The sequence below is a fragment of the Thalassophryne amazonica genome, chromosome 3, assembly GCF_902500255.1.
Source record: "Thalassophryne amazonica chromosome 3, fThaAma1.1, whole genome shotgun sequence".
NCBI classification, from domain to species: domain Eukaryota; kingdom Metazoa; phylum Chordata; class Actinopteri; order Batrachoidiformes; family Batrachoididae; genus Thalassophryne; species Thalassophryne amazonica.
The window spans coordinates 50,072,487-50,360,844 of NC_047105.1; the positions used below are offsets into that span (position 1 = coordinate 50,072,487).

Below are 288,358 nucleotides of genomic sequence, written 5' to 3' on the forward strand. Positions count from 1 at the left end.
AGACAGAACAATCGGAGAGAAAGAGTCTAACCAAATACCGGCATCACTGAAAGCAGCCAAAGATAACGATACGTCTTTGGGATGGTTATGAGTAATTTTTTCTCTAATAGTTAAAGTTTTTTTTAGCAACGACAGTCATGAAGTCATTACTAGTTAAAGTTAATGGAATACTCAGCTCAATAGAGCTCTGACTCTTTGTCAGCCTGGCTACAGTGCTGAAAAGAAACCTGGGGTTGTTCTTATTTTCTTCAATTAGTGATGAGTAGAAAGATGTCCTAGCTTTACGGAGGGCTTTTTTTATAGAGCAACAGACTCTTTTTCCAGGCTAAGTGAAGATCTTCTAAATTAGTGAGACGCCATTTCCTCTCCAACTTACGGGTTATCTGCTTTAAGCTACGAGTTTGTGAGTTATACCACGGAGTCAGACACTTCTGATTTAAAGCTCTCTTTTTCAGAGGAGCTACAGCATCCAAAGTTGTCTTCAATGAGGATGTAAAACTATTGACGAGATACTCTATCTCCCTTACAGAGTTTAGGTAGCTACTCTGCACTGTGTTGGTATATGGCATTAGAGAACATAAAGAAGGAATCATATCCTTAAACCTAGTTACAGCGCTTTCTGAAAGACTTCTAGTGTAATGAAACTTATTCCCCACTGCTGGGTAGTCCATCAGAGTAAATGTAAATGTTATTAAGAAATGATCAGACAGAAGGGAGTTTCAGGGAATACTGTTAAGTCTTCTATTTCCATACCATAAGTCAGAACAAGATCTAAGATATGATTAAAGTGGTGGGTGGACTCATTTACTTTTTGAGCAAAGCCAATAGAGTCTAATAATAGATTAAATGCAGTGTTGAGGCTGTCATTCTCAGCATCTGTGTGGATGTTAAAATCGCCCACTATAATTATCTTATCTGAGCTAAGCACTAAGTCAGACAAAAGGTCTGAAAATTCACAGAGAAACTCACAGTAACGACCAGGTGGACGATAGATAATAACAAATAAAACTGGTTTTTGGGACTTCCAATTTGGATGGACAAGACTAAGAGACAAGCTTTCAAATGAATTAAAGCTCTGTCTGGGTTTTTGATTAATTAATAAGCTGGAATGGAAGATTGCTGGTAATCCTCCGCCCCGGCCCGTGCTACGAGCATTCTGACAGTTAGTGTGACTCGGGGGTGTTGACTCATTTAAACTAACATATTCATCCTGCTGTAACCAGGTTTCTGTTAGGCAGAATAAATCAATATGTTGATCAATTATTATATCATTTACCAACAGGGACTTAGAAGAGAGAGACCTAATGTTTAATAGACCACATTTAACTGTTTTAGTCTGTGGTGCAGTTGAAGGTGCTATATTATTTTTTCTTTTTGAATTTTTATGCTTAAATATACTCAACAAAAATATAAACGCAACACTTTTGGTTTTGCTCCCATTTTGTATGAGATGAACTCAAAGATCTAAAACTTTTTCCACATACATAATATCACCATTTCCCTCAAATATTGTTCACAAACCAGTCGAAATCTGTGATAGTGAGCACTTCTTCTTTGCTGAGATAATCCATCCCACCTCACAGGTGTGGCATACCAAGATGGTGATTAGACACCATGATTAGTGCACAGGTGTGCCTTAGACTGCCCACAATAAAAGGCCACTCTGAAAGGTGCAGTTTTGTTTTATTGGGGGGGGGGATACCAGTCAGTATCTGGTGTGACCACCATTTGCCTCATGCAGTGCAACACATCTCCTTCGCATCATCCGTGAAGAGAACACCTCTCCAACGTGCCAAATGCCAGCGAATGTGAGCATTTGCCCGCTCAAGTCGGTTACGACGACGAACTGGAGTCAGGTCGAGACCCCGATGAGGACGACGAGCATGCAGATGAGCTTCCCTGAGACGGTTTCTGACAGTTTGTGCAGAAATTCTTTGGTTATGCAAACCGATTGTTTCAGCAGCTGTCCGAGTGGCTGGTCTCAGACGATCTTGGAGGTGAACATGTTGGATGTGGAGGTCCTGGGCTGGTGTGGTTACACGTGGTCTGCGGTTGTGAGGCTGGTTGGATGTACTGCCAAATTCTCTGAAACGACTTTGGAGACGGCTTATGGTTGAGACATGAACATTCAATACACGAGCAACAGCTCTGGTTGACATTCCTGCTGTCAGCATGCCAACTGCACGCTCCCTCAAATCTTGCAACATCTGTGGCATTGTGCTGTGTGATAAAACTGCACCTTTCAGAGTGGCCTTTTATTGTGGGCAGTCTAAGGCACACCTGTGCACTAATCATGGTGTCTACTCAGCATCTTGGTATGGCACACCTGTGAGGAGGGATGGATTATCTCAGCAAAGGAGAAGTGCTCACTATCACAGATTTAGACTGGTTTGTGAACAATATTTGAGAGAAATGGTGATATTGTGTATGTGGAAAAAGTTTTAGATCTTTGAGTTCATCTCATACAAAATGGGAGCAAAACCAAAAGTGTTGCATTTATATTTTTGTAGATTTATATATATATATATATATATATATATATATATATATATATATATATATATATATATATATATATATATATATATATATTTATAATAGTAGTGCTATGTGACTAAAAAAGATTAATCCAGGTTTTGAGTATATTTCTTATTGTTACATGGGAAACAAGGTACCAGTAGATTCAGTAGATTCTCACAAATCCAACAAGACCAAGCATTCATGATATGCACACTCTTAAGGCTATGAAATTGGGCTATTAGTAAAAAAAAGTAGAAACGGGGGTGTTCACAATAATAGTAGTGTGGCATTCAGTGAGTGAGTTCGTCAATTTTGTGGAACAAACAGGTGTGAATCAGGTGTCCCCTATTTAAGGATGAAGCCAGCACCTGTTGAACATGCTTTTCTCTTTGAAAGCCTGAGGAAAATGGGACGTTCAAGACATTGTTCAGAAGAACAGTGTAGTTTGATTAAAAAGTTGACTGGAGAGGGGAAAACTTACATGCAGATGAAAAAATTATAGGCTGTTCATCTACAATGATCTCCAATGCTTTAAAATGGACAAAAAAAAAAACTAGAGACGCATGGAAGAAAATGGAAAACAACCATCAAAATGGATAGAAGAATAACCAGAATGACAAAGGCTCACCCATTGATCAGCTCCAGGATGATCAAAGACAATCTGGAGTTACCTGTAAGTGCCGTGACAGTTAGAAGACGCCTGTGTGAAGCTAATTTATTTGCAAGAATCCCCCACAAAGTCCCTCTGTTAAATAAAAGACATGTGCAGAAGAGGTTACAATTTGCTAAAGAATACATCAACTGGCCTAAAGAGAAATGGAGGAATATTTTGTGGACTGATGAGAGTAAAATTGTTCTTTTTGGGTCCAAGGGCCGCAGACAGTTTGTGAGACGACCCCCAAACTCTGAATTCAAGCCACAGTTCACAGTGAAGACAGTGAAGCATGGTGGTGCAAGCATCATGATATGGGCATGTTTCTCCTACTATGGTGTTGGGCCTATATATCGCATACCAGGTATCATGGATCAGTTTGGATATGTCAAAATACTTGAAGAGGTCATGTTGCCTTGAAATGGGTGTTTCAACAAGACAATGACCCCAAGCACACTAGTAAACCAGCAAAATCTTGGTTCCAAACCAACAAAATTAATGCCTCGCAGATGTGAAGAAAGCATGAAAAACTGTGGTTATACAACTAAATACTAGTTTAGTGATTCACAGGATTGCTAAAAAAGCAGTTTGAACATAATAGTTTTGAGTTTGCAGCGTCAACAGCAGATGCTGCTATTATTGTGAACACCCCCTTTTCTACTTTTTTTTTTACTAATAGCCCAATTTCATAGCCTTAAGAGTGTGCATATCATGAATGCTTGGTCTTGTTGGATTTGTGAGAATCTACTGAATCTACTGGTACCTTGTTTCCCATGTAACAATAATAAATATACTCAAAACCTGGATTAATCTTTTTTAGTCACATAGCACTACTATTATTCTGAACACTACTGTATATATGTATACACACATACATACATACCAATCAATCCCAACTGTGTAGCATACTTGAAAAGAAAATAAAGTACATCATTTAAATAATAAAAATGTGGAATTCTTCAAAGCATGTTACACATCTAATGCTCTAACTGAATTTGACCAGTGAATAATGTTTCCCCCCCCTTTCTTTAAACTAATTCTGAATATTGCTGAAGGCTGCGGTGATTTGCGCCGCCTTAGAAACATTCATTGTGAAAGAAGGGAAGGATTGCAGGGCTTGGATGTAACATGACAAACAAGGCAGAACATTTGGTTTGGCTTCAGATGAATTAATCAGTCAAAATGGGCAAACATGTTGAGCAAACAGTAGTTTAGGACCGCTGTGACGCTGATGGAAACCCTGATTCAATTACATACCGAGGTCTTAAAGACGCAACAAGTGTGAGAGCTCAAGAGGGATGACAACAACCACAGCTGGTTTCACACCTGTGACAGGTTTATTTCCTGGGACTGATGGCAAGTTACTAAACAAACAAAGGAAACAAACTACACAACAGTGTTAAATGTTGGATTTTTCAGGAATAATGTGGTAGTTGATGCATAAGTACCAGCATGTTACTGTTGAGCCTACCTGTTAACCACACTACTGAATTTTAATTCAGTGTTTGTGTCTTCAATCTTTAAATACAAATTTTACTTTTGTAACATACCGGCACAATTTGTACACTCAACAAAAATATAAACGCAACACTTTTGGTTTTTCTCCCATTTTGTATGAGATGAACTCAAAGATCTAAAACTTTTTCCACATACACAATATCACCATTTCCCTCAAATATTGTTCACAAACCAGTCTAAATCTGTGATAGTGAGCACTTCTCCTTTGCTGAGATAATCCATCCCACGTGAGCACTTCTCCTTTGCTGAGATAATCCATCCCACCTCACAGATGTGCCATATCAAGATGCTGATTAGACACCATGATTAGTGCACAGGTGTGCTTTAGACTGTCCACAATAAAAGGCCACTCTGAAAGGTGCAGTTTTATCACACAGCACAATGCCACAGATGTCGCAAGATTTGAGGGAGCGTGCAATTGGCATGCTGACAGCAGGAATGTCAACCAGAGCTGTTGCTCGTGTATTGAATGTTCATTTCTCTACCATAAGCCGTCTCCAAAGGCGTTTCAGAGAATTTGGCAGTACATCCAACCAGCCTCACAACCGCAGACCACGTGTAACCACACCAGCCCAGGACCTCCACATCCAGCATGTTCACCTCCAAGATCGTCTGAGACCAGCCACTCAGACAGCTGCTGAAACAATTGTTTTGCATAACCAAAGAATTTCTGCACAAACTGTCAGAAACCGTCTCAGGGAAGCTCATCTACATGCTCGTCGTCCTCATCGGGGTCTCGACCTGACTCCAGTTCGTCGTCGTAACCGACTTGAGTGGGCAAATGCTCACATTCACTGGCGTTTGGCATGTTGGAGAGGTGTTCTCTTCACGGATGAATCCCGGTTCACACTGTTCAGGGCAGATGGCAGACAGCGTGTGTGGCGTCGTGTGGGTGAGCGGTTGTCTGATGTCAATGTTGTGGATCGAGTGGCCCATGGTGGCGGTGGGGTTATGGTATGGGCAGGCGTTTGTTATGGACGAAGAACACAGGTGCATTTTATTGATGGCATTTTGAATGCACAGAGATACCGTGACGAGATCCTGAGGCCCATTGTTGTGCCATACATCCAAGAACATCACCTCATGTTGCAGCAGGATAATGCACGGCCCCATGTTGCAAGGATCTGTACACAATTCTTGGAAGCTGAAAATGTCCCAGTTCTTGCATGGCCAGCATACTCACGGACATGTCACCCACTGAGCATGTTTGGGATGCTCTGGACCAGCGTATACGACAGCATGTACCAGTTGCTGCCAATATCCAGCAACTTCGCACAGCCATTGAAGAGGAGTGGACCAACATTCCACAGGCCACAATTGACAACCTGATCAACTCTATGCGAAGGAGATGTGTTGCACTGCATGAGGCAAATGGTGGTCACACCAGATACTGACTGGTATCCCCCCCCAATAAAACAAAACTGCACCTTTCAGAGTGGCCTTTTATTGTGGACAGTCTAAGGCACACCTGTGCACTAATCATGGTGTCTAATCAGCATCTTGATATGGCACACCTGTGAGGTGGGATGGATTATCTCAGCAAAGGAGAAGTGCTCACTATCACAGATTTAGACTGGTTTGTGAACAATATTTGAGGGAAATGGTGATATTGTGTATGTGGAAAAAGTTTTAGATCTTTGAGTTCATCTCATACAAAATGGGAGCAAAACCAAAAGTGTTGCGTTTATATTTTTGTTGAGTATATGTGTCTGTGTTTGTCTGCAGTCACATATTTGGATCAGTTAAATTTAAATGCAGTTAAATATCAATTCACCAACAAAACATTTTGTGCATTTACTCATACCCAATTGTATAGGTGCATTTTGGGAATATATATGTATGCAAGTACAGTATATATGTATGTAGCACTGAACAAAGAGAATAGGCAGATGTCACAGAGATAAGTGGCTTCATAATGCACATACACACTGCCTGCACATATCATTGCCAGTCACTTGCAACAGTGTAATATTAACATGATGGTGTTTTACTGCCATTTTAGGCAAAGAAAAAATAGGACAGGAGGAAAGAGAGAAAAAAACCTTACATCATCCAAGATGGCATCCCTTCCTCTCCTTCTCTCCCCCTCCCCCACAGACAGGCGACACATGAGTACAATACACAACAAAAGAAGGCAAAAATAAGAGTAAAAAAATGAAACATTAAATTTCTGCAGGCTTCACCTCAGGGAGCTTTAGGGGTCGCTGGCTGCTGTGCACTCTGACAAGTTGGCACCTATCCCTTAGTTTAGTCCAGTTTAAAGGGAAAGACAAATGCCATTCTCTGATTGGTTGATATCACGTTCGGACTACAAAACACCCAAAAATGATAAAACCCAACACTTTTGCTCACAACACCTGGTTTGTGCTGGTACTTCTCATTGCTCAAGCAGCAAAATGCACTTGAAAACTACACACTAACTGAAACGGTATGACATCTGCATTGAGACTTTAAAATTAATTTGGCAGTACTAGGGTGCATTGCTTTACACTGCATTGATATTGAAACATGCACTTCACTTTTTGAGTAAACCATGTGCATGCATTTGTTAATGAGAAAATTACAAAAGTTTTGCTTGAGTACTAACATAAAGTAATATTCGGTATGGAGTAAATTGTGAAGGTAGATCGAGTGCAGCATTTTAATGTTAAAACTTAAGCGACACAAGTCAAACAAATGGGGTAGACTAGAGTTATAGTTTTTTTTATTATATAAATTCAGATGCAAATACCCACTTGATAATGTTTCATTTGCTTCTGATTTTGCAGACTTTGTCATAAAGACAAAGAATGAGTGTTTGGAGGAAGGTTTCAGGTTGATGTAGCTCGGTGTTTCGACTCACCGCGAGCCTCACGCTGAGTCTCCTGGTGATACCCTCCTCTCATCCAGGAGAAGAGTCTCTTCTCCCCTGCTAAGTTTGCAAAGTCCAATTTTCAGCTAATATGGAGGTCGCAACAGCAGGCGCAGAGGGCGTAGTAGAACATAATAGCTATGGGATTGTAAATATTGGTTTTAGGGAGACACAATTGGAGGGCAAGCGGGGAGAAATTTCCATAGAGTATGTGCTCGCGCCATTGGAGGCCTCGGTGCGGCAGAATAGATTTTCCATTCTAGTGTGTCACATTAGATTTTCGGAGGTGCTCAGTGGCAGGTACATGTCATTAGTAACACTTTAGCACAGTAATGAACCTTTTTATTTATCCGGTGCTTCTCTCATGAATGAATAAGGAGCTGCTCCCCAACTGTGCCCAGCCATGAGGATCAGGGAGAGACGGAGAGGGAGAGAGAGAGAGAGAGAGAGAGAGAGAGAGAGAGAGAGAGAGAGAGAGAGAGAGAGAGAGAGAGAGAGAGAGACAGACAGAGAGAGAGAGAGAGAGAGAGTGCCACAGGAGCACTGAGGAGTCTAAACGGGAGCACAGTGCCCTGGGGAATGGTGAGGAGGGTTAAATGATCATTATTGTGACACTCGTGCATGCACGCGTACACGTGCACTCACACAAGCACGGGCGAACAAAAGAGCACATGCACGCCACCACGCACACTTGTGCAAGCTCCCCACCTCCACTCCCCCGGGGTCCTGATCTGACACTCTATTTACACACACATTTACACAGTCTACTCCCTCCTTTATAAAGCTGACAGGTACTTAAGCGCTACATTACTCGGAGGAGCTCGAGCCTCACGGCGGTGTAACCAAACTGTCCATTCACACTGCTCGCCTTGTCTCACTGCTCATTCAATAATGGCCTTTGAGGCGTGTGCAAGTAACGAGCGGTGGTAACCGTGTGGGACGACGACGCACCGACGCCGAGCATCAGGAGGCTTTCAAGGTGCCCGCAGGTGGAAAAGAAAAACGTGTCAGGGTTCAGCAGCTGCACACCGAGAGCCGGCGTGGAGTTTTAGTCTTGTACCTGCTTTTGGATCTCCAATCAGGAGATTTGATTTAAGCAGAGTTTCGTCAGCGATCGGTACAAGTGTGTCTTGGGTCAGTGACTTGGCTGTTGTTGTACAGGTGGCAAACCTCAGTCTTAGTTATCTCAGATCCCAGCCTAGTGCAGTGAAGCGGTGAGAGCGGCGATGGCTGCGTGGTCAGGGCCCCCATGTCACCCCCACCAGCATCCCCAGTGTTCATTTCCCTTTCATCTTGAGTGTGAAATTGCTGCCGGTGCAGCACTGACCTCAGCATTAAGAGGTCAGCTATTGAAATCTGATGTGTGCTCCTCTGACTGAGGGATGTCAACAGATGGAAGGAAGAAGAGGGAAGGTAAGAAATGGAAGGAGAAAGGAGACGCTTAACAAAATAAACGCCTCAAAAAGTCGTCCAGGGCAGCACCAGAATTGTCCTTGAAATGAGTTAAAGAGTCAGACTGGAGAGTGGAAATCTTAAGTTTGTTATTATATAGATGGTTTTCGAAACAGTAGATGTTTCCAGAAAACCCAATTTTTTTAAAACAAAGCATCATGATAAACAGCTGGAAGCATTTAAAATTTTAGCCACCAGATGGCAGATTTGTGTTCAAACATCTCTGGAGGCAAGAATACGAGTAATAATTAATAATAATAATGTAATAATAAATAGTAATAATAATAATAAGTAATAATAATAATAGTAATAATTCATATATCTTCCTTGGGGATTTGTCTTATGACTTCTGATGTATTTGTTGTAGTAGAATCTCATGGTAACAATTGTGTGAACAAACATATAGTTTCACATTAAACGTATGGGCCATTTTTGTTTTGTTGTTGATCCAGCAGTACATAAATTATGAGGATAAAGAATATTAAGATTAACAACTTGTGTGGGATTTATAAGTCATTTGAAGAACTAAAGGTACAAACATACTTCAATTTCTGTGCACAATGCAACACACACAAACGGTCAAACCCTCAAGCAACCAAACTATTTCAGTGACTAATATGGCAGGATAATTATAGCATCAAAATAATGAACAGGGGTGCCCAACCTTTTCTGAAACAAGACCTACTTTTAAAGTTGACAGTGTATCGAGATCTACCAAGCCATATTGAACGCCATAGCGAAGCCGCAATTCATTGTGCACCAATACAATAACACAATTTACTGGCACAAAGATGAAGTTTTAATGATAATAATACATTATTGAAATAAATGTGCATGGTGCAAAGAATAAGCACAATTAGGCCTTACAAGTGACCCCTAACAATGCAACAAAAAACAACTCAAAAATGGGCTGCATTTATATAGCACTTTTCCATCTGCATCAGATCGTCAAAGCGCTTTACAATGATGCCTCACATTCACCCATTCACACAAACACACCGATGTCAGGGTGCTGCCATGCAAGGCGCTCACTACACACTAGGAGCAACTAGGGGATGAAGGACCTTGCCCAAGGGCCCTTAGTGATTTTCCAGTTTGGCTGGATTTTGAACAGAGGATCCTCTGGTCTGAAGCCCAATGCTAAACCACTAGACCATCACCTCCCAACTCAAATTATACAATACCTAATTAAATTTGGAAAAGTTGTTCCCAACCTTACCTGACTTTTGGCACTGAAAGGAGGCAAGAAGTAAGAAAGGCTAAATCCAAAAGCTGTGCATATTCAGTATGGTTTGAACATTTCAGAAATTCTTTAATTTCAGTCAACAATTCAGAAAACCGTTCCAGAAATTTACCTATGCTGAGCCACCTAACGTCTGTGTGTAGCAGTCCTCCACCTGCACACGGAATAACAAAAAATAAATAAATAAAAAATAAAACCCCAGACACTGTCATCTTTATCAAAAGAAGAAAATTACAGAATTAATAGTCACAGTTTAACTGCGCTAATGCCTCACTATTTGCATTCATAATACACGACAACGCACAAACGCATGAAAATTAAATGAATAAAAACACTGACTTTTGAACTGTTTACATACTGTTTTGTCCACAGTGTAAGTTATTTTGGCTCTTTAAGCTGTTATGTTCCTTCAAAAATGTTTTTTTCTCATTTTAATTTTTTAATCTTCTGCATCCTGGACCATAGAAGAAGAAGAAGAAAAAGAAAAAAAAAAGAAAAAGAAAAGAAGAGCCCTCTTCTTCTTTTATGGAGTTTAACGGCAGCCGGCATCCTTATTGGTGCAGTGCTGCCACCTTCTGCATCAATCCGTTATAGCAGCACTGTCCGTTGGGGAGGTGATGGTCTAGTGGTTAAGGTGTTGGGCTTGAGTCCAGAAGATCATGGGTTCAAATCCCCGCCTGACTGGAAAATCACTAAGGGCCCTTGGGCAAGGCCTTTAATCCCCTATTGCTCCCGGTGTGTAGTGAGCGCCTTGTATGGCAGCACCCTGACATTGGGGTGAATGTGAGTCATGATTGTAAATGCGCTTTGAGCGTCTGATGCAGATGGAAAAGGGCTATATAAATGCAGTCCATTTAGCACCAGTGTCATGCGATCGACTGTAACTCAGCTGGCGATCAATTAGTCGACCGCGATTGATCAGTTGACCATGAACGACTGGTTGGGCACGCCAGATATGTAGGTACCGGTGATTAGCAAATACGAGGTCTATTCGAAAAGTATCCAACCTTATTGTTTTTTCAAAAACCATATGGATTTGAATCACGTGTGATTGCGTCAGACAAACTTGAACCCTCGTGCGCATGCGTGAGTTTTTCCACACCCGTCGGTTGCGTCATTCACCTGTGAGCAGGCTTTGAGTGAGGAGTGGTCCAGCCCTCTCGTCGGATTTTCATTGTCAGGAAATGGCGGAATGATTTGGGCTTTTTTTCCATCAGAATTTTTTCAGAAACTGTTAGAGACTGGCAGCTTGAAACCATTCGAAAAATTTATCTGGCTTTCGGTGAAAATGTTACGGGCTTGGTAGAGAATAAGGAGTGTTACTGTCGCTTTAAGGACGGCCCCCAGCGGCTGTGGGGCGTGCCGCGCTCCGAAGCCGCCATCGACAGGCTGAACGACCATTTTATTTCTAAACGGATGGCTGTCTGGATCCGTGACCATCATGTGCCATTTCTCTGGTTATCACAAGAGCTGGACATCAACCATTTTCCAGCAGATTTCACTTTTAACAAGAGATTTTGTCATGGAAAGCCGAGCGGAGACTTCGCGCATCACGATGGATTCGCTACTTGAGCGAGACAAAACCACCTCCGTTTTGGTCTCACAGGACGGCTTTGAGATGGCGTTCAGACAGCTGTCGGTAGTTTTTCCATCGAGTGATTATCCGAGAAATTGTGGATGTGCCTGGACATGCCAGAACATGTCCCGTGAGGCTTCATCACGGCGTTGCTGTGCGCCATGCGGCACCGCCGCGATGCGCGGAATTCCTCCGCACGTCTGTCTCAATGTGCCGAAAAAGTGCTGATGTCCACATCTTTTCACAATTCCTGTGCTAGTCAGACGACGTCCCAGATAAAACACAGCGTCCAGTTTGGAAGTGAACGGCACATTCCACTGTTACAGGAGTTTTTGTCATGGAAAGAGGAGCGGAGGCTTCGCGCATCGCGGCGGTGCCGCATGGCGCACAGCAACACCATGATGAAGCCTCACGGGACATGTTCTGGCATGTCCAGGCACATCCACAATTTCTCAGATAATCACTCGATGGAAAAACCACCGACAGCTGTCTGAACGCCATCTCAAAGCCGTCCTGTGAGACAAAAACGGGGGTGGTTTTGTCTCGTTCCAGTAGCGAATCCATCGTGACGCGCGAAGCCTCCGCTCGGCTTTCCATGACAAAATCTCTTGTTAAAAGTGAAATCTGCCGGAAAATGGTTGATGTCCAGCTCTTGTGATAACCAGAGAAATGGCACACGATGGTCACGGATCCAGACAGCCATCCGTTTAGAAATGAAATGGTTGTTCAGCCTGTCGATGGCGGCTTCGGAGCGCGGCGCGCCCCTCAGCCGCTGGGGGCCGTCCTTAAAGCGACAGTAACACTCCTTATTCTCTACCAAGCCCGTGACATTTTCACCGAAAGCCAGATAAATTTTTCTAATGGTTTCCAGCTGCCAGTCTCTAACAGTTTCTGAAAAAATTCTGATGGAAAAAAGCCCAAATCATTCCGCTATTTCCTGACAATGGAAATCCGACGAGAGGGCTGGACCACTCCTCACTCAAAGCCTGCTCACAGGCGAATGACGCAACCGACAGGCGTGGAAAAACTCACGCATGCGCACGAGGGTTCAAGCTTGTCTGACGCAATCACACGTGATTCAAATCCATATGATGTTTGAAAAAAATAATAAGGTCGGATACTTTTATAATAGACCTCGTACTTTAACACAAATCTCAATGAACCATTACTGTCATGCTTTGTGACAATCATGAGCTATTTTCATCATCACTCTGAGCATCAACAATCAGTGTCAGTACTTGTGCAGTTGTAAATCTTACTATTCTAGGTCTTTTAGCCAGGATTCCATGCAAAACAGTAAAATATAATGAGTAGAGTTGACAAATTACAATACTATCTGAAGCTATAATTTTAAAAATCTCATGGATCTTCCCTGGGGGTCATAAAGGACCCCGCACACGTTTGGATTATACTTGAGACCCGGATCGACCGATCCTTGCAAAATTCTGTGAACATATGCAGGACAAATAGATTGACAAATTCATGATAGGAAACTTTTTTCTGATTAAAATAAAAAAAAGGTGCCACTTGGTCACTTAAGAGGTAAAAACAATGGCACATGGTACTGTTGTTTATATCATACCCAAAACATGCCCATGACTGCCTGACTTAATGCAACCCAGTTGCATCCTGCACCCAGCTTTGTGCTCTGATTACACAATGTGTCCATTAAAAACTGGGGTCGGACACCACAAATGCGTTTTTGCTGTGCATTTTAGGCTGTGCACCATATCTGCAATTAGTGATGCCATTAATTTGAGCCATGTACTAAGCAATTAAACTAATTTTGATCACTTTGTGGTCAACAATATTAAAAAATATTGTGATGTGGTTTGATGTAATTACTAATTTACCGATGATCATACACAGATGACAATGGACGGTGCAGTGTACGGTGGTCATGTGAGGCCACAACATGGTCATGTTTTGGCCTTTTGGACCAGTCACCTATGTGCTTAACCTCTTTTTGTCTTCTGACCGAGCCTGTGCCTGCTGTATTTAACTGTGCAGATTATCTTTGTGGGACAATAAACTTACTTTTACTTACCATTGTGGTATTCTGCAATTACAAACAATTACAAATTAAGATGGTCAAGGTACAGCCCAGTTTCTTGCTTTTTGTTTTTCGTGATACCGTCACAAAATGCGTTACATTTTTGTGATACCATCAAGGTTAGTTCACGATTTTTAACCCTAACCATATTTTGTGATACCGTGGTGGTGTCACGAACAAATAGATTAAATCACTTTTTGTGATGCCATCATGAACTGGTCTGACAACATGAGATCAGGGTTGTCAAGGTAGGGCAGGTTTTTTTTGTTTGTTTGGGGGGGGGGGGGGGGTTAACCATTTACCCCCCAAATTGGATCACAGGATTTATGAAACTCTATGTGCAATCATGCACATTAGTAGTTGAGGCTACAGTTTCCAACCCTTTAAATCATACTAGTATTAAATTTGACTACATTACATTTCTCTTCAGAGTTAATTGCATTTATATCACAAAATAGAGGAACTCCAACCACAAACTTTTTTTGCAGCTTTTTTTTCACAATACCTGCCAGAACTTTATGTCTCTGCGTGTTTCAAACATAAGGTTCTGCATTTAAAGTCGATTCGACACCTCGTCTCAGTATGAATCCCCTCCGAAAGCACGTGTGATATAAAGTTTGAGGTCTTGTCTCATATTTCCCATCGGCTACACTTTCATCTCTCTCTCTCTCTCTCTCTCTCTCTCTCTCTCTCTCTCTCTCTCTCTCTCTCTCTCTCTCTCTCTCTCTCTCTCTCTCTCTCTCTCTTTCTGCAGCAGACCTCCTTGAGCTGCCCGGCCCCAAATAAGGTGTTCTGCCTTCAGTGCTCCGCTTCTCTGAAGAATCTGAAGAGTTCAGAAAACTTTGGATCTCAAACATAAACATCTTTTATTCAAAGGGTGTCTGTAATCACAAATAAATACCATTTCTGGCGATGATGAGCACAAGAGAGCGAAGGGGGGGAGTCTATCTCAGGAGCAGATAAATAGTAGATATGATTCCTCAGATAAGGAGCAGTAATTTGGCTTTTAGAGATCGCTCCGGGGGCCTCCGTGCTGAGCGCTGCTGATACTCTCTGTGTATGGGAGGTTGTTTTTTTTTCCCCCCACATTTTTATCTCTCCTGTTGAAGAGCTTTTCATCTCTGATGATTTCTCTCTCTCTCTCTCTCTCTCTCTCTCTCTCTCTCTCTCTCTCTCTGTCTCTCCCTCTCTTTTTTATGTATTTCCCCCAGAAGGTGAGATCACAAACCCACAGAAGGCAGAGTGTCATGTTTTAAAGCGACGGACAAAATACAAATATTTGAAAATGTATTTCATGGTAATTATGTCAGGTTTCATGGCCTTGGCACAGAACTGAGGCGCAGCCTGGATGCCTTAATTTGTATAGAAATTGTAATCATTTGTTCATTTCAAGGTGAAAATTGCATTTTTTAATTTAAATTGTATCCTGCGTGATAGGCTATTATCTAGAAAAATTGTCTGTGTGTACGGCGGTCTATGCCCCGCCGTCACGCCTCTTTAGAGCTCCCTTCTCCTGAGAAAGGGCTTACATACGAATCTCCTGACTGAATGCACCCAGCTTGTTCTTCTTCACCAAGGGCTGCCATTGCACTCATTTCCATTTTTGTTATTAATATTAATTAGTGTGAGAGCACAGCTCAGATTTGAAAATGTAAATCAAGCTGCGGCTTCACAGTGATTTTATCTACAATTTCTTAGATTTACAACTTTACTTGGACTTCGCTTTATCCCCCCTCCCTCAACATCACGCACGCGAATGCGCTTGCTTGTGCGCGTGCATGCTCAGTATTGCACATTTTTCACTCGCTAATGATCTTAAATAGTAGTCGATCAAATGCAGCTCAGGTGACGCTGAGAAGTTTCAACGCCAGGTTCATTCTGGTTCCTGCATGCTGCAGATTATCTGTCTGTAATAGAGGTAACTATGTCATTGAAAGTTCTGCAGAATAATATGTGCCGCGCACACCGTTGGGGATCGAGGCGCGCGGCGCACCGGTCGTCTGTGTCAGTGGGATCCTGGAGGTGACGAGCACAAAGCCGGGGCTCAGGTACACGCTGTATGCTGGCATAATTACAGGATTTGGAGGATTATTCTACTGTAAGTGCTTTCATAGTGACAGCTGGGAGCTTTTTCCAGCCTGTGACACATAATCTCAAAGAATAAAACCAAAGACCCCCAGAGCATCTCTTAATCATTTCTTAGCATACCTGCACACGGCTATCAGCTCGCTTTCTGAGGAAAGATTTGTCAAATTAGAATATGATTATCACAGCTAGGATAAATTATTCTTGATTGCTGACTTTTGATCAGTTCTCCAACAGAAAAGAAGGTAGTTGTTTTTGGCCTATATTTTCCCAGGACCCGACTGCTCTTCTTCTTAGTTTTTCTGCCTCTTCGGCAGCAGGTTATTTACCACAGCCGGTTCTAAATTAGATCTGAATCACAGCCTCTATTCCACAGCTCATTCTCAAAGTATGACCAGGCTGAGGCTGCCGCGTCTCTATCGCCGCCTCCGGAGCGATAGGGCCTCCTGCTCTCCACAGCGAGGCTCAGGGGTTTCATTTCCATTCCTGTGATCTAAACAAACCCATTACCGCCAGCAGGGGCAGCAGGCAAGCTCCGGGCCCCGAGGACGGAGCCCACAGCTAAGCCACCATGGCACCGAGCCACCTTCAGCTGCCGGATGTCCACATTGAGAGGGGAGCGGAGGTATGAGGAGCTCGGGCCTGCGCACTTTATCTAAACCACTCCAGAGAGGCGAGCGGAATCGGCTCTTGTGGGTTCTGTTTATCCTCTGCTCCTGTAGTCAATCAATTAGGGGATCAAAGGAGGAGATGAGGGAAGTGTCACAAAGCTCTCCCACACACCACTAACCGAGCCGCTACCTCGTCCGGTGTGAGTGACAGCAGGCTACAGCGGTGCAGAATTCCACAACCGGCACCCCAGGAGACAATCTGTGGAGCAAAGGGGACAACCGTGGCACAAGTGTTGTGTGGGCCGCTGAAGAGGAGGTACTGCTGGCCCACCACCACTAGAGGGCGCCCTGCCTGGAGTGCGGGCTCCAGGCACCGGAGGGCGCTGCTGCCTTACAGGAGCAGCCAGGATGACAGCTGTCACCCATCACTGGAGACAGCTGATCCCAATCAACAAGGAGGTATATCAGCAGGACGGCATCTCCACCTCATTTGCCGAGATATCGCCTTACCAAAGAGGTAACAATCTCAGCCTACACATACGTGTGACTTTAATTGTATTCTTGTTGATTATCTGTAGGACAGCTGACTACCAGACAGCATTTGGATAAGTACTCACCTTCCTACACTTCTTGATTGTTGTTGACGAGAGGTGGAGGTGGACTCTCCACCCTCCGTGTTGCTGGGTGCAGCCGCATCCACACCTGACTGTTTCTGTTTCTTGCCAGCAGTACCGGATCCGACGAGCGGAGGCAGTGGCCACCTGGGAATTCGGGACTTGGCGGCTCCAGTATTCCCGGGGTTCGGTGGCAGAGGAAATCGGGTTGGTTCCGGTTCGACTTGGACAGACGTCTCCTATCGTCGAGCCTGCCCACACGACACCGTTGTAATTAAACTCAGTCTCAATATTGTAATCGGTTGTATTTGTTGTGCCTGTTTCACAACAGTAAAAACAGTGTTATTTGACTCCTCCATTGTTCGTTCATTTGCGCCCCCTGTTGTGGGTCCGTGTTCCTACACTTTCACAACAACAAGGCCAGGTCTAATCCGGACAAGAACTTTCATGTGAGGAGCCATGCAGATGAAATCCTCACTTTGTCATTGACCGTGTTTTACTTCAGTGACATGTGACTCCAGAATGTGTGTTTTGCAATTAGACACTGAGGAGAATTTTAACTCCGTTTAACTGCACCTCAGTGATTCAAAGTGCTGATAAGAGTGCAGTTCAATCTGAAAATCTAACAAGAATACTAAATATCCTGCTTCTACTTCTACTCCATGAGCTGTACAAATCTTAGCATTTAATAAAGTATGAAATAGGAATAATAGTTTGAGTGGATGAATAAGTTCCCTCGGTTCAGCACTTAACTCTGTTTGACAGCAAATTTATTCCGGGAACATTCTGATGCTAGTGATGTTAATATTTGTGATTAGTGATGCCATTAATTGGATTCATTTAACGGCAAATGAATTAATTTTGATCATTTTGTGGTCAATAAAATTAAAACCAAACTTGATGTGTTTTGCTGTAATTACTAATTGGACAAATCGTTATCTTTGGCTGCTTTCAGTGATGCTGGTATTTGGTTAGACTCTTTCTCTCCGATTGTTCTGTCTGAGTCACCCATTGAGCATGTTTGGGATGCTCTGGACCGGCGTATACCATAAAATTTTTTACTACAGAGATTAGAGCATGCCATAGGTATTAAAGGCACTGCGCTGCGGTGGTTTGAATCATATTTATCTAATAGATTACAATTTGTTCATGTGAATGGGGAATCTTCTTCACAAACTAAGGTTAATTATGGAGTTCCACAAGGTTCTGTGCTAGGACCAATTTTATTCACTTTATACATGCTTCCCTTAGGCAGTATTATTAGACAGCATTGCTTAAATTTTCATTGTTACGCAGATGACACTCAGCTTTATCTATCCATGAAGCCAGGACACACACCAATTAGTTAAACTGCAGGATTGTCTTACAGACATAAAGACATGGATGACCTCTAATTTCCTGCTTTTAAACTCAGATAAAACTGAAGTTATTGTACTTGGCCCCACAAATCTTAGAAACATGGTGTCTAACCAGATCCTTACTCTGGATGGCATTACCCTGACCTCTAGTAATACTGTGAAAAATCTTGGAGTCATTTTTGATCAGGATATGTCATTCAATGCGCATATTAAACAAATATGTAGGACTGCTTTTTTGCATTTGTGCAATATCTCTAAAATTAGAAAGGTCTTGTCTCAGAGTAATGCTGAAAAAATAATTCATGCATTTATTTCCTCTAGGCTGGACTATTGTAATTCATTATTATCAGGTTGTCCTAAAAGTTCCCTGAAAAGCCTTCAGTTAATTCAAAATGCTGCAGCTAGAGTACTGACAGGGACTAGAAGGAGAGAGCATATCTCACCCATATTGGCCTCTCTTCATTGGCTTCCTGTTAATTCTAGAATAGAATTTAAAATTCTTCTTCTTACTTATAAGGTTTTGAATAATCAGGTCCCATCTTATCTTATTGGCCTCTCTTCATTGGCTTCCTGTTAATTCTAGAATAGAATTTAAAATTTTTCTTCTTACTTATAAGGTTTTGAATAATCAGGTCCCATCTTATCTTAGGGACCTCATACTACCATACCACCTCAATAGAGCGCTTCGCTCTCAGACTGCAGGCTTACTTGTAGTTCCTAGGGTTTGTAAGAGTAGAATGGGAGGCAGAGCCTTCAGCTTTCAGGCTCCTCTCCTCTGGAACCAGCTCCCAATTCGGATCAGGGAGACAGACACCCTCTCTACTTTTAAGATTAGGCTTAAAACTTTCCTTTTTGCTAAAACTTATATTTAGGGCTGGATCAGGTGACTCTGAACCATCCCTTAGTTATGCTGCTATAGACTTAGACTGCTGGGGGGTTCCCATGATGCACTGAGTGTTTCTTTCTCTTTTTGCTCTGTATGCACCACTCTGCATTTAATTATTAGTGATTGATCTCTGCTCCCCTCCACAGCATGTCTTTTTCCTGGTTCTCTCCCTCAGCCCCAACCAGTCCTAGCAGAAGACTGCCCCTCCCTGAGCCTGGTTCTGCTGGAGGTTTCTTCCTGTTAAAAGGGAGTTTTTCCTTCCCACTGTCGCCAAGTGCTTGCTCACAGGGGGTTGTTTTGACCGTTGGTGTTTTTCCGTAATTATTGTATGGCTTTGCCTTACAATATAAAGCACCTTGGGGCAACTGTTTGTTGTGATTTGGCGCTATATAAATAAAATTGATTTGATTTGATTTGATTTGACAAATATTATATATGTCACGAAAACCCACACTATGATGTGGGGCTACAAGACGAGTGAATTAGGACAATATGAGCAAATGCAGAAAATATTAAGAAATACTAAAATAGATTCAAGAAGTTACAATAAAAAATAAAACAAAAAACAAGCAAACCAAACAAAAAACATGCTTGGAAATACAGAGGATGCAAAGATAACCAACAGCACATGTAGCAGTTTAATATAATAATGCATCTAGTGTATAACAGGAACACACCAAAATAGAGAAATGCTTATCAAAGTTTCACAACACAAATGAAACACATCACAAAGAGAAGTTTCTGCCTGGAGGACTTGAACTGATATCTACTCTTCAATGCAAAATATAAAGACTGTAAAATCATGAATAAAGTGAATGTTAACATAAACTGATGACCAAATCAATCAATCAATCAATCAATCAATCAATCAATCAATCAATCAATCAATCAATCAATCAATCAATCAATCAATCAATCAATCAATTTTTTTTATATAGCGCCAAATCACAACAAACAGTTGCCCCAAGGCGCTTTATATTGTAAGGCAAGGCCATACAATAATTATGTAAAACCCCAACGGTCAAAATGACCCCCTGTGAGCAAGCACCACTACAGTGGGAAAGAAAAACTCCCTTTTAACAGGAAGAAACCTCCAGCAGAACCAGGCTCAGGGAGGGGCAGTCTTCTGCTGGGACTGGTTGGGGCTGAGGGAGAGAACCAGGAAAAAGACATGCTGTGGAGGGGAGCAGAGATCGATCACTAATGATTAAATGCAGAGTGGTGCATACAGAGCAAAAAGAGAAAGAAACAGTGCATCATGGGAACCCCCCAGCAGTCTACGTCTATAGCAGCATAACTAAGGGATGGTTCAGGGTCACCTGATCTAGCCCTAACTATAAGCTTTAGCAAAAAGGAAAGTTTTAAGCCTAATCTTAAAAGTAGAGAGGGTATCTGTCTCCCTGATCTGAATTGGGAGCTGGTTCCACAGGAGAGGAGCCTGAAAGCTGAAGGCTCTGCCTCCCATTCTACTCTTACAAACCCTAGGAACTACAAGTAAGCCTGCAGTCTGAGAGCGAAGCGCTCTATTGGGGTGATATGGTACTACGAGGTCCCTAAGATAAGATGGGACCTGATTATTCAAAACCTTATAAGTAAGAAGAAGAATTTTAAATTCTATTCTAGAATTAACAGGAAGCCAATGAAGAGAGGCCAATATGGGTGAGATATGCTGTCTCCTTCTAGTCCCCGTCAGTACTCTAGCTGCAGCATTTTGAATTAACTGAAGACTTTTTAGGCAACTTTTAGGACAACCTGATAATAATGAATTACAATAGTCCAGCCTAGAGGAAATAAATGCATGAATTAGTTTTTCAGCATCACTCTGAGACAAGACCTTTCTGATTTTAGAGATATTGCGTAAATGCAAAAAAGCAGTCCTACATATTTGTTTAATATGCGCTTTGAATGACATATCCTGATCAAAAATGACTCCAAGATTTCTCACAGTATTACTAGAGGTCAGGGTAATGCCATCCAGAGTAAGGATCTGGTTAGACACCATGTTTCTAAGATTTGTGGGGCCAAGTACAATAACTTCAGTTTTATCTGAGTTTAAAAGCAGGAAATTAGAGGTCATCCATGTCTTTATGTCTACAAGACAATCCTGCAGTTTAGCTAATTGGTGTGTGTCCTCTGGCTTCATGGATAGATAAAGCTGGGTATCATCTGCGTAACAATGAAAATTTAAGCAATACCGTCTAATAATACTACCTAAGGGAAGCATGTATAAAGTGAATAAAATTGGTCCTAGCACAGAACCTTGTGGAACTCCATAATTAACTTTAGTCTGTGAAGAAGATTCCCCATTTACATGAACACATTGTAATCTATTAGACAAATATGATTCAAACCACCGCAGCGCAGTGCCTTTAATACCTACGGCATGCTCTAATCTCTGTAATAAAATTTTATGGTCAACAGTATCAAAAGCAGCACTGAGGTCTAACAGAACAAGCACAGAGATGAGTCCACTGTCCGAGGCCATAAGAAGATCATTTGTAACCTTCACTAATGCTGTTTCTGTACTATGATGAATTCTAAAACCTGACTGAAACTCTTCAAATAGACCATTCCTCTGCAGATGATCAGTTAGCTGTTTTACAACTACCCTTTCAAGAATTTTTGAGAGAAAAGGAAGGTTGGAGATTGGCCTATAATTAGCTAAGATAGCTGGGTCAAGTGATGGCTTTTTAAGTAATGGTTTAATTACTGCCACCTTAAAAGCCTGTGGTACATAGCCAACTAATAAAGATAGATTGATCATATTTAAGATCGAAGCATTAAATAATGGTAGGGCTTCCTTGAGCAGCCTGGTAGGAATGGGGTCTAATAAACATGTTGATGGTTTGGATGAAGTAACTAATGAAAATAACTCAGACAGAACAATCGGAGAGAAAGAGTCTAACCAAATACCGGCATCACTGAAAGCAGCCAAAGATAACGATACGTCTTTGGGATGGTTATGAGTAATTTTTTCTCTAATAGTTAAAATTTTGTTAGCAAAGAAAGTCATGAAGTCATTACTAGTTAAAGTTAATGGAATACTCAGCTCAATAGAGCTCTGACTCTTTGTCAGCCTGGCTACAGTGCTGAAAAGAAACCTGGGGTTGTTCTTATTTTCTTCAATTAGTGATGAGTAGAAAGATGTCCTAGCTTTACGGAGGGCTTTTTTATAGAGCAACAGACTCTTTTTCCAGGCTAAGTGAAGATCTTCTAAATTAGTGAGACGCCATTTCCTCTCCAACTTACGGGTTATCTGCTTTAAGCTACGAGTTTGTGAGTTATACCACGGAGTCAGGCACTTCTGATTTAAAGCTCTCTTTTTCAGAGGAGCTACAGCATCCAAAGTTGTCTTCAATGAGGATGTAAAACTATTGACGAGATACTCTATCTCACTTACAGAGTTTAGGTAGCTACTCTGCACTGTGTTGGTATATGGCATTAGAGAACATAAAGAAGGAATCATATCCTTAAACCTAGTTACAGCGCTTTCTGAAAGACTTCTAGTGTAATGAAACTTATTCCCCACTGCTGGGTAGTCCATCAGAGTAAATGTAAATGTTATTAAGAAATGATCAGACAGAAGGGAGTTTTCAGGGAATACTGTTAAGTCTTCTATTTCCATACCATAAGTCAGAACAAGATCTAAGATATGATTAAAGTGGTGGGTGGACTCATTTACTTTTTGAGCAAAGCCAATAGAGTCTAATAATAGATTAAATACAGTGTTGAGGCTGTCATTCTCAGCATCTGTGTGGATGTTAAAATCGCCCACTATAATTATCTTATCTGAGCTAAGCACTAAGTCAGACAAAAGGTCTGAAAATTCACAGAGAAACTCACAGTAACGACCAGGTGGACGATAGATAATAACAAATAAACTGGTTTTTGGGACTTCCAATTTGGATGGACAAGACTAAGAGTCAAGCTTTCAAATGAATTAAAGCTCTGTCTGGGTTTTTGATTAATTAATAAGCTGGAATGGAAGATTGCTGCTAATCCTCCGCCCCGGCCCGTGCTACGAGCATTCTGGCAGTTAGTGTGACTCGGGGGTGTTGACTCATTTAAACTAACATATTCATCCTGCTGTAACCAGGTTTCTGTAAGGCAGAATAAATCAATATGTTGATCAATTATTATATCATTTACCAACAGGGACTTAGAAGAGAGAGACCTAATGTTTAATAGACCACATTTAACTGTTTTAGTCTGTGGTGCAGTTGAAGGTGCTATATTATTTTTTCTTTTTGAATTTTTATGCTTAAATAGATTTTTGCTGGTTGTTGGTGGTCTGGGAGCAGGCACCGTCTCTACGGGGATGGAGTAATGAGGGGGGGATGGCAGGGGGAGAGAAGCTGCAGAGAGGTGTGTAAGACTAAGGGAGATACAAGTTGGAGTTCAGGGATATAGTGATTCCCCGCAACCTTTCACTGACGTAAGCGGCTGAAGATGAGTGAGTGACAAGAATTTCTGCACAAACTGTCAGAAACCGTCTCAGGGAAGCTCATCTGCATGCTCGTCGTCCTCATCGGGGTCTCGACCTGACTCCAGTTCGTCGTCGTAACCGACTTGAGTGGGCAAATGTTCACAGTCGCTGGCGTTTGGCACGTTGGAGAGGTGTTCTCTTCACGGATGAATCCCAGTTCACACTGTTCAGGGCAGATGGCAGACAGCGTGTGTGGCGTCGTGTGGGTGAGCGGTTTTCTGATGTCAATGTTGTGGATCGAGTGGCCCATGGTGGCGGTGGGGTTATGGTATGGGCAGGCATCTGTTATGGACGAAGAACACAGGTGCATTTTATTGATGGCATTTTGAATGCACAGAGATACCGTGACGAGATCCTGAGGCCCATTGTTGTGCCATACATCCAAGAACATCACCTCATGTTGCAGCAGGATAATGCACGGCCCCATGTTGCAAGGATCTGTACACAATTCTTGGAAGTTGAAATGTCCCAGTTCTTGCATGGCCGGCATACTCACCGGACATGTCACCCATTGAGCATGTTTGGGATGCTCTGGACCGGCGTATACGACAGCGTGTACCAGTTCCTGCCAATATCCAGCAACTTCGCACAGCCATTGAAGAGGAGTGGACCAACATTCCACAGGCCACAATTGACAACCTGATCAACTCTATGCGAAGGAGATGTGTTGCACTGCATGAGGCAAATGGTGGTCACACCAGATACTGACTGGTATCCCCCCACAATAAAACAAAACTGCACCTTTCAGAGTGGCCTTTTATTGTGGGCAGTCTAAGGCACACCTGTGCACTAATCATGGTGTCTAATCAGCATCTTGATATGGCACACCTGTGAGGTGGGATGGATTATCTCAGCAAAGGAGAAGTGCTCACTATCACAGATTTAGACTGGTTTGTGAACAATATTTGAGGGAAATGGTGATATTGTGTATGTGGAAAAAGTTTTAGATCTTTGAGTTCATCTCATACAAAATGGGAGCAAAACCAAAAGTGTTGCGTTATTTTTTTGTTGAGTGTATATATATATATATATATATACATATATATATATATATATATATATATATATATATATATATATATATACACAGATAGTGAAGAGCTTCACTCATTTATGTCAGTGACATCGACCATATATTGTGTGAAATTCCAAGTGTTCCAATACTTTTGGAGGGCACAGTATCCTAACCTTATGATGAGTGCAAAATGAGTGTGGTATTATTACTGTTTTGTTTAAGAATGTTTAATTTTTACTGTTGCTGCACTTTGTATGAAATCATAGTCATATCGTGTATCATACTGATATGACAATATTGAGATATGATAATTTGGCCATATTGTACAGCCCTACTATCAACTAGCTGAAAACTTTGAATATTAATTTACATTGACATTTAAAAAATGCTTAAAGTGGCAGGGGATTAAGAGGGCTGTAATTAGGGTGTCTTGGGATGGAGCCACCACAGAAGCTGAAAGGTTTTAGCCATGCTAATGCTCCCCTGAAGCCATCCATCCATTTTCTTCCGCTTTATCTGGAGTCGAGTCGCAGGGCAGCAGCTCAAGCAAAGCCGCCCAGACCTCCCGATCCACACACACCTCCCCCAGCTCCTCCGGGGGAACCCCAAGGCATTCCCAAGCCAGCCGAGAGATGTAGTCCCTCCAGCATGTCCTGGGTCTTCTCCAGCGCCTCCTCCCAATGGGACGTGCCCGGAAGACCTCTCCAGCGAGACATCCAGGGGGCATCCGGAAAAGATGCCCAAGCCACCTCAACTGACTCCTTTCGACGTGAGGAGCAGCGGCTCGACTCCGAGCTCCTCCCGAGTGACCGAGCTCCTCACCCTATCTCTAAGGGAGCGCCCAGCCACCCTGTGGAGGAAACTCATCTCGGCCGCTTGTACTCGCGATCTCATTCTTTCGGTCATGAGCCAAATCTCATGACCATAGGTGAGGATCGGAACGTAGATCGATTGGTAAATCAAGACCTTTGCCCCCCTACTCAGCTCTGTCTTCACCACGACGGCCAGATACAGCGACCGCATCACTGCAGATGCTGCACCGATCCGTCTATCGATCTCACGCTCCATCCGTCCCTCACTCGTGAACAAGACCCCGAGATACTTAAACTCCTCCACTTGAGGCAAGGACACTCCACCGACCTGAAGAGGGCAAAGCACCTTTTTCCGGTCAAGAACCATGGCCTCGGATTTGGAGGTGCTGATTTTCATCCCGGACGCTTCACACTCGGCTGAAAACTGCCCCAGTGCACACTGAAGGTCCTGATTTGACGAAGCCAACAGAACCACATCGTCCACAAACAGCAGAGACAAGATTCTGTGGTTCCCAAAACAGACCCCCTCTACACCTTGGCTGCACCTAGAAATTCTGTCCATAAAAATAATGAACAGAACTGGTGACAGAGGGCCGCCCTGGCTGGCGGTGGAGGTGGAGAGGTGGAGAACATGGTCCACTCGGACTCCATGTCTCCAACCTCCCCCGGGATCTGGGAGAAGCTCTCCCGGAGGTGGGAGTTGAAGACCTCGCTGACAGAGGGTTCTGCCAGTCATTCCCAGCAGACCCTCACGATACGTTTGGGCCTGCCAGGTCTGACCGGCTTCCTCCCCTCCCAGCGGATCCAACTCACTACCAGGTGGTGATCGGTCGACAGCTCTGCCCCTCTCTTCACTCGAGTGTCCGAGACACGTGGCCGAAGGTCAGATGATACGACTACAAAGTCGATCATCAACCTCTGGCTCAGGGTGTCCTGGTGCCACGTGCACTTATGGACACCTTTGTGCTCGAACATGGTGTTCGTGATGGACAAACTGTGACTAGCACAGAAGTCCAACAACTGAACATCACTCGGGTTCAGATCGGGGAGGCCGTGCTTCCCGATCACCCCCCTCCAGGTCTCACTGTCGCCACCCACGTGGGCATTGAAATCCCCCAGGAGAACAATGGAGTCCCCAGTCGGAGCGCAATCTAGTACCCCTCCCAGGGACTCCAAGAAGGTTGGGTACTCTGCACTGCCGCTCGGCCTGTAGGCTGAGACAACAGTGAGAGACCTGTCCCTGACCTGAAGGCGTAGGGACGCGACCCTCTCGTTCACTGGAGTGAACTCCAACACATGGCGACTGAGCTGGGGAGCAATAAGCAATGCGACCCCAGCTCTCCGCCTCTCCCCATGGGCAACGCCAGAAAAATGAAGCATCCAGCCCCTCTCCAGGAGTTGGGTACCAGAGCCCAAGCTGTGCGTGGAGGTGAGCCCGACAATCTCTAGTCGGTATCTCTCAACCTCCCGCACAAGCTCAGGCTCCTTCCCCCCCAGCGAGGTGACATTCCATGTCCCAACAGCCAGGGGCTGTGAGCATGGATTGGGCCACCGGGCCACCCGCCCTCGACCCCCACCCCATCCTCTCTGCACACGACCCCCATGGCCCCCTCTACAGGTGGTGAACCCACAGGAGGGCGGGCCCACGTCACTCTTTCGGGCTGAGCCCGGCTGGGCCCCATGGGCTAAGGCCCAACCACCAGGCGCTCGAGTGCGAGCCCCAACCCCAGGCCTGGCTCCAGGGTGGGGCCCCGGCTCTGCCATACCGGGCGACGTCTCGGTCCTTGATTTTTTACTGGTCATGGAGGTTCTGAACTGCCCTTAGTCTGACCTTTCACCTAGGACCTGTTTGCCTTGGGAGACCCTACAAGGGGCACAAAGCCCCTGACAACACAGCTCCTAGGATCATCCGGGTACGCAAACTCCCCCACCACGATAAGGTGGCAGCTAGAGAGGGAGTGCTCCCCTGAAGCATTTACTAAAAAAATGTCTGAAGGACCTAAATGACATGGTGAGATGCTGAAGAGCTTTGCTCGTTCATGTCCATGACATATACATATTATATAAAGTTGACCGTGTGTGCCTGTGTGTTTGCTATGCACAGCCACAATAATTAAGCAATCGACACCAAACTTGGTATGGTGACTGGGGCCCTTAGGTTGAAAGCATATATGCGCAAACACACACACACACACACACACACACACACACACACACACACACACACACACACACACACACACACACACACACACACACACACACACACACACACACACACACACACACACACAGTCAGTCTTATACATTAAATCATGAGCCGCTCACTGGAGTCCTTATTTTCCCAGTTCACGTGGTACTCAGGTCAGGTACCAAGCATCACACTTTACTTACTACATAGTAGCAGCTCCGTCCATTTGTGTTTTGTCTTATTCATTTGTTTTCTATACTTGCTTATTCCAAACAAGTGGAGGAAGCTGGAGCACCCAGAGAGAACCCACGCAAAATGGGGAGAACAAGCAAACTCCACACAGAAAGGACCAGGCGGGAAGCGATCCCAGAACTTTCTTGCTGTGAGGCAACAGTGCTAACCACTAAGGCACCATTCCGTCGGTGTTGTCTTAATTTGAAAGTATAGTTTGTGCCTCCCTATGTATACTTTTTAGTCTCTCTGTCTCTCTCTCTAACTTAAAATAATAATAATAATAAAAAAATCAAAATTATTCATCAAACCAATGCTCCACCATTCCACCACTTTTCAGAATAATGAAAACAGAACCTCCTTGGCAGTTACAGTTCTTCTGAACTACTAAAACACTAAACTCCATTCCCTGAACCAAATTCACAGTGGCCTGAACTCATTTCCTACATCAAGCAACTCTTTTGGCAAAACCTTAAGCAGTTTTCACCTCGTTAGACACAATTTGCAGATATAATGCAGGTTTTTTTTCAACACTCTAAAGACATTCTCATTCACTAAAAGTTTTCACTGTGACGTACGTGTGATGCAGAATGGTCAGACACAGGTGTCAGACATTTAAACACAATTACACCACTGTTGCCATCACTTACACACGACCACTCAAAATTGTTCACACTTGATGCTAATGATCTGATGAAGCCAATATAAGCCGGTTCAGAGGGCACAGGTGAGGTGAAGGTTGACACAAAGATGGAGGGCAACTATCTGAGTGTCAGAGGAGGACGAGTGCATGTGAGAGGTGGTGGGTGAGGAGGAAGAGAAGGAGGATGGGGAAGAGCAAGAGTGAGACCAAGACCAAGAACAGTAATTTCAGATGAAATACGAGCGACTGTAATTGATCGTGTTCTTGTGTACGGCACGACAACGAGGGAAGCAGAACAGAGGGTACAACCAAATCGAAAAAGGTTCTCTGTGGCTGCTATGATCAGGAGATTCAGAGAAGACAAGTAACAGATATTTCAGTATTATCACTTTGCCAATATAAAGGACACTGTGTGTGTGTGTGGGGGGGGGGGCACTACTGTTTATACAGTGTTGTGTGCATGTTTCTGTAAAGGCATATTCTGTTTTTGTAGAATTGGCAAAACTGCCACATGAGGGTGGAAGGACTCATATGTTCACCCAGCAACAAGAGGCTCTCAGTGTTGACATGGTCATCCAGAATACCGCCATCAGACTATGTGAAATACAGCAGTGAGTTCTCAAAGCAATATAAACTTTGAAGGAATCAACAGTGCCAGTCCTTCCACCACTGATCTGATCGTGTTCTCCAATGCAACAGGGTGCACATGAAGCATGTGTACAGGGTACCCTTTGAGCGCAACTCCGAGGGACAGAAATCAGCAAAGACACAGTACTGATTGTTTACACAACAGTACAATACTACAGTAAACTGCTGTCAAGCTGCACTTGACTGTAATGTATGTAAATCAGGAGTATATACACTCAACAGCATAGGTCTGTCTTTCTGTAACACTTAGAAAGCTTTATCTGTTTTTTCAGAGAATGTTTGAATTGGAAAGACCAACGAATGTATTTTTACTGATGGAACCGGATTCAGTCTGAGTAGTAGCAGGAGTCTTCTTGCTTGAGAATTGAGTTTTTGTGTTTATTTGTGTTTATACAGTTTTGTACTATAAGCAAGTGTTGTATCCAGACATATTATATTGCTTGCAGTATCTACATTGCTTAGTGCGTTGTAAATTTCTGTTTGAAAACACAATGTATTTACTGTAGGAATAAACTTATTGTTTTCCCAGATTATGTGCCCTGAACACTGTGTTCTCTTTTTTTTTTGACGTAGAGTGTAATGACTATGTGATAGTGTTCTTATTTTTACTGACTGTGTGTAAGATTGAACACGTTTGGGTACTGAGCACAGTTCACACTATTTTGAGGTGATTATGTGATTATGCAAGAGGATTCAAAGGTTTTATGAATCTAGCTTGAGTATTTGAGTTTTGAGAAAAGGATGCAAAGTTTCACAAAATGTGTTTTAGCAATTGTGAAATACTGTAATAAACTCAGCCCGGTCTCACTTTTTTTTTTCGTGGCCCCATCACGAAAAAGTGGGTACTTTCACCTAACCACCCTTCACCTGTCACAAAATTAATTCGTGCCCCCATAACGAAAAATGCCTCGTTTTCGTACCCCCATCGTGAACCCATAGGTTAATGTACGAGGTCTGTTAGAAAAGTATCCGACCTTTTTATTTTTTTGCAAAAACCTGATGGATTTGAATCACGTGTGTTTGCATGAGCAAACCTTGAACCTTCGTGCACATGCGTGAACTTTTTCACGCCTGTCGATTGCATCATTTCCTGGTAAGCAGCCTTTGTGTGAGGTGTGTGTCGTGCGCTTGGCGTTTTTTCATTCCAAGGAAAAAGACGGAATAACTGGAGCAGCGCTGCATCAAACTTTGCCAGAAACTGGGCGACAGCCAGGTGGAAACCATTCGGATGATTCAGACGGCTTTCGGTGATGATCCTCTGGGCATCACACAGATTAAGGAGCGGTACAACCGGTTTAAAGACAGCCGCACAATGGTGGAGAGCAAGCCGTGCTCCGGTCGGCCATCAACATGCTGAAATGACCAGATCATTTCCAAAGTGAACGCTGTGGTGATGTGGGACCGTCGTGTGACTATCCGAGAAATTGCAGAAGAGGTGGACATCAGCACTTTTTCGGCACCTTCCACTGTGACAGAAGATTTGGCCATGAAAAGAGTGGTGGTGAAAATCATGCTGATGGCTTCGGCATGAAGCTGCCGACGGCGGAGCAAAAGCACCTTTGTGTTGAAGTCTCACAGGACATGTTGTGACATGCCCACCTCTTCCACAATTTCTCGGATAGTCACACGACTGAAAAGTCACCAAAAGCCGTCTGAATCATCCGAATGGTTTCCACCTGGCTGTCGCCCAGTTTCTGGCAAAATTTGATGCGGCGCTGCTCCAGTCGTTCCGTCTTTTTCCTTGAAATGAAAATCCGCCAAGCGCGCTGCACACGTCCTCACACAAAGGCTGCTTACCAGAAAATGACGCAATCGACAAGCCTGAAAAAGTTCACGCATGCGCACGAAGGTTCAAGGTTTGCTCATGCAAACACACGTGATTCAAATCCATCGGGTTTTTGAAAAAAAAATAAAAAGGTCCGATACTTTTCTAACAGACCTCGTACTTTCCGCGTCCCAGGCTGACGAACTGCCATGAGACTGGGTTGAATAAACTGCCTTTATTGCTGCAGTGATGACAGACCTTGCTATGAGAAACATATTTTAAACATGCAGTTTTTGCACCTTGCTTTTTTGTTTGCCTGCATTCCCATCACATACCACAGAGATTTGTCAACAGCATTCCACAACAGCAGTGAAGCAGAAAGCACTGCTCATCAGTGTGCACAATTAATGACTTCCTACAGCTGCAAACGGACACTGTATCAGTCTATGTGTGTGTGTATGGGTGAGAGAGAGAAAGTCCAAGCTCTCATCACTCCATCATCACATCAGCAGTCACTGATGACCCGCTGGCTCCATTAATGCACAGATGTTGTGCTGTTCTGACTTCCTCTTTCCTGCTGCTACACATCAGAATTTTGGCTCTCTGTTGGGACTGTTTACACAGAGACTGCTACCTGCTGCTTTGGACTTGAATCAACAGTCTTTTTCAAGACTTTTTTTTACTTTTTTACCTTTTTTTTTTTTTTTTTTTTTAACTTTCTTACTGTGCTCCAACGCCTAAGGAAGACCTCTAACGGTCGAAACATCGCGACGGAGCACTTTTATCTGCTAACTTTCATCAGCGTTGGCAAGCTAACTAGCTTGCTAACGCTTTCGTTTTTATTTTTTATTTTTTTTTATTTTTTATTTTATTTTAGCACTGTTGTCGTGCGTTGCCTGTGCTGCTTCATGGCCTGTTTGGTGCCTTGATTGGGGCACTCCTTCTGCTGAATCACCTTTAAATTATTTACACATTATTCACTTTGTGTGTTTTTAGGAATCCGCTAGGTTGCGTAGCTACTAGCTCTTAGCCGATTTAGCATGGCGGCTTCTCCTGTCTCTCCCGCACTTTTCTGCTCTGGGTGTGAAATGTTTAGTTATTCCTCGGCCTCCTTTAGCAGTAACGGTACTTGTAATAAGTGCAGCTTATTCGTAGCTTTGGAGGCCAGGCTGGGCGAATTGGAGACTCGGCTCCGCACCGTGGAAAATTCTACAGCTAGCCAGGCCCCTGTAGTCGGTGCGGACCAAGGTAGCTTAGCTGCCGTTAGTTCCCCCCTGGCAGATCCCGGGCAGTCGGGAAAGCAGGCTGACTGGGTGACTGTGAGGAGGAAGCGTAGCCCTAAACAGAAGCCCCGTGTACACTGTCAACCCGTTCACATCTCTAACCGTTTTTCCCCACTCGACGATACACTCGCCGAGGATCAAACTCTGGTTATTGGCGACTCTGTTTTGAGAAATGTGAAGTTAGCGACACCAGCAACCATTGTCAATTGTCTTCCGGGGGCCAGAGCAGGCGACATCGAAGGACATTTGAAATTGCTGGCTAAGGCTAAACGTAAATTTGGTAAGATTGTAATTCACGTCGGCAGTAATGACACTCGGTTACGCCAATCGGAGGTCACTAAAATTAACATTAAATCGGTGTGTAACTTTGCAAAAACAATGTCGGACTCTGTTGTTTTCTCTGGGCCCCTCCCCAATCAGACCGGGAGTGACATGTTTAGCCGCATGTTCTCCTTGAATTGCTGGCTGTCTGAGTGGTGTCCAAAAAATGAGGTGGGCTTCATTGATAATTGGCAAAGCTTCTGGGGAAAACCTGGTCTTGTTAGGAGAGACGGCATCCATCCCACTTTAGATAGAGCAGTTCTCATTTCTAGAAATCTGGCCAATTTTCTTGGATCCTCCAAACTGTGACTGTCCAGCGTTGGGACCAGGAGGCAGAGCTGTGGTCTTATACACCTCTCTGCAGCTTCTCTCCCCCTGCCATCCCCTCATTACCCCATCCCCGTAGAGACGGTGCCTGCTCCCAGACCACCAATAACCAGCAAAAATCTATTTAAGCATAAAAATTCAAAAAGAAAAAATAATATAGCACCTTCAATTGCACCACAGACTAAAACAGTTAAATGTGGTCTATTAAACATTAGGTCTCTCTCTTCTAAGTCCCTGTTGGTAAATGATATAATAATTGATCAACGTATTGATTTATTCTGCCTAACAGAAACCTGGTTACAGCAGGATGAATATGTTAGTTTAAATGAGTCAACACCCCCGAGTCACACTAACTGTCAGAATGCTCGTAGCACGGGCCGGGGCGGAGGATTAGCAGCAATCTTCCATTCCAGCTTATTAATTAATCAAAAACCTAGACAGAGCTTTAATTCATTTGAAAGCTTGTCTCTTAGTCTTGTCCATCCAAATTGGAAGTCCCAAAAACCAGTTTTATTTGTTATTATCTATCGTCCACCTGGTCGTTACTGTGAGTTTCTCTGTGAATTTTCAGACCTTTTGTCTGACTTAGTGCTTAGCTCAGATAAGATAATTATAGTGGGCGATTTTAATATCCACACAGATGCTGAGAATGACAGCCTCAGCACTGCATTTGGTCTATTATTGGACTCTATCGGCTTTGCTCAAAAAGTAAATGAGTCCACCCACCACTTTAATCATATCTTAGATCTTGTTCTGACTTATGGTATGGAAATAGAAGATTTAACAGTATTCCCTGAAAACTCCCTTCTGTCTGATCATTTTTTAATAACATTTACATTTACCCTGATGGACTACCCTGCAGTGGGGAATAAGTTTCATTACACTAGAAGTCTTTCAGAAAGCGCTGTAACTAGGTTTAAGGATATGATTCCTTCGTTATGTTCTCTAATGTCATATACCAACACAGAGCAGAGTAGCTACCTAAACTCTGTAAGGGAGTTAGAGTATCTCGTCAATAGTTTTACATCCTCTTTGAAGACAACTTTGGATGCTGTAGCTCCTCTGAAAAAGAGAGCTTTAAATCAGAAGTGTCTGACTCCGTGGTATAACTCACAAACTCGTAGCTTAAAGCAGATAAGCCTGGAAAAAGAGTTTGTTGCTCTATAAAAAAGCCCTCCGTAAAGCTAGGACATCTTTCTACTCATCACTAATTGAAGAAAATAAGAATAACCTCAGGTTTCTTTTCAGCACTGTAGCTAGGCTGACAAAGAGTCAGAGCTCTATTGAGCTGAGTATTCCATTAACTTTAACTAGTAATGACTTCATGACTTTCTTTGCTAACAAAATTTTGACTATTAGAGAAAAAATTACTCATAACCATCCCAAAGATGTATCGTTATCTTTGGCTGCTTTCAGTGATGCCGGTATTTGGTTAGACTCTTTCTCTCCGGTTGTTCTGTCTGAGTTATTTTCATTGGTTGCTTCGTCCAAACCATCGGCATGTTTATTGGACCCCATTCCTGCCAGGCTGCTCAAGGAAGTCCTACCATTATTTAATGCTTCAATCTTAAATATGATCAATCTATCTTTGTTAGTTGGTTATGTACCACAGGCCTTTAAGGTGGCAGTAATTAAACCATTACTTAAAAAGCCATCACTTGATCCAGCTATCTTAGCTAATTATAGGCCAATTTCCAACCTTCCTTTTCTCTCAAAGATTCTTGAGAGGGTAGTTGTAAAACAGTTAACTGATCACCTGCAGAGGAATGGTCTATTTGAAGAGTTTCAGTCAGGTTTTAGAATTCATCATAGTACAGAAACAGCATTAGTGAAGGTTACAAATGATCTTCTTATGGCTTCGGACAGTGGACTTATCTCTGTGCTTGTTCTGTTGGACCTCAGTGCTGCTTTTGATACTGTTGACCATAAAATTTATTACAGAGATTAGAGCATGTCATAGGTATTAAAGGCACTGCGCTGCGGTGGTTTGAATCATATTTGTCTAATAGATTACAGTTTGTTCATGTAAATGGGGAATCTTCTTCACAGACTAAAGTTAATTATGGAGTTCCACAAGGTTCTGTGCTAGGACCAATTTTATTCACTTTATACATGCTTCCCTTAGGCAGTATTATTAGACGGTATTGCTTAAATTTTCATTGTTACGCAGATGATACCCAGCTTTATCTATCCATGAAGCCAGAGGACACACACCAATTAGCTAAACTGCAGGATTGTCTTATAGACATAAAGACATGGATGACCTCTAATTTCCTGCTTTTAAACTCAGATAAAACTGAAGTTATTGTACTTGGCCCCACAAATCTTAGAAGCATGGTGTCTAACCAGATCGTTACTCTGGATGGCATTTCCCTGATCTCTAGTAATACTGTGAGAAATCTTGGAGTCATTTTTGATCAGGATATGTCATTCAAGGCGCATATTAAACAAATATGTAGGACTGCCTTTTTGCATTTACGCAATATCTCTAAAATCAGAAAGGTCTTGTCTCACAGTGATGCTGAAAAACTAATTCATGCATTTATTTCCTCTAGGCTGGACTATTGTAATTCATTATTATCAGGTTGTCCTAAAAGTTCCCTAAAAAGCCTTCAGTTGGTTCAGAATGCTGCAGCTAGAGTACTGACGGGGACTGGCAGGAGACAGCATATCTCACCCGTGTTGGCCTCTCTTCATTGGCTTCCTGTTAATTCTAGAATAGAATTTAAAATTCTTCTTCTTACTTATAAGGTTTTGAATAATCAGGTCCCATCTTATCTTAGGGACCTCATAGTACCATATTACCCCATTAGAGCGCTTCGCTCTCAGACTGCGGGCTTACTTGTAGTTCCTAGGGTTTGTAAGAGTAGAATGGGAGGCAGAGCCTTCAGCTTTCAGGCTCCTCTCCTGTGGAACCAGCTCCCAATTCAGATCAGGGAGACAGATACCCTCTCTACTTTTAAGATTAGGCTTAAAACTTTCCTTTTCGCTAAGGCTTATAGTTAGGGCTGGATCGGGTGACCCTGAACCATCCCTTAGTTATGCTGCTTTAGACGTAGATTGTGGGGGGTTCCCATGATGCACTGTTTCTTTCTCTTTTTGCTCCGTATGCATCACTCTGCATTTAATCATTAGTGATCGATCTCTGCCCCCCTTCACGGCATGTCTTTTTCCTGGTTTTTTCCCTCAGCCCCAACCAGTCTCAGCAGAAGACTGCCCCTCCCTGAGCCTGGTTCTGCTGGAGGTTTCTTCCTGTTAAAAGGGAGTTTTTCCTTCCCACTGTTGCCAAGTGCTTGCTCATAGGGGGTCGTTTTGACCGTTGGGTTTTTCATAATTATTGTATGGCCTTGCCTTACAATATGGAGCGCCTTGGGGCAACTGTTTGTTGTGATTTGGCGCTATATAAGAAAAAAGTTGATTGAAGTTGATTGAGTTGATTAATGTCTGAACACACACACTTCCTCCTCTGTGTTGTCAGCAAGATTTCATAAAGCTAAATCACAACATTTGCTATGGATTGTCCCCAAAATATATGAATTTCCAGCAATTCAATTTATCTAGCACGTTGCCCATGGGGATCTACGGGCTCTAGATTGGGTAGTGTTTATAAAATAGGTAGCTGACATTTTTTCAAGGGTGGTAATACAGTTGTATGCAAAAGTTTGGGCACCCCTGATAATTTTCATGATTTTCCTTCATAAATCATTGTTTGTCTGGATCAGAAATTTCAACTAAATATATCATATAGCAGACAAACAGTGATATTTGAGTAGTAAAATGAAGTTCATAGGATTTACAGAAAGTGTACAATAATTCTTTAAAAAAAATTAGGCAGGTGCATAAATTTGGGCACCCCAACAGAAAAAAAAAAATACATCAATATTTAGTAGATCCTCCATTTGCAGAAATAACAGCCTCTAAACGCTTCCTATAGCTTCCAATGAGAGTCTGGATTCTGGTTGAAGGCTTTACAAAACATCTCAGGTTTGTTGGTTTCTGAGCATGGCCATTCCAGAATGTTGTACTTGTTCCTCTGCATGAATGCCTTAGTAGATTTTGAGCAGTGTTTAGGGTCGTTGTCTTGTTGAAAGATCCAGCCCGGCGCAAATTCCACTTTGTCACTGATTCATGAGCATTGTTCTCAAGAATTTGCTGATACTGACTGGAATCCATGTGACCCTCAGCTTTAAACAAGATTCCCAGTACCTGCACTGGCCACACAGCCACACAGCATGATGGAACCACCTCCAAATTTTACTGTAGGTAGCAAGCATTTTTCTTGGAATGCTGTGTTCTTTTTCAGCCATGCATACTGCCCCTTGTTATCTCGAGATAACTCAATTTTAGTTTCATCAGTCCACAGCACCTTATTCCAAAATGAAGCTGGCTTACCCAAATGTGCTTTAGCATACCTCAAGCGATTCTGTTTGTGGAGTGTACACAGAAAAGAAGTCCTCTGCATTGCTCTCTCATCCAGCATCTCCTTGTTCAAAGTGCGCTGTATAGTTGAACGATGCACAGAGACACTATCTGCAGCTAAATCATGTTATAGGTCTTTGGAGCAGGTCTGTGGGTTGACTATGACTGTTCTCACCATCCTTCGCTTCAGCTTATCTGAGATTTTTCTTGGCCTGCCACTTCAGGCCTTAACTAGTACTGTGCCTGTGGTCTGCCATTTCCTCACTATGGTCCTCACAGTGGAAACTGACAGCTGAAATCTCTGAGATAGCTTTTTGGATCCTTCCCCTAAACGATGATGTTGAACAATCTTTGTTTTCAGGTCATTTGAGAGTTGTTTAGAGGCTTCCATGTTGCCACTCATTAGAAGAGATGCAACGAGGGGAAACATTTGCAAATGGCCACCTTATTCTTTCCCATGACTGGATTCACCTGTGTAGGGAGGTCAAGGGTCAGTGAGCTTACCAAACCAATTTTGTGTTCCAATAATTAGTGATAATGTATTCAAATCAATAAAATGACAAGGGTGCCCAAATTTATGCGCCTGCCTAATTTTGTTTAAATAATTATTGCACACTAGACATACTAAATACTAGACATTTCATTTCACTTCTCAAATATCAGTGTGTTCGTCTGCTATATGACATATTTAACTGAAATTTCTGATCCAGACAACCAATGATTTATAAAAGAAAATCATGAAAATTATCAGGGGTGCTCAAACTTTTGCATACAATTGTAAATTATGCAAAGTTTCGACAACGATTTAACTGAAGTGCAGGAAAATAAAATTAAAGTTTTGTAATTGTATTTATTATTTGGCACATTTAGTTGATGTCATGTTTTACAACTGGCATGGTTGAGATGTTTCCTTTGTTCAGAGGTTGTCTGGTTACCAGGGACTGATTAAAGGTGATATCAACATCCATTGTTCACTGTTCCTTAATATCCCTAATTTCTCCAAAAATATTAGTCCTACCAACTTGCCGTTTTCACGGCGTTCATCCTTGACCCAAAAACATAAGCATACCAAACGGCAAATGTTAACTGTCCCCATTTTCTCTGTGATTGAAGTTACACACACATACACAGAGGCCATTTCACTATTAATATGGAGATTCATTACAAAATAAGTTGCTCCCAGGGCGCTCCACAAGGGTAAAGGCTAATCTTACTAACCCTCTAATGTAAAAACCCCAACCAACCCCCAATAAAGTTAAAACAGCAATAAAATTAGCTGCAATCTTGCAATAAACTAAAATAAAAAAGATACTTTATAACAAACAGATCTGAGTGCACATTACATTTTGTCAGTTTTGTTTCAAATTTAAAGTGAGTACACCTTTAATATTGATTAATTCTCCTAACAGAAGACATAATAAACATTTCTTGGCTCTTGCCCTTTTTCCAGACCTGCCCCCAAATTTATTGGTTTCTTTCCCAGTTTAGGCCTAAATATTTCAGCATGTTAAAAAAATGGATTAATGCATTTCTGATTAAATAAGTCTCTATTCCAATGTAGACACAGCATTTTCACAAATTTAAAAAAAAATAAATAAATAAAAGGTTTTTGCAGAGGTCACAAACCATGAAATAAACAGTGAGCAAAAGCACAATCTGTTTTGGATCTTTAATTGATAACAGTTACGCCAGTGTTACAGTAAACACACCAACAGGCTGAAGGTTGTAAATACCAAATACAAGAATCCCACTACTCTAATACATCATACAGCAGAATAAATTATACCGTGATAATATACACACATGGGATCAGGGTCAAACAGATGGGAAGGGGTGAGGATTTGTATGCTTTAAATATCCAAATGTTTTATTGATGTGAGTGTTAGAAATGGTTTGATACACTAAGACAATTCTAAATTCTTCCTTTTTAAAATATACACATGAATGAGACATCCAAGCAGAGCGCTTCACTTCTGCGTTTCAGTGCACAGTCATCGTTACATCACTTGAGTCCATGGAAGTCTGCAGTTCAAACATGACTCGATTCAGTTTTCCCAGAGCGGAGCCGCTTTCTTCTTCCTGGCCGTGTCCCACACCCAAAGTTCAGGCATGTTAGAGCCACAGTCCAGTTCAATCTGGTCCAAACTCATAGTCAGTCAGTAAGAGCAGAAACGCCCTCAGAACGCTCCAACACACAAAGATCCAGACAAATATACAGCAGGCCAGGGAGTCCATCTGTGACAGGATTCGTTTTCCAGTGGGCTCAGTTTGATCCTCTTTTACACATTTATAATGGAATTGAGATTTCCTCCAAATTTGTGCAATTGTTCCATACTTAGTTGGGCCAGAAATTGAAGGAAAACATTTGGTGGAAACAAAGTGAATCAATTAAATACAATCAAACAAAAGCAATAGAAATGACGAGTTAAAGAAACTCAGAACATTTACTTCTACAGATCCCTTGCTTACCTCCCACTCAACAATAGTTTTATTTTTGTATAAAACATATTCTTTATAAACAAACAATACACATTCTGCTCCAGCTACTATACAGTCTTGGTTTGAAGGCGGCTGAGGATCGAAATCCTTTCTCGAGTTAGGTTATAAATTCTGTGCAGGTCATTACACTGATGCCAAAAGTGAAAATCAAACCCATCTCAAGGGAACAGCTGGTCTGGAATCGTGTTAAAAGTCAACTATGAGAGCGACACAAATGTCCAATACGCAATGTTCTTTAAGTTATTATTTTCCTTTTTTGTACATTTAATGTAAAAGCGGAGGATTAGACGGGGATCCGGTCCAAACCAGAGTGGGGAGCCAATCAGCGGTGATACCTGTGCCCTTTTACAAACCGACTGGATTATATGATTTTCCAGAGTGCATGTGAATGGCACAGTGTGTGCACTTTTAATCTCCTCACAGAAAGCCCTGGAATGCTTACATATTTGTAGACGGAGCCTGTGGAATGTTTCAAAGGAATGTTGATTTTGTCCAACTCAAGGCACATTTAGAAAATGTGCTAACAGCTCTGCAATAGCAGAGATACTGGCTAGTAGGGTTGGAACGACAGGAAAATCGTTAGTGGACTACTGAACAGCAAATAAATTAACATCAAATCTAAGCAGTGAAACAGTGAACAAGAATGACAGTGATTGATTTCTTTTTCTTCAACCACAGGCTAATTTATGGAAAGCACATTTTGATTCCTCATACCTGTGGTGCAGATTCTCAACATTTTCTGGAAACAGAAATTGATCTCTGCATTGGATTATTTGCTAGAAACAAATTAAAATTGAAACTAAAATTAAAAGAGTTTTTCTTGGAAATAAAAGTAATTATTGTTTAAGTCAGGAAATATTGTACATCAGCTACAGTGGAAATGTGTACATTAAATTTTCTCTCTAAATTGAACACTTAAGTCATGAACATATTGAATTTAAACAGATATTTGAAACAGATCATTTTACATAATCAATGTATCCTTAATTATAGGAAAATCCAGCCATCTGAATTAACAGACATTTTGAAAAGATGAATATTAGTCAACTAGTCAGGCATAAGGCTTGCTGTAGTCAACTTTTAGTACAAGTCAGTGGTGGGCACAATTCAGCTGATCAGCTAACACCTAATTAGCAAAGCTAACTTTTTTAAACAGATTAGCTTTTTAGCTAACTTTAAATAGCTTGCAGCTGATTTAGTTCTGCTAACTTGAAATCAGATAACATTTTTTAAAGTAAAGTTTGAGTTTAAAATGTCTGGTCACCCTAAACTTATACACTTGTTCTCAAAAGTTTACATATCCTGGAGAATTTTAGATTTTCTTTGGCCATTTTTCAGAGAATATGAATGGCAACACAAAAACTTTATTTTCACTCACGGTTAGTGGTTGTCTGAAGCCAATTGTCAAACAATTGTGTTTACAAATCTGATCTTGGCAGGCTAAAACCTTTTTGGAAACCTCCATGTTTATGCTTCAACATATTAACATTTCAGCTCGTTAGCGCTGATATTCAGGGTTTTAGAGCCAAAACATGAAGCTAAAGATAAATGTATATCATAAAAGTTAGCAGTTATTGCTGGCTTCAACAAAATGCATTAGAGGTTTATTGGTTTAGTGTCATCGCACTTACCTTTTCAGTTAGTGGATTAGTGGTTATCAAAGCTAATTTTTAGGTTAGCTGTGCCCATCACCACTACTAGTCGTTCCAACCCTACTGGCTCCCATTGGAAGGGACGCTGTGAATTAGCTTTGACATTACATTTGTGTGATTTAATCTGCTTTGCACTTTTTAAGTCACACAGGATTCCCTGGCAGATGGGATTTAGGAGAGGGCAGAGGAGGTGGAATTGCGTTAGCCCTTCTTGGCAAGGTCCATATTTCTAAACAAAATACATTAATTTCCCCAATCCTGTTTTTAGAAAACAATGCCCCCTCCCCACGGACTGCGGCTAAGGATGGGATGGAGGTTAGAAGGGGAAAGCTTTTGTCCCTGCAGAATCCATCCAGCCAGACTTCCCACAGAGTGGCCAAGTTCTTTAGGAATGTCAAGACGAATATGAAAGTAGGAAGGTCATATCGTTCGCCAATATTAGAGCTCAGGGAACAGGGAAGAGCAGCTTGGAAAACAATCATCCTCTCTAAAGTGTGCACATATGCAGATGCTCGCTACCAAATTGCCTCACTCATCCGTTATGTTTTACACACCGACATCTAACGGAGAAAAGAGATACGAATGGAATCAAAGAACAACATAAATCACGTTAATCATAATCATATAACTGCATCGATAAGCTTAACAATATCAAAAAGAAGAGGGATAAGAGTTGTTTAAATGATATTGGCTTTGTTAACTACTATGAACAGGAAAGTACATGTTGATGGCTCTAATGTGTGCTGGACTGCAGCCATGACAAAGAGGAACCCGGGCCGAGCTGCCTCTGGGCTGGTCCTGCTTGGTCCTGGTTTGGGTTGGGAATGTTTGGGAGTAGGCAGAGATGCAGCAGAAGGTGTCGAGCTGCCTGGCAGCTGACAACAGCGTGAAAAGTTTAGTTCTCGTCCAAGGGCCACATCTTCTAAGCCGGAACCGGAGTCCATTCCTGATGGGGCATGGAGGAGCATTGTGGAGGGTGGCAGAGGGTGGAGGGGAAAGAGAGACAGAGAGAGCTGCAGGACGTGTCCCGAGGTTCCTAGTAGGCCTGTCCTGTCTCCACCTGCAGCAATCCCAGCACAGCCGAGTGGTCTCCCAGCTTCATCCTCCTCTGGGTGGACAAGCTTACGTTCTTAGCCAGGTAGTCCACAGCAGCTTCACAGAGAAACAAACAGACACGTTAGCAACAAAACTCAGACACAGACGGATCTGTGAGAGGTGCATCCTATTCACTCCCATTTCATCGCTCTGATTAAGGCTGAAATAAGTTGTGGCAGAAGCAAGTGAGTCAAATATAAAACAATTGACAGGGAGAGACTGGAAGATAAAAACCCCTCCCATCCCTTGTCTGAGGTTGGCACACTGCTGGCACAGAGCATGTGCTTCCCAGTAAAGTCTCCGTGCTGTCACTCATGCAGCTCCCTGTGTGTGTTCTATGTGCCAGTCTTCATTACACGTGGCATCTCTGATTTCATGCCCTCCACACTCCACATGGCTGATCATTTTCATCCTCAGACAGCAGCTCTCTCCTCTTTCCTCCATTCATTACCCATCGACTGCACTCAATCACCGTCTTAATTAACCTCACATCAGCTCACATCCACGTTGCCATCACTTTCTTGCTGATGACAAAACGCGGGCATGCGCGGCACGGGAAAAGCCATCACGCATACCTTTACCGGTGCGCCAACTTAATGCAAAAAACACGGGTACAAAAGAAAGCAGGCACACATACGGCAGATCACTCTGCACGTAAACACTAACAAATGTTGCCTAGCTGGCTCTGGCCGGCTCGTTGGGGAAGTGTGCTTCATTTTACCTCTTATGAATGGCTGTGACAGCATCAGTCAATTATGCTAATCTAATAAAGCAAACTCTTTCCTGGCTGCAGGGCGTGTGTATGTGTGTGACGGAGGATAGAAAAAGAGAGAAAGAGGTGGGCAAGAGGACACTGCAGCCCCTGAGGGTGTGTCGTTCTTTGAAGTGGCCCTCTCCTCTTTCCCATCCAAGTGGAGTGGGGTGTGACTAAGACGGCTACCCAGGAAGATGGTGGTGGTGTTCATTGGTGATGGTGGTGGTGGTGGGGTGTCCTTTATCAAGAGCACGTGTCTGCCTCCACCAGCCAGGGTGCAAAGGTCAGGAGCTGCTTTTGCCTAGAAGTCATTTTTTAAGGTCCAGCTACACTAGCATTTAAATTTTCATACAATTCATTTTAAACTGTAAACTGCATGGATTCAATGAAGGAGGCAGACTAATGCAGATATTCAACATTTTTTGGAGATTTAATTTTTAGTGAGCTTTGACCCCCTGAGGTGCACAGACAACCGACCACAAGCCATCGGGATTCTGCTGACGTACAAATCTACAGACATAAACCGTGCACATAATCAATAAATCGAACTGCTTTGCGCAGTCAAAGCAACAGTGGCCTTAGTGGCGACTATGACCCTAAGATTAGCAACAAGGCTTCATAAATGGCCTGCATACAACATGCTTACTTCACATGTGGCTGCCTGAACAGCCCAGATATATCCCACTGTGCTACCGATCTTATTGAAACAAATGTGCAAAATAATAACTGCAATTTATGTTAAAAAATGCCAATCTGGCCCAAAGGATGGAAACTTTGCAGACTCACTCACTGACTGACTCTACTATGCCCACGCATGTCCTGATCAACAAATCCATATAGTTTAAAGTTAGTAGACAGGGATGGATAGCATGTTTATTAGCCTTTCATTTGTCATTGTTAAGATATAACGGGGTTGTTAATAAGCAAGCTAGACAAGCTTAGCTGCTACAATGAATTTAAAACGTTAGCTTCCTTGGGAAGCTAGTGCATAGCTACTTTCAAATCAAGTTTGCTCAGTTTGCTTGCAAAAACTTAAAACATTTTGTTAATAACATGTATGTTTATTGTGGAATGTTCGGTGTGTCCACAGGCTTATGGGTTGCCACACCAGTATTTCACAAATTAATTTTCAGACTAGACTTCAATTCATCTGAAGGGAATTCACCAAAATCTTGTAAGCGTTTACTTCAAATGTGGTGAACTTTGGTGTTTAAAAGTGTTTAATGCAAATTACAACCTATTTTGCTACTGTTGACCAATTTTATAAAATGAAAAGCAACCAAATCCTAAAGCATTCCAGCGACACATCGACAAAAATAAAACAAGAGACAGTAGACAGTATAAGAATGTTCCCTTTGTGTGATTTGTAAGTCATTATCCAGTTAGTTACCAAGCTAGCTATCTTAGCCCAGTCATTACAGGACAGCCTGGCTGAACCAAGTAGCTAAATAGAAAAAAAAAAGATTCAGCTTGTTTGTAAAGTCTACAAATGTGTGTTCACTGGGTAAAATTAGCTTGTAACACAGATAATGGTTTTATTAAATAGCTTAAGCATTCCAGTTATGGCATTAGATATTTATGTGCGGTGAGTATCACAGTGGCTGCAGAATGAAACGTCTCAGGCCCCACCTCATCCCTTAGTGTAAACCAAGCTTTATGGGTTTTTATTCCATATAAATGTGGAGTTTTTTAATGAATTAACTTGTTTATACACTTTAAAAACCAAAACCATGCACTCGGGTATGAAACAGTTCAGGATGAACACAACGGCTGTACTTACTCTGACCGTACTGGGTGTACTGGTAGCCTGCTGTGACCGGGTCCACACTGTAGCTGGTGGCGCTGTAGGTGGGGGGGCAGTATGACTGGGTTGAAGCCAGGCTGTCCACGCTCTTGATGGTGTCAGAGCGCTGGCTACAGCTGGCTGAGATGGGATTGGTGCTCTCCAGGCTGCTGTGCAGGGGGGAAATGGAAAAGTCGTGCTGGGGCTGAGAGGGTACAGCGCTGGGGTTACTAAGGATGCTCATCACCTGGAGGGAGGGATGGGAAGGGAAAGGAAGGGAATGGAAGGGAGGGGGGTGTTAAAAATTTAGAAAATTGAGGATCAAAGCATTGACAGCGTTGAGGAAAAGTACATTTTTCCGCAAATATAGTCCCATCCTAGCACTTCACGGTAAAGATACAGCTATAAATACACCATTTCAACTTTGAAATAGGGAAAGGAAGAGAAACTTCCTCATCGTTTTCTAAAAAGCAGGGGGAAGGGTACAAAATGGGTGAAGAGGTTAAAAAAAAAGAGAAAGGGAACAAGAGAGACCGTTTCCATTAGCTGGCGCTGCCAGTAAGTGTTCTGCTGTGGGACAGAAGGGTCCCAGGGTGATAATAGACCCACCATCCTTTGCCAGACAGCCCCTGTCCCGGAGCCTGAGGCCTGAGCTCCAGCCTACAGCACAACAAGCACCAAGGGAGTCCATAATCCCTTGCCCCTAGCCTACCCATCTCATGAATAGTAATGGAGTTGGAACTGGTAAATGATCCCTTCAGATCCCCACACAAAGTACAGGTTCCACAAACCTCAATGAGGGGCTTGCTGGTACAGAAGGTTGGGGCTCGCCCGAATATTACAGTGAGTATGTTATTCATAGTGCATAAAAGCTCCCAATTCAAAATATAGATTCATGTAATAGCATGCGACATTCGTCAGAAGGTCTCACAATATGTTCAAATGGAAGAGATTACCTCTGGTGCTCTGACAGTCTGAGGCACAGTGGCCCGGAACACTGTGAAGAATTTTGTTTTCACATGCTGAGAGTTTCTTTAAGTGAAAACGGAGGCAGTTAAAATGCAAACGGTCCCACACATGCTTCCCTCCTATATAGCAGCAATGCTTTCCTTTTCGACATCAGGTTCATGTTGAGTTTTCGCTATGCTGCACTGGCCTTGGCCCCTTGGCTGCTAAACCAATTAGCCCATCATAGAGGTGGTTACACAGGGGCAATACACACGCAGACATATGCCTGCATGCACACACGCACACACGCATGCATTACATGAGCAAGCCAAAGAGAATGCACTGATGCGCTCACGGAACCAAGCCAGAAATATCACACAGAGGTGTAATTAACCATACTCTGCAAATTAATCACGTCTTTACAAAAAGCCTGTCAGGAAATTCGAAGCGCTCAAAGCCCATCAGAAATATAAAGGTTGGTTAGTCACTTCCACATGGTTATTCTATCAGTATGAAAATCCCCCACATCTGTAGACAAAGTATGTGACATGTATCCATAAGAGAGAGATTCATGGCCTTCTGCATGCTGGACACATGTGACGCACCCATATGGAGGCGAGCTGCAGAGCGTAAGGAGGCGGAGCGAAACACTTCCGGACGTGTTAAAGTGAAGGAGGCATTTGTTAAGTGTCCAGCTGCAGGGCACGAGTCCATTTTAGTCATTGGTTAATTGAAGCTTGATTCTATCGCTTCCTTATGAAATTGAATAGCCAACAATTGACCAAATTACTATTCATGCTAATAAAAGTTCTTCAAAAGAAAATGACTTCTTATCATTGACAGTTTTGCTATTTTAAGGAATTTGGATGGGCTGTCAAAGTGTTCGATGGTTCAGTTGTCCTTCCCAAGAAGATCCTTGTTAATTAATAAGCTTTGCCTTAGATAACTGGCCAGTTTTTTCTGCAAGACGGGGTCAATAATCAATGCTATTTTACCATCCAGTCACCCCAACACAGCATAAACCACCAGAGGCTTCCTTGGCGGAGGTTATGTTTTTGCCCGTTTGTTTGTTTGTTTGTTTGTGAACAGCCTGGAACACACAATTTTTCATGTATCGTTATGAAAGTTTTACAGAGGATTCATATCCTGATAGGCAAGAACTGATTCAATTTTAACGTCATAGGTCAAAATCAGGAAAAATCCCTATCCTTTAACATTCAATACATTTTCAAAAATTCATAACTCTGTCAAAAAAGATCACTCCTTTCATGTTTGACACTGTGATTTAGGATGGTATCTTTTACTGACGGACAAAGTTTGATCCAGATCTGATCCAGGTTACAGACTTTTGGCCATTTAAATTTAACATTGAAACCCCCATTGAATTTAGATTTTACATTATATCCTAATTAAATGTACCCCAATCACTCTCATATTTGAAAGTGAGGTGCAGACTGGCACTCACTATCGCCTGACAAAGTTTAATATGGATCTGATCCAGATTGGGGATTTTGTGGACATTTGAATTTAATATTGAAAAGCCATTTGGTGCACATTTTGCATTATATCTCAATCAAAAGTGCCTCAGTCACTCTCATTTTTTTGTTATGGATTTACCTACACCACCAAAATTGAATGGAGGATCTAAATTTATGCCTGTGAAAACGATCTGAAAAAGAATTCAGAAACGGAAAAAGTTGGAAAAAAACCTACCACCACCAAAAAACAAACTTTGATTCAAGTGCATGAACTAAATACATAGTCCTGACATTTCACATCTAATTTATCTTATGAAAAGCCACTTCTAACAGGACTTTGATCTTGAAAATGTTTTCCAAGGTAAAAATTTGTGAAAATGGAAACTGGTGTTGGTGGAGGTTTGCGCTCTTTGAACACGGTGCTGTAGTTTATTTTAAACTCTTACGGTATTATTTCTAACACTTGCAGTGTTAAACCTTGCACAGAGCTGTTGTATGGACTTGATTTAACATGTGTAATTTAACACTTTGGAGGTGAAATTTTAAGCTATCCATGAGCTGAGCAAGAAATGAGAAAAAGCTGTTCTTGAGATGCCTCAGAACCAGAAGGTTGTCAGCTTATATCCAGTCTGAAGTGTTTGTCTGTGGTGTTCCTATAAACAATGGCCAAACAGTTACACATTTAAATCTGAACTATTAAAATACTCTCTATAGTGTTGAATATACACTTTCATTCATCACACTGCAAATGTTATTAAAGTATAAACTGAGTAAAAGTGTAACACTTAACACTGAACTAACTTGAAGGTGTTTGCTGTGATAAGCGCAGACGGGCAGCTCTGGTCTCTTGGGTGTCGGCTTGACAGGGTTCACAGTAACTTTAGCGCCTCAGTGCGAAGCACAGCTTTGTTACTTTAATGTTTCATGAAGCTCCTTTGGTTCACACTGAGGAGCCAAACAATACTTAGTCACATGAGCACAAACAGTTGCAGGTATATCTGCTGCCACACTAAACTATACCTGTAAAGTACTTAGGTTTCGCTGGGTGACTCTGGTTTTTGCACAGTGTCACCACAGTGGATCTGATGTAGACCGTGTGTTGATTTGGCACAGGTCTGACGCCGAACGCTCTTTATGACACAACTCACTATGTTCAGGGAGAATGTGGCACGGACCACATTGAACCGGGAACCTTCTTGTTTAGACACAAGCACACTAACCACTTGTATCACTACGCTGCCATCTAATCTAAGATCAATAAGCAGAATATTTCGTGCTGTAATTCAAAATCCTTCTCAATGATCAATAAAGTTTCTCTCAAAGAAATTAATTTTTTTTTGGTATACATTAATAAGACTATATTTGCACATATTTCTCTGTATATTGTGTGTAATATATGACTGAATGTGTACCAGTGTCGTGTTTTCAGCTCGGACAGGTTTAAGAGATCGTATAGAGTCTGAATTAGTGTAAAAATGTTCAAGTTGAAACGAAATCTGAAAATACATTATGTTTCCTGTGTAGAAGGCCTCCACTGAACCACTTCCTCCCTTCTCCCTCCATCCCTGCCTCACCTCTCTCCCCTCCTCCTCCTCCGTCCTCAGCAGTCCAGAGTTCGTTTGTTGTTCCACGTTGTGTGAGTGCTGCTTTGGGAGATAATGCGAGCCAGGACCTAGTTTAAAGGACAATGCTCCAGGGTGTTCCCTGCCCCCCCCCCCCACCCCCCACCTTCCCACTCCTTTCCGCTGCCTCTCTACAGATAGATTACTTTATAAATAATAATAAAAAAGTAATTAATTCTCTCAACTTCTGAGCCCCTCAGCCTGTGGCGAAGTGAATGGGGTAGTGAAAAATTGATACAATGTGCATCCTTTCAGATAAATAAACAGACACAAAAAGAGGCCTTTTCATACTTACATTATTTCTGCAACAGTCAAATTACTTTTTTTCCTTTTCTGTGTGCGTGTCTGCCTGAATGCTTGATGACTTTTTCTTTGTTCAGTTTGTTATTTTCCAGGAAAAACCCTGCTGCAAGTGATCCTAGAAATTCTGCAGACTACCCCCCCCCCCCCCTTATTTGACAGTCTTTTTTTTTTTTTGCAAGTTTTTCACACCTGGTGAGAATAACTTTGCACGTGCACGCTTGTGTTAGATTAAAACAGCACCAACTCAAAGGTGCAAAGAGATGAAATAGCGCTGTAAAAATATGATAGCCTTACTGGGGGTGCAGGGGGGGCAGACGAGAGAAGGGAAAGTGATATATCATGAGTGAGAGGAAAGTGGAGGCTTTGGGGAGTACAAAGACTCCTGTAGGACTGTGCTGGCCTGAGGGCTAGCCTGCCTAGAGAGCTGATAGGAACCCCTTCTGTTCCATTCCCGGCGCCAGCGCCAACACACCCCACTCCACAAATACTCTTAATCTGCGAAGACTGGATTAGTTCCTCTGTCACCGATAACTCCCGTTCTGCCCAAATCAAATGCCCCGAAGATGTACCTTTAAGTTAGGCAGAGGTCACCGGGGCAGACGGGGAAAAAAATGAACACTCCAAATGCGTGTAAGTTATCTGAGCGCTGCAGAATAGCATCTTGCGCCTTAGCAGATCGGCCCGGCAGATACTCGCTTCAGTGGAGAACGATTAAAGATCCGAGACAATGACACCGAATTTCAGATCGATATTTGAAGGCCAGTCTGGAGGGTGTGATTACAGGAACAGAACAGGGTTTAAATCTGTGACCCAGGAGTTAGACAGATCCCGTGTCTGAAACTGGCTGACAAGGGGAGATGTATGTGGAATATGAAAAAAATAGGCTTAAAACAATAGATATGGCAGAAAAGGCTTTTTTTCACCAATCTAATTTAAAACTATGAGAAGAAGAAACAGAAAAATAATAAAATATGAGAAGCTCCTACTGCTGGGATAGGCTCCACCCCCCCCCCCATGACCCTGTTTTGGAGTAAGCGGGTATAGAAAATGGATGGATGGATGGATGGAGAAGCTCCTCCCCTCATGTGACTCGACTCCTGCTCCCGCAGTGTCCCGCCCTTCCCCCAACCCCTGACATGAGAAGGCCAGCCCAGTGGGCAGTAAGGCCCCTCATCTGAGCAGACAAAATGACTATTTAAAAATAACAGTGATTGCATGAATTGAATTAAAGCATTTTGGTCACGGTGGAGGGTGGCGCGAGGGGTGCTGTGGGGCCACAACAGACGGCCGGGACGGTGGCAGGCAGCAGATGACGGCTCTGGCCTGCATGCCACTGTGCTAATTGGCTGCGGCACATTAATAAATACTGAAAAGTGTCTTCCGCCAGCGCCACAGGATGAAGAGACTGAAACAGAAAGAGAGGTAGGAGTGGAAGAGAGGGGAGGTAGTGCTGGAGGGGAGAAATAGGCCTTTGAAGAATATGGGGTGGGGGGGAGCTGGCGTGGTGCTAATGTGTTCAATTAAGTGGCTGATTGGCACTGACAGAATCTGGGCATTGACAAGTCAGGCACAGATGAGGACGATTAGCGGGCAGTGGAACAAGCTGTCACTCCTCCACAACACGTTAGCCCTCCTGTGTGTCTTCTTTCGCTAACTATTCATGCACGCACTAAAACAAAAGGAGAAGGAATTAAATCCACATTTATTTTACCGCTGGCCACACCGCTGCTCAACTGCAGGACAGCTTGTTTCATCTCAGCAGCCGTACTCCATGTTTCAGACGCACAGCTGTTCCAGCCGCAGGAAGGTCTCCCACAGTATAAACTAAGCCGCGCACGCTAACCAGAGGTTAATGTGCCGTCTATTGGTCTGCAATTGGAGAACGTTGTGGGGAGCAATCCTCTATTCTCTGCTAGTGATATGCTGAGTAACTATGGGAGGATTCAGCCACTGGGAACAAGAGAGGCCCCTTCAAAGTGTGCACCCGCGTGTGCGCACACACCCACACACACATGCATGCGGGCTCTCTGCACCTTGCACTGGCGCCTCTCCTAAATTAAACGGCAGATTTTCTGATTCCAGGAGAATGGTTTCAGCGAGGCAGGGCCTGTGTGTGGAGGAAAGCAAGGCGGATCGAGGAAAGAAGGAGAAAAGAGGAGGAGGAGGACGCAAGGGGTGGGCGGTGGTGGGTGCGGTGGGGGGAGTGTTGTTGCTAAAAACAGCAGGGCCAGGTCTAGTGAAAAAATGTCAGGTCAAAATTGTTCTTGACAGTGTTAATATCGGCACCTCATAGCCATAATTACATGTAAATAAATAGTGAAATGGCTCTCAGCTGGAGACTGAGAGGGAAGAGCTGCCGCTGAGACAACCAGCTGAGGACTGAACCACCTCCCGTATTCTCCTCTTATTGTCAGGCAGCACGCGAGAAAGGGAGGTAGAGCGGTGCAACCGAACGTGCAGAGAAGATACTTCTATTATTTCCCCCAAAAACAAGAACTCTGCATCATCCAAGTAAACTTTGCACAAGGCTCACAATTAGGCGTTCAGGAGGGAAAAGTCGAGACAACATCGAGGGACATCTCGAAAGTGGGGGACAAAATGAGAGAACGTGGGTGAGAAGTCAAAGAGAGTATTAATCACAGCTATGCACCTGTCAGAGTGGCATCTGGAACTAACAGGAACCATATGCAGCTTGACAACATCCTCCCCGACTAGCAGCACAGGTTCACACTAAACTGGCCCTCCTCCTTCACTCAGACATCCCATAACCTCCTGCACCCTGACCTTTGACCCTGAAGAGTCAGGTCATTCAGTTTTTGCCCCGCAAACATTTCACCTGTCCTTGAGTCAAAATTTATTAATTATTATGATGATGATTATGTAAATAAGGATTAGTCTCCTTCAAATGCACACTGTGTGTCTGTGTGTGTGATCGGTATTTTAAATCGGATCGATGTCTTTGCCTATACTTTAATAAAGGTGAGTACCACTCTCTGCCATATAGGCATTTCCACTGCGTGGGACACACAGCATGTGAATCAGTCGCAGTCATTTTCTCCTTAAATCCCCATCTTCTAGGATTTACTGAAATTCATATTGGCTGCCTCTGCAAGATAAATGTAAATCACATTCCCTTATATTTACTATTTATCACGATGCAGCAGCTCACTTTCAGCAGGAAATATCTCTCACCCGCACACAAACACCCTTGCATTTAAATAGCATTTTTATTGTCCGCCGTAGCCTTTCATCTGGGCGTAGGGAGAAGAGCTGCCTCTCCAGGGGAGAGAGTTGGAGCAAGAGAGGAAGGTGGAGAGAGAAAGAGAGAGAGAACGCACTATTGGCAAGGCATCGTGGGATGACAAAAAGCCAAATGGAGTGAAGGAAGGTTGGTAGGTGAAAAATAGATTATGAATACATAAAGCTCTGACGAAAAATATTTTGGAATGAAAAGAAAATGGCTTCACTCTGGCGCTTAGAGGATTGAGTGAGCAACAAATGGTAAACAGAAGCTGCAGGACTGGGTATAAATGAGCTTCAAAGCAGGAGCTCTGATGTGTTGGGTAAATGAAACGGTTCGATTCTGTGCCACGAAGCATAGCTTGATGAACAACTGTATGAGTATTTCAGAACAGCTGCATCTGTCCCAGGGGTGCAGCCAAGAATTCCTCTTTGCATCAGCCATGAGATTTCATCATCGGAGTGGCTGCTCCACATTCAACGACTGAAAAACTTCTTACTGAAGCATTTCAGTGTTTCAAAAGTTTTGAACAACCAAATCCCTTTCTAAAGCACTCACTTCATTTAATGTCTCAAAACGATAATCGCCTGAAGGAATTGCTTCATGTAGCCTCACTTCTGTTGTCTGCAGGATGTTATCAATGCATTTTGAAGCATTTTTAAACTACAAATCTTTTTTCTGAAGCATTCAATGTTTCAAGTATTTTGAAGTGGTGGTGCTAGTGATGATAGGGCGGGGGCACTGCCATTGTCTGCTAGATGTCATCAATATCGTCCTTAGAGTGTAATGAAACAATGAATATTTCAAGCAAGCGGTTCATTCAGTATTCAAATATTTTGAACTCGTGAATCCTTTTTTGAAGCAATTGCTTCAAAAAAGAACAATTGCTTTATTTGCTGTCTTAAAACAAATGCCTGATCCCAATGCTCTCCCTTCGCACTTTCCCTTCATTTTGCACACTGTGCTAAACGATGTGAGAATATTGGGATTGGGCCAAAGAGTCATTTATCTGAAGGAGTTTTTTTGTTTAGAGTTTCAAAAAGCAGAGACATTTTCTGACGCATTTGTTTCATTTATTTTTCCAAACAATTCAAAAGGACATTTTTCCCTCAGCAACTTAAAAATATTCAGCACTTTCAAAACAATACACCACCAGTATTATGGTTTGAACATTATGAAACGGTGAGTCATTAAGGTTTTGATATAGTGGCTCATTTCATTTTCTGAAGCAACTGAATAATTTACATTTTAAGCAAATACTTTTCTGAATCAACTTTTTCATTTACTTATTTAAGGGTCTCAAAACAATCTCTTAAGAATTTCTTTTACAGTTTTGAGTGTGTCAAGTAGTGAATTATTTTCTGAAGCAATTGTTTCCATTAGTTTTATGAGCATTTCAACAGTTAAGTTTTTTCAAAAGTAATTATTTTAAATACTGTTTTGAGCATTTCAAAACAATCATTTTTCTGAAGCAATTGATTCTTTTAGGATTCAAACTATCTGAAAATACTGCCTCTGCTTTCTAATGTATATTTTGTATTAATTTGTCTTGAGTGTTTCAAAACAAGCAAATTGCTTTCTGAAGCAGTTTTTTTTTATTTTGCTTTTCTGGTGCTTCAGAACATCAAAAATTAATTATTTTCTGAAGCAATAGACTCCATTGATTTCTGCCTTCTCTGTGTGTGGTATATTAAGGAAGACTTTAGAGTTGACCCCCACCCCCATAGCTATGCCCATGATGTGTCCACTCAGACATCTGCAAACAGCAGACATGAATCAGTCGACGACAGCCAGCACATCTGCACGGCCACAGACTGCGCGTGTGAACATTTCTGGTCTGCACAGACAGATTCTTCCCTCAGAGTTCAAAAGTGTTGCACAACAACGACGAACACTAATAATCTGTGCAGAAACAGTATAGCCACTGGTTATGATTTACAGTCCCTGGATTTTCTTGGCAGCTGCCAACAGCGGGTCTCTTTTTCTGAAAGCCTCTTACATCTTTTTTTATACTTGCCAAATTGAAACAGTATTTGTTTTAATGGGAGTTCTAATTAACCAGTATGTATTCCCCCTCTTGCTCTGCGAGTGGCTGAGCTGTGAATGCAGGCTATGTGCTCATCCGCTTTGATTTGTTGTCAGCAGAGGCTGCCAGCTGACACAGTGCCCAGTGAGAGGCTTAATGCCCAAGTTTTAATAATGTGGGGGACTACACCGATCTCCCCCTCTCATTGGTATTCAGGTGCAGGATGTCTTGTTAGAAGTCAGGGAGGGAGGAGGAATGAAGCCAGAGAGCTCCAGATTGTTCCATACTATCCCCCTACACCCCCCCTTTTTTTGGCAACGGTAGAGCTTGCTTCTTAAAAATAATTCATCCCGTTTTTTAAAAGAAGCGTCTGCGCTAGCTAATGGAAGAGCAGCAGCACAGTTTGGAGTCTCCCCTGGCTTATCTCTCTCAGACAGTTGTGGGGAGTCGCTGGTGAGCATGGTGTCAGCGTGCGTGGTACGGTGCAGCGCCGCACGGGCAGGCAGGCCTGGGGACACAGATCAAAGGGAGGCAGGGGTGAGAGCCGCTCTGCCTCTGATCCCGTGAACGTGTGTGTGTGTGTGTGTGTGTGTGTGTGTGTGTGTGTGTGTGTGTGGAGGCCCAGCCCACTCACACAGCCCAAAGGCCCTCCTCGCATACACACACATCCTTGCCATTCCAAAACACACAACACTTCCATAAAACTGCAAAACATAAGAAAAAAGTTCCTCTTGAAACTTTCAGAACTTTCTTCGTTAAAACGGCAGTAAAATTATGTGTCAACAACACCAATACAAACTCCATGTTCCTTATTGTACTTCATCGATTCAACAGTGCGTTTGCCACTTTTCCTTATATTTGCCTCAACATTGATGAAAATGTCTACGAAGGTTCTCCGCTGCATGTTTTCTTTCCATTCCCAACAGGTGTCCCTGTCACACAGTAATGCGGAAATCAGCCCAAAGTGTCTGACAAATGCATGGGCCAGTGAACACTGCATGTAAGAATGACTTTAAAAGTATCCAAAACACTCTGTGGATGATCATGTTACCAGATATCTGAGGAGATACTTAGTCATCTGGGGCATGGGAGCTAAATAAAATGAATATCCAGAAGGAAGCTTTTCTGGATCAACAGTGAAACGTCTTCAAGTCCAGTTGACGTGACTCAACTTGCTTGGATTCATAACACCAGCTTTGGTTGAAAACTTGCAATGTTTTCTCAGTGATGACTATAAGCTGCAACATTGCATATTCTAATCAGAATGACTGCACTGATGAATCTTAAAGGGGTCATACTTTGCAAAATCACCTCTAATTTCTACACCTGCACAGAGCTGAGGTTTCAGCCAGAAAATCCCACAATTCTGTGACCGTGCATGTTGAAATTCTCCTGCTCTATGCAAGATATTAACCTGAAACAAGCTTGTTTTAAGCTTTTGTGACTTATGTAGCAGAAAAATCACTTGCTTGAAGTATAGCTAGCATGCAACAAAATGCACATTTTAGCCTTTCCTGAACCCAACAGAGTACTTCGTTGGATGGATCATAGCTATTGATAGATGTGAGTTTGAGCTGCTGGGGGAGTAATTGAACAGGACTCTCTGAATCTAATTTTGACACTTTAATGAGTGTAGGTACAGAAATTAGAACTTCAAATAGGTCTGGGATGAACTCATGCTCTCTCATATATGAGCAGGATGAATTCGCATCAATATATGTGTGCAGTCAAATTTGGTACTTTTGAAGTCAGGAACTCGCTTCGCTGGTTGGCAGGGTATCTCAGGCAGAGGCTGGAGGTACATCTGGTTCGGGATGAGCTATGGGAAATCTTCTGCCTTTGTGACTATACCTGTATCAATACAATCATTGATGTTCAATTGACTGAGCTAGTTCAGGTGGGCAACTCGAGCTGCTCTGTATACAGTAACATGCCGTACTCCACAAAATTGTTATCACATACTTGATAATGTCTACATGATACACTAAACAATTCCTCAAAATTGGACAGGCAATGTAAGATGCGAATTTCCCAGCTACCCCTGTGCCTGCTACATGCTGCATCCATGTCACATGTTCTGCTCAGCTCCACCTCCAACCCAGCAGAAATGTGGAGAAATGTGTGTATCGAGTCATCACTTCGCAGTATCATAAGCGTTTGTGGGGAGTGATGTGGTCAGAATCTAGACACCAAATTAAAACTATGTTCTGCTGCTGCAATAAATATGCTTTAAACATGAGTTGTTTGACTGAACTGTTTCACTGAAACATTAATCTGCACCTCATTGTCTTTTAAAGTGGTCTTTATATAGACGCTTAGCCACAATATTTCTGTCAAGCTTGTGTTGTGCTTTTTGTTATGTCTTGTTGGAATGAACACAGCAGATGGTCACCTTGCTGGGTCTGGTCTGCTTCAGGTTTCTTCCTATAAAAATAATAAACAGTTTTTCCTAATACATGTTGCCAGTGTGTTTGCTCATGGTGTGAGTAAGGTTTAAACCTTGCTCATGTGTAGCACCTTGAGGTAAATTATGTTATGGCACCAAATAAATAAAATGAATTGAATTGCCCTGTGAGACTTGATCTGTGTGTGTGTGTGTGTGTGTGTGAGACGTATATCAGCTTGCTGAAAAGGTGTGTAATACGACCCCTTTAAGCTGTGGATGCTGGCTGAACACTGTGCTTGTAATGTCCTTCATGCCCTTTGCCTTTCCTTCTTTCCACCTCCTGCTGTGCTGTCAAATGAAACAAGACCAACAACAAAAATCATATTCTGATTTTATACCTGTTGCCCAGTGAAGCACAGCTTCATAGTCACCACCTGAATACTGTGCCTCATTCCAGCAGCCAAACGTGTACATGCCACAGTGACAGCAACCAGTTTCAGAGTAGATGCCTTTTCCACCGCCTGTTAGGGGGAAATATGTGCTGTCGGGATAGGTTATGGGATTGGGATGGACGCGAGCTCCTGTCGGGATCGCTGAAAGCTGCAAGATTCCATTACGGACTTGGCATCTTGCCACTGCAGCCCATTTACTGGGAATCACAGAATTTTTGTCAATCTTTACAGCAACCGTGAGACCATCAATGCCAGACAGAGGAAGAAATAGCTTGCACATACCAGTGCACAAGCATATCTCCTTCAAACAGATGCAGACTCTAACTTACAACATCAAATTCTCATTTCCATCTCCATCGAGTCTCTTTGTAGTGCTTTTTTCCATTATAGGACAGAGTAAACAGGAACAGGCTGCATAACATGTTAAAAAAATACTCTGAGGTATTATATCAGAGAGGAAACTTTCAACGTAAACTTTTTTGTATAGCTGCTGAGAGAGAGAGAGAGAGAGAGAGAGAGAGAGAGAGAGAGAGAGAGAGAGAGAGCCTGTGACAGCAGTTCTGTGCTGTCACGGAGTGAAGTGTGATTCTGCTGTCAGTGGGAACATTTATCTCCATGGTGGGAGACTGATACGAACACCACACAACATTCTGCATGCATTCAATACATTTCTGTTAAAAAAAAAAAACCTTATCACACACATTAGGAATCGGAGGCTCCCCCCAAGATACATGCAAAAGCCACAATTTAACTACTAAATAAGTTAATTGATGAAAAGTACACTGGCAGCTGCAGGCTTCTGGTGATGGGGTGACAGAATGTGAAGCAAATGTGAATTTTAAAGGGTTTGTATTCTGCTGTACATATGCAGAATACAAACCCTTTAAAATTAAAACAAGTTAATACAATGTCTTTAAAACAGATATTTAATTTTGTAACCAAAAATACCCTCATAGACACTGGGATCTGTTTCTGTGTCTGCTGCTTTAAATTTAAAAGGAGCTGCTGCTGGCATCTTTTCCCACAAAGACTTTTTGGGTGTGTCATGCAGAGCACAGAGTGCTCATAGGGTGTGTCCAGATATTAAAGACTGCAGTCTAAAAAAGGAACTGTTGTCTCAAGAGAAAAAGTGATGTAACAATTTGTACAGATTTTTTTTCAAGTTATTTCAACTTAGTTATTTCACCTTTCAAATGAGTTAATGTCACAAGATTTTTCTAGTTAAGTTGAAATAAAAATCTATGCAAATTGTTACATCACTTTTTCTCATTGAGACAGCAGTTAATTTTTTACAGTGCCCTACACAGTCCTCCCCTTACAAAAAACTGCAATTTCCCTTACAAAAAGCATACACACAAGGAATAATTTGTAATACTGCATCAACACACAAATGTATCTGAACCACTTTTTAAAGTACTTAATCTAAAAACTATTTACATTACAATTTGATTTAGTGCTGCTTGTTGTACACTCTAAAAAAAGGAACTGTTGTCTCAACAGAGAAAAAATGTATGTAACAATATGCATAGATTTTTTAAACGTTATTCCAACTTAGTTATTTCAACTTTCAACTGAGTTAATGCCACAAACTTCTATAGTTAAGTTGAAATAACTTTAAGTTGAAATAACTTAAAATCTATGCAAATTGTTACATCACTTTTTTCTCGTTGAGACAGCGGTTCACTTTTTTAGAGTGTGTGTCATATGTCACTGAAACAAGGCCACAGTTTCTGCTGACAACATACACAGATGTATTAGACTTGTGAGTCTTTGAGACTGTTTCAATATGAAATATTAAAAGTGATCAAAACTTTATTTAATTCAAAATGTGACTTAAGGCAAATTTCAAGTGTGTGCTAATTCCGCAAAAGTATATAAAATAGACAGAACTAACAACAGTTATTTAAAAACCAACAACCACCATTCTTAGAGGACAACAATGTAAATGTGAAAAACCTGATGGCAGGAAAAAAAAAACCCCCAACAGAACAAGGGATGTAATCAAGCAACTTGCTCAGTTGGACCCAGTGCCATGTATAGATGATGTTGCATAGTTGCTGTCGAAACACGGGGCATCATACACCAGATCAAACAGAGACTGTAATAAATAAGAATGAAAACATATAGACGAGCAAACATCAATTACCATGTTGTTCTGAATGTAAGACACTGTTATTTTCTTGGAAATCTGGAAAACAACAGGGTTGCCTTATGTTCAGGGTCTAGACATATACATGTTATATACATTGACACAGCGGCCCTAAATACCCATGAAATCAATGTGCCTCCCGGGACTAAAGTGTCCCACCCCTCTAACTTGCTTACAAAGCTGAATGACGGAGAGACATAGTGATCATTCTGAAAAGAGAGCACCTCAGTAGTCAGGTAAGTTAACCAGCAATGCAGGGGAAGTTATGATACAATTTTTAAACTCATGGTGGTAAATACAGCAAAGTCAGCAAACAAGTCTCAAGCAACCTAGAAATATGGTGTGAGAGTACATTGTTAGAAGACAGCAAGCCCAAAAACACCATCTGAAAAATGGCAACTCTCAGAAAAGATTGCCCTTGTTCTAAAAGTGGTAGTGTGCCTTTATGTGGTTGAAAAAAGGAAATAGGTAGCTTTTATTAACATTAAATTAAAATATATCACTTTGTTTATAAAAAAAGTAACTTAATTTTTATAAAGTCTGTTTCCAAAAATATATCTTGAAAAAGGGGGGTTGTCTTATAACAGGGGTGGTCTTATTTTGTGAACAATATGTTTTTTCTGTTATGTGGAGCTATAAAAATTCTTTGTGGCGTTGCAGACCCAAAACGTCCACCATACAATGCCTTTCTATAAATAATAAACAGGTGTGGGGTTTTCTTCTACAAAAGACACTTGATAGAATAATTGAATAGTCCAAATCCATGCTGCGCAGCTGCCCATAGAGTGCAGTCCTAATCCTCACGCTACAGGAAATGTCTAATATCCAAACATATTCTTGAATGCCTGAGCAGAGAGGCAGGAAAAGCGACACCGAGCCCTATGCCAGTATTAGAGAGAACCATTAATGAAAAAAAGCCCCTCCATGTTCCTGGTGTTTTTCTGCAGGTTTGCAGTGAGAGCATTAGCAGTTAAAGCCCCTGTGCCACGATTAACAATCAAACACGGTGTGAGCCTCCATGTTATCCTCCGTCGTTCCAGCAGGAAAGAAAATCTCTTTTTTGTCACAAAATCCTTAATTCTTTCTTCTCTGAAGAAAGAGGGTAATACCAAGAATGTTTCCAATCTGCTTTGAAAAATATTTGAAGGGGGAGAAAAAAAAAACTCCCAATAAAACACGTGTGAACAACGGGGTAATTGTGGACAAATGCAGCATTGAAATTCATTTTCAACTCTTTACACACCATTTCAATCTTATTTTCTGCCTGTTAACCACATCTTATTGGCGAGGGTGGGCAAGAGTGGCCAGTATTGATGGGTAATTGTGTATAATTCACTCCATACACATGATTTGCATCAATACAAATCATTTTTCATTCTGTGCTACTTAAAGCTCAACCCTTAGCATAGAGTCACATTTAAACGCTCATTAATGGAGATGCCCAAAGAGGTTAACACGTGGAATCCACTGCTTTACAGAAAAGGAAGCCAAACATGAATACACCAATGAAATGCATTTACATATTTAGACATTTAAAGACTGAGTCATATTGGTACGGAATCGGTGCCGATAATGCGTCCACCCCCTACACTACAGTACCCTCACATATTGTCACAGTGGGAAAAAAAAGTTGTTGTCATTTGTCTATCGGCAGCTCTTGGGTGCTTGGGCGCCACAGCAGACTGAGTACAGCTCTGAATTGGGATTTGGCACAAGTTTTACGCCGGATGACATTCCTTACACAACTCCAGTTATACATGGAGAAACATAACATATCCCCTTGTCTTCCCAAGTGGTCTGCCAGCCAAGTACTAATCAGGACCTACTCTGCTGTGCAATGGAATGACATAGTAGTGCCTATAATATAGGGGTGAGCAGTACACCACTGTCATAAGCATCATCAGTGCGATCCTATGACACAATATGGATTGTGCAATACTGTTAAGACCATGATAATACAGAACATACATTGGGCTAATTATTATCCTTATTTTTTTAATGCGCCAAGGAAAGATAACATGAAATAATGAAAAGTAATGCCAAATATCCATTAATTTTGAAATCAATAAACATTTTGGTACAGCACTGTTGAAACTGTGACCGCAGGCCATGTTCTGGTGAGTCAAAACACCTGTTAAAATACTTTTATTATAGGCATAACTCCTTGGGAAGTAACTTTCACAATAACACACAGGAGTCATGGAAATGGTTAAACTGAGCCAGAGACAAACTGAGACTTTGAACCATCATTAATTAACACAGTCACAGACATTTAAAACATATAAAATTGTAAAAATCTTTGATTCATTGGGTTTTTCACAGAGATTCAAGAAGGAGCAGATTTGAAAATGAAGTGAAGTCCAGGTTAAACTTTTCCTCACTAAAATATAATCACTAAAGGGGTCATATGCTGTGCAAAAATAGTAATACTGTGACATAATACTGTCACTGTACAAAAAATAAAAAAGTATATTAAATTTAGGTCATATGGTCTATATAACGTGCGTTCAACTATATAAATATTGAGGTCGACCACTTTAAGTGGAGGCCAAGATAGTCTCCTAATAGCTCTCTCTCTCTCTCTCTCTATAGCTCAGTTGGTAGGGTGAGTATACAGTACATATTCTGGAGTATAAGTCGCACTCGATTATAAATCACACCTGTCAAAAAATGCCTTTTGAAGAGGAAAAAACATCCATAATTTGCACCTTTTTGTGTGTTATTAGCTCTTTAATTTTGGAATTTCTGTGCATTGTTGGAGTGTATTTTTTATTCCTCGCAATTATACTTTTATTATTGGAATTTATTTTGTTTAGTGCTTTGATTCTTGGGAAGGTTCTACACAAATAGTCATTATAATTACTATTATTAATAAACATTTTGGCATATACGTCACACCAAACTAGTAAAAAGAAAAAGAAAGACGTAAAACTAGTAGAAAAAACAAACAAAAAACATGAGTTACGCTCCAGATAAGCATATATCTATCTATCTATCTATCTATCTATATATATATATATATATATATATATATATATATATATATATATTATATATATACTTTTCAGTTATCTGATTATCTGTTATCTGTTTTTAATTTTTTTAATATATATATATATATATATATATATATACAGTGGTGGGCACAGATAACCAAAATTAGCTTCGATAACAGATAATCAGATAACTGAAAAGTTATCTTTGATAAAGATAAAATGATAAACCACCCAAAAATGCATTGGAAGTTACAGATAACCGATAAATTCCAATATTGTCTCTGGTACATTTGCAACTACAAATAAACTGAATTTGAGTTTTAACACCACAATGGCTTCTACTAGAATTAAAAGTGACAACAGAGCTAAACAATGAGGCCACACTTTTGTCTTTGAACATCCTGCCCCTGCTGGAAGCTCTTATTTACTACACAGCTTCCAGCACAGAGGCACTCTGAGAGCAGCCATAAAGCCCAGCTCTCTGCCAATCACAACACTTCGGTCAGGCGGAGGTCTTGGAAAATAAAGTCATGCTGACTTATGCTTTTGATTTATAAATAACATTAATACCGATAGAATAACTCCATTAATGTCAATTCTGTCATTTGTACAAAGGTAAAGTATAACATATATCTTTTAATGTTGAATAATGCACTAATTCTGAGGTTTTGTAACAAACACAGACAGATCGCAAAGGATTCTGGGTAAAAGTGCCTCTGCTAAATACTGATTGGTTCAGTCATTCATTATGTAAACCAACACGTTAATGTGACGTGTGTCGTGTGTTGGTGTTTACAGATAAATGTGCTTTTGTAAAATATTCAATTTTTTATTTGTAAAAACAGGCATTTTTACGGAACCCTTGAAGTGTCATCGCAAAATGTTTTGGATGTGGAGAGAATGTACGCTCAATTTATTAGTGCCGTGTGCATGTGTTATGACGTTGTAAAACGTGCACTCAATACTGTCTACATAAATGCTGGCTTTACACTGTGCGAGTTTTGGCCGTTTCAGATGATTTTTTATTCGTGCGAGAATTTTTTGGACCGAGTTTCAAGTTAATTGCACGTCCTGCATCGTGTAGTGTACATAGAGTAACAAGCTGCGTTTAACATCTCACGACCACCTCCTGATCGCCGATTGTATGGTCGAATGAAAATCAAACCTGTTTGATATTATTCTGGTTGGCCGTCGTGAGGTTATCCTGCTGCTGAAAAGCTACAAGCATCCAACCGCTCGCACTGTGCATGTGCAAACACTGCAGAGCTGTCTTGTAATGTTTTTTTTTTTTGCTGTTGTTTTGTTTTGTTTTTAAACTTAATTTGTAAAAAAAAAAAAAGAAAAAGCCATTTGCAAAGCCAAAAAGTTGATTTGACAATCATCTGATATAACCGGGGTCAAAATAAATAGAACACTCCCATCTACTGGTGCCCAGTACTTAGGGCTTAGTACTTAGGGCGAATACTTCCATGAACATTACTGGCCAGTGGATGGCAGTAGAGGCCTTGAACTTGCCAAAACAAAATTCCAGATAATCCCTGTCTGCTACATTGAAAATGCGTGGAATTTAACAAATGCAAATACAATAACAACGTCTATAAACCCAGAGAATATATTCACGAGAGTTTTAGGCACTAGAGTTTATGCTGTTGTCCGTGGAGCCTGACAGAGTGTCTGAAATGCATTTGTGCTCACAAAACCTTAAAAATTAGCACATTACTTTAAAACTAAAACATATATCTGATATTTTCACTTTATAAAACTTCAGACATGACAGTAATTTTAAATAACTTGTCCGAAATTAGTTTGGTTAAAATTTGAACCATAAGTTAAAAATGTATGCCTCTGGATGACTTAGGTGACATTGCCAGCATATCGGTATGGTGTTAAAGGAAATGATTTTTTTTTTTTTTTTTTTGGTGACCAGTTCTCCTTTGTCTGCAGAGGATAGAGACATTCTTTATAGTAGCAGCGCTCTTCTGTTTGCAGAGGGTAAAACTGTACATCTGTTACAAAACTTTTAACAGGTAGGTGCTGAACTGATTTTAAATTTTAAAAATGCTTGTTGCTGTTTAGCTTTGTTTACTTTGCTCATCAGTCTAAAAGTTATCGGACAAAAATTAATCGGAAGATAATTGGTCCGATAATGGTTTTTAAAGTTATCTAAAAAGATAATCCGATAATGAAAACATTATCTTCGATAATTATCTGTTATCGGATTATCGGACCTGTGCCCACCACACCACCCACATGTGTAAGCTCTGAAAGTTTGGGTAGTGACAGATGCAGGTGAGGACCAGTGAACCCCCTATTTCTGGCCATGTTGGCCACAACATAAACTAAAGACAGGCTTTGCTGCTAATTGCATGGTCCTGGTGGCCAGTGGAATTCCAATGTTTCTTACTGTTGCATCAATAGAACTTGATTTCATTTTTCAATGCTGACAAAGTATGCATCTTAGGTATTGACTGTGATATAATATTGCAAATATAATAACAGCATGACGACATTATAATGAGCAGAAACGGACTAAGTTTCTTCATTGTACATAGTTTTTCTGTGTCTTGAACTTTATAGTGGGACAGTGATTTTTACAGCCCACAGCAGATGTTGAGTTTGTTTTTTTTTTGACACCACAAGCCATTGAGCTCTTATGTAGGTTGGTGTGTATGAGTTTTCCAGAACTCCCACAATGCAACACTTTACACGTGACAGATGCCCTTGTTGGTTAGGAAATGGTGACTTACTGCTTATTACATAGTCATTGTGAGTGTTTTGCAAATGACTGATTTTAGGGAAGTCTTTGCACAGCTAACCTGCTAAAACCAAACACTGGGCAGAGTACAGCTCGCGCGTATCATGTTCTGCATGGTGCTGACAGAAAACCATGTTGGTAAGAGATGAAGAAAATCACGCGTAGCTCTGGAGTCTTCCAGCTGTAGACAATTATGAGAAGTAGATTATGAGTCTACATTTATAAGCTTTAGCTAATTATTTCATCTCCATGTGTTCTCACTGTGCTGTGCAGGATTTACATGTCCCAGGGAAGACGAAACCGCTGTTTGGAGCAACTTGTGGTGCTATCAAGATGGATTTTAATTTGTTGATGTTAATCCAATTGTTTTAGAAATGTAGCAATTTAGAGTAGCTAAAATAAATCCATGGCTTTGAAAATGAACATAAAAGCCCGCACTGCAGTTATGTTGCTGAACATGTTTTTTTTCTCCCTGAATTTTAATTTCAGCCAAGTACAATTAGATGTTGTGAACAGCGAGAGCTTTGAGAGGGAGACAGGGAACAGTACCTCTGTGTGGGGTGTGTATTTCTAAATGTGGGGTTTGGGAGGCCGTGATTTTTGGACCGACCTGTGGGGACAGCCCATTGCCGACAGCGTTCATGTGGTTGCTGGATGCCGATGGGCTCATGAAGGTTTCGGAGTAGGTGGAGAAGCTGTGGCGATTGGACGAGAGGCCGTAAGCAGAGCTGCTGTCGGCGCTCAGGCCACCCTGGTGCATGGACGACGGTGGCAGAGGTTGTGGTCTGTGCAACGTGCTGCTGACCTCTGACACCAAAACAACACAAACAGCACACAGGTAAGAAAGACAAGCACCCAAAAAATGCCCAAAAGTCAGTCACCATTCAGTAACATTCAAAGTCCCATTTCAGAAATGTCCCACAAAGCGCTGCAACGGACAACTATTTTATTTATTAATTAATCTGGTGATTGTTTTGACAACAAACCAACTAATCTTTCAGTTTATGAAAACCGTTTTAAGAAATACAATCAACTTCTCAGAACCCAACATTTAAAAATTACTTAATCTGAAATTCAGACAGTTTACATCCATTTTAATAGAATTCACCGTGGATGTTTAAAACTCACATAAAGCAGCTCATATCTGGTTTAACATATTTAGTGGTTTAACACCACCTTAAACTAGTTTAAATTGGAGTTCACTTTATTTGCCTAGATTTATCCAAATTTAAAACCAAAACGCATTATTTATCCTGTTTAAACCAACTTTAACATAGTTCACTGATGTTTAAAGACGGTGAAACGTAAAATTTTTACAAAAACATGTTTTATGTCACTAGATTTACAATAGTTTAAAACCAAAAAACAATATCTTACCTGATTAAACCAGCTTTAACATACATACTGCTGATTTAAAGCTGTTTAATGAATGTGAAACTTAAAATTTTAATTTTTTTTGCATTTTAAAACAGTTTAAATTGGAACATATTTTACTAAATTAGATTAACCAGTGTTTAAAACCAAAACACAGTATTTACCGTGATTAAACCAACTTTAACATGGTTCACTGCTGATTTAAAGATGTTTAAAGACAGTGAAATGTAAATTTAACAATTTTTTAGGTTTAAATCAGTTTAAGCTAGAGCATATTTTATTTAATTACATTTATGAGAGTTTTAAATGCAGGGGTGGTGGCCAAGTGGTTAATGCGCTTGGTTTCAGTGCAGAAGGTTCTGGGTTCAAATCCCACCCCTGCCACATTTCTCCATGTAATGTGGAGTTGCGTCCGGAAGGGCATCCGGCGTAAAACCTATGCAAATTCAACATGCAGATCCACCTTGGATTTGCTGTGGCGACCCCGAGTGCAAACAAGGGAGCAGCCGAAGGGACTTACTTTTACTTTACAAGAGTTTTAAACCAAAACACAGTATCTATCCTGATTAAACCAGCTTTAGCTTTGTTCACTCACTGTTGATTTAAAGATTTAACTAGATTTACACCAGTTTAAGAATGATTACAGAAGCCAGAAAATACAAAAAATTAAAGGCAATATTAGAAGTTTAACATCAGATATTTAGCTAGATTTACACTCATTTAAGACATTTTAAACAGCTATGAGTTATTGGTAAAGACAGAAAAAGTACAAAAAAGTAAATATTTGTAAAGAAGTTTAAAAATCAAATTGAAACCAGTTTAAACCAGAACATATTTTATTTTATTTATCTAGATGTGGATGAGTTTAAGAAAGATTACCACTTATTCACAGTGGAATAAAGACAGAAAAAAAATTAAGTCACTGTTTTTAAAGCAGTTTAACATCAGCTGAAACCAGTTTAACCGAGAGCACATTTTATATTATGGGATTTACCAAAGCTTAAGAAGGTTTACAAGTGATTCACGGCTCTTTCAAGACAAAAATGAAAAGCATCAGAGGGCTGATGCAAACACTGCGCTCTCTGAACAAACATGACTTCTTTTTATGACTTCCTCATGGCTTCATGACAACAATTATACAACTACCAATCAATCACAAATATTGTGCTGATCAATCTAAACTTCATATTGCCTCTCTAGCCCTAATTGTTGCGGAGATGTAACAGAAAATAGGCTTTTTGTACCATGTTTCTGTTGAGCTTGACCTTTGTCCGATCATCTCCAAAAGTTAAACGTCTCGAGATATCTGCCCAAGTAAGATTCCCACCAAGTGTGGTGAAAATCTGGCGAGCTGGTTTTTTTAAAGTTATCTTGTTCACAGACAGACACACGCACACACAGAGGGCCAATCACAGTACCCTGCTTCACTGGTGCATAGAGTAAAAAAAAAGTCAATATTTTTAAAGAGGTTTAAAAGTCGTTTAAATCAGTTTATCTAAAATAAAACAGAAAACGGCAAAGTGGTACATTCAACAACCTGGCAAAACTCAAAAATTGTCATTTTTCTTTATCTTAATCTGACTGTCAACAAACTAATCGATCACTTGACAAATTGTTTCAGATCTACTTCTAATTCATAAACCGATAGCTGCTGTTTAAACAAACAGCTACTTTTGCATAATTACAGTGCACACAGACCAAATATTGTTTGTAATGTTGAATCAAACTTTGAATGCTAAATTGGAAATATCACTAATGTAATTTTTGCCAGAATTGGACTGGGTGTAGCCGTGAGCCTCTCACCTTGTGATAGCGTTGTACTAGGGTATCGCTCGACTCTGGTATTGATACGTGTGTAAAGTTTGGCATCCCTGTGGGTGGGAATCCTCCAGGAAGCAGGTGGTTGAAGGCAGCTAACTGATTGGCTCCGGCCTGTTTGCGCCACCGAGCCCGTCTATTGCTGAACCACACCTATGGGAAAAAACACATAAAGGAATTTATTTTTTACCTTTTATTCAATACATCTTCCATTATGTATGTTTTTGGACATTTTGACTACAGGATGTTCAAATCTGCCACCTGTGATTAATATGCCGGTTGGCGTGGGTGGTGGTGCTGGTGGGCTAGTCCCTGTGGGAGCTGCTGTAGAGGCTCAGTGGTCTGTCCCTGTTGTTCTTAAGTGGCTGTGATCTGTGTCAACAAGCTGCCCTAAGCCTCCTTCCGAAGGAAAAAGTCATTTCAGGGTCAGCGGTAGGCTGCTGGCCTCCACATTAGACAGATAACTCAATTTTAGTTTCATCAGTCCACAGCACCTTATTCCAAAATGAAGCTGGCTTACCCAAATGTGCTTTAGCATACCTCAAGCGATTCTGTTTGTGGAGTGTACACAGAAAAGAAGTCCTCTGCATTGCTCTCTCATCCAGCATCTCCTTGTTCAAAGTGCGCTGTATAGTTGAACGATGCACGAGACACTATCTGCAGCTAAATCATGTTATAGGTCTTTGGAGCAGGTCTGGGGTTGACTATGACTGTTCTCACCATCCTTCGCTTCAGCTTATCTGAGATTTTTCTTGGCCTGCCACTTCAGGCCTTAACTAGTACTGTGCCTGTGGTCTGCCATTTCCTCACTATGGTCCTCACAGTGGAAACTGACAGCTGAAATCTCTGAGATAGCTTTTTGGATCCTTCCCCTAAACGATGATGTTGAACAATCTTTGTTTTCAGGTCATTTGAGAGTTGTTTAGAGGCTTCCATGTTGCCACTCATTAGAAGAGATGCAACGAGGGGAAACATTTGCAAATGGCCACCTTATTCCCATGACTGGATTCACCTGTGTAGGGAGGTCAAGGGTCAGTGAGCTTACCAAACCAATTTTGTGTTCCAATAATTAGTGATAATGTATTCAAATCAATAAAATGACAAGGGTGCCCAAATTTATGCGCCTGCCTAATTTTGTTTAAATAATTATTGCACACTAGACATACTAAATACTAGACATTTCATTTCACTTCTCAAATATCAGTGTGTTCGTCTGCTATATGACATATTTAACTGAAATTTCTGATCCAGACAACCAATGATTTATAAAAGAAAATCATGAAAAATTATCAGGGGTGCTCAAACTTTTGCATACAATTGTAAATTATGCAAAGTTTCGACAACGATTTAACTGAAGTGCAGGAAAATAAAATTAAAGTTTTGTAATTGTATTTATTATTTGGCACATTTAGTTGATGTCATGTTTTACAACTGGCATGGTTGAGATGTTTCCTTTGTTCAGAGGTTGTCTGGTTACCAGGGACTGATTAAAGGTGATATCAACATCCATTGTTCACTGTTCCTTAATATCCCTAATTTCTCCAAAAATATTAGTCCTACCAACTTGCCGTTTTCACGGCGTTCATCCTTGACCCAAAAACATAAGCATACCAAACGGCAAATGTTAACTGTCCCCATTTTCTCTGTGATTGAAGTTACACACACATACACAGAGGCCATTTCACTATTAATATGGAGATTCATTACAAAATAAGTTGCTCCCAGGGCGCTCCACAAGGGTAAAGGCTAATCTTACTAACCCTCTAATGTAAAAACCCCAACCAACCCCCAATAAAGTTAAAACAGCAATAAAATTAGCTGCAATCTTGCAATAAACTAAAATAAAAAAGATACTTTATAACAAACAGATCTGAGTGCACATTACATTTTGTCAGTTTTGTTTCAAATTTAAAGTGAGTACACCTTTAATATTGATTAATTCTCCTAACAGAAGACATAATAAACATTTCTTGGCTCCTGCCCTTTTTCCAGACCTGCCCCCAAATTTATTGGTTTCTTTCCCAGTTTAGGCCTAAATATTTCAGCAAGTTAAAAAAATGGATTAATGCATTTCTGATTAAATAAGTCTCTATTCCAATGTAGACACAGCATTTTCACAAATTAAAAAAAAAATAAATAAAAGGTTTTTGCAGAGGTCACAAACCATGAAATAAACAGTGAGCAAAAGCACAATCTGTTTTGGATCTTTAATTGATAACAGTTACGCCAGTGTTACAGTAAACACACCAACAGGCTGAAGGTTGTAAATACCAAATACAAGAATCCCACTACTCTAATACATCATACAGCAGAATAAATTATACCGTGATAATATACACACATGGGATCAGGGTCAAACAGATGGGAAGGGGTGAGGATTTGTATGCTTTAAATATCCAAATGTTTTATTGATGTGAGTGTTAGAAATGGTTTGATACACTAAAGACAATTCTAAATTCTTCCTTTTTAAAATATACACATGAATGAGACATCCAAGCAGAGCGCTTCACTTCTGCGTTTCAGTGCACAGTCATCGTTACATCACTTGAGTCCATGGAAGTCTGCAGTTCAAACATGACTCGATTCAGTTTTCCCAGAGCGGAGCCGCTTTCTTCTTCCTGGCCGTGTCCCACACCCAAAGTTCAGGCATGTTAGAGCCACAGTCCAGTTCAATCTGGTCCAAACTCATAGTCAGTCAGTAAGAGCAGAAACGCCCTCAGAACACTCCAACACACAAAGATCCAGACAATATACAGCAGGCCAGGGAGTCCATCTGTGACAGGATTCGTTTTCCAGTGGGCTCAGTTTGATCCTCTTTTACACATTTATAATGGAATTGAGATTTCCTCCAAATTTGTGCAATTGTTCCATACTTAGTTGGGCCAGAAATTGAAGGAAAACATTTGGTGGAAACAAAGTGAATCAATTAAATACAATCAAACAAAAGCAATAGAAATGACGAGTTAAAGAAACTCAGAACATTTACTTCTACAGATCCCTTGCTTACCTCCCACTCAACAATAGTTTTATTTTTGTATAAAACATATTTATAAACAACAATACACATTCTGCTCCAGCTACTATACAGTCTTGGTTTGAAGGCGGCTGAGGATCGAAATCCTTTCTCGAGTTAGGTTATAAATTCTGTGCAGGTCATTACACTGATGCCAAAAGTGAAAATCAAACCCATCTCAAGGGAACAGCTGGTCTGGAATCGTGTTAAAAGTCAACTATGAGAGCGACACAAATGTCCAATACGCAATGTTCTTTAAGTTATTTTCCTTTTTTGTACATTTAATGTAAAAGCGGAGGATTAGACGGGGATCCGGTCCAAACCAGAGTGGGGAGCCAATCAGCGGTGATACCTGTGCCCTTTTACAAACCGACTGGATTATATGATTTTCCAGAGTGCATGTGAATGGCACAGTGTGTGCACTTTTAATCTCCTCACAGAAAGCCCTGGAATGCTTACATATTTGTAGACGGAGCCTGGAATGTTTCAAAGGAATGTTGATTTTGTCCAACTCAAGGCACATTTAGAAAATGTGCTAACAGCTCTGCAATAGCAGAGATACTGGCTAGTAGGGTTGGAACGACAGGAAAATCGTTAGTGGACTACTGAACAGCAAATAAATTAACATCAAAATCTAAGCAGTGAAACAGTGAACAAGAATGACAGTGATTGATTTCTTTTTCTTCAACCACAGGCTAATTTATGGAAAGCACATTTTGATTCCTCATACCTGTGGTGCAGATTCTCAACATTTTCTGGAAACAGAAATTGATCTCTGCATTGGATTATTTGCTAGAAACAAATTAAAATTGAAACTAAAATTAAAAGAGTTTTTCTTGGAAATAAAAGTAATTATTGTTTAAGTCAGGAAATATTGTACATCAGCTACAGTGGAAATGTGTACATTAAATTTTCTCTCTAAATTGAACACTTAAGTCATGAACATATTGAATTTAAACAGATATTTGAAACAGATCATTTTATAATCAATGTATCCTTAATTATAGGAAAATCCAGCCATCTGAATTAACAGACATTTTGAAAAGATGAATATTAGTCAACTAGTCAGGCATAAGGCTTGCTGTAGTCAACTTTTAGTACAAGTCAGTGGTGGGCACACAATTCAGCTGATCAGCTAACACCTAATTAGCAAAGCTAACTTTTTTAAACAGATTAGCTTTTTAGCTAACTTTAAATAGCTTGCAGCTGATTTAGTTCTGCTAACTTGAAATCAGATAACATTTTTTAAAGTAAAGTTTGAGTTTAAAATGTCTGGTCACCCTAAACTTATACACTTGTTCTCAAAAGTTTACATATCCTGGAGAATTTTAGATTTTCTTTGGCCATTTTTCAGAGAATATGAATGGCAACACAAAAACTTTATTTTCACTCACGGTTAGTGGTTGTCTGAAGCCAATTGTCAAACAATTGTGTTTACAAATCTGATCTTGGCAGGCTAAAACCTTTTTGGAAACCTCCATGTTTATGCTTCAACATATTAACATTTCAGCTCGTTAGCGCTGATATCAGGGTTTTAGAGCCAAAACATGAAGCTAAAGATAAATGTATATCATAAAAGTTAGCAGTTATTGCTGGCTTCAACAAAATGCATTAGAGGTTTATTGGTTTAGTGTCATCGCACTTACCTTTTCAGTTAGTGGATTAGTGGTTATCAAAGCTAATTTTTAGGTTAGCTGTGCCCATCACCACTACTAGTCGTTCCAACCCTACTGGCTCCCATTGGAAGGGACGCTGTGAATTAGCTTTGACATTACATTTGTGTGATTTAATCTGCTTTGCACTTTTTAAGTCACACAGGATTCCCTGGCAGATGGGATTTAGGAGAGGGCAGAGGAGGTGGAATTGCGTTAGCCCTTCTTGGCAAGGTCCATATTTCTAAACAAAATACATTAATTTCCCCAATCCTGTTTTTAGAAAACAATGCCCCCTCCCCACGGACTGCGGCTAAGGATGGGATGGAGGTTAGAAGGGGAAAGCTTTTGTCCCTGCAGAATCCATCCAGCCAGACTTCCCACAGAGTGGCCAAGTTCTTTAGGAATGTCAAGACGAATATGAAAGTAGGAAGGTCATATCGTTCGCCAATATTAGAGCTCAGGGAACAGGGAAGAGCAGCTTGGAAAACAATCATCCTCTCTAAAGTGTGCACATATGCAGATGCTCGCTACCAAATTGCCTCACTCATCCGTTATGTTTTACACACCGACATCTAACGGAGAAAAGAGATACGAATGGAATCAAAGAACAACATAAATCACGTTAATCATAATCATATAACTGCATCGATAAGCTTAACAATATCAAAAAAGAAGAGGGATAAGAGTTGTTTAAATGATATTGGCTTTGTTAACTACTATGAACAGGAAAGTACATGTTGATGGCTCTAATGTGTGCTGGACTGCAGCCATGACAAAGAGGAACCCGGGCCGAGCTGCCTCTGGGCTGGTCCTGCTGGGTCCTGGTTTGGGTTGGGAATGTTTGGGAGTAGGCAGAGATGCAGCAGAAGGTGTCGAGCTGCCTGGCAGCTGACAACAGCGTGAAAAGTTTAGTTCTCGTCCAAGGGCCACATCTTCTAAGCCGGAACCGGAGTCCATTCCTGATGGGGCATGGAGGAGCATTGTGGAGGGTGGCAGAGGGTGGAGGGGAAAGAGAGAGAGAGCTGCAGGACGTGTCCCGAGGTTCCTAGTAGGCCTGTCCTGTCTCCACCTGCAGCAATCCCAGCACAGCCGAGTGGTCTCCCAGCTTCATCCTCCTCTGGGTGGACAAGCTTACGTTCTTAGCCAGGTAGTCCACAGCAGCTTCACAGAGAAACAAACAGACACGTTAGCAACAAAACTCAGACACAGACGGATCTGTGAGAGGTGCATCCTATTCACTCCCATTTCATCGCTCTGATTAAGGCTGAAATAAGTTGTGGCAGAAGCAAGTGAGTCAAATATAAAACAATTGACAGGGAGAGACTGGAAGATAAAAACCCCTCCCATCCCTTGTCTGAGGTTGGCACACTGCTGGCACAGAGCATGTGCTTCCCAGTAAAGTCTCCGTGCTGTCACTCATGCAGCTCCCTGTGTGTTTCTATGTGCCAGTCTTCATTACACGTGGCATCTCTGATTTCATGCCCTCCACACTCCACATGGCTGATCATTTTCATCCTCAGACAGCAGCTCTCTCCTCTTTCCTCCATTCATTACCCATCGACTGCACTCAATCACCGTCTTAATTAACCTCACATCAGCTCACATCCACGTTGCCATCACTTTCTTGCTGATGACAAAACGCGGGCATGCGCGGCACGGGAAAAGCCATCACGCATACCTTTACCGGTGCGCCAACTTAATGCAAAAAACACGGGTACAAAAGAAAGCAGGCACACATACGGCAGATCACTCTGCACGTAAACACTAACAAATGTTGCCTAGCTGGCTCTGGCCGGCTCGTTGGGGAAGTGTGCTTCATTTTACCTCTTATGAATGGCTGTGACAGCATCAGTCAATTATGCTAATCTAATAAAGCAAACTCTTTCCTGGCTGCAGGGCGTGTGTATGTGTGTGACGGAGGATAGAAAAAGAGAGAAAGAGGTGGGCAAGAGGACACTGCAGCCCCTGAGGGTGTGTCGTTCTTTGAAGTGGCCCTCTCCTCTTTCCCATCCAAGTGGAGTGGGGTGTGACTAAGACGGCTACCCAGGAAGATGGTGGTGGTGTTCATTGGTGATGTGTGGTGGTGGGGGGTGTCCTTTATCAAGAGCACGTGTCTGCCTCCACCAGCCAGGGTGCAAAGGTCAGGAGCTGCTTTTGCCTAGAAGTCATTTTTTAAGGTCCAGCTACACTAGCATTTAAATTTTCATACAATTCATTTTAAACTGTAAACTGCATGGATTCAATGAAGGAGGCAGACTAATGCAGATATTCAACATTTTTTGGAGATTTAATTTTTAGTGAGCTTTGACCCCCTGAGGTGCACAGACAACCGACCACAAGCCATCGGGATTCTGCTGACGTACAAATCTACAGACATAAACCGTGCACATAATCAATAAATCGAACTGCTTTGCGCAGTCAAAGCAACAGTGGCCTTAGTGGCGACTATGACCCTAAGATTAGCAACAAGGCTTCATAAATGGCCTGCATACAACATGCTTACTTCACATGTGGCTGCCTGAACAGCCCAGATATATCCCACTGTGCTACCGATCTTATTGAAACAAATGTGCAAAATAATAACTGCAATTTATGTTAAAAAATGCCAATCTGGCCCAAAGGATGGAAACTTTGCAGACTCACTCACTGACTGACTCTACTATGCCCACGCATGTCCTGATCAACAAATCCATATAGTTTAAAGTTAGTAGACAGGGATGGATAGCATGTTTATTAGCCTTTCATTTGTCATTGTTAAGATATAACGGGGTTGTTAATAAGCAAGCTAGACAAGCTTAGCTGCTACAATGAATTTAAAACGTTAGCTTCCTTGGGAAGCTAGTGCATAGCTACTTTCAATCAAGTTTGCTCAGTTTGCTTGCAAAAACTTAAAACATTTTGTTAATAACATGTATGTTTATTGTGGAATGTTCGGTGTGTCCACAGGCTTATGGGTTGCCACACCAGTATTTCACAAATTAATTTTCAGACTAGACTTCAATTCATCTGAAGGGAATTCACCAAAATCTTGTAAGCGTTTACTTCAAATGTGGTGAACTTTGGTGTTTAAAAGTGTTTAATGCAAATTACAACCTATTTTGCTACTGTTGACCAATTTTATAAAATGAAAAGCAACCAAATCCTAAAGCATTCCAGCGACACATCGACAAAAATAAAACAAGAGACAGTAGACAGTATAAGAATGTTCCCTTTGTGTGATTTGTAAGTCATTATCCAGTTAGTTACCAAGCTAGCTATCTTAGCCCAGTCATTACAGGACAGCCTGGCTGAACCAAGTAGCTAAATAGAAAAAAAAAGATTCAGCTTGTTTGTAAAGTCTACAAATGTGTGTTCACTGGGTAAAATTAGCTTGTAACACAGATAATGGTTTTATTAAATAGCTTAAGCATTCCAGTTATGGCATTAGATATTTATGTGCGGTGAGTATCACAGTGGCTGCAGAATGAAACGTCTCAGGCCCCACCTCATCCCTTAGTGTAAACCAAGCTTTATGGGTTTTTATTCCATATAAATGTGGAGTTTTTTAATGAATTAACTTGTTTATACACTTTAAAAACCAAAACCATGCACTCGGGTATGAAACAGTTCAGGATGAACACAACGGCTGTACTTACTCTGACCGTACTGGGTGTACTGGTAGCCTGCTGTGACCGGGTCCACACTGTAGCTGGTGGCGCTGTAGGTGGGGGGGCAGTATGACTGGGTTGAAGCCAGGCTGTCCACGCTCTTGATGGTGTCAGAGCGCTGGCTACAGCTGGCTGAGATGGGATTGGTGCTCTCCAGGCTGCTGTGCAGGGGGGAAATGGAAAAGTCGTGCTGGGGCTGAGAGGGTACAGCGCTGGGGTTACTAAGGATGCTCATCACCTGGAGGGAGGGATGGGAAGGGAAAGGAAGGGAATGGAAGGGAGGGGGGTGTTAAAAATTTAGAAAATTGAGGATCAAAGCATTGACAGCGTTGAGGAAAAGTACATTTTTCCGCAAATATAGTCCCATCCTAGCACTTCACGGTAAAGATACAGCTATAAATACACCATTTCAACTTTGAAATAGGGAAAGGAAGAGAAACTTCCTCATCGTTTTCTAAAAAGCAGGGGGAAGGGTACAAAATGGGTGAAGAGGTTAAAAAAAAAGAGAAAGGGAACAAGAGAGACCGTTTCCATTAGCTGGCGCTGCCAGTAAGTGTTCTGCTGTGGGACAGAAGGGTCCCAGGGTGATAATAGACCCACCATCCTTTGCCAGACAGCCCCTGTCCCGGAGCCTGAGGCCTGAGCTCCAGCCTACAGCACAACAAGCCAAGGGAGTCCATAATCCCTTGCCCCTAGCCTACCCATCTCATGAATAGTAATGGAGTTGGAACTGGTAAATGATCCCTTCAGATCCCCACACAAAGTACAGGTTCCACAAACCTCAATGAGGGGCTTGCTGGTACAGAAGGTTGGGGCTCGCCCGAATATACAGAGTGTATGTTATTCATAGTGCATAAAAGCTCCCAATTCAAAATATAGATTCATGTAATAGCATGCGACATTCGTCAGAAGGTCTCACAATATGTTCAAATGGAAGAGATTACCTCTGGTGCTCTGACAGTCTGAGGCACAGTGGCCCGGAACACTGTGAAGAATTTTGTTTTCACATGCTGAGAGTTTCTTTAAGTGAAAACGGAGGCAGTTAAAATGCAAACGGTCCCACACATGCTTCCCTCCTATATAGCAGCAATGCTTTCCTTTTCGACATCAGGTTCATGTTGAGTTTTCGCTATGCTGCACTGGCCTTTGGCCCCTTGGCTGCTAAACCAATTAGCCCATCATAGAGGTGGTTACACAGGGGCAATACACACGCAGACATATGCCTGCATGCACACACGCACACACGCATGCATTACATGAGCAAGCCAAAGAGAATGCACTGATGCGCTCACGGAACCAAGCCAGAAATATCACACAGAGGTGTAATTAACCATACTCTGCAAATTAATCACGTCTTTACAAAAGCCTGTCAGGAAATTCGAAGCGCTCAAAGCCCATCAGAAATAAAGGTTGGTTAGTCACTTCCACATGGTTATTCTATCAGTATGAAAATCCCCCACATCTGTAGACAAAGTATGTGACATGTATCCATAAGAGAGAGATTCATGGCCTTCTGCATGCTGGACACATGTGACGCACCCATATGGAGGCGAGCTGCAGAGCGTAAGGAGGCGGAGCGAAACACTTCCGGACGTGTTAAAGTGAAGGAGGCATTTGTTAAGTGTCCAGCTGCAGGGCACGAGTCCATTTTAGTCATTGGTTAATTGAAGCTTGATTCTATCGCTTCCTTATGAAATTGAATAGCCAACAATTGACCAAATTACTATTCATGCTAATAAAAGTTCTTCAAAAGAAAATGACTTCTTATCATTGACAGTTTTGCTATTTTAAGGAATTTGGATGGGCTGTCAAAGTGTTCGATGGTTCAGTTGTCCTTCCCAAGAAGATCCTTTGTTAATTAATAAGCTTTGCCTTAGATAACTGGCCAGTTTTTTCTGCAAGACGGGTCAATAATCAATGCTATTTTACCATCCAGTCACCCCAACACAGCATAAACCACCAGAGGCTTCCTTGGCGGAGGTTATGTTTTTGCCCGTTTGTTTGTTTGTTTGTTTGTGAACAGCCTGGAACACACAATTTTTCATGTATCGTTATGAAAGTTTTACAGAGGATTCATATCCTGATAGGCAAGAACTGATTCAATTTTTAACGTCATAGGTCAAAATCAGGAAAAATCCCTATCCTTTAACATTCAATACATTTTCAAAAATTCATAACTCTGTCAAAAAAGATCACTCCTTTCATGTTTGACACTGTGATTTAGGATGGTATCTTTTACTGACGGACAAAGTTTGATCCAGATCTGATCCAGGTTACAGACTTTTGGCCATTTAAATTTAACATTGAAACCCCCATTGAATTTAGATTTTACATTATATCCTAATTAAATGTACCCCAATCACTCTCATATTTGAAAGTGAGGTGCAGACTGGCACTCACTATCGCCTGACAAAGTTTAATATGGATCTGATCCAGATTGGGGATTTTGTGGACATTTGAATTTAATATTGAAAAGCCATTTGGTGCACATTTTGCATTATATCTCAATCAAAAGTGCCTCAGTCACTCTCATTTTTTTGTTATGGATTTACCTACACCACCAAAATTGAATGGAGGATCTAAATTTATGCCTGTGAAAACGATCTGAAAAAGAATTCAGAAACGGAAAAAGTTGGAAAAAACCTACCACCACCAAAAAACAAACTTTGATTCAAGTGCATGAACTAAATACATAGTCCTGACATTTCACATCTAATTTATCTTATGAAAAGCCACTTCTAACAGGACTTTGATCTTGAAAATGTTTTCCAAGGTAAAAATTTGTGAAAATGGAAACTGGTGTTGGTGGAGGTTTGCGCTCTTTGAACACGGTGCTGTAGTTTATTTTAAACTCTTACGGTATTATTTCTAACACTTGCAGTGTTAAACCTTGCACAGAGCTGTTGTATGGACTTGATTTAACATGTGTAATTTAACACTTTGGAGGTGAAATTTTAAGCTATCCATGAGCTGAGCAAGAAATGAGAAAAAGCTGTTCTTGAGATGCCTCAGAACCAGAAGGTTGTCAGCTTATATCCAGTCTGAAGTGTTTGTCTGTGGTGTTCCTATAAACAATGGCCAAACAGTTACACATTTAAATCTGAACTATTAAAATACTCTCTATAGTGTTTGAATAGACACTTTCATTCATCCACTGCAAATTTATTAAAGTATAAACTGAGTAAAAGTGTAAACACTTAACACTGAACTACTGAAGGTGTTTGCTGTGATAAGCGCAGACGGGCAGCTCTGGTCTCTTGGGTGTCGGCTTGACAGGGTTCACAGTAACCTTAGCGCCTCAGTGCGAAGCACAGCTTTGTTACTTTAATGTTTCATGAAGCTCCTTTGGTTCACACTGAGGAGCCAAACAATACTTAGTCACATGAGCACAAACAGTTGCAGGTATATCTGCTGCCACACTAAACTATACCTGTAAAGTACTTAGGTTTCGCTGGGTGACTCTGGTTTTGCACAGTGGTCACCACAGTGGATCTGATGTAGACAGTGTGTTGATTTGGCACGAGTCTGACGCCGAAACGCTCTTTATGACACAACTCACTATGTTCAGGGAGAATGTGGCACGGACCACATTGAACCGGGAACCTTCTTGTTTAGACACAAGCACACTACCACTTGTATCACTACGCTGCCATCTAATCTAAGATCAATAAGCAGAATATTTCGTGCTGTAATTCAAAATCCTTCTCAATGATCAATAAAGTTTCTCTCAAAGAAATTAATTTTTTTTGGTATACATTAATAAGACTATATTGCACATATTTCTCTGTATATTGTGTGTAATATATGACTGAATGTGTACCAGTGTCGTGTTTTCAGCTCGGACAGGTTTAAGAGATCGTATAGAGTCTGAATTAGTGTAAAAATGTTCAAGTTGAAACGAAATCTGAAAATACATTATGTTTCCTGTGTAGAAGGCCTCCACTGAACCACTTCCTCCCTTCTCCCTCCATCCCTGCCTCACCTCTCTCCCCTCCTCCTCCTCCGTCCTCAGCAGTCCAGAGTTCGTTTGTTGTTCCACGTTGTGTGAGTGCTGCTTTGGGAGATAATGCGAGCCAGGACCTAGTTTAAAGGACAATGCTCCAGGGTGTTCCCCCCCCCCCCACCCCCCACCTTCCCACTCCTTTCCGCTGCCTCTCTACAGATAGATTACTTTATAAATAATAATAAAAAAGTAATTAATTCTCTCAACTTCTGAGCCCCTCAGCCTGTGGCGAAGTGAATGGGGTAGTGAAAAATTGATACAATGTGCATCCTTTCAGATAAATAAACAGACACAAAAAGAGGCCTTTTCATACTTACATTATTTCTGCAACAGTCAAATTACTTTTTTTCCTTTTCTGTGTGCGTGTCTGCCTGAATGCTTGATGACTTTTTCTTTGTTCAGTTTGTTATTTTCCAGGAAAAACCCTGCTGCAAGTGATCCTAGAAAATTCTGCAGACTACCCCCCCCCCCCCCTTATTTGACAGTCTTTTTTTTTTTTTTGCAAGTTTTTCACACCTGGTGAGAATAACTTTGCACGTGCACGCTTGTGTTAGATTAAAACAGCACCAACTCAAAGGTGCAAAGAGATGAAATAGCGCTGTAAAATATGATAGCCTTACTGGGGGTGCAGGGGGGGCAGACGAGAGAAGGGAAAGTGATATATCATGAGTGAGAGGAAAGTGGAGGCTTTGGGGAGTACAAAGACTCCTGTAGGACTGTGCTGGCCTGAGGGCTAGCCTGCCTAGAGAGCTGATAGGAACCCCTTCTGTTCCATTCCCGGCGCCAGCGCCAACACACCCCACTCCACAAATACTCTTAATCTGCGAAGACTGGATTAGTTCCTCTGTCACCGATAACTCCCGTTCTGCCCAAATCAAATGCCCCGAAGATGTACCTTTAAGTTAGGCAGAGGTCACCGGGGCAGACGGGGAAAAATGAACACTCCAAATGCGTGTAAGTTATCTGAGCGCTGCAGAATAGCATCTTGCGCCTTAGCAGATCGGCCCGGCAGATACTCGCTTCAGTGGAGAACGATTAAAGATCCGAGACAATGACACCGAATTTCAGATCGATATTTGAAGGCCAGTCTGGAGGGTGTGATTACAGGAACAGAACAGGGTTTAAATCTGTGACCCAGGAGTTAGACAGATCCCGTGTCTGAAACTGGCTGACAAGGGGAGATGTATGTGGAATATGAAAAAAATAGGCTTAAAAACAAATAGATATGGCAGAAAAGGCTTTTTTTCACCAATCTAATTTAAAACTATGAGAAGAAGAAACAGAAAAATAATAAAATATGAGAAGCTCCTACTGCTGGGATAGGCTCCACCCCCCCCCCATGACCCTTGTTTGGAGTAAGCGGGTATAGAAAATGGATGGATGGATGGATGGAGAAGCTCCTCCCCTCATGTGACTCGACTCCTGCTCCCGCAGTGTCCCGCCCTTCCCCCAACCCCTGACATGAGAAGGCCAGCCCAGTGGGCAGTAAGGCCCCTCATCTGAGCAGACAAAATGACTATTTAAAAATAACAGTGATTGCATGAATTGAATTAAAGCATTTTGGTCACGGTGGAGGTGGCGCGAGGGGTGCTGTGGGGCCACAACAGACGGCCGGGACGGTGGCAGGCAGCAGATGACGGCTCTGGCCTGCATGCCACTGTGCTAATTGGCTGCGGCACATTAATAAATACTGAAAAGTGTCTTCCGCCAGCGCCACAGGATGAAGAGACTGAAACAGAAAGAGAGGTAGGAGTGGAAGAAGAGGGGAGGTAGTGCTGGAGGGGGAGAAATAGGCCTTTGAAGAATATGGGGTGGGGGGGAGCTGGCGTGGTGCTAATTGTGTTCAATTAAGTGGCTGATTGGCACTGACAGAATCTGGGCATTGACAAGTCAGGCACAGATGAGGACGATTAGCGGGCAGTGGAACAAGCTGTCACTCCTCACAACACGTTAGCCCTCCTGTGTGTCTTCTTTCGCTAACTATTCATGCACGCACTAAAACAAAAGGAGAAGGAATTAAATCCACATTTATTTTACCGCTGGCCACACCGCTGCTCAACTTGCAGGACAGCTTGTTTCATCTCAGCAGCCGTACTCCATGTTTCAGACGCACAGCTGTTCCAGCCGCAGGAAGGTCTCCCACAGTATAAACTAAGCCGCGCACGCTAACCAGAGGTTAATGTGCCGTCTATTGGTCTGCAATTGGAGAACGTGTGGGGAGCAATCCTCTATTCTCTGCTAGTGATATGCTTGAGTAACTATGGGATGGATTCAGCCACTGGGAACAAGAGAGGCCCCTTCAAAGTGTGCACCCGCGTGTGCGCACACACCCACACACACATGCATGCGGGCTCTCTGCACCTTGCACTGGCGCCTCTCCTAAATTAAACGGCAGATTTTCTGATTCCAGGAGAATGGTTTCAGCGAGGCAGGGCCTGTGTGTGGAGGAAAGCAAGGCGGATCGAGGAAAGAAGGAGAAAAGAGGAGGAGGAGGACGCAAGGGGTGGGCGGTGTGGGTGCGGTGGGGGGAGTGTTGTTTGCTAAAAAACAGCAGGGGCCAGGTCTAGTGAAAAATGTCAGGTCAAATTGTTCTTGACAGTGTTAATATCGGCACCTCATAGCCATAATTACATGTAAATAAATAGTGAAATGGCTCTCAGCTGGAGACTGAGAGGGAAGAGCTGCCGCTGAGACAACCAGCTGAGGACTGAACCACCTCCCGTATTCTCCTCTTATTGTCAGGCAGCACGCGAGAAAGGGAGGTAGAGCGGTGCAACCGAACGTGCAGAGAAGATACTTCTATTATTTCCCCCAAAAACAAGAACTCTGCATCATCCAAGTAAACTTTGCACAAGGCTCACAATTAGGCGTTCAGGAGGGAAAAGTCGAGACAACATCGAGGGACATCTCGAAAGTGGGGGACAAAATGAGAGAACGTGGGTGAGAAGTCAAAGAGAGTATTAATCACAGCTATGCACCTGTCAGAGTGGCATCTGGAACTAACAGGAACCATATGCAGCTTGACAACATCCTCCCCGACTAGCAGCACAGGTTCACACTAAACTGGCCCTCCTCCTTCACTCAGACATCCCATAACCTCCTGCACCCTGACCTTTGACCCTGAAGAGGTCAGGTCATTCAGTTTTTGCCCCGCAAACATTTCACCTGTCTTGAGTCAAATTTATTAATTATTATGATGATGATTATGTAAATAAGGATTAGTCTCCTTCAAATGCACACTGTGTGTCTGTGTGTGTGATCGGTATTTTAAATCGGATCGATGTCTTTGCCTATACTTTAATAAAGGTGAGTACCACTCTCTGCCATATAGGCATTTCCACTGCGTGGGAACACAGCATGTGAATCAGTCGCAGTCATTTTCTCCTTAAATCCCCATCTTCTAGGATTTACTGAAATTCATATTGGCTGCCTCTGCAAGATAAATGTAAATCACATTCCCTTATATTTACTATTTATCACGATGCAGCAGCTCACTTTCAGCAGGAAATATCTCTCACCCGCACACAAACACCCTTGCATTTAAATAGCATTTTTATTGTCCGCCGTAGCCTTTCATCTGGGCGTAGGGAGAAGAGCTGCCTCTCCAGGGGAGAGAGTTGGAGCAAGAGAGGAAGGTGGAGAGAGAAAGAGAGAGAGAACGCACTATTGGCAAGGCATCGTGGGATGACAAAAAGCCAAATGGAGTGAAGGAAGGTTGGTAGGTGAAAAATAGATTATGAATACATAAAGCTCTGACGAAAAATATTTTGGAATGAAAAGAAAATGGCTTCACTCTGGCGCTTAGAGGATTGAGTGAGCAACAAATGGTAAACAGAAGCTGCAGGACTGGGTATAAATGAGCTTCAAAGCAGGAGCTCTGATGTGTTGGGTAAATGAAACGGTTCGATTCTGTGCCACGAAGCATAGCTTGATGAACAACTGTATGAGTATTTCAGAACAGCTGCATCTGTCCCAGGGGTGCAGCCAAGAATTCCTCTTTGCATCAGCCATGAGATTTCATCATCGGAGTGGCTGCTCCACATTCAACGACTGAAAAACTTCTTACTGAAGCATTTCAGTGTTTCAAAAGTTTTGAACAACCAAATCCCTTTCTAAAGCACTCACTTCATTTAATGTCTCAAAACGATAATCGCCTGAAGGAATTGCTTCATGTAGCCTCACTTCTGTTGTCTGCAGGATGTTATCAATGCATTTTGAAGCATTTTTAAACTACAAATCTTTTTTCTGAAGCATTCAATGTTTCAGTATTTTGAAGTGGTGGTGCTAGTGATGATAGGGCGGGGGCACTGCCATTGTCTGCTAGATGTCATCAATATCGTCCTTAGAGTGTAATGAAACAATGAATATTTCAAGCAAGCGGTTCATTCAGTATTCAAATATTTTGAACTCGTGAATCCTTTTTTGAAGCAATTGCTTCAAAAAAGAACAATTGCTTTATTTGCTGTCTTAAAACAAATGCCTGATCCCAATGCTCTCCCTTCGCACTTTCCCTTCATTTTGCACACTGTGCTAAACGATGTGAGAATATTGGGATTGGGCCAAAGAGTCATTTATCTGAAGGAGTTTTTTTGTTTAGAGTTTCAAAAAGCAGAGACATTTTCTGACGCATTTGTTTCATTTATTTTTCCAAACAATTCAAAAGGACATTTTTCCCTCAGCAACTTAAAAATATTCAGCACTTTCAAAACAATACACCACCAGTATTATGGTTTGAACATTATGAAACGGTGAGTCATTAAGGTTTTGATATAGTGGCTCATTTCATTTTCTGAAGCAACTGAATAATTTACATTTTAAGCAAATACTTTTCTGAATCAACTTTTTCATTTACTTATTTAAGGGTCTCAAAACAATCTCTTAAGAATTTCTTTTACAGTTTTGAGTGTGTCAAGTAGTGAATTATTTTCTGAAGCAATTGTTTCCATTAGTTTTATGAGCATTTCAACAGTTAAGTTTTTTCAAAAGTAATTATTTTAAATACTGTTTTGAGCATTTCAAAACAATCATTTTTCTGAAGCAATTGATTCTTTTAGGATTCAAACTATCTGAAAATACTGCCTCTGCTTTCTAATGTATATTTTGTATTAATTTGTCTTGAGTGTTTCAAAACAAGCAAATTGCTTTCTGAAGCAGTTTTTTTTTTATTTTGCTTTTCTGGTGCTTCAGAACATCAAAAATTAATTATTTTCTGAAGCAATAGACTCCATTGATTTCTGCCTTCTCTGTGTGTGGTATATTAAGGAAGACTTTAGAGTTGACCCCCACCCCCATAGCTATGCCCATGATGTGTCCACTCAGACATCTGCAAACAGCAGACATGAATCAGTCGAACGACAGCCAGCACATCTGCACGGCCACAGACTGCGCGTGTGAACATTTCTGGTCTGCACAGACAGATTCTTCCCTCAGAGTTCAAAAGTTGTGGCACAACACGACGAACACTAATAATCTGTGCAGAAACAGTATAGCCATGGTTATGATTTACAGTCCCTGGATTTTCTTGGCAGCTGCCAACAGCGGGTCTCTTTTTCTGAAAGCCTCTTACATCTTTTTTTATACTTGCCAAATTGAAACAGTATTGTTTTAATGGGAGTCTAATTAACCAGTATGTATTCCCCCTCTGCTCTGCGAGTGGCTGAGCTGTGAAGCAGGCTATGTGCCATCGCTTTGATTTGTTGTCAGCAGAGGCTGCCAGCTGACACGTGCCAGTGAGAGGCTATGCCAAGTTTTAATAATGTGGGGACTACACGATCTCCCCCTCTCATTGGTATTCAGGTGCAGGAGTCTTGTTAGAAGTCGGAGGGAGGAGGAATGAAGCCAGAGAGCTCCAGATTGTTCCATACTATCCACCTACACCCCCCCTTTTTTTGGCAACGGTAGAGCTTGCTTCTTAAAATAATTCATCCCGTTTTTTAAAACGAGCGTCTGCGCTAGCTAATGGAAGAGCAGCAGCACAGTTTGGAGTCTCCCCTGGCTTATCTCTCTCAGGACAGTTGTGGGGAGTCGCTGGTGAGCATGGTGTCAGCGTGCGTGGTACGGTGCAGCGCCGCACGGGCAGGCAGGCCTGGGTACACAGATCAAAGGGAGGCAGGGGTGAGAGCCGCTTCTGCCTCTGATCCCGTGAACGTGTGTGTGTGTGTGTGTGTGTGTGTGTTGTGTGTGTGTGTGTGTGTGGAGGCCCAGCCCACTCACACAGCCAAAGGCCCTCCTCGCATACACACACATCCTTGCCATTCCAAAACACACAACACTTCCATAAACTGCAAAAAATAAGAAAAAAGTTCCTCTTGAAACTTTCAGAACTTTCTTCGTTAAAACGGCAGTAAAAATTATGTGTCAACAACACCAATACAAACTCCATGTTCCTTATTGTACTTCATCGATTCAACAGTGCGTTTGCCACTTTTCCTTATATTGCCTCAACATTGATGAAAATGTCTACGAAGGTTCTCCGCTGCATGTTTCTTTCCATTCCCAACAGGTGTCCCTGTCACACAGTAATGCGGAAATCAGCCCAAAGTGTCTGACAAATGCATGGGCCAGTTGAACACTGCATGTAAGAATGACTTAAAAGTATCCAAAACACTCTGTGGATGATCATGTTACCAGATATCTGAGGATACTTAGTCATCTGGGGCATGGGAGCTAAATAAAATGAATATCCAGAAGGAAGCTTTTCTGGATCAACAGTGAACGTCTTCAAGTCCAGTTGACGTGACTCCTAACTGCTTGGATTCATAACACCAGCTTTGGTTGAAAACTTGCAATGTTTTCTCAGTGATGACTATAAGCTGCAACATTGCATATTCTAATCAGAATGACTGCACTGATGAATCTTAAAGGGGTCATACTTTGCAAAATCACCTCTAATTTCTACACCTGCACAGAGCTGAGGTTTCAGCCAGAAAATCCCCCAATTCTGTGACCGTGCATGTTGAAATTCTCCTGCTCTATGCAAGATAATTAACCTGAAAACAAGCTTGTTTTAAGCTTTTGTGACTTATGTAGCAGAAAAATCACTTGCTTGAAGTATAGCTAGCATGCAACAAAATGCACATTTTAGCCTTTCCTGAACCCAACAGAGTACTTCGTTGGATGGATCATAGCTATTGATAGATGTGAGTTTGAGCTGCTGGGGGAGTAATTGAACAGGACTCTCTGAATCTAATTTGACACTTTAATGAGTGTAGGTACAGAAATTAGAACTTCAAATAGGTCTGGGATGAACTCATGCTCTCTCATATATGAGCAGGATGAATTCGCATCAATATATGTGTGCAGTCAAATTTGGTACTTTTGAAGTCAGGAACTCGCTTCGCTGGTTGGCAGGGTATCCAGGCAGAGGCTGGAGGTACATCTGGTTCGGGATGAGCTATGGGAAATCTTCTGCCTTTGTGACTATACCTGTATCAATACAATCATTGATGTTCAATTGACTGAGCTAGTTCAGGTGGGCAACTCGAGCTGCTCTGTATACAGTAACATGCCGTACTCCACAAAATTGTTATCACATACTTGATAATGTCTACATGATACACTAAACAATTCCTCAAAATTGGACAGGCAATGTAAGATTGCGAATTTCCCAGCTACCCCTGTGCCTGCTACATGCTGCATCCATGTCACATGTTCTGCTCAGCTCCACCTCCAACCCAGCAGAAATGTGGAGAAAGTGTGTATCGAGTCATCACTTCGCAGTATCATAAGCGTTTGTGGGGAGTGATGTGGTCAGAATCTAGACACCAAATTAAAACTATGTTCTGCTGCTGCAATAAATATGCTTTAAACATGAGTTGTTTGACTGAACTGTTTCACGTGAAACATTAATCTGCACCTCATTGTCTTTTAAAGTGGTCTTTATATAGACGCTTAGCCACAATATTTCTGTCAAGCTTGTGTTGTGCTTTTTGTTATGTCTTGTTGGAATGAACACAGCAGATGGTCACCTTGCTGGGTCTGGTCTGCTTCAGGTTTCTTCCTATAAAAATAATAAACAGTTTTTCCTAATACATGTTGCAGTGTGTTTGCTCATGGTGTGAGTAAGGTTTAAACCTTGCTCATGTGTAGCACCTTGAGGTAAATTATGTTATGGCACCAAATAAATAAAATGAATTGAATTGCCCTGTGAGACTTGATCTGTGGTGTGTGTGTGTGTGTGTGAGACGTATATCAGCTTGCTGAAAAGGTGTGTAATACGACCCCTTTAAGCTGTGGATGCTGGCTGAACACTGTGCTTGTAATGTCCTTCATGCCCTTTGCCTTTCCTTCTTTCCACCTCTGCTGTGCTGTCAAATGAAACAAGACCAACAACAAAAATCATATTCTGATTTATACCTGTTGCCCAGTGAAGCACAGCTTCATAGTCACACCTGAATACTGTGCCTCATTCCAGCAGCCAAACGTGTACATGCCACAGTGACAGCAACCAGTTTCAGAGTAGATGCCTTTTCCACCGCCTGTTAGGGGGAAATATGTTGCTGTCGGGATAGGTTATGGATTGGGATGGACGCGAAGCTCCTGTCGGGATCGCTGAAAGCTGCAAGATTTCCATTACGGACTTGGCATCTGCCACTGCAGCCATTTACTGGGAATCACAGAATTTTTGTCAATCTTTACAGCAACCGTGAGACCATCAATGCCAGACAGAGGAAGAAATAGCTTGCACATACCAGTGCACAAGCATATCTCCTTCAAACAGATGCAGACTCTAACTTACAACATCAAATTCTCATTTCCATCTCCATCGAGTCTCTTTGTAGTGCTTTTTTCCATTATAGGACAGAGTAAACAGGAACAGGCGCATAACCTGTTAAAAAATACTCTGAGGTATTATATCAGAGAGGAAACTTTCAACGTAAACTTTTTGTATAGCTGCTGAGAGAGAGAGAGAGGAGAGAGAGAGGAGAGAGAGAGAGAGAGAGAGAGAGAGCCTGTGACAGCAGTTCTGTGCTGTCACGGAGTGAAGTGTGATTCTGCTGTCAGTGGGAACATTATCTCCATGGTGGGAGACTGATACGAACACCACACAACATTCTGCATGCATTCAATACATTTCTGTTAAAAAAAAAAAAACCTTATCCACACACATTAGGAATCGGAGGCTCCCCCCAAGATACATGCAAAAGCCACAATTTAACTACTGAAATAAGTTAATTGATGAAAAGTACACTGGCAGCTGCAGGCTTCTGGTGATGGGGTGACAGAATGTGAAGCAAATGTGAATTTTAAAGGGTTTTGTATTCTGCTGTACATATGCAGAATACAAACCCCTTTAAAATTAAAACAAGTTAATACAATGTCTTTAAAACAGATATTTAATTTTGTAACCAAAATACCCTCATAGACACTGGGATCTGTTTCTGTGTCTGCTGCTTTAAATTTAAAAGGAGCTGCTGCTGGCATCTTTTCCCACAAAGACTTTTTGGGTGTGTCATGCAGAGCACAGAGTGCTCATAGGGTGTGTCCAGATATTAAAGACTGCAGTCTAAAAAAGGAACTGTTGTCTCAAGAGAAAAGTGATGTAACAATTTGTACAGATTTTTTTTCAAGTTATTTCAACTTAGTATTTTCACCTTTCAAATGAGTAATGTCACAAGATTTTTCTAGTTAAGTTGAAATAAAATCTATGCAAATTGTTACATCACTTTTTCTCATTGAGACAGCAGTTAATTTTTTACAGTGCCCTACACAGTCCTCCCCTTACAAAAAACTGCAATTTCCCTTACAAAAAGCATACACACAAGGAATAATTTGTAATACTGCATCAACACACAAATGTATCTGAACCACTTTTTAAAGTACTTAATCTAAAAACTATTTACATTACAATTTGATTTAGTGCTGCTTGTTGTACACTCTAAAAAAGTGAACCGCTGTCTCAACAGAGAAAAATGTATGTAACAATATGCATAGATTTTTTAAACGTTATTCCAACTTAGTTATTTCAACTTTCAACTGAGTTAATGCCACAAACTTCTATAGTTAAGTTGAAATAACTTTAAGTTGAAATAACTTAAAATCTATGCAAATTGTTACATCACTTTTTTCTCGTTGAGACAGCGGTTCACTTTTTTAGAGTGTGTGTCATATGTCCACTGAACAAGGCCACAGTTTCTGCTGACAACATACACAGATGTATTAGACTTGTGAGTCTTTGAGACTGTTTCAATATGAATATTAAAAGTGATCAAAACTTTATTATTCAAAATGTGACTTAAGGCAAATTTCAAGTGTGTGCTAATTCCGCAAAAGTATATAAAATAGACAGAACTAACAACAGTTATTTAAAAACCAACAACCACCATTCTTAGAGGACAACAATGTAAATGTGAAAACCTGATGGCAGGAAAACAAAAACCCCAACAGAACAAGGGATGTAATCAAGCAACTTGCTCAGTTGGACCCAGTGCCATGTATAGATGATGTTGCATAGTTGCTGTCAAAACACGGGGCATCATACACCAGATCAAACAGAGACTGTAAATAATAAGAATGAAACATATAGACGAGCAAACATCAATTACCATGTTGTTCTGAATGTAAGACACTGTTATTTTCTTGGAAATCTGGAAAACAACAGGGTTGCCTTATGTTCAGGGTCTAGACATATACATGTTATATACATTGACACAGCGGCCCTAAATACCCATGAATCAATGTGCCTCCCGGTACTAAAGTGTCCCACCCCTCAACTTGCTTACAAAGCTGATGACGGAGAGACATAGTGATCATTCTGAAAAGAGAGCACCTCAGTAGTCAGGTAGTTAACCAGCAATGCAGGGGAAGTTATGATACAATTTTTAAACTCATGGTGGGTAAATACAGCAAAGTCAGCAAACAAGTCTCAAGCAACCTAGAAATATGGTGTGAGAGTACATTGTTAGAAGACAGCAAGCCCAAAAACACCATCTGAAAAATGGCAACTCTCAGAAAAGATTGCCCTTGTTCTAAAAGTGGTAGTGGCCTTATGTGGTTGAAAAAAGGAAATAGGTAGCTTTTATTAACATTAAATTAAAATATATCACTTTGTTTATAAAAAAAGTAACTTAATTTTATAAAGTCTGTTTCCAAAAATATATCTTGAAAAGGGGGGTTGTCTTATAACAGGGGTGGTCTTATTTTGTGAACAATATGTTTTTTCTGTTATGTGGAGCTATAAAAATTCTTTGTGGCGTTGCAGACCCAAAACGTCCACCATACAATGCCTTTCTATAAATAATAAACAGGTGTGGGGTTTTCTTCTACAAAAGACACTTGATAGAATAATTGAATAGTCCAAATCCATGCTGCGCAGCTGCCCATAGAGTGCAGTCCTAATCCTCACGCTACAGGAAATGTCTAATATCCAAACATATTCTTGAATGCCTGAGCAGAGAGGGCAGGAAAAAGCGACACCGAGCCCTATGCCAGTATTAGAGAGAACCATTAATGAAAAAAAGCCCCTCCATGTTCCTGGTGTTTTTCTGCAGGTTTGCAGTGAGAGCATTAGCAGTTAAAGCCCCTGTGCCACGATTAACAATCAAACACGGTGTGAGCCTCCATGTTATCCTCCGTCGTTCCAGCAGGAAAGAAAATCTCTTTTTGTCACAAAATCCTTAATTCTTTCTTCTCTGAAGAAAGAGGGTAATACCAAGAATGTTTCCAATCTGCTTTGAAAAATATTTGAAGGGGGAGAAAAAAAAAACTCCCAATAAAACACGTGTGAACAACGGGGTAATTGTGGACAAATGCAGCATTGAAATTCATTTTCAACTCTTTACACACCATTTCAATCTATTTTCTGCCTGTTAACCACATCTTATTGGCGAGGGTGGCAAGAGTTGCCAGTATTGATGGGTAATTGTGTATAATTCACTCCATACACATGATTTGCATCAATACAAATCATTTTTCATTCTGTGCTACTTAAAGCTCAACCCTTAGCATAGAGTCACATTTAAACGCTCATTAATGGAGATGCCCAAAGAGGTTAACACGTGGAATCCACTGCTTTACAGAAAAGGAAGCCAAACATGAATACACCAATGAAATGCATTTACATATTTAGACATTTAAAGACTGAGTCATATTGGTACGGAATCGGTGCCGATAATGCGGTCCACCCCCCTACCTACAGTACCCTCACATATTGTCACAGTGGGAAAAAAAAGTTGTTGTCATTTGTCTATCGGCAGCTCTTGGGTGCTTGGGCGCCACAGCAGACTGAGTACAGCTCTGAATTGGGATTTGGCACAAGTTTACGCCGGATGACATTCCTTACACAACTCCAGTTATACATGGAGAAACATACATATCCCCTTGTCTTCCCAAGTGGTCTGCCAGCCAGTACTAATCAGGACCTACTCTGCTGTGCAATGGAATGACATAGTAGTGCCTATAATATAGGGGTGAGCAGTACACCACTGTCCATAAGCTCATCAGTGCGATCCTATGACACAATATGGATTGTGCAATACTGTTAAGACCATGATAATACAGAACATACATTGGGCTAATTATTATCCTTATTTTTTAATGCGCCAAGGAAAGATAACATGAAATAATGAAAGTAATGCCAATATCCATTAATTTTGAAATCAATAAACATTTTGGTACAGCACTGTTGAAACTGTGACCGCAGGCCATGTTCTGGTGAGTCAAAACACCTGTTAAAATACTTTTATTATAGCATAACTCCTTGGGAAGTAACTTTCACAATAACACACCGGAGTCATGGAAATGGTTTAAACTGAGCCAGAGACAAACTGAGACTTTGAACCATCATTAATTACACAGGTCACAGACATTTAAAACATATAAAATTGTAAAAATCTTTGATTCATTGGGTTTTTCACAGAGATTCAAGAAGGAGCAGATTTGAAAATGAAGTGAAGTCCAGGTTAAACTTTCCTCACTAAAAGATAATCACTAAAGGGGTCATATGCTGTGCAAAAATAGTAATACTGTGACATAATACTGTCACTGTACAAAAAATAAAAAAGTATATTAAATTTAGGTCATATGGTCTATATAACGTGCGTTCAACTATATAAATATTGAGGTCGACCACTTTAAGTGGAGGCCAAGGATAGTCTCCTAATAGCTCTCTCTCTCTCTCTCTCTATAGCTCAGTTGGTAGGGTGAGTATACAGTACATATTCTGGAGTATAAGTCGCACTCGATTATAAATCACACCTGTCAAAAAATGCCTTTTGAAGAGGAAAAAACATCCATAATTTGCACCTTTTTGTGTGTTATTAGCTCTTTAATTTTGGAATTTCTGTGCATTGTTGGAGTGTATTTTTATTCCTCGCAATTATACTTTTATTATTGGAATTTATTTTGTTTAGTGCTTTGATTCTTGGGAAGGTTCTACACAAATAGTCATTATAATTACTATTATTAATAAACATTTTGGCATATACGTCACACCAAACTAGTAAAAAGAAAAAGAAAGACGTAAAACTAGTAGAAAAAAACAAACAAAAAACATGAGTTACGCTCCAGATAAGCATATATCTATCTATCTATCTATCTATCTATATATATATATATATATATATATATATATATATATATATATATATTATATATATACTTTTCAGTTATCTGATTATCTGTTATCTGTTTTTAATTTTTTTAATATATATATATATATATATATATATATACAGTGGTGGGCACAGATAACCAAAAATTAGCTTCGATAACAGATAATCAGATAACTGAAAAGTTATCTTTGATAAAGATAAAATGATAAACCACCCAAAAATGCATTGGAAGTTACAGATAACCGATAAATTCCAATATTGTCTCTGGTACATTTGCAACTACAAATAAACTGAATTTGAGTTTTAAACCACAATGGCTTCTACTAGAATTAAAAGTGACACAGAGCTAAACAATGAGGCCACACTTTTGTCTTTGAACATCCTGCACCTGCTGGAAGCTCTTCTTTTACTACACAGCTTCCAGCACAGAGGCACTCTGAGAGCAGCCATAAAGCCCAGCTCTCTGCCAATCAAACACTTCGGTCAGGCGGAGGTCTTGGAAAATAAAGTCATGCTGACTTATGCTTTTGATTTATAAATAACATTAATACGATAGAATAACTCATAATGTCAATTCTGTCATTTGTACAAAGGTAAAGTATAACATATATCTTTTAATGTTGAATAATGCACTAATTCTGAGGTTTTGTAACAAACACAGACAGATCGCAAAGGATTCTGGGTAAAAGTGCCTCTGCTAAATACTGATTGGTTCAGTCATTCATTATGTAAACCCACACGTTAATGTGACGTGTGTCGTGTGTTGGTGTTTACAGATAAATGTGCTTTTGTAAAATATTCAATTTTTATTTGTAAAAACAGGCATTTTTACGGAACCCTTGAAGTGTCATCGCAAATGTTTTGGATGTGGAGAGAATGTACGCTCAATTTATTAGTGCCGTGTGCATGTGTTATGACGTTGTAAAACGTGCACTCAATACTGTCTACATAATGCTGGCTTTACACTGTGCGAGTTTTGGCCGTTTCAGATGATTTTTTATTCGTGCGGAGAATTTTTGGACCGAGTTTCAAGTTAATTGCACGTCCTGCATCGTGTAGTGTACATAGAGTAACAAGCTGCGTTAACATCTTCACGACCACCTCCTGATCGCCGATTGTCTGGTCGAATGAAAATCAAACCTGTTTGATATTATTCTGGTTGGCCGTCGTGAGGTTATCCTGCTGCTGAAAAGCTACAAGCATCCAACCGCTCGCACTGTGCATGTGCAAACACTGCAGAGCTGTCTTGTAATGTTTTTTTTTTTTTTGCTGTTGTTTTGTTTTGTTTTTAAACTTAATTTGTAAAAAAAAAAAAAAAAAAGCCATTTGCAAAGCCAAAAAGTTGATTTGACAATCATCTGATATAACCGGGGTCAAATAAATAGAACACTCCCATCTACTGGTGCCCAGTACTTAGGGCTTAGTACTTAGGGCGAATACTTCCATGAACATTACTGGCCAGTGGATGGCAGTAGAGGCCTTGAACTTGCCAAAACAAAATTCCAGATAATCCCTGTCTGCTACATTGAAAATGCGTGGAATTTAACAAATGCAAATACAATAACAACGTCTATAAACCCAGAGAATATATTCACGAGAGTTTTAGGCACTAGAGTTTAATGCTGTTGTCCGTGGAGCCTGAACAGAGTGTCTGAAATGCATTTGTGCTCACAAAACCTTAAAAATTAGCACATTACTTTAAAACTAAAACATATATCTGATATTTTCACTTTATAAAACTTCAGACATGACAGTAATTTTAAATAACTTGTCCGAAATTAGTTTGGTTAAAATTTGAACCATAAGTTAAAAATGTATGCCTCTGGATGACTTAGGTGACATTGCCAGCATATCGGTATGGTGTTAAAGGAAATGATTTTTTTTTTTTTGTTTTGGTGACCAGTTCTCCTTTGTCTGCAGAGGATAGAGACATTCGTTATAGTAGCAGCGCTCTTCTGTTTGCAGAGGGTAAACTGTACATCTGTTACAAAACTTTAACAGGTAGGTGCTGAACTGATTTTAAATTTTAAAAATGCTTGTTGCTGTTTAGCTTTGTTTACTTTGCTCATCAGTCTAAAAGTTATCGGACAAAAATTAATCGGAAGATAATGGTCCGATAATGGTTTTTAAAGTTATCTAAAAAGATAATCCGATAATGAAACATTATCTTCGATAATTATCTGTTATCGGATTATCGGACCTGTGCCCACCACACCACCCACATGTGTAAGCTCTGAAAGTTTGGGTAGTGACAGATGCAGGTGAGGACCAGTGAACCCCCTATTTCTGGCCATGTTGGCCACAACATAAACTAAAGACAGGCTTTGCTGCTAATTGCATGGTCCTGGTGGCCAGTGGAATTCCAATGTTTCTTACTGTTGCATCAATAGAACTTGATTTCATTTTTCAATGCTGACAAAGTATGCATCTTAGGTATTGACTGTGATATAATATTGCAAATATAATAACAGCATGACGACATTATAATGAGCAGAAACGGACTAAGTTTCTTCATTGTACATAGTTTTTCTGTGTCTTGAACTTTATAGTGGGACAGTGATTTTTACAGCCCACAGCAGATGTTGAGTTTGTTTTTTTTTGACACCACAAGCCATTGAGCTCTTATGTAGGTTGGTGTGTATGAGTTTTCCAGAACTCCCACAATGCAACACTTTACACGTGACAGATGCCCTTGTTGGTTAGGAAATGGTGACTTACTGCTTATTACATAGTCATTGTGAGTGTTTTGCAAATGACTGATTTTAGGGAAGTCTTTGCACAGCTAACCTGCTAAAACCAAACACTGGGCAGAGTACAGCTCGCGCGTATCATGTTCTGCATGGTGCTGACAGAAAACCATGTTGGTAAGAGATGAAGAAAATCACGCGTAGCTCTGGAGTCTTCCAGCTGTAGACAATTATGAGAAGTAGATTATGAGTCTACATTTATAAGCTTTAGCTAATTATTTCATCTCCATGTGTTCTCACTGTGCTGTGCAGGATTTACATGTCCCAGGGAAGACGAAACCGCTGTTTGGAGCAACTTGTGGTGCTATCAAGATGGATTTTAATTTGTTGATGTTAATCCAATTGTTTTAGAAATGTAGCAATTTAGAGTAGCTAAAATAAATCCATGGCTTTGAAAATGAACATAAAAGCCCGCACTGCAGTTATGTTGCTGAACATGTTTTTTTTCTCCCTGAATTTTAATTTCAGCCAAGTACAATTAGATGTTGTGAACAGCGAGAGCTTTGAGAGGGAGACAGGGAACAGTACCTCTGTGTGGGGTGTGTATTTCTAAATGTGGGGTTTGGGAGGCCCGTGATTTTTGGACCGACCTGTGGGGACAGCCATTGCCGACAGCGTTCATGTGGTTGCTGGATGCCGATGGGCTCATGAAGGTTTCGGAGTAGGTGGAGAAGCTGTGGCGATTGGACGAGAGGCCGTAAGCAGAGCTGCTGTCGGCGCTCAGGCCACCCTGGTGCATGGACGACGGTGGCAGAGGTTGTGGTCTGTGCAACGTGCTGCTGACCTCTGACACCAAAACAACACAAACAGCACACAGGTAAGAAAGACAAGCACCCAAAAAATGCCCAAAAGTCCAGTCACCATTCAGTAACATTCAAAGTCCCATTTCAGAAATGTCCACAAAGCGCTGCAACGGACAACTATTTTATTTATTAATTAATCTGGTGATTGTTTTGACAACAAACCAACTAATCTTTCAGTTTATGAAAACCGTTTTAAGAAATACAATCAACTTCTCAGAACCCAACATTTAAAAATTACTTAATCTGAAATTCAGACAGTTTACATCCATTTTAATAGAATTCACCGTGGATGTTTAAAACTCACATAAAGCAGCTCATATCTGGTTTAACATATTTAGTGGTTTAACACCACCTTAAACTAGTTTAAATTGGAGTTCACTTTATTTGCCTAGATTTATCCAAATTTAAAACCAAAACGCATTATTTATCCTGTTTAAACCAACTTTAACATAGTTCACTGATGTTTAAAGACGGTGAAACGTAAAATTTTTACAAAAACATGTTTTATGTCACTAGATTTACAATAGTTTAAAACCAAAAAACAATATCTTACCTGATTAAACCAGCTTTAACATACATACTGCTGATTTAAAGCTGTTTAATGAATGTGAAACTTAAAATTTTAATTTTTTTTGCATTTTAAAACAGTTTAAATTGGAACATATTTACTAAATTAGATTAACCAGTGTTTAAAACCAAAACACAGTATTTACCGTGATTAAACCAACTTTAACATGGTTCACTGCTGATTTAAAGATGTTTAAAGACAGTGAAATGTAAAATTTAACAATTTTTTAGGTTTAAATCAGTTTAAGCTAGAGCATATTTTATTTAATTACATTTATGAGAGTTTTAAATGCAGGGGTGGTGGCCAAGTGGTTAATGCGCTTGGTTTCAGTGCAGAAGGTTCTGGGTTCAAATCCCACCCCTGCCACATTTCTCCATGTAATGTGGAGTTGCGTCCGGAAGGGCATCCGGCGTAAAACCTATGCAAATTCAACATGCAGATCCACCTTGGATTTGCTGTGGCGACCCCGAGTGCAAACAAGGGAGCAGCCGAAGGGACTTACTTTTACTTTACAAGAGTTTTAAACCAAAACACAGTATCTATCCTGATTAAACCAGCTTTAGCTTTGTTCACTCACTGTTGATTTAAAGATTTAACTAGATTTACACCCAGTTTAAGAATGATTACAGAAGCCAGAAATACAAAAATTAAAGGCAATATTAGAAGTTTAACATCAGATATTTAGCTAGATTTACACTCATTTAAGACATTTTAAACAGCTATGAGTTATTGGTAAAGACAGAAAAAGTACAAAAAAGTAAATATTTGTAAAGAAGTTTAAAAATCAAATTGAAACCAGTTTAAACCAGAACATATTTTATTTTATTTATCTAGATGTGGATGAGTTTAAGAAAGATTACCACTTATTCACAGTGGAATAAAGACAGAAAAAAAATTAAGTCACTGTTTTTAAAGCAGTTTAACATCAGCTGAAACCAGTTTAACCGAGAGCACATTTTATATTATGGGATTACCAAAGCTTAAGAAGGTTTACAAGTGATTCACGGCTCTTTCAAGACAAAAATGAAAAGCATCAGAGGGCTGATGCAAACACTGCGCTCTCTGAACAAACATGACTTCTTTTTATGACTTCCTCATGGCTTCATGACAACAATTATACAACTACCAATCAATCACAAATATTGTGCTGATCAATCTAAACTTCATATTGCCTCTCTAGCCCTAATTGTTGCGGAGATGTAACAGAAAATAGGCTTTTTGTACCATGTTTCTGTTGAGCTTGACCTTTGTCCGATCATCTCCAAAGTTAAACGTCTCGAGATATCTGCCCAAGTAAGATTCCCACCAAGTGTGGTGAAAATCTGGCGAGCTGGTTTTTTTAAAGTTATCTTGTTCACAGACAGACACACGCACACACAGAGGGCCAATCACAGTACCCTGCTTCACTGGTGCATAGAGTAAAAAAAAAGTCAATATTTTTAAAGAGGTTTAAAAGTCGTTTAAATCAGTTTATCTAAAATAAAACAGAAAACGGCAAAGTGGTACATTCAACAACCTGGCAAAACTCAAAATTGTCATTTTCTTTATCTTAATCTGACTGTCAACAAACTAATCGATCACTTGACAAATTGTTTCAGATCTACTTCTAATTCATAAACCGATAGCTGCTGTTTAAACAAACAGCTACTTTTGCATAATTACAGTGCACACAGACCAAATATTGTTTGTAATGTTGAATCAAACTTTGAATGCTAAATTGGAAATATCACTAATGTAATTTTTGCCAGAATTGGACTGGGTGTAGCCGTGAGCCTCTCACCTTGTGATAGCGTTGTACTAGGGTAGCTCGACTCTGGTAGTTGATACGTGGGTAAAGTTGGCATCCCTGTGGGTGGGAATCCTCCAGGAAGCAGGTGGTTGAAGGCAGCTAACTGATTGGCTCCGGCCTGTTTGCGCCACCGAGCCCGTCTATTGCTGAACCACACCTATGGGAAAAAACACATAAAGGAATTTATTTTTTACCTTTTATTCAATACATCTTCCATTATGTATGTTTTTGGACATTTTGACTACAGGATGTTCAAATCTGCCACCTGTGATTAATATGCCGGTTGGCGTGGGTGGTGGTGCTGGTGGGCTAGTCCCTGTGGGAGCTGCTGTAGAGGCTCAGTGGTCTGTCCCTGTTGTTCTTAAGTGGCTGTGATCTGTGTCAACAAGCTGCCCTAAGCCTCCTTCCGAAGGAAAAAGTCATTTCAGGGTCAGCGGTAGGCTGCTGGCCTCCACATTAGACACCTCAAGTATGTTAGTGAAGCTATTAGACACTTTGTGAGAGGTCACCATTGTGTTGTGGGCATAAACAGGTATATTAATACTTTATGATTTTAATTTTTTGTTTTGTTTTTACACTTCAAAAAATACACTTTAAAACTCAGCATAAATCTTATTTGGCTCACAAAACACGCACAAAATGAGCAGCGCCAAAGCACAGACACACAATGTCAGTTCTCTGAAAGAAAAGGAAAAAATAGGACGCTTTTGAACCACCAACCATTTTAAAAAGGCTTCTGCTTCAACAAAACATGAATATAATCAGGCTTCTTGAAAAGAGCCAGCAACCTGTTCCATTTAACCAAGACAAGGCCCAGGCTTCACTCTGCGCTAAGGGTTGAAGGACATTGATCTATGCCTCGCACAGGCAATTCATCAGAGTTTAATACACTGTCAGCGCAGTTCATCTACTGTTGTGTTTCAAACGGCCCGGGCTATTGTGAGAGCACATGAAAGAGAGGGACAAAAGCCCCTCCATACGCCACTGAGAACAGTGGACACAAAGAGGGGGCGTCCCTTTTAAACAGGTCTTAAAGAAGGACACTTTCAAGGGGACTTACACAGCTACATACTCGCCGCATTTTGGGGCTGCCTCTCTTTTTCTACTCACAAACATACATAAACTCGTATAGGCCTACAAGGGATCTCAGTCCAACAGAGGTCTTAATTTGAATGTTTTTTTCCCCACACAGTCCTTGAGTCTCTTAAAAAAACTGTGATTTTTGGCCTATATGGCTCTCTTCAGTCACGAGGACTTACTAGACAGAAAGTGGGATGCAACAGGCGATGGTTGTGACTCTTTCACAAAAGGGCAAACCTCAATTATGCCATTTGAAAACCAACAGGAAATCTTCATCTCAAACCCTATCGCGTGTAAATACCCTGTTTCAGTGCGTTAATCAGCTATTGCAAAGCAAATGTGGTGAGTGGCTCCGCTGAAATTTCTGCTATTGGGATGTAGTGGAGCGTGGTCCAAGTCTGAACTAAGCTCCTACTGGGCCAGACAAACAGCTGCCGAGCCAGGGGGAGGGGCATGAGGGCATACCCCTTCCTTCCACACACTCTCCGTCAACTCACCCTGCAGTGCCACTTCACCTCCGACCTATCCACTCACCCCACCCCGCTTTTATGCTCACTTTAACTTCCTTCCCTCTTTGTCACTAAAGCTTAAGGAGGAGGTGTTCCATCACAACCAAAAAAGCTCTTAAATGTTGAACTCTTTTTTTGTGCTTTTTACTATTTTCATTTTCTGAATGCTGTATTTTGCTTCCAGGCAAAAGATATGACACAACAAGGATCGCCACTAATATAAGTTAACATTTTCTACCATTATAGAGTTAATAACATTTATACAGTATGTCTTGACATTTTATCATTTGAATTCATTATAAATTTTGAGTTTGTACCTTGACGTGTACTTGGTTTTTTTTTTTGTACATGAACACATGTTCTCTGCTATGCTGGTGATACCCTCCTCTATGGTCCAGTTGAATCAGATATTCATATACAGAGGATGTGTATGCCTGTCTATCTGCTGCTAAAGACTGAATTTCATGTACCGTATTTTCCAGAGTATAAGTCGTGGCTAAGTCCTGTGATTTATACTCTGATGTGACTTATATGCCGATAAATTACAGGGGTGGTGATGGTCTAGTGGTTAAGCAGTGGGTTTGAGATCAGAGGATCCTCAGTTCAAACCCCTGTCTGGCTGGAAAATTGCTAAGGGCCCCTTGGGGAAAAGTCCTTAATTCCCAAGTTGCTCCCGAATGTGAGGTGTTACTGTAAAGTGCTTTCAGCTTCTGATATAGATGGAAAAGCACTATATATATATATATATATATATATATATTCCATTAATAAAAGGTACACTACAACAATGCACAAACATCCCAAATTAAAAAGCTGATAATAAAGAAAAAATATGCAATTTATACTCTGGTGTGATTTTTAGATGGGTTTTTCCTCTTCAAGAGACATTTGTTAACAGGTGCTACTTATAGTCTGGTGCAAATTATACCTGCTGTACTTTTCATAATAGAAAGAACCTTCAAATGATTATGAAATTTTAATATTGACCAGGTTTGTTCATATCACTTGCCTCATTGGCTGCCCGTGTGAGATATGATTTTATTTTTTATAAATGACCAACAAACTCCCCAGATAAACAGTTCTTGCAGTCCTGTGTACGTTCCTGTGTTTTACACCCTGAGAACTAAAGTTCAGTTCATATTCCTTTTATGCATCAAGTGTCTTCTGCCTGTTGCCAGAAGATTGTCTGATTTTTTTCTTTGCACATTTTAAGTCTAATCTTGTTTTACCTTTTTTAAAATTGCCTTTTAATTAAATTAAAAAAATCATTGAGTTCATCCATCCATCTTCTATATCTGCTTACTCTAATTTAGGGTCATGGGGAGGGGGGTACTGGAGCCTATCTCAGCAGTCATCGGGTGTGAGGCGGGGTACACACTGGACAGGACGCCAATCTGTCGCATATAGACATACAAACACATTCACACCCACACACACCCCTATGGAAAATTTAAAGATTCCCATCAACCTAACCTGCATATCTTTGGATGTGGGTGGAATCCGGAGCACCCATAGGGAATCCATGCAAACACGGGCAGAACATGCAAACTCCACACAGAAAGGCCATAAGTGGGAATTGATCCCATGACTTTCTTGCTGTGAAGCAACAGTGCTAACCACTCAGCCACCATACCGCCCCACTGTCGTGACTCTACTCTATAATTCCTGGTTTTCTTTTCAGCCATTGGCAATTGTGATCATTGGACTTGATATGCAAGTATGTGCCAGCAACATGTTATGACAATTTCTTCTAGTACTTTTTTTTTAGTATGGCCAAAGCAGATGGTCACCCCATTATGTCTCGTCAGCTTGAGGTTTCTTCCTATAACTGAGGGAATTTTTCCTTACGACTGCTGCCAGTGTGCTTGCTCACGGGGTTCATAAGGTTTAAGCATTGCTTATGTGTAGCGCCTTTGGGTGAATTATGTTGTGTTTTGGTGTTGTATAAAGAGAAGTGAATTGAAATGGACTGTGGAGCTCACTGAGCCTCTTGTGATATAAGACTATAACAAATACACTTGATGCTTCTCTGCTATTATGACATGGTTCAAGTACTGAGTTACATTTTACTGACATAGAAGCCAGAAAAAATAAACTTTCTTATAACACAACAGAAATACTGTTTCTAGCTGAACAAAATACATATCAATATATAATCGAAAGAATTAATACAAAATTTTCATCCAAAAAAAAAAGTTATGTGAACTTAACCGAAGCTATATCTAACCTTGGCAGTAACTAAGTTTTACAGACCTACGTATGAGACAGCGGTCTCACCATAGGTTGCTTAAACTAAATTCATCAAAACATATGAACTTCTTTTCTTGAAATTCTACAATATTCTTAATATTTTAGTCCTGTCTCAGCTCAGACAGTGCCATATGGTAGAGGTGCAATGTATTTTAATTGCGAGAAGCCCTGCTCGCATCAACTCTATTCTCAGCTAGGAGATCAGCATCTGAAGACCTAATCCAGCTGAAGGTTCCATTTCCATACCACTGCACAATGACAGTATCATTGGTTGACCTGACCAGTGCGCTTTTTTCTGTAGTGAGCAGGAGCATCATTCCTGGTGATAGATATATCTGTTTCAGAAATAGATCTAAACTCTCATGACATACACCATGTTTTCAAAAATATCTCTACAGCACCACGGTGAAAGTCTTTGCAAAAAACAAACAAACAAAAAAAAAAATCAAAAAATACAGGAGATGCAGAAATCTACATACAGTCTCATTAACTGACATATATTTGGCAATAGAAAGATATGGTTTTCATTGAGCTAGGATGAAAAACTTTTGAGATTATTTTTTTTTACACAGGACAGTATTTTTTTTTCACTCATTCAACTTCTGATATGGCTGGCTGTCTACTTTGTGACAGCACGCTGTATTTACCAATAGATAAAAATTGATTATTTTGTGTATTAACATATTATGTTCACAATGTTTGTGTGAAATATTAAAATCTTACCGTGAATAATTTGGAGTAGACAAGTATTAGAAGTTCTGCTTTTGGCTCCAATGTCTAAATTTTGTTGTGATTTTCAACTTTGCTTGTTTGTCATTTGGCAATGATTTTCTTAGACAAATTGTAATGGAATACCTAAAAACTGAAGTTTTGAAATTTCAAATACGGTTTGTGAGTTCCATGCAAACTTTTTGGGTGCCTATATAAATAGAAAATGTATAACAGGGCAAAATAGGTGGCAATGTCTGAAATTTTCAACTAAAAAACAACAATTTCATGCGATTTTCACCATATATCAGTACTTTTTTAATAACATATTTTCATGACTACAGAAAGGATATAGATCGAAAGCCAACTATTTTCTGCTAATAATGCCACAAAAATGAAACATATCTAAAAAATTGGTTTCCTGAATTTTTTTCACGCCCATGTCAGTAAAATGTAACTCAATGCTTGAAGCTTGTCTTATGAGTAGTCAAATGTTAGAGCTCAATATCCTTTCCATTGATGCAATAATTTAAAAACTAAGGATATCTCCCTTCAGTCAAAATCTCTTCTCCTTGTAGATGACAGACATCCATCCACTTCAGAGGACTTACAAAAACAAAACAGAATTCCCTGAGGCTTTGAACCATTTTGCTGCAATATTAATCAAGTAAACTCAGCTAAAGCCTAGTACACAAACGCTGATTGCAGTGAGTCCACTTGAATATATAAAACTAAGAGAGGAGCATGCGCCGCTGAGGACTGACTGAGCTATTCCCACAGTAATCGGGCTCTGCAGGGATAAACATGCTGATGCACATGCTCAGAAGTGCACATTACACTATCGCACACATGCACACACATATATGTGCACACCTTTTCTCTCACACTGAGTATCACAGCCTGAGGCTGAGGATTTGAGACTGGAACTGGATCACAAAGTCACCTTGGACCACATATTCTCCTCTGCTCTCCCCAATCTGGTTTAATTCTCTGCAGTAAAGATTTGCAGGTTTTCCTGCATGTGTTACATTTGGAAGCATCTGCAGTGCATCTCAGGATCCCAGTGGATAAACTTGGAGGACTGAAGGTAGAAAATCTGGAGCAATAACCCCTTTTAGAGAAGCTCAGCTTTCCCCAACTTGAACAAAAGAAGACGTGTCTTTGAACCACTGAAATGAACGCTAATTATAGGAGGAGCCATGGCGGGGGTTGTTTGAGGGTCTGCAATCTGCATGCATGCACCGCAAACAACAGCAAATTCAGCATTCGGTTATGACACAAATTGGCTGCTTTCATTGCTTCATTGTCTCTAATCTCTCATTCACTTTCAGCCAACAGAATCAAACCGATCAAGTGTCATTCCGCATTTCTTATCAGCGATGACTGATAGCATACACACACGCGCATGCTGCATTTTCACATGCGACGCTGTGAAAACCACTCAGCATTGCTCCCCTTAAACTGGTTTACTTGCATTTTGGCATTCTCGGCAGACAATCCTCCATGAATCATTTTGTCAAAGAGAAGTACTGCATGTGTGACGCCTTTCAGGAGCCAATTTGCAATATTCTGTAGATGAATACCAAGAGCACAGATAATGACAAAACAAAATGTGCTGCTGACTTCATATCCACCAAAACACAGAGGGGTGATGCAACCAGCCTCAACACACAAATCCTCTTCTGTCTCATACCATGCAATACCTCTCCACCTACTCCCCCTTCTCTCTCTCTCTCTCTCTCTCGCTCTCTCTCGCTCTCTCTCTGTCTCTCTCTGATTCCCTCCCTGCTTGCCTTCCAGACTGGCACTATGCTAATTAAAGTAGCTAGGAGTGTGAATTTGAGAGGAGAGTGGGATTAACTTGATAAGTATCAGGAGTACAGAAGCACTGTACCAAAGTCATTTAAATTCTAATAATAAGAAAGTGTTAGAACATTCACAGTGATGCAGTGCAACAATTTCTCCCCTACAATCTACATAAATCCTATTTATTCTTTTATGAAACATAAACCCATACTGGCGGGAATACAGCTGCCTGTTGGGTTTTGGTTGTCACCACTCAGCTCTATTGTGATGCTCTCTCTTGCCGCCGGTACTCAGCTGATATAACAATCAAATTTCTGCACATTACTTCCCTCCCCATGGGAGGTGTGTTGCAAACCTGTTTCAAACCATCAGCATAAGTGTGCATAAGTTTTAATAAGTGCCATAAGTTTTAAGTGGCTGCACCCGAGCAGCCTTAACACTACCCATAACTCGAACCCTAATCCAGATTCTAATCTCTGATCATAAAAAATAAAGCCAACACAAAAATGACAAATCTTGCAGTTCTTTTATTGGCCACTTGAGGCCGGCTCCAAAAGTAAGCCAACCCCCATAGACCCCCATGACAACATTCTAGGTCCTTGAAATGGAAGCAGTTTTTGAAAAAACTGACAACCCCATATGTGGATGAAGTGTCCCAAGAGGATAAAGTGTTAAAACCAGCCACTTCATAGCAACAATAAACATGCTTACAGCCTGATACAAAAAAGGCATTGGTCTCTAACACCAGTTTCACACTTCATGACAACTGTAAGGGTGAATTTTTTTATGCCAATATTTCTGTTGAGTGAAATGTTAGGATTATTTAATTTATCATGCACACCTGGTTAGCCCTAATTAGCAGGTAGCTTGGCGACATTAGGTCCACTGCTGTGCCATGGTTATTAAGGTTATATGCTGCTCGTACATTCTAATACCAGCAACCGAGCTTCCTGTTATGAAAACCACCACCCAGTCCACAAACATCATTAATCACCGACCAGAGCCAAAGTTAATCTGTTAGCCATAGCGTTGCTTGTTTGCGAACTCCTCGACAGTGGGCATGTTTTGGCTTCATTCATCCCTCTGAGGTCTTGCCGGACTTGCCCACGCTACACAACTTCACACATTTCTGGGTTAGTTGAGAGACATTTCGAGCTGTCCTATTAGAACTTCAAAACTACCTTTCAAAAAAAGCAATGGGTGATGTAACGGGTGACCGGTAAGTCAATGGCTCCACCACAGAGTTACACCATTCACCAGGGTTCTGAATTGAGACAGCAGCGGCCTAATGCATCAACATGCTCATATCAGCTGCAGATGAACAGAGAAATGTCTTACCTAATTGATTTCCATGCTTGATAAAAGGCGGTGCTTATACCTTATTAGATTCCACTAACTATAACAGCTACATGCGGAATGTTTATTCGTAATGAAAGCGGATCTATGTGACAGATCTGGTAAAGCCATGCAGTGGCGTCATGCAGCGATGATGAGCTCCAGTCCAGACTCCAGAGTTCTGTCTGTGAAAACTTCAGTCTAAATAGAGGAGAACGTAATATGCTTCATCTGTGAGCTCTGATTTACAGAGGCCACAACCCCCACCTGGCGTTCTCCTCAGAGAGACCAGACTCAAATGATGGTCTCTGCCTCCAATAGGTCACGGAAAGGCTCCTGTTAGAAGCGAGATGTTATCAGATGGACACTCTGTCAGTGTAGGCTACTGCTGGTAGTTTTGTCAGCAGAACTGTCTCACTGAGTCAGCCTGGATCGTACGGCTCAGGGATATGGATCATATCCCACATTTTGTCAGTTGTGGTGATAAAACCACCAGCGGGCCAGTGGTTGTGGAGGAGTGCCGGTAGCTCCACTGATAAAGATGGATGGTGAAAAGGTCTTTAAATGACAGGCGAGGGTGCGCACAAGGGAGTCGGCTCTGTTTACAAGGTGGTAAGTTAACGTTGTAAGTCAGCCGTAAGCCAAACACTCATCACGAGCTGTAATTTACAGCGCGGCTTTGGACTGTGGAGTGCCAGTGCTGCCACATTTACAGAAGCATCAGCAGCAACATTTGCCGTTGCAGGAGGAAATCGCCTGCCAGATTATTACCATGTTTAATGACAAAATGATAACAGCCAACCATGACCGTACACACTAATTCATGCTAAAATATGAGACTGTGAGACCTCTCTAACACCTCTTGCCTATAGATTCTCTCTCAACCTGAAAGCGAGCAACATCTGGAAGATGCGTCACTGCAGCTGTGCTAGAGCAGCTTTGCTCTCAGGCCAAAGGGTCTCCTTTCTCCTGCTCTGTGACGGCCCAGTTGGACACCTTTGTCAAAATGCAGCTGGTGGACATTTCCAGAATATTGTGATACAAACGACTCACACCTGCACTTAACATCAAATGCTGTATACAACAAAATATTTCCATTTTTAGCTCACCTAGCCTATTTTAATATGTGTTCAAATTAAAGTGCAGAGAATGTGACTACTTTCCACCGTATAAAGACAAGGCAGTGCTGGTGTTATTTACTTTGACCATCAGCATCCCTTTCTTCACAGCCTTCTTATAAAATTAAGTTTGAGTTGACCTTTTGAGACTTTCAAAGCTGTTATGGTTTATATTATAGGGGAAAACGTCATTAACAAATTATACCTATGATTTAAATTCTTCAGGTTTTTACATGAAATCATTTGTGTCATCTAACAGCAGAGAGACACAGGAATACTCATTACTCCATTCTTCTATCTTTCCTTTAATTAGGTACTTTATTTTTATTTATATTGTTATTATTATGAGGATAAATTCATATGTATTTTGGACAATGACCAAAAATACTAAATTGACTGGATGTGGCTACGGGTACAAATATCGTATCCCAAATGGTAACTACAGGTACGAGATATTTCTGCGTAGTAGCACTGTGACACTATGAGCAGGAATGACAGAACCCAATAGTGCCACGCAGTGATTAATAATGCAGTGCAGTACTGTTACTTTGAGAGGTCTCATAAAGATCTCTAACAATGTCAAATTCTTGATTTTTTTGGAGAACTTGTTGCCATTTTGAATTTTGGCAGAAATCTGCAAGATCTCCTGTTGTAGCCAAAGAAAGCAAAAACACAGATATGTTGTGGTTACGCTATGGTGTTTGATATGGCTTGGTAGATCTCGATACACTGTTAACTTTAAAAGTAGATCTCAGTTCAAAAAGGTTGGGCACCTCTGTGATATATGATAATCACCACCTAGCTACTACTAGCTTAGTAGTAGTTGTAGCAGCACATTGTTCAAACATTGTTAATATTTTGTTGTAGACAAAGTGTTGGTGGCGATGCACGGAAATGTCTTGTACCTATAGCCACTACCACCTGCGATACAACTGTACCTGCAGCCACATCCAAAGTGACTTACTCTTGTCATTCTTGCACAAATACTACAAGTATGTCTGTAAAGCTATGCAATGAATATATTAGTAGACTACATCAGTTGGTTCATAAATTAGTTCAACAAGTTCCTTTTCAAGTTACACACCCTGGCTAGTTTAACAAGACGTAGTAACTGAGCAACATTATATAGATGCTTTACTTTTAAAATGACAACTTAAAATGATTTTAAATGTTCCACTCACTGACTTAGAGACAGTGGTACCTCTTCATTCTGAATGCCTGCACCTTTTGTGGAGAGGGAACAATCCTGCACAATTATCTAACACTTCACAGACTTAGATCTCACATTAACAGGTTTGGGTTTTCAGCAAGCTATAAGAGATAGCCAGCTTGGCATTTTCTGTATTACAGAGGTAAGATATTGAAGAGTATGCTTACTGGGATGCCAAGAACAGAATAACAGAATTTTTGAGCAAGAGGTCAAACAAGAGTAAATCTGGCTTTTATATGTTTGAAACAGCTTTGTAAAATAAAAGATGACTGAGCAATGACCAGGTACAAATAATGATAATAATAATAATACATTTGTTTTTATAGCACTTATTGGAGAAAAATTTATAAAGTGCTTAACATCATAAAAATGATGAAAACAATTCATATAAATCTAATGACAAACTAAATAATATAAAGAACTTTTAAAACTATACTGTGAGACCAGGAAACGGATCTGATTAATTTTGGCAAACAAATTATAAAGCCATCAAAACTAAACAAAACATTGTTAATTTGTATTAAATTAATGTAAATGAACACAATAATCTAATGACCTAATCATCTTTAACATTTTGCACTGTGATGCACATAAGTTAAGTATGGATCCCGGGAGAAGTTACTTAAAGTGATTTTATTTTTTCTGGCCATGATAATTTGTGCGCACGTTTTCCTTTAATTGAGCCCACAAATTAATAAAACGTGCTCTCAAATTAATAAAGCGTGCACACGTTTTCCTGGCCGTGATAATTCGTGTGCACGTTTTCCTTTAATTAAGCCCTCAAATTAATAAAACATGCGTACGTTTTCCTTTCGTTCAAAATGAACTCCATAATATGACCTAAATTGTCATCCTCACAACGGGAAGACGCTTCGCCCTCAGCATCCTTTTTAATGTGCTTAAACTCCAGATGATGCCATGCTGGGTAGCTAGAGTTCGCTATATGTCCTTGTGCACCCAAACCATGATATACCCTGACCAGATCCATTTCTAATGGGGAAATGTATTACCCTGTCTCCTGGTTTGTTGGCTAATAGCCAACATTTATGTCTCAAGACAATATTGAGTAATTGAGTGCACGTTTTACAAATTCTGGCCATGTTTAAGTAAATCGTGCCCTTGTTTTACTCAAACGATGCTTAAAACGTGCGCACAATATAATAAAATGTGGGCACGATATAATAAAATGAGCGCACAATATAATAAAACGTGTGCACAATATAATAAAATGAGCGCACAATATAATAAAATGTGCGCACATTCTCTCCACATGCAAAACATTGTGCAATGACACTTCCAGGGCTCCGTAGTTGAGAACTGAATTTGTCAACAAACTGCTCTACCAATTGAGCAGTAATCACTAGTATTCCATTCCTAAATTATATTTAAAGGTATCGTTCCACTTTTTTTTAAAAGATTTAAATCATAAAAAAACATTTCTTTGGCACCACTATAATTTTATTCCTGGGCATTTAGATAAGGGATTCATAATATGATATTACCAATATGATCAAAATTCATGCCATCTGGAAACAGTTTAGAATTTCAATCCCTTAGGGGGAGAAATTCAAGGGAGTTGCAAAAAATCTTATGGATGTTGATGTAAGATGGGTCACAGGTAATCTCAAAACATCACACATGCAAATACGTGCTTCCTCCTGTAGTTAGTCTGTATGACGGCGATGAAGGAAAAGACAATACTCACTATGAAATTTCCATCCCAGATAAATATGTCCTCTTCATTAAAATGAGCTGTGATTTTGCAACATGTTGCAAAAATAAACCTATATTACAATGCTTGGATTTTGGTACAAACTATATTTTCTCATTTTTGTGAATTTTGAAAGGCCCCATAGCTTTAATATATCTTGTTTTGCCTTTAATTCAAAATGTCTGACAAGTTCATTAAATGTGTTTATATGAGGTCTGTTAGAAAAGTATCCGACCTTATTATTTTTTTAAAAAACCATATGGATTTGAATCACGTGTGATTGCGTCAGACAAGCTTGAACCCTCGTGCGCATGCGTGAGTTTTTTCATGCCTGTCGGTTGCGTCATTCGCCTGTGAGCAGGCTTTGAGTGAGGTGTGGTCCACCCCTCTTGTCTATTTTTTATTGCGAATAAATGTCTGAACGATTTGGAGCTTTGCTGCATCAATTTTTTTTCCAGAAATTGTGAGAGACCTCCAGGTGGACACCGTTCGAAAAATTAATATGGCTTTCAGGGACAATTTTATGGGGATTAAACAGATTACGGGGTGTTACTGCCGCTTTAAGGACTGCCCACAACTGCTGAGAGTTCGGCGTGCTCCCAGCCCCCATCGACAGGCTGACACCCCGCTGGAACAACCAGATCATTTCCAACGTGAAAGCTTTGTTGATCCGGGACTTCGTCTGACTTTCACAAAAAGGCAGACGATGTGGACATCAGCACTTTTTCCGGCACATTCCACCGTTACAGGAGTTTTTTTCATGGAAAGAAAAGCGGAGGGACGCGCCACGGCTCCGTTCATTACGCGGGACAAAACCACCTCGGTGTTGGTCTCTCAGGACAGCTTTCAGGTGGATTTCAGACGGACTCCGGTTGCTTTCCAGTCGTGTGAATATCCGATTGTGATTGTGCATGAGCTGGACATGCCAGAACATGTCCCATGAGGCTTCATCACGGCGTTGCTTTGTGCCGAGCGGCTGCACCGTGACGTGCGGTGGAGCAGCTTCTCTTTCCATGACAAAAACTCCTGTAACAGTGAAATGTGCCGTTCATTTTTAAACTGGACACTGTCTTGATCCGGTATGTCATCTGACTAGCACAGGAATTGTGAAAAGACGTGGACATCAGCACTTTTCCGGCACATTAAGACAGACATGCGGAGGAGTTCCGCGCGTCGAATGACGCAACCGACAGGCATGAAAAAACTCACGCATGCGCACGAGGGTTCAAGCTTGTCTGACGCAATCACACCTGATTCAAATCCATATAGTTTTTAAAAAAAATAATAAGGTCGGATACTTTTCTAATAGACCTCGTATATATATATATATATATATATATAGTTTACTGAGGCAGACTCAAAACAGCAGCATGAGCCACACACACTTGTGTAAGCAAAGTACACACTTTGGGGACAATGGTCCAGATGGCAGAGCATGTTGTAAAAGCAGAACAGAAAGCTGTTGGTTCAATCCTTGAGTATGCTTATATGTCCAAGTGTCCTTATTAAAGACCCTAAATGTTGTGAAAGTGTAGGAACACGGACCCACAACAGGGGGCGCAATGAACGGACAATGGAGAAGGTAAATAACAAGATTTACTTCTGTGAAACAAGCACAATTAATATAACAAACACAATTTGGGGTCGAATCCGCTGGTGTCGTGTGGGCAGGCTTGAAGGTAGGAGACGTCCGTCTCAGTCGAACCGGAACCACCCAGATCTCCTCTGCCACCGAACCCTGGAAATACTGGAACCGCCAAGTCCCGAATTCCCAGGTGGCCACTGCCTCCGCTCGTCGGATCCGGTACTGCTGGCAGGAGAGAGCAACAACACACAGGCGTGGATGACCGCACCCAGTAACGGAGAGGGGAGAAGCCGCCTCCACCTCTTGTCAAAGAACAGCAGGAAGGTGAGTACTTATCCAAACAATGAAGCTATCTGTAGTCACCAGTCCTGAAAAGGTTTAACAGGTTTAGCTGGTTATGCGATATATAAATGCAGAGAATACTACCTTAGTCTTAGGCGATATCTCGGCACTGAGGTGGAGACGCCGTCCTCCTGATATACCTCTGTGCTGAGTGGAACAGCTGTGTCTGGTGATGGGTGACAGCTGTCACCCAGGCTACTCCCATGATGCGGCAGCGCCCTCTGGTGCCTGGAGCCCGCACTCCAGGCAGGGCGCCCTCTGGTGGTGGTGGGCCAGCAGTACCTCCTCTTCAGCGGCCCACACAACACTAAACACGGAACCGCAAGGGCTATTGCCAAATGTGGTGATATTTAATATTTTAAATTTGTTGTTAGATTATTGTAAATAAGTGCAACAAATTTGTCAAATATTAATCTTATCGACCACTAATACTTAAAATTATTTAAAATTATTGATGATTGATTTTTATTTCACTTATTTAATTATTTTTGAGTTACTCAATTGGTTTGAGATAAATTACTTTCCTTAAAATGTTTGAGTTGGGCTAATTTACCAGGTTTTACATCTCAAGCTATTGCTAACAGTGTTGAAAATGTTAATCTTATACATCAGTTCTATACATAATTAAATTTACTGAAATAAAATACTTGAATAATACTAATACTTGAATTATTTTGAGTTACGTAATTGATGTGAGGTAAATAGTTTCCTCAGAATGCTTGTGTTGGACTATTTTAATCAGGTTTTACATCTTGAGGTGATACTAACAATCTTGTTAGATAGTACACTTGGACATCAGTACTGGTAATAAGTGCTCTTGTGTCAGTTGCGGTAAAGCTATGTTGGCTACATTGCCACCCAAGTATAGATCATTTCTTACCAGGGAAATCTAAGTTTTGTAAGGATGATTTCATTTATGAGTTCTTTGTCCTTTATAATCCCTATAGTATTCCCATATGTTATATCCAGGTGTTGGCAGCATATTGTCTCTGGTTCTGGTTACATTATCTAACCATGCTATAATTCTGAGTTGTGTGTAATACTTGAGCAAACACTGCCTGCTGTTTGTCAATCAACATAATTCTTTGGCTTCTGATGATGACTCTGCTGCTTCCAAATCCTTCAGTTTGTCAACAAATATACATGTCCAGCTGTCCGTGAAGGTGTGGGGGATCAAGGTGTGACTTGTATTCATGAAAAGTGAACTGTACTTGCAAAGGTTCACAAGAAATACCAATTCTTGGGTAATAGGGCATTAACCTTGGCTCCACTACTTCTTTCTATTCAATATCTATATTTCTACTATCCACTCTTAATTTATAACTGACTCCCGACTGCAGTGCATCCAGAAAGTATTCACAGTGTTTCACTTTTTCCTCATTTTGGTATGCTACAGCCTTATTCCAAAATGGAATAAATTCATTTTCCCCTCAACATTCTAAACAAAATACCCCATGATGACAATATGGAAAAGGTGTTTTTGAAATTGTAGCAAATTTATTAAAAAAACAAAACAAAACAAAAAAAAACAAAAAAAAAAAAACAGAAAAAACCCAAAGAAATCACATGTACATAAGTATTCACAACCTTTGCTCAATACTTTGTTGATGCACCTTTGGCAGCAATTACAGCCTCAAGTCTTCTGGAATATGATGCCACAAGCTTGGTACACCTATCTTTGGGCAGTTTTATCCATTACTCTTTGCAGCACCTCTCAAGTTCCATCAGGTTAAATGGAGAGCATCAGTGCACAGCCATTTTCAGATCTTTCCAGAGATGTTCAATCTGGCTGGGCCACTCAAGGACATTCACAGAGTTGTCCTGAAGCCACTCCTTTGATATCTTAGCTGAGTGCATAGGGTCATTCTCCTGCTGAAACAGGAATTGTCCCCCAGTCTGAGGCCAAGGGCGCTCTGGAGCAGGTTTTCATCCAGGATGTCTCTGTACATTGTTGCATTAATCTTTTCCTCAATCCTGACTAGTCTCCCAGTTCCAGCCGCTGAAAAACATCCCCACAGCATGATGCTGCCACCACATACTTCACATGCACTGTCAACTGTGGTACATTATATGCAGACATGTGTGTGTCTTTCTAAATCATGTCTAATCAACTGAATTTACCCTAGATGGACTCCAATTTAGCTGTGGCAACATCTCATGGATGATCAGTGGAAACAGGATGCACCTGAGCTCAATTTTGAGTTTCATAGAAGAGGCTGTCAATACTTATGTACACGTGATTTTTTTTATTTTTAACTAATTTGCAAAAATCTCAAAAAAACTTTTTTCACATTGTCATTATGGGGGATTGTGTGCAGAATTTTGAGGAAAAAAATTAATTGAATCCATTTTGGAACTGTTAGAACAGATGTTATATATTTAGATAATGTGACATAGCTAGCTAATATAGCTGGCAGTACATATTTTATCCATTGTTGTCATGTCAAAGTACAGCATATACTTGCTATTCTTTGGCAAATGTATTCAAATCCATTGAAATTACTTCGCAATTAACTGAAATTTACTTTGAAATGCAAAACCATAGCATATCCAGCCCCTTATTTCTGTTTACCTAAACAGTTATGGACATAGCTTTATTTGAAATATCTGCTCCATTCCCCTGGCTAACTTTCCCTCATACTAAAACATTGGAAAAAATTAAATATATTGCTTTGTAATGGCCATGAGATGAATCTCTCCTCCCTTGAGTGAGGCATTAAACACTCAGACATATTGGACATCCCTGCCTGTTGGGAGGTTTCAAGATGGACAAAGACATGTGTGGAATCAGTTACCTCAACTGCGTGTTTGTAGTGTGATGAACACTTAGCATACGGTCAGAGGTTTGGGGGGGTTTCAGAGGGAGTGTGAACGACTGCGGTAAGAGGAGAGGGGTGCCCCAGACTTTTTTCTTTACTAGCGACTGATTGATTAATGTTGTTGTCGGGGGCATGGGGTCCCTGGAGAGGATGAGGAACTTTGTGTGATATGTGAAGGTTTTTACAAGCAGCGGCGAGCTTGAAAGTGATGGGATGAGATCCTGGCCAAATGAGAAATCCATCAGGAATGCATTCTCTTGCTTTCCTCTCCTCTTTATTCTCTCACTCTCTGTCTTTGCAAGAACAGCTGCTGCTATAACTCTACTGTACTCCGGTCTTACTTACAACCAAAGGACATTCAAGCTGTCAGACAGGGTCCAGGGTCTGAGGTCCAAAAACCCCCAGAAGCCTCTCTGTCAGGCCTTTCTAAGACTGAGGCTAATGATCAGCGCAATATGGTTAAAAAGGGCCACATCCTCCTGACATACGAAAACATCAGTGCTGTTATTAAGCGTAATATTATTAGATGTACAGGAGGGGTGTCTTTAATAAGACCTGGCTGTGTGTGTGTTTGTTCATGTTTAACGTGTTTTACAAGGTTTTTAAGGGATTTGCCGTATGTGCTGCTCAGGCAAGGCAGAGTGAAACAGCATGAGCATGCACGCCAGGATAGAGGAAAGATATTAGTTCTCTGCACTGAGCCACCTCAGCACAAAGCTTTTAAAGTAAGCATTACACAGTTGTGGACAATGTATCCACATTCCAGAAGGAAAAGTACTGCAACATCATAGTAAAAAAAAATCATAAAGTTTTACATTCATAAATATACTTAAACCTGCTTAATTTCTTTGTAATCATGTTGAAATCTAGTGTTTATGAAGTAAGTTTATTTCTGTGGTATGTCATTAAATTTCAGATTATTTTACTGCTGGAAAAAGTAAGTCCCTTCGGCTGCTCCCTTGTTTGCACTCGGGGTCGCCACAGCAAATCCATGGTGGATCTGCATGTTGAATTGGCACAAGTTTTAACTTCATAGTACATGGTGAAATGTGGCAGGGGTGGGGTTTGAACCTGCGACCTTCCGCACCTTATTTTCAGAGAATTCCATGGCAAACATAGTGAGTTTGCTCTATGAGATTTTGCAGACAATTTGAAGGAAACACATAAGATTCAATGCATGCAAGATTCAATGGTTCATGATTCATTCAATGAAAATTGGGGACTCAAAATTTCCGACTAGCAACTAGGAAAAATACATTTAACAAAGCTAGGATGGAATGGACTTGTAACTAGCAGATATCCAGCAAAAGGTCCACATGAAGTATGTCCACATTTTATCCTGAGTTCCTCCCAGTGGGATCAGATGTGGACTGAATGTATCAGCTGTGTTTGTTTCAGACTTTCTGCTGAAGATTCAAGATCTAACACATTTCTTCAGCTCCATGAAGGTAACAACAACATATGTTAACGCGCTATAGCACTGAGTGTGCCTTGGACTTAATTTGCATCAATCTTTAAGAAACACAAACAGCAAGTTACTATGTGGTACATTTGTCTGGAGTAGGTAGTTTTCAAAAACTGAAGGACTGTGCAAGAAAAACACTATTGGGGGAGGCCATGAAGACATCCATCACTCTTAAGGAGTTACTGGCTTCTGTGGCTGTGATCAGAGAAATTGTCCAAAGTGCATCTTTTGTCTGTTGCACCACCAGTTATACAGCTTCATAGAGGTGTGGAACAGAGACATGAAATTTCAGCAACATTTTGCCAGAAGACACATGTATGAAAATCTTTCTCTGGTCCACCCGACCATGAAGCTGTGACTGGTGACAGAACAAATAAAACTTGCATGATGAAAAATTTCTTCAGTCACATCCATGGTAGCCGATAACTCCTTCAGAGTTGTCTGGGTGTCTTGATGGCTTCCCTCACCAGTCGCCTTCTTACATGGTCACTCAGTTTTTGAGAACTGCCTCCACCAGACAGATTTACTGTACAGTACCATGCTCTTTGTTTTTATTACTTCTCTAAAAAAAAAAAAAAACTGGCTGTAAAAATGATGATCTAGGTGTGTACTTAAATGCACCCAAACATTTAGACACTATTGTTTTGGCTTTGATATTTTTATTTTACATATGATATGTTGTAGACATTAGTTGTCACTGTGAGTTTAAATGACATCATTTTAGAAATTTTAACATAATTCTAAATTATTATTAATTTTTATTTGATGTCATTAACAAAATTAAAGTGTGTAAAAGTTCAAGGTGCACATAGCGTTTTGGCAGCATTTTAGCTAATTGCACCTTTTGACTCTGGAACGTCATGCTGGGAAACCAAGTTTTCTCATCCCAATTTTTTCTTGCATGGTTCAAACAGAAGAAGGCAAAAAAACAAAAAACAAACAAAAAAAAATTATCTCAAAATCAAAGGTGACACCTGAAAGTGGTTATAATGTATGATTTACATTTAATAATCTTAATCTGCAAATAACTTGTTAACTACAGCTGTCAAATAAGTATAGTAGATAAACTTTTATGACATTTTCTCTCAAATGTAGTGGAGACAAATAGAACACCATCAAATGGACTAACCACATCAGCTGAAAGCTTCTTAAAAATGCACTTAATGGGGTCACATTTCACAAAATAGCTTTTGAGCTACCTTCTGAATATGGTTGGCACTATATGTTACACAACCTCAAAGTCCCATAATTTCCTGATGCTTTGCTGCTATAAAGAAAAGTTGGGCTTGGAAGAGCTCATGTTTTGACTTCAGTTACATGTCAGGGAAGTCCATAGTTGGACAGCTACTTCTGAGTAAGTCACGCCCACATTGTTGGTGGTAGCATGAGGGGGTGTGGCAAGCTGCAGCTCCTTTCCATTTAAAGCTACAGGCACAGAAATACATTGTTTCTTTGAGACGTGAAAATGGGATTTCTTTAGGCATCTATAGGCCCCCCTGACACCTGCACGACTTTGATCTGCAAACTTGCACGCACTTCGTCGTGACAATCCCACACGCTATGTTCACAGCTGGATGCCGTGCTTTGTTCCACTGGAAGCTGCGCTTGTGTGCTGGACGTTGCGTATATAAAATAATTATTTCGTAGCGGATTTAGCATTTTCTCTCAGAGTTGGCTGTCGAAAATGCCTCTAATCACTTCCGGAATCACAGAGGACTGTTTCATCTGCCGCCTTTTTTTCCTTCTCTCTCTCTTGTGCGCTTATTGAGGTGAAGAATGCATCTGAAATTGCCGAAAAGGTAATCATTTGTAATGTTTATATTGTAACAACTTGGTAAAACAGTTGCATGTTCATTCCTTCTTATGAGTAGCTATAAAGTATGTTCATGATAGATTTAACATCTCGTTAGAATTGTTCAGACAAGCTGTGTTGTGACGCGGTGTGCTGATGCAGTCAATCTCACTCACACGCAGTGTTTTTTAATTGTTTACGCAATGTTCATGTGAAGTTCACATAATTAATGCACGATGGAGATTTTGAACATTTAAAAATTTTCTTTGTGCACTTGCACACAGCCATGCACAGTTTACAACGAGTTTGATATGAGTTTACTCTCCTGCACGGCAGAGTGTGCGCAAGTGTGCAGATCAAAGTGGTGCAAGTGTCAGGGCACTCTATGGAACATGTCTGCCTACTTTTAAGACACTCTATGACCTGTACTAGTTTACTGCTAAGGTGCATAATACAACCCCTTTAAGTGCTTGATTTAATGTGCTTAACTCTGCAACCCCACATGTGCTAATGGCCTCGGCACTGCCTCACCTGCACTCTGGCCTCTGTCAGCTTCGTCCTCTGAGCCAGCTCCTCTCTAGTGTAGATGTCTGGGTAATGTGTCCTTTCAAAAGCCTTCTCCAGCTCCTCCAGCTGTTCGGCAGTGAAGGTGGTGCGGCTGCGCCTCTGCTTCCTCTTCAGGGGCAAGTCAGGCTCCGAATCTACATCTGAGCACTCATCTGTGCGATTGCCTGAAATGGAAAGGAAAGGGATGCATCTTTAGCAAGCATGTGCGTGAATCACAGTCGCTTTAACGGTGTTATCTACACGGAGGATTCAAATGCAAGCTACTCTGCTCTCAGTGCACTACAGAGAGAATATTATCTTAATCTGTGGATATTTATTTAATATAGAAGAGGCCCTGATACACAATCCTGTCTATGAGAGGGGCCCCAGAGGCTACTGGGGGAGAGGGCTGCAGGTGGCGAGAAGAGTGCGGGTGTGTTGGTGGGTAGTGGGGTTAATCTGCACAGGCCACCTTGCTGCTCTTCACCCTGCTTTTCTCTCTCACTGGCCCAGGGCGCCCGGCTCATACGCAGTGTATAAAACACAACACAGTATCGTGGCAAAACCATTCAGCTCCGTGTGTTTCCATCTGCTGTCATTAAATGAATTAGAACATATTTTACATTACTTTTTAGGCATTCAGCTAAGCTGAATTTTCGCTCGAGGAACACAGATAGAGCACAAAGCTCTACAATCCAGGCCGACAGGGAAATTTCTGACAGCAAATGCGCATTACCACTGCACATTACCATTATAACTGAATTTAGAAAATTGCATCATTTTCACCTCCTCTGCACGTCTATTCACACTACATGGCCCTTTTCAGCTTGTGTCATAAAATTCATATTTTCATAATTTCCTCATTGAGACACTGACAGGGCGGCGTGATGTGCCAGTGTTGCCCCAGGCTTTGTTGGATTGCATCATGCACCGTCCAGAAAGTGTGGGAGAGGAAAAATAAAGGGAGAAGAGGGTGTATGAAGAGATTTCAGCTTCTGACAGAGGCCTTCGCCGTTTAACTTGCGAATGCCTCGCCTAAGTCAGTTCCGACTGTTTAAGTCGTTGTTTCCATGTTTATAGTTGAATGAGATCTTGCGACAGAAGTGGACACACTCCCCAAATAACAACTGTGAGAACAAAAGAGCAACAGAGCTGGCAGAGTCTCAAGGCCAGATCCAGAGTTTAATTAAACAAGGAATTATGGGATTATATAGAGACTATCATTACCGGCCACTCTATGGGTCTTCTATGACCATTTTTTGTCCCCCTGAGCGCCTACTCAGTGATTCTCTGCGGATTACACGTGGCCACAGGACATGAGGCTGCATTCATTAAATCAATTCTTTAGTCTGATCCTTTTTAATAAACATTGATTCTTGAAGTGCAGCCTCACTCTGCTGCAGAACACCACTGAACATACAAAGTTGAATATGTACATATAAGACATATCCCTTTGTTGGTTTTCATGAGGATGCGTATCCATTTGCTTGGTAACTTGCCATGACGACACTTGAAACCAGCCTGGCAGTGTAGGGATCGCTTTTCCAAAGTCACCTCTGCGTCCTACAGGGAGACGCGGGGTCCAGAGGAGATAAGCATTCAAGGGGCTCAAGAAAGACACCAAAGTCTCAGCCTCACATTCTCGCCTTTTTCTCACTTTTCTCATCACTGTTTGTTAGAGACGGACCGTCTCGTGCATTTGGGTCACAACCAGCCAGCTATGAGTCGATCGACTGAGAAACATCAGCAGACAAAATCTTAGCCAAAAGAATCAGCACATCTGCTGCGGTGCACAAAAACACAACAAGGGAAAGTTTGTTAGGCGGCACCCAAAGGGGCGAAATGGGATGCAGAACTCATCTGCATGCAGACAAGGATCAATGAATAAAAGCTACAAAACATCTAAAAACATATGGCTACTTGTCACAATGATGCAAGAAGAGCCCGGTGCTGTGTTCAGGCGTAGGCGATCCGTCAACACACGTCAGTATTCAGAGTTAAAAACACTTTCCAGTCTGTTTGCTGTTCAATATCACATTTGTTTGTCTCCTCGCGTGTGTGCCAGCGTTATCCAAAGACAAAATAATTCTGTGCAAAATGAATCCCTGTGGGGGTGTCCAGGTCAATTCCTTAATGGTCCACACAGCACAAAAAGGTACATTCTGATTAGACCTTGGTATAATGCAAGTGCTGTAATTCCATTCAAAGGTTGGTGGGCTATTGATAAACCTCTTATGCCTCGTCTCATTACTTATCTTCCAATTAGAATCTAATTATGTGCTGTCTAGTGGGTGTGATTGCTGCCATGCACTCTCCTGCAGGGGCCCTCTGAGGTTCTCCTCCGGTATTGATTTTAAATCAGGCATTAGAAGTAAGAATTAATCAGCTTTATACATTGCAAAGCTTGATTAAGAAAAAAAAACAAACAAAACAGCAGGAGTAAAAGCTCTCTTACCCACAAATTTAACAAGTGTCACACTGTTAGAATGTAGATTAAAGATTTCCCTGAAATAACCAATCACTGACTTGAACTCTGGAACTAGAATCACAATACTTAGCTCAGGATTAATTTAACATCTCATGGTATCTTCTATTCACATGGATAATGAGTGAATACTTCCCCTCTTCATCTTTAAATAAACACTGTTTAAGCACGTCTGTAACTCAAATTCCCAGTGGCCACAAGGACATTTGCAGAATGTACTTGGTGCATGATCATTTATACATGTGCAATGCAGCTAAAACAAGTAGGTGCCCAGATGCTGTTGGTTCAGTTAAAAGTGCTTACAGCACATTTATTAAAAAAGTCAACATACTTTTGGGCTTTTCTACATTTTAATTTCATTATGCCATTAAAAAAAACAAAAAAACAAAACAGGTTTCTCTATATTAATATTTTTTAAATTATTTCCCTTTAACCTCTGAAAACAATTTTCAACATGATATAATAAAAAAAAAAATTAAAGACAAAATAATAGGTTGCGTCTGTATGGGTACCCTTTAATATAACAAAATGAATCATCACTGTTAAAGACAGATTTATTTAGATAAGTCAAGTACATGAACTTTTCCAAATCAAAGAAAACAGTTAGGACCATACATATTGGACAGGGGCACAGAGAAGGATTATTATTATTTTTTCTTTAATCTAGGCTCAAGTCTCCCATGTGCCTTCTGGGAAACTGTAACTCAAATTTCACATCTTCCACTCCATCATGAAGCTGTGTAACTGGTGAAGTAACAGATGAAAGCTGTACTTTGCAGTTTCTCCAATCAAAGCCAGAAGTCTGCATCTCTTTTGGAGCTGTCATTCGTGTCTTGGTAGCTTCCCTCATGAGTCTCCACCTGTACAGTTGCTGACTTTTTGAAAACTGCCTACTCCAGACAGATTCATCATACAGTGTTATACCGTTTGTCTTTCCTAAGGACTAATGGAAATGAAGCTGAAGACATATTCAGTGGATTGGACATGCTCATATATCCTTCCTCTGACTTGTCTAATAAAGAAAACTGGCTGTAAATGTGATGATTTTGTTGTATTATATTAAAATGTAAGCATACTTTTGCATGCATATTTTGGCTTTGATTTTTTTTTATGTATGTCATGTACAGGTTTGTTTTCTTAAGCCTAGGGATGGGTATTGATAAGATTTTATCGATTTCGATGCCATTAACGATTCTGCTTATTGATCAGATTCCTTATTGATTCCCTTATCAATACCTCTTGTGATTTTTCTGTGTACTAAAAGTAGGCTTAACAGGTTTTATATGCCAACAACATTTCATTGAGTCTGAAAGTAAATAAATATGAAATTTGTCACTGGATCCTTGATCTCTGGACATAAATATAAATAAACAAAATATGTAGATTTTGTCAAAAGCATTTCCTTTTGAGACATTAATGACATGAATGTCACTCCATAGCGCTGAGGTAAGCTCAGCCAGCTGCGCTGCACGTCAGCATCAATGTAATTCATAAAGAATCCAGGACGTCTCATTTTGGGAGGAAAAAACATTTTAGTTTAGGTTGTAGTTTATTGTTTGTATTACGTTTGGAAAGAGGTGTTATTTGATTTAAAACGGTGAGTTGCTTTATTAAGTTATTAATTCCAGCCGGACTCTAACTTGACTCGGCAGAAAGTGGCGCAGCATTTGAAGCTGTGCAAACGGAATGGGGGACGATTCTCATTTCTTGCCTGCAACAAGACAAGAGTCCCAGTTAGTGACTTTAATCTACACAAAAGCGACTCAGGGTTGACATATTTTAATGGCTTTGAGAGGGGTTAAGAAGCGAACTTGCCGCTTCTGAAAAGCATTGAAGCAGCGAAGCAAAGAACCAATGAATCAGTGGATCGGAGAATTGCTTCGCTGTTTCATGCTTCAAAGTGGAACCATTACAGAAGCAGTTGATTACAGACCCACTGCAGGGTCTGCAATCAACGTAGAAAAATGATCATTTTAATTCAAATGCATTCAAAATCGTTAAGCAAAAAGGGTGTTGATGTTGGTGGATCGGATCATTTCTTAACCCTACTTAAGCCTGAAATATTTTTAATGGCAGAGAAAAAAATTAAAATGTGTAAAAACCCAAAAGCGTGTGGACTTTCTATAGCCGCTGTTTGTTGCACAGTTGGTGCAGCTTGGCAAATCTTTTACAGCAAACTCCCCAGTTTTAATTCAACTCACACAGTGTTAAAAGTAACACAATTTCCAAGTTTACATAATTCTGACTAGTACAGAGTTAAAGTTACAGTTAAGTGTTAAAATACTCAGTAACAGATTTGTCACACTTGCAGTGTTATTGTACAACACTGTACAGATCTGGAAGTGCAATAGCTTTTGAGTCAAAGCCCACAACCTTCAGGGTAGCAAACAACAGCACTAACCAATGAAAACTCACAAGGGTCACACAAATTATTTTCTTTTTCCCTCTTTATTCACTCACCTAATGGACGGTTAAAATAACACCTTCAGGGAGTTAAATTCTGCTTGCAAAAGGTTGAACCAACACTGATATATTCAACCCAGAGAAAAAGTTGTAACTATGAAATATGTCACCTTGAGATTTTAAAGGTGAAAAAAGGGCGATTCTAATTTTTACAGACTTGGAAAGGACAAAAAGTTAACAACTTGCAAGCCTGATTTATTAAATTGTGAACATGTGGTAAGGATTTCTGAACCTGATTTAAAGCATCATTTCATACTAAAAATGAGCAATCTGAGATTTCTGACGTCTGACAATCTGGATCCGGATCACCTCTCAAATTCAGTGGAGTGTTCCATGCCCTAATATCTATTTGTGGTGCAAATTTGGTGAGAATCCCTGAAGTAGTTTTGACGTAATTTTTCAAAGCTTATATAAAGTGAAATATTGATCCAGAATCCAGATTGGGATCTGGATCACCTCCAAATTTTCATTTTCTTCCATGCCCTAATCTATCTATATGTCTGTCTGTCTATCTATGTATCTGTGGTGAAAATTTCATCAAAATCCGTGTAGTAGTTTTGACGTAATCCTGCTAACAGACAGACAAATAAACAAATGCCGATGACTTTATTACATCCTTGGCAGATGTAATTAAGCCATACATTACTAATTGGGATGCCATTTTCATAGGTATAAATAATTACAAAGAAAAAAAACTGGGTGAACATACTAATGCAGTAATTCTGTATTGGTGATTGGTATTTGATTTGTTATTATAGATTATGTGGCTGACTTTCTGAAACCTCACAAGCATTCCTTATCATGATGTTTTAATTAATATATTGGTTATTGCTTGCGCTTTAATAGTTTGCATTGTACTTTAAGGGCATTGAGGTTTAAAACTGACCTCATAGACTCCTTAGACTACAAGCAGATGGGATCCTCATCAATGCTTTCCCTGAAACTCCTCCGGTCTTCATGCATTCAGCCCATCTTGTCTTATCCCTCTACCCCTCGGACTTTACCAATCATCCACTTTGATGTAATTAAACAGCCAGCCATCCACTCACTTCCAACATCTAACCAAGCTCTGTGAGAGGCTGCAACTTCAAAGCAGAGGAAAAATGTTCTATATATACGTTTGTTTGTTTGTTTGCTTATGTGTGTGCGTCCTTGTTTGAAATGTAATATGGTGTCAATATTCTGTCCTTTTGTAATACCCACTTATTCCAATTAAGGGTCACAGTGGGCATGAAGCCTATCCCCATGGTCACTGACTGAGAGGCGGGCTACACCCTGGACAGGACGCCAGTCTATCGCATATAGACAGACAAATGCATTCGCACTTATGGTCAATTTACTGTCACCAATTCGTCTTTGGACATGGAAGGAAGCCATAGCACCTGGAGGGAACCCATGCAACAGCTATTGCAATTAATAATATAATAATAATAATAAAAGCTATTGCAGTGCTAACCACTCATCCACTGTGCTGCCGATCATGTCAACATCACGCATAAAAACTACTGTATTCTCTGAGAAGCAAATAAAAACCTTGAGCTTCATTGTGTTGAAAACACCAATGTACAAATCAAATGCACTGAAACTACTAGTGTAAAATTCTGAATATGTCAACATTCCTACCAAGTATAGGTGGCTCTAGGGTAGAGGTTGATGGTGCAGTAGCCCCCTTTCCCCACTCCAAGAATTTCATTAGTCCCATTTTAACCTACAGAAACCAGTACTTTGTTATTTTCCCCACAAAAATTTTTTATTCAACCTCAGTTTCTCAAAACAACTAAATGGTAAATGGGACTGCATTTATATAGCACTCTTCCATCTGCATCAGACACTCAAAGCGCTTTACACATCAATGCCTCACATTCACCTCGATGTCAGGTGGCTGCCATGCAAGGCGCCCATTACACACCGGGTGCAACTAGGGGATTAAGGACCTTGCCTAAGGGCGTTTAGTGATTTTCCAGGCAAGCTGGGATTTGAACCAAGGATTCTCTAGTCCAAAGCCCAATGCTTAACCATTAGACCATCAACTCCTCTAAACTACCATCCTTCAATGAGTTCAGTTTTGATCCATGGAACCAGAATGTACATCCCAATCCCCAACTGCACTCCTCAGATCACAAGAAGGCCCCAGACTTCTATAGTCTCCAATTCCATGCCAATCTCCAGTAACTTCCTGTTCTGTCATTTTTACAAAGGCTAAGTGCATATTAAAACTAGAAGCACTCAGAGAGTGCAAACCTCCGCCAAGGTCATGGGGTCACTGATGCCTAAAAAAGTCTAACAATGATGTTTGCTCAGTAGTAAAAAAAGTTTCATCTACTGTGACTGGATAGCATGTATCCTTAGCGCTTGGCATCACAGTTTATTGCAACTTGCACCTTTCCCCAGAAGCTACTGTCATATGAGCACTGATATTGATATTGCATGTGCTTATAGACAAAAACAAATAAGAGACAAAATTCAATTTATTATTTAACTAAACTGCAAATATATTAATTTTTTAACATTTATGAAACACTTCTCTAAACAAGGCCATAGGGTCACTGACCATAAAGAGATTCCCTCCTTGGCACAGTGATCTATTTCTTTTTGTCTCTTTCTCTAAAACTGTATATAATAATCATTAGATTATTAATATATAAACAAAAAAAATTTAAGAAATATTACAATTTGAAAACAAATGCACCTGAACGTGAATGACAGCTGCAACTGCTTATGCTAACTTTTAACATTGAAAATGCCATAGACATGCTAGACAGCGTTAGCATCGGGATCCGGATCGTGATCCGGATCACCACTAAAATTTAATCACTTGTTCCTCTTGTCATTTCCAACCACTCCACAAAATTTCATCAAAATCCGTTCAAAACTTTTTGAGTTATCCTGCTGACAAACAGACAAACAAACAAACGCGACCGAAAACATAACCTCCTTGGCGGAGGTAATAATTACAATAGCTGATAGCATGCTTGAACATATTGTAATACTACAAGTGTCTTCTAGCTATAGACGAGTTGTAGCATAATTAACTACTGTTAATATCAGGCATCGGCAATGCATTGAACATAAATAGCATACAAAATTAAACTGTATTAAAACTTTTAACATAAGCAGAGTTGACCGTTGGTCAAGTTATCTCAGCCTCTGAGTGGTTCTGAAAACTGCTGCAAAACTGTATCGAGTTTAAATAAAAAATATGGCTTTGCTGATGCTCTGATTCTGATTTTATTTAACAGCTGAAGAGAATCTAATGCAATGTTGATATCTTTTGGAACAACAGCAAACACCTCAAAACACTTCATAATTTGCAAAGCTGTTAATGTGAAAAACAAACTGTACAAACATTGTTGTGGCAGCCCGTGGAGCAGTGGTTAGAACTCTTGCTTCACAGCTAGAAGATCCTGAGTTCAACTCGATCAATACCCAGTTTGTAACATCTACACGTGTCTGAGTGAGTTTCCTCCAACCACCAAAACACGCACATCCACTCAGCCACCGGGGTACATAGCGCACGTGTAATACCAGTCCCACGCTCAGGTAGAAGCACCTGGCGTAAAAACTTCAAAATCGAATAAGCACATTGCAGATTTGGATAAACAGGTGATCTGTAACACTCTACAGCAACATATGATACTGGAAAGTATTAACAGCTGTTTACGGCTAACTCAAGTAACTTCTGTATTTTGGATTGAATACAAAACAATGTTGTACATTTTAATGAAGTATTGTATTTTTCTATTCAAAAACAAATGGAAACAACATGATTTACATACAACATAAAGCTATAAAAAGTATCTTGTAAAATACTGTGCTTCTTATCACAGTAATTAACAGCAATTTTGCAACAGCTTTATGGCAACTGCTATTTCAGGTATCAGTAATAAATAAAAAAGAGTCAACTCTTTTACAGTGCACAAATTCTATTGCTTTACCACTAAATGATAATGCCCCCACCAAACCACACCACGAAAAGAATCTTTACAGCTGCCGCTGCTAAACAGATGTGTATCAACTGCAAAATAAATAAATAAATGCTAGTCTTGCAATACACACCAGCATTTCTGCAAAGGCACTGGATAAAATAACAGTTACTATCTTTTATACATGTATTATTATCGAAAAACTCAACTCTGCATCTGTGTTGTGGTTTTTCCCTCTTCATCTCCTACCTGTGATCACACTAATTTTAAGTTGTGCTCATCCCAAGAAGACTGGTTCTGATATCGTAAGTCACGGCCTCAATATCAGTCATACCTTTGCAAACTATCCAAGACAGAGGGACAAAAACAGACGGGGCTTTGGCAGCAACATTAGCTCATAATGGCTCATTTTGAAAAGCATATTAGTTCCAGCATAATTACAATCAGGCCTCATGCTCTGTGTTTTGCAGGCATTCACAGGACCAGCCTCTGAGTACAGAGTCACACCAGTTGACTGTGACTGACAGCAGATTTATTTAAAAATGCTGTGTCCCCCCCCCACCTCCCTCTTTTTTCCCCCAAAGGACAAAAATAACATCGCATCTTTTCTCCCTATTTATGTTGACTTGTTTATTTTGTGCCTACCTTTTGTCGTAGTTGATACTGCAATTATACTTTTTGTCAGTCAGAGGGGCTGAATATCAAAAGGCCTAATTATGCAAACAGGCCTGCGATAAGAGGCATCTTCCTGAGATGGGATCTGCTATCTCTGACATGCATCTGTCTCAGTGCTGTCTTTGCTGCTCCAGGCCTGCATATAAACAGTGCTGCCTGTCCCCGGGACTGCATTCGATTCAACCACCGACACTGGAGCGGAGGGATGTATCGGGGGCGGTGGGGATCGTGCTGCAACATCAAATAACTAACAACTTCCCAATTTGCATTTCTCTGAGAATGGTGCGGCATCTCTGTTTAATGCTGCTCATCCCAAAGGGGTTGCCAAGTTAAAGGAGCCATGTGATTCATGGCATTTACCAATGGATGTGTCTGAGATAGGAACCTCAAGTGAATACAAGATAGATGACAGCGATAACCAGAATGGTTTAAAGACCAATTCTCTTTGAATAATCTTTTCCTGTAATTATCTCCCTTGAAGTGAAAACAAAAACTCTAAAAGTGAGCAGTATGGGTTGTGGCACATTTGTATATATTAGAATAAAATATTCAGATTAATATACCAAAAAACAAAAACAAAACAAAACTGTCTATATATCAAACTCAAGTTGGTTTGGTTACATGCCAAAACGTATCATCAATTTCCTCTGGTTTGTCAGTGACCTTCTCTGGGGCCATAATTTGACATTTAGCTGAAATTGAATTTGGATGTGATGTGTAACTATACATATGGATATTAAAAAACCAGCACATATCTAAAATAAAATCATTCCCAGCTCACCTTTATGGACATATGTTATTGCCTTCAGCTTTGTCTCACGCCTATAATGTCAATTACCAGTTTTGCAGACAGCGATGAGGGACAAGGACACTTTCCCAAAGTCTGTCTGGGAAAAACAGCAAGCAACACAAAATGTGTGCAAAACTGTTGCAGTATCTATGCACATTTTGTAAAAATTTCCTGCAAAATGCAGCATTTGAAATATTTCTACAAACAGTTTTCCATCCTGTAAAGATCAAACAACTGCTTAAAGGGGTTGTATTGTGTAAAATCTTTAGTTATCCACCTTTTACACTGACATATACAACTGTGCATGTAGAAATTCTCCGGTGGTAAACAAAGTGTGGGCCTGAAACAGCTTATTTAAAACTTTCTGGAACAGACTATTCATGTGGCAGCTCAATGAGACACCCAATAAGTATCTGGGTGTGAACCCTCACTGCCACCCCAAAGAGTGAAGGTGCTTGCTGTGCAGCAGCTACATTCTATTTAAAACAACAGTAACAGATTGCTTCTAAAGCCTGTTTTTTACTTCTGCAATACTGCAGTACTGCACGTCCTCTGGTCAGCATAGAGAATATAATGATGGGTAATCAAACACTGTCTGTGCTGTAGACAGGAAGAAATTCCCTGGTTGAATTTACTACTGCAGTCAAATGACAGGCGTAGCCTACTCTACCTCCAGAAAGTATTCACAGCGTTTCACTTTATCCACATTTTGTTACTTTACAGCCTTATTCCAAAATGAATTAAATAATTTTTTTTCCTTAAAATTCTACAAACAATATCCCACAATGACAATGTGAAAAAAGGTTTTTTGTTAGATTTTTGCAAATTTATTAAAAATAAAGAAAACTAAGAAATCACATGTACAATATGAAGCTCAAAATCGAGCTCAGGTGCATCCTGTTTCCACTGATCATCCTTGAGATGTTTCTACAGCGTAATTGGAGTCCACCTGGGGTAAATTCAGTTGATTGGCCATGATTTGGAAAGGAACACACCTGTCTACATATAAGGTCCCACAGTTGACAGTGCATGTCAGAGCACAAACCAAGCATGAAGTCAAAGGAATTGTCTGTAGACCTCCGAGACAGGATTGTCTTGAGGCACAAATCTGGGGAAGGGTACAGAAACATTTCTGCTGCTTTGAAGGTCCCAATGAGCACAGTGGCCTCTATCATCTGTAAATGGAAGAAGATCAGATCCACCAGGACTCTTCCTTGAGCTGGCCACCCGTCTAAACTGAACGATCGGGGGAGAGGGGCTTTAGTCAGGGAGGTGACCAAGAACCAGATGGTCACTCTGTCAGATCTCCAGCACTCTTCTATGGAGAGAGGAGAACCTTCCAGAAGGGCAACCATCTCTGCAACAATCCACCAATCAGGCCTGTATGGTAGAGTGGCCTGACGGAAGCCACTCCTTAGTAAAAGGCACATGGCAGCCGTCCTCGAGTTTGCCAAAAGGCACCTGAAGTACTCACAGACCATGAGAAACAAAACTCTCTGGTGTGATGAGACAAAGATATAACTCTTTGGTGTGAATGTCAGGCGTCATATTTGGAGGAAATCAGGCACCATCCCTACAGTAAAGCATGGTGGTGGCAGCATCATGCTGTGAGGATGTTTCCTCAGACTGGGACGACGGTTCATCTTTCAGCAGGATAATGACCCTAAACACACAGCCAAGATATCAAAGGAATGGCTTCAGGACAACTCTGTGAATGTCCCTGAGTGGCCCAGCCAGAGCCCAGACCTGAATCTGATTGAACATCTTTGGAGAGCTCTGAAAATGGCTGTGCACTGAGGCTCCCCATCCAACGTGATGGAGCTTGAGAGGTGCTGTAAAGAGGAATGGGCAAAACTGGTCAAAGACTAGTCCACCAAGTTTGTGGCATTATATTCAAGACGACGTGAGGCTGCATTGCTGACAAAGGTGCAACAACAAAGGATTGAGCAGAGGCTATGAATACTTATGTACATGTGATTTCTTAGTTTTTTTTTATATAAATTTGCATATATATTTGCAAATATTAATAAAAACATTTTTCATGTTGCCATTATGGGGTATTGTGTGTAGACGTTTGAGGGAAAGTTACTCCATTTTGGAATAAGGCTATAACATAACAAATTGTGGAAAAAGTGAAGTGCTGTGAAAACTTTCCGGATGCACGGTAGGTGGACTATTGAATTTTAGATTATGGAATAAAACTGCATTTGGAACCCTTTTCGGAAAATCCTGAAAATAAGTTTTCTTTCATGTAACACAGAGGCTCTTCAAAAAAGTGAACTTTAAGATGTTTCCTTCAGGATGTATCCCCTCAGGATCTATGGGGCATTTCTGGTTAAGAGCCTTGGTGACTTATATTACCTAGCCAAAAAGATGTATATGAGCACTTTAATATATTGTGGAAAGTCTTCCATAGAATCAGCCTCTCATTGCCGGTGTCAGTGACACTCATCGACACTCTGCAGGAAAATTCCAACATTTTTCTTCCCTTGTGGCTCCTATGGAATCACATTCTTTACAGAAAAGGAGTCCAGGGTTTGAATGTGAGGAGAAAAAGGCAAGTGAAGAAGAAAGATGGGAGGCTCAATAATCTTTGGCTCTCACAACAAACAATTAGCCCCCTTTTCTGTGTCTGAGGTGGGAGGGTGGGGGCCAGGAGAAGAGCGGGAGGGAGAAGCAGCCAGAGCGATGCTCTTTTATGGCTCTTGTCATACGGATGAAGGCACAGCGCGTCCATGAGAGCGCACGCTCAGCTTCCAACAACAGGGCGTCCACTGGGCCTCCCGGCCTTTTCAGGCCGGAGAGACGAGCTCCTCAGGGGGCCATTAGAGCATGAATAGAGGCCTGACAGCCCTGTGCAGCTCCGCAGGGCATCCATAAACGCTGACATATTGACTCCCCATGCCTCTGCACCGCCTGAAAACGTGAAGGGCTTGAAGGGTGGGATTCTTTTTCTTCAGTATCTTACTGGTTAGGACGAGCATATTGCTGAAAATATGATTGTTGCTTAAACTGCACACGCTTTTTAAGATGCTGTTCACAATATTTTATTAAGACTACAGATTATATTTTGGCTTATATTTTGATATGAGGATCAAAATCCAACACTTTATCAACATATATGGATTTGATTATCGTGTCCTGTATTGCAGCGGCTGCTTTTAGAGAAAAGCCAGATTATGTGGACCTGAAGACTTTGAGAGGATCCTAAACAAGAACCTTGCTAAAAACACTTCCTTCAGTAGATCTGCACTGCCACTGCCTGAGCTTTGCTCTTCGCTAATTGAGGTCACAGTAAAAGTAATGAAATTAACAGAGAGCACAAGAAAGTAAAAAAAAAGAAACCCAATGGGGGTCTGTGCCAAATGGCACCAAAGCCAGATCCCCGGTCCTGCAGCAAAAACCTGTAAAACCTACGCAGGAAATCAAAGAGTAATGTCTCAGGGCTGTGAGCCGAGGTCTCCTGGAGGAACAAATCATTTTCTCAACAAAGCCAAAGAGAGATTACTGAGCACAGTATAGGAATGCACAGCGGACAGTTTTATGTGCCCAAGGGAAGTTTCCTAATTTTATGGACAAGGCTGGGCAGCAAATATTGTGGAAAAGTTGGTGTGATATTGAGGACACTCGGGAAGATGAGTTGTGAAGAAACTTTGAAAAGAACCAAACACCGTTGCGATAAAGTCCAATAAATGGAAATGTAATAAAAAACTAGGAAACATTGCAGGAAATGGTGCTATAATGGCTTTCCTTTGAGTTATCATTTCGTAATTCATGTATAAAGTTATTTTTGACATTTGCATGAAAGATCTAAATTTATGAATTGATGGAAGCTCTGAAACCTGCATTCAAAGAGAAATATTAGGTGGATTTGAAACAAATCTAAAAACCTCCAAAGATTTAATATACAATTAACACAAAAAAAGCATATTTCCTGCAAAGAGTGTTTTTTCCCCTTCCAGTGGATCATTAAGCATTAGTGCTTGGCGCTCGTTTGTGATACACTTCCATAGTGAAGGATTGTAATGTGACACGGAGGCAAAGCTTTTTATTGTCAGACTACATATTCCCTAAGGAGAGAATCACTGACGATGCAGAAATAAGCCCATTAGCTGAAAATGGAGGACAACATTTGAAGTTGTTATTTTGTCGGATAGGACAGGAGCTCCGCCCCACTGTTTGGACAAATGCTTTCACAAAAATAAATTTAAAAAATAAAACATTTCTGATTTGTAACACTTAGGGGATGAGTTTATTGTCAGTGTAGTTATGAAAAAACAAACACATGCACAATTAACACAAATGAATATTTCAGCCGTGGTGCCGATCAAGAGCATAAAATGTGAAATGTTCTGGCCCTAAGTAGCGTAGGCTAATGGCAATGTTTAAACTAGCAGACCATGGTCAATGCCCCTCATTCATCACCAAGGGCCCACTGTTGCTAAACGTAATTACTGTTGCACATTATGTGGTCTATTCCTGTATTGTAATAAAATTAGCCAGAAATGCTTTTTGTCTTTTTTAATGCAGTGCCATGGTAACCATTGGATGGTCATAATGTGATGCACTGTCCTGATCCGTGCCAGCTGTCAGAGTCTGACAGCCCCAGCTGACAGGGAGAATTAGAGGAAACTGTTTTATTTAAGTAAATCATGTGGCTCCCGTGCGTCCACCGCACCATTTCACACGCTCACATTAAAGCCTGAGATGTCCTGTTATATTAATTTTTATGATCCTTCAAGTGCTGCTGCTTGTTCCAATAATTACAACATAATCACCAAGACGAAGTTTTCTGCCAAAGGGCCGATCATGTTATCAGCACTTGAATTTATTTTTTTCCTATCTAAGGTTACCAAACAGAAATAAATTCAAAATGCTGGATGTCCCTGTGCTGACCATAATATTTAAATACACTATGTAGATACACATATTACTGCAAATACCACAAACTTAAATAAATCTTCACAATGACAAGACCTACTGTCAGGCAAACTTACATTACAAAGTCAATATTTTAATGGTTTTAATGCAAAGACACTATGTATGAGTTATGGTCATAAAATACAGTGTTATGCAAATGTTTTAGGCACCCTAGAATTTTGACAGTTCTTCATGAGTGGGTTAAAAATAAAACTTCAAATTTCCATTTTTATGTCAAAAAAATGTGACTTTTCCGCTTTCATTCCAAAATGCAATCAATTATTAAGCCACAAATGTCATTACTATTTATTTATTTCTAAGTGTACTGCCTCCTCCATGACAACACAAAGAAATTTACCTTCAATTACAAAGAAAATGATTGCAAAACCCTAATTAAATACAGCCTGATTTTCTTATAAATTATAGAATATCATTGGAAAATATGATCAATTAATCTACTCTAAGTTAAAAGTGGCAACATATTTTACTGAATTATATTTATTTGAAAATATGACAGCTATTTTTTAAGCATGAGAAACATTAAGCTTTTGAACCAAAATGTATGTAGTGAAAATAATCTTACAGAAAAAACATAAAGTAAGCCTTTATATATTTCTGGTCATTCAGCTCCAAAACCAAGACAAAAACTGGCTTTCTGAGGGCTGTAAACACAACATATAGCATTTAGCATATAGGAGAATTGTTTTTGCTCTGTTATTATATAAAGCGCCTTGGGGCAACTGTTTGTTGTGATTTGGCGCTATATAAAAAAAAGTTGATTGATTGATTGATTATTGTGCATCCAGAAAGTATTCACAGCGCTTCACTTTTTCCACATTTTGTTATGTTACAGCTTTATTCCAAAATGGAGTAAATTCATTTTTCCCCATCAAAATTATACTCACAACACCCCATAATGACAACATGGAAAAAGTTTTTTTTTTTGTTTGCAAATTTATTAAAAATAAAAAAAGAGGTCATGTGTACGTCAGTATTCACACTCTTTGCTGAAAGCTTTGTTGATGCAACTTTTGCGATTACAGCCTCAAGTCTTCTTGAATATGATGCCACAAGCTTGGTGCACCTATCTTTGGGCAGTTTTACCCATTTCTCTTTGCAGCACCATCAGGTTGGATGGGGAGCATCAGTGCACAGCCATTTTCAGATCTCTCCAGAGATATGCAATCAGATTCAGGTCTGGGCTCTGGCTGGGCCACTCAAGGACATTCACAGAGTTGTCCTGAAGCCACTTCTTTGATATCTTGGCTGTGTGCTTCGAGTCACTGTCCTGCTAAAAGATGAACCGTCGCCCCAGTCTGAGGTCAAGAATGCTCTGGAGCAGGTTTTCATACAGGATGTCTTGGTACATTGGTGCGTTCATCTTTCCCTCAACCCTGACTAGTCTCCCAGTTCCTGCCACTGAAAAACATCCCCACAGCATGCTGGCACCACCATGCTTCACTGTAGGGATGGTGCCTGGCTTCCCCCAGACATGACGCCTGACATTCATACCAAAGAGTTTAATCTTTGTCTCATCAGACCAGAGAATTTTGTTTCTCATGGTCTGAGAATCCTTTAGGTGCCTTTTGGCAAACTCCAGATGGACTGCCATGTGCATTTTACTAAGGAGTGGCTTCCATCTGGCCACTCTACCATACAGGTCTGATTGGTGGATTGCTGCAGAGGTGGTTGTCCTTCTGGAAGGTTCTCCTCGCTCCATGCTGGAGCTCTGACAAAGTGACCAAAAGGTTCTTTGTCACCTCCCTGACTAAGTACCTTCTCCCCCGATCGCTGAGATTAGACGGGTGGCCAGTCCTGGTGGATCCGAATTTATGGATGATGCTTGGTTTGTGCTCTGACATGCACTGTGGGACCTTATATGTAGACAGGTGTGTGCCTTTACAAATAATGTCTAATTAACTAAATTTACCCCAGGTGGACTCCAATTAAGATGTAGAAACATCTCGAGGATTATCAGTGGAAACAGGATGCACCTGAGTTCAATTTTGAGCTTCATGGTAAAGGCTGTGAATATTTATGTACATGTAATTTTTTAGTTTTCTTATTTTAAATAAATTCTAAAATTAAAAAGTCCGGGGGGGGGTGTTTTGTCAGCATATGACATAAGTTCCTGACAAAATGCATGTTCCCTTATAAATATCTCAATGAATATTTATAGAATCACAGATTTAAATGCAGCTGTTTTTAAACTACTTGTGCATTTTGCTTTACTTTTAAGTTAGAAAAGTAATGTAACATAATCAATGTATTTGTCATTTTATTGGTCCCTGCCTTGTTTTGTGACAACACGATTGCCTGCACAGGTCACGAGGTCATTTCACTGCAGTGATCTGATTGGACCTTTGCTAATAATGATCGAACTGGATTTAACCTGTTCGTTTTCAGGGGACACCAGGAGGACATATCAAACCAATTAAATGAAATCTCAGCTCATAGATGCTCTAAGTTTTTCCATTAAAAACCTTTGAAACTAATCTCCCCCACTGAGAGCACTTGTCTCACCTCGTGGCACGGCTACGAATCACCAGTGGGAGATAAATAAATGGCCTTTAGAAAACATTGACCCTCTTGTCAAGACACATAGCCGCTCAGAGCAGCAGCAGTCCACATGTCAACTCATTCTCTTCCCATTTCCTCCAATCTCTCTCTCTCTCTCTCTCTGTGGAGACACTTCTGTCTAACGACGGCGCACCGCAATCCCAGAAGGCCCAGCGGGGCTCTGAGTGTTGTTTTCCCTCCGGACAACCCTCTCATTGTCCACTGTGAAAGATAATACTTAGAAATCAGGATTCATTACAACACCAAATCTACAAATGAACTGTCCGTGGCGTAGCAGAACTCCCAGGGACCCTCTTCAAACTAAATTGGATTGCCAATATGGCCCACAGACGTTTGAGAAGTTGAGAAAAACAATGGAGCAGAAAATAAACACTCCAAAGCCACAATGCTGATTCCACTTGGTAGACTAACACAGTATTGATCGCCTTCTTTTCTGTTTGTTTAGAAAAGCCTCATCCCTGCTAATAGCTGTCTGAGAGTGTAATCTCTCCCTTGTCCTCCCCCTTCTCTCCTCCCCTGCACAGTCCCCATTATGTGGCTCCTTCAGTGTGCCTCACATAGTTTAGGTTCAGTGTCACACTGGGGTACGGGGCATGGGACTGGGGACCAATTGTTTGCTAATGTTGACACCTGCCAGAGCAGGCTTGGTCTATTTGGGGCCCTCCAAGCTGCAAACTGGATGCTCCCCCTCTTTAGCGAGATTAAGTGTGGGTTGCTGGGGTCACAAATCACTGGACTCCCTCTGATGTTGGAGGCACAGAGCCAGAGACTAAAGAGAAAGCAGGAGAGGGAGGGACAGAGGAGGGCAGAGGGATAAAGAGTGACAGTCTATTGTTTACTGAAAAGGACGAGAATAATGTATCTTCTTGATTACGCGTATCACTACTGCACCCCGTAAAAAAAAGGATCATCAACGAATCTGATGAAACTGTGCATGTTGAGGTGCATAAATGATCAGTGAGATTTGTTTGAAATGCACACTCAATTTCCATGTGACAGCTTGTGCTATACAGTAGGAGAAAAGACAAAGTAAAATGCCACTACTACCAAAGACATTTTGACTGTATATATCTTATAAGATGGATGTAGATCATCCATATACCATTGAGCTTTGACATATTTTAATTTCTTTATCCCATTGTGAAAAGCAACCAAACAACCAACCAACCAAAGAATTCAGGCTTCTCTACATTAAAATTTCTAAAATGATTCTCTTTAAATTCAAACCAAAAACAAATCTCTACAACATGATACAATTTCAAGAAGAATGGCTTTGGATAACAATCCAAATTTTATGCCTCAAGATCCACAATATCAGGATTGTTATCAACACTTTCACATATTGTTAACTTTAGACAATCAGGGGTTGGATGCATGAACATTTCCGAGTCACTTAATATGTCTTGGGCTTCATTTACATCAATCATAAATTAATACATTCCCTCTTGGTGGTCCAGCTTCCTCCCACATCCAGAGACATGCAAGTTAGGTGAACTGGGAACTTTAAATTGTCCATAAGTATGCGTGTAAGTGTGAATGTGTTTGTCTGTATGTGGTCCTGTGATAGACTGGCATCCTGTCCAGGGTGTACCCTGCCTTTCACCCTATGACTGCTAAGATAGGCTCTTCCCACCCCCCAACCCTTGACTGGAATAAGCAGGTATAGAAAATGAATGAATGATAAAGAAATACAAACAGCATGGTACTCTATAATAATAAATCTGTCTGGATTAGACAGGTCTCAAAATCTGAGTGACTGTGCAAGTACAAGACGAGTGAGGCAAGCCACCTAGACACCCATGCCAACACTGAAGGAGTTCTAGGCTTCTGTGGCTGTAATTGCAGAGACTGAGCATAAGGCAAATTTTGTCTGTTCCATCAATGTCACAGCTTCGAGGCGGAGTGGAACAGTGGAAGGCCTTTCATACAAGGAATCAGATTAAATCTAGGCTTGATTCTCCTATGTGCCTTCCGACAAACTCTAGCTAAACTTTTAAGCTGTCTTTGTAAGAAAATCCTTCTCTCCTTCATACCACCATGATGTTGTGTAGCTGGTGATCCAAAATACAAAGGTTGCACTATTACAAGTTTCTCCAGTCACAGCCTCAGGAGTCTATAAGTCTGTCAGAGTGTTCTAGTTGTCTTGGTGACTTCCCTCACTAGTTTCCTCCTTGTACAGTCATTCAGTTTTTGAAAACTGCCTACACATTTACCACCCTGTTTATATTTCTTAATAACAGATGTAACTGAAATCCAAACACATATCTGGTGACTTGGAAATGTGCATGTATCCATCTCCTGACTTTTCGAAAGAAAACTAACCGTAAAAGTGATGATTTAGTCGTGTCATGCTACAGGGTGCCTATAAAAATGAATGAATTCTCCCCCCTGGCATAAGGAAATTAAACTGTGTGAAAGCCCAAGGGTGTGTCGGTTTTATATATTATATATATATATATAAAAAACGGTTACATTTTTTTTGTTTACATATTATGTTGAAAGCTACGACAGACAGTACCCAGCTCCACCTCCACCCCTCCTTCTTTTGCAGATGTACATTAATGCAAAAAAAAAAAAAAAAAAAAAAAGCTGAGATGGGAGCTGAAGCAGAAGCACCCGCTCGCTCTCTTTAAAACTGCTGCTGTCCAGCCTGATCGTGTCAGTTTGAAGGCCCCATTCAAAAGTATTCATGCATCTGCCTTTGAGGCACAATGGCAGCTAGTTTATAAACTGTCTGCCCAGGCACCCAAAGGCTTTAGTTCTTATTGTTTTCAACCCCTTAATAAACTTTTTGGAGGAGTTCATCAACTTGCTTGAATGGTCTATGCAGCAAGTCCCAAGACAGAAAATAACACAAGAGGCTTTTCTCCTCCCTCTTCTTTCTCTCGTCCTTTTCTAGTGGCTTTTGGCCAAACAATGGTGAGAGTCGGCTGTCAGACATCACAGGGCTTTTTTTTTTGTACAGATACCAAAAAAAAAAGTATTCAATAAAAAGAGAATGTGATTCATAAAAAAGGGAATAATTGTGTGTTCACATTTGCACAGACAGCGAGTTTAAAAATGCAGATTAACATTATATTTATTTTGCAAGCCAAAGAGCCATCATTGCAAAATGAAATATATTATTGCATGATGCATGCAAAACATATTTTAACAAAAATACAACTTTTATTGAATAGAAAATAAATGGACAGTAACATAGCTTTAACTTAATTTTACTGCCTATTAATTTTAAGGTGGCTTGACAACTGTTAGACAGAGAGGCCAAATAATGGGCTGCAATAAAATGTAATTTTGGCTGTAATCCAATAATCCACTGATACACCTTTAAATTCGGTGGAAAAAAGAAGCCAAACTTAAAAGTCTTTAATAGATGTCTGCTTTAATTAATTTCATACCTAATTAAAACAAGGCTGCAGTCCGTTCAGGCCTGTTTAGTCCGCTGGATGGACATAATTGAACTAATAGCAGAAAAAAAGTGGCGTATAAAAGCCTGTGGTGGTCCAATTCAACAACATCACCATCCAACCAGCCTGCTCATCACCCCATCTGACCCAAAAAGGTCTTATTAGCTGCCCTGGACCAACCACCTACTGTTTCCCACCGGAGCATTCGGTGCATTTGAACACCCTAATTAGATGTGACAAGTTCACCGAGCTGGTTTGCAAGCAGGAAAAGGCGCTCAGGTTATGATTTCCGAGTCACACTCACAGGGGAATGTGCGGACAGCTGATTCCTGTCAGCCTCATTCATCTTCTTCAGGCCAATTAGAGCTCGCCACTAACAAAGCGGGCCCCGTTGTGGCCAAGAAACTTGACAGGCAAAGTGTGTAGGCGTAAAAGTCAATGAAACGGCAACAGCAAAAATACATTCTGCTTATTCTTATTATTACTGTTATTAAACAGAATATCATTTTAAAAACACACACACAAATAACACATGCCTCTGTTTGCCATATACAATATTTACGACAAATATCAATCACTTCAATAAAACATGAACATTAGACTGTTAGGAGTGTATTTAAAAATGTGTAGAACTGCAGACTAAGCTTATAATGTAACGTAGTATTTAATGTTGGACAATATAGTGTTTTTATGTCTGTGTTTAATAATTTAGTTTTGTGCTATTATGGGGTGTATTTAGTGTGTATGTCACCCTACCTATTTATTAATCCCTGTCATAGTCTGTCTTGATACAACACATTAAATACATTGAAGTTGTGGATATGTTGCTGGCCGAAGGTTTTAGGCACCTGGGAATCAACAACAAATAAAATGTGAGATTCATTATTACTGTTTCTTTAAAGAAACAACTCACTGATCTTGTTGCAAACTTAAAAATACCTTTATAGTTGTACTGACTGTAAAAACCTGACTTAAATGCAACTCAGTTTCCTAAAATTGCAAATCACCTCAAAGAAATTATGTTTTGAAGGTGGAAAGTGATTACACGTCTTCCTGTTTATTTAAATATTGGATATTCAGCAGCATTTTGCATTTATATGTGTTTTATATTAAAAATAAATAAGGTGAGTTGTGCACATTATATTGCTTTTTTATTTTCAGTTTATTTACAATGCATGTCTTTGCTGGATTGTGTATAGAAAACAATTTTAATTAAAGTATATTTCAAAAATGAAAAAAGAACAGATAGATATAGAAATTAATTCAATAAACAAAGAACTGACTGATTAAAACAGAATGAAAATAATCATTAGTTGCAGCTCTCATTCACACTTTTATTTCTACTCTAGAAACCGAGACTGTGTCACAGTAGATTTGTTTTACCCCCACCTGTTGACATATATGTGTCACGCTGTGTGGCAGAGAAAGATTAACTAAAATCGACAAAAAGGTAAAAAAAAAGAAAAAAAAAGAAAGAAAGTAAAATAACAAGGATATTGTGTGTTTTTGCTGGCGTTTGGGCCCTGGGGAAGAGTGCAGAGGCCTGTGTGGTGAAAATTGGCTGAATAAAACACAGACAGAAATGAGACACACGTGAAGCACCATACTGTTGTGACAGGATACCTGCAGGGCAACGCTTCCTCTTTAATTTGTCTCGTATGTTTCAGACCCCCAACCAGACATTCAATCCTCGGAGTCTGCGTAAGCCTGCTGAATTTAATTCTCAATGGTGAAATTATATGCTATAATTAAATATCATATCGGTTAAAATGCTCGATGGCATAGAGCATCTTATCGACGGTGGCTTCGTCGTTGTTATCACATTATTAGTAACAACATCTATAACGGGCCTATCAGTGTTTGTGGGTAAATTGTAGCCCAACAAAGGGCACCTATGGGCTTACAGCTTACATTCTGATATTTTTGAGCAGGAAATGTTAACCTTGAAACGCCGCTATCTGTGCCTAACAATGCACGATCATAACCCCATAAATGAGGGGAGAAATTGAATCCTTTTAAGTTATTAAGCAGGAAAGGATTATAAACTCGTCTTTATAAATGAGCTAGAAATCCCCATGTCTTCCTCTGTACACTTTTAAATTTCCCACAAGAAGCTGGAGAGGAAAGATTGCCTCTTTTCAAGAGCCCCACAAGAGATGGAAAAACCATTTTTGCGCCCAGATAGGGAGTTGTCCCTCATGGTAAGCGCCACTTTAATTAATAGACAGCCTTGAGAGGTATCACTGTCAGCCTGGATAATTGTGCCAGAGCTGTAGTGTTTGTGCTGCCATGAATATTTCTGATGTGATCAAAGTCAAATGGCAGCACAGAATGAATTTAAGCCCACTCCACTTATAGAGTTGAATGCTTTCCACACTTAAAGCTGCTGACACTCTGCTGGTGGGTATAGACCTACAAGTTTCTGCTCACCTCCTTTTCAATGTGTGGATGAATCATTAATCACAAAATAAACTACACATCTCCTGTCATAATGTTGCAGGACCTTACCCAAATACATAAGTAACAAGCTGTGAAATATCACAATATCACACAGCAACATCAAATGTGCCTCATTTTACTTATATATATATATATTAACATTTCTCCTTTTGAATTTCACTGTTGGAGAAAATTGGACAAGGAAAATATGGAACAACTACAAATAAATGTTCAATTTCAAGCCATTTATAAAAATGGAAAGTAACTGTATTAGAGAAGCATATTCACTGTGCATGTACACCTTCAAATCAACTTTTTAAAATCATTGAACAACTCATTAATTACTGTATGGATGGATACTGTGATTATCTTACTGGAAGTAAAAAAAAAAACTTTTGTAATAGTAGTATTACAGGATAATACAATACTGAAACCTCTGTAACATTAAAAGACTGCTCCATTGACAATAATTTAAAATATCTACAGTTTTTATAACCTCTGTAACATTAGAAGACAGCTGCATTGATGATATTTTAAAATTTGTAAAGCATTTATTTTGCTAAATGTATTTTGTCTGGAAGCAGAACATAATTAAATCTATGTTCAACTGTAACAATGGGCCAACAAAGCAATACATTTGTAAAAGTAATTCAAAGTTGAAATTTTTCTAGCAATGCAATGCAGAATAGAATAGAATAGAATAGAATAGCAGATTTAAATTCATACTGAGATTCACATTTAAAAAAGACCTACATGTTTCAGGTGACACCCTTTATAATCAGTCATGAGCAATTGTAGGGAATATCTCCTTGTGATATGTTTCTGGGATTACAACACTATTTCACCAAATAGCGAGGCCACAAAGAACAGCTTTTACTCAAATCTAATTTGTCTGTTGTGACGTTTACACATTTCAGGATACTGGCTGATTATGGTGCAATTAGCAAGAACCAGAAAATAAAAGTGATGTTATTATTATTGAAAGTAGATAGTTTTTTGTTTAACTAGCACACATTGATAGATAAAAATAAGGGGAACAGATTTACAGAGCAATTTGTGAAACCTATGACTTCTCTTTTGTCTGTACTAATTCAGTTGACTTACAATATTTGTGAATCAGTAAATACACACACACACACACACATATATATATATATATATAGAGAGAGAGAGAGAGAGAGAGAGAGAGAGAGAGAGAGAGAGAGAGAGAGAGAGAGAGAGAGAGAGAGAGAGAGAGAGAAATGGCTGGAAATGTATATCTAGTGGTAAGCAGGTAAAAACAGAACAATAAAAAACCCAGACTAATATATCAAAATTAAATAACATGATTCTGTTGCAATAAATGCAATAATAAAACAATTATTATTAGTAGAAGAAATAATAATAACACTACTACTACTACTACTAATAATAATAATAATAATACATTTGAGGTTATTTATGAAATAAAAGCCCCATGGCTTTCTATCAGTTTAAATATGTTGTGTTATTTTTGCTGTTATGGTTGAGCAGGTGTTTTAATCTGTTCCCAGAGGTGTCATCCTGTCGATGTTTATTAAAATCAAAGAGTAAAGATGATGGGGGAAAGCATGCTACAGAGGGGAAAAGTAAAAAACGAGCTATTTGTGAGCAGGAACATATCAAAATTAATCTCAAATGATTTTTCACATTTTTGGAGTTATTAACCAAAAAATGTGTTCAGTTAAAATCAGTTTCAGTGGGCCCAGTTAGGTTCCTTGATTGATGTATTATTATTATTATTATTATTATTATTATTATTTTGGCCGTTGCTGGCCCCTCTCTGAGAGATGTAGGCCTATACCGATGTAAATTCCAGTGAAATGTGGCTGGAGTGGCTGCGGGGACAGGGGAGGTTAATCCGAGTTTAATACAGTGAAGCACAGCGCAGGGTCTGGGCTATGATGGGTATGTTATCTCTGCCCAACATTTGGGTCTCCCTCAATTTCCAGCCAGCCAAATAGCTGCGAGAAAGTGCAGATGGAGTCACTGTGAATGCCTGAGGAAAAAACGTTATTAATAGCTAAATAACTTGGCCATACTTTCAGTGAATCTCTCTCTCGCACACTGTTCCAGACGGATTTGTTTGAAGTGCTCTCCCGCTTCATTCCCCTGTCCTTCTCATTCAGCGCGGCTTTAGAGCCGAAATATAGTTACATTATATTACCATACACTTAGAAAACGCGTGCGACCGTGCGCGCACGGGGTGTTGGAGACGCGGGTGCGCGGAGACGGACGAGACAGGGGGAGGGATGCGGATTCTTTTCACATTAACAATGTAGGTCGTTAATAACAGCAGAAATTATTCTTTTTGTGTCTGTTGCACTTTAAATTTGCTGAAATATTAATTTAAAAACCGTAGCTTGTGTCTCTTCTTGGCGCGCGTATTTGGATGTAAATGAAGGAGGGGGAATCGCAGGTGTGTATGTGTGTGCGTGTGTGTGTCAGGACAGAATGGTGGAGGAAAAAAGAGCGCAACCTTTCTTAATTATGCTTGTGCGCGCTCAGCTCGCCGCCGCTCCTGTCACTTTCCCTCCCATGATGCTCGGCGATAATCCCACCTGGCATCTGTTTAATTAGATTGAGGGGTTCAGGTAATCCTGAGATTTGCTGAAGTGTCCGTCGCCTGTCACTGTAGCGCATCCGATTCTCGCTTTGGCGACAGACGGACGAGCCGGACAGCGGCGTAGTGACCACTGTGGCGCAACCAAAAACGCAGCCATTTCTGGGCGCCGCCGAGCGTTGCCCACTTTGGGAAAACGCTGCAGTCCGTATCAACCAACATATTGGAAATAAACAAACGCATAAAGGCTTCGGTTGGCCTACCTTCACCTACATCCTTCGGAGAAATAACAGATGTGCTGCCAGTTTGGATGCGAAAAAAAAATCGTATTTTAGTTCATTTTAAACAAAGATAGATTAAAGCCGGATAAATCTGTGATGTAACCTCTGCGAAAAAAAAATCAAACACCCAATAAACAAATACATAAATAAATAAAGCCTTAAAATCTGGATAAGTAAACCAAAAAAAAAAAAAAAAAAATCTCATGAATTTTGTGCCCAGGGCGAGCCACTGTGAGCTCCGCTCTGAGATGAAAGTGAAAAGAAATAAAAGGCTCTATTTAATCTGCTTTAAACCCTCTCCACATAAGGGCTGCGCTTCACACTCGCAGAGTGAGGGGCTGATTGGGGATAAATACATTCTTACCATGCCTGCGAGCTATTACACCCCGCACGAACACAGCCACCTATTCAGCCAGCGTCGTTTGGAGCGCTTACTCTAATAAGTATTAACATTATTAAATGCCATCCGGATGCCGGTAGTCTAAACTGCATTACGCACACATGCGTCTCTTTTTATAGCAGCGTAATTCGGCCCCGATTTCAAACAAAAATAGACGACGGAAAATTGTAACATCGTTGATCTTTCAGTGTCATCGTTAATATCCAAACCAAACTTTTACGCGCAACGCGTAACGGCGATACTTTACATTTTCGCATGCATGGAGTGATAAAAAAGAGAACGTTTTCACGCTATTAGATTATTCTACTCCAACGAGCCATTATAAAAAATTACAAACTATCTAACGGCGGGGCGCACTGAATAATTCATCTCCTCTTCTGTCTCTCCTTGCCCTTTGGTCCGCAGTTTTCCTCTCTCTTTTAGCAGCTTTTTAAATGAGAATGGACTCTCTTTTACGCTGTCCTGCTTTCCAGGATTTGCTTTTGTACCTCTGCACTCTTCGCTTTAGACGCGCGTCAATAAAAGGAGCAAGGTTCGCTTCGTGAAGTTCAAGTTTGGAATTTGTTTTGGGGGGAGGAAAAAAAAACCCCTTTCTGAGCTGTTATCTGACGAACGTTTGATCATCAAAACAGGGAGACGTTAGAGGTTGCGCATTTTCCGCTCCGCGGCCAAGAAGAGCAAGAAAATGTGTTGCGCAAGTCAAACGCCTTTTAATAAAGGAGTTAAAATATGAAAAAAAAGAGATAGTTTTCTTAACTAAAGCATTATTCGCACAATCTGGGTCGAGTTAAAAGTTACTGTGAATGAATCACAAATAAATAACACATAAAAATCTTCCACGCTTGTATCCACAAACTGCTCCGTTTCCTTGCAGCCTTTGGAGCAAATCATTTTCTGAAACATTGATTTCCACTTTAAATGACAAGTGCTGTAAACGTCCCTGAACGTGATTTTGGTCAACTGTCAGCTGTCATTTAGAGCTCATTAAATGGATAATGAATGAGAAGGAATTTACGACACAAATAATTTTCTGACTTAAAATACCTTCTGCCAAGACTCTCATAAATAATTGAGGCAATGAGAAAACATGCTGGCTCCGAGTTAAAAGCACAAATAAATGTTTAAAGTCTCCCAAGAGGACGCAGAGAGGAAATGTATTTAAAACACCAGCATCCTACTTACAAGACTGCAATTTAGTCTGAATAATAATAATAATAATTTTAACACCCTGCCACAGACTTGCATCCTGTCCAGGGTGTCCCCCCCTCATGCCCTATGATTGCTAGGATATAGGTTCCAGCCCCTGTGACCCTAAATTGGAGTATAAGCGGTTGAAGATAAGTGAATGAGTGATAATTTTAGGCAAGCAATAATTTCTGCTGTTAACTTACATTTATCACCGAGGATGCCATCGATGCTATGCTTTGTTTTCTTTTCTCCATCTTCATCCTTCTTATCACTGTCATCCTCGTCATCTTTTTTGCCAAATCGGGCCCTCAACACGCGGCTGATGGAGCTCACTAGTGGCAACAAAAAAGTAAATGTGTAATTAGCCCTAAAAGCATCTAATAATAATAATAATAATAATAATAATAATAATTTCTCAAATACAGCAGAGAAAAATTACAAATTAAAAATAACCACAGCAATAATCCAACATAGGAGATCAAATAAAAACCTATAAATATAACAGTGCCACAAATTCTATATTGAATTTTCATTATTACGCTTGTGTTCACAATCAGCTGCAGTGTTTTTCTTTTATTTTTATTTTGTAAATAAGGGTTAAATTAAAAAAGTGCAGCTTACCAGATGAAGCCTCACCTGAAGGAACAGTGCTTCTGTCGCACACTCCGTCCTTCAGCAGCTTATCCCGGATCTCCCAGCTGAACATACCCGGGTTTTCTCTCTTGTACTCCTCGATCCTTTTTTCCACATCCGGAGTTGCCACCTGCTTTAGGTTTGAAATTGTGTGAGGAGGAAAAAAGAGCGAGCAAGAGAAAGAGAGAGAGAGAGTTTTAATTGAAAGTGTAAGATTTTTTTCCCTCATATTGTTTTTTTTTATTATATTTCTATCATAGGGTTTTTTTCCCAGTAAAATATTAGTAGCAAAAATAAATAAAAAGGTAAAGGTAAAAAAATATCTTCTTTTGAGAAAATATCTACACCAACATATTTCATACAAAATGCACAATATTCCAGCATACAAATATTCAATTAATAATATGCAATTATTGAAATAAAAATAATATCGAAAACGAAAGCTACAATAATAATAATAATAAATAATACGTTATATAAAAAACCTCACTTGCATATAAGTCACTGACACATTCAAGTGGAACCCGTCATTATTATTGTATTATTATTTCATAGCAAATGTTCCATGTTTGTTTGTGCTTGCTGAGTATTTCTGCACATACTGTCTTCAAAACATTAAATGATGATAAATAATAACACTAATAATAAGACATTTAAAGAATGACGTAATTATCTTTTAGCACAGGTGTGTGTGTTTGGACTCCCTCAGGTGTCTGTCATGCCTTGACTTCATGGAGCCCACTCACCCTGGGCTTGCTGCCTCCAATGGCCCCCGGACGAATGGACCCGGTCTCTTGGTATCGACAGAGAATCTTGGAGACACAACCGTGAGAAACTCGCAGTTGTCGCGAGATTACACAGGGCCGGATGCCGTGGTGGGCCATCTCCACTATCTTGTGTCGGATGTGATTTGGCAGCGGCCTCCCGTTGATGAACACTCCGCCTAGCTGGTTCACTCTACCTTGACCCAGAGGGGTTGATACTGCACCACAATAAACAACACAGGTGTCAGCAAACAAATAACGCACAGAAATGTTCGTTATCACACACCTGTCCGCCTGCAGTCTGCCGCGTTGGACTTTTAATGTCAGTTTTACGCACGCGTTTTGAAGAGCGCGTCGTGCCAAATGTATTCAGTCTGTCTGACGAGATGCATCCGAAGGTCCAATTTCACATTCAAGAGACACTAAAGAGGGCGACACTTCCCACCTTGATTATTCCTAGTCATGCCGAACAAATATTGATGTGATCCTTTGAGCCATTTCTTTGCTGTGTGCAGCAGGACACTTCAACAAATCCGCAGCTTCACTTACAGGCTCCGTGGTTGTGCACATTTCACTTTGGACCACTTGAGCACGAACTGCGTGTGATGAGATTTTTTTTTTTTTTTTTTTGTGTGTGTGTGGGGGGGGGGGGGGCAGTTCAGGCTTTAAATCAGATATAATATGCACATTCTGTCTGTAAAGAAAACCTATTTGTTACGGGAATATGCTCCGTGATGGTATATTTTATTTTTGAAATCGGCTTTTCGTTATTTTTTTTGACAGATTATCATACAGACCAAAAAAAGGGCAAATAATAATGCAGCAATTAGAAGTGTACAACGCAGTGTAATATTTCTTCAGTTTGGGCCTTAATGTACGCGCATATACTGATTTTCAAGACACAACATAATAACCAAAATAGATAGATGACAAAATTGTCTAAATATCGAAACTATTTTAGATTAATACAGATTTAATTTTGCAATCAGATAAAAACAGGTTTAAATTGGCAATCTGCGTAAATTACGCATGTTGAAAAATATAACTGGTGGCTGACAGTTTTAATAAATATCGCATTTTCTTTCCAAATATTTAATTCTCACATTGTAATAAAATACGTGCTGACAGTTTGTGCAGTTCCACTCTCTTACCTTCCAAGGGGAAACCGGTTCGGGGGTAATTCTGGCCTGGCGCCGGACGCACCATTCGAGGCACAGTTCCTGGTAAAGTAGCCATCCCTTAGCTACTCAGCCGACACCCAACGGACTCTGGTGGCACCTGCTCCTCTCACAAAGTCCAAGTCAAAATCGCGTCAAGTGATCGAAAAGATGCCCCGTTTTCTATCAATTCCCAATCCCAGGGGCCGAGTATGGACGAGTCTTTCCACCGGTGAAGGAGAAAAAACAAAAAACAAACGATGCTCTCCACTCGTGCGTCGGATTTTCCAAAAGGTAAAAGAAAAAAAATATATAAAAATATGTAACAGCAAAACCGCTTGGAACAATGTGTGAAATGGCAGATTTGCGCGTCAGATTAATTATATTTTTGCTGTAAAATGCGCTTATTCTTTTCCTCGGTGCCGTTTGGGTTCGGTGTAATGTCTGCGCGCTGGCTGGGAAGTAGTTTAAGTGGCCAACTTTAGCGCATATCGTAGGAGGAGACAGAGGAGCGCTCCCATAGGCTCCTCGGCCTTTCTTTTATGGATGAAAGAGAGTGGGTTTAGCCAGGCTGCAGACAGCCAATCACAGCAACAGCCTGCACGTTTAATTCATCGCTGCCTCCCTCATCAGAACCACTCCATCAAAATATATCACAACGAAATGTTTGCCAGATTTATGTGAGAATAATACCACAAGTTCTTTATTTTTTCCCCTTCTTGCTTGGTTCTTCTCTTTTCGGCGCAATACATTTATCTGTATATAATGAAAAATACTATACAATGAACACGATTAAAATGTTTTAAAATAATCTTATACCTTCTATAAATAATTAAACAGTGCACGAAATTATTTTAATTAAAAATACGTTATATTTGATTCATATTTCCAACATTCCCTGTCGCACTTTGTGCGTAAAGTTACGCACGGGTGTGCATAATAATAATAAAAAACTGCTGCTGTTGCGCAAACTCGTGCCTGCACGGCGCAGACTGTGCAGCGGCTTTGGGCTTGTTAACCTTTCAAATTAACCGAATATGCGCTGCGTGATCATCCCACCAAAATAGTCCTTTAGCTTTTTGTGGCAATTACAGCAATTGCGTTGACCCGCGATTGACGCCCTTCAGGTTACGTTGCCCCGGAGTCCACACGAGAGTAATTGATCAAAAGTAACTGTTGAAAAATATGATTATAACATTAGTAATGTGCACCTATTAAAGTCGAATAAAAAGAGCACATATGGCGGAAAGAAGAGCTGCATGTGTCAACTCTGTGGGCCCACCGTGCATAAAAAATTGTGTGACAATTGCCGTGGAAAACACTCCTGGTGGAAGGCAATTTCACAAATAATTTTAGCAACAATTAGGGAGTGTGGAGGGGTGAAATGGCGATTTCACATGCAGATGTGCCAGTGGGAAGTATCTGGTACCCTGCCGAACAGCTCTGACCGGCGCTCTCCCGCTTTGGTTTTCTTCACATGGGACAGAGAGGCACAAAGAGAGTGCCTCACCCTCCTGGGAAGGCGCAAAAAAAGCACTGGATTAAGTCAAGCATCAATCATGTGGAAAGCAAACAATAGCAAGTTTCCCTTCCACAGACCGTGTTCCTTTACAAATATTTCTCTTTCCCCTCTAACACCAACAATTTAACAACATCACACTCAAATTAAGTTAATTCAGTGATCAGTCGAATGATATTTAATTATATGAACAGGATTTTACAGAAGTGCACCCAAGAGTTTTACAAAGCAGAGAAATAGGTTCATTTAAATTGTATGAAATACAGTCACACTTTTCAATTTATACTTTGAAGTTATTACATATATAAACTTTCTACAGAGTCACACAGATGAAATGCAGCATTTATCTTAAATATAATTTTTCAAAATTTTATTTTATCATTCAGGCACAACAACAACAACAAGTTTAAACAGTAAAATAAATGTGTGATAGTGCAAAACACAAAAAACTTACAATATGCAAAATATACAATATACATAAATAAAATTAAAATAAGTAAAATGTTTCACGTTTCACCTTTAAAATGTATGAGGTGCTCTCTTGAAATCAATAAAAACAAACAAACAAAAATATTTGGTCATCATATTTAATTAGGCTGCTATTTGTTTTATATCTTTATTGACTAATCATATTGAAGTATTTTTGTGTTGCCATGTACCGAACACCCACAAAAACATAGATTTTTTTTGCCTTTATTTATAACTGAAAACTGTTCATAACGTGTTTCTTTTGTGAAAAAACAAAAAAAATTAAATACACTCAGAAAACTGATGCATTGAATGAACTCAATTCAATATGAGCAGGATTTCCATCTAATAAATATATGTAGCCCTAAATCAAATAAAGTGCATCCATGCAAGATAATTTAATTAATTTAGCTGGGACTACATATATTTATTACATGGAAATCCTGCCCATAATTTAATTGAGTTCATCCAATCAATCTTTTTTTTTTTTTTTTTTTTTTTGAGTGATACACTAAAAAAATTGACTCATTGGATTGGATCCAATCTAATAAATATATATACTTCCCACTAAATTAAATTACATTATCTTGAATGGATGTGTTTTATTTGAGTTGGGGCGATATATTTATTAGATGGAAATCTTGTAACTGAATTGAGTTCATCCAATGAACCATTTTTTGAATGTAGGAGCGTTTTGACATTTTACTTTTGGGTTTCTTTTGACCCACTGACAATGAAAAAACCCTAAGAAAGATATTTTTATTATAATTCTGGGATGCCAAGCACTTTTGCACAGTACTGTAGCAACACTTAACAGATTAAATTGCACATTTGTTTACACATTTTCACTGAGCACTTTGAATTACTGACTTGAATAACTTTAAAACCATACTTCCAGATTTTGCAGTGAGCTTCAGTGAAAAATCAGACACTGCAGAAAAACATCACGACTGTTCTGCAAATAGCTTTTTAAGTGAATTATTGAAAAACCTGCAGGTCAATGTGACAGTAAAACAGCACTTTAGGCCTATGCATGGTTTGTGGTTTGCTGTTGTTATTCATACTGAATTCATATTTTTATTTTTTAAAGGATCATTATTACAATGTGATTAAAATGTACAACTATATCGGCAAGGTGCCCACTAGTGGGCGACCTCTTGTTTCAGTTTGACTGTGTTGTTGAGCAGTTTTATTTCTGTAATGCATGATGTTTGTGATAAAATACACCACCTGCACATAATTCCCACTCAGCCTGCTTGTGCTGAGTTCAGCTCTGTCACACAGATCACTGCCTCCAATCTTATCTCCATCAGGACTCTTCAAACACTTTCCTGCATAGCCTCTCATTATTTGTGTTATGCCAATTAGCAAAGTTTCTTTTTTGCTTGTAGGTGAATTATTTTTTTTTCTGTCCTATCTGCACACTTTATTTCCCCCCGTCTGAATCTTTGTAGCTATTTGCATTGAGATGCACAATAAAGCAAACACCTTCGATAAGAGGCGTCGCCAATTCAGGTTTTATCTTTCTCTGAGCTGAAAGGCGAGAAGTGCAGGCATTAAGTTTACAAACATTGTTTTATTCAAATTTTAAGACTGCATTTATCATTCGAGAGAAGATAGTGAAGCGGTGAATGCAAGCAAACAACATTTGTGTTAGTGAATAGCTTTCAGAAAATGCTGAGATTATTTGTGCAGCAGTCAGTAACAGCACTTTCACATGCACTTTCTGAAAGCTGTCACATTTGAAAGATCTCTGTCATAGATGTTTAAAAGTGCAGAAGTCCTCCACTGTAACTCTATATAACAGTGGCCTCAAAAGTGACTTCTGTCCACAGATCATCAGATACGGCTCTTTGCCCAAATCCAGAGTAAATTGTGTTTGTGGACAATCAATTTCACAGCTCCAATTTTTTTTTTCCCGTCAAAACGTACATTACATTTTGTGTTCATCAGAATATGATTCCAAAAACTTTATTCTACAATGTTAATGCTCCGCTTGGAACCATCAATATTTTCAAGAACTTACAATTTTGGCATTCCAAGGCAACATAGATAAAAAACACACCAAATCATTCTGTGAGTATTTGATCTCCTGCACTCTGATCTAATCCTTTCCATCCTATAAATATAAAAGAAATACACAAACATGTTCCTGCAGCTTCTTCCATTTGGTTATCTGATTAATGCTGAAGGCAGGTTGTGATCTTTGTGGACAGACAGATGTTTATAAATACTAACATCTGCATTAGTGCTCAGTAAGCCACAAGATGTTTCTCTCTCTTGACAGTTGCCTGCAACATCGATCTACATGAAATAAAATAGTGAGCAGTGTCATTCAAACATGTCAGAGAGCACAAAAATCTGTCATACTGTCAACGTCTAAAGATTCATTTTGCAGTGGTAATGAAATTACATTTTTTCGATTTGCACCAAAATTTAGCTTTTCCTTGATCCACAACCCAGGCCTGTAAGTGTAAATGGTAGATAAGCTTTTGATGAACTCTGACAAAGACATAAAGGTGAAAGTATTGGCTTCTTATCAAAATTACCTACTTAAAATACACAAATGTATTTTAGGTGTTTGACCAAACCGACGTGCCACCATTTAGATTCAGAGTCTGTAATGATTGAAGACTATTTCTGGATACTGTGGTGCAGTTTTCAGCACTGCACTTCCACCACACACTTGTTGAGGCATTTTCACATCTGTTCTCAGTTATCCAGATGTGTAATCACTTCATTGTGGGAATCATGTCATCAAGATAGAGGGAGCATATTAAATGTGCTCTTAGGAGGAGACTCTTTTGTATTGTGACTTAAAATTATAGAAAGCTGACTGGAGATATTCATGTGTGGCATAGGGAGGAGTTCTGAGCAGACATGGTGATGTTAAAGTCACTTGCATGTGACTTTCTTTGGTGCCATTTGCTTCAGCTCATTGTGGTATTCAAACCGACTTTCTGTTCCTTAATGAATTTGTGGTCCCGTCATGAAAATGCGGCACTTTTCGTGATGGTATCACAAACCATAGATTCATTTACTTTTCATGATGTCATCACAAAATGTTGTGAGATTGGCTTGAACCCCCCCCAGACCCCCGTCACCCCACATTTCATGCCCCCATGATGAAATTAATTTGTGCCCCTTCGCGAAAAGTGCCCCATTTTCGTGAGGATATCATAAACTCATAGATTAACTGATTTTTCATAATGCCATCACAAACTGCTGTGAGAATGTGCTGGTGTCAAGCTACCTGTCTGTGTCGTTGGACAGGACAGTTCATCTCTATCATCCCAGTCCACCCAGCAATAAATGGGTACCAACCTTAGCTGGGTAAATGGACTGCATTCATTACACATTTTTATGGTCAAAGTGCTTTACAGTGATGCCTCACATTAACCCATTCACATACATGCTGGCATGGGTGTTGACTACACACGAGGAGCAACTAGGGGATTAAAGGCCTTGCCCAAGGGCCCTGAGTGTTTTTCCAGACTGACAGGGATTTGACCTTCTCCCGAACAGATGCAGCAAAAATGGTAAAAAGCTAAGAAAACAGTGAGTACTAAGCCATTAAAGGAGACCTGCATTGAAAAAAATGCAGTCAGATTTTTTGAACAAAAAATGACTTACATTTACACATGAGATCCTTCTGAATGTAGTAAAGTAAATCTGCAAGCCCAGCTCTGTCATTCAACGGAGAAATCTTCATTTGAAAATGACAAATTTACAGCTAACATTTAGCCCTCCGCAAATTGTCCCTCTCATCATGGACGCTGCCGAGACGTCACGGACAAGACCCTCTCCCAGCATGCATTGCGCCAATTGTAATTTGTGGATTTACGTCAGTTTGCATCTGCACCTTTTTCTTGTCTTATACGGAAGGATCTACTTTTTTAAAAACTTCATATTGTCTTGCGGCACGTTTGGTGAGTACACATTTCTTTTATTTGTGCTTGAAAATTATTTTGGGAGACTTTTTCATACACCCGTTTGATTGAGTGGTGTCGCAATGAAAATCTACTGTCTTTCGCCTCCGGTACCATCGCGGGATATGAAGGCGAGACCCGCAAAGAATCCCAGTCATTAAAAATATATAAACCTCTCTCAGCGTCCATGGAGCTCTGGGGCTCCGATTGCTGAGACGTGCGGTGCTGTGGATTTTGTCTGTCCTTGCAGCAACAGGTGTACCGGCCGCTTCGCATTAAAACAGCGAGCGTAGCGGAGGCAGAGAGCGGGAGAGGAAGAACGGCGCCCGCTGTCGATGCCGTTGCTGATCTGAGCAGACAGATCTGTATCTCACATTCATTGCAGCTTACTTTTGGATGTTGAAACCAGGACGTGTATAAGTAACATTACTAACAGATAAAATCAATTTCAATGCAGGATCGGACTGAAGGCGGGAGCGCGTCGTCTTGTCCCTGACGTCATGGAAATGATACGGCTGTACAAACTGTTTTCACAGAGGGCTAAAATTTAACTGCAAATTTGTCATTTTTAAACGAAGATTTCTCCGCTGAATTACAAATTTGGGCTTACAGATTTACTTTACTGCATTCACAAGGGTCTTATAAATACATATCAGCTATTTCTTTCTGAAATCTGACCACATTTATTTCAATGCAGGTCTACTTTAAAGGCATGGTAGGAGAGCCTGAAAAAAAACAAAACAGTGAGAATAAACATTTTGAAAATACAGTAAAACAAAATCCAAGCCCCTTCCCTCAGACCTCTCTTTAAAGACATCTTCTAACCACAAGAACTTGCATTGCCTGCTCACAGGTCCAGAATTCTGAATAACAGAATAATTCTTCTCATAACTACAAAATGCCAAAATAACAAACATCAACACTTCTCTTGTTCAAAGTTAATATACCAACATATCCTAACAACAGGATTAACTGGCCTGTCCAGTAGTCTTTTTGGTCCACGGCCCAAGATGTGGTGATGTCAGGGTGGAGGGACACCGTCAGCCACCTTCAACCCAGGACTCTTCCAAGCTGGCAGCCTGAGTGACATGGTGCACTGTTGTGAGGGAATGCACTGTTGCCACTATTGAGAAGCAAAACTAATGCGTAGTCTGGTTTCAGATCTTGCTGCATCTGCCCTTTTTCTGGTGGCAGCATTCTCAAAAATGTAAATATATATATTGACAACTATAGACCCTGTGCTTATTTTTCTTGTTCACATGTACAAGCAGCAAAGAGCAATAATAGACAGAAAAATGATCTGTTATTTTGGCAACATACCAGTAACATTAAATAATTAACACCTTTTCACTAGAGTTCTTCTGACTGGGAAATAAGTCACACACATGGAAAATATAAATACAATAAAAAAAAATTCTGTGACTGAAAAAAGTCACATAACCACTCTTTAGTTACAAGAAATCACTTTCTGCTCATCACTTTTCCAAATGCTCCTCAACTAAACCCAGCTCTGTGACCCACAGGATCGGGTTCATTAAAATAATCTAACATCTTGCTTGGCTGTGGCAGACAGAAGGCTATTTTAGAGATGTGTGGATGATCCATAATCTTGTCCATTCTTGTCACTCCCAAAGAGAATCTCAACATCTTCAGCTCTGCCACCTCCAGCTCCGCCTCCTGTCTTTTTGTTAGTGCCACTGTCTCTAAGCCGTCCAACACAGCTGGTCTCACTACTGTCTTGTAAACTTTCCCCTTCACTCTTGCTGATATTCTTTGGTCACAAATCATTCCTGCCACCTTTCTCCACCCACTCCACCCTGCCTGCACTCTCTTCTTCACCTCTCTACCACACTCTCCATTACTTTGAACAGTTGACCCCAAGTATTTAAACTCATCTACTTTCACCACTTCAACTCCTTGTAACTGCACTATTCCACTGGGCTCCCTCCCATTCACACACATGTACTCAGTCTTGCTTCTACTGACTTTCATTCCCCTTCTCTCCAAAGCATATATCCACCTCTCCAGACTAGACTGAACTTGCTCTCTACTTTCACTACAGATCACAATGTCATCTGCAAACATCATAGTCCATGGGGTGTGCAGCCAGTACATTCTGAGTGCCGGTCCCAAGCCTGGATAAATGAGGAGGGTTGCGTCAGGAAGGGCATCCGGTGTAAAACAAGCCAACCCAACTATGCAGACTAAGAATTAGAAAATAAACACCAAAGGGCTTGTATTCATAAAGGTACTCTGGAAGCTTTTAGAAATGGTTCTTTAAAGCACAAACAACAGGCTTAGTTTTTCCATTGGTATCTCTCTCTCTCTCTCTCTCTCTCTCCAACTTGTAAAAGTGCAACAGAATGGCTATTCAAGTAAGAATTCCAACTCAGAAACTCGGGCAGGATCTGTGAAGACCAAGACCACCACTCTGACATCACAGCACAGTGAGCGGGAAACAGAACAACCTTTTCGTTAATTTTTACTTGTTTGTCGCGTTTGATGGTGGGCCTTATGCAATAAATGTATCTGATGGGTCCTGACTTCAGTTGTGGACATTGGTGTTGCTCTCAGTATATTGGTGGCTCAAAATCCACAAAAACCTCCCTCCCAAGATGGAGAAGAAAAATATCGCAGAAATGACCTCAGTGCTGTTTTCTCGAGCAGATGCACTGCTGCATATTGAGATCGGACATCGTAAATATGGGTTTGGAATTAATGGCTTCCAACGTGCAATCCAAGACAGAATAACTCCACCAGTGATAAAACATACCTAAAGGCTACTCGGAGAGGTAAGCTGGAACCTGATTTCCTAAGAGCTCAGCAATATCAGACGGAAAACAGACTGTGCACAGACAAGTGGGTAAAACACCAAACTGGCTAAAATGTGGAAATTGGACAGAAGCTGCAGTCATACTGGAAGAAGGAAGACTGTGAGTGTTACATCCCTGTTGCAACACCATCAACAGACACAATAGGAGAGCAGACTGAGGTGTGTGAGGGTGACATCGCACAAACAGGCAGACACAGCTGCACACGTACAGGTGGGAGCAGGAGCATCAGCAGCAGGCTGAGGGTTGATTTATGACAGAGTGGGTGACAGTCTGTCACTGCTCATTATCATGTGAATTCTGCACATCCTCAATAACATGTTCAGCTGGCACAAACTATAATAAGTAGTGATGTGATGCTTAAAAGCCCAGGTGGGAAAAAAGTCAACTTCAACAAATTAAAGGAAATACCATCATGAAGCATCATCATAAGGTGTTGGGCCACCACGTGCCACTAGAACAGCTACAGTGTGGCTTTGCATTCAATCTATGTCTCTGGAACTTTTCTGGAGGGATGGAACATCATTATTCCTGAAGATGCTCTCTCATTTGGTGTTTTGCTTGAGTACTGTCTAACATGTTGGTCAGAAATCTCCAATAGGTGTTCAACTGGGTTGGGACAGAAAAGCTATAGCATGTGATTCACATCATTTGCATATGCTGACTTCTATAGCCCATATTTACTGCTCATCTCCACTCATTTATTTTGTATTTTCCATAAAATTTCATCCCTGTGTGGATGAATTGTTAAAGACTGAAGAACAAAGTAACCATTGTCAAATCTAGTGAAGCAGATCTCACCCAAAAACAAAAACAAAAAACACTTATGCTCCAGGAAGTAGTTTCTGTGAGGCATTTCCAGCTTCAAATACTTCTTGGAAAACATCATGACAAGTTGCTGTGCGAATAAACTGCTTTGATAAGGCTATATCTATCACCATACTCAGTATTCCATTCTATGGGAAACTCCCACATCTATTGAGTGGGTCATTAAACAGGCCATGCTTTTGTTGGCAATCCAGCACAATAAATAAAGACATTATAAGTTGGAAAAATTGTGACAAAATGGAGGCAAATAAAGAAATCAGGTGTAAACTGCCTAAAGCCAGGAGGCAGATAGAACTAGGCAGGTTATCTTCATGAAAAATTCACAGTAAAATCCACAGAAAATAACACAAAAACACAAAAAATCCTATTCATTAGTAAGGAGTCCATGGTCATTTTAAGGAAAGCAAGATGATGTAGAAAAAGGCACAAATTTGTGTTATACTTATCAGTTAATCAATATCTCTAACATTAACATGTTTCTTTACATTAAATGTGAAATGCATGTTATAAACATATGAAACACATCATGAGACATGTTGAACTAGGATGGCATGTGCCCCTCAGGGTGCACAATCTAATCTCACACCAAGTTCCTGATGGCATCACAAACAGTGATTTCATCTAATAGTTCATATCGCCAATTTTGGGGTGAAATGGCAGGGGTAGGGGGTGGGGTGGTGGAAGTACTGGGGTCATGGTTAGGGTTATGGTTCGAAATAGTGGCTGAAACTTGACCTTGTCACGAAAATGTAATGCATTTCGTGAAAGTATGAAAAAAAAAAGCACGAGACTGGGCTGGGGAGTAACATGCTCTTCAACCTTCTCAACCTAGTCCATAGTCCAACCGTTCAATCTGCAAACCTATAAACTGTCTGATAACCATCTGACTTTAACTAGCCTTATTTGGATCAGCACCATTAAGGTTGGTTGTTACTTCACATGGCCATGGGACATCTGTCTTCAACATGGCTGGGAAAGACAGCCACATCCGTGGGTAGTATGCATGGACAAAGGTCAAGCAATTTATGAAATGTGTAGGGGCAAATGTGCACAAATAAATGATTCGTCGAAAGAAAAGATGGTAAGAAGAACAACAAAGTGAGAATGGCTGTAAGGAGCCAACAACATCATAAAAGAAATTAAAAAATAATTCTTTGCCATAGCAACTAACAGAAAAAAGCAAAAATCATGAATCACTTTTCTGATAGAATGACAAGAGTTGAAAAAAGTACCTGAGTTTCTACTTGCGCTATTCTATTTAGTTTTCCAAACTTTTTTGCACTGCAGCACCACCAATAGTTTTTATGTTGAACTGCAGTCATAGTGCACGATTACAATGAAAAATGCATCAACTATGGACTCCCAGTGGTGAAGATCAGGAAAGGTTGACAATGGCTACATTCCTTTGAGACCTCAACCTACCACAGGAAAAAAAGGTGTGACTACTTTGCGTATTATTGGCTCCAAGTATTAAGAGAAAGAAAAGGCCCAGGATGTCACTAAGATTCAAGGTTTCTGAGAGCAAAAGACAAAGGAGGTAAAACAAGAGAGGTGAAAAGAGAGTGTAGGCAGGGTGGAGTAGGGTGTAGAAGAGTGCCATGAGTGATTTTTGATAAAAAAAAAAAAAAGCAATTTGCGTGGGAGAAAGAGAAAGTTTACAAGATGGCAGTTAGAGCAGCTACAGTATGTTGTATGGCTTGGAGGTGGTGGCTTTGAGTAAGACTTTGAGATGGCAGGTCTGAAGATGCTACTATTTTCCTTGGGAATGATGAGGATGGACAGGATTTAATGATCAGAGGAACAGTGCAGATAGGAGACAAAGTCTGATGATTTGGGCATGTGCTGAGGAGGGAGACGGGGTATACTGGGAGAAGAATAGTGACATTTGAGTTGCCAGGCAGAATGAGAAGAAGTAGGCCAAATTGGAGGCTTATGGATGTGGTAAGTTCTAATGGGAGCACCAAAGAGAAGAGGAAGAAGAAGAAGAAGATACACCTTGTCGTGTATGTATTTGAAGAAGAAGACAATTATTATTATTATTACTACATGAGTAAAATTAGAAAAGGCATGTTGTTGCACTGCTGGGATAGGCTCCAGCTTCCAACCTGTGACCCTTAACTGGAGTAAGCAGGTACAGAAATTGGATGGATGGATGTTGTTGCTATTTACGTTATTAAAATAGAATGTATTGTTGAAGTTGAGAAAATTTAAGGGTTTCAAGCTCATAATGCCATTGATGAGGAGACTTAAGAGTAAATTTGGATTACTGGGATCAAGGGGGTTACAACAAATTGGTTGTTCATTTGCCACTGGTCAAAACTTCAAAGATGACCTCACCCCACCCTGTAGAAATGCTATAAAACCAAGACAGAATAGCGTGGAAGAGCTTGGATTCTGGTGCCAAGTGTTTAACAATTCTGTCACCATGAAGTCAATACAATGCTTGTTTCTAAGAAAAATCTACAGAACATCATCGTTGGTGCCAGAGTTTTTCCTGACAGTTAGCCGTAATATGATAATTTTTTGCTACTCAGTCTCTAAATATGATTTATTTCTTAGATTTTTAAACCCTTTTCCTACAGTTTTTGATTTTTGAGTGTTTCTGATGACAGACACAAAATCAAGCAGGTTTGGGTAAAAGCATATTGCAAGTTTTGGGAAAGATTTTTTGTTGTTCCTCCATCTCCCATGCTGATCAAAATGCCAATTTATACTTGAAATATACACTCAACAAAAATATAAACGCAACACTTTTGGTTTTGCTCCCATTTTGTATGAGATGAACTCAAAGATCTAAAACTTTTTCCACATACACAATATCACCATTTCCCTCAAATATTGTTCACAAACCAGTCTAAATCTGTGATAGTGAGCACTTCTCCTTTGCTGAGATAATCCATCCCACCTCACAGGTGTGCCATACCAAGATGCTGATTAGACACCATGATTAGTGCACAGGTGTGCCTTAGACTGCCCACAATAAAAGGCCACTCTGAAAGGTGCAGTTTTATCACACAGCACAATGCCACAGATGTCGCAAGATTTGAGGGAGCGTGCAATTGGCATGCTGACAGCAGGAATGTCAACCAGAGCTGTTGCTCGTGTATTGAATGTTCATTTCTCTACCATAAGCCATCTCCAAAGGCGTTTCAGAGAATTTGGCAGTACATCCAACCAGCCTCACAACCGCAGACCACGTGTAACCACACCAGCCCAGGACCTCCACATCCAGCATGTTCACCTCCAAGATCGTCTGAGACCAGCCACTCGGACAGCTGCTGAAACAATCGGTTTGCATAACCAAAGAATTTCTGCACAAACTGTCAGAAACCGTCTCAGGAAAGCTCATCTGCATGCTCGGCGTCCTCATCGGGGTCTCGACCTGACTCCAGTTCGTCGTCGCAACTTCGCACAGCCATTGAAGAGGAGTGGACCAACATTCCACAGGCCACAATTGACAACCTGATCAACTCTATGCGAAGGAGATGTGTTGCACTGCATGAGGCACACCAGATACTGACTGGTATTCCCCCCCCCCCCCCCCAATAAAACAAAACTGCACCTTTCAGAGTGGCCTTTTATTGTGGGCAGTCTAAGGCACACCTGTGCACTAATCATGGTGTCTAATCAGCATCTTGGTATGGCACACCTGTGAGGTGGGATGGATTATCTCAGCAAAGGAGAAGTGCTCACTATCACAGATTTAGACTGGTTTGTGAACAATATTTGAGGGAAATGGTGATATTGTGTATGTGGAAAAAGTTTTAGATCTTTGAGTTCATCTCATACAAAATGGGAGCAAACCAAAAGTGTTGCGTTTATATTTTTGTTGAGTATATGTGAAAAAGAAGTTCTCGCACAGTGGAATCAGGGCTCCCTTCTTTTTATTTCTTGCATTTATGTATTCCGCATTGCACCACTGTGGTTTGTTTGTGGTTTTGCAATGCAACCAATTTTTTTGACTGTTTTATTTAAAATCCAAGCTTAGAAGTGTTCAGACCCGCTGAGTACCGGTTGCAGCATTAGCACTACATTGGTGGTTATGAAATATCCGAGGATCAGATGAAGCAGTGTGTGCGCACACACAAACACACACAACGCCAAGTGTGCAAATGTGATCTTACACTTTGATGCTCAGAAGTAACTGGGAACCAATAAGTGGAACATTCAAGGCACATGACAAAGACCTGCTGACAACTCTTGACTCCTTCTTGGGTTGTACAATGGTACTCCTTTATCCTCAGTAAACAATATGTTCCGAAACCTGTTATCTGCAGAACCCGAGGCTCTTATCACTCTGGAGCAGAGCTCACCTGTTTACTTCAGTTTAATGCAAGAGAACGCCAGGATGCTGCCTTTTCTGTTTCACTGTCACATGAAATCAACAACTGCACTTTCACTCCACATACCAGTTTGCTTCTGAGATGATGTGTGTTTATGTAAAGAAGGCATTGGACAGCCGTAAGAGTTAAATGCAATGTCTGTTCCTCTGAATTATGTATAAACAAGGTATCGTGTCATAGCCAAGCACTGATCTCACGTCTTTGATGATTCGCCTCAAATCGGCATAAACGCGTCAAGATAATGCTGCATTTTAAACGGTGCAAACTACTCATGGCCGCCTACGATGTCCTCGAGATAAAGTTACTCTCGGTTTCATGTCAGTTTCCTCAGAAAAGGGCATGATTACAGTAAAAGAAGGAATAATCTTAGCGCTGCTGTGGGTGTTCAACAACAAAAAAAGTTGCACTAAAACCTAAATGTGCAGGATCACAGATCAACAGATCACCCTAAAGCATGAAGGCATGAATATATCTGTCGGATGATCCTCCTGGAAGAATTAGGCCATGATATTTGTCATATCTCCCTTAAATCACTTTAAAAAGGTTCTACTAAAAAGCAGCCAAAAGGTGTTTTCTATCAAGAACTTTAAAACTAAAAGATACACTGGCCAAAGGTTAAAAATCAGTGGTATGACATTTTACTTAATGCATGGACAATCTACTGGTTTCCTCACCTTTCCCACATCGACGGTAAGAAAGCAATTCTACTGTAAACCAACCCACAGTTGTTCAAACAGGTCTTTCATGTTTTAACAATACTCAGCACTGAAAGTACACCAAACCTTGAGTGAATTTAGGATGTAGGGAAATACTGTGGGTTGCTGGCATCGTTTCATTACGGTGGCCAGTGTTACAATCCATTTTACACGACCAAGAATGCTTTGTGTCTGTGTTGTATTTGTGTGCATGTGTGAGTGTGGCATGTGATAGGCCCAAAATGCTTGGGTATCATGCTCTGATGTGCATGCCAAATCCACTTGTACTCTCACACAACCTACCAGTGCAGCTTCTGCTCTGCCACCAAGGGTCTGAGAAGAGAAGCACAAGAAGCAGGTTACGACCCTGCAAACCACAACATAATGAGTGGAATTCATTTACCCACATATTATATGTGGGTAGACAATTATTAGATATGGCTGCTGGCTGTTAATTACTTCAGGATCAAAATGCTTTGAAATAATGTAGAAAAAGTACATCTGTGTGTTTGTATTACTTCTGTCAAGGCGGTTGCTTTTGCATTATTAAAAATCTTGTCTCAGTAATAGATTTTCATGATAATTGCTGGAAAACAAGTTATACAACTATATGCAAAATCATGTGTATGTTTGAAAGTGACAGCGTTCTCATTTTCAGCCTACATCCTATCAATATTTTGATGATAAAATAAATTCAGATATTCGATATTCAGATGCTAAAAGATAAACAGCTGCTTGTTAGGATGAGCCAGAATCAGATTCAGGAGATAAAAAGAAAACGGCCAAAGAGTGGAACATTTGCACCTTATATACTGAAATGTTATAAATACAATGCAATGCTAAAATACCCTCGGCCGTATGAGCACTGTCTTCTTTAAAATTTGCAATTGTTTAATTATTAATTATTAAGATCCTACTGTCTTACGTAAAAATTTGTACGTTTAAATCAAATCATTTGTTCATGTTGTGCAAATCAAGGAATATTTGCAGATCACATTCTGTGAGCTTTGCAGTTATTGAGACAAATGTAACTTAATTTAATGAAACTTTAAATTTAGTTAAACTTTAAATGAAAGCTAGCACGCAAGCTAACATCTGAAAACGTCTTGTAAATGACTCCAGAGGTGTTATCACGTTCCAAAAACAGCTTTTTCAGTTTTAGAACTGTTTATTTCTCACTAGCTCTTACATAATATATGAGAATCATATATATAAACCATCAAATTCTATTTACTCACTAGATGGAGGACTGGGGTGATCTGCTCATTCGCTGGCTGTTGCCAGAGTGCCACCATTTTGGTTAGCGTCTGACAACCAGACATAAATAGAAATCTATGTGGACATGATCAATGTTTTCAAGAGAGTTTCACCATAAATCTGCATTTTCCATCCTATTACTGTGCCGTTACATTTATTCAAACTCAGTCCCACATTTGTACAGCCAACATTTGTCAAAATAAATACAGAAGAGGATCAGACTATTTAGAATAGACTTGAATGAATTTGTTCGTCCCAGTCCAGATGTTATGAACTAAGATAGAAAATAATACCATCATTTTGTCAAACACACTATGTCTGCCACAACATGAGATGGGGTGAAGAGCTTCACGTGCTCGCATCATATTAAATATTAATATTAAAGGCTGATCTTAACCCACCTGCGGCAGCGCTTTTACGGAGCGCTTCTCTGCGAAAATTTCAAATAAATAACATGAAAGTCATGCCAGCCAGGGTGAAAGTAAGATTATTCAATAATTTCTGGAGCAAGCTGAACCACCAAATTGAGAGAAAAAGCATTTCCACTCTATGAATTTACTCTTACAGAATATCTAAGGATGGAAAACCTGATGTGAATTAAACCAGAGGCTAATTGAGACTTATGAAAGTGAGACTTCTAATTGAATCGCTAAACGAATGGTGAGATATTTATCATGACAAAGCATTCAGGCAGTAAAACTGAAGTTACTTTACAGAATACAGATCAACACAAAAAATGATTCATTTTCTAACCGTTAATTCAGCTATTCGTTTCTCCACATCATTAATATTACATATAATACAACACTTATGAAAGCTCACATCACAATTTATTATTATTATTTTTTATTTATTTAAACCTTTATTTAACCAGCTGATACTCCTTTGTCAGCTTGTGGCAGCACCTGACGCTGCACAAAACAGCATTATCAGTTTTTCATTATAAGCTTTTCTCAAAAATTTCATTTGTCCTCTGACCGAACTCAAAACAATTGTTCGATATTTGGTCCAAAACACATGAAACAGCTGTATTACACACATATCAATATGTTTCTACACAGTTTTATCGGGATTCTTAGAGAGATAAAGTTGTGGAGGTTGTTGCCCCTCAACAGAGGTGTGCACTCTATTAGTGAGGAGTAATAATCCATTACATGCTGCAGCACTCCTGATCCTGTTCAACCTCAGAAATGAAGCCGAGTAGGTCTGATCAATACCTGGATGCAAGAGAATGCTTGGGTGCATCAGGAGCTCCGAACATTGATCTCCATGTAGAATCTGAGTACTTGCATTTCTATAGCGATTTCCCATCTGATGCAGATACTCAAGGCCCTTTACAATCATGCCTTACACACACACCGATGTCAGCATGCTGCCGTGCAAGGCTGTCAACCACACAGTGAGATTAAAGACCTTGCTCAGTGATGTTCTGGGTCTGATGGGGATTCAAACCTAGGATGCTCTGGTAACAAGCCCCACCAATAACCCCTACATCAGCTTGTCTCAGAGTGGCCCACGGACCACAGTGGTGGTCTGTGAGTATATTGGTAAACTATATTTGAAATTAATATCATATTCTAACTTAAAAAGTGTTTGCAAACTGTTTGAAATGACTCCAAAGTCTATAACTAGAAGGATATATGTTTTATTTTCATTATTAACTCATACGGAAAAAAAGTGACTTTGAACAGGCTGTTTTGTGATGTTGAGTAATATACTGTTGAAGTGGTAAGCAGCTCTACTGTTTGGATTTATGGAAAGATAGGTGTTCCACAATTTTTTTTTTGGTTAAATAGTCCTTGGTCTGAAAAGGATTGAGAAACACTGCTCGAGACCATTACCTTGTTACAAATGATAATGTAACAACTATTTTGTCAGTTTTATTGAACATTTCATTGTCCTTAAAAACAGTTCAAGCCTGTTTAAACTATAATAAATGTGTTTTCTAAATTAAACTACATGATATACATTAATGAAAGAGAAAAGGACAAAAAATAGACAATTAGCTGAGTTATTTGTGATATATTTTTTTTTATTTGTGATCAAATTAGACATTTTATTGAAATTGGCTTTTCGATGCACATGATATTGGCCATGCTCGTGCATTGGCCCACCCTCTCTTCAGGCAGAATTTTAAGTGGAGAGCATTGGACCTGATGGGAGAACCCCCTGATGATGTGAATAGTTCATTTGCACTTTCATAACTACAAATAATTTATATTCCAATATTTTACTACAGTCCAATGAGAAATATTGCAAAAGTACAGTATATTTTATAAAAAGCAGCTTCATGAAAAGATGATCAGAGTTCCATTTTGACACCACAAATCTGCCTAAGAGTTTGTAACTGAGTATTAATAGGGTGTGGATCATTTTAAAATTTGTTGACTGAGGGAGCAACCGCCTGCTTTTCAGTTCCAAAGATCATAAGACAATTTTTACCTCTATCAATGGCTGCAAGAATGTGCAACCTCCTCGACACAAGAGACAGAAAAAAATAAAGGTCTCTTTGTTAATGAAGATAAAAAGCAGTGCCTCCATTTTTCATGCTATGACAATTCGTCTCACCAAAACCAAATGAAAGATCATTCCAGAGAAGGGAGATCACTTGACCCCTCATCTGTGACCAAATCCTGGCTTTCTATTAGGTGATCTCCTCAAGCATAACATCTATCTCTGCTCAAGATGGACACAGACACTTAAAAAAGCCACAAACATCACAAAGAGCTCATACACTAAAAGTCACACGGCACTTGTGATTGAAAAGATCCATTATTCTGATGAAACAAGCTGAGAAGCTTTTGCGTTGCTGTTTCTTTTAATATAATTAACTTCAAACATCATAAAAACAGCCATGTGGTTGGAAAAGGACAAGTTTAAAATGCCATGAGACATGAATTTACATGCATGCTTTCTTTAAGCTGTGTATCAGTAAAGCGTGTGACATTGAACATGCTACTGCAATGAAACTTAAGGTTGTTCTCACAAAATATGCTCCCCCCCACCCCCGACCAAACAGGAACAATTGCACGCCATATCTGTTGTATCCCACAGTATCAATATTGGAGAGGCAACATATCTTGTATGAATTCCTCTGAATAGGTATCATATTTTGAATAAAAAGCCAGTTAAACTACTCTGGTGGCTGTTCTAATGATAATATGCAGAAAACATGTAATTTGGTGCAGAACTGGTTTTCCAAACTTTGACTAAAGCTGTTCAAAGGTTGTTGTGACAGTGATTAACACAACCATCCAGCTTTGGTTTTGAGCGAAGTGTTTATAAAATAGGTACCTGAACATTTTCAAGGGTGTAATAGATTAAGCAAAGCTTGTAGAATTAGTTCGAATGGTATATGAGTCCAGAATGTTTTAGAACCGTAGACCTCAACAGTTTTTAGAAAGAAGAACTCAGCCCTTTTATTTCCTGTTAAATATGAAATTGTTTTATGCTAATTTACTGTCAATGTATTTATAAATTGTTACATTTTGGCTATCATATACACACTATTATTATTATCAGATTATTTTAACGTATTTACAATTATATTATGTACTTACATTGAACTTACTAAATAAAATCACGCACACACACACACTTGCAATATATATTGTAGATGATTTACTGTCTCCTGCTGCAATGGCGTGTAAGTCCAGAATATAATTATCAATGTCCATTGTTCAGTGCTGTTAGCCAATATCTATAGTTTCTTCTCCAAAAATATTAGCCTAGTCCTATCAACCAATCCATTTGAGCGGCATTCATTCTTGACCAAAAATACATAAGCATACCAAACAGCAAATGTCAGCTCTCCCCAGTTTGTCTGTGATCAAAGTTATACACTCACATACATGTACACAGATGCCACTTCTTTTTAAATATATTGTGGCAAGCTGCGTGGAAAATGAAAAGCAAACAAGAGCTTTTTGTCTTTTCTGCATTCTGCCGCAAGCAGGTGTTTTTATTTTTACACACCCACAAACAAAGACGGTGGTGGAAAACATCAAACACACAAATTCCATGGTGAAAAATTATTTAATTTTAGACATTGAGTTACTTAAAGTTTCGGATGTGTTGAAAGCAGTTCTCTTTGCAGATGACACAAACCTGTTTTGTTCAAGAGAAAATCTGCAACAATTATCTGATTAGGAACTGAAATGATAAAGTTAAAGAGATGGTTTGATATTAAATTATCATTAAATTTGTCTAAACTAAAATAATGTTATTGGAAATTATAAAAAAGATGTACAAATTCAGTTAAATATTCAAGAGGTAAACATAGAACATCAAAGATATATCACATATTCAAAAGAAAGCATTGAAAAGTATTGCAGTATTAAATAAGGCAAAGCACGTTCTTGACTGTAAAGCACTATATACTCTGTATTGTGCATTGGTTGCACCCTACCTGACTTACTGCCCTGAAGTCTGGGACAACAACTATAAAACTACATTGCAACCAATATTCACTCTTCAAAAAAAAAAAAGAGCATTAAGAACAATCCACAATGCAGGGTATCGTGATCACACCAACCCATTGTTCATTAAATCGAAAATATTAAAACTCTATGTTATGATTTCGTTCAAGACTTCAATTAATGTACAAAGTGAAAAATAAGCAACTGGCTTTTAGAACTCAAGATTTTTTTTTTATGGAGAGAGAAGGAATATATAATGTAAGGGGCTTGTATCATTTTAAAATTGCTGGCACTTGGACGTCCAGGAAAGGCTTCTGTGTCTCCATTTGTGGCCCCCAAAAATGGAATAATCTAATTGAGGAACTCAAACGATGTCCAAATATTAACCGGTTTAGATACCTATAAAAAGAAATTGTGTTCTCTGGATATGTATCTGATGAAGTAAGTTGAGTTTTGTGTTTTATGTCTCTAGACTACGACTGTATAACTTGAATATATTGAATGGAAGCTTGAATATATATTGATTGGAAGCGCCATTATGCAGATAAACTGCAGAAGGAAGCACGTGTGCCCATGTGTGAGGTTTTGTGGCCTGACCAAGTTGCTTGATGGGTGTTCCCACGGCGTGCACGCTAACCTCCGTAAGATGTCTTGTAAATCACTTCAGAGGTATTATCTGGTTGCAAAAACAGCATTTTTTTTTTTTCCATTTAGAAGTGTTTATTTGTCACTAATGTTTACAAAAGCTGTGAGAAACACTTCTACAGACATATGCCGTTTCAGAGGATTTCCCACCAACTTGGTTTATTTTGTTCGAGTGAGCAGCCAGCTAACTTCACACTGCCTTTCTTTACGCTGGATGGCAGTCGCTGTGTACAACCCCAATTACAATTAAGTTGGGACATTGTGTAAAATGTACATAAAAACAGAATACAATGATTTGCAAGTCCTCTTCAACCTATATTCAATTGAATACACCACAAAGACAAGATATTTACCCTTTAAGTATGTTTTCAGCACCTCAATAAAATTTTTCAGCACCCACTTCTGTGCTGCACCTGCTGTTTTTCTCTTCCACAAGTCAGTCCTACCTGGTTGCAACCGGATTTTTTTGTGCTATACAGAAGCGCAGAGAACTCTCCTCTTTTGTTCTACAAGATATTTAATGTTCAATCTGATAAACTTATTGTTTTTTGTGCAAATGTTTGCTCATTTTGAAATGGATGCCTGCAACACATTTCAAAAAAGCTGGGACAGTGGTATGTTTACCACTATGTTACGTCATCTTTCCTATTAACAACACTCAATAAGTGTTTGGGAACTGAGGACACTAATTGTTGAAGCTTTGTAGGTGGAATTCTTTCCCATTCTTGCTTGATGTATGACTTCAGTTGTTCAACAGTCTGGGGGTCTCCGTTGTCGTATTTTGTGCTTCTTAATGCGCCACACATTTTCAATGGGTGACAGGTCTGGACTGCAGGCAGGCCAGTCTAGTACCTGCACTCTTTTACTACGAAGCTATGCTGTTGTAACACATGCAGAATGTGGCTTGGCATTGTCTTGCTGAAATAAGCAGGGATGTCCCTGAAAAGACGTTGCTTGGATGGCAGCATGTGTTGCTCCAAAACCTGGATGTACCTTTCTGCATTGATGGTGCCATCACAGATGTGTAAGTTGCCCATGCCATGGGCACTAACACACCCCCATACCATCACAGATGCTGGCTTTTGAACTTTGCACTGGTAACAATCTAGATGGTGTTTGTCCTCTTTTGTCGGGAGGACACAACGTCCATGATTTCCAAAAATCAATCAATCAATCAATCAATTTTTTTATATAGCGCCAAATCACAACAAACAGTTGCCCCAAGGCGCTTTATATTGTAAGGCAAGGCCATACAATAATTATGTAAAACCCCAACGGTCAAAACGACCCCCTGTGAGCAAGCACTTGGCTACAGTGGGAAGGAAAAACTCCCTTTTAACAGGAAGAAACCTCCAGCAGAACCAGGCTCAGGGAGGGGCAGTCTTCTGCTGGGACTGGTTGGGGCTGAGGGAGAGAACCAGGAAAAAGACATGCTGTGGAGGGGAGCAGAGATCGATCACTAATGATTAAATGCAGAGTGGTGCATACAGAGCAAAAAGAGAAAGAACAATGCATCATGGGAACTCCCCAGCAGTCTACGTCTATAGCAGCATAACTAAGGGATGGTTCAGGGTCACCTGATCCAGCCCTAACTATAAGCTTTAGCAAAAAGGAAAGTTTTAAGCCTAATCTTAAAAGTAGAGAGGGTGTCTGTCTCCCTGATCTGAATTGGGAGCTGGTTCCACAGGAGAGGAGCCTGAAAGCTGAAGGCTCTGCCTCCCATTCTACTCTTACAACCCTAGGAACTACAAGTAAGCCTGCAGTCTGAGAGCGAAGCGCTCTATTGGGGTGATATGGTACTACGAGGTCCCTAAAATAAGATGGGACCTGATTATTCAAAACCTTATAAGTAAGAGAAGAATTTTAAATTCTATTCTAGAATTAACAGGAAGCCAATGAAGAGAGGCCAATATGGGTGAGATATGCTCTCTCCTTCTAGTCCCAGTCAGTACTCTAGCTGCAGCATTTTGAATTAACTGAAGGCTTTTTAGGGAACTTTTAGGACAACCTGATAATAATGAATTACAATAGTCCAGCCTAGAGGAAATAAACGCATGAATTAGTTTTTCAGCATCACTCTGAGACAAGACCTTTCTGATTTTAGAGATATTGCGTAAATGCAAAAAAGCAGTCCTACATATTTGTTTAATATGCGCTTTGAATGACATATCCTGATCAAAAATGACTCCAAGATTTCTCACAGTATTACTAGAGCTCAGGGTAATGCCATCCAGAGTAAGGATCTGGTTAGACACCATGTTTCTAAGATTTGTGGGGCCAAGTACAATAACTTCAGTTTTATCTGAGTTTAAAAGCAGGAAATTAGAGGTCATCCATGTCTTTATGTCTGTAAGGACAATCCTGCAGTTTAGCTAATTGGTGTGTGTCCTCTGGCTTCATGGATAGATAAAGCTGGGTATCATCTGCGTAACAATGAAAATTTAAGCAATACCGTCTAATAATACTGCCTAAGGGAAGCATGTATAAAGTGAATAAAATTGGTCCTAGCACAGAACCTTGTGGAACTCCATAATTAACTTTAGTCTGTGAAGAAGATTCCCCATTTACATGAACAAATTGTAATCTATTAGACAAATATGATTCAAACCACCGCAGCGCAGTGCCTTTAATACCTATGGCATGCTCTAATCTCTGTAATAAAATTTTATGGTCAACAGTATCAAAAGCAGCACTGAGGTCTAACAGAACAAGCACAGAGATGAGTCCACTGTCCGAGGCCATAAGAAGATCATTTGTAACCTTCACTAATGCTGTTTCTGTACTATGAAGAATTCTAAACCTGACTGAAACTCTTCAAATAGACCATTCCTCTGCAGATGATCAGTTAGCTGTTTTACAACTACCCTTTCAAGAATTTTGGAGAGAAAAGGAAGGTTGGAGATTGGCCTATATTAGCTAAGATAGCTGGTCAAGTGATGGCTTTTTAAGTAATGGTTTAATTACTGCCACCTTAAAAGCCTGTGGTACATAGCCAACTAACAAAGATAGATTGATCATATTTAAGATCGAAGCATTAAATAATGGTAGGGCTTCCTTGAGCAGCCTGGTAGGAATGGGGTCTAATAAACATGTTGATGGTTTGGATGAAGTAACTAATGAAAATAACTCAGACAGAACAATCGGAGAGAAAGAGTCTAACCAAATACCGGCATCACTGAAAGCAGCCAAAGATAACGATACGTCTTTGGGATGGTTATGAGTAATTTTTTCTCTAATAGTTAAAATTTTGTTAGCAAAGAAAGTCATGAAGTCATTACTAGTTAAAGTTAATGGAATACTCAGCTCAATAGAGCTCTGACTCTTTGTCAGCCTGGCTACAGTGATGAAAAGAAACCTGGGGTTGTTCTTATTTTCTTCAATTAGTGATGAGTAGAAAGATGTCCTAGCTTTACGGAGGGCTTTTTTATAGAGCAACAGACTCTTTTTCCAGGCTAAGTGAAGATCTTCTAAATTAGTGAGACGCCATTTCCTCTCCAACTTACGGGTTATCTGCTTTAAGCTACGAGTTTGTGAGTTATACCACGGAGTCAGGCACTTCTGATTTAAAGCTCTCTTTTTCAGAGGAGCTACAGCATCCAAGTTGTCTTCAATGAGGATGTAAAACTATTGATGAGATACTCTATCTCACTTACAGAGTTTAGGTAGCTACTCTGCACTGTGTTGGTATATGGCATTAGAGAACATAAAGAAGGAATCATATCCTTAAACCTAGTTACAGCGCAAAAACAATTTGAAATGTGGACTCATCAGACCACAGCACACTTTTCCACTTTGCATCTGTCCATTTTAAATGAGCTCAGCCCAGAGAAGGCGGCGGTGTTTCTGGATGTTGTTGATGTTTGGCTTTCACTATGCATAGTAGAGTTTTAACTTGCACTTGCAGATGTAGGGACAAACTGTATTAATTGCCAATGGATTTCTGAAGTGTTCCTGAGCCCACGCAGTAAGATCCTTTACACAATGATGTCAGTTTGTAATGCAGTGCTGCCTGAGGGATCGAAGGTCACGGGCATTCAGTGTTGGTTTTCGGCTTTGCCACTTCCGTGTAGAAAGTTCTCCAGATTCTCTGAATTTTCTGATTATATTATGGACTGTAGATGACGGAATCCCTAAATTCCTTGCAACTGAACATTGAGAAACATTGTTCTTAAGCTGTTGGACTATTTTTTCAGACAGTTGTTCACAAAGTGGTGATCTTCACCCCATCTTTGCTTGTGAACGGCTGAGCCTTTTGGGGACGCTCCTTTTATACCCAATTACGACACTCACCTGTTTCCAAACAGGTGTTCTTTAAGCATTCATCAACTTTCCCAGTCTTGTGTTGCCCCTGTCCCAACTTTTTTGAAATGTGTTGCAGGCATCCATTTCAAAATGAGCAAATATTAAAAAAAAAAAAAAAACCCAACAATAAAGTTTATCAGTTTGAACATTAAATATCTTGTCTTTGTGGTGTATTCAATTGAACATAGGTTGAAGAGGATTTGCAAATCATTGCATTGTTTTTATTTCCATTTTACACAATGTCCCAACTTCACTGGAATTGGGGTTGTACTTTCCAGCAACCTCACGCAGCTCGGGAGAAGCCCCTATGTGATCTATGACATTGCTACCAAATGTAGATCATATAGGACTCACGTGTGTCGAAATTCTAAATTGGGAATTTTGATCATATTGACAAAATAATATGATGAATCCCTCATTTAAATGCTAAGGAATAAAATTATAGTGGTACCAAAAAAATTCTCGCTTGAGCGGTCTCCCGATTTTGGGCTTTGGTGTGGGGTCCAGAGATCGGGGGTGGATTAGGCGCTGGGGAGAGAGTTTGGAGGGGTCCTGCTGGCTGCACTGGGGCGGTCTTGGGTGTTAGGGGGCCTCGTGTGCTTCTTGGCCTGGGGGATTGGGCCTCGCCTCTTGTCTCTGGGCTGGGCCCCACCATACCCCGTATGGCTCAGTGGTCCCTGCTTTGAATTCGGTTGCAGTGGCTCCTTTGCCCCCCATCCCTGCCACCGCTTACCTCTGCCTTTGGGGGCCATGGCACTGGTGGTGTGGTTCTGGGCCCCCCCCTATTGTTGGGCCCATGCCAGCACCCTGCATGCTTCCTTTGTGTATGGGGCTGCTTCCTGTGCCTCTGTGGGCGGGCGGTGTCGGGGGTGCGTTCCGGCGCCACCGGGCCGCTCCCCTGTTGGTTCATCGTGCTGCCCCGGTGGCTCTGGTGGCTGCCCTTCCTGGCCCCTGTGCCCTTCCGCTGCCCTTTTTCTCCTGGTTTCTCCTGGAGCCCTGCGCACTGGACCCATTTCCGTCATTGCTTGCGGTTGGCTGTATGGCTTCTGATGTGCCGGAGTGGTCCATGTCATATGGTAAGGTTCTGTACTCTTGTCTTGGCTCAGCACACTAGCCACAGTAGTGATTGGATATTTAGCTGTGATCTGGGTCTCTGTGTGTGGATGGTGTTTGTGGCCATCACCACAATTCAGATTTGGGTGCTCTCAAGGGGATCAAGACTCTGGTGTCCTAGATTAGGGTATGGATGCTCACTAATTAGACAACAGACTGTTGCTGTCACTACTTGTCCATGTGTGGTTGTTTGTCTTGGTAAGTTGTATGGTTGGGGCCCCGTCTCCCTCAGAATCAGAATCAGAAAAGTTTTATTGCTATATGAGTGAACAAGTTCACAACATTAGGAAATTGCTGTGGTTCTTGGTGCTAACATAAAAAAAAAAATTTAAATAAAATGGAGCAGTAAAACAAATAATATATAATAAAAACTTACAGTATAACAATGTTACAAAATGTACAGAACGTATTTGAGCTAAGATAAATATATAAAATGTGTATACATATATGCACCCATACATACATACACACACACACACACACACACACACACACATATATACTCAACAAAAATATAAACACAACACTTTTGGTTTTGCTCCCATTTTGTATGAGATGAACTCAAAGATCTAAAACTTTTTCCACATACACAATATCACCATTTCCCTCAAATATTGTTTAAGGCTGTATTATTTATTGCGACTGTTATTACTGTGTTATGTGTGTGTGGGTGTGTGTCATCACGTGTGTGTGTGTCTGCAGTGGGTATGTGTGTGTGTGTGTTGCTATGCCACTGTGAAGAGTCTCTGGTAATTTCTTGTATTACTTGTACAATAACAATAAAGCCTATTATTACTATTATTATTGTTACAAACCAGTCTAAATCTGTGATAGTGAGCACTTCTCCTTTGCTGAGATAATCCATCCCACCTCACAGGTGTGCCATACCAAGATGCTGATTAGACACCATGATTAGTGCACAGGTGTGCCTTAGACTGTCCACAATAAAAGGCCACTCTGAAAGGTGCAGTTTTGTTTTATTGGGGGGGGGGGGGGGGGGGGGGGGGGGGGGGGGGGATACCAGTCAGTATCTGGTGTGACCATCATTTGCCTCATGCAGTGCAACACATCTCCTTCGCATAGAGTTGATCAGGTTGTCAATTGTGGCCTGTGGAATGTTGGTCCACTCCTCTTTAATGGCTGTGCGAAGTTGCTGGATATTGGCAGGAACTGGTACACGCTGTCGTATACGCCGGTCCAGAGCATCCCAAACATGCTCAATGGGTGACATGTCCGGTGAGTATGCCGGCCATGCAAGAACTGGGACATTTTCAGCTTCCAAGAATTGTGTACAGATCCTTGCAACATGGGGCCGTGCATTATCCTGCTGCAACATGAGGTGATGTTCTTGGATGTATGGCACAACAATGGGCCTCAGGATCTCGTCACGGTATCTCTGTGCATTCAAAATGCCATCAATAAAATGCACCTGTGTTCTTCGTCCATAACAGACGCCTGCCCATACCATAACCCCACCGCCACCATGGGCCACTCGATCCACAACATTGACATCAGAAAACCGCTCACCCACACGACGCCACACATGCTGTCTGCCATCTGCCCTGAACAGTGTGAACTGGGATTCATCCATGAAGAGAACGCCTCTCAAACGTGCCAAACGCCAGCGACTGTGAACATTTGCCCACTCAAGTCGGTTACGACGAGAACTGGAGTCAGGTCGAGATCCCGATGAGGACGACGAGCATGCAGATGAGCTTCCCTGAGACGGTTTCTGAAAGTTTGTGCAGAAATTCTTTGGTTATGCAAACCGATTGTTTCAGCAGCTGTCCGAGTGGCTGGTCTCAGACGATCTTGGAGGTGAACATGCTGGATGTGGAGGTCCTTGGCTGGTGTGGTTACACGTGGTCTGCGGTTGTGAGGCTGGTTGGATGTACTGCCAAATTCTCTGAAACGCCTTTGGAGATGGCTTATGGTAGAGAAATGAACATTCAATACACGAGCAACAGCTCTGGTTGACATTCCTGCTGTCAGCATGCCAACTGCACACTCCCTCAAATCTTGCGACATCTGTGGCATTGTGCTGTGTGATAAAACTGCACCTTTCAGAGTGGCCTTTTATTGTGGGCAGTCTAAGGCACACCTGTGCACTAATCATGGTGTCTAATCAGCATCTTGATTAGACTGTGAGGTGGGATGGATTATCTCAGCAAAGGAGAAGTGCTCACTATCACAGATTTAGACTGGTTTGTAAACAATATTTGAGGGAAATGGTGATATTGTGTATGTGGAAAAAGTTTTAGATCTTTGAGTTCATCTCATACAAAATGGGAGCAAAACCAAAAGTGTTGCGTTTATATTTTTGTTGTGTATATATATATATATATATATATATATATATATATATATATATATATATATATATATATATATATATATATATATATATATATATATATACACACACACACACACACCCATATGTGTTCCGTGCAAACAGAGTACATGACTCAGGGTCGTTAGTGGTGATAGCAACAATTTAGAGTTCTAAAAGTTGTTGTTGATGAGGCTAAAGGCAGAGGGGGAAAAACTGTTCTTATGGCGGGAGGTTCTGGTCCGACGGGACCGTAGCCTCCTGCCTGAGGGGAGGAGGTCAGTCGCTCGCTCTCCCTCTCACGTGCTCTCCCTCACTCTCACTCTGTCTCTTTCTCTCCCTCTGTCGCTCTCTCTCTCTCTGTGTCTGATCAAACCTGTGACTTTAAAATAAAAGTGCACTCGCTGCATGTCGGTGTGCTCATCAAACGCCCTGATTGTGGCAGTAATGCAACTGTAAAAACCTCCTGATACAGTCCACTGTTTTCCAAGTGCAGTGAGCCAGCAGGAGTGAACTGGATTTAAATAGCAGCAAGGTACATGTGACTGTGTGCACACATTAAAAAAGCGAACACACGCAGCTGCAAGTATGAAACGAACACGGAAAAAGGCTGAGTATGCGTGCATTTCGGGCGTATTTAAATGAAACACAATGCTGCAATACGCAGCTCTACGAATACGCCAATGTGAAAGGGGCTTTCGCCGAAGAAAATTAAACGTTTAATTTCTTCCATCCTACGCGCGTAGCCCTCAACATACTGCTGCATCGGGAGAAAAAACTCAACATAGAGCTGCTAAAAGTGGGCTTATGGGCCTTTCACACTGAAAGCGTCTGAAGTGTCAGAGAAGTCAAGAATCGGTCTAAAAAGCATTATTTTCAATGAGACGCATGGCTTTTTAGAGGCGTCAGAAGCGTCGCGTCAAAAGCTGAGCTGAAGCGATACTTCTGACGGGAGTGAGCATTGCCACTTGTCGGCAGGCTGACGTGGTCAAAGTTCAACCCAATCCAACTTTCAATGCTCTGAGCTGTGACGTAGCTTCACGCTGTCCAATAGGAACGACGCATCGGGCCAAAACACGGAAGACTAGTGGCAGAAATCACTGATCGCTACAAAACAGATCGGTGCAGAAACCACTGATCTGTACAAAACAGAAAGATATCACAGGACTGCTCATTTATACAGCAGTTTTCTGAAGAAAAATCCTTGGAAATGTTTTTTTTTTTTTTTTGTGACCTCAAAATTTCTGATTGCTGTTAAAAAAGTTTATAACACTTGTAATTAAAATAGCTAAATAAATCAATAAATGGTTCTTTAGAAACCTTTCATCTGTAAATTAAAACCACCTGTTATTTCAAATTAGATAATTTCTTGTTTAACATAAGGAACCTGTTATGTGTCGGACGCAGAGCGGAGAACCGGCCAGCGTTTGAAGGACCCAGTCTAAAATAAGCAGAGCACGGTACAAAGGATAACAGAGTTTAATGAACATAACAGTGATGTGAAAAAATACAAACAAATAAGTGCGCGGTCTGGCGTGGCGGATTTGCGGTGTGCTCCCAGCAGCACAAAACGGTCCGGAGCCTCGGGCCCAAGGACCCCGCCGACACCCCCAAGGTGGCCGCGACAAACCGAGTCTGTGAAAGAAGAAATCATCATGTGAGTCCACACTCTACACACAGAGGGACCGCTCAAAGGTGTACAAACAGCAAACACTTCCTGGCTTAATTACTAATCAGCTTCCCACCCTGCAGGCATAGAACACCCTGTTCACAAAACTCCACAGCAGTGGAAGCTGATTAAACGACTACATACAGCTCAATATAATAAGGTGTGAGGGACACCATATTTACTGACTGTATAAATGTTAGTCACAAAATCTAACGTACCTCAGGAAGAGTGCTGACGAGCGTGAGACCTCACCCCCTCCTCTTTCACAGACCATGCATCAAACCTGGACGTTCTCTGCATCCACTGATGATGAGATGGCTCTCGAGACGACGATCTCACCCGTCGAGTCTCACAAGGTCGAGTCTCTGGCAAATACACACTGTGTACTCCAGTCTTAAATGCCACCATGTTCCAATCCATGTAGATGCACCACAGCTGTGAGTCCTGACGAGCCGCAGGTGATCAGGGTGGGGTCCTGATAAACTCAGCTACACAGCCACTGAGTCCCAAATGCAAGCCACCTGGAAGGAAAAACAAAAGACAGAAACAAAAAGGCAGCCAGGCCCCCCCAGCCATACAACAGAACCTTGGACATTTATTTTTAGACAAATAAAATAACATGGAAATTTGTACATTTTTTTTTTTAGGTCTGGTAGATTATTTATATCTCATTTCAACCAGAAAAACAGACACTAAATAAATACAAATGTTTATTATAAATGCAACAGGAAATAATTTAACGACTGTAGTGTGATTGTAAAGTAGGATTTTTGTGACATAAACCTCATGATGAATTTTTTTCTACATAGTCATTTCAACTTGTAATTACATCAAAATATGTAATTGCCTTTAATGCTGTTATCAGGACAGAGTCATTTCTAAAATATGAATTTGAGCACAATAAGTGGAGAGCTTCTACCTGTGCAAATGTCTTTTGACTTTGATTTCGTGGACATTTTTAATGATCCATTCATTTATTGTTAAACTATAAAATGAAACAGCTTTTTAAAAAATAATAAAATAGTGCTGTTGAAAGAGCCTTTTATTTAGAAGCAGGTGATGTTACAGTAGTGTTCAGAATAATAGTAGTGCTATGTGACTAAAAAGATTAATCCAGGTTTTGAGTATATTTCTTATTGTTACATGGGAAACAAGGTACCAGTAGATTCAGTAGATTCTCACAAATCCAACAGGACCAAGCATTCATGATATGCACACTCTTAAGGCTATGAAATTGGGCTATTAGTAAAAAAAAGTAGAAAAGGGGGTGTTCACAATAATAGTAGTGTGGCATTCAGTCAGTGAGTTCGTCAATTTTGTGGAACAAACAGGTGTGAATCAGGTGTCCTCTATGGATGACGCCAGCACCTTGACGCCAGTCCCCTTAAGGATGAAGCACCTGTTGAACATGCTTTCTCTTTGAAAGCCTGAGGAAAAAGGGACGTTCAAGACATTGTTCAGAAGAACAGTGTAGTTTGATTAAAAAGTTATTGGAGAGGGGAAAACTTATACACAGATGCAAAAAAATTATAGGCTGTTCATCTACAATGATCTCCAATGCTTTAAAATGGACAAAAAAAACCAGAGACGCGTGGAAGAAAACGGAAAACAACCATCAAAATGGATAGAAGAATAACCAGAATGGCAAAGGCTCACCCATTGATCAGCTCCAGGATGGTCAAAGACAGTCTGGAGTTACCTGTAAGTTAGAAGACAGTTAGAAGACACCTGTGTGAAGCTAATTTATTTGCAAGAATCCTCCGCAAAGTCCCTCTGTTAAATAAAAGACGTGCAGAAGAGGTTACAATTTGCCAAAGAACACATCAACTGGCCTAAAGAGAAATGGAGGAATATTTTGTGGACTGATGAGAGTAAAATTGTTCTTTTTGTGTCCAAGGGCCGCAGACAGTTTGTGAGACGACCCCCAAACTCTGAATTCAAGCCACAGTTCACAGTGAAGACAGTGAAGCATGGTGGTGCAAGCATCATGATATGGGCATGTTTCTCCTACTATGGTGTTGGGCCTATATATCGCATACCAGGTATCATGGATCAGTTTGGATATGTCAAAATACTTGAAGAGGTCATGTTGCCTTATGCTGAAGAGGACATGCCCTTGAAATGGGTGTTTCAACAAGACAATGACCCCAAGCACACTAGTAAACCAGCAAAATCTTGGTTCCAAACCAACAAAATTAATGCCTTGCAGATGTGAAGAAATCATGAAAAACTGTGGTTATACAACTAAATACTAGTTTAGTGATTCACAGGATTGCTAAAAAAGCAGTTTGAACATAATAGTTTTGAGTTTGTAGCGTCAACAGCAGATGCTACTATTATTGTGAACACCCCCTTTTCTACTTTTATTTACTAATAGCCCAATTTCATAGCCTTAAGAGTGTGCATATCATGAATGCTTGGTCTTGTTGGATTTGTGAGAATCTACTGAATCTACTGGTACCTTGTTTCCCATGTAACAATAAGAAGTATACTCAAAATCTGGATTAATCTTTTTAGTCACATAGCACTACTATTATTCTGAACACTACTGTATGTTGGATTCTCGGGACCAGATGAAGATCTCTTCTGCAGCTTTGAACTCTGGTGGTGTTGCTGAAGACACTTTTCTCCTATTTTGAAGAGCAGAGATGTTTTTTCGACTGGACTTCATGGTGTTCAGCTCATCAATGGAAGTTTTTGAAGTGCATCTGTGTTTAGGTTGTCTGTACAGCAAATGTTCCTGATTGGGACAAATAAAAATAGGTCTTAAAATATAAAGAAACATTAAACAGTTTATACATAAAAAAAAGAAAAAAGAAAAAAAAACGAGACAAAATAACACTGGATGCTAGTGATAGCTAACAAGCAACCTTTTATCTTGCCTTGCATCCAATGTTAAGGTTAATGTTTGCTTGGTAGCTACTACTTGTACTAGTGTGACCGGATGATATATCTTTGTACCCATGGCCACGGTAGGGTTCAAACACCAGATGACTTGTACTTGAGACCAAGGCTCTACCAGGTCAACCAAAGAGGAATTCCCCCGTAGGAACATCTTCTCAGTCTGGACGTCACCTTGTTATGCTAGTATTAGATGCTCGCTGTCACTGTGAGCTCAGTGAATCTTCACCTCAGTGGAAACACAACAGCTGAGAAAGTCAAATACTGGGCCATTTCTCTAAGTGTTGGTGAAATCTGGGGCGCAGTTTGGGTTCCTGCAGTGGAAATGGGCCAAAGATTCAACACAATTGAGCCAGAAACACAAAAGGCCAGCTATTATTGCCCCCCCCCCCCCCCAAAAAAAAAACAAAAAAACAATACAAATATATACTTAATGGAAGCAGCTGTTTAAGTGTTTGATATGATGCGGCTAATGTGTAGTGTGCCGACAGTTTCCTAAGTGAGTGGCGTACTTCATTTTTCTTCAGAAAAAAAAAGCCTTCGGGAAATGCTCCATCACAATTCAGGGGAAAACTAGAAACACTTGTGCTTGGCTGTACACCTTGCAGTTACATTAACCAAAAATATTTCATTCTTGTTATGACGTTAAAAAACAGGTTTACATTTTGGCCAACAATAATGTACTGTGGCCATCAAATTCCCTAATTTTGTTGGCCCGTAAGGCTATTGCTTAAAAATATTAGCACGCATCTTCTTATAACTTTATAAATGCCTACAGTTTGGAAGTATTTGTCTAGAATGCTTATTTATGAATGTGTATGAATGAGGTGGTGGTCGTAGGCGTCGTAGGCGCAGAATGGCAGCCACAGGTCCGTCAGTCTGCCCCAAGGCACCTGTGCCTACACTAGTAGCTTACCACCACCAATGTGTGAATGTGTGAGTGAATGAATAATAATGCAACTAGCAAGCGCTTTGGGTAATGCAGCAATAATAATGTGGTCTATAAAGCCAAGTCATTATCATTATTATTATTATTATTATAGAATCTGTTCTAAAATGTATGATTCCTTTGGTTGGTCCAGTTTTTGCTTTGGGTCATGAAAGTGGATCAGGTGTGCATATTTTACTGAAAGGCCTTCCTAATGCAAGTCCAGATGTACATGGAGATTGGGACATGGGTGTCTTTGAAACAGGGACCTTCTTGTTGGGAGGTAAGACCATGGCTACCCTGAAATCAAATTGTTCTCCATGTGGCCAATTCTACAGTAACAAATTTACAATTAGAGCCATTTCTGACCACGTTTTAGCCCACCATTACAAAATTAAAGGACTTGTAATTCAGTTACTGCAGAATTGCCCGTGTATTCTCATCTTCAACTTGATTTCTTACAATTTCTTACAATTTTAGCCTACTATTACATTATTAGACTTGTATTTCAGTTACTGTAGAACTGCCCATGTTTTCTCATCTTTAACTTGATTTCTTACAATGAATCTTAACTAAGGCATGCTGAAAAGAACTACAACATTTGGAAATTTAAAAAAGAAGCAGTCTGTTTGTAGTGACAAACCTATTAGTTGAAACGTATAGGTTTAATTCAGTGTTTAGAAAGGTAATGACAAATGTCATGAGTGCACTGTATAAAGGCAAGCATATTATTTCATTTTATACTGTTTGAAAGAATTACAGAAAGAATCCAGACTGCAGTCTCGCCAGCAGACCTCGTGTTTCAATGTGCTTCTTGCTTTTTCCGGGTAAAATATCTGGTCATCTGAGCGTTTCTAAGTGAACTGTCACAGATGATTAGAGGACGAACAACTCGTCTTGGTTTCCCAAAGACCATGGGGTCCTCACGAGAGACTGAGCCACAAGAAGAATCAATGTCACCGTTCAGATAATCATGCCTTACCGATTCACCATGTAAGATGCATTTTGTTTGCTGCCTAACTGTGGAAAGCCTCTATTCATTTCACATATTTCCAGAGAATCATGATCAACTTAAGAACAATTATTGCTTTTGTAATTGGTTTTTTGAGAAGACGTTTTTGTGTTATGTTGTTTGTCTGCTGACTGAACGTATTTCACTCACAAACCAAACTGAGACAATTTTAAAAAATGTTTGTAATTCAGTATCCTTGTAGTGTTATTTTTTTAAAGTAAAGCATTTGTCTGTGACTAATTATGTGACATGAGAATCCAAATATTTTAAAAGATGCAATGTCCAACGGACTACTTTTAAAAAGGCCATGAAATAATTTTCCTTATTAAATTGTAGGTCCCAATAGAATCACAATGATATACTTGCATTTCATTCAGCCGGATTACAAAATTTTATACATTGTCAATTCTAATGTGTTGAGCATATTTGAAAAAAGAAAACCTTTTCCTCAAGAACACTTCGAAGTAAACCCCAAATTATGTGGATATACAGATAGCTCCATAAATATTTGGACAGTGACATGTAATTTTGCTTCTGTACACCACCACAATGAAGCTGAAACAAAACAATCAAGACGTGCCTGTAGTGCCAGCTTTCACCCTTAAATCAAAGGGTTTAACAAAAATATCACATGTAATTACAATCAGCATCTCCATTTTCAGAACCCATAAGTAATCGGATAAACTAAATACACAGATGATTTTTAACACAAATTTTCATTTTTACCGCCAGTTTTTTTTTTTTTTTAACAAGTTCAGGTGACTTTATTTGTACCCGTAGGTAGATTTGACATGTCATGGGATTAACATTTCCAAGTCAGTGAATATGTTGTTGTTGTTTACAGTATCCGTCCCATCCTGTCTATGGCTGATGCTGAAACTCTGATACATACATTTATCTCTTCTAGACTGGACTATTGTAATGCTCTATTTTCTGGTTTACTGCAGTGCAGCATTAGGGGAGGTGACGGCCTAGTGGTTAAATCGCTGGGCATGAGACCTGAAGATCCTCAGTTCAAACCCCAGCCTGACTGGAAAATCACTAAGGGCCCTTATGCAAGGTCTTTAATCCCCTATTGCTATTGCATGGTGATTGCCTTGTATGGCAGCACCCTCACATCGGGGTGAATGTGAGGCATTATTTGTAAAGCGCTTTGAGCTTTGCAAATATAAATGCAGTCCATTTACTATTTACCATTAGGGGTCTTCAATTGGTTCAAATGCTGCTGCCAGACTCTTGACACGAAGCAGAAAGTTTATACCCATTTTGGCATCCCTTCACTGGCTTCCTGTCTCTGCAAGAACAGATTTTAAGGTTCCGTTACTGGCCTATAAAATTGTTCATGGGCTGGCTACCTGGCTGACCTGGTTAAGCCCTACGTATTGGCTCGGGGTGCAGGACTTCTCTGTTTTCCTAGGGTGAATAAAATGTCTGCGGGTCACAGAGTTTTCTCTTATCGTGCACCCGCTCTGTGGAATGATCTCCCTGTGCACATAAGGCAGTCGGATTCTGTGGAGACTTTTAAATCAAGACTTAAGACCCATTTGCTTTCTCTGTTTTATCGTTAGTATATTATGTTATTATGTGTTTTCTTTTAATTCATTTTACTCTTTTATGGTTTTGCTGTTTTATTATGTTTTTCATCTTTTAATTAATTTTGTTGTGTTTTTCCAAGTTGTGTTGTGTGAAGTGCCTTGAGGTGACCTTGTCGTGAGTTGGTGCTATATAAATTAATAAATTTGATTTGATTTACATCAATCATTTAGAAAAAACAAACAGTATGGTACTGTATGTTAAATCTGTTTGGAGTCCACAGTTCTCAACAACTAAGTGGCCATGCAATAAGACTAGCGAAGAAAGCCACCAAAGCATCTGTGACAATACGGAAGGAGTTGTAGGCTTCTGTGACTGTGACTGGAGAAACTGTGAAAGGTGCAACATTTGTCTGTTGCACCACCAGTTATATAGTTTCATGGTGATGTGGAATGGAGAAGAATTTCCTTAAACAGGTCCAACTTGAGCTACAGTTTGCCAAAGGCACATAGGAGACTCGAATGTTGTCGGCGGCAACCTGTGATCACCAGAGTGGTACAGAGGTGGTCACAGGAGGCAGACGACAGTCTTCATGGATGTTTTGAGGTGATATCACTCATGAGGAGCGACAGCATGGTTCATTCAGGCTCAGTCTTGTGCTTCACTGAGACATATCCTCCTGCCCCCATCTCAACCAGGGCTCTCTCCATCCTCTCCCATCACCATCATTGCTGAGAATGTGAGAAGAGAATTTAGTCGCCTGTGTCAGGGAAAGGCTGCGGGTCTGGACGGCGTCAGCCCCTGAGTGCTGAAGGGATGTGCTTTCCACCTGTGTGGGATTTTCCAGCACATCTTCAACTTGAGCCTGAGCCAAATGGTTGTTCCCGAGCGTAGGAAAACCTCATGTCTGGTTCCTCATGTCTGGTTCCTGAAGAAGAACCCAAATACACTGACCTGTGGCCCTAACATCACATGTAATGAAGTCACTAGAGAGGCTCATACTGAGGCACTTCCACACAGTTGCAAAAATCATCACTGGACCGCCTGCAGTTTGCATACCAATCCAACAGGGGAGTGGAGGATGCCATCATCTTCATGCTCACCTGGAGGAGGCAGGCAGCACTGTGAGAGTCATGTTCTTTGACTTCTCCAGTGCATTTAACACCATCCGGCCTGACTTGCTTAGCGATAACCTACTTGACATGAAGGTGGAGGCTCCACTGATGGCCTGGATTACCAACTACCTCACAGGTCACCCACAGTATGTGAGGCTTCGGGACATTACATCCGACACCGTCAAGAGCAGCTCAGGGGCACCACAGGGGATGGTCCTGCCTCCTTTCCTATTCCTCAGACTTCAGGCTCTGGTCACAGTCCTGCCACACCTGCAGAAGTTTTCAGACAACTCTACCACTGTGGGCTCCATCAGCAGGGACCAGGAGACTGAGTACAGGAGTGTGGTAGACAGGTTTGTGGAGTGGTGCGGACTCAACCACCTGGAGTTCAGTCTATTGAAGACAAAGGAGCTGTTTTTACTGGACTTAAGAAGACGGAAGACCCGTCCAAACCCAGTTACCGTCAATGGCACAGAGGTGGACATTGTGGACTACTACAAGTACTTGGGTGTCCACATAGACAACAAACTGGACTGGACTGTAAACACAAATGCTGTGTATAAGAAAAGTCAGAGCCGACTGCAGTTCCCCATGAGGCTCAGATCTTTCAGTGTCTGCAGAAATATGATGCAGATGTTTTATCACTTGGTCTTCTGTGTTATCTTCTATGCTGCAATGTGCTGGGGCAGTAGACCAAAGGCAGCTGACATGAGAAGACTCAACAACTCAACAAGCTCATCAGGAAAGCTGGCTCTGTCCTGGGGGTTGAGCTGGAGTCTGTGGTGGAGGTGTCAGAGAGGAGGATGTTGAGGAAGCTGCTCGGTATCTATTTATAGTAGCTGCCCAGGCAGTCTAAGACTCGGCCTGAACCCTGGTTCAGTGGCAGAACCCGAGCAGCCAGACGGGAATGTTGCAGAGCCAACCGCAGGTAGAAGAAGGATAAGCTGCAGGTTTCATTTTAAATTTTAAAGGACCACTGGTGCTCTTATCAAGACATTGTGAAGGAATCTAAAAGAGAGTATCTGTCAAGCATAATCACTGAAAACTACAAGAACCCTCATTTACTGTTCAGAACAATTGACTCTGTTGTGAATGCCCCACAGCCTGTATGTCTGAAAACACCCATTGATATAGTTTTCTGTATTTTTTCATTGAGAAGGTTGCTTCTGCAAGAGCTCTCATTTCTCCACCCACCTTTGACCCCTCTGTCCCTCTTCCTTACCCAGGGGTCTTCAATGGATTTTAACTTCTGACTCTGTCACTGTTAGAGGATGTGGTGGCCCACATAAAACCATCAGGTTCCCCTCATGATGTGGTCCTTCCCCACTTCTTTAAAGAAGTTTTTCCTACCTTAGGGCAGGCGGTTCTGACCATTATAAATAGCAGCCTGTCCTCTGGTGTTGACTCTGTAAGCATCAAACACGCAGTAATACAACCTCTGATGAAGAAGCCTGGCCTTGATAGCACAGTTTTAGAAAATTTTAGGCCAATCTCCAAGCTCCCATTTGTTTCTAAAATTCTGGAGAAAGTTGTCTATGCACCACTAAAAACCTTCCTTAATGAACACGACATCATGGAGGTTTTTCCGTCTGTTTTTAAAATGGTGCATATCATGGAAACTGTCCTTTAAAATTTTTTTATGACATTTTAATGGCAAATGATAGTGGCAACTATGTTGTTGTTGTCTTGCTTGACTGCTGCCTTTGATTCTGTAGACCACAGTAACCTGTTAAATCATCTGCAGCAGCTAGTGGGTATTGGTGGTAGTGCCCCGGACTGGTTCCGGTCCTATTTAGCAGACCGGACTATGAGCGTTGGTCTTTGGGTTTGTGAATCCTCCTCTGTTCCACTTTTACATGGGGTTCCACAGGGTTCAATTTTAGGACCCTTGTTTTTTTCTCTGTATATGCTTCCCCTAGGGTCTGTCCTCAGAAAACATGGTGTGCCTTTTCATTGTTATGCTGATGATAGCCAGATATATGTCCCACTGAGGAAAAGTGATGCCATTTCTCTCAAACCTCTGCTATCATGTCATGAGGATATTAAGGCCTGGATGGCCCTAACTAAGAAAACAGAGGTGATTGTGTTTGGTCCTAGTGGCTCCTGTGTACCCTCCCCTGTTGATGTGGGTCCATTGGCAGCTTATGCGAAGAGAACTGTTACTAATTTTGGTTTTAAGATGGACAGCGAGTTATGTGCAATATTGTCACACATCTTGTGCAATATATCTTCCAGTCATTTCATATAAATTTGGTGCACTTATTGTAAAAAAAAAAACTGATTGATTTTTATTTAATAGTAACACTTTCTGTAACTGTATATTTAACAAACCATTGTTTACTGTTTCTGTACTCTGGCAAAATTATTTCCTTGGGAATAAATAAAGTTGATCTTTATCTTTACTCTTCAGACTCCATGGTGAACAGACATGCAGGCTCCAGCAAGGCAACGAGAATATCTACTAGCTGTCTTAGAAGGGGTGGTGGCCAAGTGGTCAGTGCACTTCGTTTCAGTGTGGAAGGTTACCGGTGTCGCTGACCGAACGGTTCCCCCCTCAAAATCTGTTCGCCCTGCCTTCACTGCACATATGTCATTTCAAGCATCAGCAGCGTTCCATTGATTATCGCCTCATTTCTGCTTAAAACTGCACTCCAGTCATCATGTATCTCAGCGACAGATATCTGAAGCTGTCGTACAACAATCATTTCCACATAAATTAAGCATTATTTCATAATAAAAGACAGGGGAGCGATCAGAGCGCTACAGCAGCACATCCGACTCTGACTCTCTGATTCTGACTCTCTACCCCAAAAGTGATCAAAGGGAATAATGTGATTATTAACCAGATGACAAAGTAAAACCTCCCAAATCATTCTAAATGTTGTGTGTTGGGGGGTTTGGCTGGACATTTTGGTGTTGTTTTCTTTTCTTTGCTCTCCAGGTGGTATGCAAACTGGTTTTTGTCTGTGGAGAAGGTGCTGGCAGAAGAGTCCTTCACCCTCATCAGCATTATTGGCTGCACTTGTGGAGGATGTTCACGTGCAGGTCTAATGACTTGCAGCACCTGTGGATGATGCTCATGTGCAAACGTAAAGACTTTCAGCTGAAGCAGATAATGAGATGGCGTTCTGCATTTAAGCCATGAGTGATTCAAGCAGAATTGCCGGGAACTCGACCTTGTGACGTTCGTTTGTGAGACGCTGAGGACCGCGCCTGGGTTTGACACATCGTGCCTGTGAAGGAGGACGGGTGAGGGACACATGCTGTCAGCACACATCAGAGGTGATGATTGTCTGAATAAGTGTTAACAGTAATTTGGTATTTTGTTACGCAGTATATTTGAACATTGATGAGAATTGTGCAGTTTGCTTCTCACTGCCGTGGCGTACGGAATGATGATCCTCCACCTGTTGTGAGAAGCTGCTCATTTACATAAAGCTTAAATTCAGACCTGTATGTGTTGCTGATAGTGTGTGCCTCTGAAGGATATTTGTTGTAGCTCTGTTGACTTACCTCACCTTTTCCATCCTTCACAGAGTCAGTTTGTCGTATCCACCTGGGGGGTGTTCGGCGGTGAGTCTGGGTCCAGAAGCGCCGAGCTTTGATCCATTTGGGCGCTGGAGAGCGCACCGTCCTTCACCTCGCCAGACAACCGCACATTTATGTTGTACACAAATTATTGCACAGGAGGGAAATAAATTTGTTTTGTTTCTGGAACCGCTTTCTGGTTATTTAGCGCTGGGTTCAGTCAGACGCTGGTCCGCTCCTCAACCCGCGTCTGCACATAACACTAAAGTCAGTTTTAAGCAGAAACAAGGCCATTTTAAACAGAAACGAGGCAATAATCAGAGAATCACTGCTGATGTTTCAAAGTGATGCATGAATTTAATGGGGACTGTTTGGTTGACGACACCGGTTCAAATCCCACCCATCTGGGGTAAAACCTGTGCCACATCAACATGCAGATCCACATCAGATTTGCTATGGTAACTCTGAGTGCAAACAAAGGAACAGCTGAAGGGACTTTCTTTACTGATATTTTCTAATTTAAATAATTACATTAACAATGGAAAAAAGAGATTAATTGGTAATGAACCCATTGTCAGAAAAATCTGTATTTCTGTAATTTGTCAATTCTATGTTACAAAAAGCTATAAGTTTTCTGTAGAGAAGTCACATCGGTATAGTAAGACAGTCTCATAAGGTTTCCTCTCTCATACGCCTCCAATGACCTCGGCCATGAGGAGAACCATGTGTTTGTTACAGACAGGGAAACAAGCATCACACAACAGGGGTGTGAAATCACCATGTTCTAAGACAGAGGGGGATTTGGGCCCCCAGCGGGCACAAGTCTGTGTGCACTCGTACAACATCATGCAAAACAATGACCCCTGAATTCATGACTGCTCTCAGGGAATCAGTGTTTCATCTCTGTTCAGGTCAAAGGTGGAAACACATTTTGAATTAAAACTGTTGCTCATGTATGAGACACAGTGCAGACAGAATACAAAGTACAGAGTGGAGCTTTCGAACGCTGCAGAAACAGGAGAAAATCACACAAGGTGATCACACTATTATCAAAATAATGTATACGTTTTATAATGAACAAGAACAACGTGTTTGTAACACATTTCCATCTCTCTTAGTCTCTCCATCTCTCTTTTATATAATATGACTGACCTTTGCTGAAATCTGTTCTAAGCAGAACTCTTTCTGCAACAGGACAATGCTGTATTTATGGACAAACTTCAATGATGTGCCTGCCCTCCTTAATGCATCCAGGACCTTCCTGCAACAACCACAGCAGCGTCTGTCAGAAACAGTGCACATCAAAAATGGGCCTGTTCAATAATCTCAGCATCAACCATCCCAATCCGGGAATCAATCAAGAGACAATTTTACTCACCACTGAGGAACTGCCACAAAGATGTATTCAACGAAATTAAGCATCATAATTTTTCAATTATTACAAAACTGAATGTGCACTACGAGGTCTATGAGAAAAGTATCGGACCTTTTTATTTTTTCAAAAACTATATGGATTTGAATCACGTGCGATTACGTCAGACAAGCTTGAACCCTCATGGGCATGCGAGAGTTTTTTCACGCCTGTCGGTTACATCATTCGCCTGTGGGCAGGCTTTGAGTGAGGAGTGGTCCACCCCTCTCGTCGGAATTCCTTTGACTTCTTCCTGAGAGACTGGCGCTTTGCTTTATCAGCATTTTTTCAGAACCTGTGAGGCAGATCGAAGTGGACACCATTCGAGAAATTCAGATGGTTTTCGGTGAAAATTTTAACGGCTGATGAGAGATTATGGAGTCTTACTGTCGCTTTTAGGACTTCCCACGGAGCAGGACGTCGCGCCGTGCTCTGAGGCGCCGTCGTCAGCCTGTTTTGAGCTGAAAAACTCCAAATTTAAGCCTCTGTTGACCCAGGACATCGTGAGAGACCAGAGAAGTTTCAGAAGAGCTATCCGGATATTCAATCAATCAATCAATTTTTTTTTTTATATAGCGCCAAATCACAACAAACAGTTGCCCCAAGGCGCTTTATATTGTAAGGCAAGGCCATATAATAATTATGTAAAACCCCAACGGTCAAAACGACCCCCTGTGAGCAAGCACTTGGCTACAGTGGGAAGGAAAAACTCCCTTTTAACAGGAAGAAACCTCCAGCAGAACCAGGCTCAGGGAGGGGCAGTCTTCTGCTGGGACTGGTTGGGGCTGAGGGAGAGAACCAGGAAAAAGACATGCTGTGGAGGGGAGCAGAGATCGATCACTAATGATTAAATGCAGAGTGGTGCATACAGAGCAAAAAGAGAAAGAAACAGTGCATCATGGGAACCCCCCAGCAGTCTACGTCTATAGCAGCATAACTAAGGGATGGTTCAGGGTCACCTGATCCAGCCCTAACTATAAGCTTTAGCAAAAAGGAAAGTTTTAAGCCTAATCTTAAAAGTAGAGAGGGTGTCTGTCTCCCTGATCTGAATTGGGAGCTGGTTCCACAGGAGAGGAGCCTGAAAGCTGAAGGCTCTGCCTCCCATTCTACTCTTACAAACCCTAGGAACTACAAGTAAGCCTGTAGTCTGAAAGCGAAGCGCTCTATTGGGGTGATATGGTACTACGAGGTCCCTAAGATAAGATGGGACCTGATTATTCAAAACCTTATAAGTAAGAAGGAGAATTTTAAATTCTATTCTAGAATTAACAGGAAGCCAATGAAGAGAGGCCAATATGGGTGAGATATGCTCTCTCCTTCTAGTCCCCGTTAGTACTCTAGCTGCAGCATTTTGAATTAACTGAAGGCTTTTTATGGAACTTTTAGGACAACCTGATAATAATGAATTACAATAGTCCAGCCTAGAGGAAATAAATGCATGAATTAGTTTTTCAGCATCACTCTGAGACAAGACCTTTCTAATTTTAGAGATATTGCGTAAATGCAAAAAAGCAGTCCTACATATTTGTTTAATATGCGCTTTGAATGACATATCCTGATCAAAAATGACTCCAAGATTTCTCACAGTATTACTAGAGGTCAGGGTAATGCCATCCAGAGTAAGGATCTGGTTAGACACCATGTTTCTAAGATTTGTGGGGCCAAGTACAATAACTTCAGTTTTATCTGAGTTTAAAAGCAGGAAATTAGAGGTCATCCATGTCTTTATGTCTGTAAGACAATCCTGCAGTTTAGCTAATTGGTGTGTGTCCTCTGGCTTCATGAATAGATAAAGCTGGGTATCATCTGCGTAACAATGAAAATTTAAGCAATACCGTCTAATAATACTGCCTAAGGGAAGCATGTATAAAGTGAATAAAATTGGTCCTAGCACAGAACCTTGTGGAACTCCATAATTAACTTTAGTCTGTGAAGAAGATTCCCCATTTACATGAACAAATTGTAATCTATTAGACAAATATGATTCAAACCACCGCAGCGCAGTGCCTTTAATACCTATGGCATGCTCTAATCTCTGTAATAAAATTTTATGGTCAACAGTATCAAAAGCAGCACTGAGGTCTAACAGAACAAGCACAGAGATAAGTCCACTGTCCGAGGCCATAAGAAGATCATTTGTAACCTTCACTAATGCTGTTTCTGTACTATGATGAATTCTAAAACCTGACTGAAACTCTTCAAATAGACCATTCCTCTGCAGATGATCAGTTAGCTGTTTTACAACTACCCTTTCAAGAATTTTTGAGAGAAAAGGAAGGTTGGAGATTGGCCTATAATTAGCTAAGATAGCTGGGTCAAGTGATGGCTTTTTAAGTAATGGTTTAATTACTGCCACCTTAAAAGCCTGTGGTACATAGCCAACTAACAAAGATAGATTGATCATATTTAAGATCGAAGCATTAAATAATGGTAGGGCTTCCTTGAGCAGCCTGGTAGGAATGGGGTCTAATAGACATGTTGATGGTTTGGATGAAGTAACTAATGAAAATAACTCAGACAGAACAATCGGAGAGAAAGAGTCTAACCAAATACCGGCATCACTGAAAGCAGCCAAAGATAATGATACGTCTTTGGGATGGTTATGAGTAATTTTTTCTCTAATAGTTAAAATTTTGTTAGCAAAGAAAGTCATGAAGTCATTACTAGTTAACGTTAATGGAATACTCAGCTCAATAGAGCTCTGACTCTTTGTCAGCCTGGCTACAGTGCTGAAAAGAAACCTGGGGTTGTTCTTATTTTCTTCAATTAGTGATGAGTAGAAAGATGTCCTAGCTTTACGGAGGGCTTTTTTTATAGAGCAACAGACTCTTTTTCCAGGCTAAGTGAAGATCTTCTAAATTAGTGAGACGCCATTTTCTCTCCAACTTACGGGTTATCTGCTTTAAGCTACGAGTTTGTGAGTTATACCATGGAGTCAGGCACTTCTGATTTAAAGCTCTCTTTTTCAGAGGAGCTACAGCATCCAAAGTTGTCTTCAATGAGGATGTAAAACTATTGACGAGATACTCTATCTCACTTACAGAGTTTAGGTAGCTACTCTGCACTGTGTTGGTATATGGCATTAGAGAACATAAAGAAGGAATCATATCCTTAAACCTAGTTACAGCGCTTTCTGAAAGACTTCTAGTGTAATGAAACTTATTCCCCACTGCTGGGTAGTCCATCAGAGTAAATGTAAATGTTATTAAGAAATGATCAGACAGAAGGGAGTTTTCAGGGATTACTGTTAAGTCTTCTATTTCCATACCATAAGTCAGAACAAGATCTAAGATATGATTAAAGTGGTGGGTGGACTCATTTACATTTTGAGCAAAGCCAATAGAGTCTAATAATAGATTAAATGCAGTGTTGAGGCTGTCATTCTCAGCATCTGTGTGGATGTTAAAATCGCCCACTATAATTATCTTATCTGAGCTAAGCACTAAGTCAGACAAAAGGTCTGAAAATTCACAGAGAAACTCACAGTAACGGCCAGGTGGACGATAGATAATAACAAATAAAACTGGTTTTTGGGACTTCCAATTTGGATGGACAAGACTAAGAGTCAAGCTTTCAAATGAATTAAAGCTCTGTCTGGGTTTTTGATTAATTAATAAGCTGGAATGGAAGATTGCTGCTAATCTTACGCCTCGGCCCGTGCTACGAGCATTCTGACAGTTAGTGTGACTCGGGGGTGTTGACTCATTTAAACTAACATATTCATCCTGCTGTAACCAGGTTTCTGTAAGGCAGAATAAATCAATATGTTGATCAATTATTATATCATTTACCAACAGGGACTTAGAAGAGAGAGACCTAATGTTTAATAGACCACATTTAACTGTTTTAGTCTGTGGTGCAGTTGAAGGTGCCATATTATTTTTTCGTTTTGAATTGTTATGCTTAAATAGATTTTTGCTGGTTATTGGTGGTCTGGGAGCAGACACCGTCTCTACGGGGATGGGGTAATGAGGGGATGGCAGGGGGAGAGAAGCTGCAGAGAGGTGTGTAAGACTACAACTCTGCTTCCTGGTCCCAACCCTGGATAGTCACGGTTTGGAGGATTTAAGAAAATTGGCCAGATTTCTAGAAATGAGAGCTGCTCCATCCAAAGTGGGATGGATGCTGTCTCTCCTAACAAGACCAGGTTTTCCCCAGAAGCTTTGCCAATTATCTATGAAGCCCACCTCATTTTTTGGACACCACTCAGACAGCCAGCAATTCAAGGAGAACATGCGGCTAAACATGTCACTCCCGGTCCGATTGGGAGTGACATGTTAAAGGAGATTTTGTAATGAAAGACGTGCAGATGGACTGGCGCGTCGGCAGGCAGCCGCTCATGGCCCGGCACCACAGGAAAAACACCTTCGTTGGAAGCCTTAAGGACAAGCTGGAACATGTCCAGATGTTAAACAATTTATCAGATACTCACTCTACTGAAAGCCATCAAAAGCCGCCTGGTTTTTACAAATGGTTATCAACACGGCGGGTCCATGAGCGGCTGCCTGCCGACGCGCCAATCCGTCCGCACGTCTTTCATTACAAAATCTTTAACAGTGGAATGTCCGGATAAACTGCTGATCCCGAGCTCTTCTGAAACTTCTCTGTTCTCTCACGACATCCTGGGTCAACAGAGGCTTAAATTTGGAGGTTTTCAGCTTGAAACAGACTGACGACGGCGCCTCAGAGCGCGGTGTGACGTCCCGCTCCGTGGGAAGTCCTAAAAGCGACAGTAAGACTCCATAATCTCTCATCAACCATTAAAATTTTCACCGAAAACCAGCTGAATTTCTTGAATGGTGTCCACTTCGATCTGCCTTACAGGTTCTGAAAAAATTTTGATAAAGCAAAGCGCCAGTCTCTCAGGAAGAAGTCAGACAAAGGAATTCCAACGAAGGGGGTGGCCCACTCCTCACTCAAAGCCTGCCCACAGGCGAATGACGTAACCAACGGGCTTGAAAAACTCACGCATGCGCACGAGGGTTCAAGGTTGGCTGATGTAATCGCACGTGATTCAAATCCATATAGTTTTTGAAAAAAATAAAAAGGTACGTTATTTTTCTCGCAGACCTCGTACTTAGCAGTTACAATGAACTGCTTGTTTTGTAGCCCAATGAGATCATTGCCGAAATTTAATATATATATTTATTCAGTATTAGTTCATGATAAACAACCACCAACAACAAAAGAACTAAAACTTCACTCCACTGGCATCTTGTACACTTAAAAATGGTTGTTTTTCTGTTGCAGTTACTTCACCTTTCTCAAACTAAAAACAACATTATTTATTTTTACAAAGTTTATATTTACATAAATTTCAGATTCTTTATGCCACTTGGCAACAAGGGCTTTTAACTGTGATATAAAACTTTGTACTTGTAATTGTACATAAATCTGTCGTTATGTGATTAAAAAAAGAAGCTGAAGAAACAAAGAAAATACAATGCAGGTCAAATTTTGCAGTGTGTTCTAATTCAACTGTTGACTGTTTTTAGTTTATTTTAATTGCGTTTAAAACGTAAAACACATCTGGTGTTAAAGTGTATGTAAAGTATGAATACATTTCATTTGACTTAATGAAAAAGCTTGAGCACCTCTTATATTTTACAAATTGAATGTTTTTGTGACATCAAATTTTAAAAAAAGAAAGGATTCTAGCTTTTCTATATGACAATTTCTAAAAGTATTTCCTTTAAAATAATAGTGAAAGCAACATGGGATAAATTCAGAGAATACAGGCCAGTTTTCTTTCGACTAGTTGTCAACTTGGACTTGATTTAATAATTCAGAAATCAAAGAGTATGGTACTGTATGGTACATCTATGGCAGTTTTCAAAAACAATTATTGTGCAAGAAGGAAATCTGTGACGGAAGCCACCAAGAGAATCCTGAGAATTCTAAAGGAGTTCTAGGGTTCCGTTGCTGAGAGTAGAGAAACTGAGCATAGTACAACCTTTGTTTATTGCATTACAAGCTATAAAGACAGCTAGCAAAATGTACCAAAAGAATAAATGAAACCCAAGAAATCTTCAGTGACTTGGATATGTTCATGTATCAACCACTGACTTGTATAAGGAGACCTAGGTGTAAAAGTGATGATTTAGTTGTTATACCACATTTACTACAGTGTAAAAAAGGAATTAATGGCTGTACTTGACAAATTATCTTGCCTTGTCTGAGAAAATTTACATCAAGTGTCAACGTTTCAGCAACGCAAAGTTGATCTTCTCAATTGGCATAATCTAAAATCACTCAAACCAACAACATGACTTGACTGAGAAGAATGAACAAATCATTTTTACAATGTATGCATTTCATTATTTGGCTTTTTAAAAATTAAATATACATGATGTCATAGAAATTTGTTTTCACAATGCCTGCATTTTTTAACTGAAAAACAAATAAAATATGTAAAATCCAAACTATTCATGCTACTGTATATGACTGGGTGGACACTGATGCTCTGTGATGTATCAAATTTGTCATTTGAAAGCTCAGTTGGCTGATCTAAAAAGTTGTGAACTGACTAATTAAATTGCCTTGCTTTTTAACTTTAAAAATAAATGTAAAGTTAAGCCCATGGACACGCTGTTGGGAATACATTTCCCAACTTACTTGGGAACACCTCAGGATCTCCCAGGAAGCGTTAGAGAACATGTGGCTGAGGACAGGGAAGTGTGGGATAAACTCCTTGCTCAAGTGGCAGAAAATGAATGAATGAGTACATTTTAAAACAAAAAAATACGTAATCAAATAAAATAATTACCAGTGCACAGACAGACTTGAAGGGCTGTGATATATTGGCCCCCGCTCTATTTGTCCATTAAAAAACATAGAGGTGTTTTGACAGGGTTTTTGAATACCTAAAATAAATAAATCTATCTAATTCCACAGCAGTACTTTTTAAAAATTATGAAATTAATTATTTTGAATATTGAATAAATTCTGTCTCAAACTGATACTAAAATTTAATCTGGATTATGTATTTGATATTTATACTCCAAATGATCAGAGAAAAAGACACCAACAGACACAAACTATACAGGTGGGCGTTGCCTCAAATCCCGTTGCACATTTTTTTGTATAATAAAACCAGTTGGTTGTTCATTCACTCTCCTTTTCTTGCTCCCTGCATTTTGGGTCCAACAACCCTGTCCAGTCCTGGGTCTAACCGTAACACCATCTGTTTGAGAGAGGCATTAGATTCATGTATTGCAGAGCATGGGGTTCTGTGACATACAAGTTGGACTACTAATATACAGGGGTCAATTCCAGGTGTTTTCTTGAGGTTACCCGTCTGTGTCTTTGGATGAGACATTCACATCTAGATGTAAATGGGCTCTGGCCTTGGGTGGGGCGGTAACTTGTGATGGTCTGCTGTCATGTCCAAGGAGAGTCGTAGTCTATTTTCCATGTGAAATGTCATCAAAATGTATGCAATTCTGCCATACTGAAGTGTAAAATGTTTTGAAAACATATCAGTATAATTTGGTGTGAAAGTATAATAGATTGTACAAATATATCCTCTTCATTATGGGTGTAGCCAATGGGGTGATCAATGCAGGAGTGCAAATACTAAATCTTGGTTGGCCACGCAGTAACCACTATTCGGTCCACCTTCTTTTTCAGAATCAATAATCTTAGTTTTAGGTCTGGCCTCACGATATTGCAGGACTTACAATTCTCCAACTTTAGCCACCATGACAACAAACTGATGTCATCTAAGCAGAGAGGTGTTAAGTACTAACTGCATCAACAAAAGGTTAATTACTTGAAGATACCTTTAGTAGCTCTTTTTAGTGATATGTAGTAGGAAAATAATTCAATTCAAGAGAATAATAAAGACAAAATAATGCTATAATCAATACTGACTGCTATCAGTGATCATGTAGCTAAGTAGGCTATATTAAAATCAGTGACTGAATGTGCCTGAGTGGCACAAAAACATGCATAGTAGTATCACATTACTGCAACCAATACACAATATTTACTCACAACTCAGAATAATTCAAACTAAATGGCATTGATTCTCGCATAAATCTGATGTTTTTTTGTTTTCACAATTAAAATTTTAATGCATGCACATATAATATCTGTTGTCTATATAACAGTTAAGCCATGTAATGCTTATCTCTTTTGCTGGTGTAATATTTAATCTGCCTCAAGGGCTCAATGAAGCTCCATCTTATAATGGTACATTTACAGACAGACAAAGTATTTTTATATGTTAGATAAATGTTCAGAAAAAGATTTGTAGAAAAGGGCAAAAAGAATACAATTATAGACATATTATAGACATACGAGCGTATGATGGATGAAATATAGCAATTCTAGCAAATACAACAATCTTACACTTCAAATGTGTCAATACTACAACGCTCATGTTTAAATTCATATATGAGGAAGGTGGTCTTGAGGATGTCAATGCAAATGCTACAAGGACACTCTAAAGGCCTTCCTAAAATGCTGCAACATCAGCTACAAAACCTGCAGCGGAAAACTCTTCCTAGTGTTCTGCAGTGAACAGTGGCATATCAGACTTTAAATCAAAGTGAGTGAAGGAGGCAGGGCACATGTCAACAGAAAAGCAGGACAATCATCACTTTTCAGTCTATCTCACAACCACCAAAGAAAGAAAGAATAAGATAAATATAAATAAATAAAATAAATGATGCGATAATGGGAGTCATGGTCACCTTTGCCAGTGAAGGACGAGCGTCACACACTTATACTGTTTACACATTTTTGGACCCCTTAAATTGCTGAAGACACTCTATTTTAATGACTGTCATTAACTTCTTTATTGCCACATCTCACCCTGTCCTCTGTAACTTCCTCTGTCACACCAACCACCTGCATGTCCTCCATCAGCTCATCCATATACCTCCTCTTTGGCCTCCCTCTTCTCCTCCTGCCTGGTGGCTCCATCCTCAGCAACCTTTTTCCTATATACCCTGGGTCCCTCCTCTGCACATGTCCAAACCATCTCAATCTCACCTCTCTGACTTTGTCTCCAAACCGTCCCACCTGAGCTGTCCTTCTAATATGTTCATTCATAATCCTGTCCATCCTCGTCACTCCCAAAAAGAATTGCAACATCTTCAGCTCTGCTTCCTGTCTTTTTGTTAGTGCCACCGTCTCAAGACGTACAACATTGCTGGTCTCACTACTGTCTTGTAGACTTTCCCTTTCACTCTTGCTGATATTCTTCGGTCACAAATCACTCCTGCCACCTTTCTCCACCCACTCCACCCTGCCTGTACTCACTTCTTTACCTCTCTACCATCCTCTCCATTACTTTGGACAGTTGTCCCCAAGTATTTAAAGTCATCTACTTTCACCACTTCTACTCCTTGTAACTCCACTATTCCACTGGGCTCCCTCCCATTCAAACACATGTATTCACTCTTGCTCCTACTGACTTTCATTCTCCTTCTCACCAGAGCATATCTCCACATATCCAGGCTAGACTCAACCTGCTCTCTACACATCACAATGTCATCTGTAAACATCATAGTCCATGGAGACTCCTGTCTGATCTCATCTGTCAACCTGTCTATCACAATGCAAAGAAGAAAGAACTCTGATCCTGATCCTTGGTGTAATCCCACCTCCACCTTGGATGAGTGTCATTCCTACTGTGCATGTTACTGCTGTCACACTATCCTTGTACATGTCCTGCACTATCCTCACATACTTCTCTGCCACCTCAGACTTCCTCATACAATACCACAACTCTTCTCTTGGCACCCTGTCATAAGCTTTTTCTAAATCCACAAGTATTATACTTCTGTAGTTACTGCAGTTCTGCACATCACCCTTGTTCTTAAAAATAGGAACCAGCACACTTTGTCTCCACTCCTCAGGCATCCTCTTACTTTCCAAGATTTTATTGAACAAACTGGTTAGAAACTCCACTGCCATCTCTCCTAGACATTTCCATGCCTCCACTGGAATGTCATCTGGACCAACTGCCTTTCCACTCTTCATCCTCTTCATAGCTACCCTCACTTCTTCCTTACTAAACTCTTGTACTTCCTGACTTACTCTCACCACATCATCCAGCCTTTTCTCTCTCTCACTTTCTTCATTCGTCAGCTCCGCAAAATATTCCCTCCACCTTTTCACACTCTGCTCACTTCTCAGCACATTACAATGTGCATCTTTTAATGCCCTAACCTGCTGGACATCTTTTCCAGCTCTGTCTCTTTGTCTGGCCAATCAGTAGAAGTCCTTTTCTCCTCCCTTACTATTCAATGTCTTGTATAACTTGCAATATGCCTTTTCCTTATGCCACTTCTCTTTTTGCCTTACACCACATCTCCTTGTACTCCTGTCTACTTTCTTCATCTCTCCGACTATCCCAATTCTTTTTTGCCAACCTCTTTCTCCTTATGCTTTCCTGGACATCTTCATTCCACAACCAAGTCTCCTTGTCTTTCTTCCACTGTCCAGATGTTGCACCCAGTAGTACCTTCCTAGCTATCTCCCTCACCACATCTGCAGTACTTTTCCATTTGTCCAAAATTGCTTCCCCTCCATCCAGTGCCTCTCTCACCTGCTCAATGAATTTCACACAACAGTCTTCCTCCTTCAGCTACCACCATCTGATGCTTTGTTGAGCTTTCACTCTCTTCTTCTTCTTTACCTCTAAAATCATTCTACCAACCACCATCCTATGCTGTCTAGCTACGCTCTCTCTTGCCTCCACCTTACAGTCTCCAATTTCTTTTAGCTTGCATCTCCCACTGAAAAAACAGAATAGTTGAACCAACTTAAATGAACTGTTTCAATTGGTATCATCTAAATTAATTAAGTTGTTAAGTTGTTTGGAAATTCAATTTGTTGTCTGCATGTTTCAATTATCAATTTATTTTCATTTATATAGCACCAAATCACAACAGATGTGCCTCAAGGTGCTTCACCCAAGTAAGGTCTAACCTTACTAACCCCCAGAGCAACAGTGGTAAGGAAAAACTCCCTCTGAGGAAGAAACCTCAAGCAGACCAGACTCAAAGGGGTAATAATAATCAAGCCAATGTTTGGGTTGGCTTGTTTTATGCTGCATGCCCTTCCTGATGCAACTCTACTGATTTATCCGGGAATGTGACCAGCACTCAGAGTGTACTGGCTGTACACCCCATGTGGCTGAGATGTGACAGATTTTAAGGTTAACACCCGCCCTCCTTCTGCCCTCCTCATTTATCTGGGCTTAGGACCAGCACTCAGAATGTACTGGTTGCACATCCTATGTGGCTGAGTTAACTACTGTCATTAATATAGCTGTTAATTTATCATCAGGCTAGCAGCTGTGCCGCCTAAATTTTTAACGTGTAGCTTGCTTTGAAATATAACTGAAATCATATGTAAGCAAATGTGATCATTGGCTGTTGCCAACCAGTGACTGTTAATCAATCAATCAATTTTTTTATATAGCGCCAAATCACAACAAACAGTTGCCCCAAGGCGCTTTATATTGTAAGGCAAGGCCATACAATAATTATGTAAAACCCCAACGGTCAAAACGACCCCCTGTGAGCAAGCACTTGGCTACAGTGGGAAGGAAAAACTCCCTTTGAACAGGAAAAAACCTCCAGCAGAACCAGGCTCAGGGAGGGGCAGTCTTCTGCTGGGACTGGTTGGGGCTGAGGGAGAGAACCGGGAAAAAGACATGCTGTGGAGGGGAGCAGAGATCGATCACTAATGATTAAATGCAGAGTGGTGCATACAGAGCAAAAAGAGAAAGAAACAGTGCATCATGGGAACCCCCCAGCAGTCTACGTCTATAGCAGCATAACTAAGGGATGGTTCAGGGTCACCTGATCCAGCCCTAACTATAAGCTTTAGCAAAAAGGAAAGTTTTAAGCCTAATCTTAAAAGTAGAGAGGGTGTCTGTCTCCCTGATCTGAATTGGGAGCTGGTTCCACAGGAGAGGAGCCTGAAAGCTGAAGGCTCTGCCTCCCATTCTACTCTTACAAACCCTAGGAACTACAAGTAAGCCTGCAGTCTGAGAGCGAAGCGCTCTATTGGGGTGATATGGTACTACGAGGTCCCTAAAATAAGATGGGACCTGATTATTCAAAACCTTATAAGTAAGAAGAAGAATTTTAAATTCTATTCTAGAATTAACAGGAAGCCAATGAAGAGAGGCCAATATGGGTGAGATATGCTCTCTCCTTCTAGTCCCCGTCAGTACTCTAGCTGCAGCATTTTGAATTAACTGAAGGCTTTTTAGGGAACTTTTAGGACAACCTGATAATAATGAATTACAATAGTCCAGCCTAGAGGAAATAAATGCATGAATTAGTTTTTCAGCATCACTCTGAGACAAGACCTTTCTGATTTTAGAGATATTGCGTAAATGCAAAAAAGCAGTCCTACATATTTGTTTAATATGCGCTTTGAATGACATATCCTGATCAAAAATGACTCCAAGATTTCTCACAGTATTACTAGAGGTCAGGGTAATGCCATCCAGAGTAAGGATCTGGTTAGACACCATGTTTCTAAGATTTGTGGGGCCAAGTACAATAACTTCAGTTTTATCTGAGTTTAAAAGCAGGAAATTAGAGGTCATCCATGTCTTTATGTCTGTAAGACAATCCTGCAGTTTAGCTAATTGGTGTGTGTCCTCTGGCTTCATGGATAGATAAAGCTGGGTATCATCTGCATAACAATGAAAATTTAAGCAATACCGTCTAATAATACTGCCTAAGGGAAGCATGTATAAAGTGAATAAAATTGGTCCTAGCACAGAACCTTGTGGAACTCCATAATTAACTTTAGTCTGTGAAGAAGATTCCCCATTTACATGAACAAATTGTAATCTATTAGACAAATATGATTCAAACCACTGCAGCGCAGTGCCTTTAATACCTATGGCATGCTCTAATCTCTGTAATAAAATTTTATGGTCAACAGTATCAAAAGCAGCACTGAGGTCTAACAGAACAAGCACAGAGATGAGTCCACTGTCCGAGGCCATAAGAAGATCATTTGTAACCTTCACTAATGCTGTTTCTGTACTATGATGAATTCTAAAACCTGACTGAAACTCTTCAAATAGACCATTCCTCTCTGCAGATGATCAGTTAGCTGTTTTACAACTACCCTTTCAAGAATTTTTGAGAGAAAAGGAAGGTTGGAGATTGGCCTATAATTAGCTAAGATAGCTGGGTCAAGTGATGGCTTTTTAAGTAATGGTTTAATTACTGCCACCTTAAAAGCCTGTGGTACATAGCCAACTAACAAAGATAGATTGATCATATTTAAGATCGAAGCATTAAATAATGGTAGGGCTTCCTTGAGCAGCCTGGTAGGAATGGGGTCTAATAAACATGTTGATGGTTTGGATGACTAACTAATGAAAATAACTCAGACAGAACAATCGGAGAGAGTTATTGAGTAAAATCACTGAACATTGCAGTAATAACAATAAAAATTTGACTTTGGGAGGTGATGGCCTAGAGGTTATCGAGGTGAGTTTGTAATCAGAAACCCTTGGGTGGATTCCCCAACAGATGGGTAAATCACAAAGGTGCTCTTGAGCCTGGTCCTTCACCTCCAACTTGCTCCTGGTGCGCAAGTGAATGTCGGGTATCATTATAAAGCACTTTGACAATCTACATTAGATGAAAACACCATTTATATGGTTAACACTTCACTGATGACATAAGCTGCTGCTTCTAATGCCTATATATATACTCAACAAAAATATAAACGCAACACTTTTGGTTTTGCTCCCATTTTGTGTGAGATGAACTCAAAGATCTAAAACTTTTTCCACATACACAATATCACCATTTCCCTCAAATATTGTTCACAAACCAGTCGAAATCTGTGATAGTGAGCACTTCTCCTTTGCTGAGATAATCCATCCCACCTCACAGGTGTGCCATACCAAGATGCTGATTAGACACCATGATTAGTGCACAGGTGTGCCTTAGACTGCCCACAATAAAAGGCCACTCTGAAAGGTGCAGTTTTGTTTTATTGGGGGGGGATACCAGTCAGTATCTGGTGTGACCACCATTTGCCTCATGCAGTGCAACACATCTCCTTCGCATCATCCGTGAACAGAACACCTCTCCAACGTGCCAAACGCCAGCGAATGTGAGCATTTGCCAACTCAAGTCGGTTACGACGACGAACTGGAGTCAGGTCGAGACCCCGATGAGGACGACGAGCATGCAGATGAGCTTCCCTGAGACGGTTTCTGACAGTTTGTGCAGAAATTCTTTGGTTATGCAAACCGATTGTTTCAGCAGCTGTCCAAGTGGCTGGTCTCAGACGATCTTGGAGGTCAACATGCTGGATGTGGAGGTCCTGGGCTGGTGTGGTTACACGTGGTCTGCGGTTGTGAGGCTGGTTGGATGTACTGCCAAATTCTCTGAAACGCCTTTGGAGACGGCTTATGGTAGAGAAATGAACAGTCAATACACAAGCAACAGCTCTGGTTGACATTCCTGCTGTCAGCATGCCAATTGCACGCTCCCTCAAATCTTGCGACATCTGTGGCATTGTGCTGTGTGATAAAACTGCACCTTTCAGAGTGGCCTTTTATTGTGGGCAGTCTAAGGCACACCTGTGCACTAATCATGGTGTCTAATCAGCATCTTGGTATGGCACACCTGCGAGGTGGGATGGATTATCTCAGCAAAGGAGAAGTGCTCACTATCACAGATTTAGACTGGTTTGTGAACAATATTTGAGGGAAATGGTGATATTGTGTATGTGGAAAAAGTTTTAGATCTTTGAGTTCATCTCATACAAAATAGGAGCAAAACCAAAAGTGTTGCGTTTATATTTTTGTTGAGTGTATATATATATATATATATATATTAGACTATATGCTGACTGAAGCATTTCCATAAACTGTTTCTGAATAAAAACACTGTGATCCAAGTTCATTCACTTATGCTGCATTATGTTTACACACCACAGGGGGCAAATCAACTGAAAACCCACTAAACATTTCTTTTGAAACAGTTAGTGATGTGTTGAGGCCCCATGCAGCAAATCATATGATATCTTCCTTTCCAGACAGATTCTGAAACAATTTATGTATTCATTCATTCATTTCAAACATGTTCTGTCATTAGCAAAGTTGACTATATTTGGCAGGCAGCCGACGCGCCAATCCGTCCGCACGTCTTTCATTACAAAATCTCCTTTAAACAGTGGAATGTCCGGATAAACTGCTGATCCCGAGCTCTTCTGAAACTTCTCTGTTCTCTCACGACGTCCTGCGTCAACAGAGGCTTAAATTTGGAGGTTTTCAGCTCGAAACAGGCTGACGACGGCGCCTCGGAGCGCTGCGCGACGTCCCGCTCCGTGGGAAGTCCTTAAAGCGACAGTAACACCCCATAATCTCTCATCAGCCGTTAAAATTTTCACCGAAAACCAGCTGAATTTCTCGAATGTTGTCCACTTCGATCTGCCTCACAGGTTCTGAAAAAATTTTGACAAAGCAAAGCGCCAGTTTCTCAGCAAGTTGTTAGACAAAGGAATTCTGACGAGAGGGCTGGACCACTCCTCACTCAAAGCCTGCCCACAGGCGAATGACGTAACCGACAGGCGTGAAAAAACTCACGCATGCGCACGAGGGTTCAAAGTTGGCTGATGTAATCGCACGTGATTCAAATCCATATAGTTTTTGAAAAAAATAAAAAGGTACGTTAGTTTTCTCGCAGACCTCGTATTTTGGGTAAAGAATGAACGCTGCAAAAATGGAAAGTTGATAGGACAAATACTTTTGGAGAAATTTTCAATTTTATCTAACCAGTAAACAATGGACATTGTGTTGTAATGCACCATGGGAGTTCAAGGTTTTGAATGTTGCAATTGTGGTTCATGTTAGTTTAGCAGTGTTGTTAGTGTTACTGATTTATTGGGTTTTTTGTAGTTCAATTGTTTGTCAGTTCAGTTAAGTGTCATGAAGTTGTTACCAGTGAGTTAACTGTCATGTTGCCATTAGCATGAGTGAGTAAAGTGTCATGTTGCCAGTACCATGGGTGAAAAGTGTAGTGGGTAGTGTTTTTGATGTCTTCCATTACTGTCTCTGTTTGTGCATGTCTAAAAATAAAAGCATCTGCTTGCGGCAGAATGAGGAAAAGACGCTCTGTGCTTGCATGCGTGTGTATATAACTTTGATCATGGACAAACTGTGGACAGCTGACATTTGCTGTTTTGTATGGTTATGTATTTTGGGTCAAGAATGAATACTGTGAAAACGGAATGCTGATACGACTAATATTTTTGGAGAAACTACGGATATTAACTAACGTTGCTAATTATTCATTCTGCACTCACATACCATTCCAGCAGGGGCAGTGAATCATCTTTATATTCAAAGCGTAAGTACAGGCGTGCGTGATTTCATTTCGTAAATTAAATGTAAGTATATAATATAATTGTAAATACGTTAAAAATGCATGTATGACACAAGAAAGTGAAAACACTCATTTCCATTGTGGTCCATTTAAAAATCAAATGACAAAATAGATGTAAAAATAAAATAATCATAATAATAGTGTGTATATGATAACAAGAACCTAAACAATTTATAAATACATTAAGACAATAAATTAACATTAAAAAATTATGTAATTAACAAGAAAAAAAGGGCCGAGTTCTTCTTCTAAAAACTGTTAAGGTCTTACAGTGTAAGGTTCTAAAAACATTCTGGACTCACACGCCATTCCAACTCATTATGGAAGCTTTGTACAATTTATTACCACCCTTGAAAAATGGCAGCTACCTATTTTATAAACATTACCCAATCTGGAGCCCATGGATCCTCACGGGCAACATGCTACTAAACTTATATTACCCTACCCCAGTGGTACGATACATTATAACACATTTTTTTCTATAACACAATTCTATCTTCTTCACAATAGACGACCCCCCCCCCCCCCCCACTCCAGGTATACACACACACACACACACACACACACACACACACACACACACACACACACACACACACACACACAAGAAAGAAAGAAAGAAAGAAAAAAAAAAGTAAAAAAGAAAGTCACAAAAAAGATGAAACATACCATCACAATATTTCTGGCTGTTACACTCCATCACATCATCTTTACCATCCTGGATTAACATATTGTTCTTTAAGCTTATGATCATTTAACATTTGCATTTTATATCTTTTTTAAACTGGTTGATGTTTTTACTTTCCTTTAAGTGATCCGTTAAGGTATTCCATAATTTTACCCCTGATACTGAAGCACATACTTTTTAAAGTTGTTCGGACATACTGCATTTTTAGGTTGAGTTTTCTCCCCTTCTCTTTCTGAAAACAAATACTTGATGCAATTTGGAAGTAAAAATTTTTCTTGCTCTAAATAGTATTTATGCTGTTTTAATCTGGATCAAATCAGGACAATTTAGATTTTGTGTTTGTAAGAAGAGTTCATTTGTGTGTTTTGAAACAATGTCTCAGAACACGTTTTATTACATTTTTAAAATACACATGGCAAACTCAAAAAATTCCAAGAAGTGTTATGAGTGTGACATCAATAATCATAAAAATATAGCACATCAGCATAAATTTAGATTGTTGATCCGCAGCCTAAATAAAATACATAATGTGCTGAAGGAGTATTGTCGGAAATGAAAACTTAAAAAACAAAAACAACACACACACACACACACACACACACACACACACACACACACACACACACACACACACACACACACACACACACACACACACACACACACCCCACAATAGTTTCAGGTTTGTGTTCTTTCATATAATTTCAGTTCTTTTAGAAGCATTACAATTATTTCTTAGGCACCCATGTACAGCTGTTTTTAATCCAAATATGCACCAGTCTTAATATGGTTTTACAAACATTTTAATCTAATTATGTAAAAACAAACAATCACAAACAATGAAAGCAAACAACAGTCAGCATGGTGCCTTTGTGGTTAGCACTGTTGCCTCATGGCAAGAAGGTCATGGGATTGATTCCTACCTGTGGCCTTTCTGTGTGGAATTTGTATGTTCTCCCCGTGTTTGCGTAGGTTCCGTCCGGGTACTCCGGCTTCCTCAAAAGACATGCAGGTTAGGTGAATTGGAAACTGAACGTGTTTGTCTGTCTATATGTAGCCCTACAACAGACTGGTGTCCTGTACAGGCCTCACACCCTATGACTACTGGGATAGGCTCCTGACCCTGTGACCTTAGTTGGAGGAAGTGTTTGAAGATGAGTGAGTGAAAGCAAACAACCAAACAAAAAAAAGCTCATGAATAATAGCAGTTAAATTCTAAATTATTAAACTTTGTTTCTCGTGATCTAACGAAATGCAGCTACTGACTCCAGCCTGAAAAATAACTGAAATGTTCACAGCTACAAATTTACTTGTTTTATAAAGTTAGCATAAATTAGCTACAGGATTGTTCTATAATTGTATAGCAACGAACAAAGTGTGTAATTTTTTATTTTGGTCCTTGAGGATATTGACTTATGTGTTTTAACACCAAGTTTCCCCCTTAACAGATCTGATTTGAAACATAAACGTTCATTTTACAAACTTTGAAAGTAGAAATTGAACACAGACCTGAAGACGCTTCCTGTAAAGTAGAGCGGTCCACCACCGCCATCTGCTGTAAGATTACTGCAATGACACGCAGCCAACAAAAGACGTCACATCCGGTTTAAACATGTCTGCCTCCTGACCAATGTCACATTATTATCCTGCTCCAAATGTAAAGCGAATGAACTGATTTATAATACCTTACCAACTTATAACGTCAAACGATAAGTTTGGGAAGGTTTTGTTCCTTCATTCAGTATCACCTGAGGTAGGTCTATAACTCATCGCTTCTAACCTTAGCATTTAGTCATTGTTAGCCATTAGCAGCAGCCTGCCGACTCGTTTGATAAACGTTTGTTTTCAAATAATACTAACATGCAACTTTCTTTAAATTTCCCTTTTCTGTTTCAGTATTCAACAGCGAGCGTCATGGTTTATCTTTGTAAGTATTAAGATAAAAGGTGAACACTAATACATAAATATAAACATTTTGTAACGTATAAAATTGTAGGTTTGAAAAAGTCTCATCTGAATGGCACAAACTGGTTATATTGAGATTTTATTCCCTAAAAATATAAACACTACATGTGGAAAATGCTGCTAAGTAGTAGTTTCTAAAAGTGTTTCCACAAATGATCTAATGATATCAAGTAATGAAGATTAATAATCCAACTTTAATGACGATTATTAACTAACGATCAGCAACTACAAACATTTTTGTAAAATATTTCAATTGAACCTGTATTTGTGGTATTTTAAATTAAAGGAGACCTGCATTGAAAAAAATGCAGTCAGATTTTTTTGAACAAAAAATGACTTACATTTACACATGAGATCCTTCTGAATGTAGTAAAGTAAATCTGCAAGCCCAGATCTGTCATTCAGCGGAGAAATCTTCATTTGAAAATGACAAATTTACAACTAACATTTAGCCCTCCGCAAATTGTCCCTCTCATCATGGATGCTGCCGAGACGTCACGGACAAGACCCTCTCCCAGCATGCATTGCGCCAATTGTAATTTGTGGATTTACGTCAGTTTGCATCTGCACCTTTTTCTTGTCTTATACGGAAGGATCTACTTTTTTTAAAACTTCATATTGTCTTGCGGCACGTTTGGTGAGTACACATTTCTTTTATTTGTGCTTGAAAATTATTTTGGGGGACTTTTTCATACGCCCGTTTGATTGAGTGGTGTCGCAATGAAAATCTACTGTGTTTCGCCTCCGGTACCATCGCGGGATATGGAGGCGAGACCCGCAAAGAATCCCAGTCATTAAAAATATATAAACCTCTCACAGCGTCCATGGAGCTCTGGAGCTCCGATTGCTGAGACGTGCGGTGCTGTGGATTTTGCAGCAAGAAGTCTGTCCTTGCAGCAACAGGTGTACCGGCCGCTTCGCATTAAAACAGCGAGCGTAATCTCAGGACTTGTGCCAAGTGTGCTGCAGCTCCATTCAGTAGACAGAGAGGTGATGCCAGCTGCAAAGCAGACACGGGCGGTGTGAGTGGCCCGCGTCGGCAGTTAACGAGCTCGTTAACGAGCCCGCAGACTTAATAAGCGCAGCGGAGGCAGAGAGCGGGAGAGGAAGAATGGCGCCCGCTGTCGATGTCGTTGCTGATCTGAGCAGACAGATCTGTATCTCACATTCATTGCAGCTTACTTTTGGATGTTGAAACCAGGACGTGTATAAGTAACACTACTAACAGATAAAATCAATTTCAATGCTGGATCGGACTGAAGGCGGGAGCGCGTCGTCTTGTCCCTGACGTCATGGAAATGATACGGCTGTACAAACTGTTTTCACAGAGGGCTAAATTTTAGCTGCAAATTTGTCATTTTTAAATGAAGATTTCTCCGCTGAATTACAAATTTGGGCTTACAGATTTACTTTACTGCATTCACAAGGGTCTTATAAATACATATCAGCTATGACCACATTTATTTCAATGCAGGTCTACTTTAAAGCCTTATCTAAGAATGTATTGACTAGCAAATTTTTATATGTGCATGTGTATTTTATGTGCATGTGTATCTTATCTCTTACCTTTTATAAAACTTCATACTGTGTCATTAGTTAAAGCGTATAGAACTTTATTGCTCTATATCTTTAGGTCACAACTTAAAACAATGTTATGCTTTATAGCTTATTCCGCTTTAAACAAATAAGGATATTGCTTGATGTTACACTCCACCACTTGGAACAGATTAAAATGTTTAAAAAGTTGATTTATTACCTCACAAGTTGCCTTCACTTCCAGTATGGTTTAATTGAAAACAACAACTCAATGTAAGTAAGTAAAGGATAATGAAGGGATGTGGTCACGATTTTATATCAGAAACCTGGACATTTGATAAGGCAGATGCATGGGTTAAACTCAAGTTTTCCTTTGTCCCACTCTCTTTTTGGATAAAATAAGCTTAAACTTGTAGATACCATCATTATTGGGCTAACAGCAAAAGCCACTATTGTGTCCAATATGTTCTACAAAAGTTTATATGACACCTAAGTAGGTCCTTGTCATTTGATGGTGGTTTGTATGCCACATGACATTCATATTTGTCCCATTTTGTAAGTGACATCATGCATTTTGATTCTGTTTACTGAGTGTTTTGATACCGTACGTTTCACTGTATTGAACGCCTCCCTTACATTTTCATAAAAATGCTTCCATGATACAGTGAAGATAAATGCAATAGTCAGTGTTGTCCGGGACACCTTTAGCAGCCATAGAAGCTCATTTTCGCTGGATTGAGGAAAGCAGACGTGTGTTACCACACATACTGCTGATTTTTTTTTTTTTAAGTTAAAAATACAACCTTGTTATCTGATTTAATTACAGTCCTGGTCAAAATTATCAGCACTTCAAATTTAAACTGTGGTCAGAAGTAAATTCAAATGATCCATTTTTTCTTTTATATGAATCAGACGTGCCAATAATTCTCACCATGACTACAGAGAAGGGTACAGTAAAAGAGGCCTTACTAAAATCAGTAGTGTACATAATTTTTCACGATACAAGATATACCTCTCAGAACATTCGTTTTACACCAATTTTATATTTGTTACATTGAATTTCCAAAAGTATGGCGACATCTGATATCTGACTGACATGAATTTGTTAGACATCCCATTCCAGAAGGTATGGATTTGTGTTCCCTCTTTGTAACTGTAATAGCATCCAAGTGCATTTTGTAACATTGTAGTGAGTGAGTGAACTTAATTGGAGTAAGCTGGTAAAGAAAATTAATAAATGAATGATTTTTACTTGCTTCAGGCTTCACCACTTAACAGCTTCAGTCTGACCTTGTGTGAACTGTTGCTTTGTGGCTGAGATATTGTTGCTGCTACATACACTCCCAGTCAGCCGAATTGGAACGCGTGTTCAAACCTTTGAACGGGAGTGTATCTCCAGTGCACAGAAATTTCAGGGATTGAGTTGTGACAAATGTGGCATCAACAGTTAAAATCACTGATCAGGTGTTCAGTGATTGCGTTTAGGTGTTTTATCTGCAACTGCGTGACTAACAGGTGCATAAAATGAAGTTGCCACAAACCAGTTTATGGCATTTCTACTCCAGTCAACAGTCTGTGATATTGTTTTGAAATGGAAATGTACAGGAGGAAACAGCTCACAGACAAAATGGTAACCAACTCATATTCACAGTTTAATTTCTGAGTGCCAAAGCGCATAACCTTGAAGATTAAAACTCAAAAATAATTGCCCAATTTGTGGACTGATAATCCCCTAAGATCATATGTAGTTGGTGATGGTCATGTGACTTTGGCCAGATTTGGACACTGACAGAGTAATATTACATGTTACACATTAAAAGGGCTTTCTTTGCCATTGAATGTGCCATGTCCTTCAAAACCTGGAGGTGTGTGTCATTATCTGTACCAGGTAACACTTTATTATATTGGTACATTAATTAATGCAATTCATGCAGTGATAAACATTACTAATAATAAATTAAGTCTTAACTAGGTTTTTAGTATTTCTTAATGATGTTCATGTTAATTAAGGTATTAATACCATCACATCAAGTCTGGAAGCATGTGGTGGTGTCATACCTCTCAGTATCCATGACACCATGGAACTGCCTTGGTCCTGGATGGCAACCACCCAGTCAGACACCCTGTCCATCTTCACATCTCTAAAGCAGCCATCTATCTTCCACCGCCAGGTGAAGCCTGAGCATCCTCTTGGTCTTCTCCAGGCACTAGGAGCCTCAACAGTCTGGTACCTATGTGCTGGATCATACACAGAGAAACACGCCACATGGCCAAAGTGTCGCAGCTATTTGGCACAGAGACATTCCAGTGGAAGCCAAGGATCATCTGAAGAGACCTACTACCAAAGACATCAAGTCATCTCCTTAGGTCACTGCTTAGTGTCCACGTCTCACATCCCTACACTAAGACAGGAAGCACAGGGACCCTAAAGACTTGGACCATTGTTCTCTTAAACTGTTAGTTACTGCTTATTGCTGTATTAACTCATAGTGTACGGTGGCTTTATTGTAAAGTGTTACCCTGTACTAAATAATTTGGAAATGTTTCTTAGGAAGGAAGGTTTTACATTTAGGATAAACAGAATTTGACATTGATTGAATTTGGGGTAATGTTCTAGGTGACACTGCAGATTTAGCCTCAGTTACTTTTGCTGTCAGCATTTATTTTTTTCACAGTAAGGTATTTCACAGTTCTATGAAACTGCAGACTTTTTTCACTGTGCTAATTTAAGCTCACTGTGGTCTTTTACTTCTGCAGCATCACTCCTACAGAAGTACCATGGAGGTTATGTTGTCATCCGATTGGCTCTCGCAGGCCACAAACAAGCTAACCGGCCCTTTTATCGTATCGTGGCAGCATATAACAAAAGGGCAAGAGATGGAAAATATTTAGAACAACTGGGTACCTACGACCCTCTCCCTAACATCTACAACGAGAAACTTGTCAGCTTCAACTACGACCGAATCAAATACTGGATTGTCAGTGGCGCGCACCCCACTAAGCCAGTGGCCAAACTTCTAGGTATGTATTCAGTGTGTGACATCATGCTCTTTTAAGGTGGCTCAGCTTTGCACAATTTTGCTATCAGGGAAGTGTTCAACTTCTGCCCTTAGAAATTTGTTTAATCAAGGAGGTCCATCCCTGGCATGCAACCTCCACCTTTTAGGCAATGCTTACGCACTTGTCTAAAAATACTTACCTGTATTTACTCTTTATTGAAATAATCACAATTGATTTCAATATTTGCTTTCCATAAATGATAATGTACAGAGATTAATCAGGCCTCTTGTGGTCTTCATAAGCATGGTGAAATACACAACTTACGTTGTTCCCTAGCAATTCAAATGTAGTTGGGAGGAAATAGATATCATAGAATGATAGCTTAGCTCACAGTAATACTCATGTAAAATATGCTTTTCTCTCTGCCTGTCTCACTGTGCAGGATTGGCGGGATTCTTCCCTTTGCACCCCATGACGATAACAAATGCAGAGCGACGTAGAGCCGCCACAGCGCAGGAGGAAACTGCAAAAACAGTGGGAGAGACACATGACCAGCCTGAAGTCTGAGCTGTGGACTTTGTGTGACTGTCAACAACACAAAAGCACATCAGATTTGCTTACAAAGACCACAAATTCTTTTCCTTCCTATTTTTTTACTTTTTTTTCCTGGAGGACTGCATATGGCAGTTTCAGATGTTCCATACCACACTTCTGGTTACTTCTTTTGTGTTTTAGCAAGGAAAACTGATGTAGCTCAAATGTTAGATGACCACAGACGGCTGAAGCAAGTTCAACATTTGAGCATTGCAAGTTCAGGCCACCAGCACCAGTCATTTTCAGACCCACCCAAATCTCAGTCAGTTTCCTCATTTGTCATTTTCATTTGTTTCCTTCCATTGTGCAACTTTTTTTTTTTTTTTTTTGCATGTGCACTCACGAATCTTGAACGTCAGAAATGTCAAACACAAACATATCAGAAATGACTCGGTTTTTTGATAAACTGGTTGGCATGATTTACTGTGATTATTTGTGGCTGGCCGGCACACGCTCCACCCTTACTTAGCTTGGGTGGAATATCAACATTTGTATTTACTGTCCAGGAGATTTGTTCCAGCAGCTAAAATTCAGAGCTTGTTGGGTTTAAAGCTGTATAATTTGTAACAATGATCACCAAAATGCACAATAAACCAAACCTACAGAAATGCATATGTGATTTTAACTCACCTATTTAAAAAGAAAAACTTCATTTTCAAGCAACCACTCCAGACTCTCTGAACTGGACGCAATCTGTAAACAACAGACAAAGCTACACAGGCAGCTTTACAACCCCAATTCCAGTGAAGTTGGGACGTTGTGTAAAATGTAAATAAAAACAGAATAGTGATTTACATATCCTCTTCAACCTAGATTCAATTGAATACACCATAAAGGCAAGATATTTAATGTTCAAACTGATAGACTTTTTTGTTTTTGTGCAAATATTTGCTCATTTTGAAACGGATGCCTGCAGCACGTTTAAAAAAAGCTGGGACAGTGGTATGTTTACCACTGTGTTACATCTTCTTTCCTTCTAACAACACTCAATAAGCGTTTGGGAACTGAGGACACTAATTGTTGAAGCTTTGTAGGTGGAATTCTTTCCCATTCTTGCTTGATGTATGACTTCTGTTGTCATATTTTGCACTTCATAATGCGCCACACATTTTCAGTGGTCGACAGGTCTGGAGTGCAGGCAGGCCAGTCTAGTACACGCACTCCTTTACTACAAAGCCACGCTGTTGTAACACATGCAGAATGTGGCTTGGCATTGTCTTGCTGATATAAGCAGGGATGTCCCTGAAAAAGACACTGCTTGGATGGCAGCATGTGTTGCTCCAAAACCTGGATGTACTTTTCAGCATTGATGGTGCCATCACAGATGTGTAAGTTGTCCATGCCATGGGCACTAACACACCCCCATACCATCACAGATGCTTACTTTTGAACTTTGCACTGGTAACAGTCTGGATGGTCTTTTTCCTGTTTTGTCTGGAGGACACGCGTCCATGATTTCCAAAAACAATTTGAAATGTTTTCTCATCAGATCACAGCACACTTTTCCACTTTGCGTCCGTCCATTTCAAATGAGCTCGGGCCCAGAGAAGGCGGTGGTGTTTGTGGATATTGTTGATGTATGGCTTTCACTTTTTATGGTAGAGTTTTAACTTGCACTTGTAGCGACTCACTGTGTTAACTGACAATGGTTTTCTGAAGTGTTCCTGAGCCCACGAGGTAAGATCCTTTACACAATGATGTTGGTTTTTAATGCAGTGCCGCCTGAGGGATCGAAGGTCACGGGCATTCAATGTTGGCTTTCGGCCTTGTCGCTTATGTGTAGAAAGCTCTGCAGGTTCTCTGAATATTCTGATTATAGTATGGACTGTAGATGATGGAATCCCTAAATTCCTTGCAATTTAATGTTGAGAAACACTGTTCTTAAACACAAATGAGCAAATATTTGCACAAAAACAATGTTTATCAGTTTGAACATTAAATATCTTGTCTTTGTGGTGTATTCAACTGAATATAGGTTGAAGAGGATTTGCAAATCATTGTATTCTGTTTTTATTTACATTTCACACGACGTCCCAACTTCATGGGAATTGGGGTTGTACATGAATCACTCCTTTTTAAAAGATGGTGTGTAGTGCAAAAGTGTCTAGTTCTATGGGGCATTTTAAACTCCAAATGTACTGTTAACTTGGTGTGGGAGCGTGTTGCCTGGTGTGCCTGTTATACAATGTCCAGATTCCATGTCAATTGTGATAAATTGTTCAGTTTGAGCCAATAAATATTCTAACACACAATGCCCGACTAAAGATCCAGCTGGAAGACATGCTTCACATGAAGAAGTTGTGCAGTTTGTACTGAGATATTTTCTATACAGCACCAGTAATTTTGGATTTTTTTTTTCCAAGTTGTACTGAGCATTCCACACTTTAATGCTGCAATTACAAATAACTGCAGAAAAAAAAAACCTCGGCATCACTACTGTGATCTAATTCATGTATTTTTTATTTTTTTTTTAGCAAAGAATAGCTAAAGGAAAATTATTTTGAAGTTGGTGTTGTGCAGATCATTGTAAGAATACACACACACACACACACACACCCTGACTGCCCTCCAAGCAGAAATGATTTAATATTAAACCAACACAGGTGGGGAGAGGTTTACCCAAACCTTTGGTGCATTTAATGTCAAGAAACACACCTATGATTTTGTCACATCTCATTTATTACTGGTATTTCTCAACAGTCTATTTATAGCATGACCTTTCTTTTGTCCACAGGGATTAAGCATTGTTCAATGGAAGATTCCTGAAGTTAAGTAGAAGCAACAACTATTCCCAGTTGATTGCTTCAGCATGTGACATTAGTTTTACAAATATATCTATCTTTAGCTTTCATTGGAGTGTGTTTACATCTGAATTGTGTTAGCAGTATAGAAGTACTCTCATAGTCTTATATGTCCACTCACTTAAGGGGCCACTGTTTTATGACCAGGCATACATTATTCTCTCATGAGCTCATTTACAAATAAGCAGATAAATATGAACAAATTGTTTTGAGGTCTTTAATCTTAGCAGTGTGGTGGCCAAGTGGTCAGTGTGCTTACTTCCAAAACAGAAGGTTCTTGGTTCAAGACCACCTGCACCTATTGTCCATATAATCACCTTAAACACCTGATCTCCAAATTAAGGGTGAAAATAGGCTTCCTTTATAGAAATAAGTCATTTTTTCCTTAAGTGCTCAGATGCGCCTGATAACTGCTACCTTCCTGCCCTTGCTGAACTACAGCGATGTCGTGTATATGTTGTCTACAGTCCTCGTATCGTGCCTTGAGATTCATCACTGGTGTTAGCTGCCTCATCTACCACTGTGAGTGGTATGCCAAACCTGGCATGCCCTCTTTGACTATAAGGTGATATACACATTGGGTGATTCTGGTTTACAAGACTGGTTCCGACCTATTTATCCAGTTTACTTCAGAGATCTGAAAGCCGTTATTCGGGGGTGGAGGACCCGACCTGTCCTGCCGGGACGCATGTGATGGGTTACGTGATGGACTCGTGGAGGAGATGGCAGGTCATGTGCCTTTACACGCTGTCTGTGGAGGACAGTCGAAGATGTGTATATATTTGGCTCAGTGGTGACCGGCTTTCTGCTGTGTGGAGCGGGCATAGCACTGGTTTACCGGAAACTCAAGAAGGTGGAAGCAGCAATAATTGGCCCGTCCAGGCTGCCCCACATGATTGATTCAATTGGAAGGGCAGTGTCAGCTCAATCGGTGGGTGTTAACTGCGCGTTGGATACCATCTCCGGGAGGATAGCGGCACTGGAAAACCGCTTTGATCGTCAGTAAGACCGCATCTCCTTTCTACATTCAGATGTATTTAGAGTCACTCTGTTCTCAGACTGTGGAATCTTTCAGGCGTCTGCAAATCTGGATATTCATTTGGCTTCCCAAAAACACAGCTGCACTTCAAGGCCGCTGCGATAAAAACCTCCTGAAGGAAGGACAACACTTATGCCTCGCTCCCCAGTCTCTCCCTCCCTCAGCTTCTCCAGCTCTGACTTTGACTGCGGACAGTGAACTGTTCAGGACTGAGCCCCTCCTCCTTCCAGATGGATGAACAAGGCCGTTGACGGTGCCTAAAGGCTGCCTCCGGGTGTTCTGATAAACTGGACTTTCAAATCTCGGTTGTCGTCTTTCGTCTGCTGTCTGTGTGTGTGATCATTGTTTTTTGTGCTGATGGGGTTTTTTTTTCCTGCATTGCTGCTGTGTAATGCAGCAGCTATGAAGGTTTTTCTATCCCACGTTTTTACCTTGTGTGTGCTTTTATATGTGTTCATGTACCGGGCCGGCTCATGTGTGTTATGTGTGTGTTGTCTGTAAAGAGCCGGTCATGGTTTGCTCAGCCCTGCTGTTGACCTAGGCAGGGAAGTACATCTGGAGCTGGTCCCCGGGCGCCTAAAGGCGACTTCTGCTCCTAACTGGCAATTAGGATGGGTTAAATGCAGTAGACACATTTCATTGTGCAGGGAACATGTTCCTGTGTGCATATGACAATAAAATTCTTTTGAATCCTTGAATCCGGTTAATTCCGGTCCAACGTCTTCAATGAGACACAATTGAGCTTTTTTTGTGGTTTTCATTTCGTGAGCTTGATCTCTAGTTCCATCAGTTTCTGATATCTTCCATGCTGTTTAAGAAGTCATTCATCTTGGTGCACTCTAACAAAGGACCCGCTGTCTCAATGAGAAAAAATGATATAACTGTTTGCACAGATTTTTAAAAAGTTATTTCAACTTAGTAATTTCAACTGTTAACTGCCCAGACAGCAAATCGATCCGGGCTGGATGTAGTCCAGCATCTGGTACCAATCCTGAAAACAGATCCGGTCCAGACAGCTTTTGCACCCTGGCCCAGATCTGGCACGGCTCCGCTTTACAGTTCTGGAACAGATCCGGACCAGATCTGAACTGGATCCGCAAAAGACCAACCGTTTACAGACCATATCTGGCACGGATCTGGGACAGATGTGGACCGCATCACAGCACCGTGGCAGGAACAAGTTTTACAGGGGTAAGTTCCGTGGATCCGAGGAAACTGATGTGTATCTATAACACACAGATCAGTGTCCCTGGACTTATAAAACTTGATTGTCGTAAAGAAACAAACCGCTTTGCAATAAGCATTTAAAAAAGCCTCAGTGACGATCACGATTACAGAGTACAGAGTTTACAACCGCTAATGGATAGTTTCTACCGAGTGCAGATAAAATTGCTTATCATTATGCCCCATGTTCCTGCCACAGTGCTGTGATGCGGACCACATCTGTCCCAGATCTGTGCCAGATATGGTCGGTAAACGGTTGGTGTTTTGCGGATCCAGTTCAGATCTGGTCCGGATCTGTTCCAGAACTGTAAAGCGGAGCCGTGCCGGATCTGGGCCAGGGTGCAAAAACTGTCTGGACTGGATCTGTTTTCAGGATTGGTACCAGATGTTGGACTACATCCGGCCCAGATCTATTTGCTGTCTGGGTGAGTTAATGCCACAAGACTTCAAAAAAAAAATCTATGCAAATTGTTACTTTTTCTCGTTGAGACAGCAGTTCATTTTTTAGAGTGTGGATGTAAAGTATTAACCCAGTAAAAATCCAATATATTGAATAAAAATAAAAAACATTACCACTGGTAATAGACTGATACTGTGTATCTTCTAACTATTATGAAACTTTATATGGAAGTAAAATTGAATGAGTAAGCATATTGAAAATATTGAATCTGTACAGTTGGAGAATTTTGAGTAACACACCTGTGAGTAATTATTAAACCCTCGTTGCCCATTCACTTGCTGACAGAATTTAACACACTTGTGAACAACTGCAAAAAATTGACTTTCTGACGCACCCATCAAACATCGATGAAATATTAGCTTGGAGTGATGTACTCTTCTATCTACAGATAGAAAAAGTTTCTCATTTCACGACTTGTGAAATTTAATAGCTCTTTGACCGTTTATGAACATCTGAATCAAAATGCCATAAATCCCGTTCCACACCAAGTTTGTATTTTTCTGAAGATGCAATGTGATTTGTTACAGCTCAAGTCCATCCTTCTCAATTTGTTTTGTGAACATTGAATTATATATATATATATATATATATATATATATATATATATATATATATATATATATATATATATATATGGAGCAATCCCACTAATAGTCCAAAAAAAATGGACAAAAGCATAATCTATCTTGAACTTGGAATCACAGTTCCCTTCACTGCAGCGGTACCTGGACACCTGCATGTTTAAATATTTTCATACTGATTCATTATACACTTCAGAACATCACCACACCATGTTGTATTATGTCAAACGTTTGCCTTGGGCGTGCACTTAATCAGTAACAGCCTCAGTTTACCAGTTGTTCATTGATGACACATTAGCTAAATCTGATACTGATAGCAAAATGTTTATGACCTACTGCGGACAGGGTCAAATGTACTGACCACTTACAGGTTAAAGGAGACTGAAATTCTGCTTCAGTATAATGTAGAGTTCTTACAGCAAGAGACCTTGGAATATTCATCGTTACATTTTTTTTAATGGGAAACACACAGGAAAATGAAAAGGATTTATCCCAGATTTCGTCACTGTGCAACACTTTCCATCATTCTTGTCATAATTACCTTTCTGGTTATTGGACTTACTTCAGTCTTTGTGTTTCTGACGCAAGAAACAGGTATGTCTGTGGTTTCCGTATTTTATTTGTGCAAATGTAGTGTGTCCAGTGGTCATACTGTTACTATAAACCTTAGAATGATTTTGGATGCAGCCCCTCTTACGAACTGTATTGAACCCCAATTTAAACATGTGATATTAGTAGTTTTCAATTTATTTTCATTTATATAGCACCAAATTGCAACAGCGTTGCCTCAAGGCGCTTCACACAAGTAAGGTCTACTAACCCACAGAGCAACAGTGGTAAGGAAAAACCCTCTGAGGAAGAAACCTCAAGCAGACCAGACTCAAAGGCGTGACCCTGTGCTTGGGCCATGCTACAGACACAAATTACAGAACAATTCACAAAATGAATATACAGGAAATGCTGTTGGTGCACAGGACAGGAGGGTCGTCAGCACAAATACAACTCCCATCTCTGGATGGAGCTGCACCTTAAACAGAGAGAAAAAAGAGAATCAGGCATCAGAAAGACAAGAAATACAGTATAATTTCTCAGCATTAAACAACAAGAAAAACAGGAAATGCTAAGGTGATCGTCGGCCACTAGCCCTAAGCTTCACTAAAAGACCCAGAATTTAGGTAAAGTTGAGGCCGCGGCACATTCCGTTTCCTAATAAAATGAATTATAAGAGTGAAACGCGCAGAACTATACTATGCCAGTATGCTAGCCATACGAAAGTCTGGACTTGAAAGTCTCCACACAATCTGACTGTTTTATTGACACGGGAGATCATTCCACAGAACAGGGGCACGATAAGAGAAAGCTCTATGACCTGCAGACTTCTTATTCACCCCAGGAACACAAAGTAATCCTGCACCCTGAGAACGCAAACCCCGGGCCGGTACGTAATGTTTAATTAGGTCAGCTAAGTAGGGGGGTGCCAGCCGGTGAACAGTTTTATAGACTAGTAGCAGAACCTTAAAATCTGATCTCACTGGGACAGGAAGCCAGTGAAGGGATGCCAAAATGGGTGTAATGTGGTCGAACTTTCTCCTTCGTGTCAAAAGACTGGCTGCAGCATTATGAACCAATTGGAGAGCCTTAATGCTAGACTGCAGTAAACCAGAAAATAGAACATTGCAGTAGTCCAATCTAGAAAAGATAAACGCATGGATCATTTCATTTTCATTTCATTTCATTTATTTACTTAAAAGGGACAACACATATTAATGAACACATAAGTGTAAATATGTCAGATTATAGCCATGGGCTAATTTCCATCTGTAGTCCCTGACAGACTATAAGAATGAAACAATTTACAGTAAAAACACACAAACATCGCAAGGGCTTACAACAACAGACTACATTACATAGGGGTCACTAACTACTACAAGAAGACACAGACTAGACAAAAGACAGGAAACAAAAGGACACTGACATGATCTGAGCATGAAGGTTAGCTTACATGAACTCAGTTAAAGGAGGACACAGTTAAAAACAAAAACAAAAAAAACTACATGTACAATTCATTTGGAATAAGTTAATTAAAATTGCAAGTCTAATTTCATACATTTATATATTTTAGAAACCATAACTTTAAGAAGAATAACTTATAAAGTGCTATAGTGCATTGCACAGTCCCAACAGTTCTTCTTAGTTTCTACAATTGAGTTCATAATGCTCACATTTTTTATTTGAATTGAGCCACTCCTTTAAGTGACTTTTGAAGGCTTTAAAACTTGGGGCCTCTCTTACTATCATTGGCAAAGCGTTCCATTGGAGACTGCCTTTGTAGGACAAAACATTTTGTACAAAAGCTGTTTTTCTCACAGACACTTCACAGTCCCCTCTACTCACGGCCCTGGTGACCCTCGGACCAACTGTTCTATATTTAATATAATTTGCAACAGGTGGAGGAGCCAATCCATGTAAAATTTTACATATTAGACAAGAATTTTTAAATTTTCAAAGTTAAATAAGTTATACTTTGTTAAAATTTTGCAGTGATGATATGAAAATGGTCTTTTATCTAAAATTTTCAGTGCTCTTTTATATAGCCTTTCAATCGGTTTTAAAATTGTCACACCTGTGAGAGACTAGCTGGTTATGCAGTAACCTACATGAGAAAAAAATCATACAGTGCAAGAACATCATTGCTGCTTGATCTGTCATTGACCTCATTTGATTGAAGTTAAACACATTATATTTAATTATTTTAGTTATCATTTTAATCTGATTTTTAAAAGAGAGTGTCGAGTCCAGCAACACTCCCAAATATTTGAATTCTTTAACTAACTGCATTTCATCATCTCCAATGTACACATTGGAGCGGTCAATATTGGAAGCCTTTTTTGAAAAAAATACATACAGACAGTTTTCTGTATGTTTAATATCAGACATGATCCGTTAAGCCAATTTAAAATATACTTTAGGGCTGACGTAAGAGTTTGAGCTGCTGCCTCAGGTGATCTTGCACTTATGTAGATTACTGCATCATCAGCGTAAAGTTGTATGTCCACATCCTCACAAACATTTGGTAGGTCATTAATGAATAATGAAAATAAAATAGGCCCCAAGATAGATCCTTGGGGGACTCCAAGTGCACAATGTAAGTAGGGGGATTTAATACCATTAACCACGGTGGCTTGTTTTCTATTTGATAAATAAGATGCCATCCCTTTTATGGCATGCTCAGAAAAATTAAAAGATTGCAACTTTAATAATAAAATATTATGATTCACTAGATCAAATGCTTTATGCAAATCTAAGAAAACGGCACCTACACAATTGTTTTTATCCAAATGACTTTTCACTTTTTCCATGAACATTGTTATGGCAGTCTCAGTTGAATGATAAATATGAAAACCAAATTGCATGGGATGCAGAGTAGTTTGGCCACTTTGTAGATATTGAATCAATTGCTTGGCGACCCACTTTTCAAGGACTTTACAAAAGACTGACAGTATGCTAATTGGTCTGTAGTTATTAATATTATGAATGTCACCCACCTTAAAAATCGGGGTAACTGTGGCCATCTTCCATGTCTGTGGTACAATGGAATGGTCAACTGACAAATTTATTAAATGTGTGACTGGATATGCTAGAGCCATTTTATGTGTTTTTAGGAATCCAACATCAAAGCCATGATGGTCTTTAGCTTTAGCCTTTATGGCATTTATAATCTTTAGAGTTTCAACCTCTGATATTTGTTCTATATTAAACGTTTGACTGTGCACTGGAATATTGTAGGTTATTTCAGGCGATTTGAAACTTGCTGCCATCTCTTCAACAAAGCATAGAAATGATAAATTCAGCTCTTTTGCTAAGATCGTAGGATCATTCACAAGCTGGTTATTAATTTTCAATTCCAAAGGGTCTCAGGGTCAGCCATAGACAGGATGGGACGCATCTTTGCTATATTTCACAGGTGGAAGAAAGCAGTCCTCATGATATTTCTAATGTGGAGGTCAAAGGACAATGTAGGATCAAAAATTACCCCAAGGTTCCTCACTTTGTCAGTGTGATGTATGACACACGAGCCTAGGCTGAGCGTTAACTGGTCAAATTGATGCCGATGACTCACTGGACCAAGAACCATCATTTCAGTCTTTTCAGAGTTTAAAAGTAAGAAGTTTCTAGACATCCATCTTCTCACTGATGCAAAGCAATCTTCTAAGGATTTTATGTGAACGAGATTACCAGCAGTTACCGGCATGTATTACTGAGTATCATCAGCATAGCAGTGAATGGTAATCCCAAAACACCGTAATATGTGCCCAAGGGGGTTATATAAAGGGAGAAAAGCAGGGGGCCTAAGACAGACCCCTGTGGAACCCCAAATTTCATGTCACTAAGGTTAGAGGTAGTGTTACTGTACAAAACACAGTGAGAACGACTGGGCAAGTATGATGTCAGCCATGCAAGGGCACTCCCAGTAATCCCAAAATGATTTTCCAGCCTATCAAGTAGAATATGATGATCCACAGTATCAAATGCAGCACTGAGATCTAACACCAGAACCGTAGTGGTGTCCGAATCTATTGTAAGCAGAAGATCATTCACCACTTTAGTGAGATCTGTCTCTGTGGAATGATATTTTCTAAAAGCAGATTGCAGAGACTCAAAGAGATTATTCTCAGTAAGATAGTCCATGAGCTGCCGTGACACCACTTTTTCCAGAATTTTAGAGCAAAATGATAGATTTGATATCGGCCGATAGTTTTTCAATATACTAGGGTCAAGATTAGGTTTCTTAAGTAATGGTTTAATCACTGCAGATTTAAAACATTTAGGAACAGATCCAGAAGTTAAAGAAAGATTAATAATTTCCAGCACAGTCGACCCAAGAGTGGGCCACAGGTCCTTAAACAGTTTTGTTGGTATAGGATCAAATAAACAGGTTGTGCTTTTTGGTGACGTTACGAGTTTCGTCAGCATGCCTAGTGGGATACTATCAAATTCTGTAAATTGAAGTAATACCTCAGTAATGGTGCTCGCCTCTTAGCAGGGTGTAGTGGCTGGGTTAAGGCATGCTGGGATATGTTTAACCTAATGTCTTCTGTTTTCTTGTCAAAGTAATCCAGGAAATCGTGTGCTGTAAAAGGAGAGTGTACTACAGGTGGTTGTCCATGAATAAGTGTTGCCACCATGTTGCACAAGAACTTTGAGTTATGTTTGTTTTTGTTGATCAAATCAGAGTAATAGGTCCATTTTGTAGCCAATAATGCATGCTTATAGTCCAAGATAGCATCATGCCACGCAAGGTGAAATACTTCTAATTTTGAATGACGCCATTTCCGTTCTAGACCTCTAGCCTTATGCTTGAGGTCACACAAGCAACCATTGAACCAAGGTGACTGTATAAGGACTTTATAAATGAGGTTGCAGACTTTCTGTCCAGGATCGTGGTGAAATACAATCATATTTTAATCTCTGGTGATTTTAATTTACATGTCTGTTGTGAATCCCATCCTCTGGACAAGGACTTTTTAAACCTGATTGAGTCCTTTAATTTCATCCAGTGTGTATCTGGCCCAACTCTTGAAAAGAGGCATATTTTAGATCTTGTCTTGTCTTATGGTTTATCTGTCTCGATTAAGGGAATCTGTGCAACTCTGTGTATTTTCCATCATCTACCTGTGCTGTTCACTTTGACGCTTCCCTGTTCGACGGATAAACTACCTGTCCCAGAGTGCCTCATGATGCCATGCAAGGTGGAATACTTCTAATTTTGAATGACGCCATTTCCATTCTCGACCTCTTGCATTATGCTTGAGGTCACGCAGGTAATCATTGATCCAAGGTGACTGTGATTTGGGGGAGCACAGTTTTAACACAGGTGGCGCAATCATGTCGAGTGTAGTTTTGAGCACTGAGTTTAAATTATCCACAAGTCTGTCTACTGATTGGGTATTTGCCAAATATGAAGCTAAGACATCAGGCAGTCTAGCTTCGAGTTCAGTCTTAGTTGAAGAGTTGATGCATCACCGTAGTGATATATAAGGTTGTTGTTCCACTAAACACAGCAGCAAAACTGTAAACTTAATAAGTGAGTGATCAGAGACCACTGATGTAAGAGGTATGATGTCAATATTCGTGATAGCAATACCACGTGCAAGAACCAGATCCAGGGAATTTCCACTAATGTGCGTCGGGTCCCAAATGCATTGCCGAAATCCTAATGCATCCACAAGTCCCATAAATGATTTGCAGATGGGATCAGATGGTTTATTTATATGAATGTTAAGTCACCAATGATTAGAATGTTATCTGCACTAGGTGACAAGTTAGAGATGAACGCACCAAATTCATCCAAGAATTCAGAATATGGGCCAGGAGGCCTATATACAGTGACAAAGTAATACAGCTGATTTTTATTCTTCTGACCTTGGTATTGTGTAATATCCTGAGCAGAGCGGAGAATTAAATGCTCAAACGAGTAATATTTGTGACCCACAACAGCTAATAAGCTAAACCGAGATTCCTAAAACCAAGTTCACCTTATCTCTATCTAGTTTCTATCTACTGAAACTAGAATACGTAAAATTATACACATGACAATGTGCATTCTTTATTCTGATTTTTTTTTTGGGGGGGGGGGGGGGGGGATTAATTTTCAAACCTTTATTTTGATGAACATTGTAACATTCATACTTCCAAGATGGCGTGGCTCACTGACGTTACTAGCAGCAAAGTTAAACAACATCAGATAGTTTGCATGTTGCTCACATCCTTTCACAATAAAATGTTTAATGCCAGCATCCCACCAAATACTTTTACTGTGAAAGGCATGCTGACAGTGTTCCTTGTGACTGAGTTTAACACCAAGGAAATGTTAGCTAAAATGTGTTTACCTTACCTTACTCTATGGTCAACTGCTACCAAGTTAGATAGTTAATGATAAAAAACCTTGAACAGTGTGAAGTTAATTATCAAATGACAGCAACCAAATGTTTTAACAAATATCTTTCTTTGTTCAACATAATTTTAATTTGATATGTCAACACCAAACTGAACCCTGTTCACTATTATTTTGCAGTGCAAGCGATATCTCCCCTACCCCCTTTCCCATAAAGTAAAAAAATCCAACGGGCACTGCACTAGTCATAAAGCAAGACGTGTCTATGTGTGGGTGTGTGGTTCGATCTATTTGTCAGATCAACATCATGTCAGGTTTCGGATATGGCTTGCATATGGTGCGATGATGTGCATCGTTTATTATGAAAAATTTTGTGATTAATTTTCAAATTAATTTATTTTGATTAACATTGTAACATTAATCCCTTCCCCCCCAGACTGTCGAACAAGGCCGTCGACGGCGCCGAAACTGGCTGCCTTCCGGAGTGTTCTGATAAACTGGTCCTTTCAAATCTCGGTTGTCGTCCTGTGTCCTTGTTTTGTCTCTGTGATTATTGTTTTTTGTGCTGATGGGATTTTTTTTTTTTTCCTCATTGCCGCTGTGTAATGCAGCAGCTATGAGGGTTTTTTTTTCTTCTCCTTTTCCCTCGTGTTTTGCTTCATATACATGTTTTATGTACCGGGCCGGCCTATGTGTTGTGTGTTATGTGTGTTGTTTGTTATGGGTCGGTGTTGGTTTGCTCAGCCCTGCTGTTGACCAAGGCAGGGATGTACATCTGGTCCCCGGGCGCCTAATGGCGACCTCTGCTCCTATACTGGTAAATAGGATGGGTTAAATGCAGTAGCCACATTTCATTGTGCAGGAAAGTTCTTCTGTTCTGTGCATATGACAATAAAATTTCCTTGATCCTTGATGGCGTGGCACACTCTCACGAGCGCCACTAGCTTAGCTTATGGCAAGCTAAACACGGCCGAACAACTGTCCAATTTCTGGGTATTCTGTGTCACTACGCGCCCGCGGCCAACGTGCTTGATGAATTCCTGCACAAAAAGTAGTTCCCAAATAATTGTGATAAAAAAGTAATAAAATTCTAAAGATAACTGAAGTTTTAAGAGTGGCCGGAACAAATATTTAAGAAACTTAAAGTTTATGAGCAACTTCACCTGTTATTGCTCAAGCACTTTGTAAACATTGACACGATGGAGTCTGATGCAGAAGAGTTCAGAAAGATACGACTGGATTCGTTAGATTACCATTTACAGTTGGCAATGAAAGACTTGGGTGCTAACTTCGTGTTAAAGTTTTTACAAGAGGCTACACTGAAAGAGATCTATCTGGGAAGAGAGATATATTGTTTTGTTGCTCCAACGAGAGCGGCACGCTGACCAGGGTGGCCAAAATAGTCCGGCGAGCTCAATCTGTGGGCGAGCTATCCCACAATGACAAAAGAGCAGAGATGTTGGTCCAATGAGAGCGGCAATCTGAGCAGGGTGGGCTCGCTGATGTTACTGGTAGCAAAGTAAAAAAAAACATCACAGTTCACATGTTGCTCACACCCTTTCACAATAAAGCATTTAATGCAATCATCCCAGCAAATACTTTTAAAGTGAAAGGCATGCTGTTAGTGTTCTTTGTGACTGAGTTTAACTTGACAACACTGAGGCGTATTTGTACAACATTTCAATAAGTGCATAAGCTAAATAAAATATATTTTCCCACAATTTGTACAATGTTTCATTAAGTACATAAGCTGAATAAAATCTTATATTTGCTGTGAGTTCAAGTTTAAATAAACTGTGTTCAGGAGGTGGGATACTGATTTGCTGTTTCAAACATCCCAAATGTTCTGTTTAATTTTGTCTGACTCTATTCCCATAACCAGTTTAATAGGAATCCTTTTATTTTCATATACAATCCCAGTTCCAATGAAGTTGGGACCTTGTGTAAAATGTAAATAAAAACAGAATATAATGATTTGCAAATCCTCTTCAACCTATATTCAAGTGAATACACCACAAAGACAAGATATTTAATGTTCAAACTGATAGACTTTATTGTTTTTGTGCAAATATTTGCTTATTTTGAAATGAATGCCTGCAACACGTTTCAAAAAAGCTGGGACAGTGGTATGTTTACCACTGTGTTACATCACCTTTCCTTCTAACAACACTCAATAAGCGTTTGTGAACTGACGACACGAATTGTTGAAGCTTTGTAGGTGGAATTCTTTCCCATTCTTTATTGACATACAACTTCAGTTGTTCAACAGTCCGGGGTCTCGTTGTCGTATTTTGTGCTTCATAATGTACCACACATTTTCAATGGGCGACAGGTCTGGACTGCAGGCAGGCCAGTCTAGTACCCGCACTCTTTTACTATGAAGCCACGCTGTTGTAACACATGCAGAATGTGGCTTGGCATTGTCTTGCTGAAATAAGCAGGAACGTCCCTGAAAAAGACGTTGCTTGGATGGCAGCATGTGTTGCTCCAAAATCTGGATGTACCTTTCAGCATTGATGGTTCCATCACAGATGTGTAAGTTGCCTATGCCATGGGCACTAACACACCCCCATACCATCACAGATGTTGGCTTTTGAACTTTGCGCTGGTAACAGTCTGGATGGTCTTTTTCCTCTTTTATTCAGAGGACACAACATCCATGATTTCCAAAAACAATTTGAAATGTGGACTCATCAGACCACAGCACACTTTTCCACTTTGCATCTGTCCATTTCAAATGAGCTCTGGCCCAGAGAAGGCGGCAGCATTTCTGGATGTTGTCGATGTATGGCCTTTGCTTTGCATGGTAGAGTTTTAACTTGCACTTGCAGATGTAACGACGAACTGTGTTAACTGACAATGGTTTTCTGAAGTGTTCCTGAACCCACGTGGTAAGATCCTTCACACAATGATGTTGGTTTTTAATGCAGTGCCGCCTGAGGGATCAAAGGTCACGGGCATTCAGTGTTGGTTTTCGACCTTGCCGCTTACATGTAGAAAATTCTCCAGATTCTCTGAATCTTCTGATTATATTATGAACTGTAAATGATGGAATCCCTAAATTTCTTGCAATTGAACATTGAGAAACATTATTCTTAAACTGTTGGACTATTTTTTCACGCAGTTGTTCACAAAGTGGTAATCCTCGCACCATCTTTGCTTGTGAATGGCTGAGCCTTTTGGGGATGCTCCTTATATACCCAATCAGGACACTCAGCGGTTTCCATTTAACCTTTTCACCTGTGGAATGTTCCAAACAGGTGTTCTTTAAGCATTCATCAACTTTCTCAGTCTTTTGTTGCCCCTGTCCCACCTTTTTTAATTTTTTTTTTTTTTTTTTGCAGGCATCATTTCAAAATGAGCAAATATTTAACAAAAACAATAAAGTTTTTCAGTTTGAACATTAAATTGTCTTTGTGGTGTATTCAATTGAACATAGGTTGAAGAGGATTTGCAAATCATTGTATTCTGTTTTTATTTACATTTCACACAACATCCCATCTTCATTGGAATTGGGATTGTCAATGATAATAAAACATGAAATACTATATTCAAATAATAATAATATAATATAACATAATTACAACTCTTTGTACATCCCTTCAAACACAGCTTCAGACAACCATCCATGAAAAATCTACTTAAGCTTTTAAATTTCTATAGGAATACAAACTTCCTGCGGGTAATACACAAGTTGATCTTGATTACAAGTGCATCTGGTAGAAGTATTTGGAGTAATATTGGTTCATCTGCAGAACTGCATAAACCAAATATAAAACAAATTATTCCTTATAGATAATTTAAATTCAAATTCACAGGATATTATGTTTTTGAGAGTTTCATTTTTTTTTTATTTAACTTTTTTGGAGGCATGCCAAACATTAACAGTTAAGGTAAAGGAAATAACTGATGCATAGTGTTGATCACCTGATATATTAAGTTAATAATTGCAAAGTCTGTGTTCTTTGAGATGGCAAACATTACAAAGATATTAAATATGTACCCAAGATAGGTATGATTCTTCTGAAATATTGATGGAAAGAGGATTTCTTTTATGCGATCTTAGTCACAATGAAAACAATCTCATGAAGTCAAATTTTGTGTAGTTGTGAAAAATTATATATATTTGGGAAAACTAGAAAGAAATATGGATTAAAATGTTTTTAAAATGTACAATTTCCAAATAAAATTGTTGTATTGCAACATGACACATTTTGTTCTCATGAAATTATATATTCTTTTTTTTACAGGAAATCAAAACAGAAGAAGAGATGAATTGAAAGACCCCGGGGGAAAACAAGGAATAGCAGATGCCTATAAAAGAAATAATCAAACAATAATCAAACCAAATGTGACGGAAACAGGAAATTCAGAGATTTTTAAAAATGTGCGATTATCAGACAGCACAGCCCCTAAATCACAATTACCATTAATAGCAACAACAGAGAACCAGACATCAGTTCTAACAGTTAGTACACCAATGCAACCAAGGCCAACAGCAATCTCAGAGCCTGAATCAACAACTGTTGTTCCCACAAGTGAAGTAACAACAGAGAATCAGACAACATCATTCCTATCAGTGAGCACACCAGAAACAGCTTCTGCAACATCTCCTTTCTCAGTACAGACGATGGCAGTGACTGTGCCAAATGAGTCAATCAGCTCATCCACTTTGGCCCAACACACCAGTACTGTGGAGAGGTCAACACATCTGTCTTCTACTGCAACAACAAATATGATGTCACCAGTACCTGCTTCAAGCATTTTACCAATACTATCAAGTTCAACAATTCTCCCAAAGTTTGAATCAACGACACTCTCAACAACTGTTGTTCCCACAAGTGAAGCAACACCAACTCAAATGACAAGTAAATTTCTCAGATCTTCTCCTTCATTCCAGCTGTCTTCTGCACACACAGCCAGTGTTTCACCATCAGTGAGTGTTTCCCCATTTACCAGTTTCCCATCACAATCAACGGGAATCACAACATCTTTCACAACTCCTCAGTGTCACTGTCAGTGTAATGGGGGTATCTGCATCTTCAACATTACACTTGGTAGATGTCAGTGCCAGTGTCAAGAGTCAATCTATGGAGATTCCTGCTCTTTTGGAAATAATGAAATTTCTTCCAGTGTTGGTAAGAATGTTTTTATGACTAAATTACCTCCTTCATATCATAATATGTTGTTCAAATGCACATGCTGTTAACGTGGTCAAATATTGTTTTTTTCTATGTTGTCCTTTTTTTTCATGTTTATGCTACTATTGTAGCCATAGAAATATAACATTATTCTTTTCTTCTTTGCAGATCCTGGAGCAATACCAACCCGGAAAGCAAATGTTACTTTGAAAATCAATGTAACATTTAAAGAGGAATTTTATGATTTAAACTCAAATAAATCCCAAGCATTTATTCTTATATTAACTAATGAGGTAATCTTTTCCCCTTTTTTTCCTTTTATTGATGTTTGTTACTGCGTGTCATCATCAATCTCACTGTTCATTGTTTTACTTTGCAGTTATCCCTTTCAGTTTAATACCTACCAGCATCTTCAAATGTTATTAATTTTTCAGGCATTTTAATGTTTAAGTTTTGATAGTAGATTTTTAGGATTATCCATAAACAGTTTGAATTATTTGGCATACCATTTGTAACTTCACAGTATTTGTAGTTTTTGTTAACACCGTTGACTCACAGTGAGAAGGTCCCACATTCGCAGGTTTGCTTCTGACCTGGTCCTTTATCTGTGGATGCATGTGTTCCCTGTCTTTGCGTGTTTCAGCTGATAACCACCTCACCAAAATGGTGACCCTCAACTACAATAAACAGGCTTTGAAAATGGATGATGGTGGTGATAGTAATAGTAAGTCCCTTCAGCTTCTCCCTTCTTTGCACTTGGGTTCACCACAGCAAATCCGAGGTGGATCTGCATGCTGAACCTTCTGCACTGAAACCAAGTGCACTAAACACTTGGCCACCATCCATGCAATAATAATAATAATAATAATCCATCCATCCATCCATCCATCCATCCATCCATCCATCCATCCATCCATCCATCCATCCATCCATCCATCCATCCATCCATCCATCCATCCATCCATCCATCCATCCATCCATCCATCCATCCATCCATCCATTTTCTACCGCTTTATCCGGAGTAGGGTCGCGGGGGCAGCAGCTCAAGCAAAGCCGCCCAGACCTCCCGATCCACACACACACCTCCCCCAGCTCCTCCGGGGGAACCCCAAGGCATTCCCAAGCCAGCTGAGAGATGTAGTCCCTCCAGCGTGTCCTGGGTCTTCCCCGGGGCCTCCTCCCGATGGGACATGCCTGGAACACCTCTCCAGCGAGGTGTCCAGGGGTATCCGGAAAAGATGCCCAAGCCACCTCAACTGGCTCCTTTCAACGTGGAGGAGCAGCGGCTCGACTCCGAGCTCCTCCCGAGTGACTGAGCTCCTCACCCTATCTCTAAGGGAGCGCCCAGCCACCCTGCGGAGGAAACTCATCTTGGCCACTTACTCGCGATCTCGTTCTTTCGGTCTTGAGCCAAATCTCATGACCATAGGTGAGGATCAGAACGTAGATCGATCGGTAAATTGAGAGCTTTGCCCAATACTCAGCTCTCTCTTCACCACGACGGTCCGATACAGCGACTGCATCGCTGTAGACGCTGCACCGATGCGTCTATCGATCTCACGCTCCATCCGTTCCTCACTCGTGAACAAGACCCCGAGATACTTAAACTCCTCCACTTGAGGCAAGGACACTCCACCGACCTGTAGAGGGCAAAGCACCTTTTTCCGGTTGAGAACCACGGTCTTGGATTTGGAGGTGCTGACTTTCATCCCGGACGCGTCACACTCGGCTGCAAATCGCCCCAGTGCACACTGAAGGTCCTGATTTGACGAAGCCAACAGAACCACATTGTCCGCAAACAGCAGAGACGAGATTCTGTGGTTCCCAAACCAGACCCCCTCTACACCCTGGCTGCGCCTAGAAATTCTGTCCATGAAGATAAAGAACAGAACCGGTGACAAAGGGCAGCGCTGGTGGACGCCAACGTGCACTGGAAACAGGTTTGACTTACTACCGGCAATGCAAACCAAGCTCCTGCTGCGGTCGTACAGGGACCGGATAGCCCTTAGCAAAGGACCCCGGACCCCGTACTCCCGGAGCACCCCCCACAGGGTGCCCTGAGGGACACGGTCAAACGCCTTCTCCAGATCCACAAAGCACATGTGGACTGGTTGGGCGAACTCCCACAAAACAATCCGGAAATGGCACAAAAAAATCTGCCCAGCGGGGAAAAAGCCGCAAACCAATTGCAGACAAAGGCACAAACCGGAAATGACATGGTGAGATGCTGAAGAGCTTTGCTCATTCATGTCTTCGACATATATATATTACGAGCAAAGCACACCACGTAGCGGCACAAAGCTCACTCTATGGTAGACAAAGGCACAAACCAGAAATGGCACAAAAAATCTGCCCAGTGGGGAAAAAGCCACAAACTGGCCAACACTGTCAAGAAAAGCTGTAAAAAGCCACAAACCAATGGTACACGAAGCCACAAACTGGAAATGACAGGGTACGATGTAATAATAATAATAATCCCAAAAAGGAAGTGCCAAATTTTGAGGCCACAGTGAAACAGGAAATGTCAAATGTTGTACATTTCCTGGATTGACAATTGAGGAGATCTTGTGGGATCTCACGGGAATTCAGTGGAAAGTTGACATTGACAAAGGAAGTGCCACATTTTGAGGCCACAGTGAAACAGAAAATGCCAAATGTTGAACACTTCCTTATTTGACAATAGAGATTTTGTGGGATCTCACGGGGATCCAGTGGCAAGTTGACACTGAAACAGGAAGTGCCAAATTTTGAGCCCACAGAGAAACAGGAAATGTCAAATTTGAACACTTCCTGGAGCCACAGCAGAGGATATTAATCTGTTTTTCATTATGTTGTTTTTGCACTACTATGATTATCCTCTGTAAGGTTTTTGAGTAACTTTTTGTTTGTCTCAAATTAAAAAAAGAAAATGAAATTTAAAAACTGAAAAAGGAGATCTTGTGTGAATAGATGAGATCTCATGGGAATTCAGCGCACAGTTGACACTGAAACAGGAAATTGTAAATGTTGACTCAACATTGAATCTGGGAATGCTAAACTCTTCAAAATTAAAGCTTCATCTGAGACTTTATTGTTGTCTTATTGTTCATTGTTTGTTTGGCAAACAATTCCTCCTGTGCTGGCGGATGTTCCTCATCACCTGCGCTGACTGCCCGGTGTCTTCCCCCAAAGGGGGCACGGTCATAGGCAACGCTCTGCCGGTGTTTGGGACACCGGCACGGAACAGCTACACCGGCTTTCTTGTCTACTCCCCCAAAGAAAGCACATTAGAAGACGGGGAAAATGCACCCAGCGTTTGATTTCTGCCCAACATTTGATTTGGCGGTGGATCCACCCCATTTCCTTGGAGTCGTTGCCCCTGCTACCTTCTGCTCCCGCTTTGCGGTCAGCTTTGGGCTTACCAGTGGGCTTACCGGTGAGACGCGCTGCATCATCAACTGGTTCAGAGCGGAACTTGAGCATAGCCCTGCTAAATGCAAGGTCGGTGGCGAATAAAACTTTTCTTTTAAATGATTCTTTCACTTCCCGCAAGCTGGATACTATGTGTGTGACAGAGACACGGATCCATGCTAGTGACCATATGCGTTTTCGGAACTCCTTCCCCTTGGTTATTCATTTTTAGCTCGCCCCGCTCCATGGGGCAGTGGCAGTGGCATATCCTCTGTGTTTAATTCCGAAGGTTAGTGCCATTTGTCCCAGCCTGCAAGGAGTCACAGCAGCTTTGAACTCCAGCTTTTTGAACTGAATCCGTCATTTCCTGTTTATCGTCCACAGAAATATAACAAGTTTTTCATTTTCAAATTTTCATTTATATAGCACCAAATCACAACAGAGTTGCCCCAAGGTGATTCATATAAGTAAGGTGTTACTTTACGAACCCCCAGAGTAGCAGTCAAAAGGAAAAACTCTCTCTGAGGAAGAAGCCTCAAGCAGACCAGACTCAAAGGGGTGACCCTGTGCTTGGGCCATGCTACAGACATAAATTACAGAACAATTCACAGAACTAATATGCAGGGAATGCTGTCGGTGCACAGGACAGGAGGGTCTCCAGCACAAATACCACACCCATCTCTGGATGGAGATGCACCTTAAACAGAGAGAGAAAACAGAATCAAGCATCAGAAAGACAAGAAAGACAGTATAATTTTTCAGCATTAAACATCAAGAAAAACAGGAAGTACTAAGGTAAAGTTGAGGCTGCAGCATGCTCGGTTTCCTAATAAACTGAATTAAAAGAGTAAAACTCATAGAACTATACTATGCCAGTATGCTAGCCATACGAAAGGGAAAATACGTGCACCTTAAGTCTGGACTTAAAAGTCTCCACAGGACGTGACTGATTGATGCAGGGAGATCATTCCACACAACAGGTGCATGATAAGAGAAAGCTCTATGACCCGCAGACTTTTTATTCACCCTAGGGACACAAAGTAGTCCTTCACCCTGAGAACGCAGAGCCCAGGCCGGTACGTAAGTTTAATTAGGTCAGCTCGGTACAGAGGTGCCAGTCTGTGAACAATTATATAGCCAAGTAGCAGAACCTTAAAATCATATCTCACTGGGACAGGAATCCAGCGAAGGGATGCCAAAATGGGTGTAATGTGGTCAAACTTTCTGCTTCGTGTCAAAAGTCTGGCTGCAGCATTTTGAATCAATTGGAGAGCCCTAATGCTGGGCCGCGGTAAACCAGAAAATAAAACATTGAAGTAGTCCAATCTAGAAGAGATAAACACATGGATTAGGGTCTCAGCATCAGCCATAGACAGGATGGGACAAATCTTTGCTATATTTTGCAGGTGGAAGAAAGTAGTCCTCGTATTTGCAGGTGGAAGAAAGCAGTCCTCGTAATATTTCTAATGTGGAGGTCAAAGGACAATGTAGGATCAAAAATTACCCCAAGGTTCCTCACTTTGTCAGTGTGATGTATGACACACGAGCCTAGTCTAAGCGTTAACTGGTCAAATTGATGTCAATGTCTCACTGAACCAAGAACCATCATTTCAGTCTTATCAGAGTTTAAAAGTAGGAAGTTTCTAGACATCCAGCTTCCCACTGATGCAAGGCAATCTTCTAAGGATTTTATGTGAACGAGATTACCAGCAGTTATCAGCATGTATAACTAAGTATCATCAGCATAGCAGTGAAAGATAATCCCAAAGCGCCACAGTATGCGCCCAAGGGGTGCTATATAAAGGAAGAAAAGCAGGGGGCCTAAGACAGACCCCTGTGAAAGCCCAAATTTCATGTTACTAAGGTTAGAGGTAGTGTTATTGTACAAAACACAGTGAGAATGACTGGTCAAGTATGACATCAATCATGCAAGGGCACTCCCAGTAATCCCAAAATGATTTTCCAGCCTATCAAGTAGAATATGATGATCCACGGTATCAAATGCAGCACTGAGATCTAACAGCACAAGAACCATAGTGGTGTCCGAATCCAATGTAAGCAGAAGATCATTCACCACTTTAGTGAGAGCCGTCTCTGTGGAATGATATTTTTCTAAAAGCAGACTGCAGTGGCTCAAAGAGATTATTCTCAGTAAGATAGTCTACGAGTTGCCGTGACACCACTTTTTCCAGAATTTTAGAGCAAAATGATAGATTTGATATCGGCTGATAGATTTCAATACACTAGGGTCAAGATTAGGTTTCTTAAGTAATGGTTTTATCACTGCAGATTTGAAACATTTAGGAACAGATCCAGAAGTTAAAGAAACATTAATAATTTCCAGCACAGTCAGCCCAAGAGTGGGCCACAGATCCTTAAACAGTTTTGTTGGTATAGGATCAAATAAACAGGTTGTGCTTTTGGTTGACGTTAGGAGTTTCGTCAACACGCCTAGTGAGATACTATCAAATTCTGTAAATCTAGGTAATACCTCAGTAATGGCACCCACCTCAATAGTATGGTGTAGTGGCTGGGTTAAGGCATGCTGGGATATGTTTAATCTAATGTCTTCAATTCTCATAGTAATCCAGGAAATCTTGTGATGTAAAAGGAGAGCAAACTACAGATGGTTGTCCATGAATAAGTGTTGCCACCGTGTCAAACAAGAACTTTGAGTTATGCTTGTTTTTGTTGATCAAATCAGAGTAATAGGTCCGCTTTGTAGCCAGTAATGCATGCTTATAGTCTAAGATAGCATTATGCCACGCAAGGTGGAATACTTCTAATTTTGAACTACGTCATTTCCATTCTAGACCTCTAGTCTTATGCTTGAGGTCACGCAGGCAATCATTGAACCAAGGTGACTGTATAAGGACTTTATAAATGAAGTTGCGGACTTTCTGTCCAGGATCGTGGTGAAATACAATCATACTTTAATCTCTAGTGATTTTAATATACATGTCTGTTGTGAATCCCGTCCTCTGGACAAGGACTTTTTAAACCTGATTGAGTCCTTTAATTTCATCCAGTGCGTGTCTGGCCCAACTCTTGAAAAGGGGCATATTTCGATCTTGTCTTGTCTTATGGTTTATCTGTCTCGATTAAGGGAATCTGTGCAACTCTGTGTATTTCCCATCATCTACCTGTGCTGTTCACTTTGACGCTTTCCTGTTCGGCGGATAAACTACCTGCCCCAGAGTGCCTCCAGCGCGCTATTAACCCTTCAACTGCCACACGGTTTTCCGCTGTTTTTAATGATTCTTTTGTGTGCACACTATTTGAAAATGTGGTCTCAGTGCCGCTGAGATTTTGTGTTTTTATCTCCACATGCATGGAGATATTGGGGTTGTGAGCTCCTCTCAGGCCAAGGCGCTCTAAACCATGCTCACAGCTGTGGTTAACCGAGTCAACGCATGCACTCAGACGTGCATGTCGACATGCTGAGAGAAAATGGAAAAAAGATCATCTCATTGTATCTCGTCAAATTCTTCATGGCTGTATGTTTGCTTATCAGAAAGCCGTCAAAGTTGCCAAAGCAACCTATTTCTCTACTTTAGTCAGAAATACTGTAACTGCCGTAAGCCTCAGGTCCCATTCAATGTTTTGAACTCTCTTATTAATCCCACTGATGTCTCCCCTCTTGTGCCAACACCTACACTCTGTAACAACTTTTTTTTTTTTTAATCACAAAAGTGCTGCCCTTAGACCAGCTCATTCAGGTGTTAGGCCCATCACAGACTCTGATTTTTCTCTGTGCTCTGCTGCCCTCGATCAGTTCAAGCCTTTGTCCTTCTCCCAACTTTCTCACGTAGTCAATCATTTGCGTCCAACAAATTGTTCTTTGTACATCATTCCTCCTCGTCTCCTCAGGGAAGTTCTTGATTCAGTGGGAGCCACTATTTTGTTGCTGGTCAACAACCAGTGTTGCCACAGTTACTTTGAAAAAGTAATCCAATACTGATTACTGATTACTCCTTGAAAAAGTAACTTAGTTACTTTACTGATTACTCAATTGTAAAAGTAACTAAGTTAGATTACTAGTTACTTTTTTAGTTACTTTCCCAGCTGCTGACAACAACCCTCTGCCACCTCAACATGACAATGATACCTGTTTTGCCAAAACACACTTTATAGTAACCTTTTCTTGGCTTCAATGAAAATAAATACTTGTTTTATAAAAAGTAAAATAAAGATCTCTTTCTTGACCTCATATTTAACTGTTGACAACACCGTAACAGTAAAACTTGCAATTTCTAACCTACATTGTTTATAAATGTAACTATTAAATTCATTCTAACATTTTTCTAAAATTTAAATTCTCTCTAAACATTTTACTTGTCGAAATTATTATTATTTTAAGTAGTATTAGTAGTTGTAGTAAAAAAAGGCTTCAAAACTGGACCTTTAATCTAGGGGTGTTGTGGGGGGCACATCCTTGCCCCACACCCCAATTCCATCTGGATTCGCCCCTGCTTTGGCGTTTGAGCACAAAGAATGGATAACATTTATTTATGCAGAAAACATGACCAGATTTACAGGTAAGAAGGTTTTATTGCGTTTTCACATCATATGGTCCTCAGAAAGAGAGTTTATGTGCATCCATCCATCCATCCATTTTCTTCCGCTTTATCAAGCAAAGCCGCCCAGACCTCCCGATCCACACACACCTCCCCCAGCTCCTCCGGGGAACCCCAAGGTGTTCCCAAGCCAGCCGAGAGATGTAATCCTTCCAGCGTGTCCTGGGTCTTCCCCGGGGCCTCCTCCCAATGGGACGTGCCCGGAACACCTCTCCAGCGAGGCGTCCAGGGGGCATCCGGAAAAGATGCCCGAGCCACCTCAACTGACTCCTTTCGACATGGAGGAGCAGCGGCTCGACTCCGAGCTCCTCCCGAGTGACCAAGCTCCTCACCCTATCTCTAAGGGAGCGCCCAGCCACCCTGCGGAGGAAACTCATCTCGGCCGCTGGTACCCGCGATCTCGTTCTTTCGGTCATGAGCCAAATCTCATGACCATAGGTGAGGATCGGAACGTAGATCAATCGGTAAATCGAGAGCTTTGCCCCCCTACTCAGCTCTCTCTTCACCACGACGGTCCGATACAGCAACCACATCACTGCAGACACTGCACTGATCCGTCTATCAATCTCACGCTCCATCCGTCCCTCACTCGTGAACAAGACCCCGAGATACTTAAACTCCTCCACTTGAGGCAAGGACACTCCACCGACCTGAAGAGGGCAAAGCACCTTTTTCCAGTCGAGAACCATGGCCTCAGATTTGGAGGTGCTGATTTTCATCCCATCTCACACTCGGCTGCAAACCGCCCCAGTGCACACTGAAGGTCCTGATTTGACGAAGCCAACAGAACCACATCGTCTGCAAACAGCAGAGACAAGATTCTGTGGTTCCCAAACCAGACCCCCTCTACACCCTGGCTGCACCTAGAAATTCTGTCCATAAAAATAATGAACAGAACCGGTGACAAAGGGCATCCCTGGCGGAGGCCAACGTACACTGGAAACAGGTTTGACTTACTACCGGCAATGCGAACCAAGCTCCTGCTGCGGTCGTACAGGGACCGGATAGCCCTTAGCAAAGGACCCCGGACCCCGTACTCCCGGAGCACTCCCCACAGGCTGCCCCGAATGACACGGTCGAACGCCTTCTCCAGATCCACAAAACACATGTGGACTGGTTGGGCGAACTCCCATGAACCCTCGAGCACCCGATGGAGCGTGTAGAGCTGGTCCAGTGTGCTGCGACCAAGATGAAAACCACACTGCTCCTCCTGAAACCGAGGTTCGACCGTCGGTCGAATTCTCCTCTCCAGTACTCTGGAATAGACCTTACCGGGGAGGCTGAGGAGTGTGATCCCCCTATAGTTGGAACACACCGTCCGGTCCCCCTTCTTAAACAGAGGGACCACCACCCCGGTCTGCCAATCCAGAGGCACTGTCCCTGATCGCCATGCGATGTTGCAGAGGCGTGTCAGCCAAGACAGTCCCACAACATCCAGAGACTTAAGGTACTCAGGACGGACTTCATCCACCCCAGGAGCCTTGCCACCGAGGAGCTTTCTAACCACCTCGGTGACTTCTGCCTGGGTAATGGATGAGTCCACCTCTGGGTCCCCAGTCTCTGCTTCCTCTTCGGAAGACGTGACGATGGGATTGAGGAGATCCTCGAAGTACTCCTTCCACCGCCCGACAACATCCCCAGTCAGGGTCAACAGCTCCCCACCTGCACCGTAAACAGTGCCGGTGGAGAGCTGCTTCCGCCTCCTGAGGCGTCGGACGGTTTGCCAGAATCTCTTCGAGGCCGACCGATAGTCCTCCTCCATAGCCTCCCCAAACTCCTCCCAGACCCGAGTTTTTGCCTCTGCGACCGCACGGGCTGAGGCACGCTTGGCCTGCCAGTACCTGTCAGCTGCCTCTCGGGTCCCACCTACCAACAAAGATAAGTAGGACTCCTTCTTCAGCTTGACGGCATCCCTTACTTCCGGTGTCCACCACCAGGTTTGGGGATTGCCGCCGCGACAGGCACCAGAGACCTTGCGACCATAGCTACGAGCGGCCGCATCAACAATGGAGGTGGAGAATATGGTTCACTCGGACTCCATGTCTCCAACCTCCCCCGGAACCTGGGAGAAGCTCTCCCGGAGGTGGGAGTTGAAGACCTCCCTGACAGAGGGTTCCGCCAGTCGTTCCCAGCAGACCCTCATGATACGTTTGGGCCTGCCAGGTCTGACCGGCTTCCTCCCCTCCCAGCGGATCCAACTCACCACCAGGTGGTGAATGGTCAACAGCTCTGCCCCTCTCTTTACTCGAGTGTCCGAGACACGTGGCCGAAGGTCAGATGATACGACTACAAAGTCGATCATCGACCTCCGGCTCAGGGTGTCCTGGTGCCATGTGCACTTATGGACACCCTTGTGCTCGAACATGGTGTTCGTGATGGACAAACTGTGACTAGCACAGAAGTCCAACAACTGAACACCACTCGGGTTCAGATCGGGGAGGCCGTGCTTCCCGATCACCCCCCTCCAGGTCTCACTGTCGCCACCCACGTGGGCGTTGAAATCCCCCAGGAGAACAATGGAACCCTGTGCATTTGAGTGGAAAATAGTGTTAAGCCCCATTTACACATAGATGGTAAGAGCTCTCGGAAGAGTTTTTGGCCGTCTTAAGGATCAAACGCCGTTGTTAATGCCAGCACTAGGGGGCGTGGCTTAGTTCCGGCTTTACCGGGAATCGTCGAAAAAATTATTCAACATGTTGAATAATTCCGGGAGCGCTCCCGGAGAATTCGCGTGACGACGGAGACAACACAAACAACAGCGTTTGATACTTTTTAATCGCCGTTTCATCCTGCCCCTTCCTGTAGTGCCGCAGTTTACGGCCGACGTTGTATCCCTAACCAACGGCGTGTAAAACGGTGATAGAGCCCACATCAGCGTCCTCAACAGTGTTTTAACCAGCGACAGAGGCAGACAAAATGGCGGCGCTAGCGGACAGTACGCCGTTCTAAACGCCACCTCCCGGTTAAAATGGTGTTCTAAACGGCCGATAGGCAGCGGTCAGCATAAAAACGCTACCGCGCTGCATGCAGGCCTCTCACTCACGGCCAGCTCCAGATATTTTTGCAGAGAAGCTCCAGTATGCCTCCTAAAAGAAAACTGGCAGCGGCAAGGACTTAGGCAAGAAGAAGGAAACCAAAAGGTCTGGTTCAGAAGCAGAGGGGAGGCCTGTGGTGGAGACAGAGCAACACGTTGAGGAGGGGGAAAGGAAGGAGAAGAAAAGGCTGAGGATGATCTCCCTCCCCCTGCAGTGACAGAGGCATGTATTCCTGCTGCTTCAGCCTATTATACTCTGGGGGCGGTGCCTATATGCAAAAGATCCTGGAGTATTCAACATGTTGAATAATTCCGGGAGCGCTCCCGGAGAATTCGCGTGACAACGGAGACAACACAAACAACAGCGTTTGATACTTTTTAATCGCCGTTTCATCCTGCCCCTTCCTGTAGTGCAGCAGTTTACGGCCGACGTTGTATCCCTAACCAACGGCGTGTAAAACGGTGATAGAGCCCACATCAGCGTCCTCAACAGTGTTTTAACCGGCGACAGAGGCAGACAAAATGGCGGCGCTAGCGGACAGTACGCCGTTCTAAACGCCACCTCCCGGTTAAAATGGTGTTCTAAACGGCCGATAGGCGGCGGTCAGCATAAAAACGCTACCGCGCTGCATGCAGGCCTCTCACTCACGGCCAGCTCCAGATATTTTTGCAGAGAAGCTCCAGTATGCCTCCTAAAAGAAAACTGGCAGCGGCAAGGACTTAGGCAAGAAGAAGGAAACCAAAAGGTCTGGTTCAGAAGCAGAGGGGAGGCCTGTGGTGGAGACGGAGCAACACGTTGAGGAGGGGGAAAGGAAGGAGAAGAAAAGGCTGAGGATGATCTCCCTCCCCCTGCAGTGACAGAGGCATGTATTCCTGCTGCTTCAGCCTATTATACTCTGGGGGCGATGCCTATATGCAAAAGATCCTGGAGTAACGCAGGATTTGCCTGGATAAAAACCTGGGTATTAACCAGCGGTACACAGGGCATTATCGGCGGCAGCAGAACACCACCGTTCTCACGCGCGTCTTAACCTGCGATTGTAAAGGATAGAACTGGGTATTAACCCCCGTTGCCTGACGTGCGCCGGATGCTACGGTGTCAAAACGCCGCTTTATTCAGCGGATTTAACGGCATTTTATCCGCGTATTTGCGGATAGTACGGCGGTCAAAATGCCGGCGAAATGCTCCACGCCTTTCCACCGCGAAAACAGCCGGAACTACCGCGAACCTCGGTCTACGTACTACCCGCCGACAAAACCGTCTATGTGTAAAGCATAAAAATGTCTTTGTAAAGCTCAGTGCAGGTGTGCTGTTGTCACCGCGCTTTAAGAGGTGAGGACAAGTCGTAGCTGTTGCAGAAAACCGCGGATGAAAAGCTCACAGCTCGCTTAAAGTATGTAGTTCAGTCGAACCCCAACCTCCTGCCCACGGACCAAGTTTAATGTTGCTATCGACCCACAATGCAAAAATAATAGTAACGCACAGTGACTTGGAGAAGTAACTTTAATCTTATTACTGATTTGGAAAGATTAACGCGTTAGATTACTCGTTACTAAAAAAAGTGGTCAGATTAGAGTAACGCGTTACTACCAGCATCACTGTTAACAACACTTACCTCTGGCTGTGTTCTTTTAGCTTTTAAACATGTTGTGGTGAAACCTTTAATTAAAAAAAAAAAATGGTGATCCTTCTATGCTTTCAAATTTTAGGCCTATGTCTCAACTCCCCTTTTTATCCACGGTGTTGGAGAGAGCAGTCCACATCCAATTGCAATTGTTTTTAAAGTTTTGGTTTGGCTTCAAACCCAGACATAGCACCGAAACCGCTCTACTGAGAGTTTTTAATGATTTGATTTTAGTTACTGACTCAGGTAGTCCTACCATCTTGATGCTTTTAGACTTGTCAACTGCCTTATTATTGGGAGAAAGTTACCTTGTTACCTTGTTCGGTAGCTGATTTCTCGCCGAGGAGGTGGAGTTGCAGTCCGGCCTTTGTAGTGATGGTGATGAGTGACACCTGGTGCTGATAAGTGACAGCTGTCACTCCCAGCAGCTCCGACGCCCTCTCGTACTTGGAGCCCGCACTCCAAGCAGGGCGCCATCTGGTGGTGGTGGGCCAGCAGTACCTCCTCTTCAGCGGCCCACACAACAGGACCCCCCCCCCTCAACAGGCGCCTCCTGGCCACCAGGCTTGTCCGGGTGACAGGTGTAGAAGTCGGCCAGGAGGGCCGGGTCTAGGATGAAGCTCCTCTTCACCCAGGAGCGCTCTTTGGGTCCATAACCCTCCCAGTCCACCAGATACTGGAAACCCCGACCCTTTTGACGGACATCCAGGAGCCGGCGTACTGTCCACGCGGGCTCCCCGTCGATGATCCGGGCAGGAGGCAGCGCCGGTCCAGGGGCACACAGTGGTGAGGCATGGCAGGGCTTGAGTCTGGACACATGAAAAACGGGGTGTATCCGCAGTGAAGCTGGTAGCTTCAGCTTCACTGCGGCCGGACTGAGGACTTTGAGTATGGTGAATGGTCCTATGTACCTGTCCTTAAGTTTCTGGGATTCCACCTGCAGGGGGATGTCCTTCGTGGATAGCCAAACCTCCTGCCTAAGCTGGTATGCAGGGGCCGGGGAACGCCGGTGGTCTGCATGGGCCTTAGCCCTCGTCCGGACTCTGAGCAGGGCAGAGCGGGCGGTACGCCACACCCGACGGCACTTCCTCAGATGGGCCTGGACCGAGGGCACCCCGACCTCTCCCTCCACAAGTGGAAACAATGGGGGCTGATACCCCAAACACACTTCAAATGGGGAGAGGCCGGTGGCAGATGAAACTTGGCTATTATGAGCATACTCGATCCAGGCCAGATGGTCACTCCAGGCCGTCGGGTGCACGGAGGTCACGCAGCGGAGGGCCTGCTCCAATTCCTGGTTCGCCCGTTCTGCCTGTCCATTCGTCTGGGGGTGGTACCCGGACGAGAGACTTACGGTGGCCCCCAGTTCCCTGCAGAAACTCCTCCAGACCTGGGAGGAGAACTGAGGACCACGGTCTGAGACAATGTCCAATGGAATCCCATGCAGACGCACGACGTGGTGGACCAGGAGGTCTGCAGTCTCCTGGGCCGTCGGGAGCTTCGGGAGGGCCACAAAGTGGGCCACCTTGGAGAACTGGTCCACTATCGTGAGGAAGGTAGTCATGCCCTGGGACGGCGGGAGGCCCGTGACAAAGTCCAGGCCGATGTGAGGCCAGGGGCAATGAGGCAGGGGCAGAGGCTGGAGTAGGCCTTGGGTCCTGTGATGGTCGGCTTTGCCCCTGGCGCAGGTGGTGCAGGCCTGGACATACTCCCGGACGTTGGCTTCCAGAGACGCCCACCAGAAGCGCTGCTGGACCACTGCCACGGTTCTTCGCACTCCTGGGTGGCAGGAGAGTTTAGAACCGTGACAGAAGTCAAGGACTGCAGCCCGGGCCTCTGGTGGGACGTACATCTTGTTCTTGGGTCCAGTCCCCGGGTCCGGGTTCTGTGTCAGGGCCTCCCGGACGGTCTTCTCCACGTCCCAGGTAAGGGTGGCCACGACAGTGGACTCTGGGATGATGGTTTCCGTTGGGTCTGACAGCTCGGTCCTGACTTCCTCCTCATTAGTTACTTCATCCAAACCATCAACATGTCTATTAGACCCCATTCCTACCAGGCTGCTCAAGGAAGCCCTACCATTATTTAATGTTTCGATCTTAAATATGATCAATCTATCTTTATTAGTTGGCTATGTACCACAGGCTTTTAAGGTGGCAGTAATTAAACCATTACTTAAAAAGCCATCACTTGACCCAGCTATCTTAGCTAATTATAGGCCAATCTCCAACCTTCCTTTTCTCTCAAAAATTCTTGAAAGGGTAGTTGTAAAACAGCTAACTGATCATCTGCAAAGGAATGGTCTATTTGAAGAGTTTCAGTCAGGTTTTAGAATTCATCATAGTACAGAAACAGCATTAGTGAAGGTTGCAAATGATCTTCTTATGGCCTCAGACAGTGGACTCATCTCTGTGCTTGTTCTGTTAGACCTCAGTGCTGCTTTTGATACTGTTGACCATAAAATTTTATTACAGAGATTAGAGCATGCCATAGGTATTAAAGGCACTGCGCTGCGGTGGTTTGAATCATATTTATCTAATAGATTACAATTTGTTCATGTAAATGGGGAATCTTCTTCACAGAATTATGGAGTTCCACAAGGTTCTGTGCTAGGACCAATTTTATTCACTTTATGCACGCTTCCCTTAGGCAGTATTATTAGACGGCATTGCTTAAATTTTCATTGTTACGCAGATGATACCCAGCTTTATCTATCCATGAAGCCAGAGGACACACACCAATTAGCTAAACTGCAGGATTGTCTTACAGACATAAGGACATGGATGACCTCTAATTTCCTGCTTTTAAACTCAGATAAAACTGAAGTTATTGTACTTGGCCTCACAAATCTTAGAAACATGGTGTCTAACCAGATCCTTACTCTGGATGGCATTACCCTGACCTCTAGTAATACTGTGAGAAATCTTGGAGTCATTTTTGATCAGGATATGTCATTCAAAGCGCATATTAATAAACAAATATGTAAGACTGCTTTTTTGCATTTACGCAATATCTCTAAAATTAGAAAGGTCTTGTTTCAGAGTGATGCTGAAAAACTAATTCATGCATTTATTTCCTCTAGGCTGGACTATTGTAATTCATTATTATCAGGTTGTCCTAAGGGTTCCCTGAAAAGCCTTCAGTTAGTTCAAAATGCTGCAGCTAGAGTACTGACGGGGACTAGAAGGAGAGAGCATATCTCACCCATATTGGCCTCTCTTCATTGGCTTCCTGTTAATTCTAGAATAGAATTTAAAAAGGTTTGGAATAATCAGGTCCCTTCTTATCTTAAGGATCTCATAGTACCATATCACCCCAATAGAGCGCTTCGCTCTCAGACTGCAGGCTTACTTGTAGTTCCTAGGGTTTGTAAGAGTAGAATGGGCGGCAGAGCCTTCAGCTTTCAGGCTCCTCTCCTGTGGAACCAGCTCCCAATTCGGATCAGGGAGACAGACACCCTCTCTACTTTTAAGATTAGGCTTAAAACTTTCCTTTTTGCTAAAGCTTATAGTTAGGGCTGGATCGGGTGACCCTGAACCATCCCTTAGTTATGCTGCTATAGACTTAGACTGCTGGGGGGTTCCCATAATGCACTGAGTGTTTCTTTCTCTTTTTGCTCTGTATGCACCACTCTGCATTTAATCATTAGTGATTGATCTCTGCTCCCCTCCACAGCATGTCTTTTTCCTGGTTCTCTCCCTCAGCCCCAACCAGTCCCAGCAGAAGACTGCCCCTCCCTGAGCCTGGTTCTGCTGGAGGTTTCTTCCTGTTAAAAGGGAGTTTTTCCTTCCCACTGTCGCCAAGTGCTTGCTCACAGGGGGTCGTTTTGACCATTGGGGTTTTTACGTAATTATTGTATGGCCTTGCCTTACAATATAAAGCGCCTTGGGGCAACTGTTTGTTGTGATTTGGCGCTATATAAATAAAATTGATTGATTGATTGATTGACAGGGCGTCAGACCATTGGTTCTTTGTCCCGGGGCGGTATGTGATCTGAAAGTCAAAACGCCTGAAGAACAGTGACCAGTGGGCTTGCCTGGGATTCAGACGCTTGGCGGTCCGGATGTACTCCAGGTTCCGATGGTCTGTGAAAACCGTGAATGGTACCGAAGCTCCCTCCAACAGGTGTCTCCACTCCTCCAGAGCCTCCTTCACCGCAAGAAGTTCCCGATTGCCGACGTCATAGTTCCTTTCAGCCGGGGTCAACCTGCGGGAAAAGTAGGCACATGGGTGGAGAACCTTGTCGGACTCCCCGCTCTGGGATAGCACGGCTCCTATCCCTGAGTCAGAGGCATCCACTTCGACAAAAACTGGCGTTTTGGATCGTGCTGCACCAGAACTGGCGCAGTCGAAAACCGGTGTTTCAACTCCCTAAACGTGGCTTCGCACTGATCCGACCAGGTGAAGGGGACTTTTGTGGAGGTCAGGGCTGTCAGGGGGCTAACTACCTGACTGTAGCCTTTGATGAACCTCCGGTAAAAATGAGCAAAACCGAGGAACTGCTGTAGTTTCCTATGGTTTGTTGGTTGGGGCCATTCTCTCACCGCCGCAACCTTGGCCGGATCAGGGGCGATGGAGTTGGAGGAGATAATAAACCCCAGGAAGGACAAAGAAGTACGGTGGAACTCGCACTTCTCGCCCTTCACAAACAGCCGGTTCTCCAACAACCGCTGCAGGACCTGACGTACATGCGTAACATGACTCTCAGGATCCGGGGAAAAGATGAGTATATCGTCTAGATATACGAAGACAAACCAATGCAGGAAGTCCCGCAAGACATCATTTACCAAAGCTTGGAACGTTGCGGGGGCATTAGTGAGGCCGAACGGCATGACCAGGTACTCAAAATGACCTAACAGGGTGTTAAATGCCGTCTTCCATTCGTCTCCCTTCCGGATCCGAACCAGGTGGTACGCATTCCTAAGATCCAGTTTTGTGAAAATTTGGGCTCCATGCAGGGGCGTGAACACTGAATCTAACAGGGGCAGAGGGTATCGGTTGTGAACCGTGATCTCATTCAGCCCCCTGTAATCAATGCATGGACGGAGTCCACCGTCTTTCTTGCCCACAAAAAAGAAACCAGCACCCATCGGGGAGGTGGAGTTCCGGATCAGCCCGGCAGCTAACGAGTCCTGGATGAAGGTCTCCATTGATTCGCGTTCTGGACGTGAGAGGTTGTACAGCCTGCTGGACGGGTACTCAGCGCCCGGTATCAAATCAATGGCACAATCATACGGACGGTGCGGGGGAAGGGTGAGCGCCAGATCTTTGCTGAAAACGTCAGCAAGATCGTGGTACTCACATGGCACCGCCGTCAAATTGGGGGGGACTTTAACCTCCTCACTAGCTGTCACACCAGGCGGAACCGAGGATCCGAGACACTCCTGGTGGCAGGTTTTGCTCCACTGAGCCACAACCCCAGATGGCCAATCAATCCGGGGATTGTGCTTTATCATCCAAGGATAACCCAAAATCACACGGGAGGTAGAAGGCGTTACATAAAACACAATCTCCTCCCTGTGATTACCAGACACCACCAATGTCACTGGTTGTGTCTGGTGTGTGATTAATGGAAGAAAGGTGCCATCTAGTGCCCGTACCTTCAATGGTGAAGGTAGAGCTACTAGAGCAGGGGTGGGCATCGAGGGCCGAGACACTGCAGGTTTTCCATGTAACCAATCACCTCAGCAGGTGGGTTGCTGATGAGCTTCTACTCTGAACATAAACACCTGGTTGTCAATGAAATCACCTGCTGAGACACCTGATCATTAATGAAATCACCTGCTGAGGCGATTGGTTGCACGGAAAACCTGCAGTGTCTCGGCCCTTTATGGCACATGATTGCCCACCCCTGTACTAGAGGGAGCCCGACTTCCCTTGCCCATCTGCTGTCCAGCAGATTCCCTTCCGACCCCGTGTCTACCAGTGCTGGGGCGTGAAGGGTCAGATCCCCACTCAGGATCGTAACTGGGATGCGTGCGGATTTGCGGGGTTTCCCTGCGTGCGTGTTATGACCCACCCTTAGCCCAGTCTCTAAGGACGTGTGCTGCTGTTTTGACCGTTTGGGGCAGTTTTTCTGCGTGTGCTCAGTTGAGCTGCAGAGAAAACACTCCCCACGGACCAGCCTCCTTTGTCTCTGATCTGATCTTATTTTGGTCCTGCTCGTTTCAACTAACAACAGCAGCAGGGGGAGCTGTCGTCACGTGGAGTGCCCTGGCTGTGGAGCGTGGGGAAGACGGCTCCCTTTCGAACCCGGGAGGAAGAGGGACGGCTTGTGCCTGACCACGCCCTTCGTCTCGCTCCTGTCGGTGTTCTGTTAATTGGTTGTCTAACCGTATAACCAGGTCGATAAGCCCATCTAAATCCCGCGGCTCGTCCTTCGCCACCAGGTGCTCCTTAAGGACCAGAGACAGTCCATTTACAAAGGTGGCGTGGAGCGCAACAGCATTCCAGCCGGCTCGCGCTGCCGCGATGCGGAAGTCGACTGCATACTTAGTTGCGCTCCGGCACCCCTGTCTTATCGACAGCAGCACGCTTGAAGCGGTCTCACCTCTATGAGGGTGGTCGAACACCTGTCTGAACTCCCTCACAAACCCAGTATATGTCGTTAAGAGCCGTGAATTCTGCTCCCAGAGCGCCGTAGCCCAGGCACGTGCCTCTCCACGAAGCAAATTTATTACGTAAGCCACCCGGCTGGCCTCTGACTCGTACATGATGGGACGCTGTGAAAAGACAAGCGAGCACTGCATTAAGAAGTCCGCGCACGTCTCGACACAGCCTCCGTACGGCTCCGGAGGGCTTATGTAAGCTTCAGGGGATGGTGGTGGGGGGGGGGGGTCGTTGAACGACCAGCGGAATGTCAGATTCAGGCCTCCGGTCAGCAGGAGGAGGTGCTGCAGCAGCGCCCTGAGCACGCGCTTCCACCTGGGCGGTGAGAGCCTCCATCCTCCGATTGAGAATAACATTCTGCTCAGTGACTAAGTCCAACCGAGCAGTGAAAGCGGTTAAGATTTGCTGCAGCTCACCTAACACGCCTCCTGCTGACGCCTGTTCACCTCGCTCTTCCATTGGCTGTTCAAGCAATGGTTGACGCCCCTCGGGATCCATGACGCTGGCCAAGAAATCCTGTTGGGAGGGTGTAGTGACACAGACCCACAACAGGGGGCGTTAATGAACGGACAATGGATGAGCCAAAAAGTAACAATTTAATGTTGTGAATTGCACAACGGAATACAGACAATTGCAGTTGAGGAGTACAGTCAATCATACACAAGGTGACGTGTGGGCAGGCTCGAGGATAGAAGACGTCTGTCCAGAGAAGAGCCGGATCCCACACGGCTTCCACTGCCAACGGATCTGAAGAACACCGGAGCCGCCAAGTCCTGGTCCCAGGTGGCCACCGTCTCCAGCTGTCAGACCAGGTACTGCTGGCAGAAACAGAAACAGTTAATGGTGGGTGTGTGAAGACACACCCAGTAATTGTTCCCTGAGTAGTTCCTCCGGGAGGGAGAACCTCCACCTCCAGATACGTCACCCGTGCAGCTCCTGTTGGTCTCTTTCCTGGATGGAGTGAGAGGCGAAGAACATCATCCTCTCACTGTCCACCAATCCAGTCTCCGATAGAGCCCGCAGGAACACGGCTGCACACAGACCAATGTATATTTAAACAATGATATCACAGCAGAGAAAGTTACCTTGTTTGGTAGCTGATTTCTCGGCGAGGAGGTGGAGTTGCAGTCCGGCCTTTGTAGTGATGGTGATGAGTGACAGCTGGTGCTGATTACTGACAGCTGTCACTCGCAGCGGCTCCAACGCCTTCTCGTGCTTGGAGCCCGCACTCCAAGCAGGGTGCCATCTGGTGGTGGTGGCATCTGGTGGCATTACCCTGACCTCTAATAATACTGTGAGAAATCTTGGAGTCATTTTTGATCAGGATATGTCATTCAAAGCGCATATTAAACAAATATGTAGGACTGCTTTTTTGCATTTACGCAATATCTCTAAAATCAGAAAGGTCTTGTCTCAGAGTGATGCTGAAAAACTAATTCATGCATTTATTTCCTCTAGGCTGGACTATTGTAATTCATTATTATCAGGTTGTCCTAAAAGTTCCCTAAAAAGCCTTCAGTTAATTCAAAATGCTGCAGCTAGAGTACTGACGGGGACTAGAAGGAGAGAGCATATCTCACCCATATTGGCCTCTCTTCATTGGCTTCCTGTTAATTCTAGAATAGAATTTAAAATTCTTCTTCTTACTTATAAGGTTTTGAATAATCAGGTCCCATCTTATCTTAGGGACCTCGTAGTACCATATCACCCCAATAGAGCGCTTCGCTCTCAGACTGCAGGCTTACTTGTAGTTCCTAGGGTTTGTAAGAGTAGAATGGGAGGCAGAGCCTTCAGCTTTCAGGCTCCTCTCCTGTGGAACCAGCTCCCAATTCAGATCAGGGAGACAGACACCCTCTCTACTTTTAAGATTAGGCTTAAAACTTTCCTTTTTGCTAAAGCTTATAGTTAGGGCTGGATCAGGTGACCCTGAACCATCCCTTAGTTATGCTGCTATAGACGTAGACTGCTGGGGGGTTCCCATGATGCACTGTTTCTTTCTCTTTTTGCTCTGTATGCACCACTCTGCATTTAATCATTAGTGATCGATCTCTGCTCCCCTCCACTGCATGTCTTTTTCCTGGTTCTCTCCCTCAGCCCCAACCAGTCCCAGCAGAAGACTGCCCCTCCCTGAGCCTGGTTCTGCTGGAGGTTTCTTCCTGTTAAAAGGGAGTTTTTCCTTCCCACTGTAGCCAAGTGCTTGCTCACAGGGGGTCGTTTTGACCGTTGGGGTTTTACATAATTATTGTATGGCCTTGCCTTACAATATAAAGCGCCTTGGGGCAACTGTTTATTGTGATTTGGCGCTATATAAAAAAAATTGATTGATTGATTGATTGGTGGGCCAGCAGTACCTCCTCTTCAGCGGCCGACAAAACACATTCTTTTTTTAATTTGAGATGTCTTTTTAACACAATTTACAATCTCCCCTCATCTAATATCCCACAAGCTATAATTTCTTTGGATGCTGAGAAGGCCTTTGATCGAGTTGAGTGGACTTATTTATTTTATACCTTACAGAAATTTGGTTTTAAAGAAAAATTTATTTCCTGGGTTCATCTTTTGTATTCATCTCCCCTGGCTTCGGTTCGAACAAATAATAATCAATCTTCATATTTTTCCCTATTTTGCTCAACTCGTCAGGGCTGTCCTCTCAGTCCACTTGTATTCGCACTTGCCATTGAACCACTTTCCATTGCTTTTCGTAACCACCCTCAGATTAAAGGCATTGTGAGTTGTGGACAGGAACAAAAGGTGTCTCTGTACGCCGACGATCTTCTTCTTTATAGTACAGATTTTTCCCTCTCCATCCCAACTACCTTTTCTCTGCTAAATTCATTTAGATCTATTTCAGGTTATAAGTTAAATTTATAACCTTCTTCCACTTAATAAGCTTCTAAAGCTTCTTCCACTTAATAAGGCTGGCTCTGAATACCCACTAAACACCTTACCATTTAAAATCATTACGGATCAACTCAAATATCTTGGGGTTCAGGTAACAAGGAGTCTGAGAAATTTATTTAGTGCAAATTACATCCCTCTTTTGTCCCAGGTACAAAAAGATTTGGAACGCTGGTCACTGCTCACTTTATCATTGCCTGCTCGTATAAACAGCATTAAAATGAATGTTCTTCCTAGGTTCCTTTATTTATTTCAGTGCCTTCCAGTCTTTCTTCCACAAAACGTTTTTACAAAACTGGATACAATCATATCCAGTTTCATTTGGAATAATAAAACGCCTAGGATCTGCAAACAATTTTTGCAGAGACCTAAACAATTAGGAGGTATGGCATTACCCAACTTCAAATTTTATTATTGGTCATCTTGTTTGAAAATATTACAATTTTGGCTACATTCTGATTCATATCATACAACCTCTGTTTGGTTGGAGATGGAACAAAATTCATCTGGAGGAGTATCTCTTGCAGCATTAATTCATTCATTAAATCAACCTATTGGCAAAATGCGCACTAAAAATTTGATTGTAAAATCTACACTAAAAATTTGGAATCAATTTAGCCGCTGCTTTGGATTACAAACATTCAATTTTGGCACCAATTAAATGCAATCATGCTTTTCCTCCTTCACTGATTGATCAATCTTTTATCATCTGGTTTGATCTGGGCATTAAATCATTCAAAGATTTATACGTATATTGACAACTCATTTGCTACATTTCAACAATTATCTGAAAAATGTTCCCTCCCCAAACAGCAATTTTTTAGGTACCTACAGGTTCGTAGCTTTGTTGCTACTAGATTCCCTCAGTTTCCTGGTCGGCCCCCTGATTCAGCATTGGATTCATTTCTTGAACCAATGCCTACACTAAAGGGGATAATTTCAGTTATGTATTCTGACATTCACTCTCTAAAAATGACTTCATTAGCCTCTATCAAGTCACGTTGGGAAGCTGACTTGGAAGTCATTCTTGATGGTGACATGTGGAGGAATATCTTGGATAGGGTGCATCATTCCTCAATTTGTGCTAAGCATGGTGTGATACAATGTAAAATATTGCACCAAACACATTATACAAAAGTTAGGCTTTCCAAAATATACCACAATATTGATCCAATTTGTGATAGATGCCGTCAAACCACAACTTCTCATATTCATATGTTTTGGTCTTGTTCAGCCTTGTCATCTTTTTGGAATAACATTTTTGATACTTTATCTGCAGTTACAGGAAAATCACTTCATCCTCATGCAGTTACAACAATTTTTGGTCACATATTGAGAGGCACTTCTTTTACTACAGCAGAAAAGTCCTTTGTAGCATTTACAACTTTGATTGCAAGACGGTTAATTTGTTAAAATAGAAGTCATCCACCCCTCCATCATATTTTCATTGGATCAAAGATGTAATTTATTTTGCCAAATTATAAAAAATCCGTTATATGTTGAAGGGCTCCAATGCAAAATTTTCAAAGACTTGGGATCCATTTTTTCAATATGTTGGGAAGCTGGTCTTCCCAGATAATCTCGAATAACTTTTTTTTTTCATTTATGTCTTAGATATGAGCCTCTCTTTCACCAGCAGCTCTCAAATTTTCTACACATTTCATTTTTGTTGGTGTGTGTGTGTGTTTTTTTTTATAATTTCACATACATTTTGTTATTGTAAATTGGTGTATTCTATTTTTCTGTGATTTATTTTCCAAGTGTCATTATACATATCGCACTGTTTGTTATATGTGAAAACCTTATAAAGAAATTGATGGAAAAAAAGAAAAAGGTTGAATTGAGTTGAGATGCTAAAGAGCTTCACTCGTTCATGTCCGTGGCATATACATATTAATAATATGAATTATAATGATATTTCTGTGGTAACATAATTAGACTCTGAACATTTCTGTGAGGTTAATGCTTCAGGAAGTCGTATCTAGCGAGTTACAAATTAGCTTTGCTCCCACATTTATCTTTGTACAATGATAAAGAATGTTAGCTGGAAACAGTGTCCTCTGTCAAATCTAAAGATTTATGGGCCCATGCCGGTGCCTTGTGTGCTTCCCTTGGATATGGAGTTGCTTCCTGTGTCTCTGTGGGGGGTGCATTCCAGCGCCCCCGGGCCGTTTCCCTGGTGGTTTGTCGGTCTGCCCCGGTGGCTCTGGTGGCTATCCTTCCTGGCCCCTATGCCCTTCCGCTGCCCTTTTTCTCCTGGTTTCTCCTGGGGCCCTGCATCCTGGACCCATTTACGTTGTTGCGTGCGCCCGGCCATATGGCTTATGACGTGCCAGAGTAGTCCACGTCATATAGTAAGCTTCTGTACTTTTGTCTTGGCCCAACACACCAGCCACAGCAGTGATCGGATATTTAGCTGTGATCTGGGTCTCTGTGCATGGATGGATATGTGTTTGTGGCCGTCACCACAATATGGTTTTGGGTGCTCTCAGGGGGATCAAGACTGGTGTCCTAGATTAAGGTATGGATGCTCACTAATTAGACAACAGACTGTTGCTCTCACTGCTTGTACATGCGTGGTTGTTTGTCCTGGTAAGTTGTATGATTGGGCCCCGTCTCCTTGGTGTCTCACTTCTCATCACTTCACAGTTATTGCCTTCACCACGTGTCTTTCGGTCTTCTCTGTCTTCGTGTTGTTTTGGTGGTTGACCCTTCCTAACAGAACTTTTCAGTTGGCTTTGAGTAGGATGGTGTAGGCTGATCAGGAAGGGTGGAATGGGGGTCACACACGCACACCACATTCACTCACGTACCACATACCTTCTGTCTTGCAAGAATAAATTACATATATGTGTATAAATGTACATAAATGGTTCTGCCAGTGTGGCATTTACCGTTACTATATATGCAGACAGGGAGAAAAAAGAAAAAAAAATCTAAAGACGTCAGAAGACAAATGCCACCATTACTTCTTGTTTTACCCAATTTGATACTTTAATTGAAATCCTTGTTCATCAAGATGATAATATATAGCAAAGTGTCAAGAGTGATGAGAAGCTGAGATATAACAAAATGTGAATATTATGTATGGTCAAAAATGCAGATGTTAAGATTAATATAGATTTCACTGGCTTTTACATTTCCAAAAATAAATAGGTTTGCTCATTTAGCAAGATTTTAAGTGAAACTTAATTTGACACTGTGAACATGTCAGTAATTATACTCAAATGATATGTCATGTTCCCATTTTCAGTTGGAGCCCCTCTGCAAAGAAGCAGATGCACAAAACTTTAAGTCACTGAGAGTCATCAAGTTAAAGTAGGTTTTTGTTCATATCATATACATTTTTTTTGTAGTTTAAATATTTTTAATCCATTTGAAGCTGGATTTTTTTTTAATAATATCTTGCTGCTCTGTTGCTGTAGCCCTGGAAGTGTCGTTGCAGAGAGTGTCGCAGAGTATGGATACGCAAACAATGAAAGTCAAATCCAGTTTGTCAACACAGAAATTGGTGGTGTGCTGAATGACATCCTGAACAACACCAACACGCTCAGTAACATTGGTCGTGCCTTTGGTAATAATGCAAGTGTGGAATTTAATGAAGTGACACTGCAGCCAGTTGTCATTAACAGTGAGTTTACACTATGTTGAATGTCAATGTGCATGAATTTTGTACACAAGTGCTTCTTGTTTTTCAGTTCTTACAGATTTCAACAATATTTCAAATTTTGCTTTCTGAAAAATAATAAATACACTTCTTGACTCTTCTTAAACAGATATAACAGACCTGGAGCCTTCCATTAATTGCACTCAGTATGCTAATTACACTGCTTTGGTCATTAATGGTTCTTGGCAGTGCATTGGACCCTGTCAAACAAATCGTAACTACTGTCCAAAATATGAAGAATGTGTGAATGATATTTCCAAAGGCCCCATATGTAGGCAAGTCCTGGAATATTTATTATTTTTGTTTGATCAGCGATCAAAATTTTTATCCTTTCTTAATTCCAATTCTAAAATATGCTTTCACAACTGGTCTCATCTTCATTCACTAGGTTGGGAACAACAACAGAAACACAAATGACATTTTCAACAACTTTTCTTCCAACACGAAAAACAAGTTCAGTTCAACAGGAAATATCAACACCTTCACATGGTACAACAGAAACATCTTCAACAATTCCCACCTCTGAAAGGATGATGTCAGTGACTGTGACAACTGAATCAATAAGCTCATCCCCATTCTCCCAACCTACCAGCACAATGGAGATGTCAACACATATGTTTTCTACGACCACAGCAAGCATGTCAACAACACGTGCTCCAAGGACACCAATGCAGCCAAGTCAAACAACAATCCTCGAGTCTGAATCAACAATTGCAGTGTCAACAGCTGTTGTTCCCACAAATGAAGCAACAACAATGAACCACACAACATCAATTCCAACAGTGAGCACACCAGAAACAACTTCAGCAGTGTCCCCACTGTCAACACCGTCAATTCCAGCAACTGTGACATCTCAGTCGATCACATCATCCACTATTTCCCAGCATACCAGTACTATTGGAATACCAACACATCTGTCCTCTATTGCAACAAAAAACATGTCACCAACAACGTCTTCAAGTATTTCACTAGCACAACCAAGTTCAATAACAATCCCACAGTCTGAGTCGACAATTGTACTGTCAACAACTGTTGTTCCCACAAGTGAAGCAACAACAGCAAACCAGACAACATCAATTCCAACAGTTAGCACACCAGAAACATCTTCAGCAACATCCGTATCATCAACACCAACAAGTCCAGCAACTGTGACATCTCAGTCAATCACATCATCCACCCTTTCTCAAAATACCAGTACGATGGGAATACCAACACATCTGCCCTCTATTGCAACAACAAACATGTCACCAACAACTATTTCACGAGCACAACCAAGTTCAACAACAATCCTTGAGTCCGAATCAACAACTGCAGTGTCAGCAACTGTTGGTCCCACAAATGAAGCAACAACAGAGAAGCAGACAACATCAATTCAAACAATTAGCACACCAGAAACATTTTCAGCAACATCCGAATCATCAACACCGACAAGTCCAGCAACTGCATCATTGAAGGCGATCACATCATCCACTATTTCCCAACATACCAGGACTATTGGAATGCCAACACATCTGTCCTCTATTGCAACAAGAAACATGTCACCAACAACTTCTTCAAGTATTTCACGAGCACAACCAAGTTCAACAACAATCCTCGAGTCTGAATCAACAACTGCAGTGACAGCAGCTGTTGTTCCCACAACTGAAGCAAAAACAGTGAACCACACAACATCAATTCCAACAGTGAGCACACCAGAAACAACTTCAGCAATGTCCACATCTTCAACACCAACAAGTCCAGCAACAGTGACATCTCAGTCGATCACATCATCCCCTTTCTCACTCTCTACCAGTACGATGGAGATGTCAACACATCTGTCTTCCACTGCAACAACAAACATGTCACCAACACCTGCTCCAAGCACAACAATACAACAAAGTCCAACAACAACCCCAGAGTCTGAATCAACAATTGTAGCGTCAACAGCTGTTGTTCCCACAAGTGAAGCAACAACAGCGAAAATGACATCAATTCCTGCACTTATCACACCAGAAACATCTTCAGCAGCGTCCCCGTTGTCAACACACACAGTGACAACAACTGTGACAAATGAACAGTCAATCACATCATCCCCTTTATCCCACTCTACCAGTACGATGGAGATGTCAACACATCTATCTTCAACTGCAACAGTAAACATGTCACCAACACCTGGTCAAATCACACCAATGCCACCAAGTCCAACAACAATCCCACAGTCGGAATCAACAATTGTAGTGTCAACAAGTGCTGTTCCCACAAGTGAAACAACAAGAGTGAACCAGACATCAGTTCCAACAGTTAGCACACCAGAAACATCTTCAGTAACATCCCCATTATCAACACAGGCAAGTCCAGCAACTGCGACATCTCAATCAATGACATCATCCACTCTTTCCCAACATACCAGCACTATTGGAATACCAACACATCTGTCCTCTGTTGCAACAGTAAACATGTCATCAACACCTGTTCCAAGCACAACAATACGACCAGGTCCAACAACAATCCCAGAGTCTGAATCAACAGTTGTAGTGTCAACAACTGTTGTTCCCACAAGTGAAACAACAACAATGAACCAGACAACATCAGTTCCAACAGTTAGCACACCAAAAACATCTTCAGTAACATCCCAATCATCAACACCGGCAATTCCAGCAACTGTGACATCTCAATCAATCACATCATCTAATCTTTCCCAACATACCAGTACTATTGGAATACCAACACATCTGTCTTCGGCAACAACAAACATGTCACCAACACGTGCTCCAAGCACACCAATACAACCAAGTCCAACAACAATGCCAGGATCTGAATCAACAATTGCAGTGTCAATAACTGTTGTTCCCACAAGTGAAGCAACAACAGCCAAGCAGACAACATCAATTCCAGCAGTTAGCACTCCAGAAACATCTTCAGTAACATCCCCATCATCAACACCGGCAATTCCAGCAACTGTGACATCTCAGTCAATCACATCATCCACTCTGTCCCAACATACCAGTACTATTGGAATACCAACACATCTGTCCTCTATTGCAACAACAAACATGTCACCAACAACTTCTCCAAGTATTTCACTAGCACAACCAAGTTCAACAGCAATCCCACAGCCTGAGTCAACAATTACAGTGTCAACAACTATTGTCCCTACAAGTGAAGCAACAACAACCAAGCAGACAACATCAGTTCCAACAGTTAGCACACCACAAACACCTTCAGCAACATCTCCGTTGTCAACCCAGACAGGGCCAGCGACTGTGACAAATGAATCGATCAGATCATCCACTTTGTCCCAACACACCAGTACTATGGAGATGTCAACACATCTGTCTTCGACTGCAACAATAAACATGTCACCAGCACCTGGTCAAACCACACCAATGCAACCAAGTCCAACAACAATCTCAGAGTGTGAATCAACAGTTGTCATGTCAACAACTGTTGTTCCCACAAGTGAACCAACAACAGTGAAGCAGACATCATCAATTCCAACAGTGAGCACACCAGAAACATCTTCAGCAACATCCCCGTTGTTAACACAGACAGTGACAGCGACTGTGACAAATGAATCGATCATATCATCCACTTTGTCCCAACACACCAGTACTATGGAGATGTCAACACATCTGTCTTCAACTGCAACAGTAAACATGTCATCAACACCTGTTCCAAGCACAACAATACGACCAGGTCCAACAACAATCCCAGAGTCTGAATCAACAGTTGTCATGTCAACAACTGTTGTTCCCACAAGTGAAACAACAACAATGAACCAGACAACATCATTTCCAACAGTTAGCACTCCAGAAACATCTTCAGTAACATCCCCATCATCAACACCGGCAATTCCAGCAACTGTGACATCTCAGTCAATCACATCATCCACTCTGTCCCAACATACCAGTACTATTGGAATACCAACACATCTGTCCTCTATTGCAACAACAAACATGTCACCAACAACTTCTCCAAGTATTTCACGAGCACAACCAAGTTCAACAACAATCCCACAGCCTGAGTCAACAATTACATTGTCAACAACTGTTGTTCTCACAAGTGAAACAACAACAATGAACCAGACAACATCATTTCCAACAGTTAACACACCACAAACACCTTCAGCAACATCCCCGTTGTCAACCCAGACAGGGCCAGCGACTGTGACAAATGAATCGATCAGATCATCCACTTTTTCCCAACACACCAGTACTATGGAGATGTCAACACATCTGTCTTCGACTGCAACAATAAACATGTCATCAACACCTGCTCTAAGCACAACAATACGACCAAGTCCAACAACAATCCCAGAGTCTGAATCAACAATTGTAGTGTCAACAACTGTTGTTCCCACAAGTGAAACAACAACAGCGAAGCACACAACATCAATTCCAGCAGTTAGCACACCAGAAACATCTTCATCAATGTCCCCGTTGTCAACACACACAGTGACAGCGACTGTGACAAATGAATCGATCAGATCATCCACTTTCTCCCAACACACCAGTACTATGGAGATGTCAACACATCTGTCGTCGACTGCAACAGCAAACATGTCACCAACACCTGGTCAAACCACATCAATGCAACAAGGTCCAACAACAATATCAGAGTCTGAATCAACAGATGTCATGTCAACAACTGTTGTTCCCACAAGTGAACCAACAACAGTGAAGCAGACATCATCAATTCCAACAGTGAGCACACCAGAAACATCTTCAGCAACATCCCCGTTGTCAACCCAGACAGTGACAGCGACTGTGACAAATGAATCGATCATATCATCCACTTTGTCCCAACACACCAGTACTATGGAGATGTCAACACATCTGTCTTCGACTGCAACAGTAAACATGTCATCAACACCTGCTCCAAGCACAACAATACGACCAGGTCCAACAACAATCCCAGAATCTGAATCAACAGTTATAGTGTCAACAACTGTTGTTCCCACAAGTGAAACAACAACAATGAACCAGACAACATCATTTCCAACAGTTAGCACTCCAGAAACATCTTTAGTAACATCCCCATCATCAACACCGGCAATTCCAGCAACTGTGACATCTCAGTCAATCACATCATCCACTCTGTCCCAACATACTAGTACTATTGGAATACCAACACATCTGTCCTCTATTGCAACAATAAACATGTCACCAACAACTTCTCCAAGTATTTCACAAGCACAACCAAGTTCAACAACAATCCCACAGCCTGAGTCAACAATTACAGTGTCAACAACTATTGTCCCTACAAGTGAAGCAACAACAGCCAAGCAGACAACATCATTTCCAACAGTTAGCACACCACAAACACATTCAGCAACATCCCCAATGTCAACCCAGACAGGGGCAGCGACTGTGACAAATGAATCGATCAGATCATCCACTTTGTCCCAACACACCAGTACTATGGAGATGTCAACACATCTGTCTTCAACTGCAACAATAAACATGTCATCAACACCTGCTCCAAGCACAACAATACAACCAGGTCCAACAACAATCCCAGAATCTGAATCAACAGTTGTAGTGTCAACAACTGTTGTTCCCACAAGTGAAACAACAACAATGAACCAGACAACATCGTTTCCAACAGTTAGCACTCCAGAAACATCTTCAGTAACATCCCCATCATCAACACCGGCAATTCCAGCAACGGTGACATCTCAGTCAATCACATCATCCACTCTGTCCCAACATACCAGTACTATTGGAATACCAACACATCTGTCCTCTATTGCAACAACAAACATGTCACCAACAACTTCTCCAAGTATTTCACGAGCACAACCAAGTTCAACAACAATCCCACAGCCTGAGTCAACAATTACAGTGTCAACAACTATTGTCCCTACAAGTGAAGCAACAACAGCCAAGCAGACAACATCAGTTCCTACAGTTAGCACACCACAAACACCTTCAGCAACATCCCCAATGTCAACCCAGACAGGGGCAGCGACTGTGACAAATGAATCGATCAGATCATCCACTTTGTCCCAACACACCAGTACTATGGAGATGTCAACACATCTGTCTTCGACTGCAACAATAAACATGTCACCAACACCTGGTCAAACCACACCAGTGCAACCAAGTCCAACAACAATCCCAGAGTCTGAATCAACAGTTGTCATGTCAACAACTGTTGTTCCCACAAGTGAACCAACAACAGCCAAGCAGACAACATCAGTTCCAGCAGTTAGCACACCACAAACACCTTCAGCAACATCCCCATTGTCAACCCAGACAGGGCCAGCGACTGTGACAAATGAATCGATCAGATCATCCACTTTGTCCCAACACACCAGTACTATGGAGATGTCAACACATCTGTCTTCTGCAACAATAAACATGTCATCTACACCTGCTCCAAGCACACCAATACGATCAAGTCCAACAACAATCCCAGAGTCTGAATCAACAGTTGTCATGTCAACAACTGTTGTTCCCACAAGTGAACCAACAACAGTGAAGCAGACATCATCAATTCCAACAGTTAGCACACCAGAAACATCATCAACATCCCCGTTGTCAACACAGACAGTGACAGCGACTGTGACAAATGAATCGATCAGATCATCCACTTTGTCCCAACACACCAGTAGTATGGAGATGTCAACACATCTGTCTTCGACTGCAACAATAAACATGTCATCAACACCTGTTCCAAGCACAACAATACGACCAGGTCCAACAAAATTCCAGAACCTGAAACAACAGTTGTAGTGTCAACAACTGTTGTTCCGACAAGTGAAACAACAACAATGAACCAGACAACATCATTTCCAACAGTTATCACTCCAGAAACATCTTCAGTAACATCCCCATCATCAACACCGGCAAGTCCAGAAACTGTGACATCTCAGTCAATCACATCATCCACTCTGTCCCAACATACCAGTACTATTGGAATACCAACACATCTGTCCTCTATTGCAACAAGAAACATGTCACCAACAACTTCTCCAAGTATTTCACATGCACAACCAAGTTCAACAACAATCCCACAGCCTGAGTCAACAATTACAGTGTCAACAACTATTGTCCCTACAAGTGAAGCAACAACAGCCAAGCAGACAACATCAGTTCCAACAGTTAGCACACCACAAACACCTTCAGCAACATCCCGTTGTCAACCCAGATAGGGCCAGTGACTGTGACAAATGAATCGATCAGATCATCCACTTTGTCCCAACACACCAGTACTATGGAGATGTCAACACATCTGTCTTCAACTGCAACAATAAACATGTCATCAACACCTGCTCCAAGCACAACAATACAACCAAGTCCAACAACAATCCCAGAGTCTGAATCAACAATTGTCATGTCAACAACTGTTGTTCCCACAAGTGAACCAACAACAGTGAAGCAGACATCATCAATTCCAGCAGTTAGCACACCAGAAACATCTTCATCAACGTCCCTGTTGTCAGCACACACAGTGACAGCGACTGTGACAAATGAATCAATCAGATCATCCACTTTCTCCCAACACGCCATTACTATGGAGATGTCAACACATCTGTCTTCGACTGCAACAGCAAACATGTCACCAACACCTGGTCAAACCACACCAATGCAACCACGTCCAACATCAATCCCAGAGTCTGAATCAACAGTTGTCATGTCAACAACTGCTGTTCCCACAAGTGAACCAACAGTGACGCAGACATCATCAATTCCAGCAGTTAGCACACCAGAAACATCTTCATCAATGTCCCCGTTGTCAACCCAGACAGTGACAGCGACTGTGACAAATGACTCGATCAGATCATCCACTTTGTCCCAACACACCAGTACTATGGAGATGTCAACACATCTGTCTTCGACTGCAACAATAAACATGTCATCAACACCTGCTCCAAGCACAACAATGCAACCAAGTCCAACAACAATCCCAGAGTCTGAATCAACAGTTGTCATGTCAACAACTGTTGTTCCCACAAGTGAAACAACAACAATGAACCAGACAACATCATTTCCAACAGTTAGCACTCCAGAAACATCTTCAGTAACATCCCCATCATCAACACCGGCAAGTCCAGCAACTATGACATCTCAGTCAATCACATCATCCACTCTGTCCCAACATACCAGTACTATTGGAATACCAACACATCTGTCCTCTATTGCAACAACAAACATGTCACCAACAACTTCTCCAAGTATTTCACTAGCACAACCAAGTCCAACAACAATCCCACAGCCTGAGTCAACAATTACAGTGTCAACAACTATTGTCCCTACAAGTGAAGCAACAACAGCCAAGCAGACAACATCAGTTCCAACAGTTAGCACACCACAAACACCTTCAGCAACATCCCCGTTGTCAACCCAGACAGGGCCAGTGACTGTGACAAATGAATCGATCAGATCATCCACTTTGTCCCAACACACCAGTACTATGGAGATGTCAACACATCTGTCTTCGACTGCAACAATAAACATGTCATCAACACCTGCTCCAAGCACAACAATACGACTAAGTCCAACAACAATCCCAGAATCTGAATCAACAGTTGTAGTGTCAACAACTGTTGTTCCCACAAGTGAAACAACAACAATGAACCAGACAACATCATTTCCAACAGTTAGCACTCCAGAAACATCTTCAGTCACATCCCCATCATCAACACCGGCAATTCCAGCAACTGTGACATCTCAGTCAATCACATCATCCACTCTGTCCCAACATACCAGTACTATTGGAATACCAACACATCTGTCCTCTATTGCAACAACAAACATGTCACCAACAACTTCTCCAAGTATTTCACTAGCACAACCAAGTTCAACAACAATCCCTCAGCCTGAGTCAACAATTACAGTGTCAACAATTATTGTCCCTACAAGTGAAGCAACAACAGCCAAGCAGACATCAGTTCCAACAGTTAGCACACCACAAACACCTTCAGCAACTAACCCGTTGTCAACTGTGACAAATGAATCGATCAGATCGTCCAGTTTTTCCCAACACACCAGTACTATGGAGATGTCAACACATCTGTCTTCAATTGCAACATTCAACATGTCATCAACACCTGCTCCAAGCACACCAATACAACTAAGTCCAACAACAATCCCAGAATCTGAATCAACAGTTGTAGTGTCAACAACTGTTGTTCCCACAAGTGAAACAACAACAATGAACCAGACAACATCATTTCCAACAGTTAGCACTCCAGAAACATCTTCAGTAACATCCCCATCATCAACACCGGTAATTCCAGCAACTGTGACATCTCAGTCAATCACATCATCCACTCTGTCCCAACATACCAGTACTGTTGGAATACCAACACATCTGTCCTCTATTGCAACAACAAACATGTCACCAACAACTTCTCCAAGTATTTCACTAGCACAACCAAGTTCAACAACAATCCCACAGCCTGAGTCAACAATTACAGTGTCAACAACTATTGTTCCCACAAGTGAACCAACAACAGTGAAGCAGACATCATCAATTCCAACAGTGAGCACACCACAAACACCTTCAGCAACGCCCCCGTTGTCAACACAGACAGTGACAGCGACTGTGACAAATGAATCGATCAGATCATCCACTTTGTCCCAACACACCAGTACTATGGAGATGTCAACACATCTGACTTCGACTGCAACAATAAACATGTCATCAACACCTGCTCCAAGCACAACAATACGACCAGGTCCAACAACAATCCCAGAATCTGAATCAACAGTTGTAGTGTCAACAACTGTTGTTCCCACAAGTGAAACAACAACAATGAACCAGACAACATCGTTTCCAACAGTTAGCACTCCAGAAACATCTTCAGTAACATCCCCATCATCAACACCGGCAATTCCAGCAACTGTGACATCTCAGTCAATCACATCATCCACTCTGTCCCAACATACCAGTACTATTGGAATACCAACACATCTGTCCTCTATTGCAACAACAAACATGTCACCAACAACTTCTCCAAGTATTTCACGAGCACAACCAAGTTCAACAACAATCCCACAGCCTGAGTCAACAATTACAGTGTCAACAACTATTGTCCCTACAAGTGAAGCAACAACAGCCAAGCAGACAACATCAGTTCCTACAGTTAGCACACCACAAACACCTTCAGCAACATCCCCAATGTCAACCCAGACAGGGGCAGCGACTGTGACAAATGAATCGATCAGATCATCCACTTTGTCCCAACACACCAGTACTATGGAGATGTCAACACATCTGTCTTCGACTGCAACAATAAACATGTCACCAACACCTGGTCAAACCACACCAGTGCAACCAAGTCCAACAACAATCCCAGAGTCTGAATCAACAGTTGTCATGTCAACAACTGTTGTTCCCACAAGTGAACCAACAACAGTGAAGCAGACATCATCAATTCCAGCAGTTAGCACACCAGAAACATCTTCATCAACGTCCCTGTTGTCAGCACACACAGTGACAGCGACTGTGACAAATGAATCAATCAGATCATCCACTTTCTCCCAACACACCATTACTATGGAGATGTCAACACATCTGTCTTCGACTGCAACAGCAAACATGTCACCAACACCTGGTCAAACCACACCTATGCAACCACGTCCAACATCAATCCCAGAGTCTGAATCAACAGTTGTCATGTCAACAACTGTTGTTCCCACAAGTGAACCAACAGTGACGCAGACATCATCAATTCCAGCAGTTAGCACACCAGAAACATCTTCTTCAATGTCCCCGTTGTCAACCCAGACAGTGACAGCGACTGTGACAAATGAATCGATCAGATCATCCACTTTGTCCCAACACACCAGTACTATGGAGATGTCAACACATCTGTCTTCGACTGCAACAATAAACATGTCATCAACACCTGCTCCAAGCACAACAATGCAACCAAGTCCAACAACAATCCCAGAGTCTGAATCAACAGTTGTCATGTCAACAACTGTTGTTCCCACAAGTGAAACAACAACAATGAACCAGACAACATCATTTCCAACAGTTAGCACTCCAGAAACATCTTCAGTAACATCCCCATCATCAACACCGGCAAGTCCAGCAACTATGACATCTCAGTCAATCACATCATCCACTCTGTCCCAACATACCAGTACTATTGGAATACCAACACATCTGTCCTCTATTGCAACAACAAACATGTCACCAACAACTTCTCCAAGTATTTCACTAGCACAACCAAGTCCAACAACAATCCCACAGCCTGAGTCAACAATTACAGTGTCAACAACTATTGTCCCTACAAGTGAAGCAACAACAGCCAAGCAGACAACATCAGTTCCAACAGTTAGCACACCACAAACACCTTCAGCAACATCCCCGTTGTCAACCCAGACAGGGCCAGTGACTGTGACAAATGAATCGATCAGATCATCCACTTTGTCCCAACACACCAGTACTATGGAGATGTCAACACATCTGTCTTCGACTGCAACAATAAACATGTCATCAACACCTGCTCCAAGCACAACAATACGACTAAGTCCAACAACAATCCCAGAATCTGAATCAACAGTTGTAGTGTCAACAACTGTTGTTCCCACAAGTGAAACAACAACAATGAACCAGACAACATCATTTCCAACAGTTAGCACTCCAGAAACATCTTCAGTCACATCCCCATCATCAACACCGGCAATTCCAGCAACTGTGACATCTCAGTCAATCACATCATCCACTCTGTCCCAACATACCAGTACTATTGGAATACCAACACATCTGTCCTCTATTGCAACAACAAACATGTCACCAACAACTTCTCCAAGTATTTCACTAGCACAACCAAGTCCAACAACAATCCCACAGCCTGAGTCAACAATTACAGTGTCAACAATTATTGTCCCTACAAGTGAAGCAACAACAGCCAAGCAGACAACATCAGTTCCAACAGTTAGCACACCACAAACACCTTCAGCAACTAACCCGTTGTCAACTGTGACAAATGAATCGATCAGATCGTCCAGTTTTTCCCAACACACCAGTACTATGGAGATGTCAACACATCTGTCTTCAATTGCAACATTCAACATGTCATCAACACCTGCTCCAAGCACACCAATACAACTAAGTCCAACAACAATCCCAGAATCTGAATCAACAGTTGTAGTGTCAACAACTGTTGTTCCCACAAGTGAAACAACAACAATGAACCAGACAACATCATTTCCAACAGTTAGCACTCCAGAAACATCTTCAGTAACATCCCCATCATCAACACCGGTAATTCCAGCAACTGTGACATCTCAGTCAATCACATCATCCACTCTGTCCCAACATACCAGTACTGTTGGAATACCAACACATCTGTCCTCTATTGCAACAACAAACATGTCACCAACAACTTCTCCAAGTATTTCACTAGCACAACCAAGTCCAACAACAATCCCACAGCCTGAGTCAACAATTACAGTGTCAACAACTATTGTCCCTACAAGTGAAGCAACAACAGCCAAGCAGACAACATCAGTTCCAACAGTTAGCACACCACAAACACCTTCAGCAACATCCCCGTTGTCAACCCAGACAGGGCCAGTGACTGTGACAAATGAATCGATCAGATCATCCACTTTGTCCCAACACACCAGTACTATGGAGATGTCAACACATCTGTCTTCGACTTGCAACAATTAAACATGTCATCAACACCTGCTCCAAGCACAACAATACGACTAAGTCCAACAACAATCCCAGAATCTGAATCAACAGTTGTAGTGTCAACAACTGTTGTTCCCACAAGTGAAACAACAACAATGAACCAGACAACATCATTTCCAACAGTTAGCACTCCAGAAACATCTTCAGTCACATCCCCATCATCAACACCGGTAACTCCAGCAACTGTGACATCTCAGTCAATCACATCATCCACTCTGTCCCAACATACCAGTACTATTGGAATACCAACACATCTGTCCTCTATTGCAACAACAAACATGTCACCAACAACTTCTCCAAGTATTTCACTAGCACAACCAAGTCCAACAACAATCCCACAGCCTGAGTCAACAATTACAGTGTCAACAACTATTGTCCCTACAAGTGAAGCAACAACAGCCAAGCAGACAACATCAGTTCCAACAGTTAGCACACCACAAACACCTTCAGCAACATCCCCGTTGTCAACCCAGACAGGGCCAGTGACTGTGACAAATGAATCGATCAGATCATCCACTTTGTCCCAACACACCAGTACTATGGAGATGTCAACACATCTGTCTTCGAATGCAACAATAAACATGTCATCAACACCTGCTCCAAGCACAACAATACGACTAAGTCCAACAACAATCCCAGAATCTGAATCAACAGTTGTAGTGTCAACAACTGTTGTTCCCACAAGTGAAACAACAACAATGAACCAGACAACATCATTTCCAACAGTTAGCACTCCAGAAACATCTTCAGTCACATCCCCATCATCAACACCGGCAATTCCAGCAACTGTGACATCTCAGTCAATCACATCATCCACTCTGTCCCAACATACCAGTACTATTGGAATACCAACACATCTGTCCTCTATTGCAACAACAAACATGTCACCAACAACTTCTCCAAGTATTTCACTAGCACAACCAAGTTCAACAACAATCCCTCAGCCTGAGTCAACAATTACAGTGTCAACAATTATTGTCCCTACAAGTGAAGCAACAACAGCCAAGCAGACAACATCAGTTCCAACAGTTAGCACACCACAAACACCTTCAGCAACTAACCCGTTGTCAACTGTGACAAATGAATCGATCAGATCGTCCAGTTTTTCCCAACACACCAGTACTATGGAGATGTCAACACATCTGTCTTCAATTGCAACATTCAACATGTCATCAACACCTGCTCCAAGCACACCAATACAACTAAGTCCAACAACAATCCCAGAATCTGAATCAACAGTTGTAGTGTCAACAACTGTTGTTCCCACAAGTGAAACAACAACAATGAACCAGACAACATCATTTCCAACAGTTAGCACTCCAGAAACATCTTCAGTAACATCCCCATCATCAACACCGGTAATTCCAGCAACTGTGACATCTCAGTCAATCACATCATCCACTCTGTCCCAACATACCAGTACTGTTGGAATACCAACACATCTGTCCTCTATTGCAACAACAAACATGTCACCAACAACTTCTCCAAGTATTTCACTAGCACAACCAAGTCCAACAACAATCCCACAGCCTGAGTCAACAATTACAGTGTCAACAACTATTGTCCCTACAAGTGAAGCAACAACAGCCAAGCAGACAACATCAGTTCCAACAGTTAGCACACCACAAACACCTTCAGCAACATCCCCGTTGTCAACCCAGACAGGGCCAGTGACTGTGACAAATGAATCGATCAGATCATCCACTTTGTCCCAACACACCAGTACTATGGAGATGTCAACACATCTGTCTTCGACTGCAACAATAAACATGTCATCAACACCTGCTCCAAGCACAACAATACGACCAGGTCCAACAACAATCCCAGAATCTGAATCAACAGTTGTAGTGTCAACAACTGTTGTTCCCACAAGTGAAACAACAACAATGAACCAGACAACATCGTTTCCAACAGTTAGCACTCCAGAAACATCTTCAGTAACATCCCCATCATCAACACCGGCAATTCCAGCAACTGTGACATCTCAGTCAATCACATCATCCACTCTGTCCCAACATACCAGTACTATTGGAATACCAACACATCTGTCCTCTATTGCAACAACAAACATGTCACCAACAACTTCTCCAAGTATTTCACGAGCACAACCAAGTTCAACAACAATCCCACAGCCTGAGTCAACAATTACAGTGTCAACAACTATTGTCCCTACAAGTGAAGCAACAACAGCCAAGCAGACAACATCAGTTCCTACAGTTAGCACACCACAAACACCTTCAGCAACATCCCCAATGTCAACCCAGACAGGGCAGCGACTGTGACAAATGAATCGATCAGATCATCCACTTTGTCCCAACACACCAGTACTATGGAGATGTCAACACATCTGTCTTCGACTGCAACAATAAACATGTCACCAACACCTGGTCAAACCACACCAGTGCAACCAAGTCCAACAACAATCCCAGAGTCTGAATCAACAGTTGTCATGTCAACACTGTTGTTCCCACAAGTGAACCAACAACAGTGAAGCAGACATCATCAATTCCAGCAGTTAGCACACCAGAAACATCTTCTTCAATGTCCCCGTTGTCAACCCAGACAGTGACAGCGACTGTGACAAATGAATCGATCAGATCATCCACTTTGTCCCAACACACCAGTACTATGGAGATGTCAACACATCTGTCTTCGACTGCAACAATAAACATGTCATCAACACCTGCTCCAAGCACAACAATGCAACCAAGTCCAACAACAATCCCAGAGTCTGAATCAACAGTTGTCATGTCAACAACTGTTGTTCCCACAAGTGAAACAACAACAATGAACCAGACAACATCATTTCCAACAGTTAGCACTCCAGAAACATCTTCAGTAACATCCCCATCATCAACACCGGCAAGTCCAGCAACTATGACATCTCAGTCAATCACATCATCCACTCTGTCCCAACATACCAGTACTATTGGAATACCAACACATCTGTCCTCTATTGCAACAACAAACATGTCACCAACAACTTCTCCAAGTATTTCACTAGCACAACCAAGTCCAACAACAATCCCACAGCCTGAGTCAACAATTACAGTGTCAACAACTATTGTCCCTACAAGTGAAGCAACAACAGCCAAGCAGACAACATCAGTTCCAACAGTTAGCACACCACAAACACCTTCAGCAACTAACCCGTTGTCAACTGTGACAAATGAATCGATCAGATCGTCCAGTTTTTCCCAACACACCAGTACTATGGAGATGTCAACACATCTGTCTTCAATTGCAACATTCAACATGTCATCAACACCTGCTCCAAGCACACCAATACAACTAAGTCCAACAACAATCCCAGAATCTGAATCAACAGTTGTAGTGTCAACAACTGTTGTTCCCACAAGTGAAACAACAACAATGAACCAGACAACATCATTTCCAACAGTTAGCACTCCAGAAACATCTTCTTCAATGTCCCCCGTTGTCAACCCAGACAGTGACAGCGACTGTGACAAATGAATCGATCAGATCATCCACTTTGTCCCAACACACCAGTACTATGGAGATGTCAACACATCTGTCTTCGACTGCAACAATAAACATGTCATCAACACCTGCTCCAAGCACAACAATGCAACCAAGTCCAACAACAATCCCAGAGTCTGAATCAACAGTTGTCATGTCAACAACTGTTGTTCCCACAAGTGAAACAACAACAATGAACCAGACAACATCATTTCCAACAGTTAGCACTCCAGAAACATCTTCAGTAACATCCCCATCATCAACACCGGCAAGTCCAGCAACTATGACATCTCAGTCAATCACATCATCCACTCTGTCCCAACATACCAGTACTATTGGAATACCAACACATCTGTCCTCTATTGCAACAACAAACATGTCACCAACAACTTCTCCAAGTATTTCACTAGCACAACCAAGTCCAACAACAATCCCACAGCCTGAGTCAACAATTACAGTGTCAACAACTATTGTCCCTACAAGTGACAGCAACAACAGCCAAGCAGACAACATCAGTTCCAACAGTTAGCACACCACAAACACCTTCAGCAACATCCCCGTTGTCAACCCAGACAGGCCAGTGACTGTGACAAATGAATCGATCAGATCATCCACTTTGTCCCAACACACCAGTACTATGGAGATGTCAACACATCTGTCTTCGACTGCAACAATAAACATGTCATCAACACCTGCTCCAAGCACAACAATACGACTAAGTCCAACAACAATCCCAGAATCTGAATCAACAGTTGTAGTGTCAACAACTGTTGTTCCCACAAGTGAAACAACAACAATGAACCAGACAACATCATTCCAACAGTTAGCACTCCAGAAACATCTTCAGTCACATCCCCATCATCAACACCGGCAATTCCAGCAACTGTGACATCTCAGTCAATCACATCATCCACTCTGTCCCCACATACCAGTACTATTGGAATACCAACACATCTGTCCTCTATTGCAACAACAAACATGTCACCAACAACTTCTCCAAGTATTTCACTAGCACAACCAAGTCCAACAACAATCCCACAGCCTGAGTCAACAATTACAGTGTCAACAACTATTGTCCCTACAAGTGAAGCAACAACAGCCAAGCAGACAACATCAGTTCCAACAGTTAGCACACCACAAACACCTTCAGCAACATCCCCGTTGTCAACCCAGACAGGGCCAGTGACTGTGACAAATGAATCGATCAGATCATCCACTTTGTCCCAACACACCAGTACTATGGAGATGTCAACACATCTGTCTTCGACTGCAACAATAAACATGTCATCAACACCTGCTCCAAGCACACAATACGACCAGGTCCAACAACAATCCCAGAGTCTGAATCAACAATTGTAGTGTCAACAACTGTTGTTCCCACAAGTAAAGCAACAACAGCGAAGCACACAACATCAGTTCCAGCAGTTAGCACACCAGAAACATCTTCAGCAACGTCCCCATTGTCAACACAGACAGTGGACAGCGACTGTGACAAATGAATCGATCAGATCATCCACTTTGTCCCAACACACCAGTACTATGGAGATGTCAACACATCTGACTTCGACTGGCAACAATAAACATGTCATCAACACCTGCTCCAAGCACAACAATACGACCAGGTCCAACAACAATCCCAGAATCGAATCAACAGTTGTAGTGTCAACAACTGTTGTTCCCACAGTGAAACAACAACAATGAACCAGACAACATCATTTCCAACAGTTAGCCCTCCAGAAACATCTTCAGTCACCTCCCCATCATCAACACCGGCAATTCCAGCACACTGTGACATCTCAGTCAATCACATCATCCACTCTGTCCCAACTTACCAGTACTCTTGAATACCAAACACATCTGTCCTCTATTGCAACAACAAACATGTCACAACAACTTCTCCAAGTATTTCACTAGCACACCCAAGTTCAACAACCATCCCTCAGCCTGAGTCAACAATTACAGTGTCAAACAACTATTGTCCCTACAAGTGAAGCAACAACAGCCAAGCAGACAACATCAGTTCCAACAGTTAGCACACCACAAACACCCTTCAGCAACTTCCCCGTTGTCAACTGTGACAAATGAATCGATCAGATCGTCCAGTTTTCCCAACACACCAGTACTATGGAGATGTCACACATCCTGTCTTCAATTGCACATTCAACATGTCATCAACACTGCTCCAAGCACACCAATACAACTAAGTCCAACAACAATCCCAGACTCTGAATCAACAGTTGTAGTGTCAACAACTGTTGTTCCCACAAGTTAAAGCAACAACAATGAACCAGACAACATCATTTCCAACAGTTAGCCCTCCAGAAAACATCTTCAGTCACATCCCCATCATCAACACCGGCAATTCCAGCAACTCTGACATCTCAGTCAATCACATCATCCACTCTGTCCCAACATACCAGTACTATTGGAATACCAAACACTTCTGTCCTCTATTGAAACAACAAACATGTCACCAACAACTTCTCCAAGTATTTCACTAGCACAACCAAGTTTCAACAACATCCCACAGCCTGAGTCAACAATTACAGTGTCAACAACTATTGTTCCCACAAGTGAACCAACCCAGTGAAGCAGACATCATCAATTCCAACAGTGAGCACACCACAAACACCTTCAGCACGCCCCCGTTGTCAACACAGACAGTGACAGCGACTGTGACAAATGAATCGATCAGATCATCCACTTTGTCCCAACACACCAGTACTATGGAGATGTCAACACATCTGACTTCGACTGCAACAATAAACATGTCATCAACACCTGCTCCAAGCCAACAATACGACCAAGTCCAACAACGATCCCAGAGTCTGAATCAACAATTGTAGTGTCAACAACTGTTGTTCCCACAAGTGAAGCACAACAGCGAAGCAGACAACATTAATTCCAGCAGTTAGCACACCAGAAACATCTTCAGTAACATCCCCATCATCAACACCGGCAATTCCAGCAACTGTGACATCTCAGTCAATCACATCATCCACTCTGTCCCAACTTACCAGTACATTGGAATACCAACACAACTGTCCTCTATTGCAACAACAAACATGTCACAACAACTTCTCCAAGTATTTCACTAGCACAACCAAGTTCAACAACAATCCCTCAGCCTGAGTCAACATTACAGTGTCAACAACTATTGTCCCTACAAGTGAAGCAACAACAGCCAAGCAGACAACATCAGTTCACAACAGTTAGCACACCAACAAACACCTCAGCAACTTCCCCGTTGTCAACTGTGACAAATGAATCGATCAGATCGTCCAGTTTTTCCCAACACACCAGTACTATGGAGATGTCAACACATCTGTCTTCAATTGGCAACATTCAACATGTCATCAACACCTGCTCCAAGCACACCAATACACTAAGTCCAACAACAATCCAGAATCTGAATCAACAGTTGTAGTGTCAACACTGTTGTCCCACAAGTGAAACAACAACAATGAAGCAGACAACATCATTTCAACAGTTAGCACTCCAGAAACATCTTCAGTAACATCCCCATCATCAACACCGGCAATTCCAGCAACTGTGCATCTCAGTCAATCACATCATCCACTCTGTCCCAACATACCAGTACTGTTGGAATACCAACACATCTGTCCTCTATTGCAACAACAAACATGTCACCAAAACTTCTCCAAGTATTTCACGAGCACAACCAAGTTCAACAACAATCCCACAGCCTGAGTCAACAATTACAGTGTCAACAACTATTGTTCCACAAGTGAACCAACAACAGTGAAGCAGACATCATCAATTCCAACAGTGAGCACACCACAAACACCTTCAGCAACACCCCCGTTCAACACAGACAGTGACAGCGACTTTGACAAATGAATCGATCAGATCATCCACTTGTCCCAACCACACCACTACTATGGAGATGTCAACACATCTGACTTCGACTGCAACAATAAACATGTCATCAACACCTGCTCCAAGCACAACAATACGACCAAGTCCAACAACGATCCCAGAGTCTGAATCAACAATTGTAGTGTCAACAACTGTTGTTCCCACAAGTGAAGCAACAACAGCGAAGCAGACAACATCAATTCCAGCAGTTAGCACACCAGAAACATCTTCAGTAACATCCCCATCATCAACACCGGCAATTCCAGCAACTGTGACATCTCAGTCAATCACATCATCCACTCTGTCCCAACTTACCAGTACTATTGGAATACCAACACATCTGTCCTCTACTGCAACAACAACATGTCACCAACAACTTCTCCAAGTATTTCACTAGCACAACCAAGTTCAACAACAATCCCTCAGCCTGAGTCAACAATTACAGTGTCAACAACTATTGTCCCTACAAGTGAAGCAACAACAGCCAAGCAGACAACATCAGTTCCAACAGTTAGACACCACAAAACACCTTCAGCAACTTCCCGTTGTCAACTGTGACAAATGAATCGATCAGATCGTCCAGTTTTTCCCAACACACCATACTATGGAGATGTCAACACATCTGTCTTCAATTGCAACATTCAACATGTCATCAACACCTGCTCCAAGCACACCAATACAACTAAGTCCAACAACAATCCCAGAATCTGAATCAACCGTTGTAGTGTCAACAACTGTTGTTCCCACAAGTAAAGCAACAACAATGAACCAGACAACATCATTTCCAACAGTTAGCCCTCCAGAAACATCTTCAGTCACATCCCCATCATCAACACCGGCAATTCCAGCAACTATGACATCTCAGTCAATCACATCATCCACTCTGTCCCAACATACCAGTACTATTGGAATACCAACATTCTGTCCTCTATTGAAACAACAACATGTCACCAACAACTTCTCCAAGTATTCACTAGCACAACCAAGTTCAACAACAATCCCACAGCCTGAGTCAACAATTACAGTGTCAACAACTATTGTTCCACAAGTGAACCAACAACAGTGAAGCAGACATCATCAATTCCAACAGTGAGCACACCACAAACACCTTCAGCAACGCCCCCGTTGTCAACACAGACAGTGACAGCGACTGTGACAAATGAATCGATCAGATCATCCACTTTGTCCCAACACACCAGTACTATGGAGATGTCAACACATCTGACTTCGACTGCAACAATAAACATGTCATCAACACCTGCTCCAAGCACAACAATACGACCAAGTCCAAACAATCCCAGAGTCTGAATCAACAATTACAGTGTCAACAACTGTTGTTCCCACAAGTGAAGCAACAACAGCGAAGCACACAACATCAGTTCCAGCAGTTAGCACACCAGAAACATCTTCATCAACGTCCCCATTGTCAACACACAGTGACAGCGACTGTGACAAATGAATCAATCAGATCATCCACTTTGTCCCAACACACCAGTACTATGGAGATGTCAACACATCTGTCTTCGACTGCAACAGCAAACATGTCACCAACACCTGGACAAACCACACCAATGCAACCAAGTCCAACAACAATCTCAGAGTCTGAATCAACAGTTTCATGTCAACAACTGTTGTTCCCACAAGTGAACCAACAACAGTGAAGCAGACATCATCAATTCCAACAGTTAGCACTCCAGAAACATCTTCAGTCACATCCCATCATCAACACCGGCAATTCCAGCAACTATGACATCTCAGTCAATCACATCATCCACTCTGTCCCAACATACCAGTACTATTGGAATACCAACACTTCTGTCCTCTATTGCAACAACAAACATGTCACCACAACTTCTCCAAGTATTTCACTAGCACAACCAAGTTCAACAAAAATCCCACAGCCTGAGTCAACAATTACAGTGTCAACAACTATTGTCCCTACAAGTGAAGCAACAACAGCCAAGCAGACAATATCAGTTCCAACAGTTAGCACACCACAAATACCTTCAGCAACTTCCCGTTGTCAACTGTTACCAATGAATCGATCAGATCATCCACTTTTTCCCAAACACCAGTACTATGGAGATGTCAACACATCTGTCTTCGACTGCAACAGCAAACATGTCACCAACACCTGCTCCAAGCACAACAATACGACCAATTCCAACAACAATCCCAGAGTCTGAATCAACAGTTGTCATGTCAACAACTGTTGTTCCCACAAGCGAACCAACAACAGTGAAGCAGACATCATCAATTCCAACAGTGAGCACACCAGAAACATCTTCAGCAACATCCCCGTTGTCAACCCAGACAGGGCCAGCGACTGTGACAAATGAATCGATCAGATCATCCACTTTGTCCCAACAAACCAGTACTATGGAGATGTCAACACATCTGTCTTGGACTGCAAAATAAACATGTCATCAACACCTGCTCCAAGCACAATACAGCCAAGTCCAACAACAATCCCACAGCCTGAGTCAACAATTACATTGTCAACAACTGTTGTTCCCACAAGTGAACCAACAACAGTGAAGCAGACATCATCAATTCCAACAGTGAGCACACCAGAAACATCTTCAGCAACGCCCCGTTGTCAACACAGACAGTGACAGCGACTGTGACAAATGACTCGATCAGATCATCCACTTTGTCCCAACACCCAGTACTATGGAGATGTCAACACATCTGTCTTCGACTGCAACAATAAACATGTCATCAACACCTGCTCCAAGCACAACAATACGACCAAGTCCAACAACAATCCCAGAGTCTGAATCAACAATTGTAGTGTCAACAACTGTTGTTCCCACAAGTGAAGCAACAACAGCGAAGCAGACAACATCAATTCCAGCAGTTCACACCAGGAACATCTTCATCAACGTCCCCGTTGTCTTCGACTGCAACAATAAACATGTCATCAACACCTGCTCCAAGCACAACAATACGACCAAGTCCAACAACAATCCCAGAGTCTGAATCAACAATTGCAGTGTCAACAACTGTTGTTCCCACAAGTGAAGCAACAACAGCGAAGCAGACAACATCAATTCCAGCAGTTAGCACACCAGGAACATCTTCATCAACGTCCCCGTTGTCAACACACACAGTGACAGCGACTGTGACAAATGAATCGATCAGATCATCCACTTTCTTCCAACACACCAGTACTATGGAGATGTCAACACATCTGTCGTCGACTGCAACAATAAACATGTCATCAACACCTGCTCCAAGCACAACAATACGACCAAGTCCAACAACAATCCCACAGCCTGAGTCAACAATTACATTGTCAACAACTGTTGTTCCCAGAAGTGAACCAACAACAGTGATGCAGACATCATCAATTCCAACAGTGAGCACACCAGAAACATCTTCAGCAACACCCCCGTTGTCAACACAGACAGTGACAGCGACTGTGACAAATGAATCGATCAGATCATCCACTTTGTCCCAACACACCAGTACTATGGAGATGTCAACACATCTGTCTTCGACTGCAACAATAAACATGTCATCAACACCTGGACAAACCACCCAATGCAACCAAGTCCAACAACAATCCCAGAGTCTGAATCAACAATTGTCGTGTCAACAACTGTTGTTTCCACAAGTGAAACAACTCAAATGACCAATGAATCTATCAGATCTTCTCCTTCATCCCATCCATCTTCTGCACACACAGCCAGTGTTTCACCATCAGTGAGTGTTTCCCCATTTACCAGTTTCCTATCAAATTCAACGGGAATCACGACCTCTTTCACCACTCCTCAGTGTCACTGTCAGTGTAATAGGGGTATCTGCATCTTCAACATGACACTTGGTAGATGTCAGTGCCAGTGTCAAGAGTCAATCTATGGAGATTCCTGCTCTTTTGGAAATAATGAGATTTCTCCCAGTGTTGGTAAGAAACTAAATCACCTCCTTTATAATCTGTTGTTCAATGACAGTAAATGTACATGCTTTGAAGGCAGTCAATTTTTTTTCTATGTTGTCCATTGTTTTCATGTTTGTGCTACTATGGTAGTCATAGAAATATAACATTATTCTTTTCTTCTTTGCAGATACTGGAGCAATACCAACCCGGAAAGCAAAAATTACATTGACAATCAGTGTAACATTTGAAGAGGAATTTTATGATTTAAGCTCACCTCAGTCCCAAGCATTTATTCTTACATTAACTAATGAGGTGAAGATGATGATGAAGAAGACAATGTTTAGCTAAGTGTCAAGAGTGATGAGAAGCTGAGATATAACAAAATGTGTATTTTATGTATGGTCACAAATGCAGATGTTACAAATGCCATATTCACTGGCTTTTATATTTCCAAAAATGAATATGTTTGCTCACCTAGCAAGATTTTAAATGAAATTTAATTTCACACTGTGAACATGTCAGTAATTGTACTCAAACAACATTTGTCATGTTCCCATTTTCAGTTGGAGCCTCTCTGCAAAGAAGCAGATCCACAAAACTTTAAGTCGCTTACAGTCATCAAGTTAAAGTAGGTTTCATATCATTCATATAATATACATTTTTTTTTGTTTAAATTTTTTTTAATCCATTTGAAGCTGTATTTTTTAATATCTTGCTGCTCTGTTGCTGTAGCCCTGGAAGTGTCGTTGCAGAGAGTGTCGCAGAGTATGGATACGCAAACAATGAAAGTCAAATCCAGTTTGTCAACACAGAAATTGGTGGTGTGCTGAATGACATCCTGAACAACACCAACACGCTCAGTAACATTGGTCGTGCCTTTGGTAATAAGCAAGTGTGGAATTTAATGAAGTGACACTGCAGCCAGTTGTCATTAACAGTGAGTTTACACTATGTTGAATGTCAATGTCCATAAATTTTGGACACAAGTGCTTCTTGTTTTCAGGTCTTACAGATTTCAGCAATATTTGAAATTTGCTTTCTGAAAAATAATAAATACACTCCTTTACTCTTCTTAAACAGATATAACAGACCTGGAGCCTTACATTAATTGCACCCAGTATGCTAATTACACTGCTATGATGATTACCGATTCCTGGCAGTGTGCTGGACCGTGCAAAACAAATCCTAACTACTGTCAACATGGCGAATGTCTCAATCAAGTATTCACAGGACCTATATGTCGGTGAGCCTCTACTCTTTGGATCCTATCACTTGTAATGGTCATCGTTAATATGCTTCGATTAAATGAACTAATGAATTTCACAACCTCAGGTGTTTGAGTTCAGCTTGCAGCAGTTTTATGGACAGCGGTGTCGCCAGTTCAGTTGGGGTCCAGGTTTCTATGGAGCTCTATTCGGATCACTGGCTGCAGCACTTCTGCTCATTATCATTATTGTCACTGTTGTTGTGGCCCGGAGGCAGCGTACAGGCATTTGGTGGGCTATGACACCCCTCAGAAATGGTTAAGAAGGTGTTTTTAGGATTTTTTTTTCATCTGAATTAATGAAATCATCTCTGTTTTAGGAAAAGGCGTGGCTCCTTTCACAGAAGACTCTCTGTGTTTGATGAAGATTTCTTTGACTTTTCAGATACCAGTGCGTTGTCTGCTTTGTCACTCACCAGTCCTGTGTATTTAAAAGTAATTCACTCAACAATTTTTTAGCAAACATCATACTCACTAAATGATCATTTTCTTTAACTCAGGTCTCAGTGTCAATTCCACCATGGGACTTCCTGGCAGGTACACTTCAGTGGGTTTTATGCCATCTAAAAAATGTTGACACAGAATTTCAGGTATTCTTCTGTACAGTTGTGTTCCATACTTTACCTATAAATCTCATTCAACCTGTTCGACATGATTAAAACACAAAGTCAGGATCATGAAGTTCTTTCCTTCTTC

The 288,358-nt window shown here is 41.2% G+C and overlaps 3 protein-coding genes and 2 long non-coding RNA genes across 7 annotated transcripts in view; 4 read left to right on the forward strand and 1 right to left on the reverse strand.

Annotated features, from left to right (window-relative positions):
- Positions 1-42,529: 42,529 nt before the first annotated feature.
- Positions 42,530-152,024, reverse strand: pax7a (paired box 7a). 3 transcript variants are annotated; one of them, XM_034166225.1, is made up of 10 exons: positions 151,623-152,022; positions 150,454-150,689; positions 149,711-149,840; positions 149,278-149,406; positions 120,928-121,127; positions 100,658-100,823; positions 98,107-98,292; positions 90,566-90,576; positions 77,195-77,444; positions 73,351-74,720 (listed from the first exon to the last, which is right to left on the reverse strand). In XM_034166225.1, exons 1-10 carry the CDS (start codon positions 151,705-151,707, stop codon positions 74,605-74,607), a joined length of 1,509 nt encoding a protein of 502 aa, XP_034022116.1. In that variant the 5' UTR covers positions 151,708-152,022; the 3' UTR covers positions 73,351-74,604. The 3 variants fall into 3 exon arrangements, with proteins under 3 accessions (XP_034022115.1, XP_034022116.1, XP_034022114.1); XM_034166223.1 differs by having other exon boundaries at positions 149,696-149,840; positions 151,623-152,021; XM_034166224.1 differs by lacking the exons at positions 73,351-74,720; positions 77,195-77,444; positions 90,566-90,576; positions 98,107-98,292 and adding exons at positions 42,530-42,863; positions 45,341-45,590; positions 66,310-66,506 and having other exon boundaries at positions 151,623-152,024.
- A 61,060-nt stretch (positions 152,025-213,084) lies between these two features.
- mrps16 (mitochondrial ribosomal protein S16) lies at positions 213,085-219,415 on the forward strand. Its single transcript, XM_034166226.1, has 4 exons — positions 213,085-213,237; positions 213,381-213,411; positions 217,743-218,006; positions 218,428-219,415. The coding sequence occupies exons 2-4, from the start codon at positions 213,399-213,401 to the stop codon at positions 218,550-218,552; spliced, it is 402 nt and encodes a 133-aa protein (XP_034022117.1). The 5' UTR covers positions 213,085-213,237; positions 213,381-213,398; the 3' UTR covers positions 218,553-219,415.
- A 66,729-nt stretch (positions 219,416-286,144) lies between these two features.
- The window catches only part of LOC117507754 (mucin-17-like), a 10,102-nt gene continuing 7,888 nt past the window's right edge, over positions 286,145-288,358 (forward strand). Inside the window, exons 1-2 of the mRNA XM_034167564.1 lie at positions 286,145-286,425; positions 286,586-286,710. Coding sequence (XP_034023455.1) covers positions 286,149-286,425; positions 286,586-286,710 — 402 coding nt within the window. The 5' untranslated portion in view covers positions 286,145-286,148. The remainder of the gene's footprint in view (positions 286,426-286,585; positions 286,711-288,358) is intronic.
- Positions 286,971-287,635, forward strand: LOC117507904. Its single transcript, XR_004559876.1, has 3 exons — positions 286,971-287,026; positions 287,131-287,335; positions 287,479-287,635. It is a non-coding gene; the product is annotated as an uncharacterized LOC117507904 (long non-coding RNA).
- On the forward strand, positions 287,759-288,220 carry LOC117507903. The gene is made up of 3 exons (XR_004559875.1): positions 287,759-287,894; positions 287,983-288,053; positions 288,163-288,220. It is a non-coding gene; the product is annotated as an uncharacterized LOC117507903 (long non-coding RNA).

Coding starts and splice junctions, on each gene's coding strand:
- pax7a (XM_034166223.1), bottom strand. CDS start 151,707: ATGGCTACTTTACCAGGAACTGTGCCTCGAATGGTGCGTCCGGCGCCA. Junction 149,841..150,453: donor TTGGAGGCAGCAAGCCCAGG/GTGAGTGGGCTC, acceptor TCAAACCTAAAG/CAGGTGGCAACTCCGGATGT. Junction 149,407..149,695: donor TTCAGGTGAGGCTTCATCTG/GTAAGCTGCACT, acceptor TGTTGCCACTAG/TGAGCTCCATCAGCCGCGTG.
- mrps16 (XM_034166226.1), top strand. Junction 218,007..218,427: donor GCCAGTGGCCAAACTTCTAG/GTATGTATTCAG, acceptor CTCACTGTGCAG/GATTGGCGGGATTCTTCCCT.